We start from the raw sequence: 288,358 nt of genomic DNA, 5'->3' as shown, positions 1-288,358 counted from the left end.
TGTGGGCCAATAACGTTGTTCAGAAGCCCACTGTCAAAGATCGGGGTGCTAAATACCAAGGCTGTGTAGTGTTGGTTTCACCTTATGCCGCTTTAACCCATCACCAGACAACCCCTGCCTCTTTATTTCACGCTCAATCTTTCTTATCATCCATGCTTCTCCCTTTGTCACAGTTTTTCTATCATTCTCGTCCTCCTTCTTTTCCCTTTCTGTGTTGTCCTCTTTCTTACTCTGGATCAAAGACTGGTGAACCTAAAAAGTGTATCTCCCCAAAAATGAGAGTCAGTTGGCCCCATCTGAAACCACGGCTCAAATTTAGCACTGACTACAGGTATCATTCTCCTGCATCTTCATCATTTTATTTAACTTGCAGCCGGTACCTCAGTATTTTTATATTTTCCCTCAGATTTCCCCTCTGTGGCTCATTCACAGCTTTCTAGATTTCTAAGGAAGGTGTCACACAATAGTTGTGATCTAGGCAAACTGTAGTGTACATCCTTTGTCTACGAGCATGCTTACTGTTTGTGTATTTCTTGCACTGCACTGCACTGCATATCTGTAGCAGCCAAAGCCGGAGAGTCCTAAGACAGCCAATGGCTGTAGATGCAAAATTGGTAGTTTCTTTAATTTTTACTGGCTGGAGCATTATCCCTTTATATTTTTCATCTGAACAAGTCTTTCTTTCCCAGTGAGCAGTCCAGTAATGCTGTACATTTACCCACAGTCTACAGTGCATATTAAATGCATCCTGGGCATAGGTGTGCCCACCTATTGCATAATGGTATATAAGGCAGTTTGTATATTGTGAGCATTCAATGCAAAATGATGTCCGATCATTGCAAAATATTCACCTGACATATTCGTGGTAATTCCTGATGTATTGTGGGAGTCCATGGCACAGTGAAGGCGCTGGAAGTATGGTGGTAATTCTAGCCGGATTGTGGATGGGTCAGTTCTGTATGCTCCATCACCACAATGAACGCAATGAGTCTGCCTTGCTGCCCTTCGATCGACACTTACAGTGATAGCAGACCAGGCTCCGCACCCCGGACAGCTTCCAGTGACATCCCTTCTGTGCAGGTTCCTGTACCGTAACTGCTTTGAAGCAAATCCTAAAAAGAAGGAGAGGTAAAATGAAATTGGAAATTACTTGCAACTTGTAGGTAGGCATCTAAGTTATGTAGTTGGTGGACCGTGTTACCTCTATGAATCCTTTTCAGGCAGTACTTGCGGCATTCTGTGAACTTTTGTTTCATTTTTCTCTTTCTATTGCAGTTTCTGTCTGGTCTGTGTGGTCTGCAGGGCTGGGAACCAGATTTCCTTCAATGGGCCTCAACTTCTTCCTTTTCCTTCCACGCTTCACACTTGTTCTGCAGCCCTCTTCCGAGGACATACAGCCCAAACTTCCACGTAAAGAGACGTCAAGCTAAGAGCACCTTACTGTGGCAACCTTCCTACGTGGGTCTGGAAAGGGCCATGTGCTAGAATGTCTACCTTTCTCCACTCACCCTACTCACTCCTGGGTGCCTCTAGTGGGTATATGAGCCAATTGTCACTCCTGGGTGGAGTTCATATAGCTCTTCCTTAGTGGTTTACCAGCACCTCAAAGCACTTCCTGCTGTGGCTGAACAGCGCGTCCAGTGGGTTGGGGTTTCTGATGCCGCTGATTGGAATTGATATGCTTTAGTGGACCCAAGAGAGAAACGTCAACGCCAGGTTCTACCTTTGATATTGTTCACTTTTAAGTTGATAAGTACCTTCACGTGAAAGCCTCACACAACTCACCCAACATATCCAATGTAAGTCAAACTAAAAAACACCCTTTCAACTAAGCACTCCAAAAGCTGTCCTGGAACCTAACACATAACAGAATGTTCCAGGAGGTGAATCATTTTATAAATACTGGTATCAGACCAGTCAAAAACCACTTTGGGCCTCGCAAGGGGTAATGAAAGCACTAATAAATACGAAAACCATAAAATACAGTTCACTGGCAAAAAGTCCTGCAAATCGTTTGTATTACACATTGTTGCATTTAAACTGGCAACAGCCAATGTCGTAAGTGGAACTGCCCATATTTGTTTAATTCATGGAAAGGAACTCGTTCTCAAATGTTTCTGCTCATTGTGCATTGAATAGGTAGGGTTTGTTTTCAAACTGATTAACGTGTGGAGTGTATCTAAATACATTTTAGGCTACTTACCATAATCAAAATGATCTTTCAACATTAATGAGGTAACGTGTTCTCTTGATCGGCATCATTTCTACCGGGACTCCATTGCTTTTTTCATTGCCATCACGTGTCAAACACTTCCACACGACCCACCTGGTCGTTTCTGCTGATGCCTGAGGAAAATTCTAACTGACACGACAAAAACCATCTTGCAGCCTGCATTTCTGCCCAGGATCTGTCACACACCCAACCCCCCTGTTCTTTGCAGTTCACCAGAAAGCCACAAGACACTCGCACCCTGTGTAAATTATTTGTTTTCCATCTCCTGCTCCCAGCCTGGTAAACATCCTTGACACCGTGATCAGGTTATCTGGTCAATGGTCTGACTGCTGGGTCTTGATATGGGTAGTTAAACAATATCTTGAAAGACCCGGCTTTGGTCAAGCTGAGTGGACAATGACCTGAAAGACTGAGCCTTGATCAAGCCAAGTGCACAATGATTTGTCTACCAAGCTTTGACCAGGTCACCATCTACAAACATCGCCTGGATCTGGTTATCAAGTGCAAACACTGCCTTGATTGAACAATGAACTAACAGCCAAATGACTGAGATGAAAAAGTATAAAACGGCTTGTAAGCTGCAGAGTGAAGCAGCAGCCTCCTCTGTCTTGTCTCTGATTAGCTTGGGACTCTGTTCCATAGCTCGGGCTATTTGAATAAATCTGGGTTCCTCCTGCAGGCAAAGGCTCCTGTGTCTCCTTTTACTACGTATGAAGGGTATGGAAGATTTGGGTGGTTCCCCCGCTGCCGAGACCCAGTAAAGTGGGTTATTCCGGTTCTTCAAATGGCGCCCGAACAGGAACTCCACGAGCACAAAGGTCAGGCCCGGTGGATGTGAGGGGGTGCACGGAGAGACTCCGATGGAGGTACCCTACCCGAGGGATAATTGCAATCCGGTAAGCCGAACGACTCTCCCTCTGTGCCTCCCCACCCAGTCTGGGCCACTTGACCACATTCTCGCTTGGAGGAAAGAGATAGAGCAGAGAGCTAGAAAGCATAAGGCTCCAGAAAGAAAACAGGAATGCATGTCAATGGCCGACCACGCCAGAGAAAATTTACAAAATCAAATGACAAAGTCAGTAGAAATAGCTGATAGGGAACATGGGGGCCGGGTACAAAAATGTTATCCACCTCGTGAGGAGAAAGGGAGGGGGCCATATGGAAGGGGGAGAAAAAGGTGATTCCTTGCTTGATTCCATGCAAGAAAACCCTCCTGCATATATCCCAATGTACCCTGCCCTGACGCCTCACACCCCGCATGTCCTGCCGCCACCGCCGATTCTTGCCCCCATTGCCCCTCTTACTGCTCTCCCTGTCACACCATCCCTCCCGATTTTTCCTATGACACAGACCACGCCCGCTAACCCTGTCCCCGCTGCGGGAATGACAACAAATCTACATCCACTCAACCCCTGCGGCTTTACCCCTACACGTCCTTTTCCTGCTTCCTCGTGGTCTACAGTTAAGCAGGATTTATATAAATGGTTGAATTCCCCCCGACTTGCCTACTTGCGCTCTGCAGTCAGCTTTTCATCCCTTCGAGAATATGACCTACAGAGGCAACAGTGTGAACGTTGGATAAATAACGGGAATATTTATGTGTTAAAGAAATATGGTCCACCTTTTCCCAGTGGATGATTATGGAGCAGACCACCTGGGCTGAATACATGTGTACCCTGGTCGTGCAAAGATTTGAGATAGCGCTCATGCAGCTACCCACCGGATTAATGGACATTAGGACGCTAATGAAAAGAGGCGATGTTCAGGGAGAGGGGATGTTTGGCACTATGTCTGCTTTAATGGCTTATCGTGATATGACCGCTTTTCCCAACACCCCTCTAGAAACAGCTATGCCAATGAGAGAGGCGGCCCCTGTCTTTGTTAACGCACTTACTGATGCCCAAAATAGTGGCCGAGGGGCTGTTGAGGCACACTGGTGCAGGCTTTGGGTTCATGTTCCTTGGAAAAGGTCAGAAGTAATGCAGTTAAAAGGACAATTACCAGATCCCGGAAGAATCCGGCTGCATTTTACAGAGAATTAGGTCAGATTATATCTGCAGGTACTCTCGTTCTTGAGGATATAGATTTACTTTTTGATACAGTTGTCCCCACTAAAATTTGGGACAAAATTCGACATACTGACCATGAAGCAGCATTGGGAGGTAAATGGGCTGACCTAGAGGCTATGGAAGAAGCAAGGGTAGGAGGGACTAAACCAGAAGCTGCCATCCTGACCTTGCCCGATAAAATAATGACGTTTATGAAAACACTTTTGCCGGAAACTGTCATTAACTGGGATAAAGGCAGCGAAAAGATGAGAATGTGGCTGACTTCTTTACCCGTTTTTGGACAGAATACAAGGGACATAGTGGTTTGGATCCCCGGACCACATGTTCTTACCCAGTGTTTGTCGATAAGTTTGTCAGCAACTTGTTTCCTGAGATCTCTGCCAGGCTCAAGAAAGTTGAAAGTACGTGGTCTGCCCAAACTATGACTGGTATCTTGGCTATGGCACAATATCACGAGAATAGGGAGAATGAGGATAGAGACAAAGAAAATAAGAAGGTTTGGGATCTTAAGACTAAGGCACTTCTGCATCAGGCTTACCCTCCCCGAGGTTCCGATGCCCGCGGGAATTTCAGACCTGAACCCCAACCCCCTCAAAGTGCTCACCAGTCTACCCCCTCCAGCCCTCAATGTACGGGAGCGCTCCAAACAGATCAGTGTGCTTATTGTAAGGGGTACGGCCATTGGCTAGATGAGTGCCCTGTGTTAGCTGAAAACATCCGAACAGTTAAGTCTCGGCCTCGCGCTCCCAGGGAGGGAAGGCCGACGAGGGACCATGGCCCGCCCCGTCCACAGGATAAAGTACGTAGGCCCAGGGATGACGCCCCCATCCCACAGCGCCCTGTCAATAGGTTTGATGGGTACGAAGCAACACGTGTTTATTACAATGATGATTATGGTGAAGTTGATCAGACTGGGTCCTACCAAGCATAGGACAGCCAGGAAAGGGGTATTACCATAGTGCAAATTCCAGTAGATCAAAGGGGCCCGTATATTCAAATGTCAGTTGTGGGGAACGATCAGAATTTTCTTTTGGATACTGGGGCCACCAGGTCTTCTATTGCACGTCTGTCAGTCCCGGAGGCACCCCTTTCTGGCAATATGAATCTGGGTTTTGCAGGAACACCTGTGACCAGCCCTATCTCTGAACCCCTTCCTCTCGATATTGGCCCTGCACATGTTGATGCTCCCTTGGTCCTTACTACAGGTTGCAGTGAAAACGTGTTAGGCATGGATTTACTGAAAGCTCTGTATGCGACCATATCATGTAGTCCCCAAGGTGTATCCCTATCTATTTTCCCCACCACAGCTTCCTATATGTATCTGTCTGGTCCCCTCCCACCAGAATTGCAGTCTTTACCTTCCTCCCTGTGGGCATCATCAGACAATGATGTAGGGTGTCTCAACATATCCCCTCATGTGGTACGCATCCAGCCAGGTGCACTTCTCCCCCGCCTCCGGCAGTATCGACTGCCCGCGGAAGGAGAAATGGCCCTTTTAACAATAATATCTGAATTAATGGACAAGGGCGTAGTGGAGGAGACACGTGGCAATATCTGTAACAGTCCCATTATTCCCGTTCTTAAAAAGACCAATGGAGATGCTCTCTCCCCTAAAATATACAGATTTGTAATTGACCTTAGAGCCCTTAACAAAATAACAATCTCCCAATATCCTGTTGTCCCCGACAGGTCCCTTTTTATGCAACGCACTTCTCTGTCATAGACCTGAAGAATGCTTTTTTCAGCATTCCTATACATCCTGACAGCAGACAATTTTTTGGTTTCTCCTTTGGTGGGCGGAGCTTTAGATTCTGCTGCGCCCCTCAAGGTTTCACGAGAGCCCCAGTATCTATAGTCAAGCCCTAAAAAGTCAACTAGATTCCTTGGAACTCCCTGATAATTCCACACTGTTACAAATGTAGATGACCTCCTCATTGCTTCAAATTCTGCCCCAGCATGTAAAGAAGCTACTCTCTGTTTGTTACGCCACCTTGCCCTCCATAATCACAAAGTCTCTTTGAAAAATCTTCAATTTTGTCAAGAGAAGGTGACCTATTAGTAGAAACAGCTCAGATTCTGCAGTGCTCTGCTCAAGCAGAAGAATTAGTGGCCCTCACTAGAGCATGTGAGTTAAGCAAAGGGATGACGGTAAATATTTATACTGACAGCCAATATTCCTTCGGGGTGGCCCACAACTTCGGGAGGTTATGGAAAGAAAGGAATTTCCTTACTTCCCATGGGACCAAGATTCAACATGGCCCCCTAATTCACCGATTGTTAGACTGCCTGACACTCCTCAGTAAGGTGGCCATTATAAAATGTAAGGCCCATAGGAAAGTGAAAGATGATGTTGGGAAAGGCAATGCCCTGGCTGACCAGACGGCCAGACGAACAGCTCTTAGAAAAAGGGAAGGAATGTATGTAGGAGGTCCCGCTAGGTACACCCACCTGGTCATTTCTGCTGATGCCTGAGGAAAATTCTAACTGACATGACAAAAACCAACTTGCAGCCTGCATTTCTGCCCAGGAACTGTCACACACCCAACCCCCCCTGTTCTCTGCAGTTCACCAGAAAGCCACGAGACACTCACACCGTGAGTAAATGATTTATTTTCCATCTCCTGCTCCCAGCCTAGTAAATATCCTTGACACCGTTATCAGGTTATCTTGACAATGGTCTGACTGCTGGACCTTGATCAGGGTGATTAAACAATGTCTTGAAAGACTGGGCTTTGATCAAGCCGAGTGAACAATGACCTGAAAGACTGAGCCTTGATCAAAGCCGAATGAACAATGATTTGTGTACCAAGCCTTGACCCGGTCACCATCTAAAAACATCGTCTGGACCTGGTTAACACTGCCCTGATTAAACAATGAACTAACAGCCAACCGACTGGGATGATAAAGTATAAAAGGCTGGTAAGCTGCAGAGTGAAGCAGCAGCCTCCTCTGTCTTGTCTCTGACTAGCTTGGGACTCTGTTCCATAGCCCAGGCTATTGAATAAATCTGGGTTCCTCCTGCAGACGAAGGATTCTGTGTCTCCTTTTACTAAGTATGAAAGTTATGGAAGACTTGGGCGGTTCACCCGCCGCCGAGACCCAGTAAGTGGGTTATTCCGGTTCTTCACCAATCAATCGGTTGAATCAGATATTTGTAAGCACGCCGAGTTTTCTGATAGCTCCAGATAAAGTTAGTGAACATCCCCTCAATTTTCCATATTTATTTACCGTTAATTCTAGTGGGATTGCCCGGATTAGATATAAAATTTTGGCAAAGATTTTCATTTTAATTACATTTATCCTGCCGATTATTGTGAGGTGTAGATGGTCTAGTCGTTTCAGCTCCCTATTGATTGAACCCATCACTGGATCTATATTTATTGTCCAGATATCACCAACTTTCGCCGTTAATATCCTGTAACATACAGTGGGGGGAGCAAATGATTTGTGTCTTTGAGAAGTGTCTATCGCATTACTCAATGGATTGTAGACACTCTAGGAGCAGTCTTTGTAACATAAGGGTCCCTTGTTCAAATGTGTGTTTTAGATTGATATATGGACTCACTACCTTTGGGAGGAGGAATAAACTAGTCTAATCAATCCAGTTACTCTAGATGCGTATTACGCACTCATTACTATGTATAATTTTTGCTCCAAAGGGGATTCCTAATTCTTGCACATATGATTGTTTCCTTAGGAATCGTGATTTAATCCGCATTGAATAAGGGCTCACTTTGGGGCCCATAGCATTGAGGTAGTTGGATATTACCACGCCTAGGGATAAGGAAGCCACGGTTCAGCTCCTGTGCATTTGGCTACTCCAGCCTCTGCCCCTACTAACAGAACATGGTTTTGTGACAGTTGTCATCGGCCCATCTTGGATCTTCGACACACCTGTGATGCCGGCAAGGCACCAGGATTAGCTCAGTGTCTCCACTACGCCATTTCCTTACTACTTTTAGTACTGCAGCGCCCTAGTAATCAATACTCTATATTCCCCAGGTTTCTTTACCCTGTCCTGAAGAAGACTCGCAGCAAAGGTCCTAAAACACCCTCCTTGTGTTAGCCGAGTCGAAACGTCGATGCTCTCTACCCAAACGAGGCCGGTACCTGTCACCCCGCCTTACATTTTGAAGATGCATTGGTGCATGATTGATTTAAATGCATTACTGTATAAACATGTTCGAAAATGGACAGGTCTCTCGATACTGGTCCTCTTTACCAGTCTATTGTTAGAATTATTTGAATTGTTTATCCTTAAACCTGTGATCATCACTTTCACCTGCCCCACACAAGCACGTCCTAAATTCCTTTTCCTTCTCCCTTTATGCAACCTATTACCAAATGTATGAAATTGTGATTTGAGTCGAACTTTTAGAATACATTTATTACAGATGAAATATGCTTCTTTGGCACTCTATTGTGTTTTGTGTTTTGGTTTCTGTAATTCAGTGTATGCAGTTATAATATATTTTGGATTGCATAAGCGTAGGGGCTTCTACATGGGATTAAATACCAGTGTTGGAATTTATACACAACACAGATTATATAGATTTGATTCAGGTTCTGTTTAAATGAGTCACGGACTATTCTTTTAATTCCCTCATTGTACCCAGGTCCGGTGACGATTTTTGGGTTACCCCATTAACTATAATGGCAAAGAGGGACGAACATGTACAGATGTACTGTGGCTAAAAAAGGGTGGGTAGTTCAAATAAAAGTGTATGAATGTTGGATAAATGAAACAATACTTCAAAGTTGTTACATGTGAGAAAGCTTAAACAGCAGTGTATATTTTGAGCTGGTGGTTTCCAGTATTTGGTGCCAACACTTAATTGTCAGCACCAACACTTATGACAGTCTGCCACATGGGGGCACTGTTTGTCTAATTAACAGATGAACACAACAACAGGTGTTCATACATTCAATATACATTAAATTGATAAAAACCTGCCACCGAAGCAATTCTTATAACAGTGAGGGCCTGAAATAGTCTGAATTGTCACACGTGTAGGGTGTGATGGTTAAGAGTTGTGTTAGTACATTCATTGGCAGTGCTGCCAGAGGCAATGGATAGTCCAGGTGGCAGTGCCCCTCCCCCACCCCCACCTTGACCAAGGCCCCAGCACCTATTGTTCTTCCACAATAAGCACTGATAAACACAAAGATATTCACGGGAAATACAACTCTCTCACCTCTTACAGAAATAATATAAGCATTCAACATATTAACAGGGTTTTCATGAACTTTTTACAGCACTACTTACTTCAGCATTGGTTTCTGCAGAGTAGGATTTCTCTATTGTAAACTGAAACTTGTATAGTGGGTTTTCAAATGTTATTCCTTTGTAATGTCAATCCTAAAACAGCATTTATAGACCACCGTTTACACTAGAATTAACTTATTAAATGAGAATCCAATCCAGCTTTTTCTGGCATGTTATTTATTTTTGATGCTGGCATTCATGCACAACCGTTAAAAGAGACTATATATCTGATAAAGTTACATGTTTCTGGGATTAGTCCAGTCGTTTAAAGGGATATGAAATACTCTGGAAATCTTTCAGAAAGGGATGAGAGGTTACAAGCAAGCCTGCAAAGTGCCTTATATGGTAATACAAAGTTGAAGAAACAGATGTTCCAGCTGCATTTTAGCAAGTTGTGTTAGAATAAGTAACTCTATTGAATATGTCTCTGTACTATAACTTACAATGAAACTAAATTATGTAAGCTTTTTCGTAAAACTACACTGGAGTCTGAACAACTAAACATTGTAAATACGTTGTCCTCTCTTTTATATTCTTGGAAAATTCCTGCTAAAAGTAACCCTGGTCGCCTTTGCATAAGCAAACAGGCAGAGCGAACCATCATTTACACACACTTGTAAAATATGCACTTGCTGGAGGAGTGTGGAATGCAGGGCCTGTTCCAGAATGGTACAGGTTCACTCCGGGGTCATGCCTTCCTAAAATATGCATTGCATTCTGAGCATGTTCTGATTGATTACCAGTTGGAAAAGTGTTTTGGCGTGAGTCACACTGTGGAGGGAGTTCTGGGGGCCGTGTCTCCACTGGACTTCCTCGTACCCATGTCACAGCATGCTTCCTGCAGGGAACCATGGCTGAATCCTCTATTGATTTTGTAGTTAATCACTCAATATTCCTGTCAAAAGGAATTGTCTTCATATAATGAAAGTCCTTGTAAAAAAACACATATAATTATTAACATGGGTGCTCTTTAATCAGCATTTACTGAAAGGCGCAGGTATAAATCAAATGATTGCTTGGGCGGCATGGGCATACATGGCAAGGCGTGAAATGTCTACATATTTAGCCATTGCATTTAAAAACAAAAACAAAATCCTTCATTCATTGGGGGTATCTCCACTACTCCGGAGAGAAAAATGCAAGAGCCCTTTTCCTGAAGTTTTATCGCTCCAGTGTTGCTGGAACCCCGTGAGTTGGTGAACATGTTAAATGCTACAGAGAATGTTCTAGAATACTTGGTTAAGCTTTGCACAGTGGTGGCTGAGTATTTGAATGATAGTGTCATAGTGGGTATTTGTATGGATAGATATGTCACAACCAGGACGGTGTTCAGTAATGGGAGTGGTTTGATTCCGATGTAAAAAAAAAAGTGTGCCTCCCCCTTAAGCAAGCCTTAAAAGAAGGCTGATTTTCCGTTTCGGATCTTGTTGCACACAATACTTAATTTGTTAAAAACATAAAATAAGTGTCAGTGCCCTCGCCAGGATACCACTGCAGTTTCCACTACTTCCTGGGCCTGACGTTACTATAATGATAGTATCAAAACAACTACTAACCATCCGATTCCAAAATGTGTGACAGTTCAGACTACTTCAGCCTCCAAAGTTCTGAGAATGGATAGGTGGCAGGTATTTAAAATGTGTACACGAATTAATAAACAACTATTGTTGTGCTCATCTCTAAATTCAACAAACAGCGCCACAATGTGGCAGGCTATAATTAGAACTTGTGTTGACTATTACGTGCTGCTGCTGTGCACCGGAAACTACCGGCTCAAATTAAACGCTGGTTGCACAACGGAATTGCCTAAAGTATGAAGCTTCTGCACAGGTATCTCTAAATTCCACAAACAGCACCAACGTGTGGCAGACTGTTATTAGAACTTGTGTTGACTATTAAGAGCTGCTGCTGTGCACCGGAAACCACCGGCTCAAATTAAACACTGGTTGCACAACAGAATTGCCTAAAGTATTACGCTTCTGCGCAGGTATTATTATTTTTTATAGGAAGTAAAGATTTATTGCACTCTGTCAGAACTTCCACGATACCTATACTCTCCTATTCAAAAAGAGATGTGATATAACAAGTAGGGGATTGATTTACTCACAATTGACGACGTACAGTGCAGCAAGACAACTTGCTGTGCATCATCAAATGGAGAGGGCAGGAATGTGCATATCAAGAAAGATGGCACATTGCTCCTCCTTCTGTGCGCTGGCGCACTAGTGGCTACCAAGCGCCAACACAGTCATCCTTGCATCACGGTGCCTATGAAAGGGTACATTTTCAAGAAAAAGGCTGCATTATAGATGGGTTGTAAGCAGAATTAAGGGCCAAACTGTGATATAAAGGGGACTGGCCTCTGCATGATTTTTATGGCATATCATGTATCTGAGATCATGAGTGGGGTTTCTTTTCGGAGGAGGTACAGCGGGGACAAAAAGCGAAGTGTGTGGTTGGCCAGGGCAACAAAAGGGGAAGGAGGTACAGTTTTCTCTTGGTACGTTGGACAAAATATGACATTCATGCAGCTAGCAGTACATGAGTTTATTGCATTCAGGGAACCTGAAGGGGCAACCAGTCTATTTGATCTGTGTATTGGAATTTTACACGAGCAATGAGAGAAAAGGTTTTGGTCACTCTGAGAAAAATATTTGAGAGATTTGGGTTTGGTCAAATAGAGTATGGAACCCTTTCTAATAAAGTTGAGCCTTTTACCGGAAGGGCAATGCTTAGGCCTGGGAAAAAGGAGATCTGGAAGATTAGGTTGGGGTAGAGATAGTCCAGCTTGTAAAGCTACATAGGGCAAGCGTTGGAGTGGTCGTGGGAGAACAGACAATGATTATTTATTTCTTGCACGTTTTTAAACCCAGTTTATGGTGGCTCAGAAATAATAAAGTTGGTGTGGATCGGGGAATACGTTATAGTCATCAAAGCCATTGGTTGCGGGAAGATGAGAGCTTTTGAATTGAAAGAAAAATAGGATTCCAGTAGAAGACCTGAATGTTACAGGGTTCTGTTAGGTGTGGGATGCACTGGGAACGGGTTGATGCTTATGCTGGTGGAGTTGTTAGGGGTGAGGTTCACACATGCCTTGTTGATTATACACCTTGGGGACAAAGATCTGGCACACGATCCAGTTTACTCTTTATAAAAATAACTTACTACATATGTAAAGGATATAGAGGAACGATGGTTAAAAATGTAAATAAACCATACCTTTTATTCACTCCAGGATATGGAAAGGGTATAAGAATCAATCAGCACTACAAAAGGAACGAATGTTTACAAAGAGAACTGTCTTGTGACCCATTGGCATTCTGAGCTATTGGCCAATTGACCGAATTTCTTTGGGATTGGGTGCACCCAGTTCTAATGTGAATAGCAACATGGAGTCATTGTGCTGTCCCAAACGGACCATTGGCTGCTGTATGTGCAGAAAACAAAACTAAAATAAATACGTTGGGAGGTCTCAGGGCAATTACATGTTAATGAGACATTACTGGGCACAAATCAATTAATATTTTACTTTCACCTCTGGTATACTAAGGACTCTGTGCTGTGCCCCCTGAACTGGAAAGCAAGTGTCATTGTTAGTACTTGACTTTCTGGGTAATGAGATAGAACAGTCCAAGGATTACTCCAGGGAAGTGCTGTGGGCTAGAAACCCATCTCAGCAACCCACAAACTATTAATCAACACTAGTGCCAGTTAGTTCTTTATCTTGAAAAGGAAAATTGTGTTAATGTTCTTACAACTAAGGGCCAGATTTACTATTTGGCGTACGGAGTAGTATCCAATGGAAAGAACAATACCTCTGCCATTCCGAGGGTACTTCACCCTTCAAATTCGATTTTTCTGACGATCCAGGTGACAACTCGGTTTATTGAAAAGGAACTGCTGCAATGGCAGTTCTTTTCGATTTACAGAAAGTTTAGTGTCATTGACTGTCGTTTTTGCCAGATGTACACCAAACTTTAAAAAAATAATAGTTTTTCAAAAACTAAGCCTCAAAGTGGGAGTTTGTTATTTGAAAAAAAACTAACCTCCGACAGCCTGTGCGTGGGAGAGGGGTCATCATTATTATTGTCATGTCCCTCACTGCCAGATTTTACTTGGCACTAAGGGAGAGGGAAAAAAGACATTACAATGTTCACCCTATATAAGGTAGATGGTGGTATGTCCTTCTTTCAAAGGCACCTACTCCTTCGGGCCATCGAAGGAAGGTTTCCATTGACAGAGCTGACGGGGGCTTCGTCGACAGAAACTTGGTGGTAAATGAGGCAGGCAGACCAATGGTTTTGCGTCACATTTTCATTGGTGTACCCCGTTTGCCAAACTCTGAATCAGGATCTAAATTCACTGCACAAAATTTGAAATATTTAGAAGATTTCAAATGAAACCACAAATTTGAACACCTTCCTAAAGGGGCCTTGCAGAATAAATAGGGTGCAAATCACATACCCTAAAGAAATTTCAAAGAGAACAACTGCGTTACCTGCGACCTACCATATGACAAATTTGCACATTAACAGGCCATAACGTTAAAACGAATTAATATATGTAGACCTATTACAGAAATCTATCGGAATTTTCATTTTTTAGAAGTGACTTCTATTGACTTTCTCAGAGTATTCACAATAAAATATGTTCTCGAAGGGTCTTCTGACCTCAGAATTCCTTCAGAAACTCTCTGACCACCTTACTGGTTCTGACACTGTTGATTCCTCAATTCTGTGAACAGCAAGCTGATAAATACAAAAAAGGGAAGGATGGAATGCTTACATTTATCTCAACCACTGGTAATTGCCCGGGGCTGCATCCCAGTTCCATATTTTTTTGCCTATCAAACCCCTCAATTTAGACCCAGTCATATGCATATCAGCCTTGGTCCTGCTCCAGTAAGAACTCACCAGTCCAAACTGTCAAACAAGGGTCTCTTTGAACCGGAACACAAGCAGTATTGGATGAGTTTTACCTTATTTTGGTGTCTGCAGTCGGGTGCAGCTGTGTGCCTGTGGATGGAACAGTAAGGACTGGACTCTATCTGGGCATACCAATGAACTTTGGGTATCACATTAAAGAATACAAAAACTGATGGATGGAATCCTTGAATTACTCTCGGCTACTAGTACCTGGGGATACATCCCAACCCATTGTTATTTTGTCCACCATACCACCTCAGATTAGATCCATCGACATGCAAATTATCCTTGGTCCTGCTTCCATAGAAACAGTCCAGCGAAAACCACCAACCAGGTCCTCTCTGAACCAGAACACAAGCAACTCAAGACAATTTCCGACTATTAGTGCCTCTTTAATTGGTGCAGGTTGATTGCAGTGGCACAGTGAGCATAGCACCCATGTCTAAGCATAACTTGTCCCCCTAGGGCTTTACAATAAAGAATACAAATGTGATGAATGGAATACTTGTATTGAAACAGTAGTTTGGCTTAGTGGGCCCTGGACTTACCTTCCTCTCTAGCCTTGATGATTTGTGGTGAACCACAGTCTTTTCCATCTGCACTACATTAGGTCCTTGTAAGAACTTGGCTTGTTGGTTGAGGGCGGTAAAACCCTACTCAAACAGCAACCACAATCCTGGTCAGAGTGAAGTCACAATGCAAAGCCAAAAGTTAGCCTGTGCTCAATCCTTTGGTAACCTGGCACAAAATCAGTCATGCTCAACTTGGAAGCAATGTGTAAAGTATTTATTCAACACTTCAAATAGTATTAAAGAGAAACATAACCCAAGAAAAATCCCACACCGATTTAGAAAAATAGAGTAACATGTAACTAATAATTTAATACTAAAATTTAAAAAAAATCCAATCTGTATAACTGGAGATGTGCAGTTTTAATGATTTAAGTGAAAATAGTGCCAAAAAGCACACATTTCCAACTGTGGTTATCTGGTTGTGCCAGACTGGGACAAAATCACCAGTTCAGGAGAACCGCAGTGGAGTGTAGGCAGGCTATAGGGACTTGCAGCTGTGTAGTGGGCTTTGCTGGGCTTCATATCAGTTTCGATGAGGGTCACAGCTAGGCTGGCAGAGCACCTTCAGGCCCCCTTTCAAGAGTCCAGGACTGGGGTGGCACCACTTGAAAGGACAATAGTCCGAGCTGGTCGAGTACAGGTGCTGAGTTAAACATGGAGGGAGCCAGCTCTATCCCTCAGGCTTCTGATCAGGAGGCCAGCCAACTAGATCTTGAAGTCATTCAGGTGGTCCTTGGTTCAAGATATAGGTCTAATCCTTCTCAATTAGATAGGGGGGCAGCAGGGCAGAACAACAAGGCAACATAAGGGCAGCACTTCTTGCAGCAAAGCAGCGCAGCAGTGCTCCACAGGTCCAGATGCAGATGTTTTGGTGAGCTGTGTGGCATAGCTGTGAGGACCTTGCATCACTTCTGATGGAGCTGGCTGTGGTGTAGCAAGGCTTTGCAGGGCTTTGTCTCATCCGGCGCAGATTCCAATTAGCCTGGCAGCTGTTTGTCGAGGCTTTGCAGGGCTTCGTGTCACTTCATGTCTGTTCCAGTGGGGACCATGTATAGGCTGTCAGAGCACCATCAGGCCCACTTCCAAGGGTCCTTAAATGGGGTGGCACCACTTGGGAGGGCAGGACTCACAGCTGGCAGATTTTCATTCACAGGGTCGAAGATAGAGGAAGCCTGTTCTGTCCCTGACACTACTGATAAGGTCCAGATATTCTCACTCAGGCAGGTGGGAAGCTGGGCAGCACAGCAGGGCAACAGAGTGACAGTCCTTCTTGCAGCAAAGCAGCACATGAGTCCTCTTCTGAGTCCTCTACAGGTCTAGATGTGTACTGAAGAGTTGACGTCTTTGGTCCAAAATGTATACCTGGTGCCCACCTTAAAGTAGGAGAAGCTTCTAGAGGTTTCCACCCTGCAGAGGTGTTTGAAATGTCCTGCCTCCCTACCCTAGCTTTTGATTGTCTGGGGTCACAAAAGACTAGTGTCAAACTATTTTGTGACAGTGGTCAGGCAGGGCCTTTCTGATGTGCAAGTGTGGTAGGTGACAGCTCCACCCCCTCATTAACGCAGAATGGCCCATCCTGCCATCACATAGCTTCCCTTTGTCCCACTGTCTGGAAGCAATACACAAAGACCACACCTAGTCATGTGACCCAGGATTCAGACAGCGGGGACCAAATGGTTGGAACCAAGGAACAGCAGCTGTCTAAAAGTGGAATTTTCTGAATTGTAAAAAAATCCAACTTTGCCATTGATTGCAACTCTTTAGACACCAAACTTAACATTTCTATCTGCTCCCAATTGAAAGTTGGTCCTCGGATACTTGTTTCTGATCCAGGGAAGACATGGCGTGGCAGTTTGGACTGGACTGTTCTCATGGGGAGCAAGATCAAGACTTTGTATTTGGCTGGGCCCAAACTGGAATGGCGTGGTGAGCAAAAAGCCAATGGATTTAGTCCTAGATCTCTGACTGGGGGTGGGTGTTTAACATTTTTCAGTATTTCATCCATCAATTGTTCTTTTTGCAACTTTCTAAAAGTGGCATTTTCAGAATTATGATTAGAAATCCAACTTTACCATTAAAGATGACTTTTAATTACAATTCTTTAGACACCAAACTCGATCTATCTACCTGCTCCCAAATTGAATATATCCCTATTTAAATATAATAAGCAAACCCGATGTTATTGTAATGGGAGAGGTAGGCCTTGCAGAAGCGAGAAACAAATTTAAGAGTCGTTGGCCACCAGGACATGTAAAACTGAAAAGTGCATGTCCAGCTTTTTAAATACACTACACCCTGGCCTCTGGGCACTTTAGGGCCTACTTTAGGGGTGACTTATAAGTATTGAAAACGAAGATTTAGGCCTTGCAAAGGTTTATTTTGCCAGGTCGAAATGGCAGTTTGAAACTGCATACAAACACTGCAATGTTGTCAGGAATACTTAAGTGGTTGACACAATAAGTGCTGAAAGTACATTTAAGTTACAGGCCCTAGGTATATGTAGTACCACTTTCCAAGTGACTTACAAGTAAATTAAATATGCCAATTGGATGGATCCCAATTCTACAATGTTTAAAATGGAAAGCGCAAGTTCTTTAACACTGTCTAGCAGTGTTAAAGTGCAGAGTGTCCTAGGCCAACAAAAATCGAGATCAGCAAAGATAGGAGTAGTGAAGGCAAAACGTTTGGGGGAAGACTACCCAAAGGCTGACAGGTTTAACATGTTTACCCCCAGCTGAAAGTGGGGGTAAACATGGGGAGAACTACGATATCTCCTGGGAGTTCTTATCGTTTAGGCAGAATAACCTGATGAGACTATCAGCACTGGCGAAGTTTGACCCAGGACTGTGTTCCTCCATTAAGTTTATTCCCTGTAGGATGATGGACCACCTCAACACTTTGGGATTCTCACCCCTCACCTGCTTCATCCATCTGAGCTGCCTAAGTCTGACAGGCCTTACAGTCCTCTATTACTCTAGAGCAAAAGGGGCAACCCAGTAACCCAGGGACCTCGGCGGGACAGTAAATATGTAAAAGTGTTCCGCATGGGTGAAGTCTAGCCCTTGACTTCCACGGCAATAGTGTCAAAACAGAGGTAGAATAAAACAGTTACAAAAGTAGATTTTCAATTAAGCTTTTAGTGCATTTACTTTTATATTTCTCAGTCATGAATATATACATCAATTATTTGCGAATATTATACATTACTTGTATCTCGAGACAGATAAGGTGCTACTACCAAGTGACAACGCAGTGAAAGTAATCAATAGTGAAAAAAAGTGCATACATGCTATGTACAAAAATGTATACTGTGGCTGACAGGGATAATAGAGTATTTGAAGTCAATACTTGTCTCGTGGGTATTGAGATCCACCATCAAATTCTTAAAGACATAGCCAACATATGTTGTTTTGACCCCTGGGCATAGGTTAAAGCTGGGTCATCAGGACGTAAAATATACAGGAAGCACCAAAAATTGGGGCAGGAGATTGCACTGTAAAATGGAAATTCAAATTCTAGTAGATGAAACAACTTCAAGATGGGTATTTATCACAAAATCCAGTTGAAAAACGGGTGCAATGCTGGGTGCCTGAATCATCTGAAAATAAGCTCCTTCTTTCAATACGTTCTGAACAACACACTTTAATGAGCAACTCCCAACATTTTGAAAACAGATGCAATGTTGGATGCCTAAATCATCTGAAATTATGTTCCCTCTTTAATTATATTTGGTACATCAGTACATCAATGAGCAGCTTCCATTGTTTCCTTCAACCAACTCACATTGCAGATGCAAGCTGGCGCAAGGAAACAATGGAAGCTTCTCATTGATGTACCAAATATAATTACAGGGGGAACATAATTATTGATCACTTTCACTGCACCATCACTTGGTAGGAGCACCTTATTGCTTTCAAGATATAGGCAATGCATAATAAACACTAAGGGGCCGATTAGGATCGCGGTTAAACCGCATCCTCCGGGCCGGCGGAAGTCACCGCCGGCTCGGAGGATGCGGATTCACTGCTGCGGAGGCTCCAAAGACCCACCGCCAGATTAGGATGGCTGGTGGGTCAGGAAGACCGTCCACCGCTTTTCCACCGCGGTCGCCTTCCGACCGCGGCGGAAAAGCTCTGATATGGTGGCGATGTCTATCAGACACCGCCAGCCATATTAGGATGGGGCAGAAGACATGCTTTTCCGCGTCGCCTTTTCTGCCGTGGAAAAGCATGTGGTGTTTTGTTTTTGGGGGCTCATTGCGAGCCCCCAGGGTGTTGGGGGGCGGGGGGTGCACATGGGGGGTACCTATGGTACCCCCCTGCATATGCATGCACAAAGCGGCAGGCACCGCGCGGTGCCTGCCGCTTTGTGCATGCATATGCAAAGCATGCACTTTTAACCTTGCGGCGGGCGCTGCTTCAAGCAGCACCCGCCGCAATGTTAAACATAGGGTATGTGACCGCCAGGGTGGCGGTCACATCCTAATCTGCATGGAGGGAACGCCGCAGCCCCTGTGGACGTTCCCTCCACCTCGGGGGTGGCGGACGGACGCAGGTCCGTCCGCCATCCTAATAGGCCCGTAAGAATTGATGTGATGTATATATTCATGACTGAGAAGATACATAAAAATTAATGCACTAAACATATAATTGTAAACCTACTCCTGTGAGAGGTTATTTCTATCTCAGTTTTGACACTTTTACAGTCCTCAACAGCAGACCACTTCTCTTGCCTTCACAGTCCAACTACTGAAGCCTTGAAACACTTGCAGTTTTGACTGCATGCATGAACAACTGTGCAATGTGCCCATTTCTGGGACATAACAGCAGGACCAGTCCAACCGAAGTCAAGATCACCTACTCCTTCAGGATCCTCAGTGAGTCCTTACTCCACTCCTCCTGGTAGGAAATGAGAAAAGTGGTGTGACCAACCCTTTAGGGAGTTCAAAGACTCTGGAATATATGTCAGGAATTGGTTCACCCCAGACTCCTGACAGGGGTTCATCTCCTATACTGAACTTTCTTCTTTTAATGTGATTGTCTCAGTATTCTGAGCCTGCGCATGCACGTAAGTACCATTTCTTCTCTACAACCATTGATGTCACCAAAAGGAATCAACCCAGTATCTATTGAGTAGTTCTGAAAATGGCAGCTTAATCCAACCATGTGGCACGACTCTCTCTGAGCCATTCTTCACCCACCCTGGCATTTGTGTGACCTTTCTCGCTGTTCAAGAGGAACCACTGCTGGGAAGCAAAGGCAGAATACTAGAAACTTCTGTTTTCAAGTCTCGGGTTCAGCCATGCCCTGGGTTAGCAAGCAAATGTAGAATGATGGCTTTGTAAATTCTGACATCAGCGAAGTAATAAAAGGCAGCAAGACTGACCCATCTATCATGTTCCAATCCAAGGTTACAGTGTAATCACAATTTAACAGATGAAGTGTACAGTGAAAACATTACACTTGATACCCTTTATGGGGGAGGAGCTGTGGGATAATTGAAACTTTTCTGGTTGATGGAGGTGTGAGGTTAACAACATTTCTTCATTTTCCTTGTGATTTTTTGAATGTTGTCCAGGTTTGTAATCATACTGTGTTTTAATTTGTGGGGCATAACTTGCCGTAGGTCTTGGATGTGTTCTTTTAATATATATTTTTCACATCCTAACTGCTTCTGTGCTAGAGATATTTATTATCATATACCTTTTTTTACATTAGATTAAGGGCTATCTGAATGGGTTTGTATTCATGCCAAATTAAGTTTTTTTGTCAATATGTGCCTGTTATTGGGTAGAGTCATGGTGATCCTGTAGTCCAGGTCCATGACATTTTCCTTTGTTCTTCCACATGTGCTTGCCCACTATTTTTGTGTGTTTGTGTGAGATGATTGATTAATTGTTTTACTTCAACTTTTAAAATTAATTTGGAGGGTTAATTGATTCCTTTTGCGATTTGTGTTCGTGGCATTTTTAATGTTTATTTTAAGTTAGTTTATGTACTATAAAGTTCAATATATATATTTTATTTTTTTTCTATACTTTACCATAGAGAGACCTGGACTCTGACTGTAAAGCCTTCTTATGGTACAATATAAGGAAAAGTTAAAAAAAAAGTTTATTTAATGCCCAAAAATGATTAAACTGTTTGGGGTTAATTTGTGGTTCTGGTAACTTTAGAAGTGCAGTTTGTGAATAGAAATGGGCTTACTATTTTGTGAATGGGGCTTACAACCTCTCCATAAACCTTCCTAAACCCATATTTACTCCTCCCTAAACCCCTCCCATTTAGTAGGAAGAAGGCCCATTTTTTCAGCCACTCCCCCTTTTTCATCTCATATGTACTACTAAGTAGTAATCTTACATGTGCAAGGATTTCTTAATAGAAAAGATAGGAAAACAGGAGGTGGAGATTTACACTTGTAGGTTACTGAATAGCATTTTGTAGCACTTTGGCAGTGCTATTGTGGTGTTACTAAAAATACTACAAAATGCATCTTGTGAGTAGGCTTTATATGTTTATAAATCTCACTTAGAATTCCCTGCTATGAAATATCTAATAAAAAAAGTAATAATGATAACATTTAAAAATGTTAAACATCAGTTACCTGTAGACGCCACCTCGATTAATAACAGGTGAAGCAAGCCATGTTCCCTGTCAGCAATATCTGCTCAGCGGGTAATGGCCCACACTTGCTCCTAGCAAAGTATCCACTCCCCCATAGGGTAACTTTTGTCAGGTCTGCCTCCAAAATGACGGGGAAGTGGCGCAGCACATAAAATATTGGTGCTGCCATCTCTTCTTCCTGTGGTCGGAAAAACAAGTTCACATTTGTATTTAAAACGTGACTACATATACCCCTACTCCTGACCCTAGCTATACCCAGTTGCTGACCTTGTTTTAAAAGATTTAAATGTTTACAGCTGAAATTTGTTTTTCCAAGAACATTGCACTAAGTGATACTTACTACATTCTGGGGTCTGGCAGTCGCTCAAGAAACAGTGCGCTAAATGCAAAAAAGCTAGGTGCTTCATGGCTAGGACACACTTCTTCACAAGTGCCATTTGAAAAATGTGATTACTGGTGGCAGAGTGTATCTTTTTATATGGAGTTAGTTGGAAAAAACTAAATAGGCAGCAGGTGCCCCCCCAACAGTGACGGCTGGTATTTGAAGGTGGTGGTGAGGTGGCAAGACACGGGCGGGGGAAAGAATGAAATAAAAAAAATATATACACACTTACCTGCCTGCAGCTGCCGCACGCCGTCGCGCCCGCCCCCTCTCTGTCCTCTTCCCCGCCTTCAGGGCATGAAGCAGGATGCACTCAGTTCCCAGCCTCCCGCAGGCCAATCACAATGCTGCAATGCAGTATTGTGATTGGTCTGAGCATCGTGGATCGATGCTCAGCCAGAGAGTGGAATACTGGGCTTGTTCTCCATGCATGCTGTAATGCAGCCTCATGCAGAACATGCAAAATTTGCATGAATGTTTGGTCAGCCCCAGAGGGCCGGCCAAACATTTATGCGCACATTAGGGAGTACAAACCGCTCCACCCCATACCTGCTCTGTCAGCAGAGCAGCCCCACCCCATCTCACCCACAAAGCTGCTGCAACAAGGAAAAAGTAATTAATAATAACTTAAAGTTATTATCATTTTAATTTTCCTTTAGTGACTCTGCTTAAAAGCCTTAGCGAAGGAGCCGCCACTGCCCCCCAATCACCTTGCTAGTGAGGTAACTTTTTAAATTGCCTATGATTATGAGGATAGTGATGAGGACTTTAACACCCGACCGGTTGTAGGATGCCTGTGCAGTCTGAACGGTTCTAAAAGAAAATGTAACTGTGAGGATGTTGATAGAATATTGAGATGTTTAGGGCTTGCCCTTTACTTCACGTTAGCAATTCATAGCAATGTTGTGTTTGATCACCTATTGTGATTTTCCCGGTCCTGGGTCTTTTTACTCAAGAAATTGAATCAAAATGTACATCAGTTTCCTTGTTTTAATTGTTTAAAGTGTCTTCAAATAGATCATGTAATTTCCAGTAATTTTAACACTTGCAATATTTAGCTAGAATTCTGGGCATTCCTCGTGGAAAATAATTCTCATTATCTTACTGTAGTTTTTAACATCTTCACAAACTGTAGTATGTGCCACAGTTATACCAGTGGGAAAATGTTAAAGAAAAAAAAAGAATATAATGGTGAATTACTGGCCCTGGATATAAAAGTCATAAAAACACATTGAAATTCCTGGTCTCAGCAGGTGGTAAATATATGCTTCTACCTCAGGGTAGAGCAATGGGAATATGGGGAGAAGTGGAGGGAAGGAAAAGGTAAGTTATGCCAGGGGGGAACATTTTATGCACACCTGCCAGAAAAAAAGTATATAGCACACAACTCCATACACCCTATTTTGCATTTATGGCACTCTACTGAATGTGAAAAATAACAGGAATGCCTATAGTTAAGACCTCAGCCAGCGATCTTTGCTAGACACCACACATTATTAGGTGGGTGCAGTGAATTTAAAAACGTTTACGAATAGCAATGTTTTCTTAAACAGTATCTCTTTAACTTACTTTCTTGTTTGCCTCGTTATAAAATATGCTGAAATTTCAGGGCTTCTTTCCAGTTTCCACCTCCATTACTGCTTTATGAAATTAAATACAGTGATGAAAAAGTCTGACTCTCTGTTGCACGCATCCAGCATCGATTCAAGCCTTGAAAAAATAACAGCTTTGTTAAAAGTCAAATGGTATTTCATTAAAATTGTTGATGCTTTGATGGTTGGTAAAATGGGAAGCCAGAACTAAATAAGACTAAGTAAAAGTTTCCAGAGCTCTGTGGGCTAAATCAACAGAGACAGATCAAGTGCTGTGTCAAAATGACAAGATCTAGGCAATTTCACACTTACCTCAACTAAAGCACAACCTCAATAATGTTAACAAAGTTGTGAGTTCAATGGTTGTAGACAGGATTTAAAACGCCAGAGTTAATTTGACACATAGGAATTCTACCCCTTAAATGTCATCCTTAGCACACTAATTATAATGATGTCAATACCGCATTTAAGTATTCTGAAATTAAAAAGAACTGTATATATCCTACTGGGGTTGTCATTATGCAGTTATAGTTAGGACCTAGTTTCCATAGTGTAAGAAAGTGCCCTCTTTTATCATGGTTGCCCCCACTTTTTGCTAAACTGCTGATGCACTTTGACTGAGTGTGCCCTGGGTTCCTGCCAAACAGGGATCTAGGGTCTATGTTCTTTCCCTAAACTGCATAAACCCATACGATGCGTCGGATGGCCCCGGCCGTCTGACATCACGGTGGGTGTGTGCGGAGGACGGCCGGAGGTCGTCCGTCCATGCCTATTCATTATTTCACCCATACCGCGGTCAACGGGTTAAAAACAAAAGCCATGTGGCACTCTTTGCCACAGGTCAGCCCCTTATAAATGGTACCACAGGTACCAGGGGCACTGTGGCCGCGGAAGGCCTCTAACGGATACAGCACTTATTGTGCCACCATTAGAGGCCCTGCACCTTTACACACACACACACTGCCTTCGCAGGCTGCGTGTTTTGGTGCAGAACAAAGTAAAGAGTCGACATGGCACAAATCCCTGTGTGCCATGCCTACAACCCACTGCCCTGGCATAGGTGTGCACCCCTGCACCCTGAACTTTGCCTCCTCAGACAAGAATCGAATAGAAGAAGAAGGACCGAAGAAGAGAAGGACGCTCACTGACTTGGCCCCCCTATTGGCCTGTTCCCACCTCGAACCTGCTCCAGCGAAATCCCGCTGTATCCTACAGCCAGCAACCTCAAGAACCCAGAGGACATGCCCTGCCTTTCAAGTCAAAGACTTTGGTTCCCGTGAGCACAGGATTTGCTAACCAACAGACTCTGGCCCCAGCCAAAAGCATGAGTCTGCACCACTCTGCACTCGACGCTGACGGCATGAGTTTGATTGGCCCAATAGCATAAGGAGGTCTCCCTGGCAATCTTGACCTGAGATCTGGTGATCTCTGACCCGCATCAAATATCCAAACGTAGCTTGCAGCCTCTTTATGGAGCAACCCCCCAAACGTGACCAGAGCTGGTAAGAAAATACGATGCCTAGAGACACCCTGCATCCGAGGCCTCATGGCCTTGGGTGGCCCAACCAACAGTGTTCCAGCATCCCCAGGCATCCCAACTTACCTCTCCAACTGGTGGTCACCTTCAGAAGATCTTAGTGGATCACTGAAAGAATATCGACTACCAAAATATCGACTACCCAAAATATCGAGGAAAAAATATCTACAGCAAAAATATCGAGTTTGTATGTACAAACAGGTAAGTACAAAAATATCGAGTACAAAATATCGTTTACAAAAATATAGTTGTAAAAAATATCGTATTTACTAAAAACAGTGTTAAATTAAATTAATATTAATAATTAATTACTAAAATATACTTAAAATTACTTAAATTAACTTATAATAATTAAATAATTAATGAAAGTTAAATAAATATTTTTTTATTTCATATTTATTAAACATATATATATAGTAATAAAATATAATAAAATAATACCCAAAAACTGAAAACTGACCCTGAACCCTAAAAATACCCCTTTACCCAAAAACTGAAAACTGACCCTGAACCCTAAAAATACCCCTTTACCCAAAAACTGAAAACTGACCCTGAACCCTAAAACTACCCCTTTACCCAAAAACTGAAAACTGACCCTGAACCCTAAAAATACCCCTTTACCCAAAAACCCAAAACTGACCCTGAACCCTAAAAATACCCCTTTACCCAAAAACCCAAAACTGACCCTGAACCCTAAAAATACCCCTTTACCCAAAAACCCAAAACTGACCCTGAACCCTAAAAATAAAAACGATATTACTTCACTTACCTTAAAAACGATATTACTTCACTTACCTTAAAAACGATATTTTGGCTGTCGATATTCTGTCCTGTCGATATTTTCTCCAAACGATATTTTGGAGTCGATATTATGTCCAAACGATATTTTGGAGTCGATATTATGTCTGTGTACCGATCTTAGTCCCATACATTGACTGTTTTTCCTTGAAAATTGTTTTAGTGTGGGGTTGGTTTTGTATGAGAACTTGAAAAACTGCAATTAACTAAAAACTGATTTTTTCTCTAGGAAATGTCACAGTGTGATATCTAGGCATATCACACTGAGTAGAAAAAGTAATCCATAAAGTAATCTGAAAAGTAATCAAACAGTAATTTCAACTGTATTGAAAAGATTTACAAACCTGTAACAAAGACATTTTCTTTCAGTTTGCTTGTATTGTTCAGCCTGCACCGTAGCGGTTGTGTTTGCTGTGGGTCGTGGACTCTGCTTGGACCCTTCTCTTCCCGCTACCGGTTCTACAACTTGCGGAACCCGCTTCGCGGGTCCCGCTGCGCATCAGCACGACAGGGGAGTCTTGCTGCACCAGTGCGTGAAGGTCCAGGGCTGCGAGCGTCGGGGCAGGACTTCAAATCCCAGAAGTCCCTGCACCCCACGCCTCCCGTCACCTGGCCGCTCTCCCTGGACACACGCCCCGCCTATAACCATACGGACCATCTATATAAGGAAAGGCTAGTTCCCGCTAAGCGGGAGCGTGCGGGAGCGTCCCGGGAGAAGCCCGGGACAAGGGCGGGGCCGTCTGTGGCCGTCAGTGGACTGCAGAGGACGGGCGGGCCACCCCTCTAACAACTCTATTAAAGGTGAGCACTTATTACGGATACTAAAATGGGCGACAATGAGAATGATGATGTAGGAAATAAGATTGCCGACGCCTCAGTTTCCCTTATTACTTCCTTTGAGTCAATGATAGACTCCGCTTTTAACGAAATAGTGGAGACCGAGCGAAGGTTTTCTATGGCTTCTATCAACAATAAAACAACTTCCACAAGTAGCTCCAGTGGCATCAATGGTAATGCACACATAAATCCAGAAATAACCGTGGTAAAACCATCATATCCCTGCGTTGATGTGCCCATAATTCAGGATGATGAAAATACAGTCATCTACACAGCACAAGTTTCTGCCTCGACATCACCAGTGGCAGCAACGCCAAAGCCAACACTGACAATGATATCCCCGGTACCCACTCAGACAGAGAGTGTTACTACAATTGTAACTGCCTCGCAGGATGATGTCATTAATGTGGACATCATCGACTCCAGTAGTAACAAGTCGGGCAGGGAGAAACGCAAAAGAGGCACACCCAAGTTAAGTGCGAATAAAAGAAAACAGACTGTATTCCACAAAAACCAACCAACACCTCATAGTCTGTGGAATAAAAACAAATCATCGGGGGTACAAATCGTCTTGACAGAGGATAAAGTGGATAAAGAATCCGCGGACCTGGACAGCTTTTCTGATGTATCTATCACTAATTCTTGTGGGAACTTTAAAAATATATGGACGCAAACTACAATAATGGGTGATAATTTTAATCTATCAAGACAGAATGGAAATATGATAGAAACCATAGTCGATACTATTTTTAATCGAATTGAAAAACAAATGATCACCCAGTTTAATAATGTTTTTAAAAGACTTGATAGGTTGGATAACCTGGTTAAAACTGGTGAAACAAAAAGGAAAGGGTCAATCATCTTGGATCAAGTTAGAGCAGATCGCCTTTTGAAGGAATTGGAAAATGCAAACAATATATTGTCATCAAAAAAAACAGGTTAACTTTAGTGCCTCGGGTGGGGCACTAAGCAATTCTGTTTCTGCCTCTCCACTGTCGGAACAATTATCAGTAAAACCCACAGCCACTGAAAAGGGGCCAGCTACGAGTAAGGTTAATACATCCACGAAACCAACTCCTATACCTGCCCCTAGGACAGCTGTCATTCCATCGACTTCTAATATCTCTGCTCCAAGCAACAATAGTGGCCCATCCATTTTAAGTGCAGTTTCAAAACCGACAGCGGTTAATAACAACGTGGGCACTGGCTCCCAAGGGTCTACTAAATCTTTTAAACATCAAGGACCAGCATTACATCTGCCACCGGATGCCTGTCCTTTTGTTCTGGTTCTAGCAGGTGTCCCGCCTTTGAGGGAGGATCAGGGGGAATCGTGGGTGCAATTGCGGAATAAGAGCATAGACTGGCTAACTAAACACAAAGGTGTTGGTTTTGATATCTCTAGAGAGATTATATCTGTGCGTAGGGTATCGTGGGTTGGCCCTTTACTCAAGGACAAGGAAGGTGACTGCGTAGTCCTCAATTTTAATAATCCTGGGACAGTAAGAAACCTCCTAAACAGAAATTGCAATTATTCAACCATTCCAACTGTTGCAACTATGTTACCCTTGAGTTATTTTTACAGACAACCGGCCACTCAATCTCGCCCACCCCCTATGCAATTCACAGTGCCACTAACGCATCCACAACCAGCACCTTTTATGCATTTTCAACCACCACCTGTGCATTTTCGCCCACCTCCTATGCAATTTTATCAACCCTATCTCCCATTACAAATGTACAATAGATATGCACCACTTTCGGACCTGGATATGCAAGATTGACCATCTTCGACTTTCTTTGTCGATTCTTCTCCGGTATCCGAACTCCTGATTGCCCCGGAAAACTCGCCTCAAAGAACCATGAGCAAAGAACACCAGACCCTTGCTCATTTACATTTGGACTCAGTATTGTCTATTGTTAGCTGGAATATAGCTGGCCTAAATTCTAAATTGAAAATTTCGGAGTGGCTTAAGTGGGTTGATAATAATTGTGATATATTGTTGCTACAAGAAACATGGAGTACAATGTCTCCAACAATTGAGGGCTTCTGTTGCCACAATCTTAAGGCTCTGCCGTCACCCATGGGTCGACCTAGTGGGGGACTATCTATTTGGTCCAAGATAAAATACGGGGTGCATACTAAATTGATCCCTACACCAGGTATCTGTTGTTTTATGGCCATCAAGTACATTAACAGATTGAAACTATGTATTATAAACTTTTATAATAATGATTTTGTTAGTCGCCCAAATGGCAATTTTATATTATTGTTTAATTTTATTGATGAAATTATGGGGGGGAAAAAGCATGGATCTTTCGATGGTATTTGCATCGGAGGGGATTTTAATGCACACTTGTATCGCCATAACCCAATATGTAAGAATGGGGCAGAATTGAAAGATTTTATAGCTTCTCATGACTTAGTTAATGCTATGGAATTTGCAGGTACAGGTATAAATAATGTAACAACCCCCACTTTCATAGGTCAGGGCTGTGCTTCTACGATTGATTATATTTTCACATGCCCTGAGTTAAGTGAAATAACCTTAAAAGCTGAAGTCGTCTGTTCTGCATACAGTGATCACTATCCGCTTAAAGTTAACATACACAATCCCCAGACCTCAAGGGTTGCAGCGAAACCAGATGTAGGTCCTTTAAACCTAGCTCTATCAACCGATAGATTGAGACTAGCATGGAAGGGAGCTGACAATAAAGGGATACTTTCCAGAGTAATTAAAAAACACCCCGAGACAGTTGGAACTTGCCTGTCGCATACAAGTCCTGGCAATGAGGTGGTTGGCGCTTTTGGTGATCTATGTAGGGCAATTAAAATTGAATCATCTAAACCTGTTAGGCAGAACATCTTGCAGGGACCCCGATGGTTTGATACCTCCTGCTCTAAGGCCAACAGGGATTTGAGGGATGCACTTAACACCACCCCGAGGGACCCTCAACTTGTGAGAACATTAAGATCACAATATAAAAGGGTCTTATACATTAGATCTGAAACCCTAGTAATTAAACATTGGGAATCACTCACGCACACCGCCAAACTGAAGGACTCAATGGGATTCTGGAAAGAAGTCAAGTCGTTAAGATCGTTTGGCTCTAACATCAGCCAAATTACCAGTAATATAACGGGCGAGGCATGGGTAGATCATTTCTCCCAAATTTATGCCGCACCAGCTACCCCTTCAGACACTGTCCATCCATCCCTTAGTGATGAACCCTTGACTTTTTCATTATTTGAGGTCGAGGACGCAATCACTGATAGTGCTAGCAATAAAACTCCGGGTCCTGATGGTCTCTCCATCGACCAAATAAAATCGGAAATTAATTTTTGGGCTCCTCTTTTATGCAATTTATTTAATAACCTAAATGACAGCTCAATCCCCGAATCCTGGTCGAATAGTGTCATCGTGCCTATTTTTAAGAAAGGCGATAGGTCGGATCCCGCTTGCTACCGCCCGATTTCACTAATCGACAATACGTTAAAAGTCTTGGGAAGAGTAATCTTCAGAAGGATAAGGGATTGGGCTGAAGAAAACAATATTCTTCACTGTAGTCAATTGGGTTTTAGAAGTAAGGTGGGCACCACAGAACAATGCTTAAATCTAAACCTGATTATGGCTAAATATATTATTGTTAAAAAATCCCCTCTTTATTTAGGTTTCATGGACTTGAGTTCTGCGTTTGATTTTGTTAACCGTTCTAGGTTGTGGTCAGTTTTGCTTGATTATGGTTTGGACGATTCACTGGTGTATTTCCTTTCTTATTTACATAGGGATCTAAAAGCACGAGTACGAATTAACAATGATGGTGATCTGTCTGATGACATCCCTATTAGTAGAGGTGTTAGACAGGGCTGCGTACTCGCCCCATTGCTTTTTATTTTATATATTAACAGGTTAAGCAACACTTTGAGTGAGATTGTTAAGGATGTCCCCATAATAAACGGCTCGCCCATCACCACTCTTCTCTATGCGGATGATGCTGTATTGATGGGGCGTACGCCGAATGCATTACGCATTTTAATCTCCGGCTTTGTTGCCTTTATGTCTGACCTTGGTTTAAATACCAATTTTAAAAAATCTTTTATAATGAATTGTGGACCAAAGAAGTATAACATTGCATCCATTAAATCTGGGAATAATATTTTAAAATCCACCAGCACTTTTCCTTATTTAGGGTTGACATTTTCTAACTCAGGCTCATGGCAGCAACATGTAGTCTTTGCAAGTAACAAAATTGGCAAGTCGATTAACTCGATCCTATCCCTTCGCCAACCGAAACTGGCTGATGTTGTTACCCCTCTTCTTTCCATCTACCGTACCCAATGTCGACCTACTGGGACTTACGGTGCAGAAGTATGGGGATATTGTAACAGCTCGGCCCTTCAGGTGGCAGAAAATAGATTCTGTAGGAGGGTGCTAGGGGGAGTCCCCTGTGCTCCCACTTTGATTTGCCATAATGAATTGAGGCTGCCATATATTGCTGATTTTATAAAGTCAAGGCCTGCCCTATTTTGGATTAAAATCTGGTTAAACCCAGCAGCAACATTGACTCGTAGTATTATATCTGATTGTTTGTCTAGTGATAGATCTCAACATATACCTTGGTTAAAAGCAGTCAAAACTAGCCTGCAACAGGTGGGACTGGGATCTTTATTTAGTTCCCCTGACTTAATTGTACCCGCCCATAAAAACAGCATTAAACGGGCACTTTTGGAGGTATATACTGAGGAAAGGATGAGATCAGAATCTAGTAAACCTGTGGTCATGAAATATTCACGCATTTGTGACCCAGATGCTGATAATCCTAACAGTTTTATTAGATATTTGACATTGCCAATAGGTAGATGGATCCGGAGTCTTCTATTTAGGTTCCGGGAGGGAAGCTTAGTTTATCTGCTTAGCTTCCCCATTGGCTACAATAAAAATTTAGAAGAATTGGATTGTCCCTGTTCTTTAGGTGGACGACAAAATCTATTGCATTATTTCTTCTTTTGTGGCCATTACAAATTGTATACATGTCAATACTTAAGACCAATCTTACGTAAATATAATCTACGGGAATCTATTCCTGCTCTACAATTTTTGCAAATGCTGCATATGGATGATGTTATTTACTCTGTTAGCTGTTTTATAAAAGCCTGTGTAAAATCTAGGGCAACCATGGAAACTGGATAATGGATAACAGAGTCATGTTGGTTCACGTATTTGAGTATCAGTTACTAAATAGTAATAATATTGAATGATTTTATGAGATATTTCTATATTGGGCAACTGTGGATATTGATGAATTAATACTCGTTAGTATTAGGCACTATGCACCTTACAAATTATATTACGCACTTTAAGTCATCTTGCTGCTTAACCTAAAACCTTATTCGATTATTGTCTTATGTGTATGAGTTGTTTTTAATGTTTCTAATGTATTCTCATTCTGTATGTACTTTTATGGATGTATTAATCCGAATAAAGATCATTTGAATTGAATTGTTCAGCCTGCCTTGAAAAGTACCATTAACACTTACCTGTACCAGGCTTGCTTGGTTCTAAAAAATAAATATAACTAAATAATATTTTTGGTACAAACAAACTGGTCTGTGTTCAGTCTTTGAGTGTGTGACAACATTTGCTTCCTCAGTGTGTACAACAAATGCTTAACACTACCCTCTATTAAAGCCTTACTGCTTGGCCACACTAATACAAATAGAGACAACGGTGCCATCTACTTTGACCTCTGTCTACCTTTGGGGTTCTCCTAGACTCTGTGCACACTATACCTCATTTTGGTAAAGTATATACAGAGCCATCTTCCTACACATAGGAAAAGCATTTTTTGACTTGCCTGTAACTTTGGCATCATTCGACCAATCTCCATGAAATATCCAGAAAAAATTGTCAAAGTAGGTTCTGTGTGTCAGGGAAAGTTTGGAGGTGATCTGTGCAGTTGGGACTGAGAAATAGGGGCTTAAAATAGGAGTGCATTTGCAATGTTAATTCCCATAGGAACTCGTTACCAAACCTACAGCCGGAACTGCTGGAAGAAATTGCACCAAACTCGGCAGAAAAGTAGATGTTTTTACACAGATTGTACTTTTTGTTAATTGGTGCAAATCTGTTCAGTATTTCTTGTGAAAGGAAAACCAAACAATATAGTGACCTCTCTGGTTGCAGATCTTTTGTGGCGGTTTTGCGGTGATCATGGAAGAATCGCAATGTGTTTGAGGTTAATCGCAAAAGCACTTGCTAGCAGGGATGCCCTGATTGGCTGGATGCAGCCTGAACAGATTGTTGTGGTGGTTTCACGGAGACCACAGTGAAATCAGGACGTGTTCAAAGTAAACCACGCAAGCGCGCCATCGCGAATACTGTGATTGGCGGGACGCAACCTATAAAGAAAGTTCATCCTCCATTTTATCGATCAGCAACAGTTCCCTGAAAGCCTGGACACGGGGTCAGGGTGGAAGTACTCTGACCCCATGTTTGAGAAATGGGGTGTTAGTGATACCAGTTATGTGTCCTCAATTTATTTTTTAATCAGGCGTGTTATTTGTGACGCCGACATGGCCGCCAGTGTAGCCTCTCGTGAACTGTCGCAGGGACATCCTGAATATTGCAGTGATACCGTGAATATTGGTGAAAATATTAAAAAATACATATGTATTTGTACACACAAGTTGGTCACTGTCACAGACTCATGTGTGCACTCACAAACTCACTGAGACACTTATACACCAATTCACATCACTCACACACTTATACATTCAGTCACATACCCATTCAGACAGATACTCGTGCACCCACTCACATACTCATTCAGGCACTGATGCACCAATTTACAAACTCAATCGGAGAGTGATGCTCCCATGTACAGACCCACTCACAGACTCATGCACCTTCTTAGAGAACCACTCATAGACTCATGCTCACAGTCTCATACCCACTTAGAGACTCTTACACCCACTCACAGACCTACAAGGGCAGTCATGTAGCCACTCACAGACCCACTCAGATACTCATGCACCCACTTACAGACTCACTCACAGAGGGACACACCCATGTAGAGACCCACTCAGACTCATGCACCCACTTACCTACCTAATCACACATGCACATATGTACTCACAGACCCACTGAGACACTCACACACCCACTGACAGACCCACTGAGACACTCATACACCCACTCATAGATCTAATCAGGCACTCATATACCCACTCACACACCCATACAGTCACTCACACACTCTGTCACAGATCCTATCAGAGAGTTCTGCACGCTGTCACTCACTAATAGACTCAGGGACTCCCAAACCAAATCATAGACTCACTAAGATGTACACACACCCACTCACTCATCCACTCAAAGACTTACGCATCCACTCACAGACGCACCAAGACATGTGCCCTCCCAGTCACAGACCCTCTTAGACACTCATGCATGTACCCGTTCACTCACCCACTCAGAGACTTATGCTCTTACTCAAAGACCCATTGAGACAACCATATACCCATTCACAGATTCACTCAGGCACGTATACACCCACTCACAGACCCACTCAGCCATTCACAATCCCATACAGTCACTCACACACCCACTCTCAGACCCACTCAGAGACTTTTGCACCTAGTCATTTATACACTCAGAGACTCATGCACCCACTCACAGTTGCACTCAGAGACTCCTGCACCTATTCACAGAGTCACTCAGACACTCACGCTCCCAGTGATAGACCCACTGAGAGACTTATGCACTCTGTGACAGACCCACTGAGACACTCATGCACCCACTGAGACATGCACTTAAACACTTATGTATCCACTCACAGATCCAGTCAGACAGTCATATACTTACTTTCAAATGTACAAAGGCACTCATGCACTTACTCACAGATTGACTGTAAGACGTATGCAGCCAAATCACAGATCCAATGAGACAATAACGCACCAGTCATAGATGCACTGAAACAGTCATACAGTTTGTTACAGAATCATTGATAGACTGATGCACCGTCTTACTGATTCACTGAAATACTCACATAGTGAATGAGAAACTTACTAATACAGTGATGCATGCAGCCACAGATTCCACTGAAAGAGTTATACACTGTGTTATAGAGATATTCAGATACTTATACATGCAATTATAGAGTCTTTTAGACAGTAATTTGTTTAGTCTGTTGGTTTTTATCCATTTAGCAGTTGTTATTTTTGTATGTGGTGGTCACTATTGAATGTGTGCTTTTGTTTTGTCATTTTGCTACGTATTTGCGGTGATCGCAGATACCAATAGAAAATTGTTTTTATACAAACTCCTTCTTAAAAAATGACATGCAACAGTGCAGTAATACACCCCTAGAGTCTAACAAACTGTAAAATGTTTGCACATATGTGCTTTAAACTTTTTTAAAAAGGCGCAATCGTCGCGGTTACTGAAGTCATTGTGACTCTCGGAGTAATCTCAAAGGCAGAAAGTAGGGTTCAAACTGTTTTTTTTAAACTTACTAGAAAAAAATATGTGTTCAAACATGTTTGTTAAGCAATTATGTAGTTAGTAATGTGTACTTATAATTAATTTTTGAAGTTAAAATGTTTGAATGTCTTTTTGGTAGTTGAATATCTGCTTTCGTTTTGCAATGTGATTGTGATGATCGCGACTTTGTCGTGGATTTCGAAAATTCTTCAAAAAAAATTATGTAACAAGAAAATGAACAACATTTTGGGCTCTTGGGTGACTCTGACAAAAGCCTTTAGTTTAGAGTTGTTGGACTTGGCCCTTTTAGGCAGGTTCACCCCTGAACTTTTTGCCTTAAGCTCTGACATGGTGGTAGTGATTTTAAGCCTCTGGGTACTGTAACACTGTGGCCCAGTGTAAAGTGTGTGCGCTCTCTGAGTGTGTGTGGTGAGATTGGCCTGCCCTCCCAAAGGAATGCATGGGGGATAAGTGTGTCCATGGTAATTCCTGGTATGAGGGGAGTGCAGGATCGAGTTTAGTATGTATACACTTGTGAGGATAAATGCTGTGCAATGGTATGCACATATTTGTGGTGACTGGTGGAGAAATGCCACCTGTAGAAGTTGGCAATTCTGTGTGATATGTGTCTGCCTGCCTGATGTGAATTGCATGTCTGGCTTGTGAACTAGGAGGTGTGGGTGGCTCCAGGAAGGGCAGAGTGAGTCAGCTAGGCTCAATGGGACACCTGGGCTGAGTGTAGTAGGAGGGGAAATACCCTGACTCTGAATAGGACTGTGCCCAGGCTGTACAATGCTGGCCCCACCTCCTGTGGTGTGTCTGATCACCAAACCCCCACCTGACAAAGGGGAAGAGGAGCATGGCACAAAAAGGGCTCCAAAGCCCCCCCTAAACCTGTTCCGACTGGTATCCCCAAGCCATGTACTGTGACACAAAGGGAAATGTGATATAAATATAGGGGTTGTGACCCCATGAAAGTGTTCTGTTTTTGGTGCTGATCTTGCTGGGGCGTGCTGCTGCTGGGGCCCAGGGGTGGGCTGAAATATGGGCTTGCCTCCCTGGTCCCTGCATTGCCCTTGAGCCTACAGGAACTTCTTGCTGGACGTATACTTGTTACAGGACCTTTACCAAGGAGCTGTGGCTCCTAGTGCCTCGTGAGCGCTATATCTTAATTGCTCAGCACGGCGCTGCAGAGAGAGAGAGGGAATACCCCAATGTAGGGATTCCCCCAGCGGTGCTGGAAATGGCAGGTGCCCACCCGCCATTTCCAGCATTCCTTTGCAGCTTTGCGGGTGCCCATCCGGCTTATACCTTAATTTAAATGGTGACAGGCAAGGCTGTGTTTTCATGGGCAGGGCTTCTGAAACGGAAGGAAATCCCAGCGAGTAAGGAGTCCAGCGCTGGTAGGGATGCGGGGCTCCCATGAGAGAGGGTGAGCCCCGCGGTGGTGGCCACCGGCAAAGAAAAGTCCCAGGAGGGGGCCAGGGTGAAGAGCAGCAAGGCTAACCCAGCACAAGGGAGCCTGAGAGCGGGTAAGCTACCACTCTTTGTGTTGATGCCTCTGTGTGAAGAGTCTGAGCGGCTCAGCCTGGCAGCGGGCCTCTCCAACAGTTGGGGTCATGTTCATTTGGTGAAAGATATTCCCAGTGGCCACAGAGTCGTAGGGGCAGATCGAGGTGCAATGTCGGTGCCTGGGCGATCCCGCAAGAGAGCGGACCGCCCCAACAATGGAGGCATGTGTTTAATGCCACATGGGGGTCCAGAGGGCACAGAGGTACTGAGCCCCCTTGATGCAAAGCGCCACAGCTGCACCGCACCAGCTGCAACGAGATGGGCATGAGTGTGAGACGTCCCTGAGTGGGACCGGACACACAGAAGTGCCAGTGAGTTTCCCAGCTGTCCAGCAATTAGTGGGCATTTTGGATACAGGGCATTTGAGCCCTTTTGAGAAAGCCAGTTTGCCAGGGGGACTATGAGGTCAATAGGACGCCAGGTCCTAATGTGATTTATGTGGTGCTAGGAACTGTGACTCATGTACTATGATGTACGCACCCTGTTTTATGCATAATATATTTATGTGTGAGGTTATGGTCTAATGCGTTTAGACTTATGAGGTTATTGCATAATACGGTTACGCTTATGAGGTTGGCGCAGAATGTATTTCATTCCTAATGTGATGCTGCTTGCATAATATGATTTATGTTGCAGAAAGGATCCTAAGTACAGTGTTTACAAGTAATTTCTGGTTGTGTACTATATTTATGAGTAGTTCTACATTTACTATTTGTGCTTGTGATGGTTCTGACAGTGGTCCAGTTGTCCCGGTCAGGTGTACATAATCCCTTGTAAATATGACCAATTGTCAGGCGGCACGATGTATATTTTGTGAGTACTATTCTAATGTTTTATGAGAATACAAAGGCTATTTTTGATAGAACCTTGTGTGGAGTTCCTTTTGTGGTGTGCCTGGGATGTTGTTGCTGTGTGTGTGCGCAAATGCTTTACACGTGGCCTCTAGGATAAGCCTGAATGCTCGTGCCAAGCTACCAAGGGGGTGAGCAGGGTTTATCTTTGGCATGTAACTCCCTTGCCCTGACTAGAGTGGTGGTCTCTGCCTGGCTTTGGTGCAAACCTTAGTCAACCAGAGATCATATTTCTAACAAGAGTGTGTATAAGACAGCTACAGATAAGACTGTATGCAGAGTTTCAGGTTGCTTAGAAATACCCTATTCCCTTCATCTGTAAAGTGAACTCCAGCACTTCTTTACATTCCATGCATGTCAAAACGCAGGTTGGTTTTGTAGATGGAGCTCATGTTATGGTCTCCGAGGAATACAGGAACAGTTTTATTAACATTTTTTCTGGATTTGTCAATCTGTGGACAGAATTGATTTGACCACTTCCATTTCTGACTTGGACATATACTAGGGTACACCAAGACAGTGTGAGGGAAAAGCGACATCAGTTATGCAAGGGTATTTTTCATTAGGATTTCCAGCCCTTCCTTTGTTATTGTGCCTAGTTCATTGCCACCAAAATGCACCATCAGGAGGTGAGGAGCTTGGCAATCCACAATGGCTTTAACCAAAGCCAGCAACTGCTGAAACTTTAACCCTCTCTAGCCAAACCAAGTAATCTCCACATTTGGCAAACCCAAGTCAATACCTCTCTTTTTTGCAGCCTCTTTAGCCGTATAAACATGGCTGTGGCGAACAATCCACACTCTAAGTATTTTGAAGTGAGGGGGCAATATCAGTCAGGAGAAGGCTGGAGAAGAATGAGGTAGCTTTGCAAAGATAAGCAGTTAACATAGAGGTGTTTTCTTCGTGAATTGTTTTTATATTTAATTGGATGCTGTCAGCATGCAAGTGAATAAAATTAGGTAGTGTGTTGGATGTAATAGCTAGAAGTCCTATTAGTGGCTTTTGTTTAAAAAAAGTAATGTAACATACATGGATGTGCTTTTGAATCTGTGGAGTAAACCACACCTGCTGTACCTCATTTGGAAGTAGCATGTTCCTTCTAGAATGTGCTGTGAATTTGTGACCTACTGGTTCCACTGGGTTGATAGGTACACTTAGCTGAGTGTATTGGAGGGACAGAGGAAGTGTTTTTTTTTTCAAAGTTGAGGAGTTATGACACAATTTAAGTAATGGTAAACTTTAAATTCCAAATCAGGACTATGTAATAAACTGGTGTGCAGTATCTAAATTTAAAAAAATGAAGCTAAATATTGGGTTCGACTCACTTTTTTTTGTGATTTCTCCACGATGATCGCAAAAACATCATGAATGTGCAGAGACAAGAACCTCGTTTGCTAAGACAGGGAAAGGGTTAACAGATGCTAATCATTCACAAGTGGACATAGAGTTATCTAAAATGAAAGACATGATTTCATTTGCAGCCTTTCTCATGATCATAGAGTGGAAAGTTGAAGATGTTGTCATTTTATAGTTGCTTTCTATGAGAGTGGAGTACCGTTCTTGTGCTTAGTTTTTGCAAATGTTAACTGTGTCAAAGCTATCCAGAAAGAGCTAAAACAACAATATAATCTACAAACTCAATTCTCTGGTATGTAAATAATGTTTTATTTATTTTCAAAATTTACATTAGTAATTAAGATGTATATGTGAGTTTGATAAAAAAAAAAAGATTATCACAGTGATGTTAAAAAAGATCTATCAGAGGAAGTGTATCTAGCATAGGTTATGTGTTTAACATGTTAGTACCGTTGAAAGTTTCCATGAGCAATGCCTTTAAATATGAAAATGTTTTAAATGTCTAAGAATGATGTGCAGAACAGACAGATCTATATTATTTGCGTTCTGGGAGCTGTAGTACTTTTAGTCACATTATTAAACAGGGGCAGTGTAATCATCAATAAAACGTAAGAAAATGTGCTGTGCCTGTAATGAATTATAAAGTAGTAATACTTTGTTAGGAACGTATTTGGAAGTGTTTGTCAATATCATTTTTAACTTATGTGACTGGTTTGTGAATGTTTAGATGGTGAGATATGTTTTTTTCTGGTTGCAGATGGTTATTTGTACGATGAGACTCTTGAGTTTACTTAGAGATATAAAAACGATATATTTTTGGAAGATGGCCTGAAGGTGTATATCTATTCTGAAATCACATAGGTTTTCACTGTGATCAATGTTCTTTATGGCTGTTGAAATGTCATGTATATGGTGAAGGTGGTGCATTTCTTTAAACATGCTCTCTTTAAAATTGTGGAGGTTAATAGTACAAAATATGTCCTGAGAGTTCTTGTGCTAGCTTCACTTGGTGTGTCACATTTCCTTGAGAAATATTTAATATTTGTTTGAAAGGCACAAGAAATATTTGAGAAATTATGTAGGTATGCCATGAAGAAAAGGTTTTGTGCTTTGAAAAAGTGAGAATTGTTGTTTTCAGTTTTAGAAATTTACTGATACATGTGCACACTGGGTAACAGCAATGTACGCTCCTAGAGAGCCATGAATCCAGTTATATGTCCAAAAGAATACCCCACACTCCACATTAAAGTATAAACCAAATAGGTAATAACTTTCCAAAAAGAGGATGTCTTGGGGCAAGAAATGTTCTTTAATACTAATATAACGTGGTTCAAAGATACTCAATCAAGGTCTCTTTTCACTGGTTCTTTTTTTGAATTTTCAATACATTGATAAACATGTTACATCCATCCAGTTTTCAAAACAGTGATGACAGCCTCAATATAATGATGAACAGGTTACATCCGTCTAATTTTCAGTGTATTGTATTTTGCGATTACGAGGTGTGATTTCTTTTCCGTTACTACCCTCTCTTTTTTCTAATCCAATTATATATCAGGTGTGATATCTACACTTCACTCGCCCATACCTCAGTAGAAAAGGATAGATAGACTAAAACAGGTAGTTTCATATTGACAGGACGACTTAAATAATGAGTCATAGACATAATGACAACGGTTATGTATCTAACAAAAATGGTAGTACTTTCACAGTAAGCCAGTCACTAATCAGTCACTCATACAATCAGTCAGTCACTACTAAGGCATTCATCGATTCACTCATGCACTGTCTACGCACTTATTCAATTACACAGGCACTTTAAATATACACTCTTGCAATCAAGCATGCACTAATTATGTAGTCATTGAACTATGCAGGCACTACCCATGCATCCGTTCAATTGCCTAGGCACTAACCATTCACTCATACAATCACCAAGGTGGTACCTATGCAGTCATTTAAACACTGAAGTACAAATCATGCACTCATTTAAACACCCACTTCCAACCTATGCACTCATCGAAATACTGTGGAACAACCCATGCATTCATACAATTATGTAGGCAGTACCATTGCAGTGACTCTATCACCCATCCAGTCCATTTGCAGTCATTCAATTACTGAGGCAATACTGTAGCATTAATGCAATCACACCAGTAGTGCACTTGCTTTCATGCAATCAGTCAAACCTTAACAACGGACCCATGCAATCATTCAGACACTAGTCAAGTACTCTAATCAGCCAGGCACTACTGATGCACTCATTCAATTATCCAGGCATTACCCATGTACTTATCTAAACACTCAGGCATCACCTGTTCACTCAACCAACAACACATCGGCAGCAGCCATGTACTCATCCAATCATTGAAACACTACTCATGCACTTATCCAATCTGCTAGGTGCTATGTATGCACTTAAACAATCACTTATTGTAGGAAAGGAGGATCTGCTTCTTATGTTTACCCCCACTGTTTGCTTCGTGTTACACTGTTTTTGACTAGCCTGACTGGGATCCTGCTAATCAGGACCCCCGCCCATCTGATTTCTCCCTAAAATGTTATGTCATGTACTTAGGTACACTCCAGATTGGATACTACGGTACCATTGTCAGTCCCTAGTATATGGTACCCATGTACCCAAGGCATAGGTACCCCAGAGACCTTCCATGGGCTGAAGCATGTATTATGCCACCCATGAGAGGCCATGCAGAATGGATCTACAGGCCTGCCGTTGCAGCCTGTGTAAGTTGGTGCATGCACCACATACTCAAAATATAGGTTTGCTATATCTAAGGTTTCCTACACTTAAAATCTATAAGTCACCCCTATAGCAGGCCTTGACAATCCTGAAGGCAAGGTGCTTGGTTCCAAGGGAGAGGGTGCCGCTGCATGAGCAGGACACCCCTGCAGCCTATGGAGTCCATTCTCCCGGGTTGTTAGTTCTGAAGCCATTTACGACATATAGAGTGGCATAAAGCGACCATGCAATGATCAACTCTAAAACGGCTGAAAGTAACCCTATCGTGTTTGGTATCAAACATTGTGGAATCATACTCCCACACCGGTAACCGGTGTGGATATGATTCCACCCCTCAAAAACAAGCTTTGTGAAGTCCCTGGTGTTCCCGGTACCAGCCTTCTGTCCCAGGCTGCCCAAAAGGGTTGTTGCCGACCAGAGACACATTTCTGTCCTCCTGCTGCTAAGCCAAGCTTGAGCAGGGGAAGGCAGAACAATAGATATCCTGTCACAGGGAGATGTGACCATCTCCCAGACATGATTAAGTGTATTAGGCCTGGGTGGGTGCACTTGCCAGCGACCGAAAGTATGCAGCAGGGGTACATTTGGTGTCCCTGTGCCTAGTCCTTGTTCAAACCAGTCCTGGGAGCCATTGGCTCCTGTTCTGGTACGAAACTGTTCAATGGACATGGGAGCAACCTCCCCACTGTCCAGTCCCTCCCCTGGGCGGGTCCCCTGAATCTGTACAACACTCTCCCATGGGTACAAAAGGTCTTACCTGGCTGTAGGACCCCAGATTCGATGTGAACCAGAAACCACTGAACTTTGACCATCTGGACACTCTGGACTTCGCTGGACATTGTTTTAGCCCGACTTCGTCTCCCTCTCCGTCCAAAGCATTGACTGGGACCGTGCACCATACAGGCTCTCTGTGCAGGATCTGTGGAGCATCAAGGACAACCGAAGATATCTCCATTGGAGTGAAGGTGTCACTTCCCTGCAACCGCAGGCACCACATGACAAATGACTAGTCTGTTGCTCCTGAGCTCCTACGGACTCCAAAGGCTCCAGCAACACAGACAGTGAGTTTCCAAGTCCTTCGAGGTCTGAGCTGCCCTCTCACCAAGGTTGAGGTCAGAATCCTTTGTGGAAGCTACAATTACCGTACCACTGTGCACCGTGTATGTTTGCAAGTGCATATGCTTGTTGGTGTTCCCATAACAAGTGCACTAGGCTCCAAGAAGCCCTAACCTCTGGCACAATTTCCAACAAAGAACTTTGCACTCCTCACACTGAGTGCTCCGTGGGCTGTTGCTTTGTAAATCTGCTCGAGGTCCCCTCGCGACTCCTGTGCCTCTGTCTAGTGAGTCCTCTTGAGGGTCAACACTGCTTTTCTTGGGCTCCTCTGGTTGGTCCAGGCTTGCCCTAAATCTCCTGTGTTTGGTGAGTCTCCTGGACCTTGCTGGTCCAAACCGTAACTTTGATTGACCATCTATGTGGGTTGCCACTGCCAAGGCTTGTTGGTGCTCCAGCCAGACACCGACCCCTCAGCACTCGATATCCTTTGTGGGACTGCCCGTGTCTGGCTCCTGGTCACCCTCAACATCTCCTGGTTCTGGTGGCTGCAGAGTCAAAATCCCCCTCAATGCACGTGAAGCACCCAACATCAGTGGGCATTCGTCTACCGAGCCTCTGGCCACTCCTGAGTTACTCAGACTCTGTTCCCTCTGCTTTGAGGTACTCTTCATCAAGAATCCAGTTTTGGATTCCAACACACTCTTTTCTTCTTCTTCCTAGCAGTGGCTCTGCCTTTAAGTCCTCCATTGACATCAACAGCGGTTTCCGACTCCACTTCAGCCCTATGCACCCAGCTTCCCTGGGATAGGTAACTCTGGTTCTATGGTATCCACAGCTGGGGTGACTCTTCAGCCTCCTTTGATCCAAAGGTCTTCCTCGTAATCCACTGGGAAGGGTCCTTAAACTTTAAAACTGCAACCGCAACTTTCCCATAGAATTGTACGGTGCCCAACGGTCATATTTCCACACTGCACCCATCCTCCTTGGGGTCCCTACTTACTCACCTTGGGTGGTTCCTTGGTCTCCCAGCGATTCTAAATCCTCTAGACACTGTTTTGACTCGAGTCGTGGTTCTTATACCACTATTTTAGAATATGGTTTGGTCTCCCCCTGGAGCCCACTGTGTATTAGTGCTACTTATGAATGTTTCTTTGCCACAGTATTGTGTGCTTTGTGTAGTTCTGCATGTAGCAGATACTGTGATGTATTTAGAGTGTGTTATAATAATAAATACATATTTTTATAACTGCTGTGTTGTTCTCATTTCATTCAACCAATACAATAATGTTGCATTCTGGTAAAACAAGCTGCTTAACATACCTTCAAGATTAAGTCTGAAGGCTGCTCTCCACAGCTATCACTTGGATAGCTTTCTAATGTTATCTTTGACCTCTTAAATCACCATAAGGGTTGTTTGGACTAGTACTGGGTGCCCACTTTAACTAGTGGACAGCATATACCAGGCCCACATCTCACACATATGCGCTCTCGAAGTATTCTATAAATCACTTATATACTATGCATGCACTTCTGCAATCATCCAGGCACTAGAGTTGCACTCATTTAATCATCCAACCACTATCAGTGCATGTATTGAATTATTGAGGCATTAGTTATGCAGTTCAGTTCAGTTCAAAAGCTTTATTCGATTTGTAAAACAAATCATACAAGCAGAACGCATACATATATAACATACATTGCTAAAAAAGGCATCAAGGACACTACAATTAAAAGCAATCTAAAAAAACCATTGTAAACATAGTGGGAGGGGGTTCTAAGAACATGATATGACCGGAGTTAGGTTTGGACTATACAAATGCTGTTGCCCGGAAGACTAAATTCATTTATGATACATAATACATACATTATACATATAATACATTACACATAAACAGACAAATATACAGACAGGAAGCCAAAGTAAAAACGGAACACAGTCCGAAATATCATAAAACTGTGGCTTTCCTGGCAGCTGTACATTTTAATATACAGACAGGAGGCCAAAGTAGCAACAGAACACAGTCCGAAATATCATAAAACTATGTATATATAGTTATGCACTTTTCTAATCATTCAGGTCCTACTCATGCTCTCATCCAAACACCCAGATAGTAGTAATATACTCATGCAAACATGCAGGCAGTAACTTTGCAGATATGGAACAACCCACAGAGTTTTCATATACTTAGGGAATCATTCAGATACTACCTGTATCCTCAGGGAATCACCTAAGTCCTACCCATGCACTCATTCAATCAAACAGGGAGTATTGTAGTATTCAATCACAAACACATATATTTAAAAGTTTTAGTGAGGAATATGTAGTCTTTTAGAATCATCTGGTGAATTTTATATGCAACCTGTCTCACACTCTTTGCATGTACTCTGAAGAATTTGTGAGTTATGTGCTCTGATAGAGATTAATGTGCAGATTTATGTATACACCATTTCCCAAAATTTAAATGTGATACATTTAAGTAGAAAAGTACTGAGCTACTAAATACACAAATGGCACAGTAGTAGAAAGTCATGCAAATAGCTCTATGTTGGGTTTTCGAATTTACACTGTTGAGAAACAGCATGTACTTCTATACTTTGGTTAACTGTCATTAAAACATTTACTACAGAAGGGATAAACTGGTATTTCACCATGGTTAAGTGATAAATGATATATGGTGCAGCTGTATTGTAGGAGAGGGTGGTATAATGTTAAAAGGTAACTAATAAATAAGGTTTTGTGTTTCACTTTGGTATGGGTATATTGAAGAAAGTGCATGTGGTTATATAGCTAGGTTCAGCTGTAGATTTAAATCTGCAACATAACATAAAACAGTTGTTATATTATGTGTAAGTCAGTAATAAATTAGCTAGTACGTTGGCTAGAGTAAAAATTAAAATAAATCCTTTTTTTCTACAGAACAATATATACATAACTACAGATAGTTAGGATGCCTACAAAAGTTCGGAGGAAAAAGCACCAGAAGCAACTATAGTATCTCTGCAGAACTGATACACAAAAAGGAAAAAAAGTAGGGTTGGGCAATAATTTCATTGCTTTTGCATTTGACTCGAGAGGGACACCTAGTAATGACTAGTTGAACTGCAGCTCTCTGTAGAAATATTTTGATATTGGATACTATAATATTCACTGCCCACTGCTAATCTTGTCCCATAATGCTTTGCAGGGCCTTTGGTTGGGATTGTATTTTTGCCCATAAATGTGCTTGGGGTGGTCCTAAGAGGATTGCACCACCACTGAATAGTTCAGCAAGATACGCTCTTTGTTTTCAAGGCATCTGCTTGGTTCTCTCCCTAGGTTAGGGAGGATAACAAAATCATCACCTCTCTCACTGCTTGCTAAATTTGCATTTTCCCTTTTGTGAAATGACTACATGCATTTTAGCATGTAAAGACAGAGATAATTATTATTTTATCAAAAGTATATGAGGTTTCTGTTTTATTGAGTGGGAGTCCAATGGAGCGAAGTTGCGGAATTCACAGAGTTTTTGTTCAACTTCATGGAATTCTACATAGTAGTACTCCGCCAACTATACCCACCCTTAGAAAAAAGCTGAAAAAGTGGTAAAAAAAACTGCTGGTAAGAGGACAAAGTCGTTTCTTAAAAATATATCTGGACACATGAAAAGATTTGAAAATAATGTAAATGAAAACCAAACTGCGAGAAACAATAAGAGTGGACAAAATCTATATTAGAAGAACAGTGAAGAATGTAACAAAGACAGACATACATTAACCAAGAGACAGAAGCAGTTTAAGGAAATCAGAGCCAAGATGTTTCGAAGTAGAGTGATGATAAATGTATTGAGAAATATGAACAAATATAGCAGAAGGAGAGAGGCACTGAAACAAAAAGAACACATTGAGGGAGTAGTTGTTAAGGCCTTTGATTTGAAGAGGAAGATTTAAATTTTGATTATAAATAGAATGAAGACTCTTGACATAATAATGTTGTGCATGAGGAGACAAAACCTGAAGAAAAGATTAGGCAATAGAAGTAACTTTTGTACAGTTTTTAGTGGAGAATGAATACATACTTCTAGCACAGAGCCTTTCTTTAATGAAAACAGATATCAACAGGATAACACATTAGTTCATACCACTAAAAAAAGGACAATGTTATGAAATGAAGAATGGCACTCCTATAGCGAAAGAGGTGATGGTGTCAAGAAATGTTGAACAAATTATTGCAAAAGAGGTACAGGGAAGGCATAGTCAGGCCCTGTATACAAATGGTATCGTAATAGTGTTTGAAGTATTTGACAGCAATACATTGCTATAGTAAGAACATTTGTACATATCTTTCCAAGGCTAAGTTTAAAATACAAAATAGGTACTTTACAAGCATTGGATCCTTACAAGGTTAGATAGCATACAAATTTGGAGGGACACTCAGTACCTGTACACCTCTCAACAATGCAACATTTAGTTAGGAGGGCCTGTAAAATAAATGCTGCTAGTGGGCCAGCGGCACTGTTTGACCTGGTATCCTTAGGGTGGTCTTCACCTGGAATTTTTGCAATTTGCCTCCACATTTTGCTGATTATTTTTGTTGACCTCAGGTTTCTGAGCACTATAAGAATGTTAACCTGCGTTAAAGTGCATGTGCTTCCCCCTAAAGATGATGACATTAATGAATAACTGATTGGCATATGTGCTGTACTGGTAAGACGCTTGTGAAAGGGTATACCATATACCCAGCGCCTGTACTACTAATGCTGCTAGTGGGCTGCAGCACTGATTGTGCAACCCACAGAGGTAGCCTTTTAAACCTGTCTTAGACCTGCCACTGCAGTGCCTGTGTGTGCAGGTTACTGCCACTTCTACTTAGCATTTACAACTACTTGCCAAGCCTTAAACTCCCCCTTTATTACATATGTCACCCCTAAGGTAGGCCCTGAGTAACCCCAGGGGTGGAGTACAACGTAAGTAAGAGGTAGAACATGTACTGGTATGTTGTGCATGTCCTGGTAGTGACAAACAGCCTATTTTATTTTCACTACTTTGAGGCCTACCCCTCTGATAGGCTAGCAATGGGAATCCCTTAATACAATTTTAAGCTGTAGCTCCTGATCAGAGTGAAGTAGCTCTTTCATGTTCCATATCTTTGTAATGCTAATGATAAATCCCCTTTACTGGTGAAGTTGGATTTAGCATTACTGTTTTAGAAAGGCCAATTTTAGAAAGTGTGCATTTCTCTGCACTTACTGTTCTTCGTACCTGGCAGCCTATAGAGAAAATATACGTCTGGATTGGGTGACAACTATAATTTATGCATTCCCTCTAGACAGCCACAAACATGGGAAGGTGAGGCTCATCCTCAGCACCATCTTCATTTATCTTCATTGCGATGGGTCTACCTGCGCAGGGAGAAATAGGAGGGGCTGACTCCTACACTTCAATAGGTAGTGTCCTAGCCACACCCAAAGCACTGATTTATCCCCTACAGGTAGCCTGGCAGTCAGAACTGGGTTGAAAGGGATCCTTGTGTACTTCAGAGAGTTGCTTTGAAGTCACCCCTTACATCAAAGGCACTTTGGGTATTAGTACAGGGCCTCTGACCACCTGAAATCAGACACTTCTGGATCTTGAAGACAACCTCTGTCAGAGGGATGGCCATGATGCTTAAAGGATTCAACTAGACTGCTTTTCTGGAAGGACTGCTTTTCAGCGTGTTGCCCTGCTGCCTCCTGACTCTGCTGAAGGAAAGCTGTACTCTGCCTTCCCTCCAAATGATATTCAAGGGCTTGCTGGTTTGCATCCTGTTTTCTGAAGTCTTATGGACACAAAGGAGTTCCTGAAATACTGCTAGTGCTGCTGGACTCTGTCTTCTGGGATTCCTACCTTTGATTGAGGTGCCCTCTCCAAGGGCCTTAGAAGTTTATTTTGCAGCTGCCTTCTTTAAAACAGATGCATTGTCACCACTATGCCAATCAGAATCAACGCATCACCCTTCTACACTGATGCAGAGGCTGTTCTGTGCAGCTCAACAACAACACATTGCCTTCACGTCAGCGAAGGTTCAACAACGACACACCAACGCAACTGCATGGGAAAGTTTGACACATCGAACTCTCAGCGTTGATGCTTTGCATCATCCAAGGTACTTTCTCAATGGGCACCGTGTGGGTCCTGAAGCCGGCCTGCCCTCCATTAAATATTCATATCTTGACTTCTATTGATTGGATGTTTGTTGTTTTGGTCCTATTGTGCTCAGATAATAATTCTCTATATTTGTAAACCTGTGTGGAGTCTTTTTGTGGTGTATTCACTGTGTGTGTGTGTGTGTGTGTGTGTGTGTATGTGTGTGTGTGTGTGTGTGTGTGTGTGTGTGTGTGTGTGTGTGTGGGTGTGTGTGTGTGTGTGCGTATGTGTGTGTTGCACAAATACTTTACAGATTGCCTCTTTAGATAGGTCTTCCTTTTCCGTGTCAAACTACCAGAGGGTAAGCACAGGTGACAGGTTATCTTTTATTTTGTATTTAGCCTACCCTGACTAGAGTGGTAGTGCCTGCCCTGTGTGCATACCTCAGCCAACCAGAAACCTAATTTCTAACAAGCACTTATTATGCCACCCACTTAAATAGCCACTTAAAACATGTACCAGGCCTGCCATTGCAGCCTTAATGCCATTTAAACTGCCAATTCAACGTGGCAATAAAACCCCCTTTCCATGTCTTAAACTTTCATATTATTACATACATCACCCCTAAGGTAGGTCCTAGAGTGTCCTTAGGACAGGGTGCATTGTAATTGAAAGTTTGGGTATGTCCTTTGAAGTTTTTCTTGTCCTGGTTATGAAAAAACCCTAAATTCGTATTTCACTACTGCAAGGCCTACCTGTCCCATAGGATAACATAGGTTTGCCTTACTCCATTTAATAGGTGCCAGCTTTTGACTGGCAACAGATAAGCATTTTGTGTGAAATTGTAATTAAAGATCATTTTTAATGGTAAAGTTGGATTTTAAGTTACTATTTTGAAAATGCCACTTTTGGAAGATTGACACACAAAGATGGACCATCCTATACAATGAATTATTCAAACGATACTTAGGCTGCATTACCATTCTGCGCCTGATCTTAGAAAATATGTGTTTCCTGTCATTTAGAGTTATTTAGATATCCTCACACATTTGTATCTGCAACATAACATATACTGAATACATTTAAGTAAGAAAATAACAAATTAGACATGATCAAAACACAAACATTGTAGACAGAGGTGTTCTTTCCTGTGAATATAGTCAGCTGACAAAGTGCTTGTTTAATTATATGGTAGTTTTGGAATATTCACATTAATGTACAACATAAAAGGAAAAGTGACTCCATGACCAAACGAATGACACAAGTGTCAAACATATACATTACACATTCACTCAGTTCACCTATATGCATGTCAACAAAAAAACTTTGCAACATAATTTTATCTGCAGAGGGGATACATCAATGTCCTTCTTATGTGTTGACATGAGTACAACGAGGAGTTCTATGTGGTTAGGGTACAATGTTTCACCCTCAGTTGGTTGTATGAGAGGCTTCAATCCTCTTGGCTAAGGTCATTTGGCTTTTATTGGCCTTTGTTGGGATGTGCCTTCAAAACACATTTTGTTACGCAGACTTGGAGAGTGGCAGTCCTTGCAGCAGCACAGCAGTCCTACTTCCTGGCAAAGCATCCTTAGGTTCAGAAGTGTACTGAAGTGCTGCTGTCTGAGGTACAGTATTTATATACAATTGTGCCTTTGAAGTGGGGGGAGAAACTGCTAGAGTTTTCCCTTTGAAGTCCCCAGGCATCCTGCCTTCCCTGTACATACTTCAGACTAACTACAGGGGGTATGCAGCCTTTTGTGTGGAGGCAAGACTCAGCCTATTCAGGTGTAAGTGGGGCTGCCTCCAGCTCCTCCCTCCCATCCTGCCAGTAATAGCGCATCCAGGCACACCTAAGCACACTTGTGCCCTAAGGTAATTATAACTTGTGCCCTTGCCATGCCCTGGTAATTACCCTACATTTTACACCACTCATGACCTCTTCTTTGACATCATTGATAATATCACTGTGCACGGCGGGAGCACAAGTTATAGTTACCTTAGGACACGAGTTATACGTACTTTAGATAACTATAAGTGCTACATTTCAGTGGTTTTTAGAGTTTAAAACTTAGTATTTCAACTAACTATAAAGTTACTTTAACCTTTGTTTTTTTCCAGTGAAGTTCTAGTTTTTTTTTATGTGATGTAATTTTCAATTACCATATGTTAATCCAACCCTCGCCTCCAGCTATATATATATATATATATATTTATATATATATATATATATATATATATATATACACATGTCAAACAAATTGTTTTGACTGGGTGCTCGCTTGTGTTTAGACAAAGCTAAACCTCTTTGAAGAGGTAAAACGATAGCAAAGCGTGTCAGGGGTTGCTTTTATTCATTCCAGGATGGCTTGGATGGTATTTTACCAATCCAAAGCTGTAATATTGTACCTGGAGTGGTAAGAGGCTTTTGTCATTTTGCAGGTAAGCGTGAATGGCACTGTGCTAATCCTATGCTTAACCCCTTCCAGGCTCATGACGAGCTCAGCTCGTCATGCAGTACACTGCTTGTGTGCTCATGACGAGCTGAGCTCGTCATGAACAATGGGATTCAAAGATCATCAGCATAGAGGATGAATCGCTGTAGCATTGATAGTGTTAAAGACTTTGCTGTAGAAATGGCAAAATACTTTGTCCCTTTCTATCTCAGCATGGATGGCAATGTGCTAATCCTATGCTTAAAATTGTTGATAGAAAAGCACACATTTGAGGGGGGCAACTTCAGATTAAAGACTTTGCTGTAGAAATGGCAAAATACTTTGTCCCTTTCTATCTCAGCATGGATGGCAATGTGCTAATCCTATGCTAAAAACCTTTGATAGAATAGCAGACATTTGAGCTGGGCAAATTCAGAAAGTTGCTGGTGTTGTAGGGTGCTCTATATAGGAGCTGCACTCCACCTAAACTTGGGAACTGCCCAGTTCTCTGCGTCTTTTTTGCATAATTATAGCGCACACTATGCCTGAAAGGGTGTTGTTTTGACATATACTGGGTGCTTCTTTGTCTCTGGACAATGCTAAACCACTCTGAAGAGCTTTCATGAGAGTGAAACACGTGTCAGGGGTTGCTTTTATTCATTCCAGGTTGGCTTGGATGGTATTTTACCAATCCAAACCTGTAATACTGTGCCTGGAGTGATAAAAGGCTTTTGTCGTTTTACAGCTCAGCGTGGATGGCACTGCAATAATACTCTGCTTAAAGACTTTGCTGTAGAAGTGGCAAATGTGTTTATCCCTTTTTAACTCAGCGTGGTTTGCAATTTGCTAAACCTATGCTTACAAATGTTGATAGAAAAGCACACATTTGAGGTGAGTAACTTCAGACTATCGCTGGTGTTGTAGGGTGCTCTATACAGGAGCTGCTCTCCAACTAAACTGGGGAAATACCCAGAGTACTCTGCTTCTTTTCTTGCATATATATATAAAAGAATGGCTGTTGCCACTCTGCAGTTATAGTTAATGACCCCCTGCGAAAATCTCCACAAAACGTTCCAGACATTTTCTACCTTCTACATTGGCAGACAATAGAAAGTTTCACAGTGATTGGCCAAGGGCTGCAAAGAAAAGAGGGGGTCCAAAACATGTTTTCTCCTCAATGCATTTTCCATGGATTTTTTGTATTGGACGTTGCGGCCAAATAGCAAGTTGGATGCAGATGACATTTGGTGGGATTATAGATTATGGTGAACAGATGATCCTTTTTGGAGTTAGAGGTAAGTAGTTTTTAAGTTATAAGGGTGAACAACTTAGTGAAATTTGATGATGTGGTAGTTTTGCAGAAATTTTATGAAACTACTGCAGTACTTGCCTATGACAAGTCATTATGTGATTGACTAATGACTGACTTTACAAAAGTTAAAGACAGCCATGTTGTTTTGGGAGCAATTAGGCTGTGTTCAGGGTTAGGGCGTAAAATGCAGGTAAGGAGTAGGTTTATGAATTTTTCCCTTCCTATTATCACTATTTTAAAGCGTGATTGGTAGGGAAAATTTATTGTACTGTTTTGTACTTTTACAAAACATAATATGGGTACTGTGTTAATACCTTGTGAGTACTGCAGTACCAAGAAAAAAAAAGAAAAAATTAAATATGTATACAAAATAAGAAAACACTGTAATGCACTATATTTAACTAATATAATGTACTGTATTGTATTACCTAATTTTAACATACTAACAAAATCTAAAAATATTTACGGTGCTACGATTGGATCAGGAACTTACCAAATGTTTAGTTAATACTAACACAGTAAGCCTGGCAAAAATGCCAGAACTAGCATTTTATCCTGCCCTGAGCTTAAGCAGGTGTGAAAGATCCCTTGTGTTCTAATTCAGGGCAGGCTGCTATGCTTCCAGGGGATATATAGGTCAATGGGGATCATGTATTTCTTCTTGACCCTGTAATGGGACCTCTGCACAATTATGAATGCACTTTTTATTCTTTTGTAAATTGTTTAGGTATTATTTTATACTGTTCCTTAAACCAATTTTAAAATGTTTATATGATGTATGCTGCAGCCTTAGAGCACCTGCAGCATCTTGGCAGACATGATGTTTGTTTCACCTCTGAACGATACACTCAGAATCATGAAGAGCATCCATTTCGGAGCGCCCCGGATTCCTGCCATCAAAATATCTTCAACAGAGCTGGCACCTCCATCGCACCCAAACTCTGCTGCACCATCAACTGCTCAATCGAGTTCGTTACCTTCCCAGAAGTTTGGAAGCACACAGAGATCAAACCCCTGCTGAAGTCCCTCTGCCGACCGGACAGACCTTATGAACTACAAACCCATCTCTCTGCCCCCCTTCCCAGCCAAAGTCGTTGAGAAAGCCATCAACGCCCAACTCTCCTAGCTGATTGAAATAAACTACATCCTGGACGTCTCCCAATTGGGCTTCAGAAGCAACTACAGTACTGAGATCACGCTCCTCACTGGTAGAGACAACATCCGTAACCTCCTCTGAGGCAAAACTTCTGCCCTCATGCTCCTGGACCTCTCAGTCAGCTTCGACACCATCCCCACTACACCCTCCGTGCAAGACTCCACAATGTCAGAATCAGCGAAAAAGCCCTAGAATGGATCCACTCCTTCCTCACAGGCCAAACACAGATATTTAGACTGCCACCGTTCAACTCAGAACCCACACAGATCAGCTGTGGAGGGCCTCAGGGATCCTCCCTGAGCCCACCCTCTTTAACATCTACATGGTCCCGCTTGCAGCCATCATCAGAAGCCACAGACTCAACACCAATGCCACCCAGCTGATTATATCCGTCACAGACAAACCCACAACCCCCAAGAGTAACTTCCACAACGGGTTGAAGGTAGTTGTCACCTGGATGAAGGACAGCTGCCTCAGCATAACTCAGACAAGACCAAAGTCCTCATCCTGGGCACAACCCTCTCTGCCTGGGAAGACTCCTGGTGGCCCGCAGCAATCTGAAACCCCCACGGACCATGCATAAAACCTCTGCACCATCCTGGGCTCCTTGCTCTTAATGAACTGCCAAATGAATGCCGTTTCATCCTCCTGCCTCCAAACGCTCCGCTTGCTTTGTAAGATCTTCAAGTGGATCCCCACTGAGTCGAGGAAAATGGTCAACCATGCGCTCATCAGCAGCAAAATACTTTGGATGCTGCCAAATTCTATGCAAAAAAACAGTTATCCATGCCTTGATCATGCCCAGACTGGACAATGGCAACGTCCTGTATTTAGGAGCCAATAAGGAGGTGATTCGGAAGCTTCAAGTAGTTCAAAATTCTGTGGCCAGACTACTGTGTCAGTTACCTAGAATGGCCTCTATCTCAGGTTCCCTTTGCAACCTTCATTCAACTGTTGCATGTCTAAACACTTATAAGGTACAAGGTTTAGCCAGGCAACAGCTGATTGTTGCACCAAGGATATTGTGCTGCAGAACTAAATACTTATAAGGTCCCAAAAGCGAAATCTATTGGATATGCCAATGCTTGTTTAAAAACGCGTTAAGATGTAGAAAAGCCATGGATGAACTGTAAGTTACTGTTTTGATGAGAAGCATTACTTTAAAGAAAATTAAATGAGATTTAGCTGTTTAGTGTCCTAATGCTGCACAAATTGTAACTTTTTTTTAATGAGCTGATGGATTGGTTTTTATCTTTTAAGGTTGTTCCAACCGAATAAAGTTTGATTGATTGGTATTCAGCTTTACCCTACTCCACTATATGCCACTCCACTGTACTCTACTCTGCTATACAGTATTGCACTTTACCCTATTCCTGTGTACACCACTCCCCTGTACTCCTGTGTATGCAATTCCACTATACACTACTCCACTGCACACCACTCCACTCTAAACAATTATACTGCACTCAACTCCATTCTTTGACACTCTACTGTATGGTATTCCACTTTACCCTACTTCATAGTAGCCACTCTAACCTAGCCTACTTCACTGTATGCTACTCCACTATACAGTATTCCACTCTATGCTATTTCACTGTATGCCGCTCCACTCTAGGACACTCCAGTGTATTCTCCTCCACTCTATATACGTCTACTCTAGAAAACTCTACTACAATGTATGCCACTCTACTAGACTCTACTCCACTATGTAATTCTACACTCTACTCCACTTTACAACACTTTCCAAAACTGTACGACACAGCACTCCAATTTGTAACAACTTACTCCCCCAAAACAATCTTCCCCTGCACCTTAGGACTGCCTCATTGCTCTGGGAATCCAGGAAAGATCTCAAGGCCTGGCTGTTCGAATGAACAGAGCACCACGAAACAGCTAGCAACTTTAAGGCCTTGAGATCCTCACGGGCGATTTGCAGCGCTTTACAAATCCTCATTGATTGATTGATTGATTGATGTAATGTAATGTAAATTGGTGTTTGTAAAAGCGCACGGCTACGAAGAAGAGTGTCCCGGCGCTAAAAAGACTTCATGACAGAATACTGAGCAATTCTAATAGAGGGAGGGGCTTACAGCTATTGCTGAAATAGCCAGGTTTTCAGCCTCTTCCTGAAGATGAGTAAATCATGCACCTGTCTAAGTGACAATGGCAGGCAATTCCACAGATGAGAGGCCTGCACTTGGAAGGAGAGGCCGCTCTTGCGGGCAAGGGAAAACTTGGGAATAATCGCCTGCTGCTGTGAAGACGATCTCAGAATTCTGCCCGGGATGTAGGGCTGGACTCTCTTTCTAATATAGGATTCACCAGTGTCATGTAAAGCTTTGAATGCCAAAACCAGTGTTTTAAACTAAATTCTCTTTTGGACCAGCAGCCAGTTTAAGGCTTTCATATTGGCGCCAACCCTGCGCTCTAGGGTCTAACAAGAGAATAGCCCTGGCTGCCGCATTCTGAGCCACTTGAAGCCAGTTCAGTAGATATTCTGGGAGGCCCAGATAACTAACGTTGACGTCGTCCAGCCTTGAAACAATAAGAGCCTGGAATACCGTTTTCATGTGAGTGAGTGGTAGTAAGGGAAAAAGATTCTTAAGCATTTTTAATACGCCAAAACATGCCCCCACTACTGTTTGGATCTGGGCTTTCATAGATAAATTGTCATCTAGCTTGATCCCCAGGTTCTTGACTGTACTAACTGAGGTAGCAGGGGGAGACATGTCAGAAGGCCACCATTGATGCCAGACGTCACTGGCAGAAGAACCAAAGAAAATGATCTCTGATTTCTCCGGATTGCACTTTAGTTGGTTCTTTCTTAGCCAGGAAAACACCTCTGTCAGACAGTTCTTAATCTCATCATCCCCCGATGTCAGTACCCTTTTGCAGGTAAAAAGCAATTGGGTATAATCTGCGTATGAAATTATTGTTGCACCATGTAACTCAGCTAGATGGGCCAGGAGGGCCATGTACAGATTAAAAAGTGTCTGGCTCAAAATCTTGCCCTGTAGAACCCCGACCTTCAAGGGGGGGAATGGGGGCAGCTAAAGGAGGAGACCAAATTATTTGCTGTCAGTCCTTCAAAAAGGAAGCAAACCACTTAAGTCCACTTAAGGCCGCTCTTCTGAAGACTTTGCAGGAGGCGGTCATGGGGCACGGTATCAAAGGCCGCGGAGAGGTCCAGTAAGAACAGCACAGCTTTGCCACCGTTATCTAATGTCTCTTTTATTACCTCAGAGACTTCCTAAAGGTCTGTCCCTGTGCTGAAGTTTGCTCTAAACCCAGACTGACTGTGATGGAGCACGTGGTTAGCTGCCACATATTCTGTAGTAACTAGGGGGCCTATTAGCAAGAAATAGCGATATTTATCGCTAAACGTGGTTAGCAACTTTTTTTATTTTAATCGCTGGATATTTTAGCGGAGAAAACATGCTATTAGCAACGTTTTTCTCCATTGTGCTAAAATATCCAGCGATAGCAGCGAAATGCGAGAATATCGCTGGAAATCCAGCGATATTCTCGCATTAACGTCAATGGGGGCTTAATCTGATAATCCAACCCCCATTGACTATACAGGTAAGTCAACTTTTTAGCAGGAGTTAGTTTATAGCGATAATCGTGCTTAGCGAGATTTTTTTCATCGATTCGCCTGCCATGCTAATAGGTGATAGCTGTGTTAGCAACTGTTTTCAGTCGCTAAAAGTTTGAGTATGCCCACTTTGCATGTCATTAACGATAAATATCACTGACATGCCAAGCGGGACCCCAAACTGGTTGCTATCGCCTAAAAGCTGTCGCTATCTGCTGTTAGCGACAGCTTGCTAATAGGGCGACAAAAATATAGCCGCTTTAGCGGGAAAAAGTCCCCCTAAAGCGGCGATATTGCCTTGCTAATATGCCCCTAGATTCACATATTTTTCCAGGGTTTTTGAGAAAAAAGGAGTAATGAAATTGGCCTATAACTTGAAGCCAGCACGGGGTCGGCCCCTTTTCTAGCAAGGCATTGAGGATCAAATTGGCAGCAGGGTTGATGATCCCTGCTACAGAGAGACCGCCCTCATCGCCGCCACCGATGACATCCGAGCCCTGATGGACAATGGAGAAACAGCGGCCCTCATCCTCCTAGACCTCTCCGCGGCATTCGACACGGTCTGCCACCGCACCCTAGTACGGCGCCTCAGCAACATCGGAATCCAGGACAAGGCGCTGGAATGGATCATCTCCTTCCTCGACGGAAGAACACAGAGAGTCCGCCTACCACCGTACAAGTCAGAGGCCTCCGAAGTCATCTGCGGCGTCCCTCAAGGATCATCTCTGAGCCCCACCCTCTTCAACGTCTACATGAGCCCCCTCGCGGCCATCGTACGCAAACACAACCTCAGCATAATCTCCTACGCCGACGACACCCAGCTGATCCTCTCCCTGACCAACGACCCCGCCGCCGCCAGAGCCAACCTGCACGAAGGGATGAAGGAGGTAGCCGAGTGGATGACGACCAGCCGCCTAAAACTGAACTCGGACAAGACGGAGGTCCTCATCCTGGGACCCTCACCCTCCGCCTGGGACGACTCCTGGTGGCCTCCCGCCCTGGGCTCCGCACCCAAACCAACAGACCATGCACGCAACCTGGGCTTCATCCTGGACTCCTCCCTCTCCATGACCAGGCAAGTCAACAACGTCTCCTCGGCGTGCTTCAACACCCTACGCATGCTACGGAAGATCTTCTGGTGGATCCCCACCGAGACCAGGAGGACCGTCACCCAGGCCCTCGTCACCAGCCGACTGGACTACGGCAACGCCCTCTACGCCGGTACCACCGCCAAGCTCCAGAAGAGACTCCAGCGGATCCAGAACGCCTCAGCCAGACTCATCCTCGACATCCCACGAACCAGTCACATCTCCGGACATCTCAGAGACCTTCACTGGCTCCCCGTCAGCAAAAGAATCACCTTCCGCCTCCTCACCCACGCACACAAAGCCCTACACGACCAAGGCCCGAGCTACCTCAACAGCCGAGTCAACTTCTACGCTCCCAAATGCCACCTCCGATCAGCCAACCACGCCCTCGCCGCCGTCCCCCGCATCCGAAGAGCGACTACAGGAGGAAGGTCCTTCTCCTACCTGGCTGCCAAGACCTGGAACTCCCTCCCGACCGACCTGCGCCTGACCCAAGACCACCTCTCCTTCAGGAGGAAGCTGAAGACCTGGCTGTTCGAGCAGTAGCGGCACCCACCCCCCCCCCCCCCAGCGCCTTGAGACCCTACGGGTATGTAGCGCGCTTTACAAGTGTCATTGATTGATTGATTGACTTTCATTAGCTCCAAAGATTTCTCATGGGGAATTGGTGGAAACTGTGTAAGAAATGGCCCTGTCACAGGAGGGCTGGGGAAGGAAGGTCCTGTGTTCACACCCTTAACCAGTGAGGGAGTCTCAAAGGAGTCTTAGATGTTCTTGATTTTATCATAAAAATAGGAGGAGAGGTGGCTAGACCATTCCCGGGGGGGAGTGAAAGGACTGTCCGCAGCGCTCAGGATGAGAACTCTCTTACTATGTTAAAAATGTCTTTACTTTTGTTCCCTGCAGACTCAATTTTGGTGCAGAAGAAATTTTTCTTTACCTCAAGAATTTTATTATAATGGCCTTTGAGGGCTTGTTTGTAGGTAACTTTTGATACTTGACTCTATGCTACTTCAATGTGTGCCGCTCCACTCTGCACTACTTAAATATACCCTACTTTACTATCCATCACTCTCCTCTAAGCTACCACACTATATGCCACTCAGCTCTGCTAAACTTAGCTGTATGCTATTCCACTGTATGCTACTCCACTGTACGGTACTCCACTCCATGCCACTACACTGTATGACACTCTCCTCCGCTCTCTATAACTCAACTTTATGAAACTCTCTTTTCATTAAAGGGAAGGGGATGCTTTGTGGCACCCCTTACGGAGCCTTATTAGGAATTGGGGACCCCATCCCCTGGGGCCATTCCTTTAAATAAAGGGGAGGGGGCAGGCCCCCTCCCCTTCATGAATACAGCTCTATGGATGTGCCTCCCGGGGCATAAACATAATAAATGCGACCCGGCCGTCTTTTTTTTTTTTTTGCAATCCCACGAGTGGCTTGTGGGATTGCAGCATTTTTTGCTGATTTTCACAGATCACCCCAAAACATTCCAGGAGGGAGCTGAGGTCAATGAAGTTTTTTTGGCAAAGTGTTATGAACATTTGTCAAAAAATGCTCTTTCTATGAAAAAGCTGACCCTCCTCCCTGGCAGATTTTGGCTCTGAGGACCCAATGCCCCATGGCCCAGCATGATTTTTAGGGGAGGCTTCACACAGCCCTCTTCCCCAGGCCTATTTTGGCCCCAGGGACCTCATCCCTGTGAACAGGCATGCTTTTCAGCGGGAATGGGGCATGTGACCCTCCTCCCTGGGCCAAATGTGCCCCGAGCACCCCGTCCCCAGGACCTTCACACTTACAATTGGAAGTCCTAGTGCCTACCCAGGGCACCCACTAGACTCTTATTGAGTGCTGTAGGGGGAGCCCCAAGTCCCTTGTGGCCTCAGCCTGCTCCCTGCATACAGCAGGAGTTAGCATTGCTCCCGCCAGGAGGGAGCAGGTCCTAATGCTACTCCCTCCACACAGGAGCAATATTTTGATCTGTTTCCCAGCCCGTTTCGTTGCGGGAAGGTAAACAGAACAAAAGCCTCCTCTCAGTAGGGAGGAGCATTTCTCAAAGCTCCCACCAGCCCGGAGTGGATTTGGTGTTTACTCCCGCTTAGCTGGAAATTCAAAAATGCTCCTGCTGAGCGAGAGCAAACATAACTTTCCATGCCCATGGTGCTATGGGCAATGAAACTGCCATGTCCCAGTGGTAGGCTCCCCGGGACATAGCTAATGACTGGCCTCTGGGGATGGGATCCCGGAACCATTAATGTATCAAGGAGGGAGGCCACATGCGCCCCTTATTTTAATGTAATTGGCCCCGGGGTGGAATCCCCGGGCCTTTTGAGGCTCGTGGAGTGGGAACGCAGGGCCCCCTTCCCATATAAAGTATTTTTGGCCCCGGAGTGGGCTCCCCAGGGCCCCTCAAGTGTCCAGGAGGGGGGCTGAGCAGGGCCAGACTGGGAATTGAAACCGGCCCTGGCAAACTGCTCCTCCAGCACCCCTGTGGGGCAGGGGAGGTGCAGCCGAGCTTCTTGCTAGGGCCGTTTTCGGCTGATTTTGTTACAGGGGGTCGATATTGCCGGCCCCCGGTAACAAAAACAGCCACCCAGGGGCCAAAAACTGGCCCACCCTGGCGGCCCACTGTGGAAACGCCCGGTGCCCACTACAGCCAGTCCGGGGCTGAGTGGTCCCCTCCCCATATAAACAAATGTCAGCCCCTGGAGTGGGCTCCCCGGAATCTACAGGCTCAGGGAGGGGGGCCTTGCAGCTTCCCTCCCTTTAATGAATACAGCCCCATGGGTGTGCTTCCCGGGGCATAAACATAATAAATGCTGGCCAGCTGTTTTTTTGTTGTTTTTTTTTTGTGATCCTGCAAGATTCTTGTGTGATTGCAGCATGTTTTGCTTAATGTCACAGAACACCCCAAAACTTTCTGAGAAGGAGCTGAGGTGAATGAACTTTTTTGGTGAAGGTTTTGTGAAGATTCATCAAAAAACGCTCTTCCTATGGAAAAGCAGAGCTAACTATAACTACCTAGTGGCAACTATGTATAGATATATATATATATATATATATATAGAGAGAGAGAGAGAGAGAGAGAGAGAGAGAGAGAGAGAGAGAGAGTGAGACCATGACCATAGTCTGAAATTCTGATCTATAACCACCATAAAAAAAAATAACGACAGGTATCTGTGGAGAGTAAACAGACCAACAAAAGAGATAGACAATATGAGTGGATATAAATACCAATTCCTTTTTGATTCCCATTCAGCAGTAACTGTGCACTGTCGAGCAAGCGTAGGTTTGGCCCATGCACTGTAATTTGACATTTCTACAGCGTCCCATAGAAATATGCATGGCCTGCAAAGTCGTATGGAATGTAAACAGCATACCTGTTACAGCTGCCGAGAAGTTCAAAAGAGGTTCTTCAGCTATTACATTCTGCCAGTTTTTAGAGCCCGACCTGTGTTTCTTTAGAGCTGGTGCTATCGTCTTTGTTATCTGTGAATCACTGGGCTGGAATGTAACACTTGGAGTCTGATGCCGGCAGGGTCGGGGAGCAGGTCTTTCTTTCCAGTGATTCCTTGCATTCTGTTGGAAGCCTGACCTTCTAATTACCCTCTGCCCTGCACTCCCCTGATAATCCCCCTAGCTAACATCGCTCTTTGAACAAACAGCATCTGTCGAGGATCACTTCACTGCAGAACGGAATATACCAGAGAGGTTGTGGATGAGTCCAGCACTATGCAAGTCACAACGTGCACACAGTGGAGCACAATTCAGGACCTGCGCGCGCCGACTCTGTAAACATTAACAAGTGGGTTTTTCCATTCCTCATGAGACGCATCAGTCCTGTCTTGCCATTTAAAAGCACTGCGAGTACACCGACCGAGAGTGAGTCACAGGCGATTGTATCTGAAGAGTGTCCCCATGGCCGTGAGTGTGACTAGATTAGTAGGAAACTTTATACTGTCCCGAGCGAGGGCAATGAATCAGATGATCATTTCCAAGAGGAATTTTGGGAGGGCTTTATCCCTCGCCATCCCCCTCTCCAATCGCCCCCCCCCTCCAGTCCTCTATCTAAACACTTAGTCCTACAATTTTTTCATAGCACACTTTTATCACATACTTGTCCATACTTAAATATATAGGAGTGGGTGTGCTCTTACGACTGCGTTGAAGCATTGATGGTATGTCACAATGCCCTGGAGTATAATTTTTCTGCAGCAGCAAGCCATGCACGTGTCAATAAGACGACGGTGTCCTGACTCCTCGGGCTGCTTTAAAGGCTGAATGGGATGACGGACCGCCAGCCAATTCATCATAAAAACACATCCTTCCACCGCCAGCTGTCAGGAGCCATCCGCGTGTCCAGTGCAGCTATTTTGGCCGTTTAATGTTCTTGAGACTGGGAATCTATTTGTGCCTGGTTTATTATCAACGCCTGTCTCGTTTTGTGTCTGCAATGCAATAATAGTGACACAACATTGCATTTTTTGTTAGCGAAGCCAGAGTCACGCAATGTTTGTGAAATAGTCTAAGCCAGAGGTCTTCAAACTTTTGGATGCCGAGACCCCCCCTGTCAACATTTTCAAACGTAAGGGCCCCCTTCTGACAAAAATTTCTAAACCTCTAGGTTATGAGGAAGGTGAGGACCAAATTATGTGACAGGCTTGACTAAATTGTGTAAATAGAAAATGTAAATAATGTTCTGTGATGCTGCGTATTTTGGGGTAGCATTGCTTTATTATTTAGAATTTTTTTAAACACAGTAATACTGAGGAAAGATTTCACCCCATTAGTACCAGTTTATAACCAAATTACAGCAATTAACATCAGAAAGATGTCTAGTCAACCTCTGTGAAGGGCCTCCCAATCCGCAGCAATACGCGCTGCCACATTAGAAGCTCACCTGGCCATGGGGGCAGGAGCACCAAGGGTGCATTCAAACCGTGGCGGTCTTGTGCAGAGTTAAGTAGTTTACCCATGCCCCTTTCCTCTCCTCCCCTTCCTTCCATGCCTCTCTTCTCTCCTCTCCCAACCCGGATCCCTCTCTCACATTCCAGGCAGATGGTTATTAGCCCAAGGACACCTTTTGGTAACAGTAGCGCACTACAAATGTAAATAATAGGCAGAAGCAGGGGATCCACTAGACCCGAACTTGGGGGGGGGGGGAGGGGGGTAGGGGTTAACACTCCCAGCCAGGGCTTGTCCAAGCACTGGTCGCACACGGTGCAACAGTCTTTCATCTTCTCCATGAATTCCCTCACTACCACTCACCAATACACCTCATCTCTCTATAGCACCTGTCTGACAAACATTTCATTTTTTTATAGCGCTACTCATAATTTACTCACATTCAGTTCTGTGATGTGCATGGTACATCTTCTTTGTACTAGGAACTTTAACCTTCTGCACTGTGTGGGTGACAAGAGTGCCCATGTGACTGCATGGTGAGCAATGCAACAGTGTGAGAGTAGGGTAAAAGGAGTGACTGCAGGGTGAGTGAGGTGACCATATGAATTTGGGTTCGGCTGTAAGTGCAGAGTGGGACAAATTAGTGCATGATTAGTGATGGCCTTGTTTGAGTGAGCTACGAATTGAGCAGTAAGGGGGGACAGGTGAGTGGAGTGTCACATGAGTGCAGGGTGAGAAGTGTGCTCGTGTGACTGCAGGGTGAGGTACAGAGTGAACAATGCAAGCAAATTTTTAGTGCAGAGTGATCACTGTGAGAGCAGGGTGAGTGGGTGAATGTTGTGAGTGCATGGTGATCAGTGTGAGTGCATTGTGATCACTATGAGTACATTATGATCACTGTGAGTGCAGGGTGAGTGGGTGAATGTTGTGAGTGCATGGTGATCAGTGTGAGTGCATTGTGATCAGTGTGGGTGCATTGTGATCAGTGTGAGTGCATGGTGATCAGTGTGAGTGCAGGGTGAGCGGGTGAATAGTGTGAGTGCATGGTGATCAGTGTGAGTGCATTGTGATTGCTGTGAGTGCATGGTGATCAGTGTGAGTGCATGGTGATCAGTGTGAGTGCATGGTGATCAGTGTGAGTGCATTGTGATCAGTGTGAGTGCATTGTGATCAGTGTGAGTGGATTGTGATCAGTGTGAGTGCATTGTGATCAGTGTGAGTGCATTGTGATCAGTGTGAGTGCATGGTGATCAGTGTGAGTGCATTGTGATAAGTGTGAGTGCATTGTGATCGCTATGAGTGCATGGTGATCGCTATGAGTGCATGGTGATTGCTATGAGTGCATGGTGATCAGTGTGAGTGCATTGTGATCGCTGCGAGTGCAGGGTGAACGTGAAAGTGAAGGCGAGAATGAGAAGTGAGTAGTCTGAAAGCAGGGTGCATTCCCAGAAACTTGAAGCGTAGGGTTTCAGATATAAGTTAAACTATTGCTATAATGGCATTAATCAGGGTTCGAGGGTGGAGGAAATAAATAATGTGCTGATCCTGCAACAAACTTCGAGTCTAATGATTAGGGTTACCAGCTCATTATTTTGATGGCCCAGAAATAAGCAGTCACCTACAGCTGTTTTTTTGCACTTATCTGTGAATACTTAGAACAGCAAATATAAATAGAAAGCACTTTTAATTGTGTTCTAGGGATGCCTCAATGATCCATGACTAATAATTAAAGAGAATAAAGACAGAAAAGTCACATAACTAATTAATACATACTTTTTTATTTATAACTCAATTTAGTGTCAAGAGCAGGTCTCTGCAGGATCTTTAAACAACACATAGCAGGCATGCTTCTTTTGGCAACCCAACTTTATATTTCTTTTCATTAAATGCATTCTCACAATACAGCAGTAAGTGTAAAAATTCAAATGTCAGGAATAGGCAGAGTGGGGGCCCAGGGGTTACTGGAAACATAAAAAACTAAGCTTTGGTAATCAGTTAACAAAGGCATGTAAATATGCTAATGGTCTTTAAAGACCTGTGAAAAACTCGGTCCGGCCCCAGGAGCGTGAGCTGCACTGCAGCAGCCCGGGCTGAGACCCAGGATGGGGGAGGAGGGGGGCTGAAGGCCTGGTGGCCAGGGCAGAAGTGACACTGTGAAGGCGCGACCCCCTTTGCATCGCTCCACAGCCCCCATGGGGGTCGCGCCCCACAGTTTGAAGACCCCTGGTCTAAGCTATGATTATTTTGCACATATTTAGAAAACCTTCCTGCCATTGTACTTACAAAATATGACCCCACGTACATTCCCAATCAAGGTTATGCTTCATATTATCTTCGTTGCACTATTTTGTGTGCTGCCTTATGAAACCGATCCAGCAGTATATTTATAGCTGCATTGCACCTTATACTGCCTCACAGTAATGTTTAAGTGCTGATATCTATTTAATAAACACATTCCTCTTTGAGACAGATGTCTTCGTTTACTAGAAGTCTTCGAGAATACTCTAGTTGTGTCGCTGGTGTCCAAAGTAATTTTCCAAGCAGTCTGCCATCCATCTAACATGCTTCATTCCTCCTAGAGCTTCCAAAAGTACGACTGTCCTTCTTAGACGTAAGTTCAGTTCATGTACCCAAGTGACAGAGTTCAAGACTAGGCAGCCAAGGATCCAGCACTATGCATTTGATGTCCAATATGTACATGACTTGACTCTCCAGTCCCACCTTTAACCCAAACTACAGGTGTCCTCCTTCTTCACTATGAATTTTGCACTCTGAAAATTAGATGTTGTAGATTCTCCTTCTGAACTCAAGCCCCTCTTCTTAAGTTCCATCCCTGCTCTTCTTTAGTTGTATATTGGGCCCATAATCCTACCCTATTTAGAATCAGGCAGAACTTAGCCTAATAATACATCTTATACCAGCCTACTTCATGATAGGGACAACCACACTTCTTTGGGAATTTTATTTTAGGAATTTTATATAGCGCTAGCTTGACCCGAGGGTATCAGAGCGCTTCACAACATGTACAATTATGAGCAAGTAAACGGTACAGATAATTGATATAACATGAGGGTTCATGCTGGGAACAAATGCACATAGAAGGGAAGGAGAAAAGGGGAGGCAGGAGGGTGCAGGACGGATCAGACGAGCATCTGAGCGGATTTATTGTTCAGTCATGACTGGAGTCCAAAAAAAAAAGAAAGAAAGAAAGAAAAAAGAGAAAGTTTTCTTGATTCGGGACGGTGTCCTCGGTCTTTAAGTTAAGGGAAGGAGGAGAGCCGGCTAAAGTCTTTTTATGGTTGTTATCGGTTCACTCGAGATCGTTCGAGGAAGAGGACTTTGAGTAGGTTCTTTAATTTTGGAAACGAGGGGGTCATTCTGATGTGGGGGGGATGGAGTTCCAGATTTTAGGGGCATTTTCAGCGGGATGAGTAGCATAGTGTTGGAGCTCCTGAGGATTCTGGACTGGCCGGCCCTTTTGAGTTTGGTGGCCAGGTATTCAGGTTTGCCTGTGTGCAGGGTTTTGTGTGTGAGGCAGGCTGTTCTGAAGCTGGCTCGCAGCTCAATTGGGAGCCATTTAAGTTCTCTGATAGCAGGGGTGATGTGATCAAATATCCTGGTTCCAGTGACCATCCTAACAGCTGCATTGAAGGTTGTCTTCATGGGGGCAAGGTGTGATATTGCTGTTCCGGTTAGGGCTGCAATCCCATAGTCAATTCCAGAGAGTACCAGTGCTTGGGTGGCTTGTTGGAGGTCCTTGGGTGGGAGAAAGGGTTCTATTTTGTAAAGTAATTTCAGGTTGAGAAAGGCACTTTTGGCAGATCTTGAAATATGTTTTTTCATGTCCAGTTTCGGGTCTAGGGTGATGCCTAGAGATTTTACCGAATCCGCCAGGGAGAGGTTACCGTTGAGGGTGTCAATAGCTTTGAGCCATTCTTCAATTTGGGGGTTATCGTTTTTGTTAGAGAGGAGGAGTATTTCCGTTTTCTCTTGGTTGAGTTTCATGTGATTGTTTGTGAGCCATAGTTGCACCTCCTTGAGCGTGTTGTTAAGTCTCTGGATGTCACCAATGGAGGTGGTTTCCAGATAAAGCTGCGTGTCGTCAGCATATACGTGGAAAGGGATGTTAGATTTCCTGAGTAGAGTGGTAAGGGGTTCCATGTAAATGTTGAAGAGCTGAGGAGAGAACACTGATCCTTGAGGCACACCCCTGATGACGGGGTGGAGGTCGGACTAAAAATTTTAAATTTTTATTCTTTGTGAGCGGTTGTGGAGAAAGGAAGATAACCAGTGGAGGACCGTCTCCTGAAGACCAGTCTTTTTTTGCAGAACCTTGATGAGCAATTTGTGGTCGACTGTATCGAATGCGGCAGATAAGTCTAGAAGGATGAGAAGGCAGCAATGACCCGAGTCCAGTGATTTGAGTATGTCGTTTTCAGCAGATGCTTAACTTGGCCTACTTTGAGGCAGTCCGGAACGCTTCCAGAGCTCATAGAGCTATTAATGATCTTGCACCATAGTGGGGCTAGGACAAGCTTCAGGTCTTTGGTCAGGTGCGGGGGAAGCTGATCGAGGGCGTGTGATGAGGGTTTAGCATTGGAGATTAATTTAACTATCTCTGTTTCCTAGATGGGGATGAAGGAGGACCAGTGTTTTCGGGGAATCAAGGATTAGCTATCCTGGTTTTTCGACGCTATGTTCTCAATGGAGGGGAAGAGCTTTGGGCCAAGCGAGAGATCTATCGTGGCAATTTTTTTCGTTGAAAAAGTTGGCGAAATTGTCACAACGTTCTTTGGATGCCTGTGTTGAGGATGTCAAAGGTTATGAGGTTTGGATCCTGATGATATTGAAAAGCTCTTTGGGTCAGTTTTTTGCGGTGTCTAGAGCAGAAGAAAGCTGTCTTTTTGTTTTTAATGTGCTTTTTGTAGGACCTGCGGACTTCTAGGAGTTGATCGCGATGGAGGACGGAGGGATTGTTCCTCCAGATTCTTTCTGCAGTTCTTAGCAGTCTTCTTTCTTCATTGATGCCGGTAGTAAACCGTGAACTGGAGAGAGTGATCCTGGATTTTTTTTGTTTCAAGGGGGCAAGGTGGTCCAGGGTGAGGGTCAAATTGGAGTGGTACTGAGAGGTGAGTTCAGTGGTTGAGAGGTGATCAGTGGTATTAGGGAGGAGCGAGCTGATTTTTTCTTCTAGGTCAGCTCGAGGGATCTGGGCTGTGTTTCTGACCCATTTGGGAGGGTCTTGCTTGGGGTGTTGAGTTTGGCCTATTTGGTTATTATGGAAAAGAACTATGTGGTGAACGGACCAGTCTACGGGGAGGATGTGATCAATGGAGATTGCGTTGCTTTCGGCGATAATTGCGTCGAGGATTGCTCCTCTATGATGAGTTTCTTCTAGGCATTGTTGGGTCAGATTGTTTTCTAGAAGTAGATTGTTTAGGGTTTGAATGAGCAGGTTTTGAGTTTTGTTCCATCTAAGATTGAGGTCACCCAGAATTATGTTGTTAGGGTTACCTAGTACGCATTGGGCAATTAGGTCGGAAAGGTGGACCACGAATTCAGAGGAGTTGCCTGGGAGTGGTACAGAAGATGGACAAGTGAGGGCCTGGAATCAAGCATTTTGATGTTGACTGACATTCAAAGGAGTTGTAAGAACATGAGGTAGTTTCCGTGATGGTGAAGTTGATCTTGTGGATGATTGCTTTGCCCCCACCCCTTTTCCCTTGCCTGCCTTTATTGATCATTGTGAATCTGGGAGGCACCAGCATGTCCATGCTGGGGTAGGAGAGATTGTTGTGGAGTCAGGTCTCCGTGATGAAGGCAATGTCTATATCATGGGAGAGGAAGGCTTCTGCTAGTTCAGTTGCGTGTTTAGTGGCAGATCAGCAGTTAAGGAGCATGCAGTTGATGGGGGGGCCCTTCTTTGTTCCTGTTCTCAGTGGGTTGTGCCCTGCGTAAGCAGGCTAGGTGGGCTGGGGGTCTGGGGTTTCTTGAGGGGGTGGCTCATTTCTAAATCCCGTGATTACTTGGATCCTGGATTTGGGGGAGGAATTCACAGGGGGGTCGTAGGATGAGACTAGGAGTGCCACTTCCTGAGAGGAAAGTGAGGTTGTTGCTCTCCTGGGTCTTTCGTAACGCTTCTCATTCCCCTTCATGTTGGACCAGGGTTCTGGTATCTGGGTGGGATATGAGGCTTGCTGTCGGGTGGTCCCTTGTCACAATTGGGTTGTGTGGGAATAAGTTGCGCGGTGGGGGTCAGGGTGGGCTTTTGAGTCCTGAACAGGTTTGATAGGGTTTCATTCAGGCCTCAGATCAGGGTTTCAAGCTGCGTTACCAGGAGGGAGAGGCGTTGCATCGTGTTATCCAAGGCGGGAGGGAGAGTATCTGGGGCAGCAATGACCTTGGGGGTGGGGGAGTGTCCAAAGGGGGAGGGAGGGTGACTGGGGCAGGGTTACCATTGGGGGATGGGGGTGGGTCCCTGTTGTGACTGTTGTTGAGGGAGGGGAGAGTGTCCCAGTCTCAGCAGATAAAGCAACTCAATACAGCCATTACTTGATAAGAGGTCCTACACTTACTATAGTTAATGTATAAAGTGCTGGTTATTCGACAACTTTCAGTAATAGGCAGAAATGAATAATGACATGCCAATTTCATGTTAAAACATTTAAAGAAGGGGAACATCACGTTAGACAGAGCATGTGAGGTTTGGCCAGACCATCAGGCTTCAAACCATGACGCAGGTAAAGAAACAAACATGGAGGTATAAAAAAACAACAATTCGTAGATCATCATGGGCAAGCAGAAGGTCTTACAATTCTTCTATGCATATTGTGTTAACTGGATAGTGTGGTAAGCAAAATCTTTCTACTCAAAAGATCTCAATATTTACTATAGGTTTCTTTTTCATCTGTGGTCACATCCTTCATCTGTGGTGCCCCTCAGAACTTCACACTCACATTTTTTTTTAAATATTTTGCATTTAACACTGGTCTCTGCTTCAGTCCACCATGTTCTATGTCAATTCACTGCTGGAACCAAATATATGCACCTCCGCCCATACCTCATGCTCACTATGCCTAGCAACTTAGTGTATGTCCCTTTTTGGGTGCCATCCAAAACAGAACGGCCAGAGACTTTGGTTAAAAAGAAGTTAGGGCAAAACCAATGTTTTATTCATCAACCTGCACTCTGCCTGGACTACCACAGAGACCAATCGGTAATTCAGGGTTTACACTGGCCCCTTCTTTTACTTAATACCTCAAATATGTGCAGTTATTAAGGCACTGTTTTCAGCTCACAAAACACTTGCACATCCTGCCATTTTCTTAATATCAGCAAGGACAGCGGCAGTGGTCGAAGTGGGCGGGAACGGCAGGGCACGGCGTGCCCCTACTTCTTTCATTCTTTAGATTCCGTTCCCCTACTTTTTTATTATGAACATGCGTCCCTGGAGGAGCAGAGAAGGAAAAGGTCTCTGTCTCTTACTTCCTGCCCAGACAAGACAAGGAAGGTGTCCGCTTCTGCTCTGCCGCTGGCAGCGGCCCCATCTTTCTTACTCCTATTCCCTCTCATTCTGTCTAACTCCTTCTCACTTTTCCGAAAATCATGAATCAAGAAATGGTTCTCACCTTCTCTTCCTGTCGTCCATTTGTACCCCTGTGAAATGGATGCAAAAAAGAAAACCACTTTTGCTGGAAATGCCGTTTTGACATTTTTCTATTCCAAAGTGCAGCCTCGGAAATGAAATGTTCAAACTCTGAAAAATAATTAAATAAAGCAAGATGGAGTGTTCTTAAAGTGGCCAGATAATTTTTTTCAAACCCCAACACATTAGCGCCACTTTACAGAGTTTTGCCAGTAAAGCGCTACTTTTGTTTTCTTGTCTTTCTTTAAACAGCATCGTTTTCCTCCAGTACCTCCTACCTGGAGGCAGGGCCGGCGCTAGGCATGGGCAGTGTGGGCAGCTTCCCAGGGCCTGGCACTCTGCCTGCCAGGATGGGGCCCCCCACAATGGCAATTAACACCCCACTTGTCCTCGTGTATGTCTGCCGATCAGAGTGAAAGAAATGCATCACAAACGGGCTCATGGGAGGGGGCCCGCCTCCTGGGGCCTCTAAGGGATGGTGTGGGAAGGCCCAGGGGAGGGTACACCTCTCAGGCAGCCAGTTCAGAGACTCGGCAGCCCCTAAGCAATTCTCACACGTTCAGTTCGAAATGGGCTGAACAAGAGTTGCTTGGGGTGGCTGAGAAGAGGGCTGCGGCCCAAGTGGAGTCTGCACAAAGCAGCTTCCCCGAGATCAGAAGGTGTCACTTATGTAGATTTTAGGGGCCTCCCACATTCCCTTTTGCCCAGGGCCCCGAAAATCCTAGGACTGGCCCTGCCTGGAGGTACTGCAATACCTGGTTGATGGGTGGATTGGAAAACGAAATGTGTACAGCAGCTTTGTGTTCACAAATGTGGTCTTTTGAAACCATACTGCTTACGTTTTGTAAGCAAATAAGCAGTGGACATTGAAATGGGTACTTTCTGGGCCCTGTAGTTATGTCCTTAACTTTTCAGGCAAAAATACTTGTTGATTTCTGAATAATGACTGTAAAAGCGTTAAGTTCACCATGTTCCTGCTTACATTTTACATGCTTTATTAAATCTTTAATTCCTTATGAGTGTTTGCTTTTTCCAGGATGTTGTTACCTTTTCTTTTAGGCAGTATATTGCTCTTGCCTAGTGTGTAATTTGAATTGAGTCGCATCCAGTTATTTATAGCAGGTCAAATTGGATTGTAGCTGAAGGCAGTATGAGTTTCTCTCAGTGGGGCAGTATGGTGTTCAGTGAGGGAGCAGATGTAGCACTGGGGGCAGAGCTGCTAAATTTAGAACTGGGGAACCAGGTTCAGCCTTCATGAACAGTCCCCCAGACCACTCTCCTGAGGGAGCACATTCCCATGCCAGACTCTAGAAGGCACCAGAAAATCCCTGGTGTGTTAACACCAGCAGGTGGACCCTAGCAGTGGCAAGTGTGGGTTCACCTTGAAGGCTTGCCCACCACAATCCATACTGAAGTTCACCTCCAGTCTTGCGGGCCGGCCTACGAAGTAGCAGACCCTAGAGCAACAGTGACTCTGTCACTGAGGTCACAGGACCCCTGAGAAGAGCTGGCTCTAGGGCGGTGCAACTGGTGTGACCGCAATGGGCGCTGACTTTGAGTGCGGGCGTCGTATATTATGGTTTTAAATGCACTTGCTGCCTCCTTCCTGGCCGCCAGCTATTTTCGGCAATAATAAAAATGTCATGATAACTCTGATGAATAAACTTCTTCCTAGAGCAAGATCGGAGATTTGTCTAGTGGAAGTTTTGACTCATGGAAAGATAGCGCAGAGGGTTAATGTGCCTGCTGCAAAGAAAATGTACCAGGAACATCACAAAGTGCACATATTGTAAATAGGTCAGTGGGTTACTGCTTTTGTCAGTGAGATCCTTTTGCTACTTGCAGTTTATAAGTTAAAATCTTAACAAAGAACAGTGAGCTATTAACTTTCATCTAAGAGCTGCATACAAACTGCAAGGTATAAACTAGAGCGTTATGGTTTTTTCCCTAAGCCTTTGATTATCCTAATGTTGCAAAAAGTGTTATTTTTGATACAATTCAATAATTATTTTTAAAGAGAACCCCCAATCATGGTATTAAGTTTTAAATTCTGAGTTTGTGTTTCTCCAGGCCAATCACTATTAAACTATACTGTCTACTAGTATGGTTATCATGTGACTCTTACACCTTGTAGTCCTTTGTCTTATGTAACATTTCCTATACAGTCATTTACACACGTAAAATTGATTGTCTCTGTGTATATTGATGACGACAGAAACGCCATGGCTCGGAAACAAATGGCTCGTGCTTCCACTTTTAAGCATTTTTGGGACATTCTGTGATTAAAATAAAGGCACAAAGTGGAATATGTTTCTAATGTCAATAGCTCATATTAATCGTTAAATAATCATGTGTATCCATTGGTTGAAATGCATAACATAATAAGCTGTAACTGGTCAGTGAAATGCCACACAAATACTAAAGATTGGGATGTTTTGCGCATCCTGGCCACACCTCTAACTCCGCCCACTGATCCAATCCTCAGGTTATTCCCGCCCTCTGATTCTCCGCCCACAGTTCCCCAACTTTTTTTTCCCCACTTCGACCACTGGACAGCGGTGACCGGCATCTTCATTGACTTTCGCTGTCACTAGGGGAACCTGCTGTATAGCCAGATCATTCCTTCCAAGCACTGCCTTCCTTTATGTGGCTCATCGAGGGGCTCACACCCACAAGCTCCATGAACCCCCGTATTCTCTCGTAGCAAGTTCAAGGGCCTGGGGATATCCACGAAGGTTTGAATAGATCCATATGAGTACCACCATTAATCAACACACGACTATATGTATTAACTCTTAGAGGAGCCATCTTGAAATGTTTCACCAGTGAGACCCACATGTGGGCTTGCAGCTAACTCTCTGAAAGTATGTACAGGGCAAGCCAGAACATTTGAAAAACGTGAGGGCGCAGATCATATACAACCTTTTTTGGGACACCTTCATTCTGTCATAACTGTGCAAGAAAGTTATAATGCAAAGTACACAAACACGTGACAACATATCGAGCAAAGATACTGATTTATTAAAAAACGTACATGGGCTGTTACATGAGGCACAGAGAGCCTTACTAGGTCATTGTTTTCTTTAACGTGGTAAGGTTCACACATTTTTATTCACTGTCGCTTGGCTTACAAAAACTGGACTGAATGTTTGATGAATGGGAACCCACAGCTACCACCTGCATTCTTCCCATTTTATTTACACATCGTTATTACATTTCAGCCAAAATACTAATTACCCCTCCCCTCCCCCTTCTCCCCGTCCAAGCAGTTCCAACACAAGAGAGCATAGAACACTTGGTTGCCAAGCAGGCGGCATACTAAACCAATATTAAAGATGAAAACAATGCATATGTTTTTAGAACAAATCAAATCCTAACACAGTGTAGCCACACAGAGCCTTAACAAAAAGAAGAGGACCTTTAACAGATGACAGGCGCCCACATAATTCTAAACAGAGAGTAGATCATCCTTGCCACTGTGTTACGAGACAATCCCTCAAAGGAGCCCAAATTTGCCACCCCCTTTTTCGAGCTCGGTGACCCTTGTGTGCGTAGACGGCCCTTTCTGTATGATAAATTGAGATTAACTGGGTTAGCCAGTGATTAAATGAAGGGGGGCAGGATCAAGCCAGGCTGTCACCAGGCACAATCTAAGCACTGTCATAGCAAGAAACAGAAAGGAGGATGGAGCCATGGAAAGAGCTTCCTGTTTCTGGGCCCCTCTGATTCCCAGCAAAATCAGTTGAAGGATAACCTTGATTCGGAGCTTTCATTTTATCTCGAGAAAGTGAGATATATCCCCGCTCAGGTTCACTAACCATGGACATTCCGCCAGCATATGTACTAAGTCTACCCCTGCCTCCTGACAACGCAGACAGTTTGTTCCAGAAACTCCTCTCCACTTTTACATTTTCGCTGTACCATGTTTTGTAGTGTTGTATCTGAAGGTTAGCTGCAATGAGAGTTGTGCGAGCGAGTGCTAGGGGTAGAGGGTCTCCTCCTCTCTTACCTGCAATGTTCCCATCCATCGTGTAACATGTTTCCCAATATCATCCCCCATCCTGTTGTTTAATAAATTATAAATGCTTTCAATCGAGGGGGTATTCCTGGCTAATAGGTCTAACAGCTTCACCCTATTGAACCCCTCGCCGCCTCCTCTTTTCCTCCCCCCGAAAAACCTAATTTGTAAAAACTTAAAGAAGTAATTATTTCCTAGAAGGAATTTGCTCTTCAAGGATTCAAAGGAAGTAAAGCCTATGTCAGAAAAAAGTCCCCAAGAAAGATGGGCCCAGATTTCCCCCCCAAAGTCTGATATAACGATCGTGAAATCTATCTGGAAGCAGAGGGTTGTCTAGAAGGGGGGAATAGAAAATATGACGACCGACCCCAATATTCTTCCTGACACCAGTCCAGACTCAAAAATGCATATGAGAGGGGCTTGAACCTAACCTTCTTGAAGTAGCTAAATTCTAGTTGTCGAACCAAGCATCCCTGAACCACAGCACTAAGGGTCAGTTCAAAACAAAATGGGACATTATTCAATGCAGGGCCTTACTGAGGAGAGTAAAAGAGCAGGGGTTTTAGTTGTTGCAGCGTGTCGGACCAATAATACAACTGCAAGTTTGGTACTGCCCTACCGCACCGATCTCTGGGAAGGGAGAGGAACTTCAGGGCCCTTCGTGGTCTAGCATATACCCACAAAAACCTCCCAATCATAGCATCCAAGGCCTTAAACCAAGTATTGCTCACCTCCAATGGTATAGCTCTAAAGTAGTACAAAATTCTAGGAAGGAACATCATTTTAATCAGATTGGATCTACCAATCTGGGTGAATCTAAGATTATTCCATCTAAGCAGCTCTGCCTTATTTTATTGATCAAGGGACCCAGTTTAGATTCTACCACTCTGGTATGTTATGTTATGTTACAAGTTTGTTGAAGAGCGACAGCTGCCCCAGCAACGGGGCGTCCCAGCGCTGAAAAACCAAAACATAACCTACTGGGAAGTGGGGGGGGGAGGCTGAAGGCTTAGGTCAGTGGGAACAGATGGGTTTTTATAGCCTTGCGGAAGGCAGACAGATTGCCAAGGCAGCGGATGTTCAGGGGAAGGGAGTTCCAGAGTTTTGCTCCCAAAACTCTGAAAGAGCGACCCCCGACACGGCAGAGTTTCGTGCGGGGAACCACCACCAGATGATGACCTAGGGAGCGCAGATTGCGCTGGGGGGTGTAGGGTAGTAGGAGCGGACAAAAAAAAAGTGCAGGGACATCTGTTTTGAGGATTTTGAAGGCAGTGGTGAGGGCCTTAAATTGGATTCTGGCTTCTACTGGGAGCCAGTGGAGTCTTTGTTTGGTGGCTCTAGTAGAGCATCTTCTTGGAAGGCCAACAACAGCCCTGGCCGCAGAATTCTGAATTCGTTGAAGCCTTGTTGTCTCAGCTTTGTTAGCGCCTAGCAATAGGACGCTAGCATAGTCCAACCGGGAGAGAATGATAGCTTGGACTATGAGCTGACGTGTTTTGGGGTCGAAAAAGCCGAGAATAGGATTGAGGCTTCTCAGCAGGCCCACACACGTAGCTGCCATTCTTTTGGTGTGGGTTTGATAGCTCAATGAGGAGTCCAGCCAAACTCCCAGGTTTTTTACCAAGGCTTTGGGGGGCGGGATGGGGCCCAGCAAGGAAGGCCACCAATGGTCGCTCCAACAGCTGGGGTTCTTACCTAGGAGCAGCACCTCGGGTTTTCCTGCATTCAGTTGTAAACAGTTACCCGTCATCCAATGGGCGACTGCGGCCAGTCCCTCCCTGAATCTCGCGGCAGAGGTTGAGGGGGCCTCAGTGAGGGTAATCACCAGCTGTGTGTCGTCAGCGTACGACACCAGCGTGAGGTTCCATTCTCTGGCCACAGCCGCGAGAGGCTGCACATACAGGTTAAAAAGAGATGGGCTGAGTGCCGAACCCTGCGGGACTCCTTGGCCAATAGAGTGGGTTCGGGAGGTGAACGGGGGTGCTGAGACTCGGAAGGATCTGCCCTTCAAGAACGAGCGGAACCATTCGAGGGCCAGGTCACTAATACCTATATTTTCCAGGCGTTTCAGCAGGATGTAATGGGAAACCGTGTCAAAGGCTGCGCTGAGATCGAGCAATATCAGCGCAGCACTTTGACCGGCATCCAACACCCTCCTGAGATGTTCGGTGGTGGATAGGAGGGCGGACTCCGTACTATGACCTGGCCTGAACCCGTGCTGGGAAGGGTCCAGGATGTTATTTTGGGCCATGTGGTCAGTTAGTACGGTGTTAGCATGGGCTTCTGCTAGCTTGGATACCCAGGGGAGCAGGGAGATGGGCCTGTAATTCTCCGGCTTAGTTGGGTCTAGCGTCGGCTTTTTGATAACAGGGGTTATCCATGCTTGTTTCCAGCAGGTAGGAACAATTGCCAAGGAGAATGAGAGGTTGAGGAGTGTGGCCAGGGAAGGAAGAAAGAAGTGCAGTGTCTCTATGAATTGAGCCGGTCTCATGGGATCTGACGGGGCACCAGATTTAATCTTTCTGCAAAGTTTGACTAAAACCTCATGGGAGATTTCCGGTAGGCATGAAAGTCTGGTGCCTTTAAAGGGAGAGTTGGAAGAACTAGAATATTCAGACGAGTTCCGTAAAAAGGTGTTATAGATTTTCCTTACCTTTTCAATGAAAAAGGTGGCAAGGTCCTCACACTGCTGTGTGGAAGAGATACATGAGGCAGGATTGCCTCGGTTTTGCAGCTTTTGGACCAGTTTGAAAATAGTTTTTGTGGGGTTCGAACTGGAGTCGATTTCTCTGGCGTAAAAGGATGCGCGGGCCGTTCGAATATCTTTATGGTATGATTTTAATTTGGACAGGTAGAGAGCCTTGTCCTTGTCCTTATAATCCTTTCTCCAGTTACGTTCTGCTACTTTGCATTCCTTTCTTGAAAGTTTCAGATTTTCATTATACCATGGGTTAGAGGGGGTGCAGCGTCCTCTAGTCCATTTGGCTGGTATAAGGGTGTCGAGCCCTTTAATGATCCAGTTCTGAAAGGAGGCATAGGACGTGTTGATGTCATTAGTGGTTACAAGGTTGTGTTCTCCTAGGATAGCAAGTAGATCCTTACTTTGGAGTTTGTGCCAGGGCCGTTTGAGACAGGAGGGAGGTGGATCATTGTTGGGCTGGGTGTTGGTGGAAAGAACAAATTTAATGAGAAAGTGGTCGGTCCAGCCCATAGGTTTGGGTGGATCGGCTATGGCCTCCGGGATATTGGTAAAGACAGGGTCAAGTAGGTGACCAGCAGCGTGCGTAGTGGACTGAATAAGAGGGATCAGCTGTAAGGCTGTTAGGTCCGCCAGAAGGTTTCTGATGATGGGATTCGAGGTGGAGTCAAAGTGGAGATTAAGGTCTCCCAGAATAGTAAAGTTGGCGGAGGTCACAACCAGGGCATGGGCTGCCTCTAGAAGTTCCTCTATGAATTTAGAGGCGGGGCCCGGGGGTCGGTAGATGAAGAGGCCTGAAAGGGAGAAGTGAGGGCTAATGGTGATTTTGAAGCGGCACACTCACATCCCGTGATGTCTTCCTTCAGAAAGGAGCAGGAGTATAGCGTTCTATGGATAACGGCTATGCCGCCTCCCCTAGCGTCTCTGTTGATGGAAATCATAGAAAATCTATCCGGCAGCGTGAGATTTGGAATGCTAGTTAGCTCATCCTTGAGCCAAGTTTCGCACAGGAATAGTATGTCAGGGTTCTCGTCGGTCAATAGAGTGTTGACCTCAGGGTGGTGTTTAACCAGGGACCTGACATTAAGCTGGAGAATCGTAAGTGGGGTATATTTTGTCATACTGGCTTTGTGTCTAGGCAGACAGGGCCTAAGTGTGCCAAAATTACAGGGTTTGCAATGTAAATCAGTCTCTCCCATGCAGCCCACTAGCTTGTCACAGCGTTTGCCCGGGTTTAGTGCAAGGAGAGAGTTTTTGTCATAGTAATATGCCGTCCGTATGGTTTGGGCAGGGGGACCGGCGAGAGGCGATGTCTTGGCGATGACGGGCGCAGACGGGCTTGCCTTAGGCGCGCCATCGGCGCGCAATCATCGTGCCCGCTGCGCTCGTCCGCTGCGCTTCCTAGGGATGCACATTTTTGTGGAGCTGAGCCCGCGTTTCGGGGTGGGCGTGGCCTCAGAAGGGGGCGTGGCCTCCACGAGTGAGCAGGGAATGACGGCAAGATGTACTTTAGAGTTTTGTCCGCGGCAGCGTTAAGTATCGGCTGCGCGGAGTCTCCACAAGCGGGCAAGTGCCCAGAAATAGTGAGGGAAGGGGGGAGGATAAGTGGGTTTAAAAGTACACAGAGTATACAAGTTTTAAAATAAGCAGCAATACGCACTCCCGGCTTCCGCCTCAGGAGGTCTGTCAGGTCTATTTTTCAGCACTCGTAGTCAGCGCTTTAAATAGCGTTTTGGGGTGGGCGTGGCCTCAGAAGGGGGCGTGGCCTCCACGAGTGAGCAGCGAATGGCGGCAAGATGTACTTTAGAGTTTTGTCCGCGGCAGCGTTAAGTATCGGCTGTGCAGAGTCTCCACAAGCGGGCAAGTGCCCAGAAATAGTGAGGGAAGGGGGGAGGATAAGTGGGTTTAAAAGTACACAGAGTATACAAGTTTTAAAATAAGCAGCAATACGCACTCCCGGCTTCCGCCTCAGGATGTCTGTCAGCTCTCTCAGTATCTGCGCAAATATTGATGCGGAGGTATACTATGGCCGGAGCCACCCATGTATCCTCACACCTAGTATTCTCATTTATAATATGTTAGCAAGGAGATCCCAGGGGAGACAGAAGATGTCTGACTGCCCACCCCGAGACCCACCTCTCCGTATAGAATTGGCCGAGCGCCGTCGAGAGGCCTCCTGGGCGAGGCTCCTCTCCTACAATCGTAACAACCGAGCAATCGCACCACTACAAAGGGACACCACACGAGAGTAGATTCTTAAGTTCTGGGACACCCCCGCGCCGCACGGCCACCAGCTGCTGCGTGTGCCTCCCCGCCTTCTGCCTCGCTGCCCCGGCTCCGCCGCGTGACCACGCCCCCTGACATCGAGCGGCGTGGTCTGTGCCAGCTTCCTGTCTGTTGTTGCCATAGTGATCTGCTAATTTGTATTGTATTGCATTGTGCTGCTTGCTGTTGTTTTTCTTTCCCCACTTGTGCCTGTTATCGCCTTCGTTTTTCTTCACGCACCCGTCTCCCCGTTGTTGCCATAGTGATCTGCTAATTTGTATTGTGCTGTTTGCTGTTGATTTGTTTTCTTTCCCCACTTGTGCCTGACTTCACCTTCGTTTTTACGTCCCCGTCTCATCCCTCCCCGCTCCCCGCTTCCCGCCATCACCGCTAGCCCCGCCCCTTTTCTTTGTGTACCCTCCCCGCTCCCGCCTCCCAGCTGCTCCGCCCCCCCGCGCACTTCGCCATATATGGCGACCGTGCAAACGCGCAGCGGTCACGCGCAGCGGGCGCGCCGATTGTGCGCCGAAGGCGCGCCAAAGGCAAGCCCGTCTGCGCCAGTCCGCACCTGGACCGCGCCCAGCGCCAGGACCCCTGGCCCCCACCGACGGAAGCCGACCCGACGAACCTACAACACCGCCGAACTCATCGCACTCAACACCGGCGGCATCCCGGGATGTCACCGAGCCACCCCGAAGCACACCCACGGACCCTTCAGCTGCCACGCCTGCAAGTTCACCTGCATCCGGACCTTCCCTGCACCCGCCAAGCCGAACACCAGCAGCAACCACCTCAAGTGCATCCTGCTCAACACCCGCTCCGTCCACAGACACGCCATCGAACTCTGGAACCTCCTGGACACCACAGCCCCTGACATCGCCTTCCTCACGGAGACCTGGATGAACGCCTCCTCAGCTCCCGACATCGCCATCGCCATCGCCATCCCAGAGGGCTACAAGATCACCCGGAGGGACCGCACCGCCAACCAGATGGGAGGAGGCATCGCCATCATCCACAGAGACACCATCCGCATCACGACCAACACCGACGACACCCTAACCACCGCCGAACACCTGCACTTCCAGATCCACACCGACCCGAAGACCACCCTCAGAGGCACCCTGATCTACCGACCCCCGGGACCACGCACACGATTCAGCGAGGACATCGCCGACTTCATCAGCCCGCATGCCCTCCCCTCCGCCGACTACATCCTCCTGGGGGACCTCAACTTCCACCTGGAGAACAACAGCGACCGCAACACCATCACCCTGCTCGACAACCTCGCCAACCTCGGACTCAAGCAGCTGGTGTCCACCGCCACCCACCTCGCCGGACACACACTCGACGCCGTCTTCTCATCCAGCAAAGACATCGCCTTCAGCCACGCAACAGGACTCCACTGGACGGACCACAGCTGCGTCCACTTCACCTTCAAAAGAACGACGATCCACCACCATCAGCAACAGGCTGCCCGAAGAAGCTGGAACAAGATCACAGCCGACCAGCTCACCGCCTCCCTGAGCCAGCACCCTCCTGCCGGCTCAGCGAACCCCAGCCAGGCCGCCGACAACCTCACGAAGTGGATCAGCAACTGCGCGGACGAACTCGCCCCTCTGAGGACCCCGCCCAGCAGACCCGGCAGCAGAAAAACCCCATGGTTCACCGACGAACTCAAGAGCTCCAAGAAGAACTGCCGAGCCCTCGAGAAAGTATGGAGAAGGGAACCAACTATGGACAACATGACCACCCTCAAGCTCGCCACCCGGAAACACCACCAACTGATCCGCGCCACCAAGAAAAATACTTACAAGGACCGGCTGGACAACAACGCACACAACTGCAAGGAACTCTTCAGCATCGTGAAAGAGCTCTCCAACCCCAACGCCGGAAACAACGACATCACCCCGTCGCAAGACCTCTGCAACTCCCTCGCGTCCTACTTCCACAACAAGATCGCGGACATACACAACAGCTTCAGCATCCAACCAACGCACGCCACAACCGCAGCTACGCCACCCACCACCACCCTCTGCGCCTGGACTCCGATCAGCACCGAAGACACCATCCGCACAATGAACTCCGTCCACTCCGGATCTCCGACCGACCCCTGCCCTCACCACATCTTCAACAAGGCCGACACTGTCATCGCACCCCACCTGCGGGACATTATCAACGCCTCCTTCGACACCGCCACCTTCCCGGAGAGCTGGAAGCACGCAGAACTCAGCGCTCTACTCAAGAAACCCACAGCGGACCCCACCGAACTCAAGAATTACCGTCCCATCTCGCTCCTCCCGTTCCCGGCCAAAGTCATCGAAAAGACCGTCAACAAACAGCTGGCCGCCTTCCTCGAGACGAATGGATCCCTCGACCCCTCACAGTCTGGCTTCCGAGCCAACCACAGCACCGAGACCGCCCTCATCGCTGCCACCGATGACATCCGAACCCTGATGGACAACGGAGAAACAGCGGCCCTCATCCTCCTGGACCTCTCCGCGGCATTCGACACTGTCTGCCACCGCACCCTAGTGCAGCGCCTCGGCAACATCGGAATCCAGGAGAAGGCACTGGAATGGATCACCTCCTTCCTAGACGGAAGAACACAGAGAGTTCGCCTACCACCGTACAAATCAGAGGCCACCGAAGTCATCTGCGGCGTCCCTCAAGGATCCTCGTTGAGTCCCACCCTCTTCAACGTCTACATGAGCCCCCTCGCGGCCATCGCACGCCAACACAACCTCAACATAATCTCCTACGCCGACGACACCCAGCTGATCCTCTCCCTGACCAACGACCCCGCCACCGCCAGAGCCAACCTGCACGAAGGGATGAGAGATGTAGCCGAGTGGATGACGACCAACCGCCTGAAACTGAACTCAGACAAGACGGAGGTCCTCATCCTGGGCTCCTCGCCCTCCGCCTGGGACGACTCCTGGTGGCCCCCCGCCCTGGGCACCGCACCCAAACCGACGGACCACGCACGCAACCTGGGCTTCATCCTGGACTCCTCCCTCTCCATGACCAGACAAGTCAACGCCGTCTCCTCGTCATGCTTCAACATCCTACGCATGCTACGGAAGATCTTCTGGTGGATCCCCACCGAGACCAGGAAGACTGTCACCCAGGCCCTCGTCACCAGCCGACTGGACTACGGCAACGCCCTCTACGCCGGAACCACCGCCAAGCTCCAGAAGAGACTCCAGCGGATCCAGAACGCCTCAGCCAGACTCATCCTCGACATCCCACGGAACAGCCACATCTCCGGACATCTGAGAGACCTGCACTGGCTCCCCGTCAACAAAAGAATCACCTTCCGTCTCCTCACCCACGCACACAAAGCCCTACACGACCAAGGCCCGAGCTACCTCAACAACCGAGTCAACTTCTACGCTCCCAAGCGCCACCTCAGATCAACCAGCCACGCCCTCGCCGCCGTCCCCCGCATCCGAAGAGCGACAACAGGAGGAAGGTCCTTCTCCTACCTGGCCGCCAAGACCTGGAACTCCCTCCCAACCGACCTGCGCCTGACCCAAGACCACCTCTCCTTCAGGAAGAAGCTCAAGACCTGGCTGTTCGAGCAGTGACGGCACCCCCCCCCCCCTCCTAGCGCCTTGAGACCCTACGGGTGAGTAGTGCGCTCTATAAATGTCTTGATTGATTGATTGATTAAGAGTCTTTATAAAGAGTAAAGGCAAGTTCTCGCAGCATTAGGTACAGGAGGATCGAGGGATCTTTAAAGTCTTGGTATCAAGGGGAAGGGGGTAGCGGGTCAGTCTTGGTATCAACGGGTACTAGGATACCCGGCACACAGCTCAATCCTCGAGCTGGGGGGTACAAGGAGCCGCGACGGCGTCAGCAGGGCTCCGAAGATGGTTCCACTTGGTCGGGCCGCGACAGCGTCAGCAGGGCTCCGAGGATGGTTCAGCTTGGTCGGGCCGCGACTGCGTCAGCAGGGCTCCGAGGGTGGTTCAGCTTGGTCGGGCCGCAACAGCGTCAGCAGGGCTCCGAGGGTCTAGGTTCCGGGTACAAGATTTCTTATCAAGATCAGCCGCAACGAGGTCAGCAGGGCTTCGACTCCAAGATACAACTGCCGTTCTAATCCAGGGCTGGCCCGGATATAGAGCTGGAGTCCTTTGATGTCCGGACCCTCGCGCCTGGGGGTCAGAGGGGCCGGGATGAGGGTGTCCAGACACCCAGCAGGGGGGTGGAGCCAGCGCCCAGGGAGGCCGGAGGGTGATCGAAACCAGGCATCCGGGAACGGCTGGAGGGTCATCGAAATTCCCCTCCTCCTGGATCCGTCAAGTGGCCACTCTACCACCTGGGCGGATCTTGGTGCCTCGAGGTCGGGGCTTCGCTGGGGCCGCGGCCGGGGTCCGTGCTCGGACGTGATGGGTCCAAGATGGAGTCGGCCTGAAATGGCGGTCCGGGGTGGTGGCCGGACCTGTAGGGTTGGGGCGAGCAGGGTTCGCCGGGTTTCAGGGGGGAGAGCCGTGGGTTGCCAGGGGGGCCGCTCTCGTCGAGAGTTCGTGGAGGGTAGTTTCAGGGGGGCGACAGCGGGTCGATGGAGGGCCGATGTCGTCCAGGGCCCGCCATGCGTGAGGGGTAGGACCACGCCATGAGGCCGGGTCCAACACACGTCCCCTCCAGCTGAAGGCAGGGAGAGTCACCCATGTTCTTGGGGGTTCTCCTCGCTGAGGCGGAAGAAGCGGGACAGGCCGTCAGCATTGGCGTGGTCGTTGCCAGGGCGATGTTCCACAGTGAAGTCCATCCCTTGCAGGGAGATGGACCATCGCAGCAGCTTCGGGTTCTCGCCACGCATCTGCATCAGCCACCGCAGGGGCGGGTGGTCGGTCTGGACCCGGAAGTGGGCGCCGAAGAGGTAGGGCCGGAGTTTCTTTAGGGCCCACACGACGGCGAAGGCTTCTCTCTCGATGGTGCTCCACCATTGTTCTCGAGCCAGCAGTCGTCGGCTGATGAAGGCCACAGGATGGTCAACCCCCTCGGGGTTAACTTGCGATAGGACCGCCCCGATGCCGTGCTCCGAGTTGTCGGTTTGGACTACAAACTCTCAGCTGTAGTCGGGGCCTTGGAGCACAGGGGCGGTGCACATGGCAGTCTTCAGAGTCTCGAAGGCCGTCTGACACTCGGGGGTCCAGTGCACCTTTTGTGGCTGCTTTTTGGAGGTCAGTTCAGTGAGGGGCCCCACAATGCTCCCATAGTTTTTTACGAAGCGTCGGTAATACCCAGTGAGCCCCAGGAAGGCTCTGACTGCTGTCTGGGTGACCGGAGGCTCCCAGGCCATGATAGCGTCAATTTTTGGTTGGAGGAGAGCCACATGGCCGCTCCCCACTTGGTGCCCCAGATAGGTCACGGAACCTTGGCCTATCTGGCACTTGCTCGCTTTCACAATTAGTCCGGCCCGTCGGAGGGCCGTCAGGACCTCCCAGAGGTGCTTCAGGTGCTCGGCCCAGTGGAGGCTGTACACCGCAATATCGTCCAAATAGGCGGCACTGAACTCTTCTAGCCCCGCCAGCACCTTATTCACCAGTCTCTGGAAGGTAGCCGGGGCGTTTTTCATGCCGAAGGGCATCACCTTGAAATGGAAGTGGCCATCGGGGGTCGAGAAGGCAGATCGCTCTTGGGCACCAGGGGTGAGGCCGATCTGCCAATACCCGGCCGTGAGGTCGAAGGTGCTGAGGTACCTGGCGGCCCCTAGGCGATCGATCAGTTCATCGGCCCGGGGGATGGGATGGGCGTCAGTCCTGGTGACGGCATTCAGTCCCCGGTAGTCGACACAAAACCTGAGTTCCGGAGTGGCGCCGGGGGCGGCGGCTTTAGGGACCAGGACAACTGGACTGGCCCAGGGACTATCTGAGGGCTCAACCACCCCCAGGGCTAGCATCTTGGCAACTTCGGACTGGATGTAGGCCCGAACTCGGTCGGGAACTCGGTAGGCCCGGTGTCGCACGGGCGGGCTGTCCCCGGTGTCGACATCATGAACACACCACTGTGTGACCCCGGGAGTGAGTGAAAACAGGTCCGCAAACTGCCCCAACTGCTCTTGGCAGTCCTGGCGCTGTTCGGGGGTCAGGGCGGATGAGAGGGTGATTCCCTCGATGGAGCCGTCTTTTTCAGCACACTTCATGAGGTCGGGCAGGGGCTCGGAGTCGTCTTCGGCTCCGTCATCCGTAGCTAGCAGTAGGCTCAGCTCCGTGCGGGCAAAGTGAGGCTTGAGCCGGTTGGCGTGCAGAACCCGGAGGGGGTTCCTGGGGGACTCCATGTCTACCAGATAGGTGACGGGGCTCTTGCGCTCCACCACTTTGAAGGGCCCCGTCCATTTGTCCTGGAGTGCACAAGGTTCGTCCGGGGACATGACCCAGACCTGCTGGCCCGGCTCGAACTCGATGGACGAGGCGTTCTGGTCATACCAGCGTTTCATCTCCTCTTGGCTGGCCTCGAGGTTGGCCTCGGTCAGTTCCCGGAACTTCCGAGTCTGGTTTCGGAGGGTCAGGAGGTACCGGTAGACATCCGGCGGAGCATCGCGGACTGTAGTCTCCCAGCCTTCTTTGACCAGGCTGAGGGGACCTCGGACAGGGTGTCCCTACAATAGTTCAAAGGGGCTGAACCCCAGGGACTTCTGTGGCACCTCCCGATAGGCAAACAGGAGGCAGGGCAGCAGGACGTCCCATTTGCGGCGTAGGGGCTCTTCCAGGCCCTTGATGGTTCAGCTTGGTCGGGCCGCGACAGCGTCAGCAGGGCTCTGAGGGTGGTTCAGCTTGGTCGGGCCGCGACAGCGTCAGCAGGGCTCCGAGGGTCTAGGTTCCGGGTACAAGATTTCTTATCAAGATCAGCCGCGACGAGGTCAGCAGGGCTTCGACTCCAAGATACAACTGCCGTTCTAATCCAGGGCTGGCCCGGATATAGGGCTGGAGTCCTTTGATGTCCGGACCCTCACGCCTGGGGGTCAGAGGGGCTGGGATGAGGTTTTCCAGACACCCAGCAGGGGGGTGGAGCCAGCGCCCAGGGAGGCCGGAGGGCGATCGAAACCAGGCGTCTGGGAACGACTGGAGGGTCATCGAAATTCCCCTCCTCCTGGAACCGTCAAGTGGCCACTCTACCACCTGGGCGGATCTTGGTGCCTCGAGGTCGGGGCTTCGCTGCGGCCGCGGACGGGGTCCCGTGCTCGGACGTGATGGGCCCAAGATGGAGTCGGGCCTGAAATGGCGGTCCGGGGTGGTGGCCGGACCTGTAGGGTTGGGGCGAGCAGGGTTCGCCGGGTTCCAGGGGGGAGAGCCGTGGGTTGCCAGGGGGGCCGCTCTCGTCGAGAGTTCGTGGAGGGTAGTTTCAGGGGGGCGACAGCGGGTCGATGGAGGGCCGATGTCGTCCAGGGCCCGCCATGCATGAGGGGTAGGACCACGCCACGAGGCCGGGTCCAACATAATATCTGCGTTTTGTCCCTATTGAGTCTGTGTCCCGTGATACGAACAAAGAGATCCGCTTCAATTTCCTTAACTGCGGTTGGGGGGTCGGCAGTGACGATTGCCAAGTCATCAGTGTAGGCCAATATTGTAGTATCCCAGCCACTGGTGGACATCGGTAGGATTAGAATATTATCTTGGATTCACTGCATTAAAGGATCAATATAAAGGGCAAAGAGCAGGGGGGAACAAGGACAACCCTGTTTCGTCGCCCTCTGGATTTGAACTATCCCCGATTCTCCCCCCACATTGTGGCATTTCTAATGATGTTGAATGAGCGGAACCTTTGCTGACATTTCACCTATTAGCTTACTTCCCAGGCCCCAGGGAGGTAGCACTACTGAGTTAGACAATGAATATTTTGAACCAAAAGAAACATTGCGTGAAGCTAGAGATAAAGGTAGACACTGCCCATCCCATTACACCACAAACACCAAAAACAGCACCACATCCACATACACCACTTAATAAATTGATACGATAGAAAAGGTCAGAACTGTGAACACCATATTAAACCTTTCAGAGGTTTCCAAGTTTAAGTATGAATTCCCAAATGGAGTTTGTGAAGACTGATGAAGGCAATGCAGGCAGTTCACAGAGCATGAAGAGGCAGTCCAACAGAACATGATGACAAAACCACATCACCTTAGGTAGTATCAGGCTCCTGAAAGCAGTGCAGCAGTGGATCTAATTGAACTCCTTTAACAGTAAATGGGAACAAACCAGATATTATTTTGTTAGTGGAGACCATTCTGTGTGGTCAGATGAGAGGTGGCTTTTCTCTCCAGGAGATCTTACAGTGACTACAGTCAAAAATCTCAGGGGCTTATTTACAAGAGCTCATCGCTACCAGAACGTTTTACTTTTTGTGATGTTCCGGTGGCGCCTTATTTACAAGGTGGTGTTAACCCCTTTGCTGCTAGGCCTTCCCTCTACCCCCCCCCGGGCTAAACCTTTCTTGGGCTATTTGGGGTAGTGCGTGCTTAGGCCCCTGTAACTTTTTTGACCAAATAAGGTATTCACGCCAAATTTGCGTCCTTTTCTACTAACATCATGGGGATTCTAAAGGTACCCAGGGTTTGTGGATTCCCCTGGAGGGGTCCCAGAAATTTGCCAAAATGCAGCAAAATTATGTTTTTGGGGAAATAAAGGGCTGCAAATGAAGGCGTCTGGGTTTTTCCCTGCAAATGTTGTCAACAAAAGGTTTATGGGGCTGAAATCACCATTTTCCCAGCTTTTAGGGAATGACAGACTTTTGTCAGAAAAACAACATTTTTTACACAGTTTGGCATTTTTCTGGGAAATAGCCTATTTTTGCTATTTTTTGTGCTTTCAACCTCCTTCCAGTTAATGGTAGAAATGGGTGTGAAATCAATAATGGATCCTGGTAAGATTTACATTTTAAAAAAGTAGACAAAATCCTGACTTCAGCAAGGGGTAATTTGTATAGATTCATCAAGGTTTCTTCATAGAAACTAACAGTTAATTATAGGATAAGTTGAAAATTAGTTGAAAAAAACAGACGTTTGTGTCAATGTTTTCACCTGTAACTTCTTCTAATTAAGCAATATACCGTTACATCCGCTGGACCTTCCTGGTTGTGGATATATATAGGACTTGTAGCTTCACCAAGAACCTGAGGAACCCAGAGTCAAAAACTGAGCAGCAATTTGCAATGGCTTTTTATTATGTACAGGGTATATAGCAAATATTGTAGGGAAATGTATACATGGAAAAATCGGTATGAAAGACACCTATGTATTTATGAAATGGGAACAAATTATAGATTTTAGAAACAGTACATATTATCACATTTTCGAAATTGGGAATACTCATACTAGCATGAAAATTATCGGTAATTTATCAAAATGACTTATTTTTTATACAACGTCTTTCATTTGGAAGGCAGAAATGAATCAAAAATCAATAGGTAATAACAGTTGCTTTACAAATCTGAATTACCCTAAGTCTTCAGATAAAAATGGTACCTCACTTGTGTGGGTAGGCATATGCCCACAACAGGAAATGCCTCAAAACCCAACGTGAACACACCACATTTTCACAATGAAGATTTACCCTTTTTTTGCGAAGTGTCTAGCTGTAGTTTTTTAACACTAGCTCTGCTGGCACCTGGGGAAACCTAGCAAACCTATACATTTTTAAAAACTAGACACCCAGGGGAATTCAGGATGGGGTGACTTGACTGCCTCCCACCAGGTTCTGTTACCCAGAATCCCTTGCAAACCTAAAAAATTGTCCAAAAAAACACATTTTCCCCATATTTCTGTGGTGGAAAGTTCTGGAATCAGCGTGGATCCTCAAATTTTCATAAACCCTGATTTCCCCAAAGTCTTTCGAGAAAAATGGTACCTCACTTGTGTGGGTCAGCCTAGTGCCAGCGACAGGAAATGGCGCAAAACGCAGCGTGGTCACACCTCAATTTTGCAGTGAAAAATTACCCTTTTTTGGCAAAGTCTCTAGCTGTAGTTTGTGAACCCTAGCTCTGCCGGCACCTAGGGAAACCTACGAAACCCACACATTTGTGAAAAGTAGATACTCGGGGGCTTACAGGGAGGTATGACTTGTGTGGATCTCCCAACGTTTCCTTACCCAGAATCCCCAACAAACCTCAATTTTAGCAGAAAAATCCCTTTTTTCAGACATTTTTGTGTGGGAATGTGTGGCATCACTGGGCTCACACAAATTTCCTACCACCCAGCATTCCCCCAGGTCTCCTGATAAAAATGGTGCCTTACTTGTGTGGGAGGCCCAAGTAACCGCGACAGGCAAGGGCCCAAAACGTAGTGAGGCGATATCAAAATTGCCTATCTCAAAACCACCTGGTTTTGCAAGGGGGTCATCTGGGTTTTTGGCCCCGTGCTCAGTAGGGATCAAGGGAAACCTACCAAACCCACACATTTTTGAAAACTAGTCACCCGGGGGCTTCCAAGGAGATATGGCTTGCATGGATCCCTCAACGTTTCCTTACCCAGAATCCCCTGCAAACCTCAATTTTAGCTGAAAAAAATCTCTTTTTTCAGACATTTTTGTGTGGGAAAGTGTGGCATCACAGGACTCACACAAATTTCCTACCACCCCGCATTCCCCCGGGTCTCCCAATAAAAATGGTGCCTCACTTGTGTGGGAGGCCCAAGTACCCGTGACAGGCAAGGGCCCAAAATGCAGTGAGGCTACATCAAAATTGCCTATCTCAAACCACCTGGTTTTGCAAGCGGGGTCACCTGGGTTTTTGGACCTGTGCTCAGCGACCATCTAGGGAAACCTACAAAACCCACACATTTCTGAAAACTAGATACCAGGGGGTTTCCAAGGAGGTATGGCTTGTGTGGATCCCCCAAAGTGTCCTTACCCAGAATCCCTTGCAAACCTCAATTTTAGCTGAAAAAAAACATTTTTTTCAGGCATTTTTGTGTGGGAAAGCGTGGCATCACCGGGCTCACACAAATTTCCTACCACCCAGCATTCCTCCAGGTGTCCCGATAAACATGGTACCTCACTTTTGTGGGAGGCCCAAGTACCCGCGACAGGTAAGGCCCCAAAACGTAGTGAGGAGACATCAAAATTGTCTATCTCAAAACCACCTGGTTTTGCAAGGGGGGTCACCTGGGTTTTTGGCCCCGTGCTCAGCGGCAATCTAGGGAAACCTACCAAACCTACACATTTCTGAAAACTAGATACCCGGGGGCTTCCAAAGAGGGATGGCTTGTGTGGATCCCCCAACATTTCCTTACCCAGAATCCCCTGCAAACCTCAATTTTAGTTAAAAAATCCCTTTTTTCACACATTTTTGTGTAGGAAAGTGTGGCATCACTGGGCTCACACAAATTTCCTACCACACAGCTTTTCCCCAGGTCTCCCGATAAAAATGGTGCCTCACTTGTGTGCCTCACTTGTGTGGGAGGCCCAAGTACCCGCAATTGTTGGAATTTACAAGAGAGACATCACTGTGTACTCCCATGGGTTTACGACAATATTTACACCTGGTAGGTTATTCTTAAATGGAATGTACAACTTGGCACAGAGACTAAAAAGACAAAGATTCCTGCACAGCCATCTATTCCTCAAACACTTACTGTTTGGATTTGGCACGAGGGCGAGTGATGGTTCAGTATATAAAATTTTATTAACAAGAGATTTCACAAAAATGAAATGCACAGTCAATAATTAAATGGACAAAAAACTGAACCAGTGACTCACAGCTCGTGAGCTGTAAAGCCACGCCAAGGCACCAACCGCTTTATAGGCCATTCATATACCTTTCAAACATGATACACACCAGACCATTCACACCACCACGCACGAAACCAACACATCACAACACTCACAAAAAGGGACAAGGTACACCCTGCTTCAGAAAGACAAAAAAGACAAATATTACGGCACAGCTATCTAGTCCTCAAGCACACACACATACTGGTTGGATTTGGCACGAGGGTGAGTGATGGTTCAGCATATACAATTGTATTAACAAGTGAATTCACAAAAATGAAATGCCCTGTTAATAAATGAAAGGACGAGAAATTGAACCATTGACTCACAGCTTGTGAGTTGTAAAGCCACGACAAGGCACCAACCTCTTTACAGGCCATTCATACACCTTTCATATGTTTGACACATACAAAACCATTCACACCGCCAGCAGCGGGCCCATCACAGTACGATACTCGCACCAGCAGACAGCGCCATTCAAGCGCCCATCACTTTCACCCACCCACATTCCTGACACAGCAACCACACAAGCTGATGGATTGCTTGGAGTGCCACTCAGCTAGCAGTATGTGTAGTGACCGGCAGCAAGTTAATACTCACACACCGCCAGCCGAGCGCCAGTCCACACACATCGCCAGCCAAGCACCAGTCCACGCACACCGCCAGCCAAGCGCTAGTCCACGCACACCAGCAGCCAAGCGCCAGTCAACACGCACCGCCAGTCAATCATCAGTCCACGCACACCGCAGCCAAGCGCCAGTCCACGCACACCGCCAGTGAAGCACCAGTCCACGAACACCACCGGTCAAGCGCCAGTCCACGCACACCACCAGTGTGGGTGAGGGTGTGTGAGGGTGTGTGAGGGTGTATGAGGGTGAGAGTGTGTGAGGGTGAGGGGGTGTGAGGGTGAGGGAGTGTGAGGGTGAGGAATTGTGAGGGTGAGGGGGTCTGAGGGGTTGTGAGGGTGAGGGGGTGCGAGGGGGTGTGAGGGTGAGGGGGTGTGAGGGTGAGGGGGTGTGAGGGTGAGGGGGAGTGAGGGTGAGGGGGTTTGAGGGTGAGGGTGTGTGAGGGTGAGGGTGTGTGTGAGGGTGAGGGGTGCGTGGGTGTGGGGGGGTGAGTGTGAGGGGGTGTGAGGGTGAGGGGACATGAGGGTGTGTGAGGGGGAGGTTGTGGGGGTGTGGGGTTATGAGGGTGAGGGGGTGTGAGGGTGAGGGGGTGAGGGTGAGGGTGTGTGAGGGTGAGGGTGTGTGATGGTGAGGGAGGGTGAGGGTGATGGGGGTGTGGGTGAGGGTGTGTGAGGGTGTGTGAGGGTGTGTGAGGGTGAGGGGATGTGAGGGTGAGGGTGTGTGAGAGTGAGAGGGTGTGCGAGGGGGGTGTGAGGGTGAGGGTGAGGGGGTGTGAGGGTGTGAGGGTGAGAGGGTGTGAGGGTGAGGGGGTGTGAGGGTGAGAGGGTGAGAGGGTATGTGAGGGTGTGAGGGTGAGAGGGTGTGAGGGTGTGGGGGTGTGAGGGTGAGGGGTGTGAGGGTGAGGGGGTGTGAGGGTGAGAGGGGGTGTGAGGGTGAGAGGGGGTGTGAGGGTGTGTGAGGGTGAGAGGGTGAGTGAGGGTGTGTGAGGGTGAGGGTGTGTGAGTGGGTGTGAGGGTGAGGGGGTGTGAGGGTAAGGGGGTATGAGAGTGAGGAGGAGTGAGGGGGGTGTGAGGGGGTGAGGGTGAGGGTGTGTGGGGGTGTGATGGTGTGTGGGGGTGTTAGGGGGTGAGGCTGAGGGGGGTGTGATGGTGAGGGGCTGTGAGGGTCAGGGTGTGTGTGAGGGTGAGGATGTGAGTGTGTGTGTGGGGGAAGGGGTGTGAGGGTGAGGGTGGGTGAGGGTGGGTAAGAGGGTGTGTAAGGGTAAGGGTAAGAGGGTGAGAGGGTGTGTGAGGGTGAAAGGGTGTGTGAGCGTGAGAGGGTGGGTGAGAGGGTGAGTGAGGGTGAGGAGGTGTGTGAGGGTGAGGGGGTGAGTGAGGGGGTGTGAGGGTGAGTTGATGGGAGGGTGAGGGGGTGTGAGGGTGAGTGTGTGAGGGAGGGTGAGGGGATGTGAGGGTGAGGAGATGTGTGGGTGAGGAGATGTGAGAGTGAGGGGTGTGAGGGTGAGAGGGTGTGTGAGGGTGAGAGGGTGAGTGAGGGTGAGAGGGTGAGGGGGTGTGAGGGTGAGAGGGTAAGGGTGTGTGGGGGTGTGAGGGGGTGAGGGTTAGTGAAGGTGAGAGGGTTGTGAGGGTGAGGGGGGTGAGGGGTGAGGGTGTGAGGGTGAGGGAGTGAGGGTGAGTGAGGGTGTGTGAGGGTGGGTGAGTGTAGGTGAGGGTGTGAGGGTGAGTGAGGGTGTGTGAGGGTGTGTGAAGGTGGGAGGATGTGTGAGGGTGAGGAGGTATGAGGGTGAGGGTCCGAAGTAAATGATGGCAGGGCAGACATCATAAGACATAGAGAAGAGACTGCATGGTGACTGCGTTGGTCAGTTTCAGACTCCGGAGGGACAGAGTCAGTACAGTTTGCAAGGGATCAACGTGTCTAGAGGGAAAGAATAGCGGATGTAGCATTGCAGCTAGCAAGTCCAGTGTTTTCAAGCTGAGTGGCCCTAGAGAGATGGCAACACAGCAACAGCATTTGAGGAGCAAGGCTACTGTAAACAAGCACGGTAGGCTTTCACTTTCGTCCAGAAAAAAAACTGAGAAAGATGCAGAGAACGCCGAACAAAACACGGCTTCCCCGCGAAATGGATGCAAAAAAACCCAAGTTCTCGGCATTGCTGTGGCGGGGGCGGGGTAGGGGAGCGCATTGCTTTGAAGTCTGATGTCAAGGCTCAGACAAATTTTGGTGTGCGATATGCACGCCGGGGCGGTGGAGCGGCAGCCTTTGAAGTCTGATGCCGAGGCACAGACAAATGGTGGTTTGTGATGTGGCTGGCGATGATGTGCACGCGCATAGCTCACAGGAACTGTACGCGATCCGCAGCTAGGTAGGCTTTTCTTTTCCGCTTACTATAATCCGCTTACCTGCGGGGTAGAATAGGCGAGACCTAAAAACTGTATAGGCAAACATTTTTCACAATCCACTCTACACCCTGCATCACCGCTAAAGGCAGGCAACACCGGCTGCACCATGTTTTATCAACCTAGAGTCCAGCACTTCTAGTAGGAAGCCTAGCAGCCTCAGGCTGCAATCCAGATTACCTCCTGCAACATCGGCACAGCAGTATCCTCCTCTAAAACAGGCACTTCATCCGCACTGAGAGTTGCTTTATCCACACCAAGAGTAGCTTCATCTGCACTGAGAGAACCTTCATCATCCGATGATTCCATGTGGAGAGAAAACTCATTGCCAGAATCTTCCCCTCCCTCCTCTCCCTCAGACGCACTAAGTCTCATAATCCTGCTCAGAGGAAGATTCAAGAAGCATACCAACCACCTGCTGAGCAGTCATTCTATGGCTAGCCATAATGCTTACTAATAAAAGTAACTTGTCAAACAAGTCAACAACAACAAACACTTTGTAAAATAAGTAATAAACAAAAAGCACTTTTATCAAAAACACATATATACTCCAGAACGGTACCACTCACTTGCCAGATGCAGCTAAACTCACCATCACCTACTCTGCACAGACACAGTATGGATCAACAATATCCCACTAAAAAAGAAAGAGAAAATAAAATTACACATAAGACCATGCTAAACAATTCGCAAAAAATGTCATGCTCAAAACACTAACGAAATGTGCTGCCATTATGACACCACTTACACAACAATTCATTCATAAATTAAAATATTACTCATTTGGAGTAAATACAACAAAAATGTTTTTCTTACAAAAAAAATGCAACTACTCAAAACTGCAGAACAACCACTGTCGAAACCGCACACAGGAATCAAAAGCTTTACACTAGAATAAAAAGGAGAAAAAAACATTACAATCACATATGCAAATAATGCACCCTTCCACACACAAACCACCAGCCAAGCTGAGGGGTAGGTGGGCCTAGGAGTATAAATTAAATAATCACCTCCGTAAAACCGGAGCAACCCTTTCGGTCACTCCCCAACACAAAAAACGGTGTGTAATGGCTTCTGCCCCCCTTGGGGGCAGATGGAAATAAAAACATACTGCTATTCTGCCATCCAAAGAGGGCAGAAATGGCCACATTCATCGTCCCATAAAGGGGAGCGACCCATGTCCAAGGGGCCGCTCTCCAACATAAAAAAAACCCTGGTGGCCTAGTGGGCCTACAAGAAAACAAATCAGCCAATCTGTCCCTCAGGATGGCAGAAACGGGCAAATGAATGCTCTCCAAAGGGGAGCTACCCTTGCCCAAGGGGCCACTCCCCACAAACAAATCCCTGGTGGTATAGTGGGCCCACTTTTAAAAAAAGATGTCGAGATCTGCCCACCAGGCACAGACACAAACATTGCCCCCAAAGGAGAGCGACCGTTGACCAAGGGGTCACTCTCCACAAATATTCCCTGGTGGTCTAGTGGGCCCAATATAAAAAAAATGGTGAAATCTGCCCCCATGGGGGCAGACAGTCACAAACAAGGGGGAGCGACCCTTGCCCAAGGGGCCTCTCCCCACAAATACATTTCTTGTGGCCTAGTGGCCATACAAAAAAAAATAATCAGCCAATCTGCTCACCCAGCGGGACAGAAACAGCCAAATTAACGCTCCCCAAAGGGGTGCAACCCTTGCCCAAGGGGACACTCCCCAGAAACAAATCCTGGTGGTCTAGTGGGCCTATTTAAAAAAACACATGGTGATCTGGCCCCCTGGGGGCCAGAGACAGCCACAAATATTGACCCCAAACTCCCTGGTGGCCTAGTGGGCCCTAAATAAAAAAATGCGAAATCTGCCCCCCCATGGGGGCAGACAGCCAAAAACATATCCCCCAAAGGGAAGTGACCCTTGCCCAAGGGCCCACTTCCCTCTAAATATTCTCTGGTGGTCCAGTGGGCCGTTTTTTCTACAAATATATGCAGGATCTGCCCCCTGAGGGGGCAGACCAAGCCAAAATAATTACCTCCATAAGGGGAGCGACCCTTACCTAAGGGGCCGCTCCCCCAAACAAAACTGACTAGCATAAACAAAAAAACATGGCCCCCCAAAGGGTAGTGACCCTTGCCCAAGGGGCCATTCCCCACTAAATGCAACCTGGTCGTCTAGTGGGCCCCAGAGGGACAGACTAATCCAAAATAAGGTGCCCTTAAGGGGAGCGACCCTTGCCTAAGGGGCCGCTCCGCCAAACAAAACTGACTATCAAAAACAAACAAACATGGCCCCTAAAGGAGAGTGACCTTTGCCCAAGGGGCCACTGCCCACTAAATGCACGCTGGTGGTCTAGTGGGCCGTTTTTTAATAGCATTTATTGAATATCTGCCCCCCAGGGGGGCGGACACATCCAAAATTAATGTGCCCACAAGGGGAGCGACCTTTGCCTAAGGTGCCGCTCCCCCAAACAACAAAAAACACTTGACAATTCAACCAAAAAAATAATCCCTGGCGCTCGTGCACAAAAGAGGCATCGGAGGGAAAGGAAAACCCTGTCCTTTCCCTGATGCTTCTTTTGGTTAAACCCCCCCTTCCTCAGCCCCAAAGCTTACCTGTTTGTCATCCGACGCACTGGAAGCAAATGGCTTCCTGCGCGTTGGAGAACACAGGGGAACCTCCAATGACGTCAGCGTGCCTCACGCGCTGACCTCATTGATGAAGTTTACTGGGGGTGGGGGGAGGCAGGGGAAGGCTTTCTCTGCCTTCTCCGGTAAAAATACCTGGATCGAAGTCCTACGGGGGGAGCGCCAGCGCTTCCCCCATGGGTGGGTGTCATGACGAGCTGGACTCGTCATGAGCACACGCCCACTGTGTGCCATGACGAGCCAAGCTATTCATGAACACCCAAAGGATTAAGCCACTTAACGTGGCTTAACGCTGTCTTGTGAATAAAGCCCCCTTTCGCACTGCACTTAGCATAAAAGGGGCGGGCAATGGGTTGTGCGTTGGGATTTTTGATGCTGCCCCCTATTTACAAGGGTGGCATAAATAGGAGGCAGCACCAAAAATAAGACCAGGGAAAACCTGGCCTTAACCTGGTGAAACGAGGAGCAGTTATTAATTACTCCTAGATTTTGCTGTTTCTGCAGCACATACAGAAACAGCAAATCGCCACTAGTGATATTCATGTGCAGGAAGGGACACAAGTTGTAACTTATATGTCTGCTGCCTCACGCAGCACACATAGAGGTTACAAATCGCCAGTACTGATTGTTTGTGCGCAGGAAGGGACACCTTCCTGTACATGAACAATCATTCCACGTAAAGCAGGCACTATGGTGCAAGGGTGCCTGCCTTGGCGCTAGGCATTGCTAGGGGAAACGCAGGAGTGCATCGCATTCTTGTAAATCCAGTGCACCCCTGCATTTTCATAATGGTGGCGTGCGGCATTAGCTAATTTGGCTTAATGCAGCGCTCTGCCATCCTATTGTAAATATGCCCCTCAGAGTGCAGTTGGAGCAAGAACTGTCCTTTGTCTACCGAATTCTGGAAGCTTGGATATCCTGTCTGAGCACCGTTAGTTGCCGTAATATTTCCTGTAACAATTTGGACTATGCAAATAATGTCTGTATTAGCCTCCCTGAAGCACAGTTGAGGATATTCCAGAAAAATCAAAATTTGGCGATTTGTTTTTTTATTCCTACGGAAAGTTCCACACCTCTGTAAAGCTCGCCCTGGATGAGAGAGGCTTGACCCAAAGCTAAGAAACATTCTCCCTGCCAGTTGTGACCGATCTCTGACTACTCCCTGCTTAGTAAAACATTACAAATATATTTTCTGATAAAGATTAGTACGATTCCATTCCATTCTATGTGTGTGTGTTTGTGTTTGTCTGTCAATTTTGAACCTGGCCTATTGCTGTGAATCCCTCGGGAAATAGCCGTGAACTTCACAAATAAATAAATATGGAACGCCATTAAAGTTCTCAGTCATCACACCACAGCAAGGCATCCCAGATGGCAGAACTGGACCATTAGAGGAGCATTGTGCCAGTGACCATCAAGATACTCTCAATGAAGTCGTCCTTGAGACAATTAATTTTACAGTTTTGGAGTGCATTGCAAGGAACAATCCATCCTATAAGATGTATGTGTATGCACGTACAGCTGGATTCGCGCTTAGAATACATGAATATAGCCGACAGTCAATAAAGCATTGAACCCGGATGGGGGGGGGCAATCAAATGTTGGGTGCAGAGAAAGAGAGAGAGAGAGAGACCTTTCTGATTCAGACAATGGCATCATCTCTCCTACTTTCATCATTAACTTATTGACATCCCACATGTGCAATAACACTGTTGCAGTAATTCTTAACCTTTTGAACTTTGTGGACCTCCACTGAATTATTACAGGAATCCAGGGACCCCCACTAAGTCACTATTGGAAGCTGGGAATCCCCTGCCCTAAGCATGTTCTATGATTAGAACTTCAAAACAGTACACAAAATAACAGAATTTTTACACAAAACAAATGCTCAAAATTAAACTATTTTGTTTAATTCTCCATCAAATAAAGAAAACGCTTTCACATTTTCAATTTTCTTTTTTTATATATACTTAATTTTAATGAATTAAGTTTAATATTATTTAAGCTGCAAACAAAGGCGCAAAGCCCATGAGTAGGCCTCGCAGACACGCCGGGTGTCCTTGGACCACAGGTTAACAACCACTGCACCATAGTGTAACTCCAAACAAACAGCAGCTACCGATTGGACTTCAGTCATAAAAGTGCTTATTTAAGGTTAAGTAGAACCATGTCTATACATTGTATTTAACCCCACTTTTTCACCATGGCCCAATTATTTTTCCCTGTGGTTTAACCTCTTCACCGACCCTGCCCCAAAAAACCTGTTTGTGATCCGACAAATGGAAAAGACTGCAGGGTAGGCACACCTTTCTGTTAGAGCAGGTGTCGGGAAATCATAATTTCGATATAGGGGCAGGGTGCATCATTTTACATTCTTGGGTAAAGCCTATGGAAATACTTTTTTCGAATAAGCCCCAAAGACTCCTGTGAATTGGCCCCATACCATATTAGATTCAAAGTACTGGGCAGACAACTTCCAGACCAGTGGCCCGAAAGTGAAAGACAACACGACAAGAAGCAAAGTATCAAGATATTAAACTTTAGTTACTGTCTAATAGTTCAAGGAAGCCAATAATACTAGGAAAAGCAACCCAATCCAAACTAACAGGAATTACTCCCACTCCCCATTATTTATAGTGTTTTTTCGCTCTCCTCTTTTGTGGAAAATCAATCCATTTTGTTTCTTGGCCACAGCAGCCAGGGTTCTGCTTGTGCATTCATCCATCTATTATATTCTATTGATTTATATAGCTTTAAAGCTCCAAAAGCCTATTGGCAGACATATAATTAACAGCAATTTAAAAGCACCAAGGATAATGTATTCGCCACATCACTAAACCAGAGATGCAGACCACCGAGGAGAGTTGAAACAGTAAGTACTATGTAAAAAAGAAACACATGTGCTTGAAATGTATATTTCAATACAAACGTTAAATAAACATTAATTTGAAACATTAACTTGAGCTGATATTTTTTTATACGTATACAATAATTTCCTTTACTTTAATGCGTGCCACCTACACACCGATCTCTCTCTGTAGTCATCCCTTCCTCAGTCAGATTTCATTTCCTGTTCATAAAAATGTTAAAAATGTTATGAAAACATATAGTTCTAAAGGTATTCTGAAAATACATCTTCTAGAATTTAGTTATAATGAAGCCTTGAATATTATTCATGGAGTACTCTTGGTACCGTTGAAAAGAAACATTCTTAATTAAGGCGGCATTACATTTCAATTAGTGCTGTCCGTCAGAAAATCCTACAGTTCAGTTACTGAGCAGGCACATGTTGTCTCAGCTCCTAAATATTTGTGACATGGGTAGTTGTCTGGGGGTGGGCCCACACTGGCGTCTTCAGAAAAGTACACCTCTACCTACCATAGAATGCAAACCATAATATTTTACTGGCAATTCTTGGTTTGTATTGTCATGGTTTTATCAAAACGTTATTATTCAGGAAGCTGTCGGCCCTCATCAATTTAAAGAAAAAAAATATTGCCATAGTACTGCCTGGCACTGAAGGGAATACTTTGTGTGCGGATGTGCTCCTTGTGAAAGGGCCGTAAGACCGCAACTCATTGTGAAGTCAGCCAATGGCTGAGGAGGACTAACATATTGTCCCTTGATGCATGCTGGAGTGGGTGGAAGTAAAATGTGAATTACATAATCATAGACCAACGGATGAAGTTTGGCTTAGAAACCCTATAAGTAACTATCTTATACACATAATTTAGTAAAATCAAAAGGTCAAGGCAAACACAGACTTATAAAAGTCGATCTGTCTGGGTTTGGCTGCCAGCCTCTTACCTTTGACAAACCAATAGATGAAAAGAGGTGGCTGAAAGCCCCTTTAAGTAAATATATTATTCATATCATTTTCTGTAAAATCATAAAGTCTTGGCTAACAGATCTAAAATTGTGTTCATAATATTCTGTGTGTGTGTCTATTCTTCTTCATCCACATTTGGGTTAGGTAGGTAAGTGGTTGATAACCATGTGCTGGAAAGCACAAAAGTAGAGTCTGAGTTCATAACAGTGATTTTGTAGATCCTGCAAACATTTGCAATGCTCCACATTGCAGCTGTAAACAGCATGCTTTTCCAAACTGAAAGAATAAGAAAATAGCCACATCTGACTATAATTATACACATTGTGTCACACAAACATACAGTTGCACATACGTAGAAGTTAGTCCTAGAGACATAATGCCCCTTGTGTATCACATTAGTTTGGATCCAGAGTGCATGAATCCCAGTCAAGATACAGGCCATCCTATTTAAGAAGAAGACATACTTTACGAAGAGGAGCCAGACAGGTCTATAGCGAACAACATGATTTGCCTCTACACATTTAGTGGAGCAGAGAAATAGACCTAATAAGTGGAAGTCAATAACGATCAATGACCTCCACTGGCTCTATACTTCTGTTTGTGCTATTTGAACTGACCACATAGAATAGAATAATGATTGAGCATGGTATGTGTGGTCCATTGTTAGGCCTGTCAGCCTTAGGGTGGTCTTCCCCCAAACCATTTACCTATTAACTTTAATTTTCCTTCTAAAATTCTTTTTTGTTGGCCTTAGGACTCTTTACCACCGCTAGCTGTTAGAAATGGGATTTCTGGTTGGCTAAGGCTTGCGCCAAAGCAAGGCAGAAACCACCACTCTAGTCAGAGTAAGGGAGTTACAAGCCAAAGATAACCCCTGCTCACCCCCTTGGTAGCTTGGCAGGAGCAGTCAGGCTTATCCTGGAGGCCATGTGTAAATCATTGGCGCACGCACACAGCAACAACATCCCAGGCACACTACAAATGGAACTCCACACAAGGTTATATCAAAAATAGCTTTTGTAGTCTCATAACACATTAGAATAGTACTCACATAATATACATGGTGCCACCTGGCACTAGGTCATATCTACAAGGGATTAGACACCTGATAGGGCCCACTGGACCACTGTCAAAACCATCACAAAACGAACTTAGCAAAAAAAGGACATATCATAAACGTACAACCAGTAATCACTGGTAGCCACTGTACTCAGCATCAGCCCGTAACAAACTACATTATTCAATCATCTCATAAGTCTAAACGCATTAGAGCCTAACCTCCTAAGCATAATTCACATTAGGTGCATAAATCACAGTGGAGGATAACCTCCCAAGCATAAACCATAATATGCAAACAACCTCATAATCATAAAAACCACATTTAGAGGCATCAAACAGGGTGCATAAATCATACTACATGAATCACATTTCCTAGCACCACTTAAATCACATTTGGGCCTGGCGCCCTATTAACCTCACAGTCCCCCTGGCCAACTGGCCTTCTTGGAGGGACTCAAATGCCCTGTGTCCAGAATGTTAGGGCTGCTGCCTATGCAGCAAAAGTCAAGAGTGCGCCCTTTGCGCAGGCTTAAATGTAGCAGCTGGCACTAAGTGCTGCGCAGATGGGAATGTACTGGGGCAGAGGAGTGCATCTCACTCCTAACAGAAAAGACATGCCTCAAAAGAAAGAATGGTCTAAACGGTGCAGCTTAACATATGTATCAAGGACCCCCTGACTAGTCAATTCCAATAATTCTTAGGTCAGGGAAAAACAGCATATGAAAGATAACAACCTAGGCAATTACAGCTGGCTTGTCATATAAATTAAGCAGAGAGGAAAAAACACGTTATATTTCACATTCAATTGTTTATTGATATATTCAATTTAAAACATATAGTACATATAAAGAAATATATTTCTCAAATAACAGCATATCAATACATTTCAACAATAGGATTCCATCACATATTTACACAAAAATAAAATAATTTTAATAAAAAGGATTAAAAAGAGGCACAATTCACGACGCGCGTTTCGGCGACCAGCGCCTTCTTCAGGAGTAGCCACGTACTACAAAATCTCTAATTGTTATCAGCTTAACAGGATACAAAGCCAATAGTCTTTCATTCACGAGCGATTAAAATAGGTAATATCCTAATTTTTAATGTTTGTGATTCATCCACGAAACTTCAAATATATCGATTTATCATGATTGTAGACGTTTCAGTTTTCATTCCTCGTGACTAATATTCTTATTTAGGCGATGTTTCAGTCTCTTTTGTCAGACTTTTTTTGGAACAATTTTTGAATTTTGATTTACGATGCTTTTCCGACCGTCGGGATTGCCTGACTGTTTTCAAAGTAACGATATACCTCCGGAATAAATAGTTGATACAATACGCTCTGCGCCATAACAAATAAAAGAGGAAAATCCTCCTGATGTGAGGACAATTTCCAACGTTCAACCGCTAATTAAAGATGCGGTTCAAATAGACCGGAGGCGGGAAACTGCTTGCGTCTTCGTTCAAAAAGGGGATGACCCTAAACGGTGCAGCTGCCCACTGCTTGCAGGGCATCTGTGCAGATCAAATGAAGGCTGTGGCTCTAAATGTGCCCTTAGAACAAATGTGCAAAAGGGTTGCAGCAGCCCTGCGCTGGTGTGGCACAGCTGGGCATCATGGGACGGGGGCGTGGTACGACTGTTCCCTCGGGCCCCACTGGGGCTTTTAAATTAACTTTGCCCCCATTATGTTGCAGCGGCCCTCTACAAAAATGGGGCAGTTGTAGAAAATGGCCAACATGGGGAAAGCATGGGCACCGCTGGCCGTCGGGACCCACACTGGGGCACTTAAACAAAGTATGGCCCACGTTGAAGCTGTCCGCAACGGCGGGTCCACTCTGGGAAACAGACACGGTGCCCTCACTGCCACCACACTGGGCTTTTAAATTCAAATTAGCCCCATCGTTGGAGCGGCCCGCTGCCAGCCGGGTCCGCTCAGGCATTGGCACATCTCGCTCCTGCCATCCTGACTCAATGGGCTATGCGGGAAGGCTCTCCTCCCGTTGGACTCCGGGCTCTTCATTCCGTGCTGCTCTGGGCTCCTCGTGGCTAAGCAGGGACCGGCAGCACTTCTCTCGTAGCAAAGGGCTTCCCTTCACTCCCGGGAGCCCCGCGCTGCCATCGGCGGACTCAGCCACCTTTTCTTCTTCATCCGGGCCCCCTCCTGGGACTCTGCCACGATGCTCATGGAGGCGGGGTAGGCTCCCGTCCACCCTTCTGCCTGCACTTCTTCCGCTCCCGGGTTGGCTTCCGGGTTGGCGGCCATTGTCCCTCGGGTTGCGGCGGTGATTCTCTGTGCGGGCAATACGGGGTAGGCTCCTGGTAATTTAGGGGAATCCCCACGTCAGAATGCCCTGGGGAAAAGAATGCAGTTCAGTGCTGCGGAGCCCTAGTGCTCCTTCTCTGTGTCAAATTAAAAATATAGCGCTCCCAAGGTGCTTAAGTCCTGCAAGAGTCCCAGGGGCATAGCTGGGTCCAGGGAGGCCAGCACACAGGGCCTTCCAGCAGGGAGGCAGCCCCCATGGAGGTTCCTCCTAGGCCCCAGCAGCAGCAAGCCCCTGCAGGTTTTGGATCCAGTACAGAACATTTTCATGGGGTCACAGCCCCTATATTTATATCAGCAAAATCCCTTTGTGTCACAGCACAGGGCTTGGGGATACCAGTCAGGACTGGTTTAGGGGGGATTTGGAGCAATTTGTTTTGCCCCGCTCCTCTCCTCTTTGTCAGGTGGGGGCTTAGTGATCAGTGACGTCACAGGGGGCGTAGCCAGAATTGTACAGCCTGGGCGCAGTCCTATTCAGAGTCAGGGGATTTCTCCTCCCACTACTCTCAGCCTAGCTGACTCACCCTGCCCCTCCTGGAGCCACCCACACCTCTCAGCTCCTGTCAATCACAAGCCAGACATGCAATTCACATCAGGCAGGCAGACACATAGCACACAGAAATGCCAACTTCTAAAAGTGACATTTCACCACCTGTCACCATAAATCTGCGCACATCTTCTCACAAGTTCATTCATACTAAACTCGACCCTGCACTCCTCTCAATACTGGAATTACCATGGACCCACATATCCCCCATGCATTCCTATGGGAGGGCAGGCCAATCTCACCACACACACTGAGAGAGCGCACGGACTTTACACTGGGCCACAGTGCTAAAGTGCAGAGAGGCCTAAAACCACTACCACTATGTCCGTGCTTAAGGAAAAAGTTCAGGGGTGAACCTGACAAAAAGGGCCATGTCCAACACTAACCAGTAATAAAATCCTTATGCTCACTCCCCTAAACATGGTTAAATTGGTCTACACTTGATTGCTATATTTAATTTACTTATAAATCCCTTGTAGAGTGCTATATGGTATACCTAGGGCGAGGAAATTAAATGCTGCTGGTGGGCCTGCAGCACATACTGTGTCACTCAGTTAAATAGCCCCTTGAAACACGTCGCAGGACTGCCATTACAGCCTGAATGAAGTTTTGAACTGTTAATTCGACTTGTCAATATATCCCCTTTGCTAAGCCTTAAACTCCCCTTGTATTACTTATAGGTCACCCCAAAGGTAGGCCCAAGGTAGCCTATAAGGCACAGTTCATTGTTGTTAAAAGGTTAGATATGTACTTTAAGTTTTACATCTGTCCAATAGGATATAATTGGGTTTCCCTATTACATTAAATCAGTGCAAATTTGTAATTGGGGATAAGCAATTCATGATTAGTATCTATGAAGTTGAAATTAAAAATACTCTTTATTGGTTAAGTCTGATTTTGGATCACAGTTTTGAAAAAGTCACTTTTAGAAAGTTGGCATTTTCTTGACCTTTGCCTTTTGGTGCCTGAAGCCTGCCTTAGGTGACATGTCTGGGTGTAACTGGCAGTTACACTTTGTGAATTCCTTCCAGACAGTCACACAATTGAGGGATTTGATGTACCTGAATGTGCCATCAGCTGGCAGGATGTGGGCAGAGTTGGACACAGCCCCACTTGCAATTGAATTGTCTGTGCTCTGACTTCACACAAAGGGCTTGCCACCATTGCATACTTGCTGCACCCAGCTTGGAGGCAGGGTGGGGGAGTTAGGAAATTCCAAACACTTCAAAGAGAAACCACTAGAAACTTCTACTAACTTCAAAGAAGGCACCAGGTATAAAAATAGGTCCCTCAGATCCACTCTTCAGTTCACTTTCTGGACCTGCAGAAAGACTCTCAGATGATTGCCAGCTGCTGTGGCCTTCTGTGTACTTCATCAGACTACTTTGCTGCACCTGGAAGGACTGCTTCGCTGCCTGGAGCCTGTCTTGAACCTTCAGAGGCCTGCTCTGCTGTTAAGCGCTAATTCTTTACTTGAAACCAGGACTACCAGAGTGACTCCAAGGGCAGGTTTGCTAGCCACCTGTTCAGAGCCAGAGAGACACACCAGGCTTCCATCATCTTGAACCCACACGTGTCCTGACCTCCTATGAAGTGTCCCTCCAGTCCTGGACCCTTGGTGGTAATGCTAAAGGTGCCCAGATAGCTAAAATCCAAAACTTCTGGAATATTTTTGGCCAAAACTGCTTTGAGAACTAAGTGAAGACGGGACCAACCTGCTTGACGATCTGCCCAAGAAGCATTGCCAGTCGGCCTAACTTTACAGCTGCATCAGCTACTTTTTTTTCAACAGCAGCAAATCCTGTTCAGCGGCCATTTACCAAAGGGGTATCTGGCCTCCTGGAACTCTCATTGGCTACAGCCTCCTTCCTTGCCCCGCTGCAGATTTTAGACTTCCATAAAAGTGACTACGTCTGAACATGGAAACTACCACTGCGACTTCGTCCAGTGCATCTCCTATGATGATTTTCCCTCCTCGGCCACCACCTGCAGCCTTGCCCCATGAACTTTACCTTTTCAGAACATTTTCACCAGAATTTATACTAAGTCCTAAGGCAAATGCTGACTGGGCCCAATCCACTTCTTGTATCTGACTCGCGTTCCATCGCTGTCAGCAATATTTTGCATCTTTGACCCAGTCTTGCGCAAATAGATGTCCGCTGTTGGCACATTGATATTTTAGGTGCTAGTTTTTACAAAATATTAAAAAATTCATAACTCAGGTTTTACTGATTGAATTTTTGTAATTTTGGTATGCAATAAATTAGTAAAATGTACTCTATTTGTCTAAATTGGTGTAGGATTGTTCTTGTGTTGTGTTCTCACTCTATTACTGTTTGTGTGCTGAATAAATACTTTACACAGCCTTACGGCTTTTTGTGCCGAGCTATCCAAGGCTAAGTACAGGTTAATTTAGTGACTTTTTGTGGTTCAACCTGTCAGGAATTGTGGCTGTTGCTTGACCAGGGCTCATACCCTAGTCAACCAACAGCTCAATTTATTTCTCACAACATCATATCTGAAACTGTTTCACTGCATATCCAGTATAGTGCACTATCGCCTATATGTGCTCCACAATATTCCTCATAAACACACCGCTATGGGTGCTGCATTTTTCACACAGCCATGTTATAGGTGCACTCACAAGCCCTATGTTCGAATTTTCCTCACACATTTCACATTTTTGTAGCATCTACCACTGGTGTCGCTAACCTCTAGCTACATACACAACAATTATGCCTGTGTCAAGATGCAATAATATTGAACATTTTAACATTTAAGCGATTTGTTTTATTAAGAAAATAATTATGCCAATCCTATAGATATCAGCATTGTTCAAATGTTTCATCCCCGAATTAGAATTACAAGTGAGCATCTGTAGTCGTGGTCATAAGTGGTGTAATTTTCTCTAGAGTAATTACCCCAAAATTACTCATAATAATGCGCTATTGTATGAGAAGCGTTAACCAGCATTTAGCGCAAAATGCACCCATGCATCAAAAGTGGGCTAGGCGATGAATTTTGCACTAAGAAAATAGCACCAAGTGCCTCAGGACATGCACTGCAGTAGCCAGCGGCTGCTTGCTCTCTCTTAGTTTGTTGTTCCTGTGCTCCTGTAGTAAGATTTATGTCTCAAGTTACTCCTAATTACTCAAGTGAAATAGTTGTGTAATTTGTGTAACTCTGCAACACAAGAGTAATGTGTAATTACTGAAATTACTTCAATGAATCTGATATAAATTAAATTTTACCCAGGCCTAATCATCATCTGTACAGCTGTCAAATCATGTGATTTTTCTGTATTTGCTCTTGAGCTAGGCTGTAATATATCAGCAAATACACCATTTTATACCGAACAACTAAAGGAAATAGCTTAGTTGTGCCAACTCCAGCCATGCATAACAGCACATGCTAACTTGGGATGGCTTCAATCATGTGTATATTGTGCCTCTATCTACGTTATGTCCATCATGCATTCGCAGCTGCAATGACTCAGTGATTCATGGTGATATCACTAAGACCCACACACCCTGATGACTCAGGTGCCCCTCTGCAAGTAGGACATCACACTACTATCATCTGTAGTGTCTCGCGCCACTAAAGAACCCTCCCAGCAGACCCAGAAGCAAGAAGGCATCCTGGTTCACCGACGACCTCAAGGACTCCAAGAAGACCTGCCGCACCCTTGAGAAAGCCTGGCTCCTCGACCGGACCACCAACAACATGACCGCCCTCAAACACGCTACCCGCAAGCACCACCAGCTCATCCGCACCACCAAGAAGAAATCCCTGAAGGAACGACTGGACAACAACGCCCACGACAGCAAAGAGCTCTTCACTATCGTCAAGGAGTTCTCCAACCCCAGCACCGGCACCAACGACATCACTCCGTCACAAGACCTCTGCGACTCCCTCGCCTCGTTCTTCCACCGCGAGATCGCCGACATCCACAACAGCTTCGGCGCCCCACCCACGCACCCAACCGTTGAACCAACGCCCCCCACCGCCACCCTTCGCACTTGGACCACGGTGACCACCGAAGACACAGCCTCACGATGAACACCATCCACTCCGGATCACCGACCGACCCCTGCCCACACCACGTCTTCAACAAGGCCGACTCCACCATCGCACCCCAACTCCGGAACATCATCAACGCCTCCTTCAACACCGCCACCTTCCCGGAGAGCTGGAAGCACGCCGAGATCAGCGCCCTCCTGAAGAAACCTACAGCGGACCCCACCGATCTCAAAAACTTCCGCCCCATCTCGCTCCTCCCTTTTCCTGCTAAAGTCATCGAGAAGATCGTCAACAGACAGCTGACCGCCTTCCTCGAGACGAACAGATCCCTCGACCCCTCGCAGTCCGGCTTCAGAGCCAACCACAGCACCGAGACCGCCCTCATCGCAGCCACCGACGACATCCGGACCCTGCTCGACAAGGGGGAAACAGTGGCCCTCATCCTCCTGGACCTCTCCGCTGCGTTCGACACGGTCTGCCACCGCACCCTAGTCCAGCGCCTCAGCAACATCGGTATCCAAGAGAAGGCACTGGAGTGGATCATCTCGTTCCTCGTCGGAAGAACACAAAGAGTCCGCCTCCCCCCGTTTCGCTCCGAGGCCACCGAAGTCATCTGCGGCGTGCCGCAAGGATCTTCACTCAGCCCCACCCTCTTCAACATCTACATGAAACCTCTCGCAGCCATCGCACGCCAGCACAACCTCAACATCATCTCTTACGCCGACGACACCCAGCTGATCCTCTCCCTCACCAGAGACCCCGACACCGCCAGAACCTGCCTACACGAAGGGATGAAAGACGTCGCTGAGTGGATGAAGGACAGCCGCCTGAAACTGAACTCGGACAAGACGGAAGTCCTCATCCTGGGATCTTCGCACTCCGCCTGGGACGACTCCTGGTGGCCCCCAGCCCTGGGCACCGCACCCAAGCCAACCGACCACGCACGCAACCTGGGCTTCATCCTGGACCCCTCCCTCTCGATGACCAGACAAGTCAACGCCGTCTCCTCATCGTGCTTCAACACCCTGCGTATGCTTCGCAAGATCTTCCGCTGGATCCCGACCGAGACCAGGAAGACTGTCACCCAGGCACTCGTCACTAGCCGATTGGACTACGGAAACGCCCTCTACGCCGGAACCACAGCCAAGCTACAGAAAAGACTCCAGCGCATCCAGAACGCCTCCGCCCGACTCATCCTGGATGTCCCCCGACGCAGCCACATCTCCAGCCACCTGAGGAACCTGCACTGGCTCCCCGTCGACAAGAGGATCACGTTCCGGCTCCTCACCCACGCACACAAGTCTCTCCACGACCTGGGCCCCAAGTACCTCAACGACCGCCTGACCTTCTACACGCCCACCCGCCAGCTACGGTCCACCAGCCTCGCCCTCGTAGCCGTACCACGCATCCGAAGAGCCACCGCCGGAGGAAGATCCTTCTCTTACCTGGCTGCCAAGACTTGGAACTCCCTCCCATCCACCTTCGGCTGACCCAGGACCATCTCGCCTTCAGGAAACAACTCAAGACCTGGCTGTTCGAGCAGTAGCATACCCCTCCCCCCAAGCGCCTTGAGACCCTCCCGGGTGAGTAGTGCGCTATACAAATGGCATGATTGATTGATTGATTGATTGATTGATCTGTCAGTCTGGTAGATTTCAATCTACTGGGTCATGATGACACTCTGTGACGGTATACACCCGTTACAACGCATTTTTTACAACGCACTACCATTACAACGGAACTTTTACAACGCAAATACTTTTACAACGCATTTATTTACAGCGCATGTTTTTACAACGCAGGTACCTTTACAACGCATACCATTACAACGTAAGTATTGGTAAGTATATAATTATATGTAAAATGTTATATGTTAGTTTTTTTTTAAAGGGGTATTTTTAGGGTTCAGGGTCAGTTTTGGGTTTTTTGGTAAAGGGTTATTTTTAGGGTTCAGGGTCAGTTTTGGGTTTTTGGGTAAAGGGGTATTTTTAGGGTTCAGGGTCAGTTTTGGGTTTTTGGGTAAAGGGGTATTTTTAGGGTTCAGGGTCAGTTTTGGGTTTTTGGGTAAAGGGGTATTTTTAGGGTTCAGGGTCAGTTTTGGGTTTTTGGGTAAAGGGGTATTTTTAGGGTTCAGGGTCAGTTTTGGGTTTTTGGGTAAAGGGGTATTTTTAGGGTTCAGGGTCAGTTTTGGGTTTTTTGGTAAAGGGGTATTTTTAGGGTTCAGGGTCAGTTTTGGGTTTTTGGGTAAAGGGGTATTTTTAGGATTCAGGGTCAGTTTTGGGTTTTTGGGTAAAGGGGTATTTTTAGGGTTCAGGGTCAGTTTTGGGTTTTTGGGTAAAGGGTTATTTTTAGGGTTCAGGGTCAGTTTTGGGTTTTTGGGTAAAGGGGTATTTTTAGGGTTTAGGGTCAGTTTTCAGTTTTTGGGTAAAGGGGTATTTTTTGGGTTCAGGGTCAGTTTTGGGTTTTTGGGTAAAGGGGTATTTTTAGGGTTCAGGGTCAGTTTTGGGTTTTTGGGTAAAGGGGTATTTTTAGGGTTTAGGGTCAGTTTTCAGTTTTTGGATAAAGGGGTATTTTTTGGGTTCAGGGTCAGTTTTGGGTTTTTGGGGTACAGGGGTACAGGGTAAAAATAAAATAAAATTAAATTTAAATTAAATTAATTAAATGAAATGAAATTAAATTAAATACAATTACATTAAATTATATTAATTTTAAATAATTTACAATTAAAAAAATTATATATACTTACCAATACTTACGTTGTAATGGTATGCGTTGTAAAGGTACCTGCGTTGTAAAAAAATGCGTTGTAATAGTATTTGCGTTGTAAAAGTCTCGTTGTAACGGTATGCGTTGTAAAAGTATGCGTTTTAACGTCATACATCCCTCTGTGACCTCATGCAGAGGAATTGTGGATCCCATTTAAGATTATTTGCAGGGCTTAAATTTAATATTATAGATGTTACCATGTCACAGTTCATTACTATGATGTCTGCCGACTCTGAGTGGAAATCATATTTGTGCCCAGTAAGGTGCATTTCATTCTTCTTTCCACTAACAACTACATCTTCTAAGTCTGTGATTCAAACACACTATGCCACCATTGTGGGAAGACAGCATACTTTACACGGTTCATCCACATACAGAGCAATTGTGCCACTGGCAGGTAAGACATAATTTGATTATAAATGGGAGGCTGAGGAGAAGGCTGTAAGAGCCTAACCATGTACCACTTACCTAACCAATACTATATTAAAATATCTAAAAGACTTGAGGTTCTGTTTCAATTGAAGCTCCCTATGCGTATAATGAACCCTCATGTACATTTAATACTGTGGGTTTTATGTGTTAAAAATGTATACATTAAATTGTTTAAATGTAACTATTTAAAAAAAAAATGAGACCTCTCACCCAATATAGGTGGGCCTCTTCATCATCAGGTTTGCTCCTTTGCTGGCACCATCTTGGTGCTCAGCAGTCTCACCCTGAGCTTTCTGATTCTTTTTAGGTGGACATGGAGCTAACCAAGGGCCTATGTATTAACTGTTAAATTTATTTTGGATATTTAATATGCAAATCCTGTATTATATGAATTCTGGGTGCCTATTAAATGGTAAAATCAGCAGACATGAGAGGAGTTAGATAGTTATTATGATACCCTGCTCACCATCCTATCTAGGTCTAAATGTTTCAGTCCTGATTGGTCCAAAATACATCTGGGGCTTTCTTTAGGACCATCAGAGCTTAAAGGCACCTTCCTCTTTCTATGTGTGATGTGGAAGACATCATGCATCGAAAGAGGAAGTAAGATATTTCTCCTTGTTACACCTCACTGGGGAAGACGTAGCATTTTGACGCATCCCTGATTTACTAGCAGTGGTAAATAAGGAAATGCGCCAAAATCCATGGGTGGATGCATTGGTAATGCCCATGCTCCACCCATGCCACGCCTCCTAGCCTGAACTCTAATAAAGCACAGCTCAAGCTGCTGTGTTGTGTTACATTTCTTTACAAAGCCACACAAAGCTGAGCAAATTGCTCCTTGTACTGCTTTGTAAATGTTACTGAAGCCTTTGCATTATCCTATTGTCGCTTGACACAAAGACAATGCACAGGATTGATAATTCTGGGTCCAAGTATGTAATGCTGTTTTCAAGAAACATCAGGCTGCTCACCCTTATGTTGCCTGTCTTTGCCCAAAATGAACATGCTGTTCATGCTCTAGAGGCTACTTAGATAGTAGCTACAAAGTACAACAAATATTTTGAAGTCTCAACACAACACATTTGTTTGTCAATGCTTGTTTCTCTGATTTGCTAATCTTTGCAGCTCTGTCCCTGATTATTCTATTTGCATGTTTCAATTATGTGTCTATGTCTTATTTCTTTTTGATTTTCCTTGTTCCATATTTACACCAGAAGACTTCCAGAGATGCTTCTTAAATAACTGCAAATATGTTGGCAGGCCAGCGCGTGGGTTGAACGCCGGAGAAATCTTTGTTTTGCATACCAGCACGGTCAACTCAGACATACTTTTGATGTTATTAAAATTAATACTGTAAACCATTGGGTTATTGGATGAGGTGGATGGAAACCACACTCAGGCAACAGCCACAATCTTAGTCTGCGTGAACCACAAAAGCCACGCTTTGGGTTGAACCATGTCTGCCTAAACAATCTAATCATTGAATCCCTTCCAATATGTCCTGGACCATGATACATTCGAGCCATGTCAGCAATCATGCTATTCGGCATAACTGGTCTATCATCTTTGAAAACCCAAATCTCATCTTCTTCTCGCTGTCTGCAACCTGCTTTTAACCGTGTGTCTTTTTCCTCATCATCTGCCTCATCCTGTAAATCTTTTACTCCTTGCCATGTCTCAACTACAGATGTTAGCATAAGAGAATTCAAAACATGTTCATTGTTTTTCTCCCGATTGATTGACATATTGTTCTTAGCACAGAACTTGGCAATTTCATCTGCATAAGCATTTCCTTTAGTTATATAATCATTGCCCTTTTTATGCGCCGTACATTTCACAACAGCGATTTTCTCTGGCTTTTGCCTGTAGGAATGCCAGTAAAAGCCCAAGCATTGACATTACCCGTAAGTCTGTGAAACAATATTGGCATCAAGATGTTGGCTTCACAATGACATCATGTCACACATTTACACTTACAGTCCATATACATGCAGCTGTGCAGTGCAATCCTGTGACCAAGATATTTAACTTCTTGTTTGCAAAACTGTAATTTTGCAGGAGACACTTTATGTCCCTCATCTGCCAGATGATTCAAAAGAGTAATGGTATCTGTTACACAGTTGTCTCGTGTTTTTCCAGCCACAAGGAGGTCATCTATGTATTGCACCAATGTTGATTTTCCAGGCAAATCTAAATTTTCCAATGATTTCTTTAACAACTGATTAAAAATAGATGGACTCTCTGTATACCCTTGAGGAATACAACACCATGCTAAGATGCGATCCTGGAACCTAAATGCAAAAATGTGTTGGCTTTCTGGATGCAATGGAACAGTAAAGAATGCATTGGAAAGGTCTATAACTGTGTACCATTCTGCATCATGCGGAATCTGATAAAGAATTACCGCTGGGTTTGGAACAACTGGGCAACATGGAACAACTATTTGATTAACCTTTCTCAAGTCTTGAACAATCCTGAAAGTTCCGTTTGGCTTTTTAATCCCCATAATCGGTGAATTACATGGACTGCTTTCAATTTCTTTTAGAACACCTTGTTTTATGAATTTCTCAATTACAGGTATGACACCTTCAATAGTTTCTGCTTTCGTTTTATACTGAGGAATGTTTGGAAAATCTACTCCTTGTTTCACTGTAATTTTAACTGGGTCAACATTTTTCATCAAACCCATTTCACTTCCTGTCAAATCCAAAATGTTAGCATTGACTGTCTCTTTTAATTCATCTGGAAGATTATCTTTATCAAATGCAGGAAGTAATTTACTTTCCTCTGCTTCAACCGTTAACATTGTTAACCTGTAAAGCCCATCTTCCTCTTGAGTTTGGAGCTCTATACCATCCGGCGAGCAATATATTTTGCAATTCATCTTGCATAAAATGTCCCTTCCTAACAAGTTTACAGGACTGCTGTTACAAACTACAAATCTATGTTTGTCTTTAAATTGAACTTTGACAGGTTCTGTTAAATCTGTTTTAATTTGTTGATTTGCTACGCTAACTACTTGGATGGTGTCACCAGAGAGAGGTAGGTTTTCTATTTCCACTGATCTAACAGTAGAACGGGTAGCACCTGTGTCCACAAGAAAAGTGATTTCTACATCATTCACTTTACCATTTACAAATGAACCTGATTGGTCTACCTCAAGAGTGGCTCCAAGCACACACTCTTCCTCCTCTCTCAGGCACCGTCATAAGTAATCCTCAGAATCACTCCCTCAATTTTCTTTCATCAAATATTGTTGAGAAACATTTTGCACATTCACTCTTTGCGATCTGTTTACCTGCTCTCCTCCGCAGAATCCCGTTTCTGTATTGTATCTCTGCACATTTACACAGTTTGGAAGTGGCGGTTGTGGAATCTGACTCTGCTGATTCACTACCTGTCGCTGTAGCTGTTGCTGCAGATTTATCTAATTCTGCATCTGTGGATTTAATGATGTATTTTTAAAATTTCTGGGCGGATTTTTACATTTGCGCTTCCAGTGTCCAATTTTGCCGCAATTAAAACATGGGAGTTTTTGCTTTAATTCTTCAATATTACCCATCAATCTAGGCTTATTACCTTTAAATTTTCCTTGATTCTGATTAGCATTTTTGTTTTCCATGGTTGCTATTTGCTGTTCAGCTACCTTCACCTGTGCCCACATTGCTTTCTCCTTTAGCTTCTTCTGTTTGGCATCTATCTCATCACTACAATATTTTGCTTTTCTCAAAATGTCATCAACTGATAGTGATTGCCAACCAACTATTCCGTTTCTAATCATTTCACCAATTTCAGGTCTTAAACCATAAACAGACCTGTATATAAAGTGGCTCATATCCTTTTCACTTAATTTTTCATAGCCACTATATTGTTTAAATACCAACAATAACCTTTCATAACATGAATGTACTGATTCTTTTGGCTCTTGATTTGTTCTGTCTATTTTAACCCAATCAACTTCTTTTGGGGCAATCTTGTTTTTCAACCACACAATTACTTTGTCATACAGGTACATAACATCTGCTGATGGAGCACCTGTTATTCTATCTCAAGCAGGTTCTTCTTTGGGTCAACTTACAGAAATTTTACATTCTGTCCAAAGATCCGATGGGACAACAATGTCAAAGAATCCATCAAGATCAATCCACAGAACTTTTGAAACCTTAATAAATCTATCCACCTGTCGATACCACTCCACAGGCTTTTCTCTCAGCCGAGGGAAATCATTTGTGAACAATAAAATATCCTGCCTTGTCCAAGGAACATGCATATACCCACCTCCTGCTATTTCTCTCATTGGAAACTGATTTGCTACTTCACCTCTTTCTCTTTTTTCTTCTTCTCTTTTCTTTGTCCATTTTACTCTCCATTTACTTAATTCACCTAATCTTTTTAGGAACACAATTAATTCTTTTATATGAATTATTCTTCCTGTAGTGTTCAGGTTTTCAATGTCTTTTTCAGTAAAATCTACTCTGTAATGTTTTCCCAAATTCTTCTGCCTGCTCAAATCAACTTCTAATTCAGTAGCTAATTCTTCTAACTGTTCATACTTAGTTTTGGTTTTCCATTGTATGCTTTTACAAATAAACAATAATTCTTCATCCTGATACAGCTTTAAATTGTCAGGTCCAATTGTACCAATAATCAATTCCTCCAAATCTGCTTTCAAATTTGCGACATCAAGTAATTTAGTTTCTGGAGTCTTTGGGGTATGCGTTAAATCTATTTTATTTATGCTCTTTTCTGGCGAATCAGCATCAGATTCTGCACCAGTTGGTGTTCTACATAACGGACTTTGATTAAAAGTTAAATCGAGCATCATTGTTTTTTCTCGGTGAATTTCTGATAAATCTGAATAAAAGTTTTCAGCCACTTTCTGGATTTCTGCATTTAATGGAATAGTTAAAGCTGAGTGTCTCACCTCTCTTTGATCAAATACTGGTTGAACAGGTCCAATCGTTACTGGTACCGTTACTGCTTCCATACTTTTAGTTAACTGCTGTATTAATTCATCTTTTGTTCGAAAATATTCTGAAGTATTTGGCATTTCCCCACATCCTTCTGTTCTCATTACATTTCTTGGGGTTTCATTTCTGCGAACTGCGGTTTCAGCATAATTTCTGTTTTCTCCAGATATACTGGAACTAGATCTTGTTTCTACTCTTTCAGGAGTTTTTGCACTATTCAGGTATAATCTGGGTGATACCTCATCAATAACTTCTTTAGGAGGTGCACTTGGAGTAGTTCCTGGAGGAACTCTCGGGGAAGAAAATGAACAAACTGGTTGATAAGGAGACTGTCTCTGTTTAGTAATATAAATTTCTTCTAAAACTGGATCTTCTAATTCACTTTCTTCAGCATTATTATTTTTCTTTCGGGCATTGTTTTGACTAGTTGCCTCACCAAAACTTGCTGGATACAGACCCTCACATGCACTACGTCTCCATCGACGCATTCTATCTTCATGAGTTTCTCGATCAATGTCTAATCTGGTACCTCTTGTTATACCTTTATTCTCCTGTTCCAATTGGAACATCTCATCCTCCCATTCAGCTAAAGCCTAAAATTGTGTAGGTCTAGGCTTTGGTTCAAGTGTCATCATCTTGTCTGTTAAATTTTTCATAACCTTAATGTTAAAGGAACCATCTTACGGCCATGCTAAAACACCATCATTCTTGGTATAATCCATCCAATTTTCAAACCAAAGGCAAGTATGATAACCATATTCACCTTGCATATAGGCTGCAGGTGTCTTGTACTTATGAAGTAACTTTTGACCTCGCCTTTCAATTTTCTTATCGGATTTCAATTTATTTTTCAATTTCTGAAACCATGAAAGTTTCTCTTTCTGCTTAATATAATAATAATCCATGTTTTAAATCTGTTTCCTTTACTTCAGTAAAGATCGTAACAAGGAAGTTGGTATTCCGCTGCACCAGCCAATCCGTGCGCGAAACTCACTAACAAACCAATCAGGTTAAGCTACGTTACCACCTTGCTCAACCAATAGAATTGCTGTTTTCAGGATAAGCCAATCAGCTGTCAGCTCGTCTTAGTCACGTGAACCAATCAGCGCGCTTGCTGTGACGTATGTTAGCCAATCACAGCGCGGACCCTGTGATGTACACTGCCACTGCAGCTTCTCGTCTCTCGCTCCTAGAGCTCACCCCTCGTAGTCCTGATGAAGACTCGCATGGCCACGTTCTAACTTACCTAAAGGCCCCAAGACGAGTCGAAACGTCGACGCTTTATTATTTTTGTCCTGGATGGTGTAACACATTTTTAGTGCAATATAAGTTTGGAAGCAATGTCTCCATTTAATGTAAATTGTGTTTAGAATCCATAATACACGCCAGGGCATTGAGAAATTGTATATTGTGCAAATTCACTGCTTGTATATATAAAACTGTAAATATTACTCTATGCTCTCTTTCTCCTTTTCTATTAAGCACTCTACATTTCAATTTTCTGCACATTCCTCTTTGGGCAACAAAAACGCTTTTATATTGAGATAGCTATGAATGCAATGAATTAAAATTGCCCCAGAATTTCGAATTATTGCTGTTGCTTTTTTGCTTTTTTGCTTTTGTGTATAAGAATAACATTGAATGGACTGGGCTGATCTGTTGGACATGTCCCATGACTAAGAGAAAGCTTGAATAATTACTTGATTTATCTGTCTTGAGTAAAAATAATAGTTTGAGACCATTGTTTTTGAATAACATTTATCACCCAGGTCTTCTGACTTTTTGGGTCACCCCATTCTCTTAATGGCTGAGCAGTTCTTAGCCATGTTATCCAATGGGAGGTGGATAACATGGCTAAGAGCATTACCTCGGTAATGCATAAATATCGCTGACTTTTCAGCGATTTTCATGCATTACGCCGTTTTTTATCGCATTTGCGATAAACCTTGGTAATACCAAGGTTTATCTGCGATAAAAATCGCCGCAGCTCAGCGGTAAAATTTTGTCTCTAACCAAGCAATAGCGATAATTATCACTATTGCTTGGTAATATGCCCCTCTGTTTTTATTTTTATTTTCTCAATCACAGTGTGTACATATGATCATAAAAATTGTATTGATAAGTGCTTCACTATTGAAATATTGGGAAAATATAAAATAAAAGTAGACAAATATAAATAAATAAGAAGTAAATTAATAAGGAAAACAATTATATATAAGTAATTCGCTTTATGAGCAGTAAATTTGAAAGTCGTAGCTTCTAACTATTTATTCATACATGTACATATTGGACTTTCTATAATACAATTTGACATCTCTTTATTATTTTCCACATACATGTATATCTTTTAAAATAATTATGGGGCATATTTATCAAGGCTTGTATCACGTATTGTGAAGCAAGGGCAACGCAAGCAGTAAGTCAAATCATACAAGCGACGCAAGAGCCCAAATGGTTCATTTTGTGGGAACTGGGTGGTGTAACTGGTTTGCTGAATCTAGCTGTGTCTCACAGGAATTAATTTATGCAATGTATGCATCCCCATGAAAATTCCAACGTAAACATAGCGCAGTGGTATTTATCACCATATCACAGCACGCATTGTGGCATAGTGTAACGTAACAAAAGAAATGTGTCAGATTGCTGCACATTGGCAACACAGGCCTAGGAATTGACGCAGTGGCATTAGATAAAAAAATCAGACCATCATAATACACTTTGGCAAGCTCATCTCCACCATGGAGGTCGTCACATTGCAATTGGGAGAAGGTAGCAGGACAACCATGTAGGCAGAGAAGGAGGAAGGAACGTGTTTTCCATCAGCACATACCTCTCATTGACCTTAGGGAGGAGGAGGTCATACAGTTTCATCATGGAATTGTTGGAGAAGATAGCGAAATGTTTTCAGTCAGCAAATTCAATGACCAGCGCCATCTCACCACATATCAAATTAATGTCTGTGCTAGACATGTTTGGCCCAGTTTCAGAAGCTGAAACGCTAAAAGCCATAGCCTCCATAAAAAGCGGCTCCCCTATGGACCCAGTTCCTTTTAGAATTTTAAAGCAAGCAGCAACCGCTGTGGTAGGGCCCATTACGGACCTAATAAACGCCTCTTTCTCTCATGGTTTGGTGCCACCCAGCTGGAAAAAAGCCGTGGTCAAGGCACTGTTAAAAAAATCTAATCTTGACACGGCGGAGCTGGCCAACTACAGGCCCATCTCTCTGCTGCCAGGCCTCAGCAAAATTGCTGAGAAGCTTGCAAATCTTCGACTCTCTAACTTTTTAGAGTCGAATGGTCTGCTCCGAGACTCGCAGACCGGTTTTCGTCCCGGTCAAGGTACTGACACGGCCCTCCTGGCGGTCGTTGAAGAATCCAGACGCATCTTAGATTCGGGAGGATCAGTGGCAGTGATCCTCCTGGATCTGAGTGCCGCATTCGACACCGTGAACCATCGGGTGTTGACTCAACGACTGTCAGAGATGGGTGTGGCAGGGGCCGCTTTGAAGTGGCTTTGTTCATTTCTCGAAGACCGGTCTTACCAGGTCTGGGAAGGCAGCAACAAGTCTTCATCCATCTCTCTCCAGTGGGGGGTGCCGCAGGGCTCGGCCTTGAGCCCGACATTATTTAATGTCTATATGGCCCCCCTGGAGGACGTGGTGGCCCCGTATAACATCAAGATCATCAGCTATGCTGATGATACTCAGCTGGTGGTCGCCCTTCCTCAACTGGTGGAGAACCCTGACTTGTTGCACTCATGCCTGGTGGATGTCTACACCTGGATGAGCAGTTCAGCTTTGAAGCTGAACGGCTCTAAAACAGAGATTATGTTACTTGGAAACAAAGCTCCCCTATTGCCATTAACATGCTGGCCAAGCTGTATGGGTGACTTCCCCACCATGAAAGACGAGATTAAGAGCCTGGGAGTCTGGCTGGAGCAAGATCTCTCTTTCAGAACTCACGCCAAAAGAACTGCGGGAGTATGTTTTGCCCTGCTGCGGGCTGCTCGTAAAATCTTCCCGCTCCTTCCCCTTTCATCAAGGAAGTTGTTGATTCAGGGGCTGATAACATCTCGCCTTGATTATGGCAATAGTCTCTTTCTAGGCGCCCCTGAATCCACCTTTAACAAACTTCAGCAGGTGCAAAATGCGGCGGCCAGACTACTTATGGGCATCCCCAGAACAGAATCTGCTAGACCCGCCCTTAAGGCTCTGCACTGGTTACCGGTGCGGGAGAGAGTGAAGTTTAAGGCACTCTGTACAGCACACAAAATTCTTCAGGGTAACGGTCCATCTATCCTGAGGAATTTGGTAGTGCCTTACAAAGCGAACAGAGCGCTAAGGTCCGATCAGAAATGCTTGCTCCACGTTCCGAGAGTAAAAAGATCACGCACGGGCGGGAGATGTTTTTCTGTGCATACAGCAACCCTCTGGAACTCTCTGCCACTAAAACTTCGTGCTGAGACCTGCATCTTGCGCTTTCGTAGGGGCCTGAAAACACATTTGTTTCCTGTGTGAGCTGATTCAACCATCTCATGGTCCACGGTTCATGCACTGTTCATAGCGCCGGGATGCCCCAGGGTAGCTGTGCGCTATATAAGTTTTAATATTAATAATTTAATAATAACATGTTGGCCCAGGATCCTTCCCAAAAATGACCCAACAACAATTAGATACCAAGCAAGGCTTCTACAACATTGCTGGATTCCCTAATGTGCTTGGTGCTTTTGATTGCAAAAATGTGCAATTTGAGCCTCCTGCAGCCACTTCTCATCATATAGAAATCACAAGCACAATTACTCAATCAATGTCCAAGCAATAAGGGGTCATAATGGACTGTTCATCACTGTCCTAGCCAAATATCCAGAAAGTGCCCATGATGCATACATATTTTGCAACAGTGTCATATGGTAATGGCCTACTCATTGGTAAGGAAAGGAGAATATTTCCATATACCAACTAAATTATAAGGTATGATTATAGTCATCTCTGTGCTTGTGTCTTGACCTTGTGTCATCTGCACATAGTGGTAGAATGTTGCTCAAACATTCCATCAAATCATGTTCCATTGTAAGATTCCCTCACTGATTCTGCAATGAAAGTTAGAATAATCCAAAGGTGAGGATTTTTGTGTCATGTCATATGGTGTGAATGGACAGAATCAGCAGGGTCTGGTGGCTCGGTAGAACTCGGTCTGGTGGCTCAGTGGACTAATGCATCCACTGCAGGGGCCAGTGTTTGACCTTATGGGCACAGGTTCAAATTCCAGCGGGTCAACTCAGCCTTTCATCCATCTAAATTAAAAAAAATGAGTACCATTATGTTAGGTAACAATAAACACCTGTTATTCAGCGCCAAGATGTCTATGGGTGAACATGTGCGTTACAAGTACATATGTTATGAAATCACAATATCTGCAATGTCATAGACAACAACTGATAAATCATGTGGTGCACAATTATTTTTAACCTAAGAGCAATCGATACATTGTAGACATATTTGATATGTATGTATATGCAATGGTGTTGCAACTCAGGAATAGTAGAAAAGGTCTAACTAAAATAAATGTGGTTGAACATATCTTGAAATCTCAACCAGGTATGTCACAAATGTCAGTATATCTATAGGCTGATCAAAGTATTAGGTGCAGAAATGTAAAAAGAACATCCAAATTCAAAGTCATGTACTAAAAGTGTAGCATCAAATCATGAAAAAAATCAGTAAACTAGGTACATATGTGAAAAGGGTGAAGTGCAATTAATGCCAAGGTATTACAACCTTAAAAGTCAAAATATAGACATAGATAATAAACCACATTAACATACTACATTATTGTTATGTACGACTATTTTCTTGCCTCAAGTGTCCTACATTTGCTGCTTCTCAGTTGATCTAAGTAATAGTGACACAATTGTTAAATAGGCTTACAAAGATGTTATATATTGGAAAATAACCTAGGTGTAAATTCAACCCAGGTAAAGTACCAAAGTGTACTTACAATCAAAAATTCAACCTTCTCATGCTAATGAAATGGCGTAAGAATCAAGGCCTCTAAATACAAAAAACAAACAATGAAAAATCACATACATATGTTTGTTTAGAAAATGTTGCGTACTTGTCTGTAGGACTGTTACTTTTTTCCACATCATTTGGCCTCATGAAAGGGCTACTTTCAATACTTACGTGTCATTCTAAGTTCATCACTACAATGTTCTATGCAAAAGCATTAGCTGATATTTAAAGAATGTCAATTTATATTCCATGTTACATGTTGAATAATGGTTTCATTTACTAACGAACTATACATGCAAACATCATAGGTGAAAAAAGGACGGATGTATGTGAGTGTCAAAGTTGCTGTCACGGTCCCTACCTATATAGTTCATAATGTATGCAAGATAATATGATGCTAAGTTGGATACATTGCATACATAATGAATGCAATTCTCACATAGCTGATACAAATATTCTAACACTTATTATACTAATCGTCTCTCTCACCATCAAAATTAGCATCTTAATGTGTTGTATGTCTCATACTCTGTACAATATGTGCAATGATCCATGTAAGTTTAACATTCATGTGTAAAGCAATGGTCAACAATACCTAAAACATATCAATTTAAAATTAAAAGAAATGTGCATGATTTTACCTGCATACATAATACACATAGGTGGTTATTGTTAGACGTGTCATCCTTAGGCTAATCTTCCCCAAACATTTTCCTGATTACCTTCTTTTTTTGCTGTATCTTTCTGTTGTCCTTAGGACTCAGAGCACTTTACTACTACTGCTGACCAGTGCTAACGTGCATGTGCTTCTCCTCTAAGCTTGGTAACATTTGTGCATACTTAAATTACATATTTAGTTCATTTATTTATTCATCAAGTTTTGTATAGCACAAACCTGACACAAATGCATTAGAGTGATTCACCGATTTAAAATAGTATCAGTTACATGAGTTACAAATGTAGTAAATGAAATACATAGTGACAATAAATAAGAGAAGTGTACCATAAGTAGTGGGGTCTGTGGACGATAACGTGAGCTAGGCCCGAAGGCTGCAGAGCACGTAGGATAAATAGCACAGCAGCAAATTTTATGAGATACATATAAGGTAAAGAAATATATAAAGTAACAGTATATAACAGAAGTATATGAATGACAGTAGGACATGTTGACAAAACTGATCCGTGGTAGCTGAATATAAAATATAGTAGGATGTGAGGGTGACATAGTTCAGAGGTAGATATGAAAGGGTATTGCGGATGTGGGCAGAATAGAGGCAACGTTTTTCCCTCAGGTAGTTAAGCTCAGTTTTATTTGAAGGATGTGGGATTGGAGCGTTGGATCATGCAGAGGGCTTAAGGCAGAGGGTATAGGAATTTATTGGGAAGAAGAAGTTTCAGTTTCTTCCTGAAGTGGGGGAATGAGTTGTCATGTACATCTTGAGGCAGTGAGTTCCAGATTCTGGAAGCGTTCTTGGTCCAAGGTTTTTCTTTCTTAAATTTTGGTGAGATCAGGAGTAGACTCTCATGGCCGGCTTTTGATAATTTATTTCCTAGGTTTTTCCGTATAGAATGCTTTGTGGGTAATACCAGCAGTTTTGAAAATACTTCTTGCCCCAACCTGTTGCCAGTTGAGTTTCTTGAGAGTGGGGGTGATGTGCTCAAAGTAACTCTCCCCCAACAATAGTCTGGCCGCTGCATGCAGTGTAGCTTTCAGGGGCACGAGGTGTCTTTTCGAGGTGCCTGTTATTGTTGCGAACCCATAGTCAATCTTAGAGAGGAATAAGGATTCTACCACAGACTTTAGGTCTTCAATGGGGTTGAAGGGTTTGACTTTTATGCGGTGCCTCAATCAGTAGAATGCACTTTTGAATGACACTTTGATGTGCTCTTTCATGCGCAGGTTTTTGTCAAGTGCAATCTGCAGAAATTTGACAGAGCTGGAGATGGATAGTTTGCAGTTTAGTACAGTGAGGTTGTTGAGACCGATATCTACAGGAAAGGACATTCCTTTCAATTGAATGAAGAGGAGTTTAGTTTTGTTGGGGATTTGTAAGACATGGCATTTCCAGTGGGTTTATACCCAGACTTTTTGCTTTTTGGACTCCTGTTTTGGAACCTTTTTTGGGGGGGGGGTTTATGAGTCTGAGCATTTTACCACTGCTGATCAGTGCTAAATTGCATATGCTCTCCCTGTAAATTGCTGTTATGATTTCATGTGTCCACAATTGGCTTATGTGATATATTGCTAAGTCCCTAGCACAGTGCACATATGTGCCCAGGCCCTGAAAAGCAAATACTGCTAGTGGGCTTGCAACACAGATTGTGCCAGCCACACAAGCAGCCTTGCAAAGGGTCTCAGGCCTGCCACTGCAGTGTCTGTGTGCAGTTTGTACTGCCATGTTGACCAGGCATGTGCACCTACTTTCCAGGCCCTAATCTTCCCTTTTTTAAATGTGAGTCAGCCCTAAGGTAGGCCCAAGGTATCCCTGTGGGCAGGGTGCAGTGTGTGTGAAAGGTAGGACATATTTTGATGTGTGTGGCATGTCCTGATATGAAATACTGCCAATATAGTTTTTCACTATTGAAAGGCTATCTCGCCCATAGGTTAGAATGGGAGTTTATTTATAACATCTTATAAATATAACTTCCCATGGGGATAAGATGGGAAGTTTAGAATGCCTGAACTCAGACTGTAAAGATGCATCTTTTACGATGGATGATTTTTTCATTCTGCGTTGGAAAATACCACTTTTAGAAGGTAGTTATTGTCTTGCTTTGCCCACCTGTGTGCCTCTGCTAGGTTTGTGTATTGACTGTCTGGCTTTGGAGTGGCAAGGGCTGGCCAAGTGCATTCTGTTCAGACAGCCACTTGGGGGATGAGGTATGTACTGCTTTTCCAGTATGATTCAGGGCTGGGCTGAATAGACATGGGCTACATTCAGAGTAGGAGGAGAGACACTCCTGAATGGGACTGGTGATTACTTCTGGAATTCAAGAGGAATCTTTGTCAATGGGAAGAACTTGAGAAACTGAAGCCCCTTAGCTGTGTGCTGTCTGGGGTTGGTGTGCAGTGGCTGTTTCTGTCAAGGAAAGGAAAAGGACTTTGCTGTGTGCTGTGTCCCCTGCTGAGGAAGACCTCCAAGGGCTTGAAGTAGAGCTTGCCTCCTGTTTTGAAGTATGAAGGATAGAAAGACTTCACCCCCAGCTCCCCCGAACTTCTGTGCTGGGAGTTCTAACCTGCCAAGAGGTGCCTGCTTCTGTTCTGGGCCTCTGGAGGTTGTTCCTGCTGTTGGGAGCTGGAAAAGCAACTCAACCAAGAGAAGCGTGTTGCATCCGCACCTGTTTCCGACGCATCAGCGCTATGCGAGAAAAATTTCCACACATCGTTATCGTATAACTAACACATCGCCTGCTGAAGGCTGGAGAAATTGCTGCATGCTGCATCGAGTGAACTGATTTACGTCGTCCGAGATCACTGCACCGATTTCGACGCAGCCCCTGCTGTGCAGCTGCAAGAACTAACACATCGTGGGACTGTGGCTGAAGAAACAAATGCTGCACCGTTGCCACCACCGCATCGAGAACCAACACATCCCTGATCCCCACGCTTCGCACTGGGGCGCCAACTTTACAACAACACCGGGGCCGCATCGAGAACTGACACATCCCCGATCCCCACTTATCGAACTGGGGCGTCAAGTCTACAAGGACACTGGGGCCGAAGTAAGAAACTGACTCATCACCTCCCCATGCAGCAAGAAACTGACGCATCACCTCCCCTTCAGTAAGGAACCAACGCATTACCTCGCCTGGAGTAAGGAACTGACACATCACCTTCCCTGCATGTAAGGAACCGACTCATCCCCTTCCCTGCTGCTGTTCTTGTCTTTGATTTTGATGCATCCGAGGTACTTTGTGTTGAAAGTGTTGCATCTATAATTTGCTATGAACAGAACTGTTCTACCTATTAAACGTCATATTTTGATTACTATATTGTGGATTTTTGTTGTTTTGGTCTTGTTTGGCTTAGATAAAGATTACCGTATTTGTGAACAAATGTTTTAAAAACTGCCTCTGATTTAAGCCGGTCTGCTCATGCCAAGATTCCAATGGGGTGAGGAGGGGTTATTTTAGAAGTGTTTACCCTTCACCCTGACAAGGAAGAAGGGTCTCTACTTGGACAATGGTGTAAACCATTGCCAACTAGAGACCCCCATTTCTAACAGGTCTGACGTTTGGTGATGGTTGGTCAGCCAGGCTTGCACCGTGAAGAGAGTGTTGTTTAGGTTTTGGATGTCTTTGACTGATGAAACTTTCTTATTTATTCATGTATTTGAAAGTTTTATAAAGCGTGAACAAGACCCAAACGGGTATCAGAGTGCTGTGTAGAGTTGGGTGTCATCTACATAGAAGGGGTAGTCAATTTTGGCTTGTTTCAGGATCATTGCAAGGTGATCCATATTGAGGTTTAATAGGGCAGGAGACAGGATTGACCCTTGAGGTACTCCTTTAGAGAGGTCGATGTTGCTTTAGAGGTGTAGTTGTTTAGCCATGAGCGCTGGCTGAGGAAAGATGCAAAACACTGGAGGACAGTTACCTTGATGCCTGCACGCTGTGAGAGGGTGTTTAGGAGGATGTCATGGTTGACTGTATCAAAGGCAGCTAAGAAGTCGAAGAGGACTAGGAGGCATGCCTGGTCATCATCCAGAGATCAGTGTAGGACATCTCTGATGTACAGTATTTCAGTTTCTGTACTGCAGCCTTTTCTGAACCCAGATTGAAAGGTATCATACAGGTTGTATTTTTCAATGTGGGTGTTGAGTTGTGACAGCTCATATTTTACAATGGTTTTGGTGAGGAGAGGGGGGTTGGCTATAGGTCTGTAGTTGTTAAGATTGTTCTGGTAGGCGTCTGTTTGTTTAATGAGGGGTGTGACTTGGTTAAATTTTTGGGAGGCTGGCATGGAACCACTCGATAAGGAGGCATTAATAATTTTGGTCCATGTAGGAGAGATGATGTGACTGAGATTTTTGCCAAGTGTAGAAGGAAGGAAGGAAGGGGGTCGGAGATGTGCAAGGCGGTTTCATGCAAGCAAGTAGTTTGACAACTTCATTTTCACGGATATAGTCAAATTTAGTCCAGGTTGCATCATTTTTTCAGCTGCTCGAGGATGCGGTTGGTGTTCTGTGTTGCTGAGAGGGAATGTTTGGGGAGACAGCCCTTTCTTTGGGGGTGGCCTTGGGTGGACTTTCTATGTTAAATGGGGCATCCTTGGTGTAGGATGAGGAGGTGGGTGGGTTAAGAGAGAGTTTGATGTTAGATATGTTTTTGGAGAAGAATGTTGCTTACTCTTTCCACTGTTTAGTAGAGTCATTGATAGGGTGCTGAGGGAAAGAGGAAGTTTGCTACTTGATGATGTTGAAAAGGTCTTTCGGTCTGTTCCTGGACCGGCCAAGTTGAATGTGGGAGAAGGATTTTCTGGTAAGCCCCTTGTAAAGTGGTGTACCATGTATACACAGCCTCTAAATTAAATGCTACTAGTAGACCTGCAAAGCAAACACAAGGAAATGATGGACGGAATGCTGAAACTTTTTAGACACTTGCCCCCAGTCACAGTTATGGGTTGAATCCATCATCGTTTTTAAGCTCACTTCGCCACCCCAGTTCAGACCCAGCTATATGCAAATCAGTCTTAACCCAGTGCCTTATGTGAACAATCCAGCCCGAACGGCCAAGTTAGGTCTTTCCTGGACTGGTAACAAGCAGCCTGGGACCAGATTTGGGGTAACACCCCTTATCAGCCAGGCTAGCTTGAATCCAGTGGCAAAGTGAGCAACAGACCCACATCTGGGCATACCCTGCCACATTAGGGCAAACAAAACAAACACAAGGAGATGATGGATGGAATGCTGAAACTTTCAGACGCTCACCCCCAGTCACAGATCTGGGTTGAATACATCATTGTTGTGCCTGCAGCACTGATTGTGCCTCCTACACCAGTAACCTTTCAAACCTGGTGAGGACTGCCATTGCATTGCCTGCGTGTGCAGTAGAAAGCCACTTGGACTTGGCATACAAAAGTACTTGCCAAGCCTTAAACTCTCCTTTTATTACACATAAGTCACCCACCCCTAAGGGAGGCCCTAAGTAGCCATTAGGGCAGGGTGGGTAGGATATATACTTTTAAGTTTTACATGGCCTGATAGCGACCAGCAGCTAAAAGCATTGTTCTCTACTGTTTGGCTAACTCCTCTCGTAGGCAAGCATTGGAAATTCCTTCATATACATTTAAACTGAAATTCTTGATTAGAAAGGAGAAGCTGTATCATGTTTCATATCATTGAAATGGTAATGATAAATCCTCTTTGCTGTTAAAGTTGGATTTACCATTACTATTTTACAAATGCCACTTTAACAAAATGGACGTTTCTCTGCTCTTACTGTTCTGTGTGCCTTGCAGCCTGTGCCTAATACACATCTGGGGCGGCTGACAGCAACACTTTTTGCATACCTTCTAGACAACCTACTAACACAAGAAGGGTGGGTGTGACAGAGAACTCATCTGCATTCATCTGCATTATGATAGCTCTTACTGGGCAGGAACAGAGGGGGGAGCTGACGCACCTTAATAAACAGTGTCCTGTTTCCCACACAGAGGGCTTATTCCCCCCTACTGATAGTCTGGAGCCAGGGCTGGTATTTTAAAGGGGGACCTGTGCACTTCAGGGGCCTGCTTTAAAGTCACCTCAATTCAAAGGCTCAACTGGGTATAAGTACTGGGGCTCTGACCATAATAGGACAGTACACTACTGGACTTGTGAAGAACTGTGCCAAGAGTAAAGACTGTTGTTCTGCAAGGATTGCCACTCTGCTTGACTGCTGCTCCGAAAGAAATTATTTTCTGCTTTGCTGTGCTTCCTTGCTACCTGCTGATCTCCACCCTACTGAGGACAAGGACTGAACTGATCTTACTTGAAACCAAAGTGACTCCAGTGGCTTGCTGGCTTTCCCCCTGAAGTCTCAGGGCCATCAAAGACTTCCTTCAACTCTGCAACAGCCATCTGTGAGTCCTGCACTGCCAAGTGGTGCCAATCTATTCCTGGACACTTGAATGGTGGCTTTCTGCTGTCCAGAACAATAAAAAGTGATGCCGTTATGACTGTGCACCAATTGGACTGATGCATTGCCCTTCGACGCTGATGCAGGAGCCGATTGATGATATTGCTTTGACGGACTGCACGGCGCAATGATGATGGACAGTGTGGCTCGACAATGACGTAGTGCCTGCATTGTAAAGGGGTTAGTGGGTAATACCTGCGCGAATCAGAACCGATGTATTTAGTCTTTGATGTGGATGCTTGCTCCATCCAAGGTTCTTTTACAGTCGGACATACGTGTGTACTGTAGCCAGTGTGCCCTCCATCGTGGTCGGCCTGAACTTTTCAATTAACCAATCCAGAGCAACCTCAAGTAATCCTTGAGGGCTATTGGCTTCTAAGCAATACTTTTTGATTTATTCTTAAAAAATGTATAACTCCAGTTCTACATATTCGATTTTTGTTGTTTTGGTCATGTCCTACTCATAAAAATAATCAATTTTTCTAACCCTGTATGGAGTATTTTTGAGGTGTTATTGTTTGCACAAATATTTTTCACATTGCCTCTTTAGATAAGCCTGACTGCTCTGTGCCAAGCTACCACAAAGTGAGCACATGTATTCTTTTGGTGGAAAATTAAGGGTCTGGCGGCTCGTGGGGGCGCAGCGGTCTTCCGACCGCCCTATTACAAGTATGGCAGTCGAACCACCATTACCCCGCTGAAGCTGCCAGGAGCCAGTGTTTCCTTCGTGCCTGATTACGACTTTGCCACACTGCCAAAGTCGTGGTCAGACTGACTGCCATATTAGGAGTTTCCTCCTGTTGAACGGGCTGGCTTTTGGCATTGCCATGGAGGTGTATCAAAAATGGGCAAATGCCAAAAACAGCTCCTGCACGACATGGACTGGAAAGTCCATGCTGTGCAGGAACTGGGGTTCATGCACACTGGGGAGACACATGTTGTGCTCTCCTGCATGCATCCACATACAGAGGCGGCACAGAGAGCCCTGCAGGGCCCCCTTTGTTTCCTATCTGCCACAGTGTTTATGGAGTAGGAACCTCCATGACACTGCCACTGCGGAGAAGAAACTCGTAATATGCTTGATGGGACCGTGGCAATTCCGGTCAAGCATATTGCGGCCTCCTGAATACCGCTGCGGCAGGGCAATGGCAGTCTGACTGCTCAAATTGTAATAAGGTGCTCAGGAGACTGCTGCTGCTGCACCCACACTAGTCTAGTAGCCTATGGGCCATCAGACTCGTAATCAGCCCCTAAGTGTGTATCTAACTTACCCTGACTGGAGTGGTGGTTCATGCTTGTACAGGGTGCATACTCTGACAACCAGAAACCCCAGTAATGTCGAAGTAACAATAAATCAATTTATTGAATGGTGTTTTTACTCATTTCAGATGACCAAGGATATAGTTTGCAGGCCTGAATCATGCCCCACATCAAAATCCCCAGACTAAAAGGCAGAAAAAAATAATTCGGCTCTTAGCAAATCTAGAAATGTGGAAGCATGTTTGTGGTCCTTAGGTACGGTTTTAGATGCCTTGACAAATCAGGTGATAGACATCTGTACTCACCTACTATGGTTTGCAAGGTAATTGTAGTCTGTGCAATATTGCACAACATCTGTCAGAATACAAATGTGCCATGAGACTATGAGCGTGCAATCCCATCTGAACAAGAAGAGGATGATGAATCTGAAGCAGATATTACACTCACAAAGGCAGATCATGTGAAATGTGACCAAATAGTTGCTCATTATTTCAATAATGTTTATCAAATCACTCATCCATGATTTGTGAGTAGTAACAATTTTCACACATCAAAATGTCTTCTCATTTGAATCTTTAGATTTTCTTAAACATTGACCTAATCACTGTGACAGTCATCAAAAATATGTAAAGATACATCAGGCAGAAATGTGACATACCAAGTTATTTTGTACATACAATATTTAGAAGTACTGAATTAGGTATGAGTGACATCAGATCCACTAACAACAAATACTGAACGAAATGGTCCTATATATGAGCCAACGTATTACATTACCTTCAATGTATACATTTTTAAAAATATAGTCCCATCAGACCACCATGACTGTTCAGCTGTAAATGTTGTAGCATACAAGTACCATTTGCAACATTAAGCTCACAATACCAAATTACAGTGTAATGAATTTTACTTTATCAAAGGGTGACATGTTTAAAATAAGTCACCATGTGGACTGTCAAGCATGTTACACTCATATAAGATCATGTCTCACTCAGATTGTAATATGCAAGAATCCGCTGTATACTGTTGTGATTGTCACAAAGATGCTAGATGAGAAGGCCTATCACCCAATGAGTTATGTAGATGTGTGTGGATCCATCTGCACATATTTATTGCAGGGGATCACGTAATGGATCCCACACTAAGGTATGAGGCCAATGTATAGTGCAAAATCTACATTAGTGATGGAGTGCTCATCACATTAACTTAAAACGTCAAAAGTACCAATACAGCTGTAACTTTTAAATACAGTAATAATCAGTGAACTTCAAAAATGTCAAACATGTGCCTGTACAAAGTGATACATTCATAATTTCTGCATACAAACTGACTCATAGTCAATGCCAATCCTCTACTGCAAATCACACTGAACTTAAAACGTTGAGACACAAGCGCTTGTATGAAATATGTGCGAAGCACCTGCATTAGATATGCAAGATTATTCCAAAGAGTTTGCTCTATTCTGTGATGCAAGAGACAATTGTGCTCTCTCAGTCGTAACACAGACACATGGCCTAATGCGACGTCCTATGGCATATTTTCTGCTACTTTGGACCTAAAGGCTTCTGCATTACCAAGGTGCCTAAAATCTGTAGCTGCAACATGCATGAATCTAGAACAAAGTGAATCCATTGTAATGGAACACCCTGTGACAGTGTATGTCCCAAATGCAGTCGTGACTTTGCTTCGCGAACTCGGACTCAATATCTTACTCCTAGTAGGCTGACTAAGTATGAGCGAGTTATATGAGGTGCAGAAAATGTAACAATAGTCAAATGTAATGTCTTGAACCCAGCAACTTTGTTGCCTGATTCAACTTTTGAAGAAGTAAAAGATGAGGTCGAACATGAATGCCTTGATGTTACTGAACTAAGTACCAGACCACGACTAGGCATACAGGAAGAACCTTTAAAGAGTGCAGAACATGAGCTGTTTGTAGATGGCTCGTGCATGCGCGATGAGGAAGGAGGATTGAGTGTTGCTTACGCTGTGTGCACATTGGCTGGAATAGTTGAAGCATCCTATTTACCAGGAGTCAAGTCTGCACAAGTAGCCAAATTGGTAGCTTTAATTAAAGCTTGCAAAATTGGGAACAATTGGAGAGCCACCATTTACACTGACAGTCAGTATGGTTACTGGGTTGTGCACGACTTTGGGCAGCTTCGGATGCAAAGGGATTTCATGAAGGAACCCCTATTAAAATTGGACATTTTGTGAAAGAATTAATTCAATTACCAAAAGAAGTGGCCGTGGTCAAGTGTGCTGCTCATTAGTCAGAACAAATTAAAGTGACAGCTGGTAATCGTTATGCTGACCAAGTTGGCCAAAATTGTGCTAAATACAAAATAGCAGTGAATAAGAAAGTTGATGCATGTGGAATCATCTGCCAACTTATGCTACTTGGGGGCATAGGAACATGGGAGGAAGTGAGAGAGTTACAAAATGAAGCAAAAACAAACGAAAAGGAGGAACGGGAGAAAATAGGTTGTCGTAGAAGAACTGATGATGGTGTATGGCTTTACTTAGATGGGAGACCTGTGTTACCTGACTATATGCTTGCACCAATGGCTAGAATGTATCATGGAGACACACACATAGGCAGAGATGCAATGATTAGACTTTTCCGCCAAAACTGGTTTAATGCAAGGTTCAGGAATGACGCAGAAAGTCTTTGCCGGAGATGCTTAATTTGTCAACAAATGAACCCAGGCAGGAAAACTGTAGCTTGTCTTGGAAAGACTGGGAAAGCAGAGGGTCCATTCATAAGACTTCAGATTGATTTCATTCAGTTACCTGCTTGTCGAGGATTTAAATATGTCCTTGTCATTGTTTGTTTATTTTCCAAATGGGTGGAGGCATACCTGACTAGAAGAAATGACAGTTTAACTGTGGCCAAACTCCTATTGAGAGAGCTCATTCCTAGGTTTGGATTCCAGTAACTATGGAGTCAGACCGAGAGACTCATTTTAATAATGAAATAATTTGATTAATTTGTGAAGCATTTAAAATTGTGCAAAAACTGCTCTGTGAATACCGACCAGAGGCTTTTGGAGTGGTAGAAAAACTAAACGGCATAATCAAATCAAGACTGGGAAACGTGTGTCCACCACCCCACTGGAGTGGCCTGATGCTTTACCTCTTGTCCTAATGGGACTCAGAAGCATACCAGACAAAAATACAGGCTTGAGTCCCCATGAGACACTTATGGGAAGGGCAATGAGGCAACATGTATACCAGGACATAAACTATTAAAAATAACTGATAATTTGGTACTGGAATATTGCAAAGAGCTGGCTGACCAAGTGCGTTCTATCTCTCACGAGGACGAGGAAGACGCTGTTGCCAGGCAGCGGAACCACATGATCTGAATCCTGGTGAGTAGTGAAAGAGCACACTCGAGAATCGTGCCGTACACCAAGGTGGGGAAAGCCACATCAGGTTATATTGGTTACAACAACAGCTGTAAAATGTGCAGGATTGTCTAACTGGATACATGCCAGCCACACAAAGGGATACCAGCACCTGACAAAACAGAAACACAACAAGCTGAAGAAGTTGAGAGGGCATTTGGTTGCACAGCTGAAGAATCACAATTAATAGATTCTGAAGTAGCTGATCAAGAACAACCTAGCACTATTCAGGATGACTGGATCCCAATAGTGGACGTACCTGAAATCATTGTAAGAACCAGAAGTCAAACCCAGTTAGAAAGACGGAGTGATAGTGAAGATGAGACAGGAATAGAAGAACATACTAAGATTACAGAAAATAAAGCTAACATAAAATCTGAGGAGGATCAGATAAGGAAAGAGCAATGCACGCAGACATAAGAAAATAGAAACAGCACTCGTGAGTCTGAGGAGGGACAGATATACACTAGAGAAAACACCCAGGCAGAAGACAATCAAGAAATTATAAGACCTGAGCAGGACCAGCTTGGTAAAGAAAAACAAGTTCAGGAAGAAGGAGTTAACAAAGTCAAAGCAAACAAACTCCTGAACAGGGTCAGAATAGTGTAGAAGAACACATCCAGGCAGAAACGGCAAAAGAAATAAGCCCTGGACTTAGTCAGATAGAGAGGAATTCTGAAAACGGCAATAAACAGTTGTGCCACAAATTAATGAAAACGAAAGAGCATTTGAAGAAATTGAAAGCACAGTGCCAGCTAAAAGACTCAGAGAGGGTGATACTTGGCCTAGTATTATCAAGAGACTGAAGTGAAGAACCAAAACAAGTAGATGAAGTAACAAGTTAATCTGGTCCGTCAACAGAAAAACCAAAAAGGAGAAGTCCACATTTGATAAGAGTGAATAATAAATTCAAGGGTCCTGAATCGACATATGTGATTCTTGAGGACTTTGAGAATCTAGAAGTAAGTGGAGACAGTGATGAAGAGTTGAATGTTGATCAAATTGACGAAGAAGTGAGACCAACTTGAGAAATAAATTCAGTTTGTATTCTGTACTAAAGTTACAAAGAGGGGAATAAATCTCCTTAGTCAAAAATGGCTTATAATAACGTTACTGGAAAACCGAAACAAAGCTGTATAAAGAGATACTGTAGAATATGCATATGTACCTACCTAATGACTGCAAATAAACAGAATGACACTAGTACACATGGAAAGTTAGCTAACATTAACCAAGACAAAGTAGATTTAGAAGCACCAGATAAGACAGAGTTGCACCACAATGTAAATAAAAATGAGGCAGATTTAAATGTCTTTGCTAACCTGCTGGTGCATTTTGTAGAAACCAAGTTAGTGATTGTTATGAATGTATGAAATTGCCGACATCAGTAGCAGAAGGAGTGACATATCATCATTTACAATTGACATATGGTATTTCATGTGGTATTTTAGCTAGTTTATTTGATAGAAATGGAAAATGACAATATTATTATTCTAACATAGATGTGATTTCTCTTGAAATTCCTTTCCGCAGAAACATAAACCCTGTCCTTAGCAGTAGAGATTCACAGTTCATGGGTGAATATTTTCTAACAATGAAAACAATAGATATAGCTGAAGCGCATGAGGATAATCTTACATGTAGGTTACATGAAGAAGAAAAGATATTTTTGAATTTAGTAGAGAAAAGGAGACAGGATTTCCATAGACGGGCTACTGAACCGAAACCTCAGATATCTAAATGGGCTGAGAGGGAAGATTTTATTGCAACTGGCAGGACTCATGCTGCTATGTCCCTGGACCTTGAAAGGAAGGGAAATATCTGTCTCCACAGGATAAAAACAGAATATAACAATGTATTCATTGGTTCCAGTGGATGTGAACACAATTTCCTGATAATTGGGGGTTAGGGACTAAAAGGGGGAACTGATCCAGTATTTCCTGGAGACTATTATATTTGTGGAAACAAGTCTTATTTTAAGCTGCCTAATCATTGGTATGGGAGTTGCTATTTTGGAATAGTATTCCCGAAGGTATACCATGTATAGAGAATCACAGGAAGCAATGAAGAAAATAATGGACTAACACGAAAGAAAAGAGCTAGTTTTTCAGAAATTGTAGGAGATATATCTAGTGCATTGATAACTTAAGTGGGAGTAATTCTGAATACGCAAAGAATTTGTAAATTATCTACCGTGGTGGATCGCTTATCAACTGGCACTGCTGGAGGATTCTTAATGATCAATACCGAATTAGTTGCAGTAAGATCAATGGTTTTGCCAAATCAACTTGCTCTTGATATATATTATTGGAAAAAGAGAATGGAGTCTCTAAAATGTTGAAGGCGCAACATTGTTGTACCTACATACCTACATACCTGACAAAAGTATCGAAATTGGGAGATATGTCAGTAATATCATGAATTTGGACGAAGAATTGAAACCTCTGGAGGTTGGCAGTGCATGGAAAAGACTAACTTATGGTCTTTCTTCTATAGGTAGTTGGTTTTCTAATGTTGGAAGAAGTATTATATGTCGAGTACTGATGCCAATAGTCTTAATCATGATGATTTGGTGCAAAAAAAGAAAATGGTGTGAAGTGAATGAAAAGGGAAGGAAAAGATAATATGATGAAATTCAACTTGAAGAACTGAAAGGGGATATTTACAAAAGATTGACATTTTACAAAAAGGAAAAGGGAAATACTAAAGTAATAGAAGAAATTGTAATGGGAAACTGCTAAAGTTGGCATCTGGTTCAGTAATTAGTGATGGCATAAAATGCCATAAAAGAGGGGATTGATGGAGCAAGGCTTCATATGTAAAGAAACTTGCTTGGACTCAACCCTCTCGAAATAACATGTAACAAATTAACCAACATGTTTTGTGAATACAAATAATTGCACCACACGACATTTCTGTATTTTGGGGAAGCTTTTAAATGTGCTTTGCTAACAAGTAATCTGAGTGCCTTAAAATGGATGCTGAAAACGTGGTAAATCGATCTGCGCATGCGTGTACTGCATCTACGTAGTATGACATCCTCTGCTTTATGGTGGGAATTCTTTGCAGCTGCGCAGTAGTGCCTAAAATGGTCGCTTTGAACCTCACATGCTAATGCATTCGCTTTTGCTTAAATTAAACCTTGCATGTCTTGCTAATCTGCTTATGCAATAGTTAAAATAAAATAATGGGATTAGAGTAGAAATAAGTGGTATACAGTGCATTCATTTATTTTCGTATTCTAACATGTCCTTCTTTGACTTCATTATTCGCTTGTATTTGGGCCTGAAGGGTGACTGAAATCACCATCTTGAAAGTTTTCTACGCATGCGTCGGGGACACTGAAAGACCTTGAGTGGTGACATTGAAAAGCTGCCAAATTACATCTTACCAGTGATGCGCCTGAGAACTTTGCCTCTTGACCCGGAGAGGGGAAGAAGATGTGAATAAAATAATATACATTGTAAAAGAAGTAATATGAATGTTGCTGGGAGAAATAAAGCATGGGAAAGAACATTTAAGGGCAGGAACATAGAACAATGAAACTAAAGAAGATGATTTCACATTAGTATGGTGTGATGATCTCTCCCCATCCCATTGACCAATCAAATGAAGTGAATACACAACATTTGAAACATTGGGGGTGCTACATACCCTGAAAAAACAGAATAACTAAGGTAGGCTTAGTCAGTTAGTTTGTCCGACTTGTCACAGACCAGTCACTGACCTAACGTTGCTGAAGGAGATCGTGGATGCCACGGAGCTCAGAGGGCTGGTTGAGCACTCTGAAAGAAGAATCAGGAGATTGCTGAAGGAGAAGACTCTGTCCATCTAGAAAGGGAACAAGAGTAGCACCAGAGAGGGGTGTGACGCTGGCGTTGCACTTAGTGGAGGTTACCTGTCCTGTCCTGCACCTGTCCTGAACCAATTGGCTCCTGTATAGTCAGAAGCCCTTTCTTTCCAGCTCTTGGCCAGGGGCAGGTCCTCACACCATTCTAGGTAAATCTGTGTGGTATGTCCTTGTACCGTTTCCCTTTCTCACCCTTCCCAGGTACCAATGTATAGAGAATTTATTAAGTCTTTTAAGATTTTTGCTTTGATCATTTTTTTTCTACTTAAGAGGCTGGTGATTGACATGTATTGGTATTTGACTCACAAAATATTGCATAGATAAAGTTTTAAAACTCTCCCGAGACTGTGGTCATTCAAATGCATTTTATGCCTATTATGCTTACAACCTGATCTATGGACCATAGGAAATTAAGGACTAAGGTATTAAGGTTTGGTAAGAAAAAGGGGTACAGGTAAATTATAATTCAAGTCAGATAATGTCCTGAACCTCAGCGCAGGATTGCCAGCTTATTGGATGAATGTTTATGGGCCCAGGTGAGTATGGTGTTTTAGAATTAACCCAAGCTGGTAATCTCACCGCAGAGGAGCCATTCACACTCAGGTGACATTAGACACTAGCAGGCAAGCTTTTTTGATTTAGGCAGAGAAATGGTACTTTCTAAAATTTCCATTGCTAAAGTAGTAATATAAAATCAATCTGGCTTGACCATTAAGTTGGATTTTTTTAAAATTTCTATTAAAATGAGTGCATGAATTATGGTTCTAGCTGCTCCCAAACTGAAGTTATGGGTTATAGGCTGTTATAATGTGACTGAGTGTTTCCTACACACTGCCCTATGAGCACTCATTGCTTGTCTTAGGGATGACTTTTAGGTATTAAAAAAGAAAGTCTAGACTTGGCAAAATGATTATTTGTCCAGGTCAAAATGGAAGTTTAAAACTGCAAACACAGGCTGCAAGTGCAGACATGGAGATACATTTTACAGTGCTATTTTAGTGGGTAGTAAAATTAATACTGCCGTCCACTATTAGCATTTAATTTACAGGCCCTAGGTGCCCTATTCGGGTGTATATAATAACCAAATAAAATAAAAAACACCTAACTTCCTCCAACGAGCACAAAATTCTCAATCTTGTTCTCTCCTTGAGATGGTTCCTAGGCCAATCCTGGCACTGCTCTCATGCTAATGAGAGCAGCACCATGGCTGGAGGGAGCAGCCTCTGTTGGCGCTCCCAAGGGCACTGGATGCCTGCACTTACTCTCAACCCAGCTGTCTTAAGACAGCTTGATTGAGAGTTTTAAAGTGCACATGTGTGGCTGGCCATCGCAAGATGGCAGGCCAAAGCAATATGCACACTTTAAACAAGTGTAGAAAGGAGCCCACCCTACTCTCTGCTGCTGCTGCCATTCAGAAGCCCTGTCCATTCCTCACACTCCATTTAAGATGGGGTGTCGAAAAATGAAATGGTAATAAATTAACTTCATTGCAGTGTTATTTTTCATCTGGGGGCATTTCAGTGGGGTGAAGCTCCTTTGATATAACGGATGTAATAGAGGAGCAGCCCCTTTCAAATTCTACCATGTTTAATAGGGAGAGTATAAGCACTTTACTACTGGTTCGCAAGAGTAAAAATTCGCAGAGACCTTTGGCAAACAAAAAAGGGGTCAGTCACAGAAGGCAAAACATCTGGGGGATTACCTCACAAAAGATGGTCATTTCCAACACCTGCTGACCTGCTGATACTCAGTTGTATTTACTTGTGTTGTCTAATCAATATAAAAGCTGAATGTCCCAGTATTCCCTTCAATTAAATCTATCAACGGCTGGGTTTCTTTTAATCCGTTGCAAACATTACTGATTCCCTGTTCATGTAATGGCCCTTATTAGGTGTTCTGCAATCCAATGGACTGCTGAACCTGTGGTAGCAATCCATGGAACGCCAGACCGGTGGTCCACCCAATGCATTAGGATTGTGGCGGTTGGACTGTCACGGGACCACTGCTGCCACCAGTGATCCACAATCCCTGATAATGGTAAAGAGGTCTGATGCTCCTAATATGCTGGCAGTGCCGCTGCAGCACCGTCAAGCTTATTAAAAGTTTCCTCACCACCACACTTTTTATGGTAGTGAGACCACCATTAAAAGTGTGGCGGTGAGGAAACAAAGGGGGCCCTATAAGGCCCCCGGTTGCCTCTGCGCCACGGGGTGCATTCAGCAGAACACATGTTGCGGCCCCCTGTATGCATTGACCCCCAGTTCCTGCAGGACATGGACTTGACAGTCTATACCCTGCAGAAACTGCCTCTAACACTCCCATTGTAGTGACTTTTTCAATGGCACCGCAGTGGGACCGCCAAAGAACCACCCGCCGGTGTAAAAATAAGTCATACTCTGGCGGGCGGTCTTTAATGATTTTGGCTGTCTCGGAGCTTTGGGGGAGTTTGGCGGCACCGCTCTGAGACAGCTAAAGTCAAAAAAAGGCCCAAAGTCGGGTAAGAATTGATGGACCTTTGGAGGAAAGGTCACCATATCCCCTCAGCAATAACATTTAGGAAAGCGATTTAGGTTTTCTTTTTTGATGCATTATGAAAATGCTGTGCCGGATGGTATCATGGAACCTTTGATAGCAATGGCATTTTGATTACAAAAGATATCATGATAAGTTGAACTTGTTCAGGCCTGTCTAGTGTGGTTGGGAATTGTTTAGTAATGTCTTTCAGAGAACAGACATCAGCAGAATGCTTATTTGGAAGACGGTCCAAAGATAGGGAATAGAAGATGGCCTCTTCCAAAAGTCTGCAGGTATCAACAATATTTGGGTAGGACCCCTCATCCACTTATATCGTGGCATGCTTCTTCGTAGGTAAACTACCCTCACCGTAGTAGGGATAATATCACCACGGTGGACTCAACCGTTTTTTGGGAGTTCTTAGTAAAGGGGTACTTATGGTGTTGTAGATGTATGTTATAATGAATGTGGTGCTAGGGGGATACCGCTAACTCTCTATTGGCGTATTGATGAATAGAAGATGGCTGCAATCACTTATACTCTTACGAATCCTCTGATGTAACCTCAGGACTATATGCAGAACTTTACAAAATCCCAAGCAGAACTATAAATACGTATATATTCACACATGCAACAAAATAGTGCATTAGCAGTTGAATGACCTACTCAAATATTGTTACTAACTTTACTTTTTGGGAGTCACCCGACTTCCATAAATAGGACCTAAGTATGATAAACATAAAAGGGAAATTGCACAAATATGTTGAACCAGAGATGGAAATGCATCTATACTGCAAACATGAATAAGGTTTCACCTGGTGTTCTCCTGCCCTCAATGACCCCATTAGGAGGAGAACCTAAACAAAGATTGTCATTCCATTCAAGGGTGTTTTGACAACGCTCTAGCTCTTTTTTAAATATTTAGCACACTGTGCACTAATAAAACTTTTGATAGATTTAAATAAGTCCTTGAAATCTTGCACACTATTTATTTTTTCTGAAAGAAGTAAGGTGTAACTGGAAGAACTGTTGAGTTTATAATTCACAGAAAAAGCTCTACCAGCATACTTTAAGGGCATCTGTAACGTAGTCTGCCAGAGATGTCGTGATAAGCTCCCACAGTATTACATTCAAACCATTTGTTTCCATGGCTGGACTAGTTTTTTTGTATGCAGATGCACTCAAGTACCCTGTATCACATTAATGAGGTGCTAAAGTGGGTCCTGGTCTCAGTTCCACACTCCTAACTGAGGAAACATGGTGTTAGCCTTAGACTCCTAATTCTCGCTTCACAGGAGCAATGGCATACATCTGTGAGGCCAAAAGGCCCCTTATTAATGTGTTGCTGCATTTCGGCATACATTTACAATGAAAAAAGTTGTAAAAATATGCGTGGTAAAGGAATATTCGTGCTAAAGGTTATGTGTGGGAAAGGCATTTGTGTTGTAACGTATGCGTGGTAAAGGCATGCGTTGTAACGGAATGCGTTGTAATATCCTACAACCTCTAGGGGAAACGGGCACTACAATGCGGCCGTTTCCACGCCTAACATTAACCACGCATGCATTACAACGCATGCGTGGTTAACACGAATAGCCTTTACCACGCATACCTTTACTACGAGATATGTAGGTAAGGCATTTGTGGTAAAGGCTATTCGTGAAAAAGGGGGCGCGAGGGGTCTCCACCCCCGAAAAAAAAAAACGGGCAAAAAGAAAAAGGGGCTGGGGGGGTCTCCCACCCAAAAAAACACACCTGATAAAGGCAATCTACGCTGTTAGAGGAAACAGAAGTCTCATTTCAGTTTCCTCTTAACGACGTGCAACGTGAAAAAAAAACCAAGAAGAACAGACGACAGATGAGACAAAGTGGAGAGGTAAGGGGAATTTTTGGGTATAAAAAAAACAAAGGGGTCCGAATTTAATGTAAAGGGCTGGGGAGGGGTATTTGTAAGAATGGTTTAGGAGTAGGGGAGTAACCTTTAACAAGAGTATGCCCTTACCATGCATACATTTACAACGAAAAACGTAAAAATATGCGTGGTAAAGGAATATTCGTGCTAAAGTTTATGCGTGGGAAAGGCATTCGCGTTGTAACGCATGCGTGGTAAAGGCATGCGTTGCAACGGAATGCGTTGTAATATCATACACCCATTTCTAGAGACAGCAGGCACCAATTCGCAATAAGTAGGATAGCAGTCTGCAAATGCAGATGCTTCGTTATCACTCTTGTGTCTAAACATTTAGGGGTGTGCCCAAACAACCCCACTATACCTGGCCATGAAACTGACTAAACATTATCCTGGAATACAATGGGGATAGATTATACAGTCATTTGTCCCACAATGATACATTAATTAATCACTGGAATGTGACTATGATTTGCATTAAACATTTTATTTGCTTCGTTATGATATAGTAGTCCTCACATCTCACATATAGTACCCAGAGTTTATGTTAAAAGTAGACGAAAAGAGAAAGGAAAGAAATCAGAAAGAATCTCAGCAAAAAAATAACAACGAAGACAGATTCCATCTTGTTTTCAGTCTTTCTTCAGTCTCAAACAAAATGTGATCCAATGCGCAATCCACACATGAGGTAGTCGTTGAATGGGGTCACATTGGTGACAATCCTGCCCTGAACCTTTTGATTATGTATCCATATAAATATTTAATTTTTGAAAATTGGATGACTCCTCCAAACGTAATGGTCTAATTATGTTTTAGTTGTCATTCTTGTGTTGAGATTCTTGGTGATTTCTTTACTTTCTCTTTTCTTTTAACATATACTCTGGGTACTATATTTGAGGAGTGAGAATTACTAAACCATAACGAAGCAAATAAAATGTTTAATTTGAATCATATCCATATCTCGGTGATTAATTAATGTTCCATTGCGTACAAATAGCTGTATGATCTACCCTCTTTAAATACCTTGTTAATGAGTCATTGTTAGCACTCTAAGGTTTGCCCTCTTTTCATATGGTGGTGCACCCGCTGCTCTAATAAAGTTGCCTTAAGTCAGCTGGGCATAGTGATGCCCACATGGCTCCCACCCTTGCACCTGCAGCACTCATAATAACATATTGCTATGTGCGGCCTTTTATTACATTTCAAATACATTTCTAATCCTACTTTCTTTACTTCCCAAAGTTTCGATTTCATGAACAGTGAAATGTAGAGTCTACAGTGTAAAAGGGGTAATATGTCAGCTTCCCCTATGACTGCCAAGTGCTGTATCACAAATTCTGTAGAGGGTGGGAAAGGTATGGAGCAGCATTACGTAGTGCCCACCACTTTTACAGACAACATATATCCTCAACATATGTTTAATTGTTTTAATGTGACTGCGTTGAATTAAACAATAGAAGTCAGTGGCTGAATAATCACTTTAAAGAGAGCCGCTAATATATTTAGCTGAACTATATTGGATGTATTCACCATAAAAAGAATGTATGCTTTCTTTAAAAATGAATTTGATATAATCAGTTATGCTAACTGTATTCATTTAAAACTTGTTTAAATCTAGTATTAGCCTAACCTGAAACCGGACCCCAGTGGAAAGATTATGGGGCATATTACCAAGGCGGGCGATATGAGATTATCGCCGCTTTAGCGGCCGTTTTTGGCCGCTAAGCGGCGATAATATTATCGCCCTATTAGCAAGCTGTCGCTAACAGCAGTTAGCAACAGCTTGTAGGCGATAGCGAGCGGTTTGGGGCCCACTTTGCATATCAGCGATATTTATCGCTAATGACATGCAAAGTGGGCGTACCCAAACTGTTAGCGACTGAAAGCAGTCGCTAACATCGCTATTGCCTATTATCAACGCAGGTGTAACGATGGAAATATTCGCGCTAAGCGTGAATATCTCCAAAACCTAACTCCTGCTCAGACCAGTTCTTAGCCTGTATATCCAATGGGAGGTGGATATTCAGGCTAAGTCCCTATTAGCGATAATGCCTGAATATCGCTGGATTTCTAGCGATATTCATGCATTTCGCCGCTATCGCCGGAAATGTTATCGCTTTAGAGATAAACGTTGCTAATAGCACGTTATCTCTGCAATAAAATCGAGCAATGCGCTGCGATAAAAAAAATGTCGCTAAGCTTATTTAGCGATAAATATCGCTAGTTGTTGATAATGTGCCTCCTATGTTCTTTAGATTGTTGCATATGTCTTTTTTTTGCTTCTTTGCAGGTGTCCTATCTATGTCGACATTAATTTAAAATAGGTTTATTGTTCCTTGTATTAGACTAGCAGACTATTAATGTGTTTAAATAACTTTTGGCCTCGGATAACGAGACTGAGATGGCGGAAGACAATATCTTGTGCCAGAGAAACCTGACTAATTTTACAATTAAGATCATCCAGATGATTGCTTCTTTGATGAAAGCTGTGTACCTGCTCCCCGAGAACACTGTCTTTTGATAGTTTGTTTGATGGGAGATGATAAGGAGAGGCCATCTGGAAACCTTTTTCATGCTTTAATTGTGTATTGCTTTGAGTAGTAAATCAGACCCTAGCCTGACTTTGCTCCGATAAGACCCCTGACTTTGCTGAGAGAAGACCCCCTTCTCAATTCTTCTGATTTCCCCTGCATTAAGCTTCTTGCTTGAATACTCAGACACTTTCAATTGACCCTTAAATCAGGTTCATCTGATGCTGACACCTTTCTCACAGAATTTCCCATTACTACTTTTGATATTTTTTTTAAAATAGGCAAGTTCCTCTCTGAAACATGCTTGGATCATATTTTGCTCGCTGTAAGTTACCTTGTTTCGCATATTCTTTTTGATAATTTATGAATTTAGACTGCAAGAACATGTAAATATCTTTGCTCTTACCGTATTTGTCCACCAATTTTGCTGATTGAGTTGATATGTAACGTGATCTAACTTTTTGTTAAGAAAGCCCTAAAGGTTTGGATTTCATCCTCCATATCATCCTTGTGGGACAGTATTTGTTTCATTGTACTTGCAATGCATTTCAGATGTTAACTCCTTCATTACACTTCAAGTCCATAATCAAAGGTTCATTTACCAGCGGGGGGTTCTGTTTGATGATTTAAAAAGAGTTTGAGATTTAAGGAACCCACCTCTATCAAGTGGATGGTTAGTCATTTAGTTGTAGGGAGCTACAATATTCTAGAAAAGATTTAGTTTGCCTAAGTCCAGTCCATAGCCCTAAAATCCATTGCCCAATTCGGAAGATGGTTGGTGTTTTAGTGGTTCTGAAAATGGTCACAATGGCTGATGAGTGAGTATAAATAGGGTTGCATAATGCAATTTCTTAATGTAAAGCTTGTGGTGTTATGTCAATATTGTGTGTTTGCATTGCAGCAATGTATTATGTTTGATTGGATGAATGATGTGCACTTAATGTTGAGCAGTTGAACTTGTTATTGGGCTAGTCTTAGTCGAACATCATGGGATAGATAGGAAGTATATTGTTGTTTAACGACATGTTCTAAGGTTTGTGGTGTCAGTTGTGACATTCCATCGACCGCACAATAAAAAAAAAGGGATTTGAAACCATTTGTTGTGAGTTTACTTACAGTGACTGGTGTTTGTAAATCCTGTTGCACATATAAGAAACCATATTAGTTAGGGTGATTTTCCACTGGCCGAGATTTCACTAGTGTGTGTTAATGTTGGAAAGTATTATTTTCTGTGAAATCTTTTTGTGTGAGTGATAACTTTGGCTTTCTTCTGTAAGAAGACATGAGTCATTTTGTTAAATGTGCTTGCTTTGGCTTTTGAGAGAATTTGTGTGTATGGAGAAAATATAAAGGAGGCTGTGCTGCTGCGAAGAACTGCAGGTGATGTCAGTACGTGATCTCTGGTAATGGTCGGTTGGCGTAGGGCCTGCCCTGGTATTGGATGTTGCATCATTAGTTGCCACAATGAGAATGGGTAATAGTGATGCATATTAAATTGTGATTTGGTAAAAGTTATTGACATTGTTATAAAAATGAAATGTTTTAGATCTTAAGAGATTTGGTGAAGGAAGACTAAAGAGTTCCTGTCCGAAAGGGCAAAGAAGTTCATTCAAACTCTCACCTGAAGCGTCTAGTGAAGCCCCGCCCCTCGCATTTGACTAGATATCTAAATTGAATGAGAATGCATCTCTGTAGCTTTGGCATGATCAAAGGTGACCTCTTACAAATTCTGATCTTAACTATTCTGTTGCTCTGAAGATAGCCTGTTCTTATTTCCTTGTAGGCACTGAGGTGGCGTTTTTCGGGGGAGCTGGGTCTGGTTAGGATGGGTGCCATCTTTTAGTGGGTTTTACCCAACATTTTACTGATTTTATATTTTATGGTTCTCACTTTTATTTTAGGCTTGTTTATTTTACCAGTTGTAGCCCTCAGCAGAGAGGCCTACCGCAGGCTAAGGAGTTGCTGGACCCGAGTTTTAATCTTTATTTTACCCAAACTGTTTGAATTCAAATGCTCACTCGAAGCATTCAGCTAAGCCTCGCACCCCGCATTTGGCTGGATATTTAAAATGAATGGGAGCGCGTCCGCACAGCAGATGCGAAGGGCATGTGCCTGCTGACATTCTAAAACCAAGCCCTCTGAACCCTTCATATCCCCTGATTCTCTCAAGATACAAAAATTTACCAGGATTCATTTCTCCCGCAAAAGTCTTCTCAAAATGAATACCCCAGGTAAGGATACTAACTGCCACAACATTGATCCTTCTCTTCATATGAGCCCATGCAACTTCAAATGCTGTAACTGCAAAACAGAACTTTCCCTCCTATGCTCTCCCACATCCCCAACCCCAACAAAAGTAGGAATTTCATCATGCAGGGGCACAAAGACAGCTGTCTCTTGTGCCTAAATATTGCTAGACCACTTACACAACATAACTTCAAATTCCACGACCTTGTAGAAACCCACTTCACTGATATAATCTTTATAACAGAAACATGGGCAGAGCATTCCTCTGACCCAGATATGATAGCGGCCACCCCCAATGGCTACCCTTTCTTCAGACTTGATAGACTGCTTAAAAGAGGAGGAGGCCTAGCCATCTTCTATTAGAGTACCTTTAAAGTCTTATGTCAACTAGCCACCTTCTCAGAATGGGAAGCTCCTAGCTTCTCTGTTATTGTTACCCCCAATCAGACATTCAAGGGAACATTAATTTACTGTCTCCCAAGACCCAGACAGAAAGTTATTCAAGAAATACCAGCCATTCTCGAACCATGCTTACAGCACCCAGAGTTTACCTCATTAGGCAACATCAACTTTTAAATAGAGACAAATAAATACAAAGATACAGTAGCCCTAATAGAGCTTTGCTCAATTTTAGGCTTTACTCTAAAGGTGGATTACCCCACCCATTTACTGGCGCGCCTTCAGGTGGTGCAGAACTCCGCTGCAAGAGCCATTTATGGCTTTCAGCGTAGAGTGAGTGCCGCAGAGCTGCTTAAAAAACTCCACTGGCTACCTGTCTCCAAAAGGATTATTTGTAAAGCATTAACTCTTGCCTTTAAGGCGCTACACCATGTAGGAGCCAGATATATTAGGAGGCGCATACATTTTTACGTGCCATCTAGAACTTTGAGATCAGCCTCTCTGGCTATGGCCTCTGTCCCTTCCATCAGGCGCGCTAGAATTGGAGGACGGTCCTTCCGATGCCTGGCGCCTCGCTGCTGGAATTCACTGCCCGTCTCCCTCAGGAAAATCAGTAATCTACTGGTTTTCAGGAAGGAGCTGAAGACTTGGCTTTTTACCCAGTGATTTTTCTGATCTGCCCTGCATCTGCCCCGCTTCCCTTTTCTTGCGGGTTCTTTGCCAAAGCGCCGGGACACTCCTAGGAGTAGCCGTGCGCTATAAAAGACCCGTTTTAACATAACATAACATAACATAACATTTAGCAGGACATACCCTTGAAGGTATTTTTTCTAACAATCCAGTCCTGATGGTCTGGAACTCTGTCTCTTTGCCATGGTCTGATCAAAGTGCAATTCTCTTTGAGATAAAAAAATCTCAGAAAACTCACCAAACATCAGCCCTTTAAACAAACGAAAACACAATAGAGCTTGGCACCAGATTCAAACTGAGCAATTCCTTCTATGACTAACAGATTCCAACCACCTACCATTGGTGATGCTGATGAACTGTCCTTAAATTGCTATAACTGGTTTACCACTACCACATCCACTCTTGTGACAATAAAACTGCAAAAACAAACCAAAGGGAAGGACTGTCCTTACCTTAAAATACTAGTCAACTTAAATCACTAAAATTAAAATGTAGAAGACAAGAACGTCAATGGATAGCCAAATATAGCAATCTGGAAAAATATAAATACAAGATATAACTCTCTAAAAAGCTATAGAAGAAAAAACACAATACTTCTCCAAAAAATTTAATTAGCTAAAAACTTTAGAAAATAGCTGTCCCGTACCATGACCAACGTGTCACCACACCTCTTAACGCTACAACTATTGAACCCACACAGGCTTTCTGTAATACCTTAGCTAAAGCCTTTTTTTTATAAAGTAGAAACAATCTTTAGCATTTTTACTGCTCACACCAGGAAAACAACTATAGAGGAAACCACTGACCCTATTCCAGCTTTTTCCTATATGCCTAACTCAATCCTACCCCTTAATAAGGAGCAAAATACACAACTTATTAATTGTGCCAAATCTTGTTCCTCACTCGACCCATGCCGTCTTTAGTTAATAAAATTAGACATGGTCATGATTGCTGAAAACCTCACCACCAGTTTTCAACAGCATGTTCACTACTGTGATCTTTCCTAAACAATGCAAAAAGGTTTCCATCCTACAAATGCTGAAAAATAATCTTAACTGCAAATATTCCAATAATAATCATACTATTTCAATGATTCCACTGCAAGACAAAATTGTAAAACAAGCAATAAACCTTCGACTCTCAACCTACCTCCAAACTAACCAAATCTTAGATCCCACACAGTATGGGTTCAGAAGTGAGCATAGCACTGAGACGGCTCTGATTACAGCTATGGAACTAATCAGAGCAACACTAGACAGTGGAGGAAAAGCAGCCCTGATTCTGCTGGATCTCTTAGCGGCTTTCAATACGGTCAACCACAATTTGTTGGTGGACCATCTAGGAGAAATTGGTATTAAAGAGAAAGTCTTAGCCCTACTTAGCTCCTTCCTTAGGGATAGAGAACAAACTGTAACCTTTGGCTCATTTACCTTCAACCACTGGCTACCGATTCGCCAAATATTTTAGTTTGAAGCCCTTTGCATCACCCATAAGGCTTTATATAGGAGAGGCCCAGAATACCTTCAGCAATGCTTCAAATGGCACTGCCCTTCTAGACATTTGTGTTCTAGGAACACAAAAAATCTGATAATCTCTAGCTACCGACATGCTTCATTTGAGATGTCATAAGTGATGTCACCAACCATTTCATGAGTGATGTAATATGTGACGTCATCAGCAGTGTATTGCAGGGTAGCGATATATAGTTAGTTCAGCTGACTATAACGGCCAAATTTCTCTGTTTTTGTACGAGTGAAATGTCAGCCTAACTATAATGTCCATGAAACCTGTGGTTTTTTTCAATACATTTCTACGTTTTTGTTAAATTCTAATCCCTAACTATAACGTCCCTGAAACCTCTGGTTTTCTGAGTGAATTTCTAAGGTTTTTTAAATGCTAATCCCTAATTATAACCTCCCTGAAACCTGTGATTTTCTCAGTGAATTTCTAAGGTTTTTTAAATACTAATCCCTATCTATAACGTCCCTGAAACCTGTGGTTTTCTCAGTGAATTTCTAATTTTTTTTTTAAATGCTAATTTCTAACTTTGTTTACATCGGTAGAACATGTAAAGAAAGAGGAAGAAAGGTGCAGAAGGAAGCCAGAGAAGTGCAGAAAGAGAGGTGCAGAAAGAGGAAGAAAGGTTAAGAAAGAAGCAAGAAAACTGCAGAAAGAGGCAATAGAAGTTCAGAAAGAGGACGAAAGGTGGAGAAAGAAGCAAGAGAAGTGCAGAAAGAAGTAACAGAGGTGCAGAAGGAGGCCTACATTGACGATACTTTTCCACAGACTCAAGCAAAGTAGCCTAATCACTAATCCTTTTCCCAAGATTTCTTAAACTTCACTTTTCTCTGGAAGGTTCATTATTCATTGACTGCTCAGAATGTTAGGCGTACCAAATGTAAAACAGCAATCCTGACCAAAACACTGTTGTAAGTCTCACCAAGTTTGTGAAGGTATGAATACATGTGTCTTTGCTTTTACCTAGTGACCTGTTACAAAAAAATAAACATACAAATACTTGAATTCCTGTGTTTCAAATAGCATATGCTGTAAATTTGTGTACAAAAAGTAGTATGTATTTCTTTCTGCTCATAATACAGGGCAGATGGGAATATAATAGTATATTTGAGGGCCTCTATAACACTTAGTAACATAAAACATGTCTGTCTGTGAAACCGAATGACAGAGCAGAACTCAGAAGACATGACCACCTATAAGAGAAGCTACCCACTTTTTAAGCTACCATCTTCAGATGCATAACACGTGAGAATACATGTAGAAGTAGACATATACCTCATTCACGAGAGCACGCATACCTTTAAACTTGACAGCATGCAATTCCCATTTGAATACAGAAAAGGGAAAGAGAAGTACAAAAAGAAGCAAGAGAATTGCCGAAAAAACCAAGAGAGGTTCAGAAAGTGTAAGACATGTGCAGAAAGAGGCAACAGAGGTGCATAAAGAGGCAAGTGAAGTTCAGAAAGAGGCAAGCACAGTACAGAAAGAGGCAAGAGAGGTGCAGAAAGAGGCAAGAGAGGTGCAGGAAGAGGGGTGCAGAAAGAGGCAAGAGGGGTGCAGAAAAAAGCAAGAGAGGTACAGAAAGAAGCAACAGGGGGCAGAAAGTGGCAAGAGGGTTGCAGAAAGAGACAAGAGAAGTGCAGAAAGAAGCACAAAAGGTACAGAAACAGGCAACAGAGGTACAGGAAGAGGAGTGCAGAAAGAGGGAAGGGGTGTTGAAATAAGCAAGAGAGGTTCAGAAAGAAGCAAGAGAAGTGCAGAAAGAAGCAACCAAGGTGCAAAAAGAAGCAAAAGGGATACAGAAAGAAGCAAGAGAGGTGCAGAAAGAAGCAAGCAAGGTGATGAAACAGGTAAGAGAAGTGCAGAAAGAGGCAAGGCAGGTACAGAAAGAGGCACGAAAGGTGCAGAAAGAGTAAAGAAGGATGCAGAAAGAGGCAAGAGAAGTGCAGAATGATGCAACAGAGGTGCAGAAAGAGGCAAGAGAACTGCAGAAAGAGAAAAGAGTGTGGCAGAAACTGGCAATAGAGGTGCAGAAAGAGAGAAAAGGGGTGCAGACAGAGGCAAGAGAGGCAGAAAGAAGGAAGAGGGGTGTAGAAATTTGCATGAGAGTTGCAGAAAGAAGCAAAAGCAGTGCAGAAAGGACCAACAGAGGTGCAGAAAGGGGCAAGAGGGGTGCAGAAGGAGGCAACAAGAGTGCAGAAAGAAGCAAAAGAGGTGCGGAAAGAGGCAATAGAACTGCAGAAACAGGCAAGAGAGGTGCAGAAAGAAGCAAGAGAGGTGCAGAAAGAGGGAAGAACAGTGCAGAAAGAGGCAAGAGGGTTGCAGAAGGGATCAAGAGAAGTGCAGAAAGAAGCAACAGAGGTACAGAAAGTAGCAAGAGGGTTGCAGGGAGAGGCAACAGATGTGCAGAAAGAGGCAGAAGAGGTGCAGAAAGGGGCATGAGTGGTACAGAAAAAAGTATGTGAGGTGCAGAAAGAAGCCAGTGAGTTACAGAAACAGATAAGAAGAGGGTAGAAAAGGGCAAAATAAGTACAGAATGAAGCAACAGAGATACAGAAGGAGGCAAGAGAACTGAAGAAAGAGGCAAGAGAGTTGCAGAAAGAGGGAAGAAGGGTGCAGAAAGAGGCAAGAGAGGTGTAGGAAGAAGAAAGAGAGATGGGAAAAAGGAAGAGAAGTGCAGAAAGAACCAGCGGAGGTGCAGAAAGAGGCACGAGAATTGCATATGGAAGCAACAAAGGTGCATAAAGAGGCAAGAGAACTGCAGAAATAGGTATCAGAGGTGCAGAAAGAGGCACGAGAGGTGCAGGAAGAGGGGTGCAGAAAGAGGCAAGAGCGGTACAGCAAAAAGCAATAGAGGTGCAGAAAGAAGCAAGAGCAGTGCAGAAAGAAGCAACAGAGGTGCAGAAAGAGGCAAGAGGGGTGCTGAAAGAGGGGATAGAAGTGCAGAAAGAGACAAGAGAAGTGCAGAAAGAGGCAAGAGAGGTACAAACACGGTCAACGGAGTTAGAGAAAGAGGAGTGCAGAAATAGGGAAGTGGGGTGTAGAAAGCAGCAAGAGAGGTGCAGAAAGAAGCAGGAGAAGTGCAGAAAGAAGCATCCAAGGTGAAAAAAGAAGCAAGAGAGGTGCTGAAACAGGCAAGAGAAGTGCAGAAAGAGGCAAGAGAGGTGCATAAAGAGGCAAAAGAGGTGCAGAAAGAGGAAAGGGGGTGCAGAAAGAGAGAAGAGGGGTGTAGAAAGAGGCAAGAGGGGTGCAGAAAGAAGCAACAGAGGTGCAGAAAGATGCAAGAGAGGTACAGAAAGAAGTAAGAGAGGTGCAGAAAGAATGGAGGTACAAGAAGGAGAAGCGATATGCAGAAAGAGGCAAGAGAAGTGCAGAAAGAGGAAAAGTGGTTCACACACCATTAGTACCAATTTAGCACCCACATTTAGCAATAAGAAACAGGTGACCATTCCAGCTTTGAAAAGGGCCTTCAACCACTCTGTAACACTTGTGGTTGCATTTTTGGGAAAGTTTGAGCTAGAAACAAGGTTTTTTTGTTCAAATCTGCAGAATATATGGCACATGATAGATTATGTGGCAAATGAGGAAAATATATAATTATGCACAAATCGTTGCGGCTGAACAGTGGCATAATTCCAGTGGCCCTGCTCATATCTCTAACTAAGTCCAGAAGTGCTCCTCAGTAGTTCCTTCTTTTTTGTGTCTCATTGAATTTATAGTTTAGCTTCTATGGAATGAGGATGACTAACCCAGAGGTTACTACTCCACAAGACAGACTACCATACCACATAATTACTCTCCATAACACATAATCCCACTCAACATAATTCCTATACACTAAATACCACATACTTTCTATCTACATAATTTCACTGCACAACATACCACATAATCCTACTGCACACAACATACATCCACTCCACCTATTAAAAAAACATTAGTAAAACACTTTTACATTTACAACTCCAATAGCCTTAACTTTCACAAATGGTAGACCTATTACATTGTAAATGCTTCTTTAACTAGTAGTCACGTTTGCAGAGAGATGGAGAGAGGGGGCTGTGCCTCCGACTAGTACTCAGGAATTCTGCAGTGTAGGACTTACAGGAGGTACCAGGAGGACTTCTTGGCCCCCACAGTCCCTCAGGAGTAAAGTGGACTTTATTCCCCAACGAGTAGTTTGCCAGGAGGCGTGTTTGCAGAGTGCTGGAAAAATGGGGCGTGGCCTCTGAAGACCTCTTAGCAATCCTGCTGTGTGGAACTTAATGGAGGTAACAGGAGGGGTGGTGGCCCCCAAGGACATCCATGGAGGCCAACCACACCTCCTATTACCTCCAGTAAGTTCCACACAGCAGGATTGGTAAGTTCTCATAGCAGGTCACGCCCCTTTGCCCAGCACTCTGCAAATGCACACCCTGGTGCACTCTTGGATGGCGATTAAAGTCCCCTTCCCTGTTAGGGGTCCTTAGGTGCCAACTAGCCTACCTGTTACCTCCAGTAAGCCCCACACAGTGGGATTGCTGGGAGGTGGAAACAGGCCATGCCCCCTTTCTCCACCACTCTGCAGACGCACCTCCTGGTGCAGTCTTGGTTGGGGGATGACATCCCCTTGCCTCCTGAGTGTCCCTGGGTGCCAACTAGCCCTCCTGTTAACTCCAGTAAGCCCCACACAGCTGGATTACTGATTGGTCAGAGGCCACACACCCTTTTTACACCACTTTGCAAACACGCCTCCTGGTGCACTGCTGCTTGGGGGATGAAGTTTGGATTAACTACGGAAACATGTTATAAACACCTGCAGGTCCGAGACTACCATGGTAGGCTGGATGAAAAGCAATGAGAAGGTGTTAAATATCAAGTAATAGACATAAGTGACCAGGGTGGTCAGATTTGGTATATCTATATTGCCCTGATAGAGGATCTCCCAGATGAAATGGAATTAGAGAACCAGAAGTGGGAGGTGAAGGTGGGGTCAAAGGAACCAATGCTGGAAACCTCCTTGGAACTCTGTAATGAGACACTCTAGACTGCAAGCCTTATGAGCCAATATTTTAACAGCTTTTGATTTATAATATATGCCTAAGAAGTTATTTAAATAGGGTAACAGGTCATCACGAAATGTCAAAAACGAGGCACAGAATATGCTGATATAGTACATATGTTTAGCACGTGCCCACCAGTGGCTAACTTTTTTACGAGAGATCTCATGCTTTCGAATGATTTTAATAAAACATGTTAATATTACACCTCAAGTAATTCTCCTTGGGGTTAGTGATGATGATGCCCTTTCTAAAATGAGTGCTTAGTTGATTTTTGCCCCAAGTCTATGGCACAAATGTGTCTGGCATCTGGATGGATCAGTCCAGATCCACCGACATTTACAGAGTAAAAATCACGCTTTTTGAATATATTAATATGGAGAATGCTTCTATGAGCAAAAGGGGAGGAGATCATGGAAGTGGGTTAATCTGATCTGGGCTCAGTTGATGAGTGCATGGACGGTATGAATGGGTTGCAGCGAGGTGAACCCTGGAATAACAGATTGGGTTAGGGCTTAATTAGAGGTATATCGGGGTCCTCAGGGAAATAAGGTGTATTTATGCACATGTCACTTTAAGGCTGGTTAAGGTAGAGAGAAGCTGGAAGGTTGGATGGCAGTTATTATGTGTACTTTATGGCTTTCCAAGCACCTCCTCAATCTAAGGGGGTGATCATGCTGCTATTAAGCTGTCCTGTTATTATTGTACATTATGTTTTATATCTCAACTCCTTTTACTCTATGCCCGCAATTTTAAATGGTTTGTTACATGCACCTTGAGATATTGAATCAATTTAATACCTCTCCTGCATTTCATCTCAGAAAAGTTCAATCTTACGGTGCTGCTAGGCCGCTAATATTCAGTTTTGTATAGACATTGATATATTGAATCACTGTTTGTACTTTAATGTCTATCAAGCATTGAACTCCAGGAAAGCTCAACCTTATAATGCTATTAGGATACTTTTATACAGCTTTATTACCAGTATACAGTATGTTTTATACTCTAACGCCTCTTACTTTATGCTTTGATTGCTTGTGTTTTGTCATATAGACCCTACCATATTTAATTTTAGGATATCTTGATAAGAAATGAAATATGTTGATTGATTGCCTGTGTATATCTCTGTGAATAATATTGTGTATGAATTGTTACCCATACCTTGGGGAACAAAATAAAAAAAGTCCTCAGAACTGGAGACTGAGATGGTGGGAGACATCATCCTGTACCAGGCGGACCGGACTGATTTTGCATCCAAGGTCAGCCAGATGATTGATTCTTTAATGGAACCTGGGATACTAAGAGGTCTACCTGCCCCCGAGAACAATGTCTTTTGATTGGCCAGTTCAGTGGATGATGATATGTAGAGTCCTTCTGGAACCTTCTTTCAGTTGTGTGTTCTCTAGAATAGTAGTTCAGACCCTTTCACGACTTTGCTGAGAAAAGACTTCTCAATTCTGCTGATTTCACCTGCCCAGTGTGTTAAACTTCATGCTTGAATACTCAGACTCTTTTATTGAGCCTTAAATCTGGTTCATCTGATGCTTACACTTTCCTCATAGAATTTCCTTTTACCACTTTCAAGACTGTATTTAAAATAGGGATGTTCTTCTACGGAACCTGCTTGGGTCATATTTTGCTGTATGTTATCTTGTTTTACATATGCTCTTTTGAATATTTATAAATTTAGACTGCATGAACTTCTAGATCTGTATGTTCTTAGTGTATTTTTCTACCAATTTTGCTGAGTGATTTGATGTGCAACTTTAACTTCAATTTTGCTAGTGTAACCCTTAAGGATTGGATACCATCAACTCCACCATTCGTGTGGTACCATATGACCTTCAATGTACTTGCAATGTATTTCGGATGTTAGTTCCTTCATTACACTTCAAGTCGACAATAAAAGGTTAATACAAGCAGTGGGTGTTTCTGTTTGATGATTTTACCAAGAGCTTGAAATTTAGGAAACCCCGCTTGAACAGGCACCAGACTTAGATATTAATGCATCCGTCTGTGAAAGAGATATGCTCTTAGATTTGTGCCCCATAGACCAAAAAAATGCCCCCATGGGCAGATTGTGTGCCAGAACAGGTGTTTCTTTGTGCAAGGCAATTTTTGGGCACATAACACAATTTTCACTTGTGAAATACATTATGTGGATCAGCACATGCACAATATAAAATTGTACTTTCTAGCTCAGAGACAACAATTGTGAATCTAAACCAGAGATAAAAATGTTGGATTGAGAAAGTACAAGTGATAAACTTGAGGGAAAATCTTTCATATGTATTATCCAATATATATTTTACTTGTCTGCTTTTATTTTTTAAGGTCAAACATGTTTCTTTGTGGACTTTGAGAGAACGTTTTCGCCAAAGAGATATTGAACAGATACGCTTAGTTAATCAAGATGTGCTGTTCAGAAGGGTTTGGCCTGAAGATGCTGGTCTTAGCTGTGATGTGGGAGAAGGGGCATTGCCCTTCCCAGAGGGCGGCACAATTACCCAATTTACATCAGAGGCTATTGGGAAGAGGCACGGTTCTTTTGGCCATTGGGTCCATGCCCCTACAGTGGGAGGGGATTCAACTTTGATTAGCTGGATTCCCAATGCTTATCTGAAATTGACTAATTTCAAGATCTTGTTCAGTTGTACGCAGTTATTTTAGCACTCAAGAGAGGGTAAATCTATTCTAGATCCGAGTGAACATAATTCTGGAAGATTTTCCTCCTAGTTGTTATTTATCCTATGGCCTGACAGCCTGTCCAGATGTGATGGACCTTACATTGCTGGTGGGGTTGTAGTGGTGAGTCTAATTGTGAAGGTGCCCAGGGTCTTTAGTAAAGAAGTATTTGATTCATTTAGGCTTTCTATTGTCTTGTTGTTTGACTAGGGTATGAGCCCTGATCAAGCAGCAACCACAATCCTAGTTATGGTAAGAGGCAGGCAAAACCTAAATGAACCTGTGCTCACCCTCTGGTAGCGTGGCACAGACTAGCCAAGCTTAACTTTAGAGGCTGTGTTTAAAGGATTTGTGCAGCACTTCAAACAGTAAAACAGTGAAAGCATCACACAAATGATTCCACCCCAGTTTTGGAAAATAGCTCACATTTTACTAAATTAAAAAAGATTAAAATGGCTAAAATTAAATTAGTAGAACTGGAGATATTGAATTTGAAAGTTTTTAAGTAAAATAGCTCCAAGAACAAAAAGCATTATTTGAGAGAACTGGTCGCCCCAGACCGGGACAAAGTCACAAGTTCATGCCAACCGTGTTGAAGGATTGGCCGGCTACAGGAACCCAGTTAGGCCCACTGAACAAGGTACTTAAATCTGAGTTGTGGAGTGTTGCGTCAATCTACATAGAAGATGTGTTACGCAGCAGAGGCAATGCATCAGTTACGAGATGCGATGAGGCTGTGGTGCGAGGTTGTGTCCCGTCGATGTTGAGGATCCAGTCAATGGGCCCTGTGATGCGAAGTGCAGTGTCGAGGGTGTGAGGTAGAGCAGAGGCGATGCATCAGTTCCAGTAAGCGAGGAGCTTGTGCCAGGAAAAGCATTGATGTCTGTGGTTCTGAGTTGATACGGTAGTCCCAAGATGTGGGAGGCAGCAGCAATTTGAGTCTTTTACGATGAGCCCAATCCATGCAGCAGCGATGAATTGGTTCTGCTGCAAGCACCTTAGGCACGCTTCCAAGAGTCCAGGACTGGGGCGTCGCCAATTGCCAGGGTAGACTTACAGATGGCATAGTCCAGTTGCAGGGGTTGGGAAGACTGGTATATCCCTGAGACTACAGATCAGGAGGCCAGGCAGCTAGCCATTGGAGCCACTCTGGGCTATAGAGTTGCAGGTCCAGTCCTTCTCACCCATCCAAGAGGGCAGCAGGCAGCAGATCAGCGCAGCAAAGCAGGAGTCCAGCAGAGTACAGCCCAGCAGAGTGGCAGTCTTTTCAGCAGCACAGCAGTACCTTCTTCCTGGCAGAGTATCCACAGGTCCAAAAGTGTACTGAAGTAGTGGTGTCTGAGGTTCAGTCTTCACAGCCAGTGGAGCCTTTGAAGTGAGGAAGACTTCAAAGACATGCTTTTGAAGTGCACAGAAGTCCTTCTTTCCTGCCCTGTTTGACAACAGGGGTATGCAGCCCTTTGTGTGTTCATCCCTTCCTTCCCGCTAGGATGGCCCATCAAGTAACATCTAAGCTCCTATTGTGTGTGGCTATGTAGGAGGAATAGACAAAGCCCAACTGCACCCAGTCATGTGGCCAGAGACAGGAACCAAATGTCTAAAGTAAGAAAATGCCAACTTTCTAAAAGTCATTTTTAAAGAACGACTGCGACAATGCACATATTACTATTTATTTTGTTTATATGATTCACAGGAACCATTGTTTCTCCTTGCAAACTTAATAAAAGTAGCATTTTCAGAATTGTAATTTAAAATCCGGCTTTACCATAAGTTAGGATTTTAAATTAGGACTCCAGAGACACAAAACTTCAATCAGTTATATTTTCCTATTTGGGAATTACATGTATAGACTGTAATAAGGTAATCCCAATGTTATTTTATCAGAGATATAAGCATTGCTGTAGTGATAAATGACTTTGAACTGTTTTTCACTGCCAAGACATGCTAAAATTAAAAGTACATGTCCTGTTTTTTTAAATAGATTGCACCCTGCCCTCTGCGTTGTCCAGGGTCTACATTTGGGTTGGCTTATATATTAAGGGCTGCTGAAGTGTGTGGCACAAGCAGCACTATAGGCCCAATAGTATCATTTAATTTACAGGACCTGGACACATTTAGTGCACTTTGCTAAGTAAATTACATATGCCAATTGGGGATGAAACAATATTACCATATTTAGGAGAGGGAGCACAAGCCCTTCAGCACTGGTAGTGGTGAAGTATGAAGAATCATAATACCAGCAAAAATTAGGTCAGAAAAGTGGAGCAAGAAGGCAAAAAGTTGAAGGTAAGGCTACTCCACGGCTCTCAGGCCTAACACTTACCCCTCCTTGCTTGCGATTTCTATTCACCAAGGTGAAGGAACCTGGAGAGACCATCAGCATTGGCATGGTCTGACCCCCAGATGGTGCTCCACCTTAAAGCTAATTTCCTGTAGGGAGATGGACCACCTCAGTGGTTTGGGGCTTTCTCCCCTCATTTGCATGAGCCGTCTGAGGGACCTGTGGTCTGTCTGAACGAAGAAGGGAGCCCCAAACAGATATGGTCTCAACTTTTTCAGTGCCCAGATCACAGCAAAATCTTCTCTCTCAATCACACTCCACCTATGCTCCTGTGGATGTAATCTCCTGCTACTGAAGGATACCGGTTGGTCCAGATGAACACATGGCCTCCTTGAGGCTATTGAAGGATTTCTAACATCTCTCTGTCCAGATCACCCATCTATGCAGCTTCTTCAGTCTGCTCTGTAAAGGGGCAACAATGTTACCATATTCCTTATGAAACCTCCTGTGGAATCCTGTGCGGCCCAGGAAGACCCTCACCTCAGTCTGAGTTATAGATGATTGGTGCGCCATAATAGTCTCAGTCTTGGCTTGCAACGGCTGGCTTGATTTGTCACCAGGACCTTTCCTTACCTTGTTCCCACCCACCATTTGGCCCAGATATACCACAGAACCCTACTTATGTGGCACTTACTGGTCTTCATAATCAGGCCTGCCTGCTGCAAGTCCTGAAGCACCTCATGAAGGTTGTGCAGGTATGCCTCCCTGCTGGAGCTTTAGACAGTGCCGTCATCCAGATAGGTGGCACAGAAGGCCTCTGTTCCTGTCAGGACCCTGTGAGCTAACCTTTGGAAGATCCCCCGGGGCATTCTACAAGCCAAAGGGCATCACCTGAAATTGGAGTGGCCATCTGGGATTGAGAATGCTCAACTCTATTTTGCCCCTTCAGTCAGAGCAATCTGCCAGTACCCTGATATTCAATCAAATGTACTGAGGAACTTGGCAGCACCCAGACTATTTATGAGCTCATCAGCTCAGAGCATGTGTCTGCATTGGTTTTCGTGATGGAATTGAGTCCTCTGTAGCCTACTCAGAACGTACATTTTGGAGTGGAACCCTGGGGAGGGGCAGGCTTAGGTACCAGCACCATACGGCTAGACCAGGGTCTGTTGGAGAGCTCAATCACCCCCTAAAGGCAACATCTTGGAGACCTGCTCCTTGATACTAGAACTCACCCTATCTGACAACCTGTAAATTGTGTTAGTCAAAGGTGGACTGTCTCCGGTATCCGTGTCATGGGCACAGAGGTGTGTGAGTCCAGGGGTGAGTGAGAACAGAGACGCAAACTGCCCCAGTAACCTACAACAGTCATCCTGCTGCTTTGGTGTCAGGGTAGAAGAAAGGTTGACACCTTCCACCGACTCATTGTGTTCCTCGGAAGATAATGGAGAGGCTCGCTTTTCTCTTCCATTCACTCATCTGTAAACAGCAGCATGCTCACTTCACACCCCTTGATGTGAGTCTTGGGTTAATTCACGTGGAGTCCCCTTTAGAGGTTCCTACAGGTCTGGAGATCCAGCAGGTAGGTAGACTACCCCCTTTCGCTCTTTCACCTCATTTGGGCCTGTTCAGCTTTGGGCTTCACAGGCTCTATGGCCTATATTTTCTAGCCAAGTTGAAACTCTACCAAAGTGGCCTTCTAGTCATACCAGTGCTTCTCAACCTCTTGGCTACCCTCAAGGTCGCATTTGCCTTTTTCCAAAAATGGTGCATCTGGTTGTGGAGGGCCAGCATGTAGCTGACCAAATCCTGGAGAAGGATCCTGGATGCTCGCTCTCACCCCTCCATCACAAGGCTCAGAGGTTCCCTAACAAGGTGGCCATTGAGGGGTTCAGATGGGCTAAACCCTACTTCTTTCTGTGGCACATCCCTGTAGGCAAAAAGGAGGCATGGAAGGAGGACGTCCCACTGATGTCTCATGGGCACAGGTAGGCCCATTGTGCCTTTCAACCAGAATCCTAGTCCGGGAAGAGACAGGCAAACCCTAAATTAACATGTGCTCACCCTCTGGTAGATTGTCACAGAGCAGTCAGGCTTAACTTCAGAGGCTGCGTGTAACGTATTTGTGCAGCACTTCAAACAGTAAACAGTGAAAACTCCACACACAATGATTCCACACCAGTTTAACAAAACAGCAACAATCCAATAAAATTCCAAGTAAAATAGCACCAAGAAGCAAAAAGAGCTATTGGGGATAGCTGGTTGCGCTGGACCAGGATAAAGTCACAAGTTCAGGCAGACCTCGATGGAGCACAGGCCGGCTACAGGGACCCAGTCAGGCCCACTGAACAAAGTACCCATGGATCCGCATTGAAAATGCATTGGGCAGCAGAAGCAATGCATGGGTTCCTAGATGCGATGTGGCTGGGTTGTGAGATCCTGTTGCGTCAAAGTCGAGTATCCTGTCAACAGGGCTTATGATGTAAAGTCCAACATCGAGGATGCGAGGTGCAGCAAAGGTGATGTGTCTGTTCCGATGACCAGTGAAGCTACGATGCAGTTTCATCATCGAGGCTGCCATCAATGAGGGATGGGAGGAGTTTGCGATAAAAGTCTTTTTTGACTGGTCTAACTCATGTAGCAGTAACAGCAGCAGCAATGCATCGGTTCCGCTGGCAAGCACCTTAAGCGCACTTCCTGCCTTTTAAATACATTGCACCCTGCCGTCTGGGTTGTCCAAGGCTTACCTTAGGGGTGACGTATATGTATTTGTGTTTTGCCAGGTTGACACAGCAGTTTAAACTGCACACACAGGCTCTGCAATGACAGGCCTGAGACATGGTTAAAGGGCTACTAAGTGGGTAGAACAATCAATTTGGTCCCAAGAGTATCATTTAATTTACAGGCTCTAAGCACTTGCAGTGCACTTTACTAGGGACCTATAAGTAAATTAAATATGCCAATTGGGGATGAACCGACATTACCATGTTTAGGGGAGAGAGCACAAACACAGTGCAAAAGCGAGGTCACAAAAGTGGAGGAAGAAGGCAAAAAGGTTGTGGGGAGGAAGACCTAAGGCTGTCAGGTCTAACACTTTCTGTACAACATTCTGAAATGTACCCTTTTAAAGCATCTGGTGCTACCTCAAAGAATCCGGAATGTGCTCTTCTTTTTTCAACTTGAGGGACATTGTGGCTGCATAGTTCTGTATTCTTTCAAGTGATCAAGTTGGGTTTTAAAAAGAAAATTTCATAAGAAAATTTACTAGACCAGGTATTTTGACAGTGAACGAGTTAGTTTAATTAAATAATTTGTTGGAAAAATTCTTAGCTAAGGTATTTGCCTGGTACCCAAAATCCTAATCCTTTTTTAACTTTAAGTACTAAGGGGTATATTATCAAGGGGTTTTATCTCCGCTTTTTTGGCTTTAAAAGCCAAGAAAGCGGAGATAAAATTATCTCCCTATTACCAAGCTGTCGCTAACACCAGTTAGCGACCGCTAGTAGGAGATAGCGACCATCTTGGGCCCCGCTTGGCATGTCAGTGATATTTATCACTAATGATATGCAAAGTGGGCGTGCCAAGATGTTAGCGACTGGAAACAGTCGCTAACATCGCTATCTCCGATTACCAACTTTTGGAGATATTGGCGCTAAGGGCGAATATCTCCAAAAGCTAACACCTGCCCAGAGCAGTTCTTAGCCATGTTATCCAATGGGAGGTGGATAACATGGCTAAGAGCATTTGCTCGATAATGCATGAATATCGCTGACTTTTCAGCGATATTCATGCATTGCGGGCGTTTTTTATCGCATTTGCGATAAACCTTGCTAATAGCAAGGTTTATCTGCGATAAAAATCGCCGATGTGCGGCGATAATTTTTGTCTCTAAACAAGTTAGAGACAAAAATTATCGCTAGTTGTTGATAATATACCCCTAAGTTCATAGCAATTTCTAATGATAGCTTTAGAGCACGGGACTAATTTAAAAGCAAATGTCAACTGTGGTACTATCATTACCACAAACTAAAAGGCAATTACAAGGGCGCCGATAAATAATGTGTAAAAATATGTAATGATGAGGGTTGTGATACCACCCGTGTCATTCCGCATTTAAAAAAAATATTTTACCACTGTTAATATAAAAACGAACTTGAAAAATGGAACATACTTACCTGTATTTGACCAGATGTCTTGCCGTACAAAAGTTGCATTGACATGAAACTGTATTTTTGTAGCGTATTTCCGCTGCACATATTTACTTACACACTTGCTGCAATATTTGAAGTGAAGTGTATTCTATTTCCACCAGCTCTTTCCTGTGCAAACCATATAATCTCCAATCTTTTATAGTACATTGTGTGTTCCATAGCCACAATCCAATCCAATCACAGCAATTCATCTGCCAGAATATGGTAGAAGGAAAGTACCAGGGTCCTTCATACCTCATCCCAGAATAGAAAATGTAAAACATATAGATTGATGAATCAGTCTTTGTAATAAACATTTCATTACAGACAATAACTTATTATAACAATCTCTATCATTGCTATAGGAATATTTAAGATGTCGTCAGTGCTAATCCATTCATACATATTTAACAGCATAATCTTCAAGGTAGTACTTTGGCCATAAATGCTCCATTCAAGAATAGACGCTGTTCCGACTGGGACACGTTATTTTATACACTCCACTTAGTGCCAGCTCTTCCACTGCTCAGCACTCTTCCTCAGGATTGTCAAATGAAAGAAAGCTCAAGCCCACTAAGTGGTTTTCGTAATTGTTGTGCGCTACGTTGTGTGGGTAACCCAGGCCTCCCTTAGGCACGGGAGGTAGCGCGGGGGCAGAGCGCGCTGCACGCAGGAACACACGCCGACACTGGTTCACAGTCGGAAGTGACGTCCCCGAGCGGACGTCATCCTTTTATTCAACCCCGCAGGCCACGCCTGGCCTGCGAATGTGGGGATGCATGTGTGCGTGCAGCGACTAGAGCGCTGTGGGCATTACATCAATGTCCTCCAAGCAGGCGGTCATTTATAATGCACTATCAATCCATTTGTGTTGTGCAGTTCCTGCCAACACATTTTGCTGTTTGATACAGGGCGATGGGGGGAATTATTAGCATTTTACTGTCCCCACCATTAGGGTTTGCCGCACAGTGACAGAAAAAAATAGCTATTTGGCCACCCATCATGTTTGGGTGGATGGATATAGCCATTTATCCACTGACCTTCACTCCGTCGGGTCTTTGGAGAGGTTTGGCTAAGGCGATGATATATCACCACAGTAGCCAAACCTCTGATCCGCCTGCATCTAAATTGGGCTGGCGGGCCATTATGTTTCCCATTGTGACAGAGTATCCTTACCGCAAACATATAAATCAGACCCTTTATTTTCTTTCAATGCCCAAAGACTGAGTGTGGGAGCAGTGGTAGAAGGGGACAAAACATAGAATTAAGACAAAATAAATAAGCGATTGATCCTATGAAGCATGGGGTTTCGGCAAAAGCAGCCATACCCAAAGGAAAGTTGTCCAAACGTAGCATAGGTAACAGTGGAGTCAATAACTTCAGCATACCGCATTCTTCTCACCTGCACTGGACGTTTGCCTACTTCAAATGTTCCCTTCATGGAAAAGCACAACCTAAACATACTTCTATTCGCACTCTGTTTAACTATTAATGTCACATTTTTCTCCTTAGACGTTACATATTATAATGAGTTTACATTAGCAATTGTCTCATATATTTTTAAGCGAATGGAAAACTCTTTTCATATAAGAATGCTTGATGGCCGTAACAGACAATAGAAGGAGACGTTTTAACGATACCTTATATTTTTTGGCACATACTAGTCCTTTAGCAGATCGTTTATAAGGTTTTATAATGTGTATTACGCCACTAAATCCAACATTATTTTAACATTTTCCTTATATTAGGTTGCTGCCTCCATATATTTTGGTAGCACCATAATCCTTTCCTTTTCATTTCCTGATATTTCTTTTATAAAATGAACTGTGTCACTCTTCAGTGTGCGGATGCATTTTTCACATTATTGAGTATATGGTGCTCTGCTATCAAGATTTGTCAGTACCGAAGGCTTAGAATGGAATTATAACTTTTGACCGAATGGATTTTTTTATGACACAACATTTTCATGCGTTAGTCAAAGTCCTCAGAGTGTGAAAATTATTTTAAATCAAACTATTAGGCTAAATAAATGTGCTTAATCCTGTTCTGAACTTACATTTTGTATTCCACCTTACACATATATGGCTAGTCGTCATCAACCAGTCTTTAAACCTGCTTGTTTTATATAGACCAATAAATACTCGAATAATGTCTGAGTCACAAACACACGCAGGAGGGGGAGGACCAGGTCCTTTGCTCTGTCTCCACTGTTTTACGTCTGGCATTAATAATAATAATTCTGAAGCTTATAAAGCGCAATGGTTACACTTACCAGTGTGTCCCTGCGCTGAATAACCCACTGAGGAACCCGTCCTGGTCTGTTCCTGCGAGGCGTCCAACTCCTGGGCACCCCCCTTGTAAAGCCAGGCATCCTTAGCGATTAGGGCCGGTGTGGAGACTAAGCAAGCTATTGCCCAGAGTTGCAGCGTGGGACCCCATGATTAGAGTAGGCACCGTGCAGAGAATTATCGGGTCCGCGAACATTTGAGCTCAAGATCCTGCCGCGACGGGAATTGAACCCTGGTCCCGGGCCAGACCTCGGCACCAGGGTCTGCCGCTCTAATCAGTGAGCCACACTCCTCCACAAGATCTTTTGGTTTTACTAATATTATATCCAATGTATATATATGCTTGTGTATATATGTAATTCTATATTTTTTTAGATAGACAAACGGCCCCTCGGCTGCCCTCACTATAACGTTTTATAAAAACAAAACAATCAGTGACAGAGCCAAAAGGCTGGCAGCCAACACCAGACCTATTGGCTTTAGCAGTGCTTGTTTACATTGAATACCCAACATTGTGCTTGGCAGGTTTTCCTAGCTAGGCATTCAGGGCCGACGCCCTGTCTTGTGCTAACATAGAAGAACTTATTGCTATGGATGGTAGACAGCACCTCTTAAAAGACTAGAGGAGAGCCAAGGGTACCTTTTTGCCTCTTTTGTTTATTTACATTTATGTGAATACTTAAGTGATTTTGATCAGGCAGTGTATTTTCTTTTCTTTAAATTGGCTACAAAAAACCCAATCACGGCTCATATGATATCACTGACTTTGTGTACCTCTTAAGGCAAAACCTCGTATGAAGGTCATCAGCAATGCATTGGTGTTCATTCATCTGTTGCACCTGAAATACTGGTGCATACTCCAATAGTTATGATGGAAAGATAGCATGGTAATATATCTAAATTAGCCATAGATTTGCTATCAGGTCATGGTATAATTATAGGGACTACCCTGCCTGTTTTAATTCACATATTGCACTGGCTCCTATGGAAGGAGAGGGATTTATGATATTTCACAGATATCTGAGCGGGAGATTTCTGGGCTTCACAAACATGTAAACCGAGAATGATTTTAAGGAGGAGCCCTTTCACAGCAACATTTGAATAGTTAGGTAGAACAAGAAACTCAGTGAAGATTATGGCTTACACTGTCTGAGTACTGACCCTTATCCCTTTTAGTCAGGGAATGATGTTTTCTGGTGTGTCCTGTCTGACAAATTATTACTAACCCTCCACACAAAATTCAACACTAACTCGCAGAGCCCATTTTCTGTTGAATTCTAAATGCACTGGTCCAGCCAAACTAAAAGGAGAAAATATTCTGCTCACAGGAAACCCAAGCGCCTTCCTGTGTCTTCCATGAAAAATGTATTCCATGTTACTTTTCAACCCATCGTTCATCACATTTGAGCATTTAGCCCCCACCATAAATGAACCACACTGACTCAAGCTGAAAACCTAAATCAAATTAAGAGCCAGCTTCTTCACCTACAGCTTTGTGATGATGCATTTACCAACATACTTGGAAGAAAACGCCCTATTTTTAGTATACTACAAAATACCAGGAGTGTCGGATCTAGGCCCTAGCTTTGATTTCAGAGACCCAACTGCTTTTCAAAAAAGAGCTCAAACCATCATTAAGGATCACTTCCTTCACCATTCTTAAATCTAGTCAGCATGCTGCCACTCATAAACATTCACACTGAAGGTTCACCCACCTTTCTGCTACTTTCCCTACTGTGTCAACACTACTGCCTCTCAGTTTTACTGCTTACAATTCCCTTAAATGCTGCCATCCCACTGTAACTACCTAACGTATGGACAGTAGTCACCATATATAAACTCTAACATTACTTGCCAACCTCACACTGCCTGGACTGTACAGCTCCCACTGCTTCCCACATCTCAGTTCATGCTCAACAAGTAACTAAAATAAAATGATATGTGGCAGTGCTTAATTTGTAAAATATGAAGTGCAGGTGCTCAAATGTTTGTCGGAGGCTACACCCACTTTTTCTGGCTCCACCCACTTACTATATTAGCTCCACCCACCTCTTCAACGGGTCCGAGCCAGGGCGGTGATAATAATAACCCTTTTACATATCCCGGCTGCACCCTTCCATGTGAACATACTGTGAACTGTGGCGCACAGCCCATCATAGTAGGCTTCCAGGCCTCCCACATCATACCAGGTGAGGCAACAGAGTGTTTGTTGAGGGTCAAATAATCCTGGAATCCCTGAGCCAGACCCTGTGTGAAACACCGGTCTGTGAGGTGCCACATATTGAGCCTCCACACTGGGCTAGGTCCCACACTCTGAAAGACAAAGTGTAGCATTACTGGGGTGTGGTCAGAGATACACCTGGGCACAATGAGGGAACCAGACAATTGAGTCAGATCAGTAGCAGGGAGTAACGGTAGGCTATTTTGGGATCGTATCTTGTGTGTTGCCAACAGGTGAGTGTAAAACCGGTCATGGGGGTTCCATGTCCTCGACGCGTCACAAAGCACCAGGCCTACGACCCATTCTATCAGACCTGTCAATGTCCCCCTCCTGACCCACTGGGCCCCGTAGAGCCCACCGCTGGACTCAGCGCATCATTAAAGTCACACCTTTTGAGGGTGATTCTCTAGGGTAATTTTAGTATCACATCTCACACTTCGTTCTAGCTGGAAGGGGGCGAAAATACGTTCTGAGGGGATGGATTGGGCAACCTTCAAAAGGGTACCTCTACCACCACATATCTACCCAGAGAATCGCTCGTCACTTCGGATAACACCAGGGGGTAGGTTATGTACGCATCCTGTGGAGTTGCATTACAGTGGGCTGAAACATGCCCACCTGACCAAAGGGTTGAATCATTCCTCTGCACTTTTAATTAAGCCCATCAGGGGACAGGAGTAGAGTTTATTAGGGCACCAGAGAGGTCTTTTTAGTCGTTCTGCGTCTCTGTACATAGCACTGCAAGGTTATTTTATCCACTTTTTCCAAATATTTCCCTCACGCCACAAGGCCTTGTTTGATATAGGACTCCACCACACCACACCACACATGGACATTTCTGGAGCCCCCATGCCTAGCAGGGCTGTAGCCCACCCCCAAGAGGTGGGAGGAGGATCCTATGATGAAGCCTGCCACCAGGCTGGTGGGGGGGGGGGGCTACCACCTTTAAAGGAAGACCGTTTTTAGCTCACAATGCCCACTTATTTATTCAGTAATTTACAACCCACCTTGTGCAAAGGGTACCCGCTGTCCCCCTCGGCCCTGGGAGAGTAACCCTGAGTGTACCCCAATAAACCCCTTGCAGTAGTTCAGTAATGTGAGACCACAACAGCTGGACAGGCCTTTAGGTAGATAACAGGTCTCACTCACTTCTTTCGGTAACACACCATCACTTAGACATGACGTTATTGACATTCGATGTCACACCTGTCTTGTCTTCAGTTAACATACATCAATGTGTCATGCTATGAAAACCTGCACATAGACAGAGGCTTCCAAAGCTCCCCTAAAACAATCTAGAAGCTTCCTTCTTTAGCATAAATAAATGGACATTTTACAATCTGCTGATGATGCCAGCTGCACGAAAGCCTGCATTAAAGGGTGTTCATGAGCAGAGGGCTATGGTGGTGTGAGGGCTTAGGGTGCGTGAGGGTCAGGGATAGAAGGGGGCGTGTGAGAGTAGCGTGTTTGTTTCCAGCTGGGAGATGTTCGCCTCGCAGTAGAAATGTTCTGAGTTGTATGCACAAGAGCGTCCAGAGCTGAACGAGCGTGTAGGCTGAACCCTTCTTTAGAAGTGCCCTAGCTCGGGAGGCCATTGATTGGATGGGCAAAGAGACTGTTACTTGCTTTGTCTACTGCCATGCGCCTCATAGAGAGATCCCTAGTTGGCATCCCTCTCACCCCTTGGAGGTGAATTCTCGACAGAGAGGCCAGTAGTGGAATGGGCAGTAGGTCTTTAGTGCCCAGTGCCTCAAGAGAGCAGTGGCTCCCTGGTTGCGTGTGCATCTAGTGTCAGGCCCCGTTGATACGCAATATAATCACTGCACCTCTGGAGCCTTAGGTGTGTCCTGCTGCTCCTGCATGCTTCATCTGCGCAGCTATATTTTTTAAATCATGATTTGGCCGCCGACCTACGCCGCCTACCCCAGGCCATCATGACCAGACCAATCAACATAATGATAAAAAAAAACAGTAATCACCGTAACTGTGCCTGCAGCCTGCCAGGCCCTGCCTCACCTGCGCAGCTTTATTTATAACAAGGGGTGGTGATGGACAGAGTCTCTGAATTAAGCAGAGTACTCTCACCCAGTCAAGAGATCAGGGCTAGATCCAACACCGTTTTTTAGCTCATTGCACCATCCCAGTTTCAGAACCTGGCTGTATGCAAATTAGTCTGTCCCTGGCCCAGTGCATCATGGGAACAGGGCAGACCAGACTACAAAAGCCAATTCTTACACTGGGAAGGAAACAAGCTTCCGGGGACCGGTTTCTGCCATTTCAGGCGTCTTCGGCCCGGCTTGCTTGAATCCTGATGGTGCAATGAGCAAGGGACTCACATCTGAGTATACCCTTCCACGCTTAGGGTGGACAAAATTATTTACAACAAGGGGTGGTGATGGACAGAGTCTCTGAATTAAGCAGAGTACTCTCACCCAGTCAAGAGATCAGGGCTAGATCCAGCACCGTTTTTTAGCTCATTGCACCATCCCAGTTTCAGAACCTGGCTGTATGCAAATTAGTCTGTCCCTGGCCCAGTGCATCATGGGAACAGGGCAGACCAGACTACAAAAGCCAATTCTTACACTGGGAAGGAAACAAGCTTCCGGGGACCGGTTTCTGCCATTTCAGGCGTCTTCGGCCCGGCTTGCTTGAATCCTGATGGTGCAATGAGCAAGGGACTCACATCTGAGTATACCCTTCCATGCTTAGGGAGGACAAAATTATTTACAACACGGGGTGGTGATGGACAGAGTCTCTGAATTAAGCAGAGTACTCTCACCCAGTCAAGAGATCAGGGCTAGATCCAACACCGTTTTTTAGCTCATTGCACCATCCCAGTTTCAGAACCTGGCTGTATGCAAATTAGTCTGTCCCTGGCCCAGTGCATCATGGGAACAGGGCAGACCAGACTACAAAAGCCAATTCTTACACTGGGAAGGAAACAAGCTTCTGGGGACCGGTTTCTGCCATTTCAGGCGTCTTCGGCCCGGCTTGCTTGAATCCTGATGGTGCAATGAGCAAGGGATTCACATCTGAGTATACCCTTCCACGCTTAGGGTGGACAAAATTATTTACAACAAGGGGTGGTGATGGACAGAGTCTCTGAATTAAGCAGAGTACTCTCACCCAGTCAAGAGATCAGGGCTAGATCCAACACCGTTTTTTAGCTCATTGCACCATCCCAGTTTCAGAACCTGGCTGTATGCAAATTAGTCTGTCCCTGGCCCAGTGCATCATGGGAACAGGTCAGACCAGACTACAAAAGCCAATTCTTACACTGGGAAGGAAACAAGCTTCCGGGGACCGGTTTCTGCCATTTCAGGCGTCTTCGGCCCGGCTTGCTTGAATCCTGATGGTGCAATGAGCAAGGGACTCACATCTGAGTATACCCTTCCACGCTTAGGGTGGACAAAATTATTTACAACAAGGGGTGGTGATGGACAGAGTCTCTGAATTAAGCAGAGTACTCTCACCCAGTCAAGAGATCAGGGCTAGATCCAACACCGTTTTTTAGCTCATTGCACCATCCCAGTTTCAGAACCTGGCTGTATGCAAATTAGTCTGTCCCTGGCCCAGTGCATCATGGGAACAGGGCAGACCAGACTACAAAAGCCAATTCTTACACTGGGAAGGAAACAAGCTTCCGGGGACCGGTTTCTGCCATTTCAGGCGTCTTCGGCCCGGCTTGCTTGAATCCTGATGGTGCAATGAGCAAGGGACTCACATCTGAGTATACCCTTCCACGCTTAGGGTGGACAAAATTATTTACAACAAGGGGTGGTGATGGACAGAGTCTCTGAATTAAGCAGAGTACTCTCACCCAGTCAAGAGATCAGGGCTAGATCCAACACCGTTTTTTAGCTCATTGCACCATCCCAGTTTCAGAACCTGGCTGTATGCAAATTAGTCTGTCCCTGGCCCAGTGCATCATGGGAACAGGGCAGACCAGACTACAAAAGCCAATTCTTACACTGGGAAGGAAACAAGCTTCTGGGGACCGGTTTCTGCCATTTCAGGCGTCTTCGGCCCGGCTTGCTTGAATCCTGATGGTGCAATGAGCAAGGGATTCACATCTGAGTATACCCTTCCACGCTTAGGGTGGACAAAATTATTTACAACAAGGGGTGGTGATGGACAGAGTCTCTGAATTAAGCAGAGTACTCTCACCCAGTCAAGAGATCAGGGCTAGATCCAACACCGTTTTTTAGCTCATTGCACCATCCCAGTTTCAGAACCTGGCTGTATGCAAATTAGTCTGTCCCTGGCCCAGTGCATCATGGGAACAGGTCAGACCAGACTACAAAAGCCAATTCTTACACTGGGAAGGAAACAAGCTTCCGGGGACCGGTTTCTGCCATTTCAGGCGTCTTCGGCCCGGCTTGCTTGAATCCTGATGGTGCAATGAGCAAGGGACTCACATCTGAGTATACCCTTCCACGCTTAGGGTGGACAAAATTATTTACAACAAGGGGTGGTGATGGACAGAGTCTCTGAATTAAGCAGAGTACTCTCACCCAGTCAAGAGATCAGGGCTAGATCCAACACCGTTTTTTAGCTCATTGCACCATCCCAGTTTCAGAACCTGGCTGTATGCAAATTAGTCTGTCCCTGGCCCAGTGCATCATGGGAACAGGGCAGACCAGACTACAAAAGCCAATTCTTACACTGGGAAGGAAACAAGCTTCCGGGGACCGGTTTCTGCCATTTCAGGCGTCTTCGGCCCGGCTTGCTTGAATCCTGATGGTGCAATGAGCAAGGGACTCACATCTGAGTATACCCTTCCACGCTTAGGGTGGACAAAATTATTTACAACAAGGGGTGGTGATGGACAGAGTCTCTGAATTAAGCAGAGTACTCTCACCCAGTCAAGAGATCAGGGCTAGATCCAACACCGTTTTTTAGCTCATTGCACCATCCCAGTTTCAGAACCTGGCTGTATGCAAATTAGTCTGTCCCTGGCCCAGTGCATCATGGGAACAGGGCAGACCAGACTACAAAAGCCAATTCTTACACTGGGAAGGAAACAAGCTTCCGGGGACCGGTTTCTGCCATTTCAGGCGTCTTCGGCCCGGCTTGCTTGAATCCTGATGGTGCAATGAGCAAGGGACTCACATCTGAGTATACCCTTCCACGCTTAGGGTGGACAAAATTATTTACAACAAGGGGTGGTGATGGACAGAGTCTCTGAATTAAGCAGAGTACTCTCACCCAGTCAAGAGATCAGGGCTAGATCCAACACCGTTTTTTAGCTCATTGCACCATCCCAGTTTCAGAACCTGGCTGTATGCAAATTAGTCTGTCCCTGGCCCAGTGCATCATGGGAACAGGGCAGACCAGACTACAAAAGCCAATTCTTACACTGGGAAGGAAACAAGCTTCCGGGGACCGGTTTCTGCCATTTCAGGCGTCTTCGGCCCGGCTTGCTTGAATCCTGATGGTGCAATGAGCAAGGGACTCACATCTGAGTATACCCTTCCACGCTTAGGGTGGACAAAATTATTTACAACAAGGGGTGGTGATGGACAGAGTCTCTGAATTAAGCAGAGTACTCTCACCCAGTCAAGAGATCAGGGCTAGATCCAACACCGTTTTTTAGCTCATTGCACCATCCCAGTTTCAGAACCTGGCTGTATGCAAATTAGTCTGTCCCTGGCCCAGTGCATCATGGGAACAGGGCAGACCAGACTACAAAAGCCAATTCTTACACTGGGAAGGAAACAAGCTTCCGGGGACCGGTTTCTGCCATTTCAGGCGTCTTCGGCCCGGCTTGCTTGAATCCTGATGGTGCAATGAGCAAGGGACTCACATCTGAGTATACCCTTCCACGCTTAGGGTGGACAAAATTATTTACAACAAGGGGTGGTGATGGACAGAGTCTCTGAATTAAGCAGAGTACTCTCACCCAGTCAAGAGATCAGGGCTAGATCCAACACCGTTTTTTAGCTCATTGCACCATCCCAGTTTCAGAACCTGGCTGTATGCAAATTAGTCTGTCCCTGGCCCAGTGCATCATGGGAACAGGGCAGACCAGACTACAAAAGCCAATTCTTACACTGGGAAGGAAACAAGCTTCCGGGGACCGGTTTCTGCCATTTCAGGCGTTTTCGGCCCGGCTTGCTTGAATCCTGATGGTGCAATGAGCAAGGGACTCACATCTGAGTATACCCTTCCACGCTTAGGGTGGACAAAATTATTTACAACAAGGGGTGGTGATGGACAGAGTCTCTGAATTAAGCAGAGTACTCTCACCCAGTCAAGAGATCAGGGCTAGATCCAACACCGTTTTTTAGCTCATTGCACCATCCCAGTTTCAGAACCTGGCTGTATGCAAATTAGTCTGTCCCTGGCCCAGTGCATCATGGGAACAGGGCAGACCAGACTACAAAAGCCAATTCTTACACTGGGAAGGAAACAAGCTTCCGGGGACCGGTTTCTGCCATTTCAGGCGTCTTCGGCCCGGCTTGCTTGAATCCTGATGGTGCAATGAGCAAGGGACTCACATCTGAGTATACCCTTCCACGCTTAGGGTGGACAAAATTATTTACAACAAGGGGTGGTGATGGACAAAGTCTCTGAATTAAGCAGAGTACTCTCACCCAGTCAAGAGATCAGGGCTAGATCCAACACCGTTTTTTAGCTCATTGCACCATCCCAGTTTCAGAACCTGGCTGTATGCAAATTAGTCTGTCCCTGGCCCAGTGCATCATGGGAACAGGGCAGACCAGACTACAAAAGCCAATTCTTACACTGGGAAGGAAACAAGCTTCCGGGGACCGGTTTCTGCCATTTCAGGCGTCTTCGGCCCGGCTTGCTTGAATCCTGATGGTGCAATGAGCAAGGGACTCACATCTGAGTATACCCTTCCACGCTTAGGGTGGACAAAATTATTTACAACAAGGGGTGGTGATGGACAGAGTCTCTGAATTAAGCAGAGTACTCTCACCCAGTCAAGAGATCAGGGCTAGATCCAACACCGTTTTTTAGCTCATTGCACCATCCCAGTTTCAGAACCTGGCTGTATGCAAATTAGTCTGTCCCTGGCCCAGTGCATCATGGGAACAGGGCAGACCAGACTACAAAAGCCAATTCTTACACTGGGAAAGAAACAAGCTTCCGGGGACCGGTTTCTGCCATTTCAGGCATCTTCGGCCCGGCTTGCTTGAATCCTGATGGTGCAATGAGCAAGGGACTCACATCTGAGTATACCCTTCCACGCTTAGGGTGGACAAAATTATTTACAACAAGGGGTGGTGATGGACAGAGTCTCTGAATTAAGCAGAGTACTCTCACCCAGTCAAGAGATCAGGGCTAGATCCAACACCGTTTTTTAGCTCATTGCACCATCCCAGTTTCAGAACCTGGCTGTATGCAAATTAGTCTGTCCCTGGCCCAGTGCATCATGGGAACAGGGCAGACCAGACTACAAAAGCCAATTCTTACACTGGGAAGGAAACAAGCTTCCGGGGACCGGTTTCTGCCATTTCAGGCGTCTTCGGCCCGGCTTGCTTGAATCCTGATGGTGCAATGAGCAAGGGACTCACATCTGAGTATACCCTTCCACGCTTAGGGTGGACAAAATTATTTACAACAAGGGGTGGTGATGGACAGAGTCTCTGAATTAAGCAGAGTACTCTCACCCAGTCAAGAGATCAGGGCTAGATCCAACACCGTTTTTTAGCTCATTGCACCATCCCAGTTTCAGAACCTGGCTGTATGCAAATTAGTCTGTCCCTGGCCCAGTGCATCATGGGAACAGGGCAGACCAGACTACAAAAGCCAATTCTTACACTGGGAAGGAAACAAGCTTCCGGGGACCGGTTTCTGCCATTTCAGGCGTCTTCGGCCCGGCTTGCTTGAATCCTGATGGTGCAATGAGCAAGGGACTCACATCTGAGTATACCCTTCCACGCTTAGGGTGGACAAAATTATTTACAACAAGGGGTGGTGATGGACAGAGTCTCTGAATTAAGCAGAGTACTCTCACCCAGTCAAGAGATCAGGGCTAGATCCAACACCGTTTTTTAGCTCATTGCACCATCCCAGTTTCAGAACCTGGCTGTATGCAAATTAGTCTGTCCCTGGCCCAGTGCATCATGGGAACAGGGCAGACCAGACTACAAAAGCCAATTCTTACACTGGGAAGGAAACAAGCTTCCGGGGACCGGTTTCTGCCATTTCAGGCATCTTCGGCCCGGCTTGCTTGAATCCTGATGGTGCAATGAGCAAGGGACTCACATCTGAGTATACCCTTCCACGCTTAGGGTGGACAAAATTATTTACAACAAGGGGTGGTGATGGACAGAGTCTCTGAATTAAGCAGAGTACTCTCACCCAGTCAAAGTAAAGTAAAGTCCACATTTGTAAAGCGCACAATCACCCGTAAGGGTCTCTAGGCGCTGGGGGCCGTCGGGAAGATTAAGCGAGCTATTGCCCAGAGTCACATGGTGCTGGGCTAACCTGCCGCCGGAGCCGGGGATCGAACTGTGGTCCCCAGATTCCAGCGTCAGTCGCCCTGGCCGCGGCGCCACACCTCTTCCTCTAGTCAAGAGATCAGGGCTAGATCCAACACCGTTTTTTAGCTCATTGCACCATCCCAGTTTCAGAACCTGGCTGTATGCAAATTAGTCTGTCCCTGGCCCAGTGCATCATGGGAACAGGGCAGACCAGACTACAAAAGCCAATTCTTACACTGGGAAGGAAACAAGCTTCCGGGGACCGGTTTCTGCCATTTCAGGCGTCTTCGGCCCGGCTTGCTTGAATCCTGATGGTGCAATGAGCAAGGGACTCACATTTGAGTATACCCTTCCACGCTTAGGGTGGACAAAATTATTTACAACAAGGGGTGGTGATGGACAGAGTCTCTGAATTAAGCAGAGTACTCTCACCCAGTCAAGAGATCAGGGCTAGATCCAACACCGTTTTTTAGCTCATTGCACCATCCCAGTTTCAGAACCTGGCTGTATGCAAATTAGTCTGTCCCTGGCCCAGTGCATCATGGGAACAGGGCAGACCAGACTACAAAAGCCAATTCTTACACTGGGAAGGAAACAAGCTTCCGGGGACCGGTTTCTGCCATTTCAGGCGTCTTCGGCCCGGCTTGCTTGAATCCTGATGGTGCAATGAGCAAGGGACTCACATCTGAGTATACCCTTCCACGCTTAGGGTGGACAAAATTATTTACAACAAGGGGTGGTGATGGACAAAGTCTCTGAATTAAGCAGAGTACTCTCACCCAGTCAAGAGATCAGGGCTAGATCCAACACCGTTTTTTAGCTCATTGCACCATCCCAGTTTCAGAACCTGGCTGTATGCAAATTAGTCTGTCCCTGGCCCAGTGCATCATGGGAACAGGGCAGACCAGACTACAAAAGCCAATTCTTACACTGGGAAGGAAACAAGCTTCCGGGGACCGGTTTCTGCCATTTCAGACGTCTTCGGCCCGGCTTGCTTGAATCCTGATGGTGCAATGAGCAAGGGACTCACATCTGAGTATACCCTTCCACGCTTAGGGTGGACAAAATTATTTACAACAAGGGGTGGTGATGGACAGAGTCTCTGAATTAAGCAGAGTACTCTCACCCAGTCAAGAGATCAGGGCTAGATCCAACACCGTTTTTTAGCTCATTGCACCATCCCAGTTTCAGAACCTGGCTGTATGCAAATTAGTCTGTCCCTGGCCCAGTGCATCATGGGAACAGGGCAGACCAGACTACAAAAGCCAATTCTTACACTGGGAAGGAAACAAGCTTCCGGGGACCGGTTTCTGCCATTTCAGGCGTCTTCGGCCCGGCTTGCTTGAATCCTGATGGTGCAATGAGCAAGGGACTCACATCTGAGTATACCCTTCCACGCTTAGGGTGGACAAAATTATTTACAACAAGGGGTGGTGATGGACAGAGTCTCTGAATTAAGCAGAGGACTCTCACCCAGTCAAGAGATCAGGGCTAGATCCAACACCGTTTTTTAGCTCATTGCACCATCCCAGTTTCAGAACCTGGCTGTATGCAAATTAGTCTGTCCCTGGCCCAGTGCATCATGGGAACAGGGCAGACCAGACTACAAAAGCCAATTCTTACACTGGGAAGGAAACAAGCTTCCGGGGACCGGTTTCTGCCATTTCAGGCGTCTTCGGCCCGGCTTGCTTGAATCCTGATGGTGCAATGAGCAAGGGACTCACATCTGAGTATACCCTTCCACGCTTAGGGTGGACAAAATTATTTACAACAAGGGGTGGTGATGGACAGAGTCTCTGAATTAAGCAGAGGACTCTCACCCAGTCAAGAGATCAGGGCTAGATCCAACACCGTTTTTTAGCTCATTGCACCATCCCAGTTTCAGAACCTGGCTGTATGCAAATTAGTCTGTCCCTGGCCCAGTGCATCATGGGAACAGGGCAGACCAGACTACAAAAGCAAAAGCCAATTCTTACACTGGGACAGACTAATTTGCATATAGCCAGGTTCTGAGCTGGGATGGGGCAGTGAGATAAATAACGGTGATGGATCAAGCCCTGATCTTTGGACTGGGTAAGAGTGGTCTGCTTAATTCAGACACTCTGTTCATCACCACCCCCTTTTCTGTACAGCTTTATTTATAGGCCTCGCACACCACTCTTTACCTGTTGATTTTCGTGTTGGAGATTCTCCGGCTGCAATAAAATGCTGCGTTTAAGGCACTCTGTTGTTTTGTGGTCCCAAGTATGCGCTATATGAAATACTTCAACTAAACGAATGTATGGAAGATCTAAAATAAATAAATGAAAGACTTGCGTCATGCGTACGTTAGTTCAGCGGTTAATGTACTCGCTGCGGTGATCTGGGCTCTACATGTTCCTTGCCAGCACCCCTGTTTGACTCAGCGTTTTGTCCCTATGAGTTCATTGTGTTGTGGGATATATTACTTTTTAATTGTATACAGTTGTGCAAAAGTGCAAATTGCCACAGCAATCACCACTCAGGAAAACAAGCTATTATTACTATTTCAGGACAGATCTTTGCCTGACCTGCCCGACTCAGAATGCCCACTTCTGGCTAAGCGAAGCAGTTTCTGTGCTTTTTCCCCACAGATTGGTAAACTCCTATTTCACCTAACGGGTTGGGAGGCAAGGTGGGTGAGAACAATTTTCACATTCAGACCCTGGTAACACATCCAATATCAGGGTCTCAAAGGAAAGACTTTGAATATCATGCTGCCTTAATACACAATACAGCTCAGTGGGTTGAGAGCCCACCCAGTGTGCCGACGGTCACACGTCTGAATACAAATAGGGCAAACTCAGTGTAACAAAGCAGCGTTGGGTGAAGGGAGCTGATTGAATCAGATCACAGTTTTAATGTCTCTAGGCTCACGGTGATGCAACCGGCTTCAAGAAGTATGAATTTAAAACATGAAGAAGAGCCCGGCTTGCTTTACCTGCAGTCGGGGGTGAAACCGGCAGGAAATCTAGTGGAATTATTTCTCAATGTAAAAAAAAGTAACATACCAGGTCCCGACTTCCGCTACTTTGAAGGGCAGCATTGAAGTAGTTCATCAACCACCAGTGGATACTCGGTGGTCGGTGAGGTGAGGGCGTACGGGTATGCTGGGGCGGGCATGCCATGGCAAAATGAAAGCAGCGAATGCGCGCGCATTCAAATCTGCGCATGCGTCGCTGCCTCTGTCGCGCACAGCCCCAACCCCCGCAGAAGAAGACCAGCAAAGGCGCCCTGCCCAACTCAGTGTCCCGCCCACTGAGCCGAGTGGGCCAGCAACACTGATCCGCGGCCGGAGAAGTGAAAGTGAGGAGATGAGAGAATCTGAGTCAATCACGTGACATCACGTCGTCACCATTTAAGCCGCAAGTAAGTGTTTTACCAGTACAACAGAACTTAAACTAAGCAAGTTACAGCAGAAACACTAACGATACTACAGCAGGCGCAGCACAGCACACGCTCTCTGTGCCAGTGCCATGACTCATTATCAATTACTGATGGTGCACTTAATGAGCGGGACTGTAGACCCGGCCCTGATAATTAGGTGCCGGTGCTAAGCACCGGCAAGCTCCGGCTCAAATTAAGCCCTGGTATGTGGCTTTAATAGCACATAATCCACTGCACTGTATATTTCACTCCCCTCACTCCCCTCACTCCACTGAAAGCAAAAGCGATCCTGCATTTGCAGATGAGGAAATCTCAACTGTGGCAATGAGAAGTAGAGCACAAAGAAGTAGAAATATGGGGGCTCCCCACAAAGGACAACAAGAATTGGCATAGCCAATAGGTCTCGCTTTTGGGACCTTATACGTATTTAGTTATGCAGCACAACATCCTTGGTGCAACAACATCAATTATTGCGTGGCTAAACACTTATAAGGTCCCCAAGACGAGACCTATTTGCCATGCCAATGCTTGTTTTACAACCGCAGAAGTGTGGGCCTCCTGCGCCTGGAAATTTGGCTTCAAGTGGATGACCTCTGGTTGGGTGGGGGGTGGGAGCCCATCATCGGCTCTCTGGGGATGATGTGTGCCAAGATGCTCCTCTTTCTTTCAATGTTTGTGAGCTTGCAGGGATTTTTTTTTACAAAAGTGCATAGGTGGGGTTGGCTCTGACACCGCAAAATTAACGAAAAGAGGGTGCCTTTCCCGAAAGTTATTTGGCTATGTATGGTATCAATCAGAGTTTCTGGCGTGTAGGCTATGTCTGCTACCTTCTTTCAGCTCTTAAAATTAGGAGGAAGCACATCTGGAGCGGAAGTTACACTGGAAGAACTTCTCTTTTCCGCCAACCAAAAATCAATCAAACACATGCTTTGCTGATAACCCTGTCTCCCAGCCCAATATCAAAGGTGAATTAATTAAGACATGTGCAGCTCTGTCAGCATAGTGATCACTCTCTCCTGTGTTTAATCAGCTTTTGAAGCAGTGATTTTTTGCAAAGATAACTTTACTTTAGGGGGAATGGTGCCCCCACCTACTGCATCTGTACGAAAAGATGAAGTAAAAAAGCTTTTCTGCTAAATCCTGTGCCCCAGGAGTTATTCTGCCTTTCTGTTCTGACTTTTAGTCCTGGGCCCCCAGCGATTAGACCAACGAAAGAAGATGCGCCACACAGATGCCAATAAGCATTACAACCCCAACTAATCATGTATAAACAGATGTGCTGCTGTCTCTGGTCAATTTAGCACCGGGACATTCGAATATCAGAGTCATTTTATAAATGTTGTATTCGCTCATTTTTTTAATTGAAATAATATTTTGGCCCAAACGAGAACTTCTCAATCGGGCAAGCGTCTTCTCAAGGTCATCTCTCTATCTAATGACATTTCGGTGGATTCATCGCTTGGGCTCTCGTCGTTCTTACGCGCAACTGAAAGAAAATCACTGAGTAGAACCGCTTCTGAGTAATTCTACGCATTTTTAAGGCGTTTATTGTATTGTGGCCATTGCCAACCGCTTGCCAATACCACAGTAGCAGCATCTAACAAGAGCTCTGCATTAGAGGAATAACACCTGCTTTTTTCAAAAACAATATAACTCCTTCGCCCTGTCATTAGATAGACAGGCGATCTGGCAACGGCGTTCAGCACTTCCCAGAAGGCTCATTTTCTAGAAGCGGCAGGTGCATTATCGCCCCTCTGTGTGTGTAATTTCCGTGCATGTTGTGTGGAAGGTGCTCAGGCAGCGTGCGCGGCCCTTCTTGCAAAAGCGATGTTTACACCGACCCCATCACATGACTGGAGGCTGATTGATGGCCGTCTGGACGGAACACAATTGGATGATACACGCAGTGACAAATGGACTGTCCTATTCGGTCAATATCATTAATCGAAGGCTCAATTGAGGCAATTTTCAGGTGAAGAGCTGATCGGACATTCTCCTCAAAATGAAATATTTTGGTGTCTCCGTGTGCTTTTCAAATTGCTCTCTCATTTTGAACAACACATGCGTGCGCGCCTCAAGTAAAAAAAAACAGTTGGCAAAAGTGAAAGCGTTTCCCTTGCGGTAGCGAGCAGCGCCAGGAGTGACAATTGCTAAAACATGGCGCCAAAGCTCGCTCCCCCAAGGGAATTGCCAAACGTGCATGCGTTGCCATTAAAAGCAATGCAACGCGTGCACGTTTTTAGTGCGAAAAGTGAACCGATTACAAAAAGTATTTTTCCTATGCAGCGCATGCCCGCTGTGAAGGCGAGACCTAAAAAGGAGGAGGGGTACTAAAGGCAGCACCATAAGTAAAGAATAGCGGACCACAGAGGTCATGCTTCACATATAGGTAGCAGTGTGCCAATAAAAAAATCTAACAAAACAAAAGGCACTCTTCCATAGTGAAATTGGAAAGAATGGCAAAAAAACACAATCTTATTTGGGGTTTGGGGGTAAGAGGATGGTAACTGAAGTCAGAATAGTGATGGAGGTAACAGAACTGGGCAAACACTGGCTTTCAGAGTATATTGGCGCATGTTCCTTGTCAAAATGCCTACAAATCAAAAAAAAAATAGATTTTGTGGTAGATTGTCTTCTTTTTGAATGTCAGTCAGTAAGTCAACTTAAGCTTTATTTCGGTCATAGACCATAAAACTCAAGGCTCAGAAAGAAAAGTATGGTACATGAACCCACTAAGAGCACAATTATTAACACAGCACGCTGTTTAAAAAAAAATGGAGATACAAAAATGATATGACTCACTTAAGCGACAGCAGGGCAAATACCATACATTTTAAAACCATAATAAAAATGATGATAAAAAACGAAAGAGATTGCACAATTTTTAAAATCACAGATTCAGTTAACGCATAAAATACAAAGAAAAAACTCTAAATACAAGAGGAATGGTCGAATTCAGCATAGTTGTGCAACAACATTTTTATCTCAGCCATGGAGATGAGTGTGAGGTGACTTTGCGCCGGATCAGCCAAACACTCACTAAAAACTTGGTGATCGAAAACACAATAATGGGCGAGATGTCAGCTCTACAGATTCTCAGATCAACCCTATACTGATGGACTTCTGGCGAATGTAGAAGGGGAACAATCCAGTGTTTGCACTGCTTCAAGTAAAAGGGGCAGAAGAACAACAGATAGTTGCCAGTTTTCTCACACTCATTGCATGCTGGGCAAAGGCTACTCCCCCCGAACCACATTTCCCTTTAGAGGTAATGAAGCAAGGGGGAAGTGCCCAAATTAAACTTTATATAGGTGCTTTGGCGGGGGTAGGGTCAATCTGGTCCACATAGGCCTCAAGAGGCGAAAAAGCCTTAAACCCTATAAATCGATCACTAAAGTACCCCAGATTTGGGATTATCTTCATCTCCTCATGTTCCCAAAAAAGAGATTTCCACTTTTTAGATGAGGAAGATGTGATGGCGGAAGTGTCTACCCAGAGCTCTTGCATCGCCAATAAGTAGAAGGTCTGCTTAATATAGCTCAGCCATTGTACCAAAGTCCTACTTTTTTGTCTAGCCAGGATGTCACTCAAAACCTCCCTGTAGTGAGACAGGTCGGGAACAAACCAAAGGCTTAGCTAGTAAAGTAGGGGTTTTAAGTTGCATCAGAGAAGATATAGGTCTTGCCTGAAGATCAAGGGAGTGCTCTGGGATAGTTTACGGGCCGTCCTCAAAAATTTGTCTTCAGTATTACCCAGCATACCTATTGGGTGAAAAGTGATTTTGGCAGCAAATCTTAGAACTATAGTTTAGCCTAAGAGTGCTCTTAAAGACTTAACTGTCAATAAAGCCGGATTCTGAGACAGTAGTCAAATTCAAGAACTCTCTCCAATTTTGGCTTCTCTAGAGTTAATGTCCCCTCTGAAGCCCCTGTGAGGGTTTATGCCATACACTTAGTTTTAGATACATTTATAGTCAGGACAGAGGAAATGCAGAATGAACTGCAGGACTTCACATCGCCTGCCCCCCGTCGATGGCATCCTCAATGACAAGGCAGGATTCCGCACTGCAAGCCCCACAGCTTCGTCGGGAACCAGCCAGTGCACGGCGCATCTCAACCCAGGACTTTTCATTGCAAGACTCCCATCGACGACATGAGGACCTCACATCACAGCTGCACAGCTCCGTGAAATCACATCTCTGTGATGTATCCTCAACGCAGACCTCCACATCACTCCACAAACAGGATTAAGGTACCCTTGTTCATCAGACCAAACTGAGTCCCTGTAGCCAGCCTATGCTCCATGGAAATCGGCCTGAACTTCTGGCTTTTTCCCAGTCCGGTGCGACCGGTAACCATGATTGACGTTTTGTACTCTTCGGCACTATTTTCACTTAAATATTTAAAAATGCATATTTTCAGTTCTACCAATTGCCTTTTTGTCATTTTGGTCTAGAATTATTTATTACATTTTACTCTATTTTCTAAATTGGTAGGGTTTTTTCTTGTGTTGTGTTATCGATGTATTACTCTTTGAATTGCAGCATAAATACTTTACACATTGCCTATAAGCTAAGCTGACTGCTTATGTGCCAAGCTACCAGAAGGTTGAGCAGAGGTTAACTTGGGGTTTGCTTGTGACTTCACTCTGGCAGAGGTTATGGTTCCTGCTTGAGTAGGGTACAGTCCATACATTTGGATCTTTACTCTAAATGTGTTCATGGTTTATTATGGTCTGTATTATTTTGTTGCTTGTGCATTGGTATTATCTTACTGAAAGTTTGATGTTATCATTCATGACATAGGAGTTACAGCCATATTAGTCATCACACAGAGCTAAAAGAAACTGTTGTGCTGCCAAAATCAATAGCTATCCATTAACTGATATAGTTATTTGGGAGGGAGTTTCATATCAAATATTGGGCTCTACTGGAATTATTTAAATTCCCTTCATTTTGAGAATGTCATCAGATGACATTGTTACACCTGGCCCTTTTGCAAGTCATGAGACAACACTGCTGTAAAAAATAATTACAGATTTGAATTTGTATGCTTCTTTGTACCATGAAGATATGTATTTTGATACAAATTGCTATCAGGAGCTGTTTTGTTTTTATCACGAAGGACAATACTACATTCATCAATCAAGTAGCCAAAGCAAAATATATAATGTTCCCCAGTGGAAGCATTGTTGAACACTGGCAATGAACAGTCCTGAAATATTAAAAAAATAAATCTCCATACTTCAACAGTAATAACAGATCAGATCCATCTAAGGAATAGGTCTCCATACTTCAACTGTAATAGCAGATCAGATCCATTTAAATATTTGCATGAACATGGAAAGATTCAAAAAGTTTTAGTTATTTGCCATATAGGGCTGAGATACCTTCCCTTTTTCCCTCTGCACAATCAAAATTCAAATTGACTTTATTCGGCACACTGCCATAAAAGTTTCAACCAAAAACACAGTCCAGGTTTAAAATACACAATTCAAGTTTAAAATACATTATTTTGTCCTTTAAAAATATTATAAAAGTGATAAACGTTCATATGCAAGCTAAAAACATGATTTACATAGATGAAGCAATGCCTGTCGAGCTTAGTTCCTATTTAACATGATTCATTTCCTCATTCCCCTTTAATTACTGTACTTTATATTGTTTCCTAATGCCCATTGCTGATTTGATAAAATGTAATACCGCAGTGCAAATAACAGGATTAGTCAATGATTGCAAATGTAAGAAGCCCTCTAAATATGTACATGGGCGAATATTTTTTAACAAGGGCACCAGAAATCTTCTCCTTGGATCTTTGTAAAGTGCACAAAAAAGAATAAAGTGCAAAGTGCTCTGGGTAGTACTATTGTCGCATGGGCAAAGAGTAAGGTTGTCTGTCCACCCGGATTTTTTAGGGAACCCTACCAGAAAGTGCAACTTGCTAAGACGAAATCTTGTTAAAAGAAAATGCAACTGGCTGTTCGTAGTAGAGAAAAGGTAATACTGCTGTTAATGCATGAAAGGGCAACTGAGGCCAGGTGCCTCCAATTGTAAATGGCGCATTTTTGCCCAGACACCATACTCCTCTTTAATTTTTCCCTTCGCATTAGTGGGGATGCTTGGCGGGGTATCAAAGTACTCACCCAGCCCGATCTGGAATAACCTATCCCTCATAAACCGAAGCCAAAAGATCCTCAAAGACTTGTCCAAGTTAATACAGTCTGCACAGTCACTTCAGATTGTGGAGTTAATTACAGATCATATTTGACTATAATGGTAAGGGGTAAGGCTAGTAATAGAGTCCCTGGCCTGAATTCTAGTGAGATCCTGACATATAATAGTCTTACCAGCTATAAAAGAAGAACAAGTATTTTCGGAGAGAGAAGCCCAGAGAGAATTAAGGAGGCCGACAGAAGAATTGATGGAGACTACTTTTAAAGTTCTTAAAGATAGCTTTCAAACGTTATCCAAACACAGCTCTACAATCTCTTTTATCACTTCTGCCTTTTAGTTTTTCCAAGAAGATCTAAAGGCATGATTAAGAGTTTGGCACAGGGGTTACACATCATACACAAGGCAGATATTTGTCGACCTTATTATAAGTGCCATAGAATGCAATGTACTAGAAATCAAGCATACATGATATCGAAATTGCTTGTAATGGAGTAACTCGCCCACTAAACCCCAAATCAGGCCCTAAATTCTTTGCAACAAGATCGAGCTCATAATCATGCAGTTGCACAATTAGTTTGGGCACTACTAATCTGTAAATCTCACAAAGTGCTCTGGTATTTCAATAATGAAACTGCTGTTTTTCCTGCTTACAATTTCATTGCAAGACAGTTAATAGGAAAGATGCCTCCTATAGCCTTCTCTCAATCAAACACATAAAGGATGCACCTTTTTCAGTTGCTGATGAGCCACACTTAATATGGTTTTAACCTGGAATATTTTCATTGCCCATCACAGCATTTCCTATATATGGTTGTCAAAACTATGGGGCCCATTAGGATGTCGGGCGGATTGCCCCCGCCAGGCCGGCGGTAGCCACCGCCGGCCTGGCGGGGGCAATCCGCCCGACATTCACTCCCAAATGCCCCCCCGCCATATTAGTATGGCCGGGGGACCGCGGCGGACGGAAAGACCATCCGCCGCTTTTCCGCCCCAGTCGCCCCGGTCGCCCCGGTCGGGGCGGAAAAGGATTAATATGGTGGCGGTGTCTAATAGACACCGCCAGCCATATTATGATGGGCCAAATCAGATGCCTTTCCGTGGCGGCAATGCCGCCACGGAAAGGCATGCGGTCTTCACTCTGGGGGCCCCCTGAGGGCCCCCAGAGTGAAGGAAGGGTGGGGGGGTGCACACGGGGGGTACCTGTGGTACCCCCCAGCATTTCCATAAACAAAGCGGGAGGCACCGCGCGGTGCCTGCTGCTTTGTTTATGCAAATGCACGCATACATTTTTAACATTGTGGCGGACGGTGCAGTGAGCACCGCCCGCCACAATGTTAAAAATGGGGGATGCGCCCGCCACTATGGCGGGCGCTTCCTAAAGCACACATCGGGACCCCGCCCTTGAGGCGGGCGGTCCCGTTTTCCGCAAGGGTGACGGGCGGGCAAGCAAAGCCCGCTATCCTAATGGGGGCCTATGTGTCTGTTGGATGATATGAACACATACACAAAACATGTTTACTATGTTTGGTATTTCTCTTTTATATTCTGTTGCTTGACATAGCACAACTCTGCTTACATTAGTACATCTTCATGTACTAATCCTTTAGGACTCACATCACTATGATGATATAGGTATTCACAGCTTTTATAATCATTTGAATCCCAGCTTTCCATGCAAACGTCTGGCAACACCTGCCTCTTAGCTTTCCTCCCTACCACACTTTGTTAAACAATGGTGGCTATTTATTTCAAACAAGCACATTATGCTGTGGGTTAGTCTAAGGATATGTATATCTTTTATAGTATGTCATGGTCGAAATGGAAACAGTAAATAGGTGTCTCGATAAATGAAATAAACTCACCGAACTTCTAACACAAAAAGAGGTACATTTGACCTCTGCAGTAGAAAAAATTACTATTCAAACAACCTATCTTGCCACTGAGATCGATGGGGCCGATTCACAGAACTAATCTGAGACAAAATCCAAAATTTACTACGTCTGATATTCACAGAAGGCACTTCCGATTTTTGGTATTCACAGAACTCACTTACGACTCCAAACTTTATGTCCGCAGTCGGGCCAGAATATCCGCACCCCACTATACTCTCCCCACCCAAACCATACTCTCCAGCGAGGGCCGTACTAGCCGGCTTGAGCCGTGATCTCCAGCTCGGGCCAGATGAAGTCTAATCAATGGGCTGGAATGCAATTTTTTACAAAAAGGAACCTTAGGAATATGTGTTAAATGGTAGTGAATGTCATGAAAAATAGTTTGGGCAGGGAAAAGAGTAAGGACAGACACTATTTATTTGTGGCATTGACAGGGGAAGGACCTGGTTTACTTCTTGCCTCTTGCCTCCTACGATCATGGTCTGAGCTCCTAGAAGCACAGTATTCATGCCAGTGGGATTTCCAAGCCATCACCATTTCCTTAGTAGCACGCTCACTTGCCCCTGGACAAAGGCACCACCCATTATGAGTTGAGGTTCCATACCTTCTGTCTCTTGAAGGGTCATAACGCGATTGATAGCTAATGTCTTGTAAAATTCAATAGGTTTGTGGGGCACGAGGATGCCTGAGTTAATGGAGACGTTTCCACTGGTTTTGTACTACTGTACTTCTTTGAAGTGTGGTGATAGCAGCAGTAGCGGGACAACGGACTGGGGCTGATCTACAAACCCCTACAAACAGGCAACTCCTCGCGTTTCCCGCTTTGCGGGAAACGCTCGCACCAGGGTCCAACACGTGGTCATTGTGGAGCTTGACTACATCACCCACAAGGCAGTGCGGCACCCTGACCACCTCCGGCAACGCCCAGCCCAGAGCCAACCAGGTGCTTTAAATCCACACAGCACCCGCGCTTCGCGGCACACGCGCGGGACGAGCCGGGCGAAGCCGGGGCCAAGGGCGGGCCCTTTGTAGCCCGTTAGAGACTGTACGAGACTGGACTGGGCTCACCCTCTTAGACCTGCGGTCCGGGACAGAAGACCGAAGTAAGCTGGTCTCTCAAATTGAACTGTGGTGATTACGATAGAAATGACGACCTGAGAGAAAAAGAATAAGACTGCTGAAGGTTCTTTACTTATGGGCACTTTAGACAATTTCATAACAAGAACTAATTCAGTGATAGATCAAGGGATTATTTTAATGGAAAGGCGGGTGTCACAGGATCTGTCACGCGCAAAAAGGTCTTCCTTGGGGCTTTTAGCTAATGCACGTACTCCTGAACCTACATATCGAACAAATACTACTGTTGAAGAAGTGCTTATACATAGCCCTCCTAGTTTGAACGGATCCTCCCGCTCCCTTCCCGTTCCTAGTGCTTCTACAATAATAAACACGTCACCTGACTCTGAGATGGTAGTAGAGGTAAGGGAAGAAAGCTCACAAAAGCTAGCCAATACAAGACAGCTAAGAGGGAGAAAGGAAGGCGCAATCCCAAAAAAGAAACAGTCTGTGCCTGTGGTAATAAGCAATAAATCGAAACCAGCTAAAGGCCAAGGTAAAAACAACACAATACCAGACATACCTGATACACAGATAGAGAGAGTACAAAACAGTCAACACCCAGGCCGGGATAGTCCTAGACGGGAAGTGTCCGTAGAAGGAGCTCATAACTTAAATGATTCATTGGGTGGCACAGGCCCCGACGGTTATAATGAGGATTCCCTTTTAAATAATTTCGCATCATTACTGAAGTCATTGCTAGCTCCACTAGAAGTGAGACTCTCAGGGATGGAAAGACAGCTAGGAATACTTGAGGTTGAGGTGAAAAATAATAAGGGTGGTGGAAAGCCCAAAAGACAGCTAGCGAGCATAGTCAAAGATTCGGTAGCACCGACTGCTCAGACCACCCCATCACTTCCAAAACCAGTGGCGCTAGCAATTTCGAATCCCCCTATTGCTCGAGTTGTGAATGAAGCCATAGACTCGCCATATAATCCTAGTATCACGGGGAAGACTCCTGTGTTACCCGCAATTCAAAAGTCAACATCAGACAAAGCTGTTTTCGATGAAATTCCTAGGCGGGTTAAACCTGTGTTACTTCCCCCACAATCCAGTCCTTATGTTGTAGTCTTAACGGGGGTGCCGGAACTAAATCAATCAACTCATGAGTCTTTCTCCTGTTTAAAAAACAAAGTAGCACACTGGCTAAATTTAAACAGGCCACTTCCCCACCATTACTATAGACATATAAAACTTGCAAGGAAAAACAATTTATCGCTACAACTAGATGAGGCGGGAAACTGTCCGAGGGAATTATTCAAAATCCTATTAAGTTTTGTAAAACCGTCAGCTAGTGAGAGCTCTGACGATGCCTCACAGACACTGTGCGATGAGATCTCCATGTTCTTTGAGGACAAAATAAATTTGATTTACAATAAAATCATTGCTTCTCAAGGCACAGAAACCTGGCCCTCCCCCCCATGTGTATCCTCTGTACTTACTAAAAACACCTTTCTTACTATTCCACCAGTCAGTGATTTAGATCTTCCACTCCTCATTAACCACATGAAAACTGGCTCCCCAAATGATCATCTTCCTGCTAAAATGGTGGCCCCTTTGATTTCCATCTTGGGACCATCCATTCAGTCAGTTATGAATACCTCACTGGCGAAAGGACAAGTCCCGAGGGAATGGAAGATAGCGGCGGTAAACCCTATGAGGAAGAAAGCGGCTTCCCCCTGGACAGATCTTTCCAACCTCCGGCCCATCTCCCTCCTACCCTACATCGGTAAAATGACAGAGAAGCACGTGAACACCCACCTATCGAATCACCTTGAAGCAGCAGAAGGCCTGGACCCTTCTCAATCTGGGTTCAGGCCAAACCACAGCACCGAATCGGCCCTACTAGAAGTGACCAATAACATCAGGATGACACTGGATAGTGGAGGGTCTACGATTCTGGTGCTGTTGGATCTGTCTGCTGCTTTCGATACGGTGTCGCACAAAGTGCTTCTCGACCGTCTGAGGGATGTAGGGCTGGGAGGTGCAGCCCTGTCTTGGGTGGAAAGCTTCCTTTCCTGTCGCTCTCAAGAAGTCAGGCTGGGCTCCCATAAATCCACCTCCAGGGAGCTCACCAGGGGTGTGCCACAGGGCTCATGCCTTAGCCCCACATTATTTAATGTGTATGTGGCCCCCCTGGCTGACTTAGTGAGGCCATATGGGTTTACCCCGATATCCTACGCTGACGACACCCAGCTGCTGTTCCCCTTTAAAACTTTTTCACCTGCCCTGCAAAAATCTTTTGCAGAAGGCATGAGGGCCGTGTCGAGATGGATGGCCGAGAATTGCCTACAATGCAACGTGGGCAAAACGGAAGTTTTATTGTTCGGGGAGGCGGCAACATTATGGTCTGGGGAGTGGTGGCCCACAGAACTAGGACCAGTTCCTGTCCATAAGCAGACTGTCAAAAACTTGGGGGTGTTATTCGATCAAGCCTTGACTTTTAAACATCATGTCAACCAAGTTGCTGGCACATGCTTTAGGGCCATCGGACTATTGAAAAGGGTGTTCCCCTATATATCTGATAGTCACAGGAAAACCCTAGTCCAGGCACTAGTGATCAGTAGATTGGACTACTGCAATGGCCTTCTATTGTCAGCTAATGAAGGCCAATTAAACAAATTACAAGTGGTCCAAAATACGGCGGCGAGGTTAGTCCTCAATGTTCCATCTAGAACTCCCTCCCGGCCTCTACTAGCCAAACTCCACTGGTTGCCAGTGCGGCAACACACGAAGTTCAAAATTCTGTGTACCATTCATAGATGCCTGACAGGAAAGGGCCCCAAATATTTGACTAAAGCTTTTCAACCTTATGTTCCAGGCCGATCACTTCGATCGAGCAATCTCCATTTACTACAGGTCCCTAAAATAAAAAAATCTCGTCAGGGAGGCCGTGCTTTGGCACATACAGGACCTGCTCTCTGGAACTCCCTTCCCCTTAAACTCAAACTCATCACCAACCATTTATCCTTTCGTAAAACCCTCAAGACCCACCTTTTTACTATTAACTAATCAGCTTATGACTCACTACCTCTGTAAATGACCAGGCATGGGACAAATCTCCTTATCCAGAACAAGCGCGGAGATACCCCTTCAGGGATTTATTCAGGCGCTATAAAAGCACATAAATAAATAAATAAATATGCGAGGCAATATCCTGATGGTGCGCAGGGTACCTTGGGTGGGATATTCGCCCAAGTCAACCAGGGGAGACTGTGTTTTGGTGAATTTTGGTGATCCCCGCATTGTGGAGTTTATATGTTCATGGGACCAACAAAATTTCAACTCCAACCAAGGTTTAACAATAGAAGTTAGATCACTATCGTTCTTCTTCCCACCACCAATTCACCGAGATTATGCAGGAACATGGTCACAGGTGGGTTACGGTCAGAGTACGGTGGGGGGCTACAGGCAAGATCCATTTAGTTCTGAGAACTATATACCTCTTCAGAATAGGTTCAGTGCGCTGGAAATGGTCGACTGACTGAACATCCCCAAAATCTTCAAAGATCCTATAAAAAGGGGGGGGACCAGCGGAGCAGGAATTCATTTTCATGAAGCAATCCAGCACTATTAACACGGACTGTTCCCTTAAGGGTATTATTTCACCTGTATTTAATATAGGAAATCAAATTGGTAGTAACCCCAAAGGCGGAGGGCAGAGACGGGGAGAAACCACTGTTGACATCCTCTTGACAAACTCACCAAGACCCAACATAATTAACCAATCTGTACGAGATGGGCCTCGCAATTTATTACATTTAGCTATGACCCAAGTGGAAGGAGACAAGGGCAAGTCCATATCATGCACATCGTGGATATTGCGGGTTTATCCAGTAAGTTAAACGATCCCACTTTCCTGAACTATGTTAGGGATTTCTCCATAATTTGTCTTCAGGAAACGTGGGAGCTGGAGGCCGTACACTTAAACGGGTATCGCACCTTTCACACCCCAGCAGAGTTAACAACCAGGGGTAGAAACAAAGGGGGGTTGTGTTGTCTGATCTCGAATACCTCTAATATAAGGGTCAATAAATTTACCTCCGCATCAAAGTATCATCAGTTGTTGGAAATCGTTACTGAGGGACACAAGACCATTAGTATTATACATTTTTATAACAATATTCCACATGGTGAGGTTTGCTCTGTTGTCGAGAGTCTTACTCAAACTATGTTGAATCCGAACAGGGATGGCCCCTCTGCAAACAGGGTTATATGGGTGGGGGATTTTAATTGTGTGTTATGTCCGAATGCCCAAACTAATATCTGCGGACTAGAAAACATTAAAGGTGAACCATGTACCCATTTTTCCCACTCTTCCATGGGCAACCTCCTAAACAAACAATTCGATGGCTGAACTAGATTTGGCTTTTGGGAATGAACTATGTGATCCACAGGTCATTTTTAAACCCACATTTATTGGTAGGGGCAGTAATACGCTGATCGATTTCGCACTGGCTTCGAGTAGTTTTATACAGTCTCTGGTGGATTTTAAAACAGGCGAAATTGCTATCAGCGACCACTATCCATTAAGTTTCTCTTTAGAAATCAGGAAGGCTAAGAACGATCGTAGTGGAGTGGTAAATAACCTCTATTCCCACAGGCTAAAATTAGCAACGAGAAACGGGTATGCCCTTAAGTGGAGTAAAATCGAGCCTGCCCCTTTTCTAAAGAACATAATTATTAAGAGAGCAGCGGACTTTAATATTTGCCTTACAGAATCAAGCAAACCTGAAGCTGTGATGTTGGCTTTTAGTCACATCTCCGAGGAGATAGATCAATCCCTGGAGAGGACAGAGAGCAGGAGACAAAATGATAACAATAATGGATGGTTTAATTCAGAATGCTCGAAAGCACATGGAACCCTAAAATTAGCATTCAAGAGAATACCTAAAAATGCGGTAGACATCCGTACCGCAAGAAGTGCATACAATATGGCGGTAAAGAAACAGAAAAAAGCATTAAAACAGGAGGCCTGGGAGGCTCTATACAATGCGAGTACCCTGAAAGATAACATTAGCTTCTGGAAGGCAGTAAATGCCCCCTTCTTCCAGGAGAAGAAGGTCAATACCATTGATTTAGTGATAGAGGAAGCAACCTGGGTTAATCACTTTACCAGCCTATATGAAAGGAACCCTCAACCAGGGGGAGCAGTTGCGGGTAGGGCAGGAGACGTAGATTGCACTACATCAGGAGCATTTCCACTGGACTTAAATTTCGAACTCTCAGAGATCGAGGTGGCACTAGCCGAGAGCTTAGGAGGAAAAGCCCCGGGGCCGGATGGGGTACCGGTCGACATTTACAAATCAAACGTTAAGTTATGGGCCCCTCTCCTGACCAACGTGTTAAATTGCTCAAATAATATAGGCTTTATAACAACTTGGCAGGAAGCCATAGTAATCCCCATTTTTAAAAAGGGTGATCACCAAGACCCTAAATGTTATAGGCCCATATCTTTACTAGATTCATTAATGAAGGGGGCAGGAAGGGTGGTTTTAAATAGACTACAGTCGTGGGCAGTGGACACGGGTGCGCTCTCTATTTACCAGTACGGTTTCAAAGAAGGTTTGGGCACAGTAGAGATGGGCTTAAATTTGGCAATCCTGATTGGCAAATATGGGGTTGCTAAAGGGGACACATTTTTCATGACTTTTGTCGATTTAAGCTCTGCTTTCGATTGTGTCAGTCACGAAGTACTATGGGAAACCCTCTCACACTTAGAAATTGATCCCATCATCATAAACTTTATAAAGGAATTGTACCGTGGGGCAGGTGCAAAAGTCCGATTTGGTATAAAGGGGGAATGCTCTTCTAAATTCCCAATCAATAAAAGGCGTCCGACAGGGATGCATATTGGCACCGTTTTTATTTAATCTATATATAAACAATAAAGCATCCCATTTGACTGAAAATAGGCATGATTATCCACAGGTAAAAGGGAAACCAGTTCCAATCCTGTTATATAGCGGACGATGCAGTCATTATGGCACTCACGCAACTGGGTCTCCAGAGGTCACTTAACTCTTTTTCTGACTTTATGGGAGCACGGGGCTTAAAAATTAATACCAGCAAGACTTTTAGCATGTCCTGCCCAAGGAAAAGTAAGATGCGTTGTAATATTTTTTTGGCGGGGGTAAAGATCGACACAACAAAAACCTTCTCTTACTTAGGCATTAATTTTGACAACAATGGGACCTGGGCCACAGCGGCAACTGCTCGGAAACTAGCTTTTTCCCGTGCAATTGTCGCCGTGCGAAATTTTGCTACAAAATTAGGAGGTCGACCGGTAAAAACCCTTATTGATATTTATAAGGCAAAATGTGTGTCCACAGCAATTTATGGGGCAGACGTTTGGGGTATCACGGATACAAGTAAAATCCAGGCGTGTGAAAACGCATTTCTACGGTACCTACTAGCAGTACCAAAGTCAACCTCCACATACGTCTGTCATAAAGAACTGGGCATACTTTATGTGTCGGAACTCATCAAGGTGAGCCCGGTCTTGTTGTGGCACAGGGTTTGGGTCTCACAGGAGACGGGGCTAAATAGGGACATTATCAGCGATTGTATGGCTCATCAAGGGTGCATGAAAATAGACTGGTTAAGGTATTTGAGACGCCTTTTAATAGCTATAGGCCATCAGGACTACTTTTATAATCCTTCTATTATGGTAGGCGTCTCAAGGCAGAAACTGAAAGAGGCCTGTCTTACTTACCTGGAAGATACCAGGTGGCATCAGGAGGGTAAGAAATCATCTGTTATTCATAGTCATATGTTGCTAGATGGTCCTGGCTTACAGAAATATTTAACACTCACATTGAGTTGTTTTACCCGGATGCTGCTCACCCGTTTCAGGGGGGGCAGTTTCTTCAGACTGGTGACTTTCCCGGAGGCGAACATTTGGTCGGAATCCCTGCCCCTTTGTCCTTGTGACGATGTATCACAACAATCGACTTTACACTGTATTATGTTTTGTAAATTTTATATCTCAATCAGGAGACGGTACATTATTAATTTACTCAAAAGCTGGGGTCTAAGACAGTGCAGACCAGCCCTGTTAAGATTGCAAATGTTGGAGGATGAGTTCACTCTTTTTAGCGTTTCAGTGTTTTTAAAATGTGTTTTAAGATTCAGATTATCAATGAACTAGAGTGTTTGTTTCCGGTCATGAAATCAGTGGCATATTCGTTTTTTTATATATATCTCTTTTTTTAATTATTCTGTCTTTAATTCATTTTTAGTTCAATGTATTTACGCACTTAATGAATCAAATGAATTTGTACTTGTATTTTAACATGTGCTTTTATGGTCTCTATATTGTTACCGAATAAAGCTACTTTTGACTTGACTTGACTTGACTGCATGTTAATATTGTGGTGATGAGTTTTACATTAAAACTGGAAGGCTTCCAGAATTATATGGCTTTTACTGGATTATCTTTGATGGTGTTGCATGCATCCATCGTGAGCCAATCTGAAATAAGTAAAGAAATGAACACATAAGGATAAGAAAGGTTTCAGACCGAACATGAGCAGTGTAAAATATAAGAGATTAACCAAGAGGACTCCAGAATCTCCCTTGCATGCTAGTGGGCGTGCCCCAGCATTTTAGCCACAGAATTCTAATGTTTCTTCGAACGTTTGGCACATTATGCACTCCTGTTTGAGATAGGTGCCTCTGGCAGACATAGTGGCAGATAAGGCGCTCTTGATCAAATGGTTTCTTTGTCACCATTTCTGTATTGTGGATTAGATGACAGAGTCACGAGATCCACCGGTGGGAGCGCACCCATCCATTTTACTCTAAAAAGCGGATAGACCGTGAAAGACGAGAGTGAATCCTTATGTTTTGCAGAGGTTGAGGGCTAATGTTTCCCTAACGGCAAAGTGCTTCAGTTCCTTTGTTTGCTTGTTAGTGATAACATGACGTACATTATTGAAACTTTATTATATATATAAATAGGTCGATTAAAATAAATAGAACGGTTAAAAAATAATAAAACTAGGATAAAATAGTGATTAGTAAATATCCATGGTCTGCTCCAAGCTGAGACACCAAACTTTTAGAATTTGTCTCTGTATTTTTTATCAAGTTAGATGTTAGAGCTAAGAATTTAATAAACGTAGATGCAAAAACCTCAGATTGTAGAACAAAGCAGGGTCTAATTGCCTCTTTAGTTGTTCTAACCTTAGCAGCTTTAAGGGAATCTCCTAAATCTTTCTTGGTAGATGAAATAAGTTCGGGTAAAAACAGATTTTATGTTTCAGCGTTTCTGTCTTAAAGCCGCAGAGTCCACAGCCAAGTTCGTAAACGCCTCTAGATTGCCAAGATCCTTCGACCTGTAGTAATGGAAAGTAAAATAAGCGGAGTCCTATATATTTCTTTTTTATTAGTGGTTTTAAAACAGAGGTTAAAAATCTTGTGTACCAGACATGTAGGTGCAGAACGTTAAATCTGTGAGTCTATAATTTAGTAGAGCATGCAAGGAGCTGATCCGATTATGACCCTTCAAGATATTCCTTTTTAGTTTTTTTTCTAAGGGAGTACTCAACGAAATCAAAAAATCGAAAGATGGATGGTTGTATTCTTTTATAATACTAGTAAACTCATTTAAGTACAAATTGCTAACTTATTTTTGTTTCAGTTCAGCAAGAAATAAAGGGCTAGATGTAGGTGGGCTAATACTGGTCGGTAACGGCCGAAAATCGGTAAATTTGCCGTAACCAACCGGTATTTAGCCCTTTGCAATGTAGGAGGCTGGATTTAAGGAATCGGTAAAATACTGATTTCTTAATTTAAGGAATCGGTAAATTACCGAATCCTTAAATCCTATGTAGGGAGCACTCAAGTGAGTGCATTTTTGGTTTAAGGATTCCTTATTTACCACCAACTACAAGTTGTTGGTAAATACCTAATAACTTTTAAAAAGCAATTCTGTGCTTTTTTTTAAAGTGCCATGTGGCAGACATACATGCCCTTAGGGCATGTATGTGAGCCACATGTGCACACATGCACCATTCAGGGGTGCACCAGGGTGTCAATGTGACACCCTGCCACCCTTGAATATGCTCCCCCTAATACCGTTTCGGTGTATTTACCGAATCGGTAATAGTGAATGGCTTCCCATTCAATGATTGGAAAGGTGATTCCTTATTACCGAATCGGTATTACCGATTGGGTAATAAGGAATCTTACTGAATCGGTAAAATTTATAATAAGGAATCTTACCACCTTGAAACTCAGCAAACAGCAGCTAATAAGCGACTCTCTCGGTCCAGACCTCAAACTTACAGCAATCGCAAATAGTGCTCATTTAAATGTTACGGTCACTATTGCTGAATTCAACTTAATACAATTTTACATTCTGAAAGGGACTCGATTTACGGTTGTGATGATGCAGATGGTGAAATTACTGACATGATTAACTACGACAAAACCGTAAGTGACTTGATAGAAGGTCTCCAAGTCATTGATGTTGAATATCTTGATGTGTCTAATAGCTGGAAAACTCATACTTCCGTTTAGTCATTTGACAACTCTGATCTTTTGAATTAAATAGATCATCTCAGATTCCCTCAGCCTGTGAATTACGCAAGAACATTTCGTCTTCAAACAAATGCTCAATAGCAAACCAACCCCTGTTTCAGTAACAGTTTTAAACACCAAACAGAGGAAGTTCTGGCCCCACCAACAAATCCAGTGCTAAATGAGATGGGTGGGAGCCATAAGCTCAACTTTAACCAAAATTGTTGACAGTTTAATTAATCAATCATTGCTACAAGCCGAACAAGTATCTGTACATAAACCTTTTAAAGGACATCTAACAATACTGCAAGAAAGTAAAAAAATGCTCGGCACCATTGACAATACTTTGAAGATGTTTGAGTAACTTTTAAATAATTTATGACAGATCAACGGTGTCATTGACCTACTGCAACTTCTACCATTAAAGTTTAATACTGTCCTTACGTAGCTCGAATGGAATGTATGATGATACTATGCGATCATGTTGATCGCGGTACGTTACAACGCATGCTTTACAACGCAAGTCGTTTCAACTTAGGGATAGTATGATTTACTATTCCAACACCAGTCTACGTACAGTAGGGAAGGTGTCGAAATAGTAAATCATACTGTTCCTTAGCTTACAGCGCCATCCATTGCAAGTCGTTGAAACAACTTTCGCTGTAAATCCCGCGTTGTAAACCTACCGCGGTGAAAAGCCCCCGTAGTAAAGGTCAGCTCCCGCTCGAATGATAGATCACCCTCAAACTAGCACAGTAAATAGCAGTCCTTCTGCAACAGCTTTTTGTCTTCCATTAAACAGTAGGCCTGGGCAGAGTGACCAAAAAGTCTGTCACGCTAAACGGAGTTCTGCAAGCGGCGGAGTGCATTTGGATGTGCAGATTTTTAGTGCTGGGTGTTTGCCTGCACTGGAAAATCAGTGCAAACAGCACCATGTGCAGCACAAGAGGGCACTGCTTCTTTCTGCTGCTCGAGTAGATGTTCTACTTGAGCTTCCTCAATGCGAATAGGAGGTTTCTCAAAGCCTGCGTTATCAGCCCTCCGCGACTGCCTGGTAGAGAAATCTCGCCCGGAGGTGGTCTGAAGTAAGATTTTCCTTGTTTATGCTCCCGAGCAAGGGAAAAGCTCTGCACACTGTGCAGAACGCGGAGTGGGAAAAACTTTGCAAACTCCGTGAGTGGAGTAGTATTTCACACCACGGCCTATTAGAAAGCAGCTTCATTCCATCTGTCTCACCTGACAACATAGCACCATCAACCCTTCAGGAGAATACAAATTTGTCTAGCAATGATAAATGCCCGGACAATATTATTCAGGTGTCCAGTGACGGTTTACACACTTATATAAGTAAACATTGACTGGCAAGCTAAAGAAACTCAGCAAAACTTGCGAACGGGCAACTCCTAATCATCTATTGATTGGACAATCTCACCAAGCACACATTTTATCCCATTATTTTAATAATCAGCTCCTGTGACTGAGGCCACACACAGGTGATTCTGCAATGCAAACTAGAGCTCTGATTCCTTGCTTTTCAGATGCTTGACCCATTGCAGAACCAGAAACCTGCTGCCCACATCTTCCTCCACTTCAATTATTTACTGAATCTACTGTTGAGAATAAACAAATTACTACGTACAGCCAGGCAGTAGTAACTGACCAGGCCAATGAATCTAACAGCTTTAAAGAAAAAAATAATAATTAAAAAATAACAATAAACGCATTTGATATATGGATAAGAGCTTATTCAATTAATACCATCTATTTTTGAACTGCTGTTGCTCAGTCCAGATTCCAATGTTGCACCCATCTAAGGTCCCATCAGTCAATAATACTTTTCCTAAGCCTGCTGGATCTTCATCTTTATTTTTTAAGCAATACAACAACTGAGTGTTTACACTCAAAAGCCTGATTAAGTTACTCTGAACCCGTTGGCATATCCAACACAATAACTATACAAAGTAGCAATAAGACTGTAGAAATCAGTTCTCCGGGTAAAAGTGGGCCTCATGAACCACCAGATGACAATTGTCTGCAGGCTGTATCACTTTTCCCTCAACCGGAGGACAATATCACCAAAAGTATTTGCAATCAGGAAACAGCCATGCTGGATCAATCTCCCCTACACAATTGAGAAGGCTATCATGATATCTTGAATCATCAAACATACTACACTTTGAGACACTTCCCTGCATTGGAATCAATTTTAATGACCTAGTAAGTGTAAAATTAATTGATGAGAACATAAAAGTTAGGTATATAACCATACCAATTGAATTTCTGGACAGATAATCATCTGAATTTGGGAAAGGAGGGTCGACGTAGCAACATAGAGGGGTCCTGTTTCACTTATACAGAAACCAAGTACTTCAAACTTTTAAGGCCCATGGAAGCAAATAATAATAATAATAATAATAATAATAATAATCCACATTTGTATAGCGCACAATCACCCGTTAGGGTCTCTAGGCGCTGGGGGCCGTCGGGAAGATTAAGCAAGCTATTGCCCAGAGTCACATGGTGCTGGGCTAACCTGCCGCCGGAGCCGGGGATCGAACCCTGATCCCCAGATTCCAGCGTCAGTCGCCCTGGCCGCAGCGCCACACCAGTAAATCATTCTTGACTGCTCCATATTTGATTAAAAATAGTGACTTAAAAGGCCCTGATCATCTGACCATCAAGAAACAGGATAACTTACAAATAATGTTTGGAAACAATTCTGACTTAATGCAGTGATTGGCCTACCGCATTCAGCAGGCTTAAGTATTTTCATATCAAGGATTCCCACTCACTTATCTTAGCAGCAACCCAACTGCTGATTTGATCCAAGCTAAAGACCTCCTGATCTGCTTGTGGAACATAACAGGTGTCAACAAGCAACTGATCCTCAATGGTGCATCCCGCTGTACATTTTTAAACAACCATCATGCGCTTTGTCTTCAGGAATCATGGAAAAATTCCTCTTTTGTCCCTGCTAATTTGAAAACTTTTTAAAAGCTTCCAAAAAAATCAAAAAGGGCAGACCAAGTGGCGGGCTTGTTAACCCCAATTAAGTTCAACTTTCCAATGAAGGCAATCGCTCTTTCAATCAAATGAAATGAAATGTGAGCTCTCTTGTTAAAATCTAAATGGGAAAACCTATTTTGATTATCAATATTTATTTTCTTCTATCTTCAAAAAACATGAGCAGATATTGTGCTATCTTGGAGGAGCTTGACCAAAGCTGAAATGATCATGCAAACCCAATCATTAGCATTGCAGGGGATTTCAATGATGATCTACTTCTCACTTAGTCTTTAAGCTTGCTGCGGGATCGCACACAGGCGGTTCGGCTGGGAGAGTTCATGGCTGATCCTTTGAAGATCACTTGTGGTGTTCCCCAAGGCTCCTCTCTATCTCCTTTATTGTTCAACCTCTACATCTATCCTCTTATCTTTGCACTTCAGCAGCTGGAGGTCGCTGTGTATAACTATGCGGATGACCTCCAGCTGGTCTTTGACCTCTCTTCTTCCCCTCACGCTATCTCCAATTTTTAATTTATTATGATTTTTATCAGGGACTGGATGAGCCACAACCATTTGAAGCTTAATCCGGATAAAACCGAATTGGTGCTTACTGGTGGCTCCTCCAGTCCCTGGAACTCTTCTTTTTGGCCCCCCACTCTTGGTTCCCCTCCCCTTCCTTCTTCTACGGTTAAGACACTAGGTATAAAAATTAACAACCAGCTCACTCTTCATTCACAGGTTGGTTCTGTTGTTTCCTCTTGTTTTCTGATGCTCCGAACTATCCGCACTGTCTCCCGGTTCTTTTCCCCTTTGGCACTTAAACTTATTATGTCTGCCTTGGTCATCTCCCGGCTAGACTATGCCAATGCCCTGTACAACGGCATCCCGGCATATAGTCTACGCAAACTCCAGCTTGTGCAGAACCAAGCAGCCCGGCTGGTGTATGGCCTTCCCCGGTTCCACCATTCTACACCATTGTTGAAGGAACTGCACTGGCTGCCTGTCCGGCAACGATCTCTTTTTAAGATTGGGTGCATGGTCTTTCAGGCACGACAGGGAACGGCCCCTGCTTTCATTTCTTCCCTTTTAACTAATTATGTTCCCGTCAGACATCTTCGTTCGTCCGATCGGTCCCTTTTGCAGGTCCCTCGTTTCACTAGGAAAAAATGGGGAGGTTCCAACTTCTCCATCTTGGCTCCTGTATTCTGGAACTCCCTGCCTGACCACCTCCGAGCGATAAAACAATATTCCCTCTTTCGCAAGGGCCTGAAAACCTTTTTGTTTGCTCAGGCCTTTCCACACTAATGATCTTTCCCTGTCTGCTCTGCATGCCGTCAAAAGCGCCAAGAAACTGTAACGGTGTATGATGCGCTATATAAGCTTTTTAAATTCAAATTCAGAGGGCTCTCCTAATACAGCGTATAATATTGCTACTCTACTGACCAACAAGAGAAAAATCAAAATAGTAACTGACGCAGACATTCTGTTCAACATTCTCTTAGACCAGGATTTCGGTCATTAAATGGTAGGCTCTGTAAAAACCTGAGGCGGGTCGGGGACAATCGATATTTGCCCGGCGGTATTGCCTCTGTGACCCTCTAGTTATTTAATCAAATGAAGAGGCAGGCGCTGGAGACTGGAAAGCAGGAAACAAGGTTTTTATTCTCTCCGGAGGAGAACACAACGAAACGGACAGAAGGTATCGTTCTGAGGTGCTCTAACTGCATCCCTGAGGCCTGGCCTCTTATACACAAGTTTATGACTTTATTGTACATTACACATTCATGTTAAAGCTTTGATGTATGAAAAAGACATTCCCGGAAATCCCCTTTGGGCCCGTTCCCACACACATTTACAGTTGAAGTCCCCACCCCAGTTACAACAGGTGATGAGTATCACGCAGCTGGATATTCCGCCGATTCACGGAATGTAGGGGGTTCGATCGGATCTCATGGAGTGGGGGCTTTGATCAACCCGGGGATCCTTTGATGGGGGAAGCTTTCTATTGTACGGGGAGGGGCAAGGGATGGTATCGGCAGAGCTGGGTGTCGGCCTGGGAACGGGGAAGACAAAACGGGCACACGGGGAAAAAGGGGTTTGCATCTAAGGGCCGGAGGTCATGAAAGGGAGGCAGGGTGGTGTCGCGCTGGGAACAGGATGAGGGCCTGGGGCAGAGCAGCGCCGAAGAGGGGTTTATGACTCAAGGCAGGTGCAAGCAGGGGGTGGTCAGCGTGCAGGCTTAGTGAAGGCGAAGGGCTATGTCAGGGGCCAGCAGCATGCAAAAGGGTTCGCTCTAATCGGGGCATCTTAAAAAAATGGCGGGCGCGCACGACAAAAGTGTGGCATCAGGGGAAGAGGCAAGATGGCGCAGATAATGTTCACCAAAACGTACTAATTTTCAACAGTCCTCCCTTTAACATATTCAAGACATCTTGCTGGTTCATTTTCTACTCGGTTCTATTGTGGTGGGCATGAGAAAGGAAACGGTAGGAACCCTAGAGGAAAAGAGTTGTAAACAATACATTTTAACATTTCTAGTTTTTAGGAGGTGGGCCTATTTGATAAACTTTGATCAATTTGTTTAGCAGGAAAGTCATAGGAATGTAATACAAAAACGATTCTGTAGCGAAAGCAGCAAGCATATTTCATACTGGCAGGTTATTACATATATATCAGGTTCGGATTGGAGCATGATCAATACAATGGTGGCTGGGAGAGAAATGAGGTCTAGCAGAAACGGCGATTGGGGATGTCAAATGTTCGAAGTTTAACGAGTTCTCATCATTCTTTGTTGCCTTTCGTTGGCGCTGTTGAGCACCGGCGGTGGAGCTACGAGTCCAGCTCGGTTCTAAGTTCTGCGTTGCAGGGCACGACCCTTTCCTCGCGTTCCTGGTCGGAAAGGTCCCTTTCGCCCTGTGTCCTTTGAGGTGATTGTCAGAAAGTTCAGATGGAAGAAGAGCGTTCAAAACAGTCCATAGGGTAGGTCAGAGGAAAAGGGGGATGGAGCAAGGCCAAATTAGGAACAAACTAGGGGAACGAGAGACTTCAAACAGGCGGGCGTGTGACCGAATTCAGAGAGCGGGGACTTGTCGACAGACACTGGACATCGAGCAGGGGCATCAGGTCAACCCTTTCTTCTCATGTTGTCGAAAACAGTGTCTCGTCCTGCAGCTCTTTTCTGTCGTGGTCTCGCCTTGGCTAATGTCGCAGGTGTTCCTTAGTCTGCAGTCAGGCCTCGTGCTCCCACATCCAGTCCTTCTCTCCTCCAACAGCAGTACCCTTAAACAAGTTTGAAAAGACAGTCTTTAGAGAATTTGCAGATGAAGATAATCAAAAAAGTCTATTTCTCTCCCAGCTCTAGGCAAAGAATGAAAAATGCCCGTTATTTAGTGTTCACAACTGGCATATGAATGACCGGTGACGGGCCTGTTGGATTTACTATGACTTTCCTTTAAAATTATTTATCATAGTCACGACAGTTCATCTGATGGTGACCCACCTTCGTGAGACGTTAACATGGTACTACACAGGTATTTTGCTGAGAGACGAACATGGCTAAACATTTCCTTTCTATCGATGCATCCTGCCTTTTAACTACTACGGGGTTCATTTCGATGATTTCTTTACCTAGGACTAGTCTGTTAACCTTGTAAAACATCACTCTGGATCCTACGTAACCTTTTACAGCCCGATTACTTAATTAGGAAGGACAGGGGTTTTATGGGGAACAACCAGGGACATAGGAAACTTGTGGTAAGGGCATAAATCGACCCATCTCTCACAACCGGAGATGAGGGGTAGTTTCATAATTCCAGTTTTTGGGCGGCTGATACAGGGGAGGTAACAGGGGTGATCATTTTTCTGGTTTTGGGTATTGCGACATTTCGGGGAGGGGAGGGTCGCGTATTCTGAGGTCCTTGTTTTATACCATAGGAGCCGTTGACCTGTAGTTCCCTTATTTCGGGCCAGATTAGGGAACCTCTGTCGTCTTACCTGTCCTTTCCCTTACGGCCCAACCTCGGTTCATTGGCTTCTAGCGGAAAAGGAGAGGTAATGACGCGGTCTCAGGGTGATTGTATTAAAGACAAGTTTTTGTGCAAATACTGACGGTATTTGAAGCCAATTAGGTGGTGTGCTAGGGGTGGCAGTCTGCCAATTTCGGGGCTAATCACTCGGAAGAGTGGGAGTAAAAAAATAGAGGGAGAGAGAGAGAGAGAGAGAGAGAGAGAGAGAGAGAGAGAGAGAGAGAGCGTAACGGCAGGCTAAATAGTACACGTGCAACAGAGAGGGTGGCAGTGTATTCAAGAAAGGCTATTTAGTGCATTACGCAGTAAAGGGCATTCACGGGTCTGCGTTAGGATCTTGTAATCATGCAGTTTGAGCATTAGACAGGGTAGAGGGGACGTGCTTTGAGAAAAAGGAAAGAAGAAAGGAGGTACCATGTTGTCGCACTTCTCGCATTCTCGGTCCTTCGACCAGTTGGGTCGACGCCTCAGTCACACACACACATTCCCTCATAGTTTCGCATCATACGTGACATGGGTTCATTCGTCCAGTCCGGTTTAAGGGTGATCACTTTTTATCAGGTTGTGCTAATTTTTCGGGTTTGTTCGATACGTGAGTAGTTTGCAGGCGTGCTTAGACACCACCTCGCGGCGCTAGTCCGCTTCGTGTATTAGACATGGCAATGCTTCGGATCTTCGCCACACCTTGACTGTAATCTCTGATGTAACCTGCAGAGGGAGGAAAAAGGGGGTGGGGGAGACAGCATTCGCGCATATTCAAACACATGGATTCATAAGACCTTTACTTACCTCTTACTCGTCTTTCCTCCTCGGGGCAGGGTCCCCGGGGATATGGTTTCTGGAGTCGGGGGGGGTAGTGTGTCCATATAGGTCGTGTGCGGGGAAACGTAAAAAGGAAACCAGAGGTGCTTAGTGCGGGGTATCTAGTCAAAGGATGTATCTCACTATCGGGATCCTTAAACCTCTTTCGACGCTGTGGCGTTCTAAGGTTCTTCGGTTCTTGGGTCAGCTCCGTTCCCTGGTACTTTGGAACGTTGTACTTTATAACATTTACATTATTTCATTTCACCCTCCCTTTACATTCCTTCATTTACACCGTTCGTTTTACCCATCCTTGGAAGTCAAGGTCTTCCTCTACGCGAGAGTTCATGAGTCAGTCGCGTACTTTGAAGGCGGAGTGTCGTGTTGTCGATCCGATCCGTCCTCCAGGGCTGGGCAACCATCTTCTTTTAACCTTAAAGAGAGAGCAGAGTAGGGTGCACAGAAAAGAACTTTCCCACCGATCCCACATTTTTAAAATAAAGCATGCAATACCCGTTCATAGTTTCAAAAACTTTATTTTGCAAAATTATTTCTGCATTTGGACTATGAGGGTGCGGTCGTATTTGGCCGGTCGTGGCAATGGCTAAAGTGCGTACAGTGGGGGGTGTCGTTTGCAGCAGTAAAAACATCGGAAAGTTTTACTCATTCATTTGTAAGAGACTAAAACGTCTATTAATTGGCTGGGGGTTCGGGGGCATTTATTTTCATAATTTAGAAGCATAATCATAATGGTTGTAATCAGATTTCCTATATGCATACCGTACGTGTACGTCGTAAATGAGGTTTACATCAGTTATAAAAAAATATAATACATTTGTACATTTGTAATCAACATTTGTAACGGGGATCCTTTCATACTGTTCGTCGAGTGAGTTCTCCTTGTCTTTTCTAGCCAAGTGTACAAAGGATCATATAAAATCTCAGAACATCAAGTTTATATTAGTGCGAAGGAACACCACGAGGTGTTCGTAAGTTCCGATTGATACCAGCGCCATTTTGGGCGGGGCCGGCTCAGTCCGGAAGCAGCATCAGGGGGAAATGTTTCCCATTACTGGCAGTTTGGACCAGAGTCCTTTTCGGCAGTTCTAGAATTCATGCTAACAGAAGGAGTGGCAATGTCATGTTTGTTTCGTTGGCGATCAAGGCAGCCGTCCCTTACCGGAAGCCTGCAAAGGCCGAAGGTTCCGCCGGGGACCTTTGTAGGATCTTCAAGGCTGTGGAGATGCTGTCGGAGATGGGGGCTCGTGCTCCAGGGGGCAAATGTTCGAGTTATGTTGCCGGTCAAAGTTACTCTAGTGGCCGGGGCCCGCCTTCCAGCGGATATAGACGCCATTTTGACGCCCTACAGGGGCCACTCTCGTCGAGTTTGCAAGAGTGGGAGAGATCCTTCGGAGTGAAAGGAAGAGGTCTCTGTTTTGTGAGAGCGGGACGTTCGGCTGGGGTGCAGCTGTGATGCCCCCACCTGGGGGGCGAGGGAGACTGGTTCGCATCGTCTCCTTCTCCCGGTGCACTCCAGGCCGCTCCTTTTCATCGCCCCGCATGAAGGTTTCTCCACATCCGGTGTTCCCCAAGACCTGTGCTCGGTGCTGTGGGAGTATGGCCACCATTGCACGTTCGGTGCTGCGCAAGTACTGGGGTGCCACCATGGTGTGTTCGGTGCTGTGGAAGTATTGGCACCATCGCCTGACTGGGGGTGTTCGGCGTCGGGCCGGGGGCTGGGAAACCTCCTATCGGTGGAGGTGGGAGAGGCTCGTCCGCGTCGCCTCTCCCTCCCAGCCCAACTTGGACAAATTGTTGTGGAGGTACGTGCAGGACATCCCGCCGTCCAGAGCTGCTGCGGCTGTTACGGAAGAGAAAAGGAAAAAAAGGGTGCCTCGTTCTCCTCTGGACATGTGGCGGGACTACTTAAGTCTATCCAGGCCCGTTGCGGCTGGCTGAAGAGACATGTGGCGGGACTACCTACAACTGCCCGGGCCGCTGGCTCCTGCCTCTCCTCCGGCTCCCCCATACGTTAAGATTTCCTGACCAAGAGTTGGCGGTCGGGCCCGCCTTATATGGGTTGCCGTTGGTTGGGCGTAGCCGTAACCCTGCCCTACTTTGGAAGGTTCCAGTATGGGGGGGGGGCGAATGTTCTGTTTGACTTTCATTTTCTACAGTTTACCGTTATTATTCCTTGTTTGTTGTGTTAAATTAAAAGTTCAAGTTCATTAATGGTCTACGGATTTTGTTTTACCATTTCTTTCTTTTCAGGTTGCTTTTATGCTAAGTTTCTGCTAACAGAGGTTGAGTAACACGGAAACACGTGTAGAGGGATGACGCAGATTCGTACATTACATACACACAAACTCAGACGGGGGGACAGTACAAATACGACATACAAAGACCCAAGACGAATATAAAACAGTTATTGGTCATAATTATCTCTTTCCGTCTGTGAATTTGAAACGAGGCTGGGTTCCCGTCTTGACGTTGCCCGACCTAGGAGAATTTGAGCATGCCGCTGAAATTGTCCTGGCGAAATCTGTGCCATCGGGCATAATCAAACGTGGTGGTTCTGTCTGGTCTGTCTATGTAAGTCGGGTTCTTCTTTGTCTCGCGCTTTTTCTTGTACTGCCGGTCTGTCGTTCCTGTCGGCCCTTTGCCTTTACTCACGCTCAGTAGAGTCGGGCATTGGGCTTTCCAGTGTCCGACATACCTACAAAAAGCGCATTGGTTTTGCCCTAAGTCTGGTCGTCTTTTGCATAGTGTCGGGGGATAAGTTGTGGGTAGCGGTGTCCTGGGGTTGTCCTGTCGGTATATTTCCCTACTTGGTTTGTCCTCGTCTTTTCTGTGTCGTTGCATAGCCTCTCTGCGCCACATACCGAGACTGTCGAGCATAATTGGCGTTGTCTTATTATTTCGAAGGGCTATTTCTAACGTTTCTATTTTATCAAGGTCAAAGGATCCTGCCAGTGGCCACTGTTTGTCTTGACTATTTTCGGTATACCTGTGCCACAATTTATTATAGGCTATGGTGACTAATCCATAGTTTATGAACATGTCCTTATTAGGGGTGCCTTCTAGTGGAGCTATATGGTCCACCTCTAATACATGGTCCGGGCTAAACAGGCTATTCATCAGTGGGGAGAAGACAGACATGACGGCTCGTAACGAGGGACTAAAAAGTCAGCACTGCCTATCTTATCACTAGGTGCAAAGACTGTACAGAATATTTCTATTCTACGTTGTTTGCAGGCAGTGAATACCTCATGGATCAAAATAACAAAAGACCAATAGATAACAATGGGGAGAATGAGTAGGTCCGCAAAGATCTGCGTTACCTACCCTTTTCACTATCTGCAAAAAGGGTGGTCTCTTCCCTGTTTGCAGACAGGGAATCTCCAGGAAACAATAGTTTGCGAACAACAGTTCAGTTTCAAGTGATTATTGAGTGGGGGAGAAAAAATAAGCACGGCTGTTGCCCTACCTATCCTCCACTGCTTGCAAAGAGAGAGCCCGTTGTTTCTCCGTTTGTAGACAGTGAATCTCCAAATAAATAAAAAGAGCAATACTAGTATTTTTGAACAATCAAACAAACAAGCAATTATTTCGCAACTTGTCGTGGTTACACGACCTTACCCGGACCATATGGACAGTTTCTTGTCTTCCGAATCCAGCGCCCGATCGTCCTCTTTTTCTCGTATTTCTCACGGCACTCCTGATGGTCCCCAGTCAGGACCGTAGATCACTCGAGAGAGGTCTGTTCGGAACTAGTGAAGTTCGGATGATCGGCTGCCAGACGAGGGTCTATTGGGCAAGAGCTCTCCCGATCGTTGCAGTCGTTCACTCTGTCGTCGGGACCTCTCCCACTGGATCCACGAGTCGCTGATGGGCCCCACGCTTGGGACGCCAATTGTAAAAACCTGAGGCGGGTCGGGGACAATCGATATTTGCCCGGCGGTATTGCCTCTGTGACCCTCTAGTTATTTAATCAAATGAAGAGGCAGGCGCTGGAGACTGGAAAGCAGGAAACAAGGTTTTTATTCTCTCCGGAGGAGAACACAACGAAACGGACAGAAGGTATCGTTCTGAGGTGCTCTAACTGCATCCCTGAGGCCTGGCCTCTTATACACAAGTTTATGACTTTATTGTACATTACACATTCATGTTAAAGCTTTGATGTATGAAAAAGACATTCCCGGAAATCCCCTTTGGGCCCGTTCCCACACACATTTACAGTTGAAGTCCCCACCCCAGTTACAACAGGTGATGAGTATCACGCAGCTGGATATTCCGCCGATTCACGGAATGTAGGGGGTTCGATCGGATCTCATGGAGTGGGGGCTTTGATCAACCCGGGGATCCTTTGATGGGGGAAGCTTTCTATTGTACGGGGAGGGGCAAGGGATGGTATCGGCAGAGCTGGGTGTCGGCCTGGGAACGGGGAAGACAAAACGGGCACACGGGGAAAAAGGGGTTTGCATCTAAGGGCCGGAGGTCATGAAAGGGAGGCAGGGTGGTGTCGCGCTGGGAACAGGATGAGGGCCTGGGGCAGAGCAGCGCCGAAGAGGGGTTTATGACTCAAGGCAGGTGCAAGCAGGGGGTGGTCAGCGTGCAGGCTTAGTGAAGGCGAAGGGCTATGTCAGGGGCCAGCAGCATGCAAAAGGGTTCGCTCTGATCGGGGCATCTTAAAAAAATGGCGGGCGCGCACGACAAAAGTGTGGCATCAGGGGAAGAGGCAAGATGGCGCAGATAATGTTCACCAAAACGTACTAATTTTCAACAGGCTCCCCAATGATCGTTGGCCTAATCCTCATATGTAACTGGAAAATACTCTTCTGTACTTGATTACAACTTCTTTTCTTCACATTTTAATCTTGGCAAACATTTGAAATTATAACCAGAAAGGAGAGTGATCACAATGCGCAACTTATTGTAATACATTTATAAATGATCAACATTTAAACTTTTCTTCATTATCCAATAACAATGGTACTTCAGTTAATACAAGGAAAATGCAAAGGAATCATACTTTAAATCTCAAACTATCAATTATAATCACACAGTCTTTTATAATTAACAGTTTCTATTTAACCATCGATGCAAAGGTTATAACACATTCCTAGATCCTAGGCTGTGAAAAGCTTCGATATCCCACATTTACGTTTTTTTCTCCTCACATTCATCGACACCAACAGTGCAGGATTTAACAACTTTCTCCAAAACACAACTTATAGGCAAATTATGACAGTAAAACAGAAATAGCAACATATCTTGAGAAGGTAGTAAAAGAACACTGCTCGCAAAAGGGCATTTGAGCTTTCATGGGTGGACTGATAATTGCTGTCCCTAAGGGACACCGCCCACAGACTCTGGTCTTGTACACTGGCTGCATCCCTTGGGGACCCTGGGCTACCAATTTAGTAAGCACCTGCCTATACTATTCCACCACCTCCATCCTCACCAGGCTCCCATTCCCCAGCCACTGGGCCTCTCTACAATCTGCTCAGACTCTGGGGTAATGCTTTACTTGACGTGGCCAGCCCAAAGTGGTTTTAGGTGGCTTGCTTTGTATCTGTAAACTGCTAAATCTGCTGTGCTTGTCATCCTTACACGCTGCCGGCCTGACCAGGGTTGTAGGCATCATGCCGTGTTCACCAGTGCTTACTTATAAAAAAGGTTTTTGAAAATTGAAAAAAAAAATTTATATATATATATATATATATATATATATATATATGTATATATATATATATATATATGTGTGTGTGTAATATTGACAGACACAAATATCTGAATAAACAATCAAAGTATTAGTGTAAAAAAATAGAAGTATCAAATCAAAACAGGAAGATAAGGGTTGGTCCGAACTATTAGAGGTAATTTGTCTGAATCATTTCAGCAAATGTTGAGCCTTGCAGACTTTGGAAATAATGGTTTTAACATTAACGGAGATGTCTTTATTTCTAATCCCACCCGAAACCTATATTGGCAAAATGTTTAGCAAAAGGGTGAACACCTTCACAATTAAGAGTCCTTATCAATATCAGACATTAAGCATCTCACAGGAGGAAGTCTACAATCTAATACAAAACTGCAGATCATCCCAGGCACTTAGCTCCAATGGGATACCAGTAGCAGGTTATAAATCTGACTGAACGTCCTGGACTGCACTGCCATATAACCTATTTCCCAAAGTCTTGTATACTGGTTTGATACCGTTGACATTGAAAGAATCACGCATTAATCCTATCCACAAAGAAGGGCTTAAGAATGACTCTAAACTATAATCTCATTGCGCTCCTAGATGCGGAGGTTAAGCTGTTTGCTAACCTTTTATTGCAGAGACTAAGGGGTCGATTATGAGATTGGCGGTCCGACTGCCGGACCGCCATTGCGGCTGTCGGGAGAACTCTACCAAGACGGTGGCTTCACAACCACCGTATTCCGAGTTGACTGCCGGGCCAGCGGTGTGCCAGTGGTGGTCTTGCTGCAACAGAAAGCTTCGGCTCACAGAGTGATTCTGAAGGAAATGCTGCCATGCTGCAGCCCCTGCACTGTTGTGCACGCACTGTTACCATGCACCACATCATGCATGGCACACAGCACGTGCACAAATGTGCAGGCATAGGGGGCACAACCTGCGCCCGACAACAATGCCCAAGGGACAAAAATGAATGGGGGCCTTGTTTGGGGCCCCCTCCCTGCCTTTATGCCAGCCTTTTTATGGTGGTAGCCCCACCATGGAAAGGCTGTCTGTAAGCCAACTCATAAAATGCAAGGCAGTGCTGGCATCAGCACCACTGCCCTTGTGGCCAGCTTCCCCGACTGCCGATGCCATGGGATCCAGGATTCTGATGGTGGCAGCAGGCTTGTGTTGGGCTGGTTGCGGTCTGACTGCCGCACTTGTAATCAGGCAGTTCTTGGGACCATACTCATAATCAAGTCCTAACTACTTAGGTGAGGAAAAAATTCATGTTACCATTCAACCAAACTGGCTGTAGAAAAGGTTGTTCTACCGTAGATAATATCATGGCTCTTACATTATTATTTTATAATACGATCATCAAAAAGAAGCTGCTACATGTTTGCTACATCGACTACAGCACTGCTTCTGCCAAGGTAGACCACAACAGTCAATGGGCTAAGCTCTCCAGTTGGAGTATTAATAATTTGTTGCATTTTATCATGGAATTATATGGTAACGCATTGCTGCAGGTAAAGCTTTCTATGAACAGCAACATTACAACAAAAATGTTGCCCATTTAGTAGTCAAACATGAATGTGTTTTAACCCCTATGCTGTTTTTATGATTTATTTCAGATCTATCCTGCTATCTCGATTCTCTGCTAGACTTGGTCCCCAAACTAACCAATCATTCCATTACATATCTGGCTTACGCAGATGATTTAGTCATCATTTCCCCAACCCCGGCTGGTGTGCAACATCAACTTGTATAATTATCCACCTTAATGGGCATGACAAAAACGAAAAACAAGATCTTCGGCAAAAGCACGAAACAAAGAACAGTTATGTTGACAGAGCAATAGTTCTTTCATTCATAGCCCTCAATACTAAATCAATCCCTACATTTCGATAGGCATTGTCAGCGTTGATAGCCAATACAATCACTGACATAAGTAGTTTGTATTCAAGGCATCAGAAGTATGCTAACATTACGGTCTGCAACACCACATTGTAAAATAGGATTGGAGGTCCAACTTCACCTCACTTTTAACGTTGCACATTTAAGTAGTCATCAATTATTTTTGAGCGTACATTAGTGCTTCTACTGGTTCTTTAAACATTTTGGACTAGATGTAGGTAATCACAAATTACCGATTCTTAAATACCGAATTTTACGGATTCGGTATTTAAGAATTGGTAATTGTGATGTAGGAAATAATTCAGTAAATTTTACCGATTCAGTAAGATTCCTTATTACCGTTGAGGAGCGAGGTCTGACTGTTGGTTATTACCGTTGAGGAGCGAGGTCTGACTGACAAATGTACTTTGAGAGAATTGGGCGGGAGAGCTACTAATGAAGATGATAAAAACTTAGGGCCAGATGTAGGTCAATACTATTTACCTATTCTTAAATACCGAAACATACCGATTTGGTATTTAAGAATAGGTAAATAGTATGTAGGTAATTTTTCGGTAAATTTTACCGAATCTGTAAAATTCGGTATTTACCGAATCGGTATTTACCGATTCGGTAATTGCCATTCATTCCTATGGGCCTGGAGCCCATAGGAATGATTGTCAATTATCGAATCGGTAAATAGCGATTCAGTAAAAGGGGGAAAACATTGAAGGGTGGCAGGGTGTCACTTTGACACCCTTTTGCACCCCTCAATTGTGTATGGGTGCACATGTTGCAGACATACATGCCCGCATGTATGTCTGCAACATGGCACTGAAGCAATTTGCATAAAATTGCTTTTTTTTTTTTTTCATTATTTACCACCAACTTGTAGTTTGTGGTAAATAACGAATCCTAACATGGGATAAGCACTCATTTAAGTGCTCCCTACATTAGGAATTCGGTAATTAACCGAATCCGTATTTAAGACATCGGTAATTTACCCATTCCTTAAATTACCAATTCGGTAAATTACCGAATTCTTTATTTTCAGCCCCTACATCAGAAAAGCAGATTACTGGTCGGTAACGGCCGAAATTCGTTACCGACCGGTAATAGCCTTCCTACATCTGGCCCTAAGAGATAAAGCCAAACTGCTGAAAAAGACCAAAATATGATATTTTTTTCTGTGTATCTGAATTGTTTCAGCTAGCAAAGTTATATTTTGCTTGGAGCAATGTAAATCCTGCCATCATTCCTGCAATTGATGCTCAGTTACTACTGACCTCTACCTGAGATGCTTAGGGACTGGTGTATCAAAGGGTTTTACCCTTTCTGTGTCTAAGGGGAAATGTGTGGATACTGAGAGCCCTTATTTCAGTCAAAGCTCGAAATATGCACAAAGGAGAGAAAGAACAAAGCAGGAAAATTGTAATAAAAAAGGAGAGAAGTGCACTGTTTTAAAAGTGTCTTGTTTGGAAAGGAAGAGGACACTTGATGTGACACGCGACAAGCTTGAGGGATGGAAGAAATATCATTAAAAACAATAAGGGGGTACTCAAAGAGAGCAGAATGGATGATTTGTGTATTTATTTTTTCTGTACTGTTCGTATTTCACGAACTTGGATCAAAGGAAGTACAGCACTTTACATGAACATCATACATTGCACATGGTCAGGTTTTTTTTTTAAGCACAGGGAGATTATGCGAATTGCCCCGAATCACAGAATGTTGAGCCCAGCCTGCTGTGACTGGAACCTGGTTCCCCAGTGCCAAATAAGTCAACTCTGACCATTAGACCACATCTCTGCTTATAAAATAAATAGAATAAATAAATAAAAATAAGGTAAAGATAAATTGAAACCATGAAACTGTAGAGCATGGAAAAATATACTTTCAGTTTTTGTGAGCAACAGGCTGGCAAATCAATGGAAGATAGGTGAAACAAAGTTCTCGTAGAGCAAATATCAGTAAGAAGACTGGAAAGTCCAGATGTGACCAAAAGGTGTCTGTATCATCTGGAGAATGAAACAATAAAAATTGTTTCATTAAATATTTCCAACAATTTTGTCACAATATTTTATAATGAAAGTCAGTATTCAAATTAAATTGAATCATGTTGCAAAATGACTATGTGCAACATATTGTGTGTTCATCCTAGGACAGTAAAAATACATACACACAGCACAGCATTACGAAGCACTAAGGGGCATATTTACAAGCGCCTATCGCCACCAGAATGTCACTTTTTAGGTCTTGCCTACGGAGCGCGCATGCGCTGCTTAGGAGGAGACCTTTAGCCATTGGTCCCCTTTTTCACCCACAACCCTGCACGAGTTCCATTGCCTTTAATGGCAACGCATGCACATGTGGAGATTTACTTGCTGGAGCGAGCGCCACCATATGGTAGCAATTATCGCTCCCGCAAGTGAATCGTGCAGGCCCCCCTCCGACCTCCCGCTGCCGAGCGAGCTTGTTTCTGTAAGTACTTGTGTTTTACTGCAGACTTACATAGTTGTGCAACAACTGCTCAGAGACATTGCAACAGACCCTTTTGAGCAGTCTTGTTATTGTGCACATTTGTGCATACATATCATGAACAGAAAGCAATTTTTGTGTAATCACGTAGAGCCTGTGATTCGGTTTTTGGAGCAAATGCCATTTAAACCATTGGTGCACAATTTTAAACTTGCTGCAACACTGAGATTGAGGTCGTTGTGACATACTCCTGAATATTAAGTACGTAGCTCATGGGGAAAAAATAACGTTTGACTCAGGGTCTGGTGAGCCAATATGCTTGTTCTTTGACAAGCCGGACTTCCGGAATCTTACCAGTGGCGTAGTGCGTCCTGGGTGGTCCTTAGTGCAAGGACGGACATGGACCACCTAGTCGCTGTTTGAACTATCAGCTGGCCCCTGAGGACTCTGGGCCCCAAAGGAAGCTGCGTCCGGATCTTACAACATTCGTGAATCGACTTTCCATAAAAATGCAGCATCTTCGGACCTGCCACCCCATTTGAACCCTTTAGGCCTAGCGCCTGCAAGTTAGCTATCAAAAGCAAACCTTCTGATTGGAGCGCCCTTGTTTTGGAGCCCTTACTAAAGACTTGGCAGAGCAGGGAAGCCACTTTCTCTTTAAATTTGGCCACACCAAATATTTCAAAAAGGTGTGCCTCAGGGTCTTGATTGTGGCCTGTAAGCTGTGGATATAGGTCAGGAGAATCCTTGGAATCTCTTGTAATTGCCAATTGGCCCCAATTTTAAGTCCCCTGGAACTCCATTATGCTTATTGGATTCACTGGCTACCCCACTAATCAAGGCTGGGATAGAGAAATGGGGGCAGCTGTTGGGGAAGAGAATGTAATCTCATGGAACCTCCTTGTTCAAGAGACAAACAATGCGCTTTCAAGGTTTAAGTATCTGCAAGTAACAAGTTGGGTTTGTGAACAACTAGATGTAGGCTTCTCCAAAGAGTGGGTAGAAAAAATCTGTGACACCAAAACACAAAGGAAATAAGTGTCAACCTGTTGCTGATCCATGTAGAAGACAGCCCCAACACTCTTCCAGAAGAAAGATGGAAGGAAGTTTTACCTGCTGCTGATATACCATCTCTACGGCAAGTATCAATGGCTACTCTTTGATGTTTTGTCAGATATGATCAGTTACGAAAGAACCATCTGTTTACTTCCCATAGGGTGTACTCGTCCCCTCTGAAACTGTCCAAAATAGGAGAGAAAATTAAGCGCTGCCCGAAGTGAAAGCAGATGATATCCATTTGTTCTGGCAAGGCCCTGCAATTCAAACATACAGGCAGGGCGTGATTAAGGTTTTGACTATCCTCATGGAAAGAAGCATAGAGGTAAGCCTACACCTGATTATATTTGGGGTTTTAAAAGGTGATGACTTTATGTGAAGAGATAGGAAGCTGCAAGAACAACTCTTGTTCACCTTGATAATCAGAGTGCGCTGGGAAATTTGTATTAAGTGGTTTTCATGCATACCACCCTCCTGTGCAGAATGGTTCAAATAAGCTAAAAGCATTGGTAGATTAGACTGCTTAAGTTGGTCACCAAAAGGAGTCAAGACCTGTAAGGTACTAGCTGCATTAACGTCTGAATTAGCCACATAATATTGCCATAAAGGTCTAAAGATTAAGGGCCAGATGTAGGTAATCCCCGATTACCGATTCTTAAATACCGAATCATACCGATTCGGTATTTAAGAACTGGCAATCGGGATGTAGGTATTTTCGGTATTTACCGAGTCTGTAACTGCCATTGTTTCCTATGGGCCTTGAGGCCCATGGGAATCAATGTCAGTTACCGAATCGGTAAATACCGATTCGGTAATTGGGGGAAATATTGAAGGGTGGCAGGGTGTCACTTTGACACCCTGTTGCACCCCTCAATTGTGCATGGGTGCACATGTTGCTGACATACATGCCCTTAGGGCATGTATGTCTGCAACATGGCACTGTGTAAAAAGCAAAAAAAATGCTTTTTAAATGTTTTTCTTAATTTACCACCAACTACTAGTTGGTGGTAAATTAAGAATTCTTAAACCCTTGTAGCACTGAAAACAGTGCTACCTACATCTGAAATTACAGAATCGGTAATTTTACCAATTCGGTATTTTACCGAATCGGTAAAATTACAGAATCGGTAAAATTACCGATTCTGTAATTTTACATGCCCCTACATACCAATGTCCAAATACCGGTCGGAAACGGCCGAAAATCGGTATTTTCGGCCGTTTCCGACCGGTATTTGGACACCTACATCTGGCCCCAAGACACCCGCTTCCAGAGAGAGCTTGGCTGGGTGATCCCATTAACTCTCAGAGTGGAGCAGGAAGGTACATCTGGAGAAAATTTGCTTGGGGCGTGAGAACAGTATAACAACTGATCATATACCTTTGCAAGCTTGTCACATATGAGGACCAAAAAAAACGAAAAGAGAATAAACTGAGAATAAAAGAGCCCCTTTGTTGATGATCTCATAGGTATAAAATTAATAAAGACATTCAAAATAAGTCCACCTGAGATTGTCTTCAATCTGCACAATGTGTCTGATACACTCTTTCTTCAAGCTAAAGAAATATGAAGTACTTTCTCTACCAATGAATGAATAGCAGGGTGGCAGTTGTACTGCCATTGATGCACAATCTGCTGTCAGGCTATCAGAAGTGCAAGAAAAATAAAATAATCACGTATCCTTTGTTGGAAAGGCCACCCCAGGGGAGACAGAAGGTGTCTGACTGTCCGCCCCGAGACCCACCTCTCTGTATGGAATAGGCCGAGCACCGTAGGGAGGCCTCCTTGGCGAGGCTCCTCTCCTACAATCGTAACAGCAGGGTAATCACACTACTTACAGATAGACACTACACAGGAAGGAGGTTCACAAGAATCTTTATATAAGTACTCAAAGCAAGTTCTTGGCAGGATAGCGGCAAGGATCGAGGGATCCGTAATGTCTTGAGTTCGGGGGAAAAGGGGGTAGCGGGACAGTCTTGGCACCCACTGGTGCGGGGATAGGTCAAGGGTTCAGGCCGCGACAGCGTCAGCAGGGCCTAGGAGACAGTTCCGCTTGGACAGGCCGCGACAGCGTCAGCAGGGCCTCGAAGATAGTTCAGCTTGATCAGGCCGCGACAGCGTCAGCAGGGCCTTGAAGATAGTTCAGCTCGGTCAGGCCGCGACAGCGTCAGCAGGGCCTCGAAGGTGGTTCAGCTTGGTCAGGCCGCGACAGCGTCAGCAGGGCCTCGAAGGTGGTTCAGCTTGGTCAGGCCGCAACAGCGTCAGCAGGGCCTCGAAGGTGGTTCAGCTTGGTCAGGCCGCGACAGCGTCAGCAGGGCCTCGAAGGTGGTTCAGCTTGGTCAGGCCGCGACAGCGTCAGCAGGGCCTCAAAGGTAGTTCAGCTTGGACAGGCCGCGACAGCGTCAGCAGGGCCTCAAATGTAGTTCCAGGTGCAAGAGTTCGGATCAGGATCAGCCGCGACGAGGTCAGCAGGGCTTCGACTCCAGATACAACTCCCGTCCTGATCCAGGGCTGGCCCAGATATAGGACTGGAGTCCTTTGATGTCCGGACCCTCGCGCCTGGGGGTCAGAGGGGCCGGGATGAAGGTGTCCAGACACCCAGCAGGGGGGTGGAGCCAGCGCCCAGGGAGGCTGGAGGGCGATCGATACCAGGCATCCGGGGACGGCTGGAGGGCCATCGAAACTTCCCGCCTCTCGGATCTGTCAAGTGGCCGCTCGACCACCTGGGAGGATCTTGGTGCCCCAATGTCGGGGCTGCGCTGGGGCCGGGGCCAGGGTGGCGGCGGCCACGTGCTCGGGACATGATGGGCCCAAGATGGAGTCGGGCCAGAGATGGGGCCAGGCATGGTTGCTGGACCGGCGGTGTTGGCGAGCAGGGCCCGCCGGGGGCCAGGAAGAGGGAGAGCCGTAGGTTGCCAGGGGGCGGCCCTCCTTGCGGGTTCGGGAATGTTCGGGTCAGGGGGGTCGACAGCAGATCGACGGCGGCCCGATGTCGTCCGGGGCCCGCCATGTGGGAGGGGTAGGCCCACGCCACGAGGCCGTGTCCAACACACGTCCCCTCCAGCTGAAGGCGGGGAGAGTCACCCATCGTCCTGGGGACTCTCTTCGTCGAGGCGGAAGAATCGGGACAGGCCATCAGCGTTGGCGTGGTCGTTGCCAGGGCGATGCTCCACAGTGAAGTCCATCCCGTGGAGGGAGATGGACCATCGAAGCAGCTTCGGGTTTTCGCCACGCATGTGCATCAGCCACCGTAGGGGCCGGTGGTCTTTCTGCACCCGGAAGTGGGTGCCGAAGAGGTATGGCCGGAGTTTCTTAAGGGCCCACACGACGGCGAAGGCCTCTCTCTCGATGGTGCTCCATCGTTGTTCTCTGGCCAGCAGCCGCCGGCTGATGAAGGCGATTGGATGGTCAATTCCCTCGGGGTCCATCTGAGATAGGACCGCCCGATGCCGTGTTGCGAGGCGTCGGTTTGGACCACAAACTCTCGGCTGTAGTCGGGGGCCTGGAGCACAGGGGCGGTACACATGGCTGTTTTCAAGGTCTCGAAGGCCACCTGACACGCGGGGGTCCACTGCACTTTCTGTGGCCGGTTCTTCGAGGTCAGTTCCGTGAGGGGCCCCACAATGCTCCCATAGTTCTTGATAAAACGCCGATAGTACCCCGTGAGCCCCAGGAAGGCTCGGACGGCGGTCTGGTTGGCCGGGGGTTCCCAGGCTAGGATGGCGTCGATCTTGGGTTGGAGGGGAGCCACTTGGCCGCTCCCCACTTGGTGTCCCAGGTAGGTCACGGACCCTTGGCCTATCTGGCATTTGCTGGCCTTCACAGTTAGCCCGGCCCGGCGGAGGGCGGTCAGGACTTCCCAAAGGTGTTTCAGGTGCTCAGCCCAGTGGAGGCTGTAGACCGCAATGTCGTCTAGGTAGGCGGCACTGAACTCTTCTAGCCCCGCCAGTACTTTGTTTACTAGTCTCTGGAAGGTGGCCGGGGCGTTTTTCATGCCGAAGGGCATCACCTTGAACTGGAAGTGGCCGTCGGGTGTGGAGAAGGCTGAGCGCTCCTGGGCGCTAGGGGTGAGGCCGATCTGCCAATACCCGGCGGTGAGGTCGAAGGTACTGAGGTACTTGGCGGCCCCCAGGCGGTCGATCAGTTCATCGGCCCGGGGGATGGGATGTGCATCGGTTCTCGTAACAGCATTCAGCCCCCGGTAGTCGACGCAAAACCGGAGTTCTGGCGGGGTGCCAGGGGCGGCGGCCTTGGGGACCAGGACCACTGGGCTGGCCCAGGGACTGTCGGAGGGTTCGACTACCCCCAGGGCCAGCATCTTGGTGACTTCCTTCTGGATGCAGGCCCGAACTCGGTCGGGGACCCGGTAGGCCCGGTGTCGTACTGGCTGACTGTCCCCGGTGTCGACATCGTGGACACACCATTGGGTAACCCCGGGGGTGAGGGAGAACAGATCTGTGAATTGTCCCAACAGTTCCTGACAGTCTCGACGCTGCGCGGGGGTCAGGTCGGGGGAGAGAGAGATCCCTTCGACGGAGCCGTCCTTCTCAGTGCACTTTAGGAGGTCGGGCAAGGGCTCGGAGTCGTCTTCGGTCCCATCGTCGGTAGCGAGTAGCAGGCTCAGTTCTGTGCGGGCAAAATGAGGTTTGAGCCGGTTGGCGTGCAGAACCCGGAGGGGGTTCCGGGGAGACTCCATATCCACGAGGTAAGTGACGGGGCTCTTGCGCTCGATCACCTTGAAGGGCCCCGACCATTTGTCCTGGAGGGCACAGGGTTCGACCGGGGACATGACCCAGACCCGCTGGCCCGGCTCGAACTCGATGGAGGAGGAGTGCTGGTCGTACCAGCGTTTCATGTCCTCCTGACTGGCCTCCAGGTTGGCCTCTGCAAGGGCCCGGAACTTCCGAGTCTGGTTTCGAAGGGTCAGGAGGTATCGGTAGACATCCGGGGGTGCGCCTTGGACGGTAGTTTCCCAGCCCTCTTTGACCAGGCTGAGCGGACCTCGGACAGGGTGTCCGTACAAGAGTTCAAAGGGGCTGAACCCCAGGGATTTCTGTGGTACCTCCCGATAGGCAAACAGGAGGCAGGGCAGCAGGACGTCCCATCTGCGTCGTAGTGGCTCCTCTAGGCCCTGTATCATCCCCTTGAGTGTCCGGTTGAACCGCTCCACAAGTCCATTCCCTTGGGGATGATACGGGGTGGTGAACTTGTATGTGACCCCGCACTGTTGCCACAGGGACCGCATATATTTAGATATAAAGTTCGTGCCTCGATCGCTCACGACCTCCCGGGGGAATCCTACTCGGGAGAAGATCCCCATCAAGGCTCGCCCCACCACGGGAGCGGTGATGGTTCTGAGGGGGATGGCCTCAGGATAGCGGGTGGCGTGGTCCACTAGGACAAGTATGAAGCGATGGCCTTGCGAGGTTTGAGGGTCCAGGGGCCCCACAATGTCTATTCCCACTCGCTCGAAGGGGGTGGTCACTACTGGAAAAGGTTGGAGCGGGGCCTTCACCTTCCCCCCGCTCTTTCCGCTGGCTTGGCATGTCGGGCAGGTGCGGCAGTGGTTATGTACATCAGTGCGCATTTTGGGCCAGTAGAAATGGGTCACCAGGCGGCTGTAAGTTTTGTCCTGCCCCAGGTGCCCTGCGAGGGGCACATCGTGCGCCAGGTTCAAAAGGAAGTCTCTGAATCGGAGGGGAACCACTAGCACTCGGCTGGCCCCCAGCTCGGCAATTTTCTGTTCACTATATAGGAGGTCGTGGTCCCAGTAGACCCAGTGGGACCCTGAGGTGTCCCCGGTAGCTTGGGCAGCGGCTTGTTGGCGGGTCCCCTCGAGGGAAGGGCAGGTCTTCTGCTCCTGCCGAAACTGTTCTCGGGTGGGACCACCCTCTTGGCGCCATTGGGCGAGTTCGGGGATGTCGCTGAGCTCGTGGTGGCTTTCGGGCTCCAAGGGCCTGGTCTCGGAGTCGCATTCTTCATGGATGGCCGAGGGTGGTGGCTCGGGCCACTCCGGCTCTTCGGTCGGGGCGGCCTCGGTCGCTGCCGGGGCTCGGGCCGCCATAGATCGGGTCGTCGCACAGACCCACTCTGGTAGTCCCATCATTCCTAGGTGCTCCCTCCGCTCGACTTGGGCCCAGGGAGAGCTCTCGAGGTCGTTCCCAAGGAGGCAGTCCACGGGGGCGTCGTCCCGGACGGTCACCTTGAGGGTGCCCGACACTCCCCCCCATTCGAAGGGAATTCGGGCCATCTGGCATAGAGTTTCGGAGTTGTCGGCGGCCCTCACGGGGCAGCGTACGTTCGGGATGATCTGTTCGGGGGTCACCAAGTGGCAGCGGATGGCGGTCACACTGGCTCCCGTGTCTCGGAGGGCTTCGGTCCGTCGTCTATTGATGTGGACCCACTGACGGTATTTTCGAGTGTTGCTCGGTAGCGGGGCCTGGGGGACCAGGTCTCTATTGCCCAGGCAGGCTAGGGCCATGGCGGCCGGTTCATACTCGATTTGCTCTTCCTCGTAGACCTCTACGTCTTCTTCTCCCTCTCTTCCCAGAGCTGCAGCAGCGAACTGGCGGGTCGGAGGCCCAGTGGTGCCGGGACGCTGGTTCATGGGGCAGAGGGGGTCACTGGCATAGTGACCGGTCTGCTGGCATCTGTGGCAAGTAATGTTCGGGTGGGGCCCGGGCCGTGCTGGGGGGTCCCTCCTCAGGGACGGCGAAGTGTTACTCGGGGGGGACCCGGGAGGGGGCCCCCGGCCCGAGGCCGGCGGGAAACTTCGGCTCTGGTTCTGTCCTCCTCCGCCTCCCCGCTGGCGGGGTGCCCCCGGCCGCCCTGACCGGTTTCTCCTATCGGTGTTCGGGGGACCCGGGTGCTCACCCATCGATCTGCCTCGACGGCGAGTTTCCGGGGCTCGGTTAGCTTGCTGTCGAGTAGATGCTGTCGGAGCTCGACAAAGCAGTTGTTGGAGAGGTGCTCCCAAACGATGAGGTTGAACAGCTGCTCGTAGGTGGACACTTTGCTGCCCTTTATCCATCCTTCCAGGGCCCTGCTAAAAAAGTTCACGTACTCGACCCACGTGGTACCGGGGATTTTCTTGCAGTCTCTGAATCTCTGCCGGTACATCTCGGGGGTGAGGCCATACCGGACGAGCAGGGCGTCCTTCATGTGGTCATAGGAGGACATTACGTCGTCGGCCAGCTCCAGCAGGGTGTCTCTTCCTTCGCTGACGAATCTCCCCCATAAGCCGGCACCCCAGTCGGATCGCGGAATGCGGTGCGCGGTCATGGCAACTTCGTACGCCTTGAACCATTGCTGGATATCGTCATTCTTGTAGTACTCCTTTACGATATCCTTCGGGATGTGGACCTTTGGGTCGGCCGGCGGTGAGGGGTTCCGGGCTACCGTGGCGCCAGTTCCTTCGAGGTTGGCTTTGATTTCGAGTTCTTTGAGGCCACGCTCGTGTTCGTATGCGAGTTTTTTTTCTTCCAATTCTCTTTGCCGCCGCCTCTCTTCCAGATCTCCCTCCAATCGCCGTTGTTCAAGGGCCATTTTTTTTTCTGCTAATTGGAGTTCTCCGTCCAGCCGGAGTCGGGCGAGCTCTAGTTCATGGAGCCGACTCCTCTCTCGCTCCCGGGCATCTTCGTGGGAGAGGCCCGGGTCCCTGTTGGCGGTTCTTTCCTCTATGGGGGCTATGACGGTACTCACGGGTCCTTCTCGTACAATGTCATCGTTCGGTTGGGGTGGGGTCTCTCTGGTCTCCACCCAGGTTTGCAGCGCTTCTTTGAAATCGTCCTTTGTACTTAGTCCAGTGGTAGCGATACCCAAGTCTTTGCAAAATTGTTTAAGTTCTTTATGGGTATACTCCTCTAACAGGTCTTTCTGGAATTCTGCGGTCGTTCCGGCTTCCTTAGTAGTCATCGTGGCTGTGGGTCTCTGTTAGTAGTGACGTGTTACTCGCTGTACGATTTTGCATGGGCTCGGATCCCGTCGCTTGCCACCAATGTTGGAAAGGCGACCCCAGGGGAGACAGAAGGTGTCTGACTGTCCGCCCCGAGACCCACCTCTCTGTATGGAATAGGCCGAGCACCGTAGGGAGGCCTCCTTGGCGAGGCTCCTCTCCTACAATCGTAACAGCAGGGTAATCACACTACTTACAGATAGACACTACACAGGAAGGAGGTTCACAAGAATCTTTATATAAGTACTCAAAGCAAGTTCTTGGCAGGATAGCGGCAAGGATCGAGGGATCCGTAATGTCTTGAGTTCGGGGGAAAAGGGGGTAGCGGGACAGTCTTGGCACCCACTGGTGCGGGGATAGGTCAAGGGTTCAGGCCGCGACAGCGTCAGCAGGGCCTAGGAGACAGTTCCGCTTGGACAGGCCGCGACAGCGTCAGCAGGGCCTCGAAGATAGTTCAGCTTGATCAGGCCGCGACAGCGTCAGCAGGGCCTTGAAGATAGTTCAGCTCGGTCAGGCCGCGACAGCGTCAGCAGGGCCTCGAAGGTGGTTCAGCTTGGTCAGGCCGCGACAGCGTCAGCAGGGCCTCGAAGGTGGTTCAGCTTGGTCAGGCCGCAACAGCGTCAGCAGGGCCTCGAAGGTGGTTCAGCTTGGTCAGGCCGCGACAGCGTCAGCAGGGCCTCGAAGGTGGTTCAGCTTGGTCAGGCCGCGACAGCGTCAGCAGGGCCTCAAAGGTAGTTCAGCTTGGACAGGCCGCGACAGCGTCAGCAGGGCCTCAAAGGTAGTTCCAGGTGCAAGAGTTCGGATCAGGATCAGCCGCGACGAGGTCAGCAGGGCTTCGACTCCAGATACAACTCCCGTCCTGATCCAGGGCTGGCCCAGATATAGGACTGGAGTCCTTTGATGTCCGGACCCTCGCGCCTGGGGGTCAGAGGGGCCGGGATGAAGGTGTCCAGACACCCAGCAGGGGGGTGGAGCCAGCGCCCAGGGAGGCTGGAGGGCGATCGATACCAGGCATCCGGGGACGGCTGGAGGGCCATCGAAACTTCCCGCCTCTCGGATCTGTCAAGTGGCCGCTCGACCACCTGGGAGGATCTTGGTGCCCCGATGTCGGGGCTGTGCTGGGGCCGGGGCCAGGGTGGCGGCGGCCACGTGCTCGGGACGTGATGGGCCCAAGATGGAGTCGGGCCAGAGATGGGGCCAGGCATGGTTGCTGGACCGGCGGTGTTGGCGAGCAGGGCCCGCCGGGGGCCAGGAAGAGGGAGAGCCGTAGGTTGCCAGGGGGCGGCCCTCCTTGCGGGTTCGGGAATGTTCGGGTCAGGGGGGTCGACAGCAGATCGACGGCAGCCCAATGTCGTCCGGGGCCCGCCATGTGGGAGGGGTAGGCCCACGCCACGAGGCCGTGTCCAACATCCTTGAAGTAATTTCTAACATAATAAGTAATCATATGTTATAGGAATGCTACCAGTGACTATTATTCTACAGACTGCTGCCTGCCAAAAAGCTTGAAGACTCGAAACGTGATGCAAAAATTTGATCCTAAGAATCCTCCCTGGGGTTAAATAAAAATCAACAAGGGTCTAACAATAATGAAGTCTAAATTTGGACACGGCAGAAGGGCAGTACATACTAATGAGCGAAGCCATAAAAAGATACTGCTGGCAATATGTAGTTAGACCATGTCATGACCCATTGGCATTGGAAAAATGATGATAATGGACAGAATGTACTGTCTTTATACTTCAGAGTTTGCCGAATGGAAATAATCTGTCAGTCTGTAAAATTCTAACCAAGATTTGTTGAAGTCAGTAAAAGACTCTGTTAAAGATTTAAACGTCTCAGAATGGAATCGCTATATCACGAACTGCAGATGCACATTAAACCACGATGAATTCTTTGACATCTAAAAAATATTAGAAAGTGTTGGATTATTCTGTAAAGTTGGAACTGTTGAGGTAACTTGAACTAACATGGCCAATTGATAAAAGTGCTCCTTAATCTAAACATATCAGAATGTCTAGGAGGTGCGTGTGTAATCAATGACATGTTAAAATACAGGGTGAGTGGATTTGTTTTGAAAAATTAAAAAAAGATTGAGATATTTCACTAACTGTGGCATGGTTCACAAACTGCATTTTGTAGTTCGGAAAGTAGTGCTACAGTAATACTATTTACTTACTTCACAATGCAGTTCATTAACCTGTGAATGTAAATTTCGACATTTATCTCTCATATCTTTTCTATGAGAGATCTATAGACATGTAAGTTTACCAGTTAGTAGCAAGTGTGTAAGGGAACATGGGAAGTGGTGAGAAAATAGGGCATAAATACTAAAAAATGGGAGGGGTTTTGGGAGGGAAACACTAATACAAGCAGTCACCCAGATTAAACCAATATCTATTCACAAACTACATTTATTTATTTATTTATTTTATTTAGGAAGTTTTCTATAGCGCTGTCAAGACCCGGAGGTAGCAGAGCGCTTTACAGTAATAGAATGACAAAAATCTGTATAAACATATACATAACATAAACTTAAACATGAACATAACATATGTAAGGTATAAGCATTCAATGAGTGACATTGTAAGCGGAACATGGGTGAGTTGCCGAACTTCTTTGGTTATGGGATTCACTGTAGTCACATAGTTCAGGGGTTGCCTGCTGACCCCGGTTATCCACAACCAAGGGAGCGGATCAGGAACAAGGATTTGAGTTGCCTTTTGAATTCCACAAAAGAAGGAATAGTTCTGATGTGCGGGGGGATGGAGTTCCAGATTTTGGGGGCGTTTCCAGTGAAGGAGCAGTCCGCTGTTCTTTTCTTTCTGGTTTTGGGTAGGATGAGCAGGAAGGAGTTATAGCTTCTCAGATTCCTGGCTTGGCCTGCTTTTTTGAGTTTATTTGCCAGGTATTCGGGTTTGCCGGTATGGAGGGCTTTGTGTGTTAGGCAGGCCGTTCTGAAGCTACTACGCATTCCTACTGGGAGCCATTTGAGTTCCTTGAGTGCTGGGGAGATGTGATCCGATTTTTTGATGCCGGTAATCATTCTAGCTGCAGCATGCAGTGTTGTTTTGATCGGTGCTAAGTTCGATTTCGGGATGCCTGTTAGGATTGCGTTCCCATAGTCTAGCCTTGACAGTACCAGAGATTGAGTGGCCAGTTTGAGATCCTTGTTAGGAATGTAGGGTTTGATCTTGTTCAACAGTCTGAGGTTAAAGAAAGCACCTTTGGCTGCATTCTTGATGTGTTTTACCATGTTTAGTTTGGGGTCTATGATGATGCCAAGAGATTTAACAGAGTCGGCTAGAGTAAGATTTCCTTTAAGCGCATCGATAGCTTTTAGCCATTCGGTGATTTGAGGGTTGTCTTCCTTGTTCGAGATGAGGAGTATCTCAGTTTTGTCTGGATTCAGTTTCAAGTGATTGTTTGTCAGCCATTGTTGAACATCTTTCAGGACATCATTTAGTCTATGTATGTCAGTGAGAGAGGAAGTTTCCAGATAGATTTGTGTATCGTCCGCGTAGAGGTGAAAGCGGATGTTGGCTTTTCTGAGTAGCTTGGAGAGTGGTTCCATATAGATGTTAAAGAGCTGAGGCGAGAGCACCGAACCTTGGGGGACGCCCTTATTGACCTGTTGGATTTCGGAGGTGAAATTCTTGATTTTTATTATTTGTGTTCGGTTGTGTATGAATGAGGAGAACCATTTGAGAACTACTTCGCCGAGGCTAGCTCTTTCTTGAAGAGCCTTGGTGAGGAGTTTGTGATCCACCGTATCGAATGCTGCAGAAAGGTCAAGGAGAATGAGGAGGCAGCATTTGTCTGAATCCAGAGATCCGTGGATATCATCTATGATGTTCAGCATCGCTGTTTCTGTGCTGCATCCTTGTCTGAAGCCAGACTGGAGGGGGTCTAGGAGATTGATGTTGTCCAGATGATGAGTCAGTTGCAGGAGTACACAGCGTTCCAATGTTTTGGCTAGTAGAGGGAGGTTAGATATTGGTCTGAAGTTGTTCAGGTCTGTTGAGTCAAGACCTGGTTTTTTCAGCAGGGGGGTAACTTGCCCAATTTTTAGGCAGTCAGGGACCACTCCGTTTTTTAGGGAGCTGTTTATGATGTTGCCCAATATAGGTGCAAGAGAGTGTTTCATTTTCATGATTAGTGAGGGAGGAATGGGGTCAGAGATATGAGCTGATGGTTTGGAGGACGAGATCAGCGAGATTATCTCTGCGTCTGGGACGGGGCGGAAGCTAAGCCAAGGGGTGCTCAAAGAGCCGGGAGAGAGAGCCTGAGGAGCAGCCGAACTGCTCTTCTTAGGGTGTGAATTGTTGGGGACAAGTGAAAGTTCAATTGTGATCTTTTCGTTGAAGAAGTGGGCAAAATTGTCGCAAAGATCTTTGGACGCTAGCATAGAAGAAGACAGTGGTTTGGACGTTTGTTGCCTGATGATGCTGTAGAGTTCCTTCGGTCTATTTTTAAAGTTATTTCTAAAGTTACTACGGCCTAAAAGGTACAACACCAACCAGCCCAGCCTTGAACTAAGCTCACCAACCACACATAGGGCCTGATTATGATGCCGGTCAGTCCGGCTTAAGTGGTCCTGTTGGAGGTGGCCCGACTACAGCGGTCTTGCTGGAAGCGGTCAGTCCGATCGTCGGATTACGATGCATGCCTCCTGTACTTCCCACTGCCCGTTGAAAGACGGACGATTCCGACAGCCTTTCTCCGACCATTAGATGGCGGTTGTAGAAAAATAGCATCCATAGGGCAGTGCAGGGATCTCCGACTGGCATCTGGATTACGATGTGTGTTTCCTATGACTCGACCATGGCATTCCAACAGCCTGCTTCGAGTCAGCGAAAACAATGGATTTGATGTGCATACTCACCTAACTCAGCTTCTCCCTGAAAGTCTCTGGCATGGATCCCTCTCTCCAGGTCCCACCTACACTGTAGCAGCTGAACCCCGAAGACTAAGACTCTATGGGCGCCGGAATGCAGGTAAATTGTAGGTGGGATGTATCTCCATTAACTGGACTATGCATATATTGCCACACTCCATGCGATGGGGTACATGGTGAACAAGGCATATCCCCACATATGTCATGCAAGTCTGTATATCACGTTTCCTGTGATTTTGCATGCGCTTGCAGCAACATATTCAGGGGTATGTGCACTGACGCGTTTTGACCGACATGGTCTTTGTGACAAGCTAGAAACGTACTAGATGTATGTGTGCCTTTCAAACACGTCATCATAAACATAAAAAACAAACTCAACATACATCTGACATACCGTTAATTGTATAAATCAGGAAAATACGTGGCAGTATAGTTCATATGAACTATTTAATACCTGCAAAATTGTCAAAATGCAATGCAATGAAAAGTAATCTAGAGCACAGAAGTAATTGCATTCAATAATATAGCCTTGATAGGCAGCTAACAAAAATCTCCCAAGGAGGCGGGCCACGTAGGTTAGTCCCTTAGCACATCATGTCCCTGTGAATATGGTAAGAACTTATTTTATAGAAAAAGGCCCTGTGTCTCCAAAATAAAAACAACGATGTGAGCAAGTTTCATGAATAGACCAGCCAAGGGGCTGACTTATCGCAATGAAAAGTGTATAGTAGGGAGCAAACTCATAAAATGTACATTGCTGCAGATTCCTTCAAAAAGGAATCATCACATGCAAATGTAAATTGCCAAGTGGTTGAAAATCCCAAGCATTGCTTACATCATTATTACAATGCATGTATACCTGGAAATAAAATACTAAATACATAAACACCTTGTGTCTTTAATTGTGCTGAACCCCTACAAATACAAATAATTAAAGAAAAAACACATAAAAATTCTAAACTAAGATAAATCAGTCTAGAGATAGTCCAGAATTCACAAATCAATTGATCAAAAGCTAGAATGTCCGAAAATGAATTTCATGCATTTGTCAACAGACTGAAAAAGAAGCAACTGACAACAGCAAAGGATATCCATATTAGAAAGGAGACATAATAACTTTGCACATGTTTGACACATTTCTACAAAACTTTACAGACCTACAGCCCTCGTTGCATTCTTGGAGCCCTGAAATGTTTGTGGTGTTTTGTCAAGAAAGAAGGATGGTCCCAAAACTGGATTACACTTTGCAGATCAACAGCCCCTGTTTCGATCTTGGAGCCCAGGATTTTTTACCGTGCTTGATCAAGAAAAAAAGGGGATCCCAAAACTGTATTAAAATTCAATGCATTTTATGTAGACTTTTGTATTTCGCGTAAAGCGAAAATAGTCAGTCAGATCTGTACGAAATTTAGAAGGGCGCAGTGGATTCTGTGAGCTACTGCAGGTAAGAAGGCTAAGGGGGTCATTAGGAAGGCGGGCGGTGGCCACCGCCGGCCTGGCGGGGGCAATCCGCCCACCATCCTCAGCTAAATGCCCCTCGCCGGGGACCGCGGCGGACGGAAAGACCGTCCGCCGCTTTTCCCCCCCAGTCGCGGAAAAGGTTTAATAAGGTGGCGGTGTCTATCAAACACCGCCAGCCATATTACAATGGGCCAGAACAGATGCCTTTCCGTGGCGGATGCGGTCTTAACTTCGGGGGCCCCCTGTGGGCCCCCGAAGTGAAGGCGAGGTGTGGGGTGCACTTGGGGGGTACCTGTGGTACTCCCCAGCATTTGCATACACAATGTGGTAGGCACCGCGTGGTGCCTGCCGCTTTGTGTATGCAATGCATACATGCATTTATAGCATTGTGGCGAGCGGTGCTGAGAGCACCGCCCGCCACAATGTTATAAATGCAGGATGCGCCCGCCACTGTGGCAGGCGCATCCTAATAACCCCCACGGGACTCCCTTATGGCGGGCGGTCCCGAATTCCGATAGGATGGCGGGCGGAAAAAGTCCGCCCGTCATCCTAATGACCCCCTAAGAATTTTATATGTTTTAAGTGTTTTTAATTTAGCTATATCTGTGGCTGGGGTAGTACCGCTGTACATCTAAGGTATGTAGTGATGGCAAGTCATTAGCTGATTGACTAATGACTAAATTTAGAAAAGTTAAAGGCAGCCATGTTGTTTTCAGTTTGAGTTTCCCTGTGTCGGTTATATCAGCATCCAATGAAGTTAAGTATTAGGCTTGGTATTTTTCCCATACCTATTAAAACTTTAGCAAAGTGGTAATAGTTAGGGGAGAATATGTGTAAGTTTATATATCTATATTTTAAAACAATCGGGAGTAACGCAGTTCCCAATAAAAGGCAAATACACTATAAGACATTGCATTTTACAAATATAGAGTGCTAAAGTGTATTTTCAATATTCTACACACTTAACTATGTACAAAAAAGTGGACAAAAAATGCAGTTCAGAGTACTGTGCTATACAAATAAAAAAAATGCTAACCTTACAAAATGTTTTAGGGATACCACACTACTACCACACTCTACATATTAAAAAAAAAAATATATATATATATATGTAAGAACATATAAATATTTTGATCTACCTATTACCACTTTACTAAAGTGGTAATACGCAAGGGAAAAATAGAAATGCCACACCTAATAGTTACCTCCAGCAGAAGGCATAAAGCAGAACATAGGCAAAGTGTACCTCAAAAGAACATAGCTACATTTAACTTTTCTTAAGCTATGTACTGTGATACTGTCGGGGAATATTCCCATATTTCGCTAAAATAACACAAAAATCCTGCCACTACGTAACAAAATGCAACTGACGGTTTTCACAGAATGGAAAATACAAAGGTTTTTGTGAAATACATTGGAATTAACCATGTTTTGGATCACCCTTTTTTCTTTGGACCCCCTGACTAAACCCTGCAAACATTTTACTCCTTCCACAATGGCACAGGTGGAACAAGTATGCTACATTTCACGGACATTCAACAAACAACTCTAAAATTATTGCAGGATAAAATATTTTAAAACCCATAGGTTGGTAATATCTACACTTATATAAACAAAAATGGTAACCTATTACCACCAAGCTAAAGTGGTAATAGGTTGTTAATAAAAAAAGAATGCCTAATTATATGTAACACCCTGAGCTAAGTCAGCAAAATGCTGACAGCACAAGAATGGGAATTTGTGCTAAAAACTATACGTCTGATTTTGTTGTAGGACCAGGACCTGATGGTTTTAATGCACAATTTTATACTCTATTCCCTCTGCCTTGATACCTCCTCTCCTAAACATGCTCAACGAATTTAGTGAATCTGGCCAGATTAATGTGACACCGGCAGAGGCAATCATAGCAGTGATTCCCAAGGAAGGGAAGGACCCGGCACTCCCTAAAAACTATAGACCTATATCACTGATTAATATAGAATGCAAAATCTATGCAATGATCCTTGCTAAACACCTCCATAACGACATACCCAAACTCATTCATCCTTCACAAGTTGGATTTTTAAAGAACAGACTCTCCAGCGATAATACTCGTATTTTATGTCATGTCATAGAGAAAAACTAACAGATTCTCCAACAGTGGCAATCACGCTGGATGCCGCAAAGACTTTCGACAAAGTTGATTGGTCCTACCTTAAAACAACACTTGATAAATTTAACCTGGGTGAGAATTTTACACGCATGGTAATGGAGCTATGTTTTAACCCTTCCGCGAAAGTCAGAGCAGGGGGAACCTTCTCCTCCTCTTTTAAGCTAGAACAGGGAACCAGGCAAGGGTGTCCTCTTTTCCCCTCTCTATTCTTACTAGCAATAGAACCGTTCCTTTACCACCTTCGGAACAATAACCAGATCACAGGAATACGCTTCAAAAATTACACGGTCAAAATACCAGCTTACGCAGACAACGTGTTAGTTATTTCCGTGAATGCGGAAGCTGCTATTTCTGCACTTATGTCCTCAATAGATGACTTTTCTGCAGTATCTGGTTACAAGTAGAATAAGGATAAGATTGAGGTAAAACTCCTAAACATCTTTAGCGGCAAGGAAATAATTGGTAACTCGGGTCTTTCATGGCAACCTAATAGTTTCAAATACCTAGACTTAGACTTCACAAGAGATCGAATTACCACTCTACAGACTAATGTGAATGCTCTCATCAAAAAAAATTCTTCGTTATTGAATGGCTGGTCACCAAAATTCTTATCCTGGTGGGGAAGAGCTGAGACATTAAAAATGATGATTACCCCACTTGTTAACTATCTAGCCAGTATGTTACCAATGACACTCTCTAATGAGTTCCTGACCAAGATCTATAGGCTTCTCAACACGTTTCTCTGGCAAGGTAAAAGACCCAGAATCTCCATGAAAAAGCTTCAACTTTCCAAAGAAACAGTAGATTTGGGCCTTCCAAACTTTAGGAACTATCCAACGGGGTATCTTCGCAAACAAGGAGCTAACTGGCTACTCCCCCCTCTGACTAAGTCCCAGTTTAAATGGACATAGAAAGATCAATCATAAACGAAAATCCTCTACCTGCTCTCCTCACCATGGATATATCCTCCATCTCACACTCAAAATATATTACGCTAAATACTAAGGGCTAGATGTAGGTAATTTAAATTTACAGATTCGAAAATACCGAATTTTACCGATTCAGTATTTTCGAATCGGTAAATGCTATGTAGATAAAAAATCAGTAAAAATCACCGAATCGTTAAGATTCAGTATTTACCGAATCGGTATTTACCGATTTGGTAATTGCCATTCATTCTTATGGGCCTGGCCCATAGCAAAGCATTTAATATTGACCCCCCAAGGGAATGTTCCTATATCCTACTAAGCTTTCTGGATCCAATGCCCCAAATGAGAATGATCGTTATTTGTTGGATCTTATGCTCACTCTGGCCTGCAAAATAGTACTCAAAAACTGGAAAAATTCCAAAGAAGTCTTCTTTAGGATGCGGCAAGAATGGTTGGCCTTCCTCAGAGGGGCTGACAACATCTGTCTACATTCCTCTCCATGGCGTAAAACACATGGAAAGCTATGGAGGTCCTGTGATGCCTTTTCCTTTACATATGACCCACCGTGAAACTTATCTCATTGATTGCATTAACACTTGCATATGTTCTTGGGATCTCATCCTCTAAATTGGTGGCTTTCCAATTGTTCACCCCCCACACTTTAAGATTCTTTCCTTTGGGTTTGTTTCTCGATTTCCTATAATGCTTTGCATATAAACTGCTATGTTCTCTATGGTACGCCTGCACGCATGTTTCTTATAGCACATATGAATATTGTGGTATTTATAGACCACCTGTATATCTTTCTTACATAACTGCAACTCCAACTGTAACACACTTGAACAACTTACTGCCTTTCTACTTCTTTTGTAAGGTTTCCAGTTTTTTTATTATTTGTCTGTATTCTTGTGATCATTATTATTTATTAATGTTTTATCATTTATTTGTTCTTTTCTTGAAAATTCAATCAAAACAATTTGAGATAAAAAAAACTATATGGCTGATTTTTACCTTTTTTGTTTAAATCTTTTTATTAACATTTTTAGCATTTTGCACAATTTTAGGAAAAAATCCAGACAACGTACAGTGTGTATGTGACAGTGTTAGTCAATAGAACATGTACAAATATGCCATCAACCAATGTATGACTATTGCGGTACATGGTAGTCCATTGCAAGAGCCAAGGACCACGCCCCCGGATAGAAGGGCGTATCTAGACCCAAAGACCGCATAGCCAGAGTATATGAACAGAGCTAGAACATGGTGCGTTATGCGTCAACCATGGACATAGGGTACAACATACTGAGGACAACATAAGATAATGAGGCATGGGGGGAGTCGTCTGTGACCTGTTTCTGCGGCTAGTAGAACCTGGGGGTGGGGTGGGAGAAGAGGACTAGAATTTGCCAAATCCAGTGACAGAAAAAGGATTCAAGACACTTGGAAATCAGTGCTCTTCAGTCTATGTGGGGTCCAGAGACGAGCCTTGAGTGCCAGTCTTCACCAGCTCGCACGAGTCCCCTGCGTCAGTGACCATCTCCTAGAGCTTCAGTACCATAGCATCCCATTGATGCGCTATGGGGAGTTTGCTAAGCCAAGGAGATCTTCCCTTTGGAGTGCCACCCTAGCCCAATTCAGTAGAGATTGTCGCCAAGCAATTGTAGGAGGGCGAAAGAGGGGACTTCCATCTCTTGGTTATGAGACACTTCGCTGTTATTAACCCCAGGCCTAAAAATGTAGAGGTGGCTTTATGTTTCTTGTTTCTGCTGAATAGATGCAGGAGGTGGAACTCCCAGTGGAGATGGATCAGCCGAGAGGTACAAGTCGCCAGGATAGTTGATAAGTGGGACCAGTAGTCTTGCAGGATAGGGCAAGACCACAACATATGGAGAATGTCAGCGTCTATGTGTTGGCAACGGGGGCAGTTTGCGTCCTTTTAATGGAAATACCTGTTGATTTGGGCGGGAGCGAGGTAAGCTTGGTGTAAAACAAAGAATTGTATCTGTTTGAACCATTGGTTGCGCGGGCTGTCCCGAACAGTGGTCTATTCTTTATCTGTGAAAGCTCTGCCCAGATCCTCCTCCCAGTGTTGCGTAAGCTGGGTGAGATCAGTTTCCGTGTGCTGTTTAATGGAAGATGTGAACCAACGTATCAGGTGTCGCCCTGTCCCCACCACATGAAGGTATTGTAGTGTGTAGTGCATAGGTGGTTCTTGCTCAAGGGTCTCCCACGTAGACACCAGAGAAGCAATAAGTGCTCGATGTAGTAGTACCTGCTCAGGGCGGAGATCCCCTTCCGATATGAGCTCCTGATAGGGAATAAGGGAGCCTTCTTGAAAGAAGTCACCTATGTCCACAATACCATCTGATGCCCAATTTTGTAGCTCCGCTGTCGAGGTGTAGATATCTCCCAGCGGAGTTCCCAGCAGTGGGATGGCAGGGGCGTATGGAATAGTGACCCTAGTGATAAAAAGACATGTTCGGAAGCATCGGTATGCTACGTTGAGCAGGAGCACATGAGGGGGATTGAGTTTGTAGCAAGGATTGAAAATCCGTAACAGGGAGCTCTGGGGCAGTGGGGGCTGCAGGGACGCTGTGTCTAGGAGCTTTCGAGATGACATCCATCTGGCAACACACTGCAGTTGGGATGCCTGATAATAATGTTCAAAATTAGGGGCTGCCAGACCACCTAAGGTGGCAGAGAGGTAGAGTTTCCCCATGGATACTCTATGACGCGACGTGCCCCATATGAAATCCCTCACTGTCTTTTCTGACTGCCTGAAGAATGAGGGATGGATGATAAGAGGTAAGGTGATAAAGTAGTAAAGAAGACGAGGAAGGGCCACCATTTTTACAAGAGCAATCCTTCCAGAGATCGCCAGCCGGAGAGTCTTCCAAAAACTCATTTGTGACCGGATTGCCGTGGTAGCACGGAGGATGTTACCATCAAAAAGATCAGCTTCAGTTCTGTATATTCTAACTCCCAGATAACAAAAAGAGCTACACACCAGGTGATCAGAGTACCTCCCAGAATGTACTCCGGATCCGGTGTCTCCCTTATGAATGGGGAGAGAATAGATTTTGCGGAATTGACCCGCAGACCCTATGCACGTGCAAAGTGGCTCAGGGATTGGTCAAGCATGTCGGAAATGTCATGTAGATCAAGCACAAGGTCATCTGCGTAAAGTGATATGGTGTGCTTGTCATCCGCTAACGGGATTCCCATGTCTACATGAGTGTGTATGTGAACTGCCAGCGGCTCCACGGCCAACTCAAATAAAAGTGGGGAGAGCGGGCAGCCCTGCCGGGTCCCATGACACACGTGGATGGAGTTGGATAGATAGGGCCCTGTCGGAACCCGAACTGATGGTCCGTGATACAGCAGCCGCACCATGCTAAGAAAATATGGCCCCACCCCAAATCGGACCAGCACGGTGAATAAGAAACTCCAGGCCAGAGAGTCAAAAGCCTTTTAGAGGTCTAACAGCATGCAACCTGATCAGGGCCAGGCTGTCGGGGCATACTCCGCCACCCGGAAGTAACGCCAAAGGTTTAGGGCCGTGTTGCGTTGGGGGACAAAGCTGTTCTGGTCAGAGTGCACTAGCTCAGGGCCTAACGGAGCTAAACGGTTGGCCAATATTTCCGCGAGGATTTTGTAATCCATGTTTAAAATCGCAATCAGACGATAGGAGCTCGGGGATGCTGGATCTTTGCCCGGTTTCAGCAATGAGACCATGTTGGCTGTGCGCATGGTTGGAGGCAGCACCCCCTCTGAAACTGCTATCTTGAAAAGAGAAACTAAATGCGGGGTCAAGCGATGGGCGTAGGTTTTAAAAAACTCAGCTGGAAGGCCATCTGGGCCCATTGTTTTCCTGGAAGACAAAGAGCGCAGCGCCTCCCTTACCTTGTCCTCGGTAAGTGGCAAGTCCAAGTCGAGGGACTGGTTTATGGTAAGAGTAGGTAGCTCCACGGTGTCCAGGAAGGATGCCACAATCGGAGCATCTCCACCCCTTCGAACCCGATATAACGCGGCGTAATGCTCCATCATCAGCGCATGAATATCACTCTGGGTGTGCCACTCACGACCGGGATGGTCCACTAGTAGCCGTATGGGGTGCTGCAGGTGTTCCTGCTGGATCAGGTAAGCCAATAGTCTTTCGGCCTTGTCCGCCGAGGAGTGCGTGCAGGCAGAGTGTGCTAGAAAGTTGTGGCACCGCAATTTCTCAAGTAGGACCACGTTCTCCGAATGAACCGACTCTAATTGGTCTTGCCGGTCTAGACCAGCAGCAACATGTGTTTCGAGCCAGAGTAATCGCTTCTCGTTGGCAGAGAGCGAAATGTCTAGCTGTCGGCGAATGTTTCAGGTTAGCCCAAGGCAGTGTCCCCTGATCACCACCTTGAAGGAGCGAGTCCGCGGAGCCCTCATTAAGAGCGAAGTAAGAGGCCACCACCGCCTCTAATGCACCCCGGAAGGCAGGGTCCTCCAAGTCAGTTGTTTGTAGTCACCAGATCGAGGCCGGGAGGGGCTGCACCTCCCAGGCTAAACACAATACCAAGGAGTTATGATCCGAATGCGTCCACCCGAGATAGTCAACGGATTGGATGAAAGGAAGCAGTGCCCCGGAGGAAAGGATCCTGTCTAGGCATACGTGTAAGTTATGGATCGATGTGTAAAAGGAGTAGACCCGGGAGTGAGGGTGCCGCTCTCGCCAGATATCTGAAAGTGCCCAGTTATCCGTCCAAGATTTAACCGAGTGTGCGTTAGAGGAGGCCGTAGTGGTATTAAGAGGGGGAAAGTAGCGGTCAAGGATAACGTCTAACACACATTAAAATCGCCACAGAGTAGCCACGGAACTTCCCTCCATCTAAGTATTGCCCCTGAAAGGACCTGTAAGAAGGTGCCCTGCACAGGGTTGGGTGCGTATATGGATCCCAAGACCATTGGTTGGCCATTCAGTTTGCCCTTTATTAGAACATAGTGCCCCCCTGGGTCAGTCAGGACTTCTTCCTCCGCCCACGGGACTCTGGCCTTGATCCAAATCACAACACCTCTGGCCATAGCTGAATAGTTGGTGCTATAAATCTGGCCCCTCCAGCTGTGGCGGAGGAGGGCAGCCTCCTGGCTCGCGAGATGTGTCTCTTGCAAGAGTGCCACACTAGCGACATGCCTTCGGAGTCATGCGTATATTGCAAATACTCTAGTAAGTGTGTGGATGCCCCTGACATTCCATGTTATTATATTATGGGTTGTCATTATGCTTATTCAAAGCAGTGTGACCCCCCCATATGTTACAACCCCCATGGTATGGTATGGGCCCCTGGTGAAGGTGTACAGAGGTACAACAGGTTGGTGGACATGGCGACTCCAGCAAGGGAAAACAAAGAAAAATAGTGTTCTGAAAGAGTATTAGAGTGGCTCCCCAACAGGGGGAGCTACCCAAACAATCGCGCCATGACATGGCAACTAGGAATGCGTTGCTGAGCGACTACTGGGGCAGTACCAACGGTATAGTACGAAACTGCTGGGAAAAAAGATATATCAGTGAGATCAAATAGGAGGAAACAAGAACAAGGGGGGGAATCCGGGTGCAATTACTATCCCCCACAGTTACTCTGAAACGATAGGAGAAAGTTCATCTTATAAGAGCAGAAGAAGCTGTGGGCCTCCAGAGAGCCGATCATCTCAGCTAAAACTAGACAGATGGAATCAGTAGGGTGAGACGTGCCAGGGGTCAACCAACAGCGGCAGACTACAGAAGCATTAAATGCGCTAGGAGGGTCCTGAGTCAGACAATATCATCCGCAGTTTGAGGAGTGACTTTTGGAAGCGGGGAAAATCTGCGACCATGGACCATGCAGGCGTGGAACTTGAAGTCCTGGATTTCGACTGGGAGCCGGTAGACCCAGCCGGAGAGAGGGATCTGTCAGGTTGGAGGGATGTCACTGTCAGCAGCGCCTCCTGACATTCCTGCCTCATCTGGTTCGGGGATGGAGCCACCACCGATGAGCTCGAACCACCGCTCCTCCTTCCCCGCCTGCCACGACTGGTACGCCCAGATTGCTGGTGGTCTTCTGGAATGCGTGGTGCCGACCCCAGGCCCAGCCCCTCAAGCCAGTCCCATGCTTCTGTGGGGGAGTCGAAGTAGGTAGTGCGGCCATATTTAATGACTCGGAGGCGAACGGGATAGAGCAGTGAGTGTTTAAAGTCTAGAGCCCGCAGCTGTTTTTTAACGGCACCAAAGGTAGCCCGCCTCCTCTGGACCTGGGCTGTGTAGTCCGGGAAGAGAGAGAAAGCAACATTCTGCACCTGGGGCCCTGGATGCTTGCCAAGTTCATGCAGGATTACGTCCCAGTTTATAAAATTCATCACACGAAACAGGAAGGGGCAGGGACAGGCCCCCGGTGGAGGTCTTCAGGCAGCCACCCTATGGGCCCATTCCACCACAAATTGCAGAGCGAGCGCCCCGGAAGGTAGCAGTTCTTTCATCCAGGTTTCAACAAATGTCTCCGGCTCCCGTCCTTCTGCCCCCTCCAGCAGACCAACTATGCAAATATTATTGCGGGGAGATCGCCATCGTCAACCTTCTCCTCCAGGGTGCATACCCGATCCTGCAAGTTCTGCAGGGCAGAGGTGCAGCTTCTGGTGTGGGGATTTAGATCCGCCAAGGTGGTTTCCGTCTCTCGGACCCTGTCCGAGAGCTTGTGCTGATCCGCTCGAAGAAGCGTGACGTCAGAGGTGATGGTCTCCATTCTGTTCTCAAGGGAGGCGCGAGTCTGCTCTAATGCGTTACCGATCCACTCCGCCCCTGCGAGGATGGTGTCTAGCTTGGCTGCGATGGCAGACTGGCCCATCTCCGGTGTAGGTCCTTGCGCCATGGGTGCTTCTCTGCCCCGATCCCCGTAGGGCATATCCCGCTGGGCAGTGTCACGAAGACGACCCATCACAATCTGCTGAGTGCTGCGCTAGGGAGATGCTGGGAGGCGGCGTATCCCCGTACGCCTCACCGACCGCAACGCAGGAGCTCGGCGTGCGACAGAGGCAAGGTCAGTACAGCTTAAGCAGCCCCCCACTCCGCATGTGACTGAAGCTAAGCCGCTGTAATCACCCTCAGAAGGTGCAGGAACGAGGAAGCCTAGCCCCCGCCTTCATCTAGGTATGTTACCACGGACCGGCAGGTTGCGACCAAACCACGAGTCCGGTGGTTAGATGGAAGTTTCCTGCAAAAACCGCCTTAGGCCTAAAGCCTTATTAGGCATTGTCCGGGCTCACTGTCAGCGTGACAGCACCCCCTAAATGTTGCACCTGTTACTCTCCGCTCGAAGCACCCGCTGCGGTGGGCAGGTAAGATGCATTTCCCCTCCCAGTCCGAGTTCAGCTCAGGCGGTTTAGGGCACCTCCCCACAGGCACAAGAGTCACATCCAAATTCCTGTCCCAGAAGAAAGGGGGGGCCACATCCAATAACACCCGGTCTCCTGTTTGGTCCCTCTCCTAGGGTGCAGCAGCCGCTCGGTGCCCCACATTTGGGTGAGGACCTTAGGCCCGATCAACCCCTGTGGTCCACACCCCCAGCCCGGGGCCCCAGATGAACAATTGCAGGTTTACCGCAAGGGCAGATGTCCCGGGGGCCGGCATCTAGCCGAGGGAGCTTGCCACCACGGTCCGCAGCATGTCAGGTGCAGCATATGGAAAGGAGGGCTCCAGACAGCAGGGTAGAAGAATCAGGATGATGCAGCGCGCAGGACAGTTCCACCCCTGTAGGCCCCAGGGACGGAGAGGACCGGGTCAGATCACCCCCTCAGTAGAAAGCTGTGCGGGCCCCGTGACGTGTTGTGGACAAGAGACTGTAGCGGATGCACTGGGAGGCAGCCGGTGAATGCCCCCAACCTCAAGAGAAGCACAAGCTCAGCGGGTCCCTGTGTCACGAGCAGGTGAGGGCCAGGTGGGAGCCAGCAGGCAGACTGATCCTGACGGCAAGTTCAGATTAAAAAAGGGGGGCCACCAACCACATTAGCCCTGCAGAGAGCCACCAGACGAACCGCAGCAACATCCAAAGGGCCCCCCAGCAGCAGGCAGACAGGAAAGCGAGGTGAGGCCCCTGGGGGTCAGTGCACTCACCAGTCTATCCAGGCGGCAGACGGCAGGGCAGAAGCGGTGGAATGTAACGCGCCTCCACCTTATCCCAGCGGGCCGGCCGAAGGCCCCGCCACCACAAGGCTCACCGCGTCAGCCCCCCAAACAGGCTGCAGTGAAATAGACCGTCAGCAGAGGTCCCCCTCCCTGCAGCTCCAGGCGGGTGTGCAGTGGTCACGTTAGAGTCTCCCAGGCTAGTGCAGGCTCACAGTGGTGCGTGAGTCCCAGCACCACAGCAGAGTGGGGCTCAAACGGAGAAGGCCCAGTTCGGTTGGAGGCAACGACCACAGGACCCCCACAGCCACAGCGGCTGAGCCAGGGGTGCTGGATGATGCGGGCAGAGGCCTCAGGAGGCGGCGCACTCCCCAAGAGGCCCGGGTAAGAGATCGCAGGCAGCCGACCAGCTGAGTGCAGGACTCCTCGCCACAGAGTCCACTACGGTGCCGCTCCAGCCGCAGTCCAGACACCAACAGAGCGGCAAGGCAGACGGTTCACGGGAGCCCCTACAACTGCAGGTGAGTGTGCAGTAGCTGTCGTTAGTGGCAGAATCAGGCAGTGATAGTGGCCGCCTTCTTAGCTGATAAGGCGGGGGCAACAAGTGCAGTTCCCTCTGTGTCTGGGCCCAGTCTCCGATTCCGTTCACTGCATATGGAGGCAGATGGTGTCTACTTGCCAGATTGCGGTATTTCCAGCCATCAAAGGTGGGCAATGAGCAGGATAAAGGTAGATTGCACCCCGGATAGTGCGAGCCTCACATATTTGCGGCTATCTTGTTTGGTGCCCTCTAGCGCTCTCCCATGGCTGATTTTTACCTTTGATAAACCTAGCCATGCCACCGTCAGATAACCAGTATTGAGCCCCCAATACCATGGTATACCTTGACCTTAACATAGTACACCATAGCTTAATATATAAGTATGTTTTATATAATGTATAAGTTTAGCATTACTTACAATATTTACATATACAACCAGAAAAGATACATTTCCATATTATAATATATATTTTGCAGATATAAAACAGAAATTTTTTAGCACACTTTAACCCTATGTTTCCTTTAATTTGCACACTCCACTTTACACCACTGTACAGTATAACAATGTATTTATTTATTTATTTATTTATAACACTTATAAAGCGCGCTAATACCAATCGGTGTCCTGGCGCTGAAGTGGTAACTCCCTAAGAATGGGCCTTCGGAAACTAGAGGGAAAAGAGCCATGTTTTCAGATCTTTCCTGAATGCCAGCAGATTCTCGTTTTGTTTAAGGGTAAGAGGAAGGGAGTTCCACGCCATTGCTGCTCCCCTAACAAAACTCCTGCCGCCCCTGCACGCCTTCCTGATGTGGGCTGTTTTAACCAGCCCCAAACTGGCCGACCTAAGTTGTCTCCCTGGTCTATACCATTGAAAATGATCCTGAAGGAACAAAGGGCCAAGACCATGTAGCGCCTTAAAGACAATACAGAGGGCCTTGAACAGAATCCGCTTCCGCACCAGGAGCCAGTGCATCTTCTCCAGTTCCTTGGTAACTGAAGAAAACTTAGGCAATCCCCCAATAAGGCGGGCAGCCGCATTTTGTAGGACCTGAAGTTTGTTGAGCACCCCCTGTTGTGCCTCCAAAAAAAGACTATTACAATAATCGGGCGTGAAAGTACCAGGGCCATCACCACCGTCTTCCTACTTCCCTCCGGTAGGAAGGGGAGAACCTTCCTAATAATTCTCAGGGTCCAATGTATGGAGGAGGTCAACGCCTTAACTAGGGGTTTAAAGGAGAGTTGGTTGTCAATAATGACACCAAGATTCTTCACCTTTGAAACCGGAGAGGGCGGAGGTCCCATATCAATAGGCCACCAGTTGGGGCTCCAAAGGTTGGTATTTGACCCAAAGATAAGCACCTCAGTCTTCGAGGAGTTCAATTTTAAGCAGCTTTTTGCCATCCAGGAACTGACTGCTGACATGCAGTCCTGGAACCTAGCTGCCACACCCACCTCTGTCCCCGGGATCACCGAGACCACAATATGGGTGTCGTCAGCGTAGGATCTTAGCTCGAACCCAAAGGATCTGATCACCGGGGCAAGAGAGGATACATAGATATTGAATAAAGTGGGGCTTAGGGAGGATCCCTGCGGGACCCCCCCGGGGAGTTCGAAAGGTCTTGATTCGAACTCCCCCATAGCCACCACTTGTACCCGGTCTGTTAAGAAGGCTTTCAGGATGTTAAGTGCTTGACCCTGGACCCCGCAGCCCTCCAACCGATCCACCAGCATAGCATGGTGGACCGTATCGAAGGCCGCAGACAGGTCCAGTTCACTTTATGGAACTGCATTCTGCACTATTTTAAGTATTCTACTCCACTTTATGACACTCCAGTATACGCCACTATTGGGAACGCTAATTTACTGTCTGTTAGTCCATTCTTCTCCACCAAACTCCACTCTGCGGCACTTCAGCCTACAATATTATACTATACGCTATTATACTGTTCACCCCTGAAATCTATTGCACTTTTGTGTATGTCAGTATCTGGACACCAGTAGACTGTAGTGCTCCAACTGTATGCTATTCACTATATGCAGCTCTACCTTACGCTATACTACAATATACTACTCCCCACTTAATAGTACAGTACTGGAGTGTACGCTATGCCACTGTACGCTACTCCACTCTATGGCACTCCATTGTACTGAAATGCAGTACACGCCATTGTACTTTACTACAGTCCACTGTATGCTATTACACTTTAAAGACTACATTCTGTGCCACTGTAATAAAACAACAGCATTGCGGGGGTGCAAGCAAGTTATAGTTAGCTCAGTAACTATAAATGCTAAATTTCAATGCTTTTGTATGAGTGAAACCTGCACCTAACTGTAACATTCCCGTAATCTTTGTTTTTTTCGGTGAATTTCTATCTATCTATCTATCTATCTATCTATCTATCTATCTATCTATCTATCTATCTATCTATCTATCTATCTATCTATCTATCTATCTATCTATCTATCTATCTATCGATCTATGTATATATTTTACTGTTTTTTTTACATTTAAGAAACCCTTATATTTTTCCTATACTGTTCACTAGGGAGAGCTCTGTTCCGGAGACCTCCACCTACCAGTGAAAAATTATTAGTAGTAACTTTACACTCATAAGTTTGCCTCCATCCATTGCTTCAGGGGGTTAACACATGTAAATCCACTCTTTGTAGTACATTTTTATTTGAAATTGGTAAATTACCAACAGTAGTACATTTATTACACGGTGTAACAGTAAATTTCCATGTATAGATTTACTAAAATGTAAATTAAGTTTAATAGGCCTCTCAAAGTACAGTGGTTATTGCTGTAAAAGCAACTGCATATGAACAATTGTCTTGATAAACAATTTGGCACTTACTTAACCCCTTCCGTGCTCCCGTCGGCCGCTGGCCGTCGCAAGCACTACCTGGCTGGTGCTGCGAACGGCCAACAGCTGACGCGTCCCCTCCCACTCCTTAGAACGCCCGCACTGCGCCGAAATAACGGCCGCGGTAAACGGGTTTAAGATAGCAATTTCCTACCATTATATTGGCAATATAGTGATTCTGGGGAAAAATAAAACTGGGCAGGCATTGCAATTATTTGTTTTACTGATTAGTAAATGACTTGCAGCAATACATTTCAACTTAACAGCGGGTGATCTTACAGTTCAGTTTTTGAACAAGATGAGAAAAATGTCAAAAGGAAATTACCAGTTCTACCTGTTTCGCACATGAACAGACAGGGATACTGAACTAGATTATAAGTCCTTTCATCTAGTGGCAATTCAAAATAGCATATGGCAAATTTTCAGAGAGGCAAAAGTACAGTGAATGACATCAAGGATCGTATTGCGTCAGTAGTGGAAATGAATTCACTCAAGAGGAAATTGTTTAAAAATACTTGCAAGAGGCACTGCTAAAATGTGTTGGTAAAATAGAAATAAGTTACGGCACAGTAAGTTAAAGAAAACAACACTGCAAAGGCTGATATCTGTTGCCATCATTTCAACACATTGTCACAAAGTTAAAGTGTCTTACAAAGAATTGGAACTTATTACAACATAGGGCCCGATTCCGATGTCGGACGGACTCAGGTCCGTCCGACATGGGTCAGGAGCAATGTTCCCTCTAATTCTTTTCATCCGTGTGCGGCAGAGTAAGGTCTTTGTGCACTGCAGCGGAGGCTATGTGCGCCAAGAGCCTGACCGTGCTTGTGGACCAGGGTTTTAAGTAGGATGAAAAAACTGGGGGTCTCTCAAAGAGGCATGACTGATTCAATTAACGGTGTGGCTTAAGAGCAATTAAGATAAACATCTGTGCTTAGCATAGTGTGCCACCTGACTGATATTTAGCTTCTTCTGTCATTGCATCCAAATATATAATACAAGTAACATTACACCTACAGGAAGTCAGGACTATTGGCTTTGTCAATGGTTGTTTGTGCCATAAAGCAGTATATAATATTGAAAATGCTGCAGCTCTTGTGGTAGAGGTTGTGAGTCACACATATGGGGTTCCGTACACACTTTCTTGCTGCTCAACCTAACGTCAAAGGGAGGTGCTCCGGGGGGCTCTGTACCTACATATCCAATAAAAGTACTATAACTAGCAATTGTTTACCCACGGGGGGAGCCCAATATTATCAACTTCTCACGCTAAGGTCAGGTGAAAACCATCCTATTCTCCTGATCAATTTTTACAATAACATCCCAAAGGAGGCCCTACAAAGGGTCATAGAGAAACGGGGGGTTGCTGAGAAAACCTGACTCTGCTTCTTTGAAATCGGACCTTTTGCCCAGAGCTGCGCCTACCTGCCTAGCTTTTCATCCGCTCTCCTCCCGCCGCCGCAGCACGTTTCCATCTTCTGTTTGCGGCCGCTGTGGGGGGGAGAGTGCAGGCAGCTAGGACCACAGGCTCCAGCCTGCAGTGCGGCCGGAAGCCGCCAACGAGAAAAAAGCGCCAGGAGGAGCTTTAAATCCAGCCTCTTCCTCCGCGTCGCGAGAGCACGCGGGAGCGCCCGGAGCTAAGCCCGGGCAAAGGGCGGGCCCTCTACGGCCCTCAGAGGCCTGAGGAGACTGGACTGGGCCGGACCCCCTGGTCGATTGTCCCCCATCCTCGGTGACTTGGAGTAAGTTGTTCCACACCTATTTTACTCCATTGCTCGGCATTGTTTTTGAATACATATATACTAATGTCTATCATTGTGCTGAGCCCGGAAATCATCGTGCGTAAAAAAACAGGGGGCTTGACTAATGGAACTCTGGACAATTACATAATTAAAACTCCTGCAGAAAGCTCTAAAGAACAATTCCTAGCAGAGCGGCGAGCCGAGCGCCGCCGTTCGATTGACAATCTTAAGAATAGGACTGTGATTGAGCCAACCCAAGCTTCAGACTCTAACAATATGCTTTCTTCAGACCCTATTAATGAAATGTTATCTATGGACAGTGTGCCCTTATTGCTCAGAGAATGTTTAGCACCCTCTATCTGTCCTACCCAAACCTGTGCCAGCATTTTAGTTCCTAATTCTAACAGCACACTTAGTCTATCTAAGGCGATTATTGCACCTACACCCACGCCCCCTAAGCTAGCTAGAGGTAAGAGCAAGATTAAGAGATCTTTGCAACAAAAAATGTATGGTCTACCGCCTACCAAAAAAAGACGAAAAAAAGTGAACTCAATTAAATAGAAGCTGAGTCATTCTGAATTTGGGAAGAATTTAAAATCTACTACTTCTAATGTCACGAGTACTACCGCTGCTATGGACATTGTTGAAATTGTTGAAATTGTGGCCATTCCTACATTACTGCCATCATCTTCACATCCAGATAGTGAGGTCTATATCGATCCTGTTCAAGTGGATGACGGGTCACAATCAACTCGTAATACCGATCTACTGGATAGCATCGAATTAATAATGAGAAGCTATACTCTAGCAATTGTAGAAAGGCTCAAAAGTATGGAGGCTAGATTAGGGACAATTGAGTCTGTTTTGGGTAGAAAGGCAAATCCATCTAGGATAAGTGAAAATAAAGAGTTAGCTAATGCACCACCACTATTTTAAGTATTCGACTCCACTTTATGACACTCCAGTATACGCCACTATTGTGAACGCTAATTTACTGTCTGTTAGTCCATTCTTCTCCACCAAACTCCACTCTGCGGCACTTCAGCCTACAATATTATACTATACGCTATTATACTGTTCACCCCTGAAATCTATTGCACTTTTGTGTATGTCAGTATCTGGACACCAGTAGACTGTAGTGCTCCAACTGTATGCTATTCACTATATGCAGCTCTACCTTACGCTATACTACAATATACTACTCCCCACTTAATAGTACAGTACTGGGGTGTACGCTATGCCACTGTACGCTACTCCACTCTATGGCACTCCATTGTACTGAAATGCAGTACACGCCATTGTACTTTACTACAGTCCACTGTATGCTATTACACTTTAAAGACTACATTCTGTGCCACTGTAATAAAACAACAGCATTGCGGGGGTGCAAGCAAGTTATAGTTAGCTCAGTAACTATAAATGCTAAATTTCAATGCTTTTGTATGAGTGAAACCTGCACCTAACTGTAACGTTCCCGTAATCTTTGTTTTTTTTGGTGAATTTCTATCTATCTATCTATCTATCTATCTATCTATCTATCTATCTATCTATCTATCTATCTATCTATCTATCTATCTATCTATCTATCTATCTATCTATCTATCTATCTATCTATCTATCTATCTATCTATCTATCTATCTATCTATCTATCGATCTATCTATCGATCTATGTATATATTTTACTTTTTTTTTACATTTAAGAAACCCTTATATTTTTCCTATACTGTTCACTAGGGAGAGCTCTGTTCCGGAGACCTCCACCTACCAGTGAAAAATTATTAGTAGTAACTTTACACTCATAAGTTTGCCTCCATCCATTGCTTCAGGGGGTTAACACATGTAAATCCACTCTTTGTAGTACATTTTTATTTGAAATTGGTAAATTACCAACAGTAGTACATTTATTACACGGTGTAACAGTAAATTTCCATGTATAGATTTACTAAAATGTAAATTAAGTTTAATAGGCCTCTCAAAGTACAGTGGTTATTGCTGTAAAAAGCAACTGCATATGAAAAATTGTCTTGATAAACAATTTGGCACTTACTTAACCCCTTCCGTTCTCCCGTCGGCCGCTGGCCGTCGCAAGCACTACCTGGCTGGTGCTGCGAACGGCCAACAGCTGACGCGGCCCCTCCCACTCCTTAGAACGCCCGCACTGCGCCGAAATAACGGCCGCGGTAAACGGGTTTAAGATAGCAATTTCCTACCATTATATTGGCAATATAGTGATTCTGGGGAAAAATAAAACTGGTTAGGCATTGCAATTATTTGTTTTACTGATTAGTAAATGACTTGCAGCAATACATTTCAACTTAACAGCGGGTGATCTTACAGTTCAGTTTTTGAACAAGATGAGAAAAATGTCAAAAGGAAATTACCAGTTCTACCTGTTTCGCACATGAACAGACAGGGATACTGAACTAGAATATAAGTCCTTTCATCTAGTGGCAATTCAAAATAGCATATGGCAAATTTTCAGAGAGGCAAAAGTACAGTGAATGACATCAAGGATCGTATTGCGTCAGTAGTGGAAATGAATTCACTCAAGAGGAAATTGTTTAAAAATACTTGCAAGAGGCACTGCTAAAATGTGTTGGTAAAATAGAAATAAGTTACGGCACAGTAAGTTAAAGAAAACAACACTGCAAAGGCTGATATCTGTTGCCATCATTTCAACACATTGTCACAAAGTTAAAGTGTCTTACAAAGAATTGGAACTTATTACAACATAGGGCCCGATTCCGATGTCGGACGGACTCAGGTCCGTCCGACATGGGTCAGGCGATGTCGGACGGACTCAGGTCCGTCCGACATGGGTCAGGAGCAATGTTCCCTCTAATTCTTTTCATCCGTGTGCGGCAGAGTAAGGTCTTTGTGCACTGCAGCGGAGGCTATGTGCGCCAAGAGCCTGACCGTGCTTGTGGACCAGGGTTTTAAGTAGGATGAAAAAACTGGGGGTCTCTCAAAGAGGCATGACTGATTCAATTAACGGTGTGGCTTAAGAGCAATTAAGATAAACATCTGTGCTTAGCATAGTGTGCCACCTGACTTATATTTAGCTTCTTCTGTCATTGCATCCAGATATATAATACAAGTAACATTACACCTACAGGAAGTCAGGACTATTGGCTTTGTCAATGGTTGTTTGTGCCATAAAGCAGTATATAATATTGAAAATGCTGCAGCTCTTGTGGTAGAGGTTGTGAGTCACACATATGGGGTTCTGTACACACTTTCTTGCTGCTCAACCTAACGTCAAAGGGAGGTGCTCCGGGGGGCTCTGTACCTACATATCCAATAAAAGTACTATAACTAGCAATTGTTTACCCACGGGGGGAGCCCAATATTATCAACTTCTCGCGCTAAGGTCAGGTGAAAACCATCCTATTCTCCTGATCAATTTTTACAATAACATCCCAAAGGAGGCCCTACAAAGGGTCCTAGAGAAACTAAAAGGGGGGTTGCTGAGAAAACCTGACTCTGCTTCTTTGAAATCGGACCTTTTGCCCAGAGCTGCGCCTACCTGCCTAGCTTTTCATCCGCTCTCCTCCCGCCGCCGCAGCACGTTTCCATCTTCTGTTTGCGGCCGCTGTGGGGGGGAGAGTGCAGGCAGCTAGGACCACAGGCTCCAGCCTGCAGTGCGGCCGGAAGCCGCCAACGAGAAAAAAGCGCCAGGAGGAGCTTTAAATCCAGCCTCTTCCTCCGCGTCGCGAGAGCACGCGGGAGCGCCCGGAGCTAAGCCCGGGCAAAGGGCGGGCCCTCTACGGCCCTCAGAGGCCTGAGGAGACTGGACTGGGCCGGACCCCCTGGTCGATTGTCCCCCATCCTCGGTGACTTGGAGTAAGTTGTTCCACACCTATTTTACTCCATTGCTCGGCATTGTTTTTGAATACATATATACTAATGTCTATCATTGTGCTGAGCCCGGAAATCATCGTGCGTAAAAAAACAGGGGGCTTGACTAATGGAACTCTGGACAATTACATAATTAAAACTCCTGCAGAAAGCTCTAAAGAACAATTTCTAGCAGAGCGGCGAGCCGAGCGCCGCCGTTCGATTGACAATCTTAAGAATAGGACTGTGATTGAGCCAACCCAAGCTTCAGACTCTAACAATATGCTTTCTTCAGACCCTATTAATGAAATGTTATCTATGGACAGTGTGCCCTTATTGCTCAGAGAATGTTTAGCACCCTCTATCTGTCCTACCCAAACCTGTGCCAGCATTTTAGTTCCTAATTCTAACAGCACACTTAGTCTATCTAAGGCGATTATTGCACCTACACCCACGCCCCCTAAGCTAGCTAGAGGTAAGAGCAAGATTAAGAGATCTTTGCAACAAAAAATGTATGGTCTACCGCCTACCAAAAAAAGACGAAAAAAAGTGAACTCAATTAAATAGAAGCTGAGTCATTCTGAATTTGGGAAGAATTTAAAATCTACTACTTCTAATGTCACGAGTACTACCGCTGCTATGGACATTGTTGAAATTGTTGAAATTGTGGCCATTCCTACATTACTGCCATCATCTTCACATCCAGATAGTGAGGTCTATATCGATCCTGTTCAAGTGGATGACGGGTCACAATCAACTCGTAATACCGATCTACTGGATAGCATCGAATTAATAATGAGAAGCTATACTCTAGCAATTGTAGAAAGGCTCAAAAGTATGGAGGCTAGATTAGGGACAATTGAGTCTGTTTTGGGTAGAAAGGCAAATCCATCTAGGATAAGTGAAAATAAAGAGTTAGCTAATGCACCACCACTATTTTAAGTATTCTACTCCACTTTATGACACTCCAGTATACGCCACTATTGTGAACGCTAATTTACTGTCTGTTAGTCCATTCTTCTCCACCAAACTCCACTCTGCGGCACTTCAGCCTACAATATTATACTATACGCTATTATACTGTTCACCCCTGAAATCTATTGCACTTTTGTGTATGTCAGTATCTGGACACCAGTAGACTGTAGTGCTCCAACTGTATGCTATTCACTATATGCAGCTCTACCTTACGCTATACTACAATATACTACTCCCCACTTAAAAGTACAGTACTGGAGTGTACGCTATGCCACTGTACGCTACTCCACTCTATGGCACTCCATTGTACTGAAATGCAGTACACGCCATTGTACTTTACTACAGTCCACTGTATGCTATTACACTTTAAAGACTACATTCTGTGCCACTGTAATAAAACAACAGCATTGCGGGGGTGCAAGCAAGTTATAGTTAGCTCAGTAACTATAAATGCTAAATTTCAATGCTTTTGTATGAGTGAAACCTGCACCTAACTGTAACGTTCCCGCAATCTTTGTTTTTTTTGGTGAATTTCTATCTATCTATCTATCTATCTATCTATCTATCTATCTATCTATCTATCTATCTATCTATCTATCTATCTATCTATCTATCTATCTATCTATCTATATATCTATCTATCTATCTATCTATCGATCTATGTATATATTTTACTTTTTTTTTACATTTAAGAAACCCTTATATTTTTCCTATACTGTTCACTAGGGAGAGCTCTGTTCCGGAGACCTCCACCTACCAGTGAAAAATTATTAGTAGTAACTTTACACTCATAAGTTTGCCTCCATCCATTGCTTCAGGGGGTTAACACATGTAAATCCACTCTTTGTAGTACATTTTTATTTGAAATTGGTAAATTACCAACAGTAGTACATTTATTACACGGTGTAACAGTAAATTTCCATGTATAGATTTACTAAAATGTAAATTAAGTTTAATAGGCCTCTCAAAGTACAGTGGTTATTGCTGTAAAAAGCAACTGCATATGAACAATTGTCTTGATAAACAATTTGGCACTTACTTAACCCCTTCCGTGCTCCCGTCGGCCGCTGGCCGTCGCAAGCACTACCTGGCTGGTGCTGCGAACGGCCAACAGCTGACGCGGCCCCTCCCACTCCTTAGAACGCCCGCACTGCGCCGAAATAACGGCCGCGGTAAACGGGTTTAAGATAGCAATTTCCTACCATTATATTGGCAATATAGTGATTCTGGGGAAAAATAAAACTGGTTAGGCATTGCAATTATTTGTTTTACTGATTAGTAAATGACTTGCAGCAATACGTTTCAACTTAACAGCGGGTGATCTTACAGTTCAGTTTTTGAACAAGATGAGAAAAATGTCAAAAGGAAATTACCAGTTCTACCTGTTTCGCACATGAACAGACAGGGATACTGAACTAGATTATAAGTCCTTTCATCTAGTGGCAATTCAAAATAGCATATGGCAAATTTTCAGAGAGGCAAAAGTACAGTGAATGACATCAAGGATCGTATTGCGTCAGTAGTGGAAATGAATTCACTCAAGAGGAAATTGTTTAAAAATACTTGCAAGAGGCACTGCTAAAATGTGTTGGTAAAATAGAAATAAGTTACGGCACAGTAAGTTAAAGAAAACAACACTGCAAAGGCTGATATCTGTTGCCATCATTTCAACACATTGTCACAAAGTTAAAGTGTCTTACAAAGAATTGGAACTTATTACAACATAGGGCCCGATTCCGATGTCGGACGGACTCAGGTCCGTCCGACATGGGTCAGGCGAGTCCGTCCGACATGGGTCAGGAGCAATGTTCCCTCTAATTCTTTTCATCCGTGTGCGGCAGAGTAAGGTCTTTGTGCACTGCAGCGGAGGCTATGTGCGCCAAGAGCCTGACCGTGCTTGTGGACCAGGGTTTTAAGTAGGATGAAAAAACTGGGGGTCTCTCAAAGAGGCATGACTGATTCAATTAACGGTGTGGCTTAAGAGCAATTAAGATAAACATCTGTGCTTAGCATAGTGTGCCACCTGACTGATATTTAGCTTCTTCTGTCATTGCATCCAGATATATAATACAAGTAACATTACACCTACAGGAAGTCAGGACTATTGGCTTTGTCAATGGTTGTTTGTGCCATAAAGCAGTATATAATATTGAAAATGCTGCAGCTCTTGTGGTAGAGGTTGTGAGTCACACATATGGGGTTCTGTACACACTTTCTTGCTGCTCAACCTAACGTCAAAGGGAGGTGCTCCGGGGGGCTCTGTACCTACATATCCAATAAAAGTACTATAACTAGCAATTGTTTACCCACGGGGGGAGCCCAATATTATCAACTTCTCACGCTAAGGTCAGGTGAAAACCATCCTATTCTCCTGATCAATTTTTACAATAACATCCCAAAGGAGGCCCTACAAAGGGTCCTAGAGAAACTAAAAGGGGGGTTGCTGAGAAAACCTGACTCTGCTTCTTTGAAATCGGACCTTTTGCCCAGAGCTGCGCCTACCTGCCTAGCTTTTCATCCGCTCTCCTCCCGCCGCCGCAGCACGTTTCCATCTTCTGTTTGCGGCCGCTGTGGGTGGGAGAGTGCAGGCAGCTAGGACCACAGGCTCCAGCCTGCAGTGCGGCCGGAAGCCGCCAACGAGAAAAAAGCGCCAGGAGGCGCTTTAAATCCAGCCTCTTCCTCCGCGTCGCAAGAGCACGCGGGAGCGCACGGAGCTAAGCCCGGGCAAAGGGCGGGCCCTCTACGGCCCACAGAGGCCTGAGGAGACTGGACTGGGCCGGACCCCCTGGTCGATTGTCCCCCATCCTCGGTGACTTGGAGTAAGTTGTTCCACACCTATTTTACTCCATTGCTCGGCATTGTTTTTGAATACATATATACTAATGTCTATCATTGTGCTGAGCCCGGAAATCATCGTGCGTAAAAAAACAGGGGGCTTGACTAATGGAACTCTGGACAATTACATAATTAAAACTCCTGCAGAAAGCTCTAAAGAACAATTTCTAGCAGAGCGGCGAGCCGAGCGCCGCCGTTCGATTGACAATCTTAAGAATAGGACTGTGATTGAGCCAACCCAAGCTTCAGACTCTAACAATATGCTTTCTTCAGACCCTATTAATGAAATGTTATCTATGGACAGTGTGCCCTTATTGCTCAGAGAATGTTTAGCACCCTCTATCTGTCCTACCCAAACCTGTGCCAGCATTTTAGTTCCTAATTCTAACAGCACACTTAGTCTATCTAATGCGATTATTGCACCTACACCCACGCCCCCTAAGCTAGCTAGAGGTAAGAGCAAGATTAAGAGATCTTTGCAACAAAAAATTTATGGTCTACCGCCTACCAAAAAAAGACGAAAAAAAGTGAACTCAATTAAATAGAAGCTGAGTCATTCTGAATTTGGGAAGAATTTAAAATCTACTACTTCTAATGTCACGAGTACTACCGCTGCTATGGACATTGTTGAAATTGTGGCCATTCCTACATTACTGCCATCATCTTCACATCCAGATAGTGAGGTCTATATCGATCCTGTTCAAGTGGATGACGGGTCACAATCAACTCGTAATACCGATCTACTGGATAGCATCGAATTAATAATGAGAAGCTATACTCTAGCAACTGTAGAAAGGCTCAAAAGTATGGAGGCTAGATTAGGGACAATTGAGTCTGTTTTGGGTAGAAAGGCAAATCCATCTAGGATAAGTGAAAATAAAGAGTTAGCTAATGCACCAACACCAACTCAATGTACAACATCCGCCCAAAATCCCCCAATTGTACATAACAAAAATATATCCTCTACCACCACTTCGTCCATTATTGCGTTACCGGCTCTGCCACCCGCACCCAACCCTTTGCCCATCAGTATAACATCGGTACCCAACAACCCTCATACAGCACACAAAAATCAGCCCAAAGCACCCCTTACCAGACCAATAATGAAATCTAATTCTATCTCAACCATTCCCGCTAATAAACCAACAAGGGATTTGGGTATAACAATGATTGGCAAATCAGGAATGGACGAGGGAAGCTGTAGGTATCCTAGGGGGGCACACGTTAGGAGACCACCAACCGAACTTCCGCCGGAAGCTGCACCTTTTGTGGTGATTCTCACTGGGGTACCTGAGTTGTCAGAGAACAAGCGGGAAAGTTTCTTCCAATTGAAGAACAAGGTAATGCACTGGCTGACCTTATATAGGCCAATCGCTAGTCACATTAATGGTGACATAGTTCATGTACGTCGCCTTCAGTGGTTAGGAGGAAGACCAAAAGACATAGGGGGAGACGTGGTTGTGGTCAACTTCGGGGACCAAAATGCAGTTCGCTACATCTTAAACTGGCGACAGGGTAATGCCACCAATAACATCATCCCCCGCCCATTAACATATTTCTATCCAAGATCTGCAGTTTTCCCACCACAAACTTTACATAGCAATGCCATCTCCACTAACCAAATCTCAAATATGGAATATACCAGCAATGTACCTACTATGTACTATCCAACCTCAGCTCCTATCACACCTGGGTGGGACACCATACCCCCCAGGTTTAATCAAACAGCTCACAGTAGGTTGAACTACCTATTACCACTTACACCACTGGAGTTATCTAATAGGTATGATATATTTAGTGGACTGGAAGATTGCGATTGAAGACTATTGAAAAATGGGGAGGGGGGAGGTGATGCAAGTCTCCCTAGCACAGATGGATTTGAGGTGGTTGACGGTCTGGGAGTCCCTAAGTTAGATATTTTAAATATTGTAACTAGCTCAGCAGCAGAAATGTTAAACTCAGCTTACTATTCCCGGTGTGATTCTGAAATTCAGGGTTTGCACAATGATGTTGTGAGAGCGGAGGAGGTAGCGAATGCACCTCCCAATTATCACATTGGAAATGTCCAACAATCAAACTGGCTATCTGAGAATAAACTGCTTGAATCAACCGATAATGTCCCTAGCAATAGGGTAACATGGAGCGCTTCACCTAATATTTGCACAGACATTGTTAATTCTACTGGCAGTGTGACTAAGGGAAGAGAATTACTGATTGAAGGAGCGCAGGTTAGAAGCCAGATTGAGCTGGGGTACACTTCTCCTCCTGGGGAAGATCGCATGTGCAACAATTGGGTTCAAAACCAAACACAGTCACACAAGGGAGGTCAATATGTGGCATCCTGGAACGTGGCAGGTCTAAAGAGCAAGATGGCATCCAGGGACTGGGCCACTTTTATAGATAACTACATGATAATAGCCATGCAGGAAACATGGGCTACTGAACCACAATATAGACCCGGGTATCTTCATTTTGCGATAGCGGCAACACACCCAAACAAAGGAAGACCAGTGGGGGGCTTGACCACTTGGGTCAAGCAGGATGATAGTTATTCAACTACTCAACTTGAAAGCAACTCCAGGGATATATTGGTGGTTAAGTTGAAATCCCCTTTTTTTGGTGACCTTATAGTCTTTAACGTATATGCTAGGGGGAAACCAGGGGGGAAGACGTCAGAGGTAGTTGAGGCATTGGGTCAGTATGTTAGAACCTGGAGAGGAGGTGCCAACCTACTTATATGCGGTGATTTTAATTGCACCTTTGAGCCTCTGGATCACAGTGACCTAGAGCTCTCTGAGGAGGAAGATACCTGTTGGCAAATTCTCCCATTAAATCTACCGCCAATAAAAAGGTGGACCCAAGCAGCACTTCAACTTAAGTCCTTTACCCTTGAACATGGGCTACGAGCAGTCAATGGGAGAACATCAGGGGACAAGCAGGGTGAACCAACCTTTAATAACGGTGTGAGTTCAAGCAGAATAGATTATATAATAGTGAATCTTGAACTCTGGTCCTCCGTCTGTGATGTGTCTATAATTCAACGACCTGAGAGTGACCACAATCCGCTTAGTCTTGAGTTACTGCTCCTTAAAGGTCAAGGAACAGCGAAAGATGACAAAACAGACGATATTGTTATGACCAACGATACAAGGCGTCTAAGATGGGCTGAGTGCTTGGGTGATCCAAATTCCATTAACGAAATGGAGGTTCTGGTTAAGGAAGCGACTGCTGAAATACAGGGACAGTCATCCCAAGTAGATTATGACACCAGGGTAGTTCGGATCCACTCGACCCTTTTTTTTAAATTGGGTAAATTTTTTAGCATTCAAATGAAGAAACATTCTGGTAAAGGAAGACGGGAACCCGAGTCATGGTATGATAAAAGTTGTAGGGTAGCGTACAAATCATTAGCCTTAGCAGTACGCTCAACTGATAGAGAGATCATACAAGGAGCCAGGAAACATTACAAAAGGACGCAACTCGAAGCAAAGAAAGCATGGGATAACAAATATTGGGAAGAACTACTAGAAGCTAGTAAGTCTAAAGATATGACAGGTTTCTGGCATCTGGTGAGGTGGGGTAAAGGGAACCAAAAACCAGTGCCTGAAAACCATGTCTCTCCTGAACGATGGTCAAAGTACTTCAGGACCCAGTTTGCCAATGATAATTGTTTCCCACCAACTGCTTTGGATCCTATTATTCGTCCATTACCAAACAGTACACTTCTGTTTAATAGGAAAGAAGTTGACAATGCCCTCAATTTAATCCCCAAAGGTAGAGCCCCGGGCCTAGACAAAATTCCAGCTGATCTCTTCTTGCACAATAGAGAGGTCTGGGTCCCGTACATTGAACTGTTGGCAAATGCCATCGCAAGAGGCACTGCCTTGCCAGACATATGGCGGGGAACAGAAATCATACCTATTTATAAAAAGGGGACCGCACCAACCCAGCCAACTACAGGCCGATAAGCCTCATAGCTTGTATTCAAAAAGTTGTGGCCAGAATGTTACTTCTCAGGATCCAGAACTGGATTGAGGAATCGGGGGTCATGTCTAAACTCCAGGCTGGCTTCCGACCCTCCACCAGTATAGTGGATCAAGTTTTTAGGTTTTCCACAATTTATTGGAAATGGGTGATTTTGGGGGGCGGCACACTTTATGCAGTCTTTGTTGATTTGAAGGCCGCATTTGACCTTGTTCCACGAGATAGGCTGTGGCGTGCGCTGTATGACCAAGGCATGCCACCAGAACTGCTCACAGTTCTGATCAAACTGCACGATGAAAATTATGCGCAGGTGAGATGGGGTACCCAGAGTCAGGTGACTGACAGATTTCCAACGGCAAGAGGTGTCCGACAAGGATGTGTTTTGGCACCCACATTATTCACCTTATATATAAACCGGGTCATAGAATACTATAGAGATTCCCATACAGATGCTCCTAAACAGAATGGTATTACGGTTCCCTTGTTAATGTTTGCCGATGATACTCTTTTAGTATCCAAGACCCAGGAAGGGCTTCAGAAATCAATCGGCTGTTTCGAAAAATTCTGCATTGACTATGGGTTATCCGTAAATGTATCTAAGACCAAATTCATGGTCATGCATAAGAGTAAGAACATTAGGGGCAGAGTTTTTATGAATGGGGAACTCCTAGAGCAGACGAACAGTTTCAGCTATCTGGGCATAATATTAGGTTCTAGGCTTCAGTGGAAGCCACACATGTCATATTTAACCTCTAAGCATGCTCAGTTGACTGGTGTTCTAACAAGAGAGTTTAAGTCCTCAGCCACTAAACCACTGGCCCCAGTACTTAAAATCTACGATACAAAAGTCAGATCATCCATGTTATACGGAGCAGAACTATGGGGGGTCTCCGATATCACGAGCTTGCAAATGTCACATAATAAATTTCTTCGCTGTATAACAGGGCTCCCACATTCTACACCTCTTGTACCATTACGTTTGGATTTGGGGAGCAATAGTATACAGGACATTTGCAGGTACAGACCGCTCGCATATTGGAGGAGGATGTGGGTGACACCTGAATTTTCTCACTATGCGTTAGCTCTGTTGGAAACGCGAAATATGGACACAGGGGGTGAACTCTTGTGGTTTAGGAAGGTCAAATCTCTACTCAAGGCCATAGGTATGAGGGAGCTATGGGATAACCCTCAGGAGAGTATTTTTCCTTCAAAAACCAAGTTAAGAGAGCGTATTGGGCGATGGTATCACAGGAGGCATTTCAGTCACACACTGATCCTACGCTTACCAGGGCTTTCTTGGAGCTGAAACATTTTCCTTTGTACAAGAGATATTGGGATCTACATTGCCACTTGACAGGAAACTGTTTCATCAATTCAGGGTTGGGACCCTCCCTCTCAACCAAGTTACCTGCAAATGGTCAACAAGTAAAAATGATCACTCGTGCCCTTTCTGTATATCTCATACAGAAAACATAGCTCATGTCCTGTTTGAATGCCCAGAGTATAAAGCCCCTCGCCATAAATGGATTAGATCGATCTGTATCCAAAAGGGGATTCAGACTGGGATAGCAGCATTGAGGATTTTTCAGACAGATTGTTCTGACGCTCTTGTGATCGCGCTCGCAAAATTCCTAAAGTGGATGTGGTCAATCCGTAGTAGCAAATTGAAAGTATTGCAGCTCCTGTAAATCTATCATGGTATAAAATGTGGACATTTATTTTACTAATTCTTAATGTTTCTTATCTAAACACATTATTTATGTTTTTATTGGTCAAGATGAAATACCCTGTTTGTGGAAATATAATCTGTTGATCCTAAAGATGTACTTCTCTGTAAATAGTAATGTAATGAAATGTATTTTTAAATGTCTGTGTCTTTTGTGACTCAAAAGTCGAAATAAAGACTAATTTGAATTGAATTGAAACTAAATGATGCTATCCGCAGTGGATTGGGATCTGATCAGAAAGAACATCTTATCATCTTGACGGGGGATTTTAATTGCCACCTATGTCCGTGTAGTGACACGGCGATATGTGCTATGGTGAACCTCAGGGGTGACCCTTGCACACATTTTGAGCATTCTCTACTCGGAAACCTTTTAAATAATTTCTTATTTGATTGGGACCTGGGCTTTGCAAACGAACTTTGTGTTCCTCCTATTAATTTTGAACCTACCTTTTGCGGGCGGGGGTCCCGTACAATCATTGATTTCACATTGGTTTCTAGTAATTACCACCGCAGTGTGCTCTCATTCACTTTAGAGCACATTGCGCTTTGCGACCATTATCCAATTGGTTCTAGTTACGTAATAGGGCAGAGAGACAGTAAAGTAACCAATGTAGCGGAAAATATCTATTTACATAGGATCTCTCTGGCCAGAACAAATGGATATGTAATCAAATGGTGCAAAGTAAACCCAAATAGTTTTTTAGAGAATTTGGTAATGTAACAGACAAATGACTTTCTGATCTGTTTAGAAGAGAACCCTAACCCTATCAAGGTCACTGCAGCATTTCAAAGGATCCAAGCCCACATTAGCAATAAACTAACAGGATCAGCACAAAAGGGGGGCCAGATTAGAGCAGAGGGATGGTTCAATTATGAGTGTTCCAAAGCTCACTGCCATTTGTTCCGGACCCTAAAAAAAGCCCCGGGAAACCAGCTGGACATTAGAACAGCCAGAGCCTCCTACAAGGATGCCCTAAAAAAACGGAGGATGGAATTGAAGCAGTCTGCATGGGAAGCTCTAACAAAGACGAGTGTATTAAAAGATACTACTGCATTTTGGAATGCAGTTAACGCTCCTTTTTTTGTGGAGAGAAATGCTGATCAGATAGAGATTGTCATCGAGGAAACCCTTCGGGTTAACTATTTTACTGAGTTATACAAACAAGGGACTTGCATCGGATTAACAACATTAGTGAGGGAAGATATGATTCCCACAGGATCTGATGCTCCAGACTTATTCCCCCTCAACGTAGTTTTCTCTTTGGACGAAGTTGAAACAGCATTGGCAGAGAGTTCCAACAGCAATGCCCCGGGACCAGACGGCATCCCAATTGACATCTATAAGGATAACGTCGCCCTATGGGCAGCACTCCTGACCAATGTTTTAAACAGCTGTAATACCACAAGCTTCCCAACCACTTGGCAGGAAGCTATTGTTGTCCCTATATTCAAGAAGGGGGATAGAAATGATCCCAAATGCTATAGGCCTATCTCTCTTCTTGATTCACTAATGAAGGTTGCGGGCAGAATTCTTTTAAACCGTCTTCAACTATGGGCCGAGGAAAATGCAGTTTTTTCAAAATTCCAGTACGGCTTTAGGTCAGGCCTCGGTACTGTCGAACAAGGTTTAAATTTGGCCTTAGTAATAGGTAAATACTCGGCAGCAAAGAGAGGCGATTTATTTATGACCTTTGTAGATCTCAGCTCGGCCTTCGATTGCTTGAATCACGACATCCTGTGGGCTACCCTGGCAGAACTTGGTATTGATCCTAACATTCTTAATTTTTTAAAAGAGCTCTATAGAGGAGTAGGGGCGAAGGTCCGCTTTGGAAAATTGGGAGAATGTACATCTAAATTCCCGATCGAGAAAGGGGTGCGTCAGGGATGTATCCTAGCCCCTTTTCTCTTTAATTTATATATAAATGGTGTGGCAGACCATTTATCAAAACTAAAGGCGGACTACCCACAAATAGATGGTGAAAGTGTCCCTATCCTCCTGTATGCCGACGACGCGGTCATCATGGCCCGAACACAAATTGGCCTTCAAAAGGCCGTAACCAGCTTCGCGACATACATGGGCGATAGGGGTCTTAGGATCAATATTGGAAAGACTTTTACTATGTGTTCTGTTAAAAGGGTTAATACCACCTGTAACATTAACTTAGGCAAATCCAAGATAGGCTTATCTGATACTTTTTCCTATTTAGGAATTGTTTTTAATAAAAAGGGTACCTGGAGAACTGCAATTACTACAAGAAATCTAGCCTTTTCACGGGCTTTAGGTGCTTTGAAGCAATTCGCAAATAAGTTGGGGGATAGGCCAGTGCGCATTTTGATTGACATATACAAAGCGAAATGCGTTTCGACTACCACATATGGAGCTGGCATCTGGGGAGTTACAGATTGCCATGAAATCCAAACAAAAGAAAACGGTTTTCTATGCTATCTGCTTGCTGTTCCTCGCTCCACCTCCACCTATGTCTGCCATAAAGAATTAGCGCTGTCCTTTATTTCTGATTTAATTAAAATTAGTCCTATGCTACTGTGGCATAAGATTTGGACAACAGTAGAAACTGTTTTTAACAGGGCGATTGTTGCTGACTGTACCATACTTGAAGGCTCCCATAGGATAAAATGGTTGTCTTATGTTCGGGAATTTACTAGAAGCATTGGGCACCCTGAATTTTATGATTCCCCCGAGACACTGTCCTTGATCCCCAAACGGGCATTGAAAGAACTTTGTTTGGCCCATCTGGAAGATCAACGTTGGTACCTCGAGAGCAAGAAGACCTCTGTTATTCACCATCATTTTCTGCTGCAAAATATTGGGCTTCCACTTTACCTATCACCTGACCAGACTAGCTATAGCAGAATGCTTTTAGCACGTCTGAGAATTGGAAGTTTCTTCAGGATGATTACTTTTCCTGTCCAAAATGACTGGTCATCACAGTTATCAATTTGTCCGTGTGACGATCATTCTACTCAATCAATCAACTATTCATTTTGTTTTATTTTGCAAATTCTATCAGTGGGGACAGAAAATATATTTGCTACCTCTTCTTAGAGTTTGGAACTTAAGACAAAGCAGACCTGCGTTATTCAAATTAATGACCCTAGATGATGAAATGACTATTATTGCTGTGTCCAGTTACCTGAAATATGTTATTAGATGCAGATTGACTATTGTATGATTGCATTTTTTATTAGTTGTTGATCTATTTTTGCATTTCGGTGTAAAGGGAGCTTTGAGATCTGGTATTCATGAATCATGTATAGTTTACAGCTTCCCTCAAATTAATTGTCATTATTTTTACTGTATGTAATCTCTCTACCTGCTTTTATGATTTTAACAAACAATCGAATAAAGCTATCTTTGATTTGATTTGATTTGACTGATATATAACTTTTCGAAGGAGTTCACACTACTGTTGTCAATGTGATGTTTTATTTTAATTTCACCTTCACTTTTTTCACCACGATGTCTGTCACTTATTATGTGAGCTCCTGAATACTATTATTTTTGAATAAATACCTGTATATACTTAACCCTACGATTCCCTTTGTATATTACTTATTGCTGCTTTTCCAAGAATTAATTTCCCACACTCAATTGTTAGTGCCCCCCCAGAGGGTCACTCCTGAATGGACCTTTAGGCCACATCAGAACCATTGTTTCTATAAACAGCATAGAGAGATGAGGTGCATTGTTGGTGAGTGATGGTGAGGTAATTCATGTAGGAGGAGGAAATGGGGGAGGGGGCGCCACAGTTGCATAGTGTGCGACCAGTGCTTGGGCCAGCCTTGGCTGGGAGTGTTAGCCCCCCCTGAAATTCGGGTCTAGTTGGTCCCCCTGATCACAGCATCCGTCATGGGCAGCATTTAACATAGTGCTTTCAAAAGACACCCCTGCATTTAGAAAAGAAATGCAGCAAGTTTTATATAGTGCAAACTCAACCCAAAGATATTGGAGCGATTTTCATTATTTTTTTATTTATTTGGCCCTTAGACTCAAAACCATCTCTTAAGTCGGCAGCTCGAGTATTAAGCCACAACCTCTACCACAAGAGCTGCAGCATTTTCAATATTATATACAGCTTTATGCCGCAAACAACCATTGACAAAGCCAATAGTCCTGACTTCTTGTAGGTGTAATGTTACTTGTATTATATATCTGGATGCAATGACAGAAGAAGCTAAATATCAGTCGGTTGGCACACTATGCTAAGCACAGATTTTTAGCTTAATTGTTCTTAAGCCACACCGTTAATTGAATCAGTCATGCCTCTTTGAGAGACCCCCAGTTTTTTCATCCTACTTAAAGCCCTGGTCCACAAGCACGGTCAGGCTCTTGGCGCACATAGCCTCCGCTGCAGTGCACAGAGACCTTACTCTGCCGCACACGGAGGAAGAAAATTAGAGGGAACATTGGTCAGGAGCCGTAACTAACGGACCTGCTGTCATCAGTTATGGCCCTGAAAGTACGATGCGACTGAACACTGTTTGGTCGCACTCTTATACCACACAATGGTTCACGGAAACCTGGATGAACGCCTCCTCAGCCCCCGACATCGCCATTGCCATCCCGGACGGCTACAAGATCATCCGGAGGGACCGCGTCAACCAGACCGGAGGAGGCATCGCCATCGCCCACAGAAACACCGTCTGCATCACGACCAACACCGATGACACCCTCGCCACCGCAGAGCACCTGCACTTCAAGATTCACACCGACCCGAAGACCACCCTCAGAGGAACCCTCATCTACAGACCCCCGGGACCACGCTCACACTTCAGCGAGGCCATCGCAGACTTCATCAGCCCGCTCGCCCTCGCCTCCCCCGACTACATCCTCCTAGGAGACCTCAACTTCCACCTGGAGAACGACCAGGACAACAACACCACCCTCCTATTAGACAACCTCGGATTCAAGCAACTGGTCAACACCCACACCCATTACGCCGGACACACGCTCGACCCCGTCTTCTCCTCCAGCAACCACATCTCCTTCAGCCACACCACCGAGCTCCACTGAACCAACCACAGCTGCGTACACTTCAACTTCAGGAAAACAGCGACCCACCACCGACCTCAACAACCCCCCCCCGAAGATGCTGGAGCAAGATCACCACCGACCGACTCACCACCTCCTTGAGCCTAAACCCTCCCACCAACACCACTGACCCCAACGAAGGAGCCCGCAACCTCACACAGTGGATCACCGACTGCGCCGACACCCTTGCTCCACTGAAAAACCCTCCCAGCAACCTCAACAGCAAAAAAGCCGCGTGGTTCACCAACGATCTTAAAGACTCCAAGAAATCCTGCCGTGACCTCGAGAAAGCCTGGCACCACAACCAATCAATGGAAAACATGACAGCCCTCAAGAACGCCACACGCAAACACCACCAGCTGATCCGCACCACCAAAAGGTCATCCTTCAGAGAACACTGGACAACAACACCCACAACAGCAAAGAACTCTTCAACGCCGTGAAAGAGCTCTCCAACCCCAACGCCAGCAACAACGACATCATGCCTTCTCAAGACCTCTGCAACTCTCTGGCCACCTTTTTTCACCGTAAGATCGTCGACATACACGACAGCTTCGGTGCTCAGAACTCGTACCCCACCACCGAACCTACACCCCCCACCACCACCCTGTGCGCCTGGACTCAGGTCAGCACGGACGATACCACCCACGCGAAGAACACCATCCACTCGGGCTCCTCAGCCGATCCCTGCCCACACCACATCTTCAACAAGGCCGACTCCATCATCGCACCCAAACTTCGGGACATCATCAACAACTCCTTCAAATCCGCCACCTTCCCGGAGAGCTGGAAGCACGCAGAGATCAGCGCCCTCCTGAAGAAACCCGCCGCAGACCCCTCAGACCTCAAGAACTTCCGCCCCATCTCGCTCCTCCCCTTCCCTGCAAAAGTCATCGAGAAAACCGTCAACAAACAGCTGACAGCCTTCCTGGAGACGAACGGCTCCCTCGACCCATCGCAGTCCGGATTCCGAGCGAACCGAGACCGCCCTCATTGCGGCCACCAACGACATCCGGACCCTGCTGGACAATGGAGAAACCGCCGCTCTCATCCTGCTCGACCTTTCGGCTGTGTTCGACACGGTCTGCCACCGCACCCTGACAACCCGCCTCCGCCACGCTGGGATCCAAGGAAAGGCCCTGGAATGGATCACCTCCTTCCTCTCCCACAGAACCCAAAGAGTCCGTCTCCCGCCCTTCTTCGCAGAAGCCACCAAGATCATCTGCGGCGTACCTCAAGGCTCCTCGCTCAGCCCCACCCTCTTCAACGTCTACATGAGCCCCCTCAAAGCCATCGCACGCAATCACAACCTCAACATAATCTCCTACGCTGACGATACCCAACTGTTCCTCTCCCTCACCAACGACCCCACCTCCGCCAGAGCCAGCTTCCAGGACAGAATGAAAGACATCGCAGACTGGATGAAGCTCAGCCGCCTGAAACTGAACTCAGACAAGACGGAAGTCCTCATCCTCGGCCCATCCAACTCCGCCTGGGACGACTCCTGGTGGCCCCCTGCCTGGGCCCCCCACCCAAGCCCACGGACCACGCAATCAACCTGGGCTTCATCCTTGACTCCTCCCTCACGATGGCCAGGCAAGTTAACGCCATTACCTCCTCCTGCTTCAACACACTCCGCATGCTCCGTAAGATCTTCCGCTGGATTCCCACTGGAACCCGGAAACCGGTCACCCCGGCCCTCGTCACGAGCCGTCTGGACTACGGGAACGCCCTCTACGCTGGGACCACCGCCAAACTACACAAAAAACTCCAGCACATCCAGAACGCCTCAGCACGACTCGTCTTGGACATCCCCCGACACAGCCACATCTCTGCCCACCTGAGGGACCTGCACTGGCTCCCCGTCAGCAAGAGGATCACGTTCAGACTCCTCACCCACGCACACAAGGCTCTCCGCGACTTGGGCCCCGAATACCTCAACAACCGCCTCACGTTCTACACGCCAGCCCGCCAGCTCCGCTCCGCCAGCCTCACCCTCGCCACCGTCCCACGGATCCGCAGAACCACCACCGGAGGAAGATCCTTCACCTACCTGGTCCGCCAAGACCTGGAACACCATCCCCACCCACCTACGACTCACCCAGGACCATCTCTCCTTCAGGAAGCAACTCAAGACCTGGCTTTTCGAGCAGTAGCAGCCCCCCACCCCGGCCCCCCAGCGCCTTGAGACCCTAGCGGGTGAGTAGCGCGCTTTACAAATGTTCTGGATTAATTGATTGAATGGGAGCATGCATTCCGAGTGGAATGCATGCCTGCATTGTGAAAAGCAGGGGTGCAGTTCATCCCTGCACCTTGTGGCCGGCAGCCCAAGGTGCCTGCCACCGGGTGCAGGGATCAACAGAGGGGCACCATAGGTGCCCCCAGGCCGCCATTCTACAGTCTCGCATCCATGGGGGCCCTGTTGGGGGCCCCCAGAGACAGTTTCCCACTGCCTTTTCGTGCCAGAATCACCGGCACGAAAAGGCAGTGAAAAACTGTCATCTTACTCCCTCGGTCGTAAAGAGGCGACTGAGGGAGTACTGAAGGATTTCCAGACGGTGGACGGGCTCTCCGAGCCCGTCGTAAGCCATCCGGAAATCCAAGTCGGATCATCAGAATGGCTTGGTCAGAAAGGAATCCGGCCGACATATTCCGATGCGGTCGGAAGGGCTCCGAACATCGTTCTGAGCCCTTCCGACCCAGATCAGATTCCAACCCAGATCAGAATCAGGCCCATAGTAGAGGCAAGCAGAATTTGCAGGGAGCATCCATTCCATAAATGACTTGCATAAAACTTTGAGGAAGTTCACTTTATGTACTGCTTATGAAATATTAATAAACTTTCAGATAGGAATTACACTACAACACTGTGTGAATGAAAAATTATAGCTACTACAAACAAGCCTCTTCCCCCACCCTGTATCCCCAAAATGATCTAATGTATGACCCCGATACAAAGCCTGTTCCTTTCTGTAAACAAACATCACACAGAAATTATGCAGGAAAATATTATTTAAAACATTATTTTATGGTTGTCATTGCCATACATTTTGACCCCCAGCCTGGGAATCTGTCTTGGGAAAAAGAAGTCCTTGAGATCCCATAGAGGAGATGCACTCTACAGGGTCTACAACTGAACAAATGGGAAAGTGTGTTATGTGACAGAGGAATTCCTCTAATTCTGAAGTATTGATACCACTAATTATGGTTCAGAGTATCTAATGTTACACTTCCCAAAAATGTGTATTTAAACACCTGCTCCAATACACCATCATTTATCCTTGTGTTATACTGAACTAATTAAAACAGCGGTATAAGGAGATTCCATTCTATAATATACATCTCAAGAAAATCATGCTTCAATCACTGTTACAGATATAGTGAGACCACACTGTAAATTGCTGTTGATGGTGATGAGTTTTACTTCAAGGCTCATGGCACACTTAATCATATTGTATTGCCAACATTTACTCCTTTGGAATTTCCCCTATTTCAAATGGGCTCAGCCCCATCTAGGCACACTGCCTATAGAATAAATAAAATGTGTTACTAATTAATCTGAAATGTAATCAATTCTAGAACACATATGAATTCTTTCTCTAAAAGAGAGGATCTGCACAGTTACATTGTTTAGTTTGGAATTACCAAAAGCGTTTCTCAAAGGCAGCAATGCACTTGGAGCAGGCTTTAATCTGATAGGTCCGTTAAACACAACAGATGTCATGCTGTTGTCACCTGTGTCCTCAAAACTTGATGACATCCAATTTCAGCATCAAGCAAATGACCAGCGGGCATTCTCAGGAAACAACATAGGCCAGCTACGCAACCAATTCATAAAGACTGCAAATCAAGAATGTGAAGCAATCTATTTCTTCAATACCCCATAAACTGAAAGCACTTGAATAGTAATCTGTTTTGTAACAGATGGCGTGCTCAGATAAGACTGTAGAAAGAACATACTCCAAGACATAACACTTTCTTCATGAATTTACTCAAACCAAACACAAGCAATCCAAGTCATCTGGAATCTGCAGACATCAGTGTATTAATTTCGTGGTGACTAAAGTACATCATTTGTTAGATTTCTACCAGGATCCAATTACCAGCAAGTGCACAGCATGTGTCAGCTTTCTTGACACCCTGATGCATCTGCCATGACTCCAGGCCAGGTCTAGAATATTGTGGGTAAGGGAATTTAAGATTTTTTGTACAATCATGTGCAGCCTCTGTCTGGCCATACTCCTCGTTCACCCCATACTTGGCGTTTCCCTTAAACTTTAGAATTATGTAAATGATGTGCACAATACATCTGGTCACCTCAATAAAAAAAACTGGCACAATGGCATAAAAACCTATTATTATGCCTATCACATGGGGGCAAGACTCGAATGTCTACTGCCGCACTTGGCAGTAGATATTCTTTCAGTATGTCTTTCCTAAATATGAAACACGATAAAGATGTATTACTAGGGAAATTAGCGCTTCTGGTAAAAATGTGCAGGGTTTGTTCTAATCACTAAGGGCCAGATGTAGGTCACCAAATACCGGTCGGTAACGGCCGATTTCGGCCGTTACCGACCGGTATTAGGTGATTGAAATGTAGGGGGCCTATATTTAACAGAATCGGTAAATTTACCGATTCGGTAAATTTACCGATTCTGTAAAATACCGATTCGGTAAATTTACCGAATCGGTAAATCTTTATGTAGGTGGCACTGGAAACAGTGCCACAGGCCCCTAAGAATTCGTTATTTACCATGTAATACTATTGCATGGTAAATAACGAATTCCTGTGTACATGCACATTTGTGCATGTACACCTGTGCCATGTGACACACATACATGCCACATGGCTCACAAGCCTGAATCAGGGGTGCAACAGGGTGTCAAAGTGACACCCTGTCCCCCTTGTCAATTCGGTAATTTTACCGAATCGGTATTTACCGATTCGGTAATTGCCATAGGTTCCTATGGGTCTCAGGGCCCATAGAAATCAATGGCAATTTACGAATCGGTAAATACCGATTCGGTAATTACCGAATATTCCCGATTCGGTAATTGATTTGGTAAAAATACCTACATCCCGATTGCCAGTTCTTAAATACTGAATCGGTATGATTGGGTATTTAAGAATCGGTAATCTGGGATTACCTACATCTGGCCCTGAGTGCCTAATGAATGATCCACAGACACTTGATCAGTGACCCAAAATTCAGAGATTGAAGATTACATAAAAGAGGGATCCAATTTTAATATTTAGAATTTCATGTTGCCCACAGGCTTACCAGGGTCGGACTGGGAACCAAAACCGGCCCTGGCAAAGTGCTCGGCCGGCCACCCCGGGGAGGGGGGGGGGTTGGGGGTGCGACCGAGCTCTTGCCTGGGCCGGTTTTCGGCCGATTCTGTTACAGGGCCGATTTTGCAGCTATGCTGCAAAAACAGCCCTGTAACAAAATCGGCCCCCAGGTGCCCAAAACCAGCCCTCACCCGTGCAGCGCACCGGGGGATTAACCAGTGCCCGCAACGGCCAGTCCGGCCCTGAGGCTTACGGACCTATTTTAAGGTATTCTAAGATCAGGCTATAAATGATTTCAATATATTTCACAAGTGCTGCTTTGCATTTTAAAATTATACCTCTATTCCTGCAAGATAGCTATGTTGATCCAAGCGCTCTCTGGAGGATCATCCTAGAATTTGTCTTCCTTTGATGAAACCTTTTTTGTTGGCTTTTAGGGCTCTATGCGCTTATCATGTGCTAAACAGTGATAACGTGATTGTGCTTTCTCTCTTAAACATGGTAAATTTGGCCTACATCTGATTGCTACATTTAATTTACTTGTAAGTCCCAATTAAATTGTACTACAGTGGGCTGCAGCACTCATTGTGCCACACACTAATGTAGCTTGTAAAACATGTCTCAGGCCTGCCACTGCAGCCTGTAGTACAGTTTTAAACAGCCATTTACACCTCGCAAAATAAACCTTGGGTTACCTTCATACACTTAAAAAGTAAGAACTTCAGTTTGGGAACAGATGGGGAAATGCTTCTTCCATTAATTTGAATTGTAATTTCAAAACCTCTTTAATGTTAAAGTTGAATTTTGAGTTACTATGTCAGTTGCTATTCTGAAAATGCCACATTTAGAACGTTTACAAAAAAGTGATGGCTGGAATGCTTGAATTAATCTCAGCCACTGCCAATTACTCGGGCTGCATCACAGTCTATTGTTATTTTGCACCCCATGCCACCTCAGTTTGGCCCAGTCATATGCAAATCAGTCTTGACCCTGCTTCAATGAGGACAGTCCAGTATGAACTGCCAGGCTAGGTCTTTACTGAATCGGAATACAAGCTACCTAGACCAGTTTCCCCCTAGTTGGGGCTCATCTGCCATGTATATCTTGGTTCTAAGAACAGTGTGCATGGAACCCATATTTGGGGATAACAGCCCAACTTAGGGCGACACAATAAATTATGCAAAAAAGTGATGTATGGAAGACTTGAACTAATCTCAGCCACTTGTAATTACTCAATCCGCATTCCAGTCCATAGTTATTTTGCACACATTTACTCATCAGTTTGGACCCAGTCAAATGTAAATCAGTCTTAGGCCTGCTTCAATGGGATCAGACCAGCCCTAACTGCTCATCAGCCAGGTATTGGTTGGTTCCTGTGACACTTTGTATGCATGACCCACTTATGGGCATACATGTCCAATTAGGGTGACACACTAAAGCATACAAAAAAAGTGATTGATGGATTGCTTGAATTAATCTCAACCACTGTTAATTAGTTGGGGCACATCCCAGTCCATCATTATTTTGCACACCATGCTGCCTCATTTTAGACCCATATTAGTACATAAGTAGGAACCCCCACATAGGGTCCCGGGACCTAGCTCTGGTGTGGGTGACTGATCAAATTGATCAGTTTGACCATTGGAAGAAAGAAAATCATTTTTCTTTCTAGTGTCCCCTCACTCACCGGGGTTGCCCCACGGTGACATGCTTCATCATTGGGGCCATCCCAGTTCTCTACGAAAAGGGGCGTGCTTCGACTCACGACTACGTAGGAGCACTAAAGTGTGAAAGACTATGTGTGATGTAAAAAAGTGTGGTGGAGTGGATGTGAGTGAGTTAAAAATACCATGCTTAGTGGGCCTCAAACACATTTATTATTGCTCCTAGGCAGGTATATTACAAGTGGGGTTAGTGTCACTGTAGGTCAGCCTTTAGTAGGGTTGATTCAGTGAACTTAAAAGGTCAACATGTTTCATGCTACCCCTAGCATTTCTTCAGGACCATGCAGGGACCAGCCCTGCATATGCCACTCCTAAGGACCCGGATGGGTGCACAAATGGAAACAATATATACTTAATGAATAAAGCATGCATTCACATTAGAAATACATACATCTGTTTCAGACTGGTGGTGTTATTAAAGTGTATATTAACACTTCATGGTCTCACAGGGGATCGCTTTCACTTATGGGAAACACTGTTCCTATCTGGTGAAAACGCTCGGTCAAACCTGACATTCACCTCCCTGGGACCGCATTTTAGACCCAGACATATGCAAATCAGGCTTGACCTTGCTCCAGTGGCAAAGTCCAGTCGAGGTCCTCCCTTAACCAGAACAAAAGTAACTTAGGACCGGTTTCTCCCTAGTACGGTCTCATCAGCCAGGTTTAGCTTGGCTCCAGTGACACAGTGTGCATAGAACCCAGATCTGGACATACCCCTCCCACTTTGGGCAACACACTAAATCATACAAAAAATGATGGATGAAATGCTTGAATTAATTTCAGCCACTGGCAATTACTCTATGCTGCAACCCAGTCCATCGTTATTTTGCACACTGTGTCACCTCTGTTTGGACCTAGCCATGTGTAAACAGTCTTAACCCTGCTCCAATTGGAACTGTTCAGCCTGAACTGCCAGGCCAGGTCCTCCCTGAACCTGAACACAAGCAACCACTGTAGTGTACCTAAACTTGTGACTTTTACCTAGTCCAACGCGACCAGATACCCTGCTTTTTGGTGCTATTTTCACATAGGAGTTTAAAAACGTGTACCACTGGTTCTACTGAATGGATTTTTGTCATTTTGGTGTGATTTTATTTATTAAACTTTTGTCACTTTAGTACTGTTTAAGTGCTGATTAAATACGTTACATATTACCTCTAGATTAAGCCTGACTGCTTCTATGCCAAGCTACCAGCGGGTTAAGCACGGGTTTATTGAGTGACATTTGTGGTTCACCCTTACAAGGATTTATTATTTGGGTCAGGTTTCCACCCCTCTCAACTAATAACCCAATTTCATACAAGTTATATGTTTACTTTTCCCATTCATAAATATTTTGAATGTGTGTGCTTCAAGACTAACTTGTTTTTATCTGATTTCTTAGTGGGCGATAGAACTATTTCTGGTATACATTCTGTATAGGAATGTGTAACTGGTCAAAGTCTTCAACAACTATAAAAAAAATCAATCAGAGGCACATGTACTAGATTGAATTTGGCTGAAAGACTTGCAGCCTGATTCATGTACATGCCGTTTTGCGTGTCCCTAATAGCGAATCATAGCGATTCGCTATTGAGGACACGCAAAACGGCATTCATGTAGGAATTGCTACTTAAATAGCGATTCCTACATGTTCTTTATTTGCGAGTAGCAATTTGCTACTCGCAAATACTCCCCATTCATTCCTATGGGCCAAGAGGCCCATAGGAATGAATGGGGATTTGCGAGTAGCAATTTGCTACTCGCAACTAAGATCGCGATTTTAAGGGTGCCAGGGGTGTCCAAAGGACGCCCTGTAGCACCCCTAAAATGCACTTTTGGACAGGTGTTGCGCACACACATGTCCAAAGGACATGTGTGTGTGCTACATGCAACTTTGAAAAATGCTTTTAAAAGCATTTTTCTGAGTTTTTGCTATTTACCGACAGGTCTGACCTGTCGGTAAATAGCGGCCCCAAAAGTTCAAAATCGCTATTTCTTGATGTTTCATGAATAGCATTTGAGGAATCTCTATTAGAGATTCCTTAAATGCTATTCCTCGCATATTTGCGACTTCTTAAATAGCGATTTTTGCATTTGGTGTCATGAATACCAAATGCCAAAATCGCACTCGCAAAGGGCCAGATTCTCAGAATCTGGCCCTTTGCGAGTGCAATTTACCTACATGAATCAGGCTGTTAAAGCCCATATTCTAGGAATTCCAGATTATATAAGCAGTGTAGGTATAATATTGCATCACGCACCTCTTGGATCAAGCTGTATCATCCTTGGTTTCATTTATCATCTTTAGTTCACATATGCCGTTAAAAAATATTTTAATTAACATAGTGGATTAGGTGAGGATCCGATGGATGGAAAGTAGTACATGATGGTGCATTCTGCAATTAAGTAATATGGAACAACGGTTCTGTGGGTTTCCTTCCTTAACAGGTCTTTTCCATATACGAGAACCATTATAAAACATACCTATCATCATAACTTAATCAGTTTAGAGCTTTCTGGGTGCAAATCAATTCAATTAATGTTTGCCTCTTGGATAATGTAACAGCTAACAATGCCAACAAAAGCACAGTGCTCAAAAGTAAAAGTGATGTGAACTGTATGTGATAGACAGCCATTCAGGGGGAATATGGATATTGTTCATTGTTTTTAATTTTAAGTTTGCAAGGACGCATTTCACACTGAAATATAGCATGAAATGATGCATTTGCAGTTTATATAATTATGCATAATTTTCCCAAAATGTTGTTTATTTCAGAACCATTCTGGCCTCTATGTTTAGAATTTTCTGCAGATATAAGCACACCTACATTTTACAAATGCATGTATTACAGTCTTGCTAAAAAGAAATCAGGACGAAGAGGTCGTTCAAAAGAATGAGAAAACATTTGCCCTGCCTACATTGCTGCTAGAAGGTTTTGGATAATTCCACTTTGTAATTGCCCTGCCTACATTGCTGCTAGAAGGTTTTGGATAATTCCACTTTGTAAAAATCTAGGGTTTGCTAACTGTTCCGAGGCCTTCAGAATAATTAAGACTGACCTCTCAAGTGCAACTGTCTTTGCAGTGGCTACATTTCTCGAAGCAGCATGGCATAAGAGAATGTTTATAATGTCTAGGGCACTCCAATCCTGATCCAGACCATGCACCAGTTAGTGTAACAAATTTTTATGTATTATGTCATTTTATTCAAGATTTTTAGCTGTTAGTGTTAAATCGCTTCTATTGTTGTGTATTGGGGCCTTGTCTTTGAGAATCACTAGCCTGTACCTGTGTGCTACCCCGCTAATGATGTAGCAGTGATGTCTGATTTTTTTCATCTGTATTGATCTTATGCTGTATCTTTTATGGCAAAATTGCCGAAATAAAGATTAACGAATGAGTTAAAAGTAAAAGTGATGTGAACTGTATGTGATAGACAGCCATTGAGGGGGAATATGGATATTGTTCATTGTTTTTAATTTTAAGTTTGCAAGGACGTATTTCACACTGAAATATAGCATGAAATGATGCATTTGCAGTTTGTATAATTATGCATAATTTTCCCAAAATGTTAATTATTTCAGAACCATTCTGGCCTCTATGTTTAGAATTTTCTGCAGATATAAGAACACCTACATTTTACAAATGCATGTATTACAGTCTTGCTAAAAAGAAATCAGGACGAAGAGGTCGTTCAAAAGAATGAGAAAACATGATGCTGAAGTACTGGAGATGTGGTCTTGTAGCACATGGTTAGCATCCAGCCAGAACCTTTTGGTACTTGTGAAGGGTGATGGAGGAAAGCCTATTTCTACTGTCCAACACTTCTTGGACCAAGAGAGGTGTTAGAACGGAACAGTAATATCTCTCTTTCCTCACTCTTACATTTTAAACAGTTACTGTTCATTCAGTTTCCCGCCTTTGACAATGAAGTTTGGAAAGAGGAGCATGTGGCTTCTACATCATATGATATGGAGATGATTGAATGTGTATTACTGGCATATGAGAAGATTTGTATACCAAAGGACTTGACAACTGATACCAGGGGTACCATATATATGTTAAATGACGTGGGGCTCAGCGCTAATCCTTGTGGTACACCCTGAATAAGGGTCCTGTGAGTTATGTTATATTAGGTGTTCTTTTAAAGTGCACGAATACCACTAAAGGCTTCTTAGCGCTAGCTGAAGTGGCAGAAAGCAATGCGATCCAGTGAGTGATACTTAGCAGGAAGAGAAAAGCCATGCCTTCAGGGATTTCCTGAAGGTCAACAGATTAGGCATGGCTCTGATATGCAAGGAAATGGTAGTTCAGGCCTTTGATGCTCCAAGCACAGAGCCTCTGCCACTCCAGTACAGGTACTTGAATCTAGGGGTTTCCACCAGTTTGGCAGAGGCTGAGCATAGCAACCTGCCTGATGTATACCAGGAAAAACTCTTCCTCAGAAAAACTGGTCCTTGTTCATGCAGTGCTTTATACGCAATACACAGTGCTTTAAAGGTGACCCTCTGCCTGATAGGGAGCCAGTGTAGTTTCCTGACCACCTTTGAGACCAATTGGTACTTGAGAATCTTGCAAAGTATGCTAGCTGCTGCTTTCTGCAAGGTCTGCAGTTTATTAAGAACATGCTGGGGCGCATTCAGATATAGTCCATTGCAGTAATCGATCTTCAACAAAATCACTGAGGTGACCACTGTTTTCTGCAAAACAGGAAAGAATTTTCTTAATCATTTTCAGAGTGAAAAGGGCGGCAGAGATAACTGCTTTAACCTGATTGACATTGGACAGTTTATCATTGAGGAGAACTACCAGGTCATTCACAGACCAAACTGGAGAGGGGAGTGAACCTAGTTCTGACAGCCACCATTCACGGGACCAAAAGGAAGGCTGAGGCCCAAACACCACCTCTGGGTTTCTAGAATTGAGTCTGAGGCAGTTCCTACCCTTCCACAAACTGACTCCCTTCATGCAGTCACAGAATCTGGTGGAAACATCCTTGTCTTCCGTGGCCAGTGAAGCAACAATTTGCATGTCATCAGCATAGGATGTCAATGCAAAGTCAAAAGATCAAATCAGTTCTGCCAAGGGGGCGACATATATACTAAAGATAGTAGGGCTAAGTGAGGACCCCGGGGGACCTCACAATGAAGAGAGAAAGAGAGATAAAGTCACCAAGTGATACTGATTGCTTACAACAGCAGAGGAAAGAGGTTAAAAACTCCCAAGCTGTCCGGTCACCCCAATCCTGCCCAAGCACTCCTTCAGCAGCACGTGATTCACAGTGTCAAAGGCTGCTGATAGATCAAGTATGATAACGGCAGGTCAACCTCCCTGATCAAGTTATAGCTTGATCTCCTTGGTTGCTTTAATGAGGGCTGTCTCACTAGCTAAATAGTGGGCGAGAGATCAACTGCATTCTCCCAGTTAGAAAAGAGGCCAACCATTGTAGAGATACATTTTGATATGCCGACTTCTTTAAGACTCAGTAAAAGAATGGAATGAGAGAAAACATCAAAGGCTGCCAACTGATCCAAAACAATTAGAGCTGCGGGGTCTCTCAGATCCGAAGTGACGGCCAATAAGGCAGTTTCAGTACTGGACCGAGCAGGATGAAGTATTTTATTCTTTTCTACGAAATCCAGGAGATAATTATTGATGTATTTCTCCAAGATTTTGCTTGGGAAGGACAGATAGGAGATCACTCTAAATTATTGGGACCTGATGAGTCAGAATTTGTCTTTTGTTAATAGAAGGATCACTGTTGCATGTTTCCAGACAGCTGCAACATCGGCTGTAATAATGGAATCATTAATTCGGTCTCTAAAAAGTTGTTCGACAGCAATCCTGGGTCTGTTGGAGAGCCATACTTGCAAGCTAGTATTGCTTTCATAGTGTCCTTCAGGGAGATTAATGGAAACTATCCAAATAGCTGATCTGGCTTCTGTGACATACTGGGCTTTGACTCAATATAATGACATAAAACCTTGGAAAATGGTGCATATATTGTCTCAATTATCTTGTGAAATTAATCTGCCAGCACATTACAACATGCAGGAGAATGCAGAATGTCCTGTTTTAAGGCATCAGGCTGAGTAAATGTAATTATACTGTCAAAGATTTCTCTCGTAAAATTATTACTGGAGTTATCACGGATGTGTTTATTGCATTTCTTAAGCTTAGCTTGTAAGTGACTTTGTCATGTGTGTGTAGTTGCATGTCCGGTTCTTTCAATCCTTTTGCAACTCTTTTATATAGATCAATTCTGATTTATTAATTTTTAAACTGTTGATTACAGAATGTACATAAAAAACAAGACAAATTGCACGATCAATCACCTACAACCCGGATGCCCAAGTGTATCATAAATCTTCAAATGAATAAACGGAAACAAAGCCCTATTAGCAATCACCCACCCCATCATTCGGTAAACAACCGTTACAACGCAACTTTTACAACAGGCTACTTTTACAACGCAACTTTTACAACGCAGGATCCATTACAACGAAGTACCATTACAACGCATTTTTTTACAACACAACTACCTTTACAACGCATACCATTACAACGTAAGTATAGGTAAGTATATAATTATAGTAAAAATGTTATATGATTGGGTTTTTGGGTAAAGGGGTATTTTCAGGGTTCAGGGCTAGGTTTGGGTTTTTGGGTAAAGGGGTATTTTTAGGGTTCAGGGGTAGGTTTGGGTTTTTGGGTAAAGGGGTATTTTTAGGGTTCAGGGCTAGGTTTGGGTTTTTGGGTAAAGGGGTATTTTTAGGGTTATGGGGTAGGTTTGGGTTTTTGGGTAATGGGGTATTTTTAGGGTTCAGGGGTAGGTTTGGGTTTTTGGGTAAAGGGGTATTTTTAGGGTTCAGGGGTAGGTTTGGGTTTTTGGGTAAAGGGGTATTTTTAGGGTTCAGGGGTAGGTTTGGGTTTTTGGGTAAAGGGGTATTTTTAGGGTTCAGGGGTAGGTTTGGGTTTTTGGGTAAAAGGGTATTTTTAGGGTTCAGGGGTAGGTTTGGGTTTTTGGGTAAAGGGGTATTTTTAGGGTTCAGGGCTAGGTTTGGGTTTTTGGGTAAAGGGGTATTTTTAGGGTTCAGGGGTAGGTTTGGGTTTTTGGGTAAAAGGGTATTTTTAGGGTTCAGGGGTAGGTTTGGGTTTTTGGGTAAAGGGGTATTTTTAGGGTTCAGGGCTAGGTTTGGGTTTAAAAAAAAATTAAATTAAATTAAAATTAAATAAAATTAAATTATATTAAATTTAATAACTTACATTATTAAAAATAATATATACTTACCTATACTTACGTTGTAATGGTATGCGTTGTAAAGGTATTTGCGTTGTAAAAAAATGCGTTGTAATGATACTTCGTTGTAATGGATCCTGCGTTGTAAAAATTGCGTTGTAAAGGTATGCGTGCTAAAAGTATGCGTGGTAACATCATACATCCCATCATTCCTACCCCCTTTTACTCAAACTTTTCTGATTATCTATTCATCCCTGCCCCTCACCTTCCCTTAATGAGAGTGGCTACTAGTGGGGCGTTCTCCAGGACTTGTGTTGGCTCCTAAATTTATGGGTTCCCAATTCGCTGGCAGAAAATGAAGCACTTTGAGGTATCTGAGGCACATCAACTCATTGGATTCAGATGAAAGAATAGCAATATATAGTTCTCACAGTTGCTGGTGCGTATCAGAATTCTGCGATGCGGAAATTGTTAATTTCCCCATCCATAACAGATGCCGAATCCTGTATAACCATGCGTTATCCTTGGGGACTCTGTCTGTATCCCAAAGGGAGAGAATTTCCTAATTCAGTGCCCCCAGTGCTAATACAATATGTTGGTCTTTCCAGGATTGTCAAGGATTGGTTAACGCAAGGAAGATATATGCCGGGAAGAGAGGAATCTGGGTTCCCAAATAGTTATTATAGTCATCTAGGATCTTTTGCCAGTATCAAAACAGCTTTGGGCAGCTCTGTAGTAAATGGAGCACTGGACTTGTGGCACCGGACCTGGGCCAGCACCTCTCACTGTGGTCCAGGTAACATTTGTGCAAATGAGTCGGGGTTAGGTACCAGTATATGATTATCTTGAAGGCTGTTTGTATCCGAGCAACATTGAGTGTTGTGTCATGGAAATAGGTAATAACTGGCACATGCATCAACATTGGAGTTTGCGATTCCTTAATTGCGAAAAATAAGGAATCGCAAACGGCAATGCATCAAGAAATCGCTAAATAAATTGCGATTTCTTAAAATTCCTTAATTGCGATTCTCAATTTAAGAATCGCAATTAAGGAATCCCTTCCCATTCATTCCTATGGGCCTAGAGGCCCATAGGAATGAATGGGGAGACATTCTCATTTTGCGAATGGCAATTAAGGATTCGCAAAATGAGAATGTAATTTCAAGGGTGCAGGGGGGGTCCAAAGGACACCCTATTGCACCCCTGAAATTTGCCATTAAGTACATTTTTCACACACACATGCCCAAGGGCATGTGTGTGTGTAAAATGGCACTTTGAAAAATGCACTTTTGTACATTTTTCAAAGTTTTCGCAAATTACCATGAATGTCAACTTCATGGTAATTTGCACCTCTTATTTGCGAATTCGCAAATTTTAAAAGTTTGATGCATTGCATTTAAGGAATCTCAATTTGAGATTCCTTAAATGCAATCGCAATTTAAGAAATCGCAATTTTACGATTTCTTAAATTGTGAGAACAACAAAATGCATAATGCATTCCAAAAATGGAAATTGCATTCGCAAACGGCCGAATTTTGCGATTCGCACCGTTTGCGAATGCAATTTCCTTTGATGCATGTGCCCGTAAATGTCCTTCTATTCACCGTGCAACAGCGAACACCCTAATTCTGCCTCCCATAATTTCTGCCCTGCATTTTTTCTCCCTTAGAGGAGGCTGGGCTTTGCGAGCATAGAGTTAGGTGATTATGAGTTTATCCCCATATTTCAGAAATATCCATTTCTTGAAGCAAGTAATCTCTCTTTGAGCATATGGTCTGATGGAGGGGTGTAATGTTGAATCTGGAGATAGTGTTGGTGTTCTGTTTCCGGGAGCCCATAATCGATTCAGTTTGCCAAATGGTATGATCCCAACTAAGTTGACCAATTGCCCAATTTCTATTCAGTCTGATGGAGCAAGGACTCGTACAAAAGAGACTTTCTCGGATGCCATCCTCTCATATAAACCCGTAACGTTGTATTAATAATGTATTGCGTAACTAATATGCACCACATTACATATATTTTTAGCTAGACGAAGCTTGCATAGGTGTTTTACTAACAAGTAACTTGAGTGGCCGCTTGGAAGCTAACATGCTAAGCATCTGCTTTGCTGAACCTAAAATGAGCTATTTACTAAATGCTAATGCGGGGAGAGTCTTTATAAGTAAATACGATTAGAGTAGAGATACATGGTATACAGTGATATGGCTTTATTTTTAAATTAATACGTTTTCGTTTGACCTCTCTATTAGTTCGTATGTGGGCCTCTGGATGATGCTAAAGTCTACACTACATGTGACTCCTCACGCAGGCGCAGTGATGGCAAGTCAGACGCCATGATGTCAAATCTTGAAACCCGTCCAAACCCGTCCTGGGTACATGTCCTGGGAACCTGCTGGACATCCTGCTTACTCAATTGACAACTGTAATATGTATACATAGTTGTTGATAAAAATGTGAATATGGGTGGGAAATAAACCCTGGGAAAACAAATTTATGGGCGGGAACATAAAACAAAGAACAAAAAAATGTATTAAAACTTAGCATGGTGTGATGGTCATTCCCCTTAGCTTGTCCAATCAGAATTAGGAGTTTCAGAAAGTTGAAACATTTAGGGGTGGTACATGCCATTAGAAAGGTACAATTGAGGTAGTTTAGTTAGAACAGTGTGGCAGTCGCAGCAAGACTAGAACGCTGAGAGACCGGAATGCTGTCCAAGTGCTGATCAAATATTGAAGCAGCAGACTTAGAATTTTTAAGCCAAATAATTAGAAGAAGATCGCGGAAGAATCGAGGAGGTAATCTATTAGAAGAAGATCGCAGAAGAATTGAGGAGGAAGTTAGTGTGAAAGAGGGGTGCGACGCAGGTGTTGAATCCAGAAGAGGTCATCTATCCTGTCCTGAATCCTGTCCTGAAGTCTTTGTCACCTGATCTATCCCAGGGGACCCATCAATTTCTTGGCCAAGAGGCTGATGTCCACACCATCCTTGGTAAATATATTTCTGTGTAGTATGTCAATGTGCTGCTCTCTCTAGCCTCTTTTTCCTGAGGTACTGTTATTGTGATAATCTCATTTAAAATAGATAACTAAATATTAGGTAAACGGATCTTACTTCCTCAGAGAGATGGAGTTTGTACTGTAATTTGTTTGGCTCATATGATTTTAACTAGATGAAACATTTAAACTTTTCTCGAGTCTGTGGCTATTTAGTAAAATAGAAGATAAAACAAACCTATCATTTCACCATTAACTAGTTCCAATTAACAGGTCCATTGACCAGAGGAAAGAACTTTTTGATCAGTGAAACGATTAGTTAATGAAACAGGTAACTGATGTTATTAAAACATTTATAAAAATTGACCCCCAGTGGTGATAACCAGCCTATGTGAGTGATTGTGTGTTTATGGGCCCAGGCGAAAATATGGTAAATGAGTTCCTGAGGTTGGTAACCCGCAGGATCAAGTCCACTTGTTAACAGTGAAGAAAATTATTTGGGCGTAGGCCTGAGGTGAACTCGACATCATCGATGATTGGAGTCGTTGAAGAAGGGAATTATGTCAGTCCCCTACGCAGTGCCTTTCTTTCCCAGACTGCTAGTGTGGCTTCTATTAAGTGGGCTAAGCATAGGCCCTAGGCCCTGTATTTCCATGGGAGCCATGGGACCTTGCTTACATGTGTGCTCACTATCCCCCAATCCTCGAAGCATCAGTGTTTCTTGGTTTCAGTGCAACAACTCCATTCCACCATATAATGCAGCTTTATTGCCTCATAGTGTTGCGTAAGATTGGGCACCCTCATTTCCCTCTTGGCCACAAAGGTTGGTCATCCCCAGTCACAGGTCTGTAGGAGATGGGTGTGATGCATGTGCAGCCATGCCCCACCTCATATAAACAGTTCTTTTCATTCTGGAGTGTTTTCAGAATATTGAATTGGGGCATCAGTGGAAGGACCTTGAAGAGGAACAACATGTTACAGTTTTGGTATCGCGTGGGGTGATCTGTATCCCCAATAGAAGGCGGCCAAGGCTATTAAAGACTGAGCATTTAGTTGGGCTTGATGATTTAGGGAGACAGTGGGGTTGAGAGCCTTTGATTGTCGTATATTAATATTAAACCCCGAAAAGAGCTGGAGTTCTTCGACAAGACCGGGCACAGATTGAAGTGGGTCTCTTAATGCTACTGTCAAGTCATCAGCATAGAGGGTGATAGTGTGAGTGTTCCTCCGGAGCACACCCCGGGAATCACCCCGACACACTGGGCCATCGGCTCCATATAGAACATAAATACCAGCAGAGACAATGGGCACCCCTGTTATGTACCTCTGTGTACTGGAAAGGGGCCCTCGATTACCCATTCACCCACACCACAGCTGTGGAAGAGCTGTACCCACTTAGAATCCATCCACAAAACCTATTCCCAAGGCCAAAGTGCCTCAGAGTGGCAACCAAATATGGCCAATGAGCCCTATTCAATGATTTTTCTGCGTCAATATCTAGTAGCATCATCTCCTGCTGAGACTGTTTAACCCCATCTGTAATGTGTAATATCCATTTTTCATTGTCCTTGCCTTTTCTACGCGGGATAACCCCAGCCTGGTCTGAGTCCACCAGTATGTGCATGAGGGGATTTAGTCTATTGGCTAAAATACTGATGAAAAACTTTGCATCAACATTGATTAACAACATAAGTCTGTATGAGCTACACTGACAAAAGCTTTTCACAGGTTTGTGAATGACGATTATGGAAACCTCCAACATAGATCGTAGCAGGGTCCCAGTGTCTGCTGAGGAGTTTAAGTGCCTGGTGAGGATCGGCGCCAGGGGTTGACAGAAGGTTTTGTAGTACAATGAGGTGAAGTTATTGGGCCAGGGTATTTAAAAAGCTTTAGTAGAGCAATGGCTGATATGACCTCTTCAACCCGACTGGGTTTTTTCAAGGCTTTCTTTCTGCTCAGTGTCCTGCAGATATGTGTTGATACCTTTGTCCTGGAGTCTTGAGCAGAATAGAGAGTTTTATGAAAAATCTCTAAATACCACAGCTAAGTGTTATTCTTCAATGACCTCTGCCCCATCTGGGTGAGAATGGTGCAATTTGTTTCACTATGTTGTTTAACCACTTGCATACTAAGGAAGTGATGGAGCCATTCAGTGCAGCAGTGCTTGGGTGCTCAGGAATGGCTCCAGCACGTCCTTGCACTGGTGGCAGGAAATCCCTCTGGTGCTTACACCAGAGGGATTTCCTTATTTTGATTTCACTTCAGGATTCCGGGGAAGAGTTTTCCCAGAAACCCATGGCATTTTCTTTTCCATTTTGTAATGATGATCATGGTGAATGGCACTCTGATGGCCTTACAATTAAAAATGAAAGTGAAATGATCTGACCGGCTCATTTCACTTTTACGACTTCATTGCTGGGGGCCTATCTCTGAATATCGACTCAGACAGGCGAGGTATCATTAGAAAAGGGGTTAAACTTTCATCTCCAGTGGTACCTTTCCTTCGTGGATCCCTGCTTAGGGATCGCTTCAGGAGGGCTATCCCCAAGTAGGGATCCACCCATTAGGCACCAGGGACTATTCTTTTGAGGAGGGAACAATTTCCCTGGCAATGGGCTAGTACTCCCCCCCAGGCCCAAACTTCATTCTGCCCCCATTGCGGCAAAGCGGAGGTTATGACCTCCAATATATCCACAGGGGGAGCAGACGACTACTAGATACAAGTGCTTGTTTTTTCAGGCCATAATTGGTTGGGGCAGCCCTCCTAGCAGTGGGCCTGGCCCCACCCCCATAAATAACACCCAGCAGTCTTCCCACCCACCGTCGGGTCTGATAGAAGGTGTTTTCCTTCGATCTGCTCCCTGGTGGGTGGTAGAAAACTCACTAGATCACCAGGGAGTGGATTGTGAGAGG

Source organism: Lissotriton helveticus, chromosome 1_1 (assembly GCF_964261635.1).
Source record: "Lissotriton helveticus chromosome 1_1, aLisHel1.1, whole genome shotgun sequence".
In the NCBI taxonomy this organism is placed as follows: Eukaryota; Metazoa; Chordata; class Amphibia; order Caudata; family Salamandridae; genus Lissotriton; species Lissotriton helveticus.
Note: the sequence above shows the minus strand (reverse complement) of the source record.